At 37.6% G+C, this 288,358-nt stretch overlaps 3 protein-coding genes and 1 pseudogene across 8 annotated transcripts; 2 read left to right on the top strand and 2 right to left on the bottom strand.

Annotated features, from left to right (window-relative positions):
* The first annotated feature begins 115,241 nt into the window (after positions 1–115,241).
* Ubr2 (ubiquitin protein ligase E3 component n-recognin 2) lies at positions 115,242–248,521 on the top strand. 6 transcript variants are annotated; one of them, XM_076858732.1, is made up of 47 exons: positions 115,242–115,622; positions 124,288–124,547; positions 151,914–151,992; positions 154,194–154,307; positions 159,930–160,060; positions 161,984–162,122; positions 162,580–162,642; positions 166,987–167,107; positions 168,812–168,919; positions 169,349–169,437; positions 170,484–170,582; positions 183,113–183,276; positions 183,383–183,482; positions 184,267–184,395; positions 185,698–185,881; positions 188,254–188,315; positions 188,971–189,081; positions 189,782–189,847; positions 191,371–191,493; positions 191,626–191,689; positions 192,644–192,768; positions 194,876–194,928; positions 197,054–197,156; positions 198,544–198,592; positions 199,123–199,277; positions 201,009–201,111; positions 203,430–203,539; positions 203,651–203,731; positions 204,338–204,516; positions 208,873–209,072; positions 211,391–211,484; positions 212,302–212,463; positions 215,598–215,701; positions 216,373–216,451; positions 226,116–226,264; positions 226,658–226,713; positions 230,366–230,462; positions 230,701–230,768; positions 232,025–232,160; positions 232,879–232,969; positions 234,361–234,491; positions 235,801–235,909; positions 239,458–239,514; positions 241,121–241,198; positions 242,271–242,441; positions 244,837–244,938; positions 246,155–248,521. In XM_076858732.1, exons 1-47 carry the CDS (start codon positions 115,545–115,547, stop codon positions 246,294–246,296), a joined length of 5,268 nt encoding a protein of 1,755 aa, XP_076714847.1. In that variant the 5' UTR covers positions 115,242–115,544; the 3' UTR covers positions 246,297–248,521. The 6 variants fall into 6 exon arrangements, with proteins under 6 accessions (XP_076714847.1, XP_076714846.1, XP_076714844.1 ...); XM_076858731.1 differs by lacking the exon at positions 170,484–170,582 and adding an exon at positions 170,315–170,413; XM_076858729.1 differs by lacking the exons at positions 115,242–115,622; positions 124,288–124,547; positions 151,914–151,992; positions 154,194–154,307; positions 159,930–160,060 and adding an exon at positions 161,595–161,691 and having other exon boundaries at positions 215,601–215,701.
* LOC143402592 (putative monooxygenase p33MONOX pseudogene) lies at positions 206,656–207,270 on the top strand (annotated as a pseudogene).
* A 4,879-nt stretch (positions 248,522–253,400) lies between the features above and the next one.
* Prph2 (peripherin 2) lies at positions 253,401–267,548 on the bottom strand. Its single transcript, XM_076860153.1, has 3 exons — positions 266,968–267,548; positions 257,426–257,672; positions 253,401–253,613 (listed from the first exon to the last, which is right to left on the bottom strand). The coding sequence occupies exons 1-3, from the start codon at positions 267,546–267,548 to the stop codon at positions 253,401–253,403; spliced, it is 1,041 nt and encodes a 346-aa protein (XP_076716268.1).
* A 12,664-nt stretch (positions 267,549–280,212) lies between these two features.
* Tbcc (tubulin folding cofactor C) lies at positions 280,213–281,551 on the bottom strand. Its single transcript, XM_076860152.1, has one exon. The coding sequence runs from the start codon at positions 281,496–281,498 to the stop codon at positions 280,461–280,463; it is 1,038 nt and encodes a 345-aa protein (XP_076716267.1). The 5' UTR covers positions 281,499–281,551; the 3' UTR covers positions 280,213–280,460.
* Positions 281,552–288,358: the final 6,807 nt, after the last annotated feature.

The raw sequence follows: 288,358 nt of genomic DNA, 5'->3' as shown, positions 1-288,358 counted from the left end.
TGAATGATGCAGAAGATTGGGACTAATGGAGACAACTTAAAACTCCTTTTCTAAAGCTCGTCTCCATGGCCTGCCGAGAGGTGCACCCACACCGGCTCTCTCTCGGAAGGCATGTTTTAATGAACTCTAGGGCCATGCCTGGACCGGTCATTCCTAAGCATGACTTCCACGCACTTCACAAGACGGCCCCAGGCCACACGGTTAGCAACCTCTACAACACATTCACTTGCCAAGCAGCTCCCTCTCATCTGGGGAAGAGTTTCCACGAAGCTGGTTCTAACAGGCCGGTAGAAGGCACACAGAGGAACCAGAGGCGTTTTCTTCTAACCCAAGGATGGCAGGCGCACATGCTCCATCCAGCCCAGTGCTGGCCAGAGGCTGCCGGCCAGGTGCTCTCTGCCTTCACCGGTGAATGGGTGGTTTTGTTTTGTTTGTAATATCTGCTTCTTCAGACCACCAGCAGTAACTTCTCGGTCTCCCAAACTGAAGTTGGGGAGTGAAGGGGCAAGTTCCCCCCTTTACACATTTCTAGCATCTGGGTGGCCACACTAACTTCTGGGGAGTACCCAGCCCCCACAGAGCCCGTAGGATCACATACATACACATATGCATCATGTCAAAAACCCCAAAAGGCACATCCCCAGGGTCCTGCGGTTTCTTGGCTGGAAGAATGAAGGCTTTATAACATCACAACCTTCCGTTGCAAGCCCACCACCTTCACCCTTGAAGCCAGGATTGCCAATTATAGCGCCCACCTCACCCCTCCCCCTTTGCTGGGATGCTGTGCAGCCCAGAGAGGGAACAGGGAGGAAGGGAAGCAGGGAGAAGGCCCTGCTTACATACTGAAAGTAAAGGGGCGGCAGGAGACTTGTCCTCTGTTCCTCCACTCTTCCCTTCCCACCCCACCCCCGTCTTCTCACGGAGCATCCCCCAACTAATTTTTTAAAAATGAAACTTAATAAGCCTCTTGCTTACCTTGGCTGTTTCTGCAACAAGTGCATGGGCAATCCGACAGGAAGACCAGTCTCCGCTTGGGGGGTGAGATAGGGGGCTAGCAGAGCTGATGGAGTAATTTCAATATTAATTTATGTCAGCCGCCTTCTCGCAGCGCTACTCACTTACAGTACTGCCCTCAGCCTGTAAACAAATATCGCTCCGCCAGGAAACATACTCCCCAGATGCAAGCCCCTCTCCCCAGCAGGGAACCTGGCCCCTCGCCCCCACCCCCCAGCAAACAGCGTGCTCCCCCACTCCCAGGGGGAAGCTCGGGGTTTCCAAAGCACCAAGCCACCACCTTCGCCACCACCCCAGCAAGAAACTTACTCGGTCCGTCTACGCCTCCACCCTCCCTCCAGGAAATCTACTCTCCATATGCATTCAGCCTCCCCGCAGGAAATCTGCTCCCCCCTCCCCCTTCTATATACATGCACCCCTCCCTCTTCTCCTCCCCACGCGCCCTCCCTGGCCAGAAACTTACTAGCAAGCAAGCGTGCAGGCTCTTCTGATCCTGGAAACTTATTCCCAGATATAGCGCCCGCCAGCCCCCTTTCCCGGCCCTGCTCTCCTTCCTGCCCTCCGCCGCAAGCAACTCCAAACTCTCCGCATCCAGCCACTCTCCCTCCCCGGTGGAAATTTGCAGCGCCGGGCTGCGCGCGTGCATCCACCCTCCCCTTCAGGAAACTTACTCCCCATCTGCATGCACCGCCTCTCAGCCATCGCTTAGAGGGAAGGGGGTGTGCTGGGGAGACAGAAATACATATGTATCTCTCGCCCCTCCCCCGGCCGCAGCCCACTCGGGGCCGAACCGCGGTAACCTGGCCTTACCTTTTGCATTGCTCCCCACCCTCGCCCCCTCCCTTAGCCCTCCTTATCTTCTCCCCAGCACCCCCCTTTTTCACCCATTACCCACCCCTAGCAACCGTTCCCAAGCTCCTCTCGGCCTTTTTTTAAAATCCAGGATGCAAATTCCTCCCCTGTCAGCAAATCGACTGTCAAATTATTTTCTTGCAAAAGGAGAAAGGCGGGGTGGGGTGGGGGGGAGCAGAAGCAAAAAGGGGGGAGGCGGGGGGAGGGAGGGAGAGGGACAGAGGAGGGGAGAGATATCCCTCCGCAGAGCTGGGTCTGGCCGCGGGCGGGGAAGCAGGAAGTAAGGTGTCCAGCGCCGCGGCCGGCGGGTCCTCCGCCGCGGCCCCCGCCCGCGTCCCCTGTACCCCGGGGCGCTGTGCTCCGGCGGGCGCGGGCCGCCGGGCGCATTGTTCGCAACCTTCTCGGCGGTGCAGTGCTGACTTTATTTGTGCGCTCTGCGTGTGCGTGAGGTTGCACCTTTTGTAGGCGTGCGAGTCTCTGGATAAGGATGGGACATGGGCCCAGTTGCGGCCCCGCGCGGGACCTGTCAGTCCCGGGGTGCAGCGGACTCTCCGGCTTGGCCGGAAAATCGAGGCCCGGGAGAAGGCAGCGTGGCCGGGAAACTGCCGCCTTAGACCCGGACCTGTGCAGGATTGCTTCCTGCGTAGCCGTCCCGGTTATTGTACCGCGCGTTGCAATCTTAACGACTGGGTTAGGGGGTTTTGTTTATTTTTTGTAAGGGTTTGCATAGATGCCAAGGTCTGGGCGGGCTGGGTGTTGACGGTCTGCGCCTTCCCCCACCTCACCGGGGCCTCCGTGGGGCCGGGAAAGGGCCTGGGGCTCCGGGGAAGGGGGCTGGAGGTTCTCGAGGCGCGCGGCTCCATCCCTCCGCCCCGATGGGGGCGGGGAGGGGTGCTGCAGACGGCGCTGGAAATGCAGCTCTCTGGGGAGGGGGCTCCACTCCGCGGCGCAGCAGGCTGGGGGGGAGGTTGCCTAGGAGAGGGGCCGGGGCCGGCGGCGCAGGGGAGGGATCGCAGGGGAGGGGGCGCGGGTGCGGCCGCGGCGCTCGCCCCTCCTCGCGCGCCATGACTGTGGAACGTGGTGCCTGGGAGGAGGGACGGCCGCCGGGGGCCGCCCGGGGCTGCTCGGCATTGGTGCGGAAACCCGAGCCCCGAGTCGCTCCCTCGCGCTGTCTCCTCCTCCTCCTCTGCGGGGGAAACCGCTGCACCCAAACCGAGAGCAGCTGCGAGCAGGGGGCAGGGCGCGAGCTGAAAGGCGAGCCAAGGGTTCAAACCTCGGCGGCCCAGGGCAGGGGGCAAGAGCGAGACCCGGTCCTGTGAAGGACTGCAGCGGTTAAGTCCAGGTGCCGGGATCCTAGACGGTGACCCAGCATTTCTTTTCTGGTCCTAGGAAACGTAAGCCAAAGAGTTCTGCCAAACAGAGTACCTCGCGCCGGGTTCGAGGTATCGATCTCGCTTAGGGTCCTCAAGACAGCGAGTATTTTTGCACGAGGGAAAGTTACACCATTCTTTATTCAGTGTGGGGGAATCGTTGCGCCCTTCCCCCAAATCTCGCTCAGGATAAGTAAGCTTCTCCCGCTCTCCATGCCTTCGACACTGTGTCCCCCCGCCCCACCCCCACTCGGGCTCTGGGTGTGGACAGGGCGGGGGAAGGCTATATGGGAGCTTAAAGCATGAGGTCATGGGCGGAGGAGGCTGAGGCCAAAAGCAGCCGAGGTTTTTGTGTTTTTTGAGGGGTAACGGTTCTCCATCTTCAGCAGTGGGAAGTCTTCCTGCCTAATACTACCAATTCTAAGGCACCTGGACCAGAGAGTCCCCGAAAGAAGAGGGGGCTCTGCTCTATGTCGTTTAATCAGCATCTGGCCAGTACCCAGCCCTTTATGGAGACATTACACATAAGCAAAGAAAGCTGAGGGACAGCGCACAGTGTCGCCGGGACTGGGAAAGCTTCAGATGCCCGAACCTCTCTTTCCCCAGTCTTTGGTCATCTTCCAGCTGGACTGGTTGCTGCGACAGCTTCCCGGTCCCTCCGACAATTCTTTCCAAGCGACTAGAGTCTTTCTAACACTCGTGATTACACTCCTTTAAACCCAGCAAGCCCCTCCCCACTGCTCTTAGAATAAAGCACGTCCCGAAGCCCCTGCGTGTTTCGCCTCTGCAGACCTCTCCACAGCTCTTCCTCGTTCACAGTATGCCCCGTCATGCTTTCTTTGTTCGAAGGGTGGGGTATCCTTACCCCCGCCCCTGCCACCTCTTGCTAACTCCTGCTAGATCTTCAGGGTACGGCTCAACAATCATGACCTCCAAGAAGCCTTCCTGAGAGTATGCACGCTCACCTCTAACTCCCTTAGGGTGAAAAAGACCTACCCTAGACTTCCAGGCAGCCGGGCTGTCGCCAGAGCTGTCTCCAGTGGCGGCCCTTTTCCAAGCAGAGGAGCAACAGCCAAGCTTGAGCACCACCACCCAGAGGCCTGACCTCCTGAGAGGGAGTTGGCTGGGTCAGAAAGAGCCTCCAGACGCCCTATTTCCTCAAGACACCTGGGAAAAGCACGCACCGCCCAGAAACCTCAGCCCCTCCACCTCTTACCCCAGCACACACCCACACACGCTAATTCGAGGAGAGGTCTTTTAATCTAAAGCTCCTCCCTGGGGCAGATAAGGAACCTGAGACTCAAGAGAGTAACTAAATTGCCCAGGGTGAATGCAGAAATTTACATCCTGGTCTTTAGAGTCCCTAAACCTGAAGCTGCAGAGGATTTAAGATTTGGTTCTGGTTCTAAGGCCAAAGACACTTTGCCACCTTCAAAGCCACCCCCTCTGAGTTTAATGCCAAAAGAGAGGCAGTATGCCAGATGATTAACCATGCAGGCAGGCTCTGACCTTGAGCTAGTTACTTAACTTCACTTGGTTTAGTTTCTTTGCCTGTAAAATGGGAATGATGGTTCCTATAGTGTAGCATTATTGTAAGGTTTAAATGAATGATATTTTACATTTACCTAGGCATTTTTTGTTGTTGTTGTTGTTGTTAGTGGAGTTATGTGCCCTCTTCCCCTCCCCAAGCACTCTAGAAAATTAGGTCCTGAGTCTTAAATGATTTAAGCAAAAATTATCTAGGATCTAAAACACTGGGAAAGCATGGGCAGATACACAGAGTATAAACAAAGACCTAATTTAGTCAATAAAATCCATGGCCAACTCTTGAAGGCAATCCATAGAGCGAGTAATCCAAATCCATGAAGATTTTAGAATTAGTGTTAGAGGAGGGATGACTGATATTAAAATATTATCTCGGATCTTTGAAATCAAAGTCAGCCTGCAGTAGTCCCCATCCTGATGCAAAATCTGCCCTGTGTGAATGAGAACCTCCCCAGGCTGCACAAAAGGGGAGGGGATTACCATTATTGTCATTAGATCTTAATTTTCTCATTCTTGGCACTCACCCCCCATGATAAAAGACTTTTTAAATGTAATCCTTTAAAAAAAAAAAAAAAAAAAGGCTTAATGCCTATTTTTTTAAAATAAAACAGCAAGAAGTCTTCCTTCCACATTAACTACCACTCATCCTGTTCTCACTCTGTGGAGACAACCAAGGTTAGCAGTCAAAAGACATGTTTAACTGTTTTCCAGATGAGGCTTACTAAAAGATTATGTCCAAAGGTCTTTTCTCCATCATAGTCAGAACCATCATCCTACTCCTGTCCCACCCCTATCCTTCTCACCCTTTCAGCCTCAACCCTAAACAGGTTCTATTAACAATGATAAACCACCTGATTAATGACAAAAGCAAATGATTAAGTGCTTTATGGTTCTTTCTCCTCCTCTACACTAATAATCACTAACAATCACTAACATTTATTGATAACTTTGTGTGTTGCAGGCACTGTGCTAAATACTAGATGTGCATTATCTTGTTTAATTTGCCCCATATCATCACTGTTATTCTTACTTTACAAATACAGACAGAAATGGAGGCTCAGAACCAGACGTGGTAGTACACACTTATAATCCTAGCTATTCAGTAGGCTGAGGTAAGAGGATTTTGAGTTTGAGGTCAGTCTGGGCAACTTAGGGAAACCCTATCTCAAATTTTTAAAAGCTTAAAGAAGGACTGGGGGCTGGGATTGTAGTTCAGTGGTAGAGCACTCGCCTAGCATGTGTGGGGGCCCTGGGTTTGATCCTCAGCACCACATAAAAATAAATGAATGGAATAAAGGTATTGTGTCCAACTACAACTTAAAAAATAATTTTTTTTTTTTTTTTTTTTTTTTTTTTTAAAAGAAAGACTGGGAGTGTAACTCAGTAGCAGAGCATTTGCCCAGCATGTTCAAGGCCCTGGGTTCAAGCCCCAATACTACAAAAAAGGAAAGAAGAAAAAAAATAGATGATCAGAAAGATTACATAACTTGTACCAATTTGCAACTAGATCAACCTAAACCCAAGTCCTCTCTCTTAAATACTCCTCTCTGCAACACAGGAAAAAGTCTAGTAGACTGCAACAAAAGGAGTGCTACTTGCAAATCGAGTAGACTAAAAATCAGATGCACTGAATGAAATTCTCAACTCTGCACTTACCAGTTGTGCTCCAGCTGTCCAGAACTGTGATTCTGAGTTCCTTCATTTGTAGCTTGGATAGAAACACTCTCTGGCGCCTCTCACTTTTCAGACTGTCCAGAATCCTTGACTTTTCCAAGAGAGGAACCTTTCTGAGACCACACTGCTTATTTGCCTATCTCGGGAACAGATCAGAACTCAATGGAAATGGAAATGTATCCAATTCACAGTCAAAGGAAATGTTTTAGGCCCAGTGAGCATTTGGGTATTGTTTTAGGGGTAGTTTTTCCTGTCCTCTGGATTCAAACAGCTGGAGTTATTTTTATATATGACCCCAATTTGAAATGCAAGTTTATCTTTTTTGAAATAAAATTTGCTTAGGGGGCTGGGCAATACATATGTGGTATGTGTGTGAGAGAGAGAGATAAAGACACAGAGACAGAGAGATATGGTGCTGGGAATGGAACCCAGGGCCTCACACATACTAGACCAGCAAGCTACCACTGAGCTACACCTAGCCCTGGCCCCTATAATGCTTTTCTTTTTATTAAAGGTGGAGCTTCTTAAATGCAGGAGAAACTGGAGGCATGGCGATTCAGGGAGAGAAGAGCATGGAGTGAAAAGCACCACTTCTGCTTCAGCTCTATCTGCTGCCACAGAAGGAAGTCTGGGAGAGCAACAGGTCCAAAGCAAGGGGAAAGAAGCGGTCCAGTGTGTGCACTAGGAGCCCCTGATGAATATCATGAATGCAGTTGAAACAAGCTTGGTGATCAGAGTGCAAATGAGTCAGTGGCAAGTGAAAGAAGGCAATGAGACAATAAGGCTTTAGGTTGTTTCTCAAATTCTTATTTCTTTGCCATCCTTGAAAATAAAATACAGCTCAGAAAAGTTTATGGAACTGCCCTTTTTAAATAAATAAGGCAACATAATTTACTGATAATCCTGTCAACCCCCAAGTCTGTTACGGATAGTGTTGAGAGAGCTGGCCTTACTCAAGACAGGACTAACTGGTGAATGTTTAGTAAAACCAAGAGATTATTATCTCTATCTCAGGCAAGATTCTAGCCAGAGAGAAGATCAGTTCCAGGCTATGAGAAGGTTCTTGGTTTAAGTCATATTTTACACACACACACACACACACACACACATGAATATTTTAGTAGATTCTGTATTCCATACAAAAGCAAAAATGGACTAACTGGTCTAAGTCACTGCTAAAAACATTTTCATATGCTAAAGGAAAAAGCATTAAGTAGCATACCCATTCTCCCCTCTACCTCAGCTCCTGGTAAACACTAATTTGTTACTTTCTAGTGGATTTATCTAATGAAGATATTTCATACAAATGGAATATCACAATACGTGAATTTTTATATCTGATTGTTTCACCTAGCATAATATTTTTATTTTTTTTAATTTTTTTAGTTGTAGATGGACACAAGACCTTTATTTTATTTATATATTTTTATGTGGTGCTGAGGATCAAACCCAGTGCCTCACATGTGCTAGGCAAGCACTCTGCCACTGAGCTACAACCCCAGCCTTTTAGTATAATATTTTTAAAGTTCAGCCATCTTATAGCATGAATCTGTACTTATTCTTTTATGGCTGAATAATATTCCACTGTATGGATATGATATTTATGAGTATGGATATAAAATATTTGTCAGTTGATGGACAAAACAAAAAGTTGTTAACATCTTTTGGCAATTGTGAATAATGCTACTCTGAACAGTCATGTACTAGTTGTTTTTATATATAATATTATTTTAAATTTAAAAAAAAAATAGTTGTAGATGGACACAAAACCATTACTTTATTTATTTATTTTTATAAATAAAGGGTTCTGAGGATCAAACACTGTGCCCCACATATGCTAGGCAAGTGCTCTATGACTGAACTACAACCCCAGCCCTCATGTACAAGTTTTTGTTTGAAGACCTGGTTTCAATTTTGAAGGGTATATAGCTAGTGAAATTACTGTGCTATATGATAATGCTATGTCTAATTTTTTGAAAAAACTGTCAAACTACATGTAATCTTTTGAAGGGACCTCACTGTTTGAAACCCTTTTAGAAGCACTAACAATCAATTCATGTCATACCTAGGCTACTAAGCTCATTCTTAATTACAAAAAAGAATTTTAAAAATATTTTTTTTATATATGAGCCTGGTGGTGGCACATGCCTGTAATCCCAGCAACTCAGGAGCCTGAGACAAGAGGATCACAAGTTCAAGGCCAGTCTAGCAATTTAGCAAGGCCTAAGCAACTTAGAGAGACCCCATCTCAGAATAAAAAATAAGAAGAACTGGGGATGTAGCTCAGTGGTAAAGCACCCTTGGAGTCAATCCCCAGAACCAAAAAGAAAAAACAAAAATTATTTAAAACATAATTTTAGTTAGATATTGACTTAAGTTCTTTTTTTTTTTTTTTTTTAAGAGAGAGAATTTTTTAATATTTATTTTTTAGTTTTCGGCGGACACAACAGCTATCTTTGTGTGTGGTGCTGAGGATCGAACCCAGGCCGCACGCATACCAGGCGAGCGCACTACCACTTGAGTCACATCCCCAGCCCCTGACTTAAGTTCTTAAAATTTATTTACCTGGGGTGGGGTTGTGGCTCAGAGGTAGAGTGCCTACCTCGCAAGTGCGAGGCCCTGGGTTCAATCCTCAGCACCACATAAAAATAAATAAATAAAGTAAAGGTAATGTGTCCTACTACAACTACAAAAAAAATTTATTTACCTTATTAATTTGTAAAAGTAACATGCTTGTTAGGGACACTTTTTAAACACTGAGATGTAAAAAGAAGAATATACACATCACTTTGAATTCACTGTGAAGCTGATATGCATATTTTTAAACAAAAATGGAGTCAGAGTACTCAATAGAGCTAGCCTGAAATAGAAAATGAAATTAAGTCAATGAAAGAAAATAATACAGCAAATTTTGAAGAGTAGCAATTTCAAGTTAGAAAGCAGCTCCATCTAGTTTTTTTTTCAATTCTGCCACTCTAAAAATTCAAAGCATCATTTTGTAATTATATATGAATAATATCTACCTAGCAAGTTACCTCTGACATTGTGTTATCTGCATATAGAAAGGTGGTTTTAGTTTATTTTCTCCTTGCCGTTATTTGTTTATTTATCTGTTTGACTTTAAAATATGCATTTTCTTTGGAATTGAATAGGGAACACAAAATTTTGGCAAACTATTTTTCAGAAGGATTCAATGGCTCTGCCTAAGTATGTCCTGTCTTGTCTTTCTTATTTTAAAGTAACCAATGGAAAAACTGACTTTCGGATGTGTGGCCATGTGTAAAAGTGCTACATGTAAGCATCGTCACAGTCAGGATGCAGACAATGCCATCACCCTGCCCAGAATCCCTGACCTACCTCTGAAGAGTGACACTCCTTGCCCCCTCACCCCACTCCCTGCCCCCCAGCTCCTGGCAACACACCAACTCTTCTTCAGGGATCTCCCCATTTTCTCTGGATGTTACATAAATCATACAGCATGGAACCTTTGGAGATTGGCTTCTTTGGCTCCCTGAGACCCATTCATGTTGCTGCACGTGTTAACAATAGTTCTTTCCTTTTTAGTGCTAAATAGCATACATGTGAATGTTTCTCCATTCACTCACTGATGAACATTGGATTGTTTGCTGATAGTTACAAATAAAGCTGTTATAAACATATGGGAGAGGGTTTGGGGGTAAATATAATACTCATTTCTCTAAGACAATTTCTTGGATTGGGATTACTGGGTCATATGATAAGTGTGTGTGTGTGTATATATATATATGTTTTTTTTTTAGAGAGAGAATTTTTTTTAATATTTATTTTTTAGTTTTCAGCGGACACAACATCTTTGTTTGTATGTGGTGCTGAGGATCGAACACGGGCTGCACGCATGCCAGGCGAGCTGGCTACTGTGATGATAAGTATATTTTTAACTTTGCAAGAAACTACCAGATGATTTTTCTGAATGGTTGTATCATTTTATATTCCCACCAGCAATAAAGGATAGTAGTAGTTGCTCCAAAAGCTCACTGGGAAACAGTAGGTACTGTCAGACTTTGGTTTATGTTTATTTTCATTTTAATAAGTGGGTAGTAGTATCTCATCGTGATTCTAATTTTCGTTTTCTAAATGGCTAATGGTGTTGAGAATCTTTTCATGTGCTGTTTTCTATCTATATCTTCTTTGATGAAGGGTCTAAATCTTTTGTTACCTCTCCTCTTTTTGCTTTTTAAAAACTACATATTTGCCAGGTATGGTGGCACACACCAGAAATCCCAGCAACTAGAGAGGCTGAGGTAGAAGGATCAAAAATTTGAGGTCAGCCTGGGCAATTTAGTGAGACCCTATCTCAAAATATGAGGGCTAGAGATATGGCTCAGTGGTAAAGTGCCCAGGGGTTTGGTCCCCAGTACTAAATAAACAAAACTACACATTTACTTATTTATTTTGCTTTTTGTCTGTCTTCCCCCTATTAAAATGTAAATTCTAGCCAGGTGTGGTAGTAGGCTATAATCCCAGGGATTTGGGAGGCTAAGACAGGAGAATCATAAATTCAAGTCCAGCCTGGCAACTTAATGAGACTCTGTCTCCAAAAAAAAAAAACAAAAAAAAAAAAACAAAAAAACGCTGGGAATGTAGTAGAGCATCCTTGGATTTAACCTCCAATCCAAAAATAAAATAAAATATAAATTCTGTGAGGGGAAGCAGGAATTTTGGTTTGTATTGTTTATTGTTCTAACAAATACAACCTAAAACACCTATACCCTACAATGTCCTGTCATGTATAACATGGTTTCACACATAATATATGTCCAACTATATTGGTTGAATGAAAGAGGTAACATTTATTGAGTGCTTATTTTGTGCCAGGCACCCATCATAATGTCATCAAATGTATTTTGTTGTCATTTATTTCATCAGTCATTTTTTTTAATCTGTTCTTTACAAGGCTTTAATTGTTCAACAAACACATTGAGTCATTACTATGTGCCAGTTACCATGCCAGGGTTTGTGACTGAAGTGAAAGTTACCTATGAGATGGGCAGGTTAATGCAGAGAGATAAGGAAGGTGCTTGATAAAGACTGAGTGAACCCAGCAAAGCTCAATGGAGGTTCACTGAAATCAGACTGGAGGGTCAAGGCAAGCTTTCTGGGAGAGCTGAGCACTTGAATTAAGAAAATACCAATACCTAACTTATACTTTCCCCACACTATACGTATAAAATGTTTCTCCCCTGGGGATTGAACCCAGAGGTGCTTTGCCACTAAACTACATCCCCATCCCTTTTCTTTCTTTTTTTTTTTTTTTTTTAATATTTATTTATTTATTTATTTTAGTTTTCAGCGGACACAACATCTTTGTTTGTATGTGGTGCTGAGGATCGAACCCGGGCCGCACACATGCCAGGAGAGCACGCTACCGCTTGAGCCACATCCCCAGCGCCCCCATCCCTTTTCAATTTTTATTTGAGACAGGGTCTGGCTAAGTTGCCCAAGCTGATCTCAAATTCTTCTGCCTCAGCCTCCATAATCAATGGGATTACCAATGCACCATGGCATCTGGCTCAGAAATAATTTTTTTAAGGGGGGTGAGAGAGAGAGAGAGAGAGAGAGAGAGAGAGAGAATGAATCTTTTTTGTAGATGGACACAACACAATGCCTTTATTTTTATGTGGTGCTGAGAATTGAACCCAGGTCCCACCCGTGCTAGGCGAGTGCTCTACCACCGAGCCACAATCCCAGCCCAGAAATAAATTTTTAAAGTTGAATTACTTATATTACCATGGACAATGATATAAATTTCCCCAAAAATACTGTTTTTTAAAAGGCATGGAAAACAAAAGCCATTGGTATGACATCATGATAGACACCATTTTTTAAAGAATTGTAAGAATTAAACTATAACAACATATTGTCATGATTTTTAAATTGGTTTGTTTTCCTACTGTTGAATTTTGAATTTTTCTTCCTAGAAGTTCTTTTCTGGATTTGCGATTGCAAGTACAGTATTTTCCTCTAGTCTATAGCTTTCATTTTCTTAACAGTATCTTTCACCAAACCAAGGTTTTTAATTTTAGTGGTCCAACATATTGATTTTTTTCTTTTATGAGTTGTGCTTTTTATATCAGGTCTAAGACATTTTCTTTAATTCCAAACCATAAACATTTCCGCTCTCTTTTCTTCTAGAAGTTTTATATTTAATTTTGACATCTATAAACCTTTTTTGGTGGTGCTGGGGATACAGCCTGGGGCCTCACTCACACTGGGGCAAGCATTCTACCACTGAGCTGCACCCCCAGTCTGTCTGTATGTATGTATGTATGTATGTATTTATTTATTTATTTGAGACAGGCCAGGGTGGTCTCAAATTCTCTTGCCTTAGCCTCCTAAGGAACTGGGATTACTGTATCCAGATGATTTTACCCATTTTTTAATTATTTTTTTTTTTTTTTTGTGTGTGTGTGTGTGTAAGATGTTAGATTAAGGTCAAGATTTTTTGTTCTAATTCTTTTGTGGGTTTTTTAAAATATTTTTTTAGTTGTAGTTGGACACAATGCCTTTATTTTATTCATTTATTTTTATGTGGTGCTGAGGATCAAACCTAGTACCTTGCATGTGTTAGGCAAGCGCTCTACAGCTGAGCCACTTCCCCAGCCCTCTTTTGTGAATTGTTTTTGCATAGAAATGACCAACTGTTCCAACACCATATGTTCAAAAGTCATCCTTTTTCATTTGTCTTTTATACTTATTTGCTATTTATTTATTTATTTATTTTCTTGTAGTACTGGTCGTTGAACCCAGGGACCCAGGAAATACTAGTCAAGGGCTATTCCATTGATCTATCCCATTCCCCCTTTTGCCTTTTTCAACAACCCACATTTGCGTAAATAAATTTTTGGACATTCTATCCTGGTTAATTGATCACTGCATCTATCCCTCTACCAATAGCACATGGTCCTGATCACAGTGGCTTTATAGTAAGTCTTGAAGTCAGGTAGACTGAGTCTTCCTACTTTATTTTTCTTTTTCAAAATTGTTTTGGCTCCTCTGGTCCCTTTGCTTTTCCAAATAAATTTTAGAATTACCTTGCCTCTATCAACAAAATCCTGTTAGAATTTTTATTGGAATTGCATTAAATCTACAGATTAGTTTGGGCAGAATTGACATTTTTAGCTAAATTAAGTCTTCCAACCCACAAACAGAGTCTCCCTCTCCATTTACTCGTGACTTCTTTGATTTTTTTCATCAGTGTTTGTTATTGCTAGCATTATAGATTCTGCATAAGTTCTATTAAATTCATACCTAAGTATTTATCATTTGAACAATTTAAATGGTATTATTTAATTTTTTGTTTTCTAATTTGTTTGTTGTTAAGTATATATACATATGAAGAATTTTCTTAGTTGACTTTATATCCTGTGACTATACCTAACTCATTTATTAATGTAGGACTTTTCAAAAGATTCCTTGGCATTATCTACATAAAAATCATGTCACCTGCAAAAAGGAACAGTATTTTTTTTTTTTCTTTCTAATCTACAGGCCTTTTGTTTCCTTCCTCTGCCTCATTGTACTGGCTCAGACTTCCAGTACTATATTGAATAGGAATGGTAAAAGTGGACATTTTTGCCCTGTTCTCAATCGAGGGAAAAGCATTCAGTCTCTGATCATTAAGTATGATTTTAGCTGTAGGTACTTTGTAAATGTCCTTTAGCAAATTCAGGAAGTTTCTTCTATTTCTAGATTGCTCTGAGTTTTTATCATGAATGGATCTGGGTTTTTTCCAAATGCTTTTTCTGTATGATTTGATATGTTCTCGTTTTCACTCTCTAGTTGTTTAAATAGCAGTGTGTGTGTGTGTGTGTGTGTGTGTGTGTGTGTGTGTTAGTTACTTGGTATTATGCCCAGAGCCTTAAGTATTCAAGGCTAGTAATTTGAACCACTGAACTACAACCCCAGCCTTTCTCTAGTATTTTTTTAAATATGTTTTTATTGGTAGGTGGACATAATACCTTTATTTTATTTATTTATTTTTATGTGGTGATGAGAATAGAACCAAGTGCCTCATGTGCTAGGCAAGCGCTCTACGACTGAGCCACAACCCTAGCCCCTCTCTAGTTTTTTAATGTGGTCAATTATAATGACTAGTCTTCTGAAATAGGGAACCAGCCTTACTTACATAACTAGGATAAACCTCACTTGGTAGTAGTCTTCTCCCTTCTTCCCTCTTCCTCCCTTCTCCCCACCCTTACCCTCCTCCTCCTTCTCCTCCTTCTTCTTCTTTTTTCCTTCGACCCACCCCAATACTGGGAATTGAATCCAGGGCCTCATGTATGCTAGGCAAGCTTTCTAAGCCCTTTTTCATAAATTTTGAGAAAGGATCTCACTAAGTTGCCCAGACTAGCCTAGAAGTTGCAATCCTCCTGCCTCAGACTCCCAAGTGGCTGGAATTACAGGCATACACCATCACGTCCAGACTGTTATTCTCTTTATATATTGCTGGATTTGATTTCACAATACTTTAATGAAGATTTTTGTGTACCATTCAGTATGGATATTGGATTGCAGTTTTCTTGTATTGTCTTTGTCATGTTTGGGTATTAAGGTAAACCTAGCATCATAAAAGAAAATTGGGAAGAGTTCATTTTTCTTCTGTTTTCACAAAGAGATTGTGCAGAATTGGTGCTATTTCTTCTTTAATGGTTTGATAGAAATACCCCATGAGTAGGGCACGGTTGGCACATGCCTGTAATCCCACTGTGTTGGGAGACTGAGGCAGGAGGATTACAAATTCAAGGCCAGCCTCAGCAAGTTAGCAAGACCTAGTCTCAAAAAATAAAAAGGCTGAGGAGGTAGCTCAGCAGTAAAGCACCTCTGGGTCCAATCCCTAGGACAAAAAAAAAAAAAAAGAAAAGAAAGATTTTCACCACTGAAATTATCTGAGCCTTGAGATCTTTTTATTTCATTGATTTTCTTTTCTTTTTTTTTTTAAATAGAGAGTGAGAGGAAGAGAGAGAGAATTTTTTTAATACTTGTTTTTTAGTTTTCGGCGGACACAACATCTTTGTTTATATGAGGTGCTGAGGATCGAACCGGGGCCACACGCATGCCAGGCAAGCGCGCTACCACTTGAGCCAATCCCCAGCCCTATTTCATTGATTTTCTTTATCATTTTCTGCTTTCAATGTTATCCATTTCTGTTCTCTGTGATTTCCTTCCATATACTAGCACTGGGTTTGTGTTGCTCTTCTTTTTCTTACTTTCTTTTTTTTAATATTTAATTTTTAGTTGTAGTTGGACACAATATCTTTATTTTATTTATTTATTTTTATGTGGTGCTGAGGGTTGAACCCAGGGCCTCACACATGCTAGGTGAGCACTGTACCACTGAGTTACAACCCCAAGTCCCCTTTTTTTTTTCTTACTTTCTTAAGGTGGAAGCTGAATTTATTGATTTAGACCATTCTTTTTTCTATTATGAACATTTTAATACTATAAATTTCCCTTTAAGCACTTAGCTTAATCTGTTCCTGCTGCTATTAAAAAAAAAAAAAAAACTTAGACTGAATAATTCATAAAAAATAGAAACTTATGTCTCATGTTCTGGAGGCTGGGAAGTCCAAAATCAAGGTGCCAGCAGATTTGATATCTAGAAAGGGCTTGCTGTCTGCTTACAAGATGGCAAGAGGATGGCTGCTTGCCATGTCTCCACATGGAAGAGGGACAGAAAGGGAAAAGGAATGAACTTGCATCCTCAAGCTCTTTATAAGGACACTAATTCATCCATGAGGTCAGAACCCTCTTGCCTAATCACCTCCCAAATGTCCCACCTGCTGTCGATATCTTCATCTTGGGGTGTAATTTCAAAAAATGAATTTTGGAGGTACACATACATTTAAACCATAACATTTTCCCCTGGACCCTGAAAATTCATGTCCTTTTCACACATATGTATTCCATCCCAGTAGCCCAGAAGTCTGAGCTCACTCTAGCATCAATTGTAAAGCTGAAATCCAAAGTCTCATTTATTTTTTAAATTTTTATTGGTACATTATAATCATATATAATAGTGGACTTCCTTGTTACGTATTTATTTATACATGCGAACAATCAAACAATGTAATTTGATAATATCGTCAGTTGTGTTCCCCAATACCTCCTCTCTCCCTCCCTTCCTCCCTCACACAGGTCCCTTTCCTCTCTTTAACTGATCTCCCTTCGATTTTCATGAGATTCCCCCACCACACACGTACACGCATTTTCCCCACCCCTTTTTTTCTCCCTAGCTTCAACATATAGGAAAAAACATGACTTTTGACTATCTGAGTTTGGCTAACATAATGCTCTCAAGTTCCATCCCTTTTCCTGCAAATGACATAATTTCATTCTTTATTGTGTCTGAATAAAACTTCACTATGTATTTATACCACATTTTCTTTATCCATTCATCTGTTGATGGACACCTAGACTTGTTCCATAATTTGGCTATTGTGCATTGTGCTACTATAAACATGGATACGCTTGTATTGTATAGTATGCCGACTTTAATATTTTAGGATAAATACCAAGGAGTGATATAGCTGGGTCATATGGTAGTTTCCTTCTAGTCCCAAAGTCTTATTTAAATTTCATCTAAATTATATATGGGTGAGACTCAAGGTAGAATTCATTCTGAGGCAAATTTCCATTCTCATCATGAACCTGTGAAATCAATGCTTCCAAAATTCTCTGGGGAGACAGGCATAAGACAAACAATCCCATTCCAAAAGGGAAAAACAGAAGAGAAGAAAGAAGAAACAAGTCCCAAGTAAATCCAAATCCCAAAGGTCAAACACCGTTAAATCTTGATATTTGAGAATAATTTTCTTTGACCTCACTCTCTGACTTCACGACACACTGGAGTGGAAACTGGTCTCCCAAGGCTCCACCCCTCTTTGCTGCACTCAGCCCACTTAGCAGTTGTCACTGGCTGAAGTCACTTGCCTACAGCCCTCCCAGGATGAAGTTGCACACTGCTGGCTCTACAACTCTTGGGTGTCAAGGACAGCCTTGCTCCCACAGCTCCACCTGGCATTGCCCTAGTGATGGCTCTTTCTGGCAGACCTGACTCCATGGCTCCACTAGGCATTGTCCTCGTGGAGTTTTCCTTTGGTGGCCCTGGCCTTGCAACTGTTCTCTTCCAAGGCTCTTCAAGGCATCCTTTGGAATCCGGGTAAAGGCCATGATGCCCCTACAGTTCTTGTAATCTCTGTACCTGCAGAGTTTGTGCCCTATGGAGCTACCAAAGTTTATTACCTATGCCTTCCCAAGTGGCAGTGCGTGCAGCACCTGGGCCTGCTGAAGCCACAGTTAGGGTTGCTTCGGGTGCTGCACCAGAATAGTTAAATACTTGAGGTGGCCCCGGGCAGTGTCCGAGGTCTTGAGGTTGACCTGGTCAACTCCTTGGAAATTGTTTTGGACTAGGCCTTGGGGCCTCTGCAAGTGCAGAAATGGGGCTTTTTCAAGCCCTGTTATAAGGTCACAAATTCCATCCACAAGGGCAGAGTCCTTTGGTTTAATCACCTTCAAATGCTCACCTCTCAACCCTGTCATCTCCAGGCGTGAGTTCCAACATTTGGAGGAACACATACATTTAAACCAAAGCAGCACTGCCTTAAACTCTTCCCACACATTTTTTTTTTTTTAAAGAGAGAGGGAGAGAGAGAGAGAGAGGTGTTGTTTTTTTTTTTTTTTTTTTTTAATATTTATTTTTCAGTTCTCAGCGGACACAACAACTTCTTTGTTTGTATGTGGTGCTGAGGATCGAACCCGGGCTGCACGCATGCCAGGCGAGCGCGCTACCACTTGAGCCACATCCGCAGCCCCCCCCCCACATTTTTATATGTGTTTTCATATTCATTCAGTCAAAAATATTTTCCAATATCTTTTGGGACTTTCTCTTGAGTCATAGGTTATTTACATATGTGTTGTTTACTTTCCAGGGGTGTGGAGTTTACCAGTTATCTTTTTGTTACTTATTTCTGTTTCAATTCCTTTATGGTTAGAAACTTTATATGGTTCTACTCCTATTAAATTTGTTGAGATTTGTCTTATAACCTAGGATACAGTCTGTGTTAGTAAAGATCCCTGTATATTGGAAAAGAAAGCATTTTCTGCTGTTGGTGGGTGGAGTATTTTATAAATGTCCATTAGATTTAATTATTTGATAATGTTGTTCAGCTTTCCTATCTACTTGCTGATTTTTGTCCAGTCATTTTAATTATTAATGAGAGAGGAATATTGAAATCTCCAACTATAACTACAGATTTATCAGTTTATGTGTTTACTTATTTATCAGTTTATTTATGAAATAAATTTCTCTCTCTCCTTTCAGTTCTTTGGCTTTACATATTTTGAATCTCAGTTGTTTGCTGCATAAATATTTAAAGTTATTATATCTTCTTAATTAGTTGACCCATTTCTCATTATGCAATGTCCCTTTTTATTCCTATTAATTTTTCTTGTCTTAAAATTTACTTTGTCTAACATTAATAATAGTCATTCTAGATTTCTTTTGCTCAGTATTCTCATGTGCTATCTTTTTTTATTCTTTTACTTCTAAGTTAAATGTGATATTATATTTATGTTTATAATTATATTATATTTAACTTGGTTTCTTGTAGGTGGTGTATTTTTGAATTTTTTTATTTAAAACAAAATTCCTAGAACCATGAAACAAAATGGACAATTCCTAATACCAATACTCCTCAAATTATTCCATGAAATAGAAAAGGAAGGAACCCTTCCAAACTCATTCTATGAAGCTAGTATCATCCTGATACCAAAACCAGAAGGAGACACATCAAAGAAAAAAAAAACTTCAGACCAATATCCCTGATGAACATTGATGCAAAAAATTTCAATAAAATTCTGGAAAATCACATATAAAAACATATTTAAAAAATAGTGCACACTGATCAAGTAGGGTTCATTCCAAGGATGCAAGGTTGGTTTAACATATGGAGATCAATATATATAATTCAATACATCAATAGACTTAAAGATAAGAATCATATGATTATATCAATTGATGCAGAGAAAGCATTTGACAAAATACAGCACCCTTTCATGTTGAAAACACTAGAGAAACTAGGGAGTTGGAGCATATCTCAACATTGTAAAAGCTCCCTATGCTAAACCCAAGGTCAACATCATTCTAAATGGAGAAAAATTAAAAGCATTCCCTCTAAAAACTGGAACAAGACAGGGATGCCCTCTTTCACCACTTCTATTCAACATAGTCCTTAAAACATTAGCCAGAGCAATTAGAAAGATGAAAGAAATTAAAGGGATATAGATAGGAAAAGAAGAACTCAAAACTATTCATTGTTTGCTAACAACATGATTCTATACTTAGAGGATCCAAAAAAATCCACCAGAAAACTTCTAGAATTAATAAATGAATTCAGCAAAGTAGCAGCATATGAAATCAATATATAAATAAAATGATTTCTATACTTTGGTGATGAATCCTCTCAAAGAGAAATTAGGAAAACTACCCAATTCACAATAGCCTCATAAATAAATAAATAAATAAAATACTTTGGATTGAGTTAACAGAAGAGGTGAAAGATCTCTACAATGAAAACTATAGAACACTAAAAAAAGAAATTGAAGAAGACTTTAGAAGATGGAAAGATCTTCCATGCTCTTGGATAAGCAAAATTAATATTGTTAAAATGACCCTACTATCCAAAACACTATACAGATCCAATGCAATTCCAACAAAACCCCATCATCATTCCTTATAGAAATAGAAAAAGCAATCATTAAATTTACTTGGAAAAATAAGAGACCCAGAAGAGCCAAAGCAATTCTTAGCAAGAAGAGTGAAGCAGGAGGCATCACAATACCAGACCTTAAACTATAGTACAAAGCTATAGTAATAAAAATGGCATGGTATAGGCACCAAAATAGACATGTAGACCAATGGTACAAAATAGAAGACACAGAGACAAAACCACATAAATACAGTTACCTCATACTAGACAAAGACGCCAAAAACATACATTGGAGAAAAGACAGCCTCTTCAACAAATAGTGCTGGGAGAACTGGAAAGCCATATGCAGCAAAATGAAACTAAACCCCTATCTCTCACCATGCACAAAATTCAATGCAAAGTAGATCAAGGATCTAGGAATTAGACCAGAGACCCTGCTTCTAACAGAAGAAAAAGTAGGCCCAAATCTTCATCATATTGGATTAGGCCCTGACTTCCTTAACAAGACACCTAAAGAGCAAGAAATAAAATCTAGAATTAATAAATCAAATGGATTCAAACTAAAAAGCTTCTTCTCAGCAAAAGAAACAATCAGTGAGGTGAACGAGAGCCTATATTTCGGGAGCAAATTTTTGCCACATGCACGTCAGATACAGCACTAATCTCCAGGACATATAAAGAACACAAAAAACTTAATATTGAAAAAAAAACAATCCAATCAATAAATGGGCTAAGGAACTGAACAGACACTTCTCAGAAGAAGATATACAATTGATCAACAAATATATAAAAAAATGTTCAACATCTCTAGCAATTAGAGAAATGCAAATCAAAACTGCTCTAAGATTTCATCTCATGCCAGTCAGAATGGCAGTTATCAAGAATATAAACAACAATGAGTGTTGGTGACGATGTGGGGGAAAAGGCACACTTGTACATTGCTGGTGGAACAGAAAATTGTTGCAACCAACCTGGGAAGCAGTATGGAGATTCCTTAGAAAACTTGGAATGGAACCACCATTTGACCCAACTATTCCACTCCTTAGTCAATACCTAAAGGACTTAAAATCAGCATACTACAGTGATACAGCCATATCAATGTTTATAGCAGCTCAATTCACAATAGCTAAACTGTGGAAGCAACTTAAATGCCCTTAAATAATGAATGGATAAAGAAACTGTGATATATATAATGGAATATTACTCTGCATTAAAAGAGAATGAAATTATGGCATTTGCAGGTAAGTGGATGGAGTTACAGAATATCATGCTAAGTGAAGTAAGCCAATCCCCCTAAAATAAAGGCCAAATGTTCTCTCTAATAAGTGGATGCTGATCCATAATGGGGGTGGGGGTTGAAGGGGCAAGGGGAGGAAGGGGTAGAAATGGGGAAGGGGGCAGGAAAGATGGTGGAATGAGATGGACATCATTACCCTATGTATGACCAGAGAAATGAAGAGTTGTGCTGCAATTGTGAACAATGAATCAAAATGCATTCTGCTGTCATATATATCTAATTAAAATTAATTAATTAATTAATAAAAATGGATACTTTCTGTTTTTTAATTGGTTTGTATAGATCACTTGCACTTAATGTGAACTTTAACATATTTATACATATATACATCAATTACTATTGGTTTCTATTTTTCATTTACCCTTTCCTGATTTTTTTTGAATTATTTGAATGTCTGATGATATGTGTGGTTGCCATGGGTCCCTGAGGCACTATTGATTTTTTCCTCTTCTTCCATTTACTGCCAAGATTGGATAATTTCTATTGATCTGTCTTCAAGTTCATAGATTCTTCCTTCTATCATCTCCATTTTGCTTCTGAACTTAACCAATAAATTTCTTATTTTAGTTTGATATCATTGCCATTTTAAAATTTTCCACTTAATTCTTCTTTATATTTCCTATTTCTTTGCTGAGACTTTCTATCTTTTCATTTGTTTTAAAAGTGTTCATCTGTACATCTATGTTTTCCTGAAGTTAATGTCTGTTGATTGTCTTTTGACTCATTAGTCAAGGTTTTCCTGGGTTTTTTTGTATGTTGAATAATTTGGGGTTGTGTTCTGAACATTCCAAATAATAAAAATAAGAGACCTCAAAAATTAGGATTCATAGCTGGGTACTGTGGTGCACGTTGTAAGCCCAATGATTCTGGAGGTTGAGGAAGGAGGATTATAAATTCAAGACCACCTCAGCAATTTAGCAAAATTCTTTCTCAACATTTAAATCAATAAAATAAAAAGTACTGGGATGTAGCTTAGTGGTAAAATATTCCTTGGTTCAATTCCCAGTACCAAAAGAAAAAAAAAATTAGAATTTTTAGTTGATATTTCAGGTTTCACTGAATTGTTCAATATCATTACAAGCCAGTGGAATGTAAAAGAAGATTTGTCTATGATTGATATGTATGTAAAGGTTTATGAATAAAGGAGTATCTTCTTTTTTTTTTTTTTTCCTTTCTTTCTTTTTTGGTTCTGGGGATTGAATCCAGGGTTATTTTACCACTCAACTATATCCCTAGGTCTCTCTCTCTGTCTCTCGAAGTGCCTTCTCTCTCTCTGTCTCTGTCTCTCTCAGACAGATTCTCACTAAATTGCTGAAGCTGGCCTTGAATTTGTAATTCTTCTGTCTCAGCATTCAGAGTAGCTGGGATTATAGGCATATGCCACCACGTCAGGTTGTGTTCTGTCCTTTTTAATTTCTATCAATTTGAAAAATTTTTTTTAGTTGTAGATGAGCACCATACCTTGATTTATTTATTTTTATGTGGTGCTGAGGATTGAACCCAGTGCTTCACATTTAGTAGGCAACCACACTACCACTAAGTCACAACCCCAGCTCCTGTTCTGTAGTTTAAAATATATATATATATATATATTTATTTATTTATTTTTTAGTTGTAGTTGAACACAATACCTTTACTTTATTTATTTATTTTTATGTGGTGCTAAGGATCGAATCCAGGGCCTTGCACGTGCTAAGCAAGCACTCTACCCCTGAGCCACAACCCCAGCCCTTTTCTGTAATTTTTGAAGCAATAATGTATTGTCTTGGCATGCAAGTTAGAGCCACGCTACTTGTTATTAAAACATTTTTTTTTCGTAGCTGTGGCTCTAGACTCCTGAGCCTCTCTCTCAACTAGGCCCCCATTAGCTCATCTTTTTCTTCAGGGAATCCCAAACCTTTCTTCTTTAGTTCCTTCCAGCAACTAAAGAGTTAATTCCTGGCTCAGCAGGAAACTTTACTGGGCCCTGGTCCAGTGTCACGTTGAAGCCTATGTAGGGATTGGTCAAGACCAATGCCTACCTGTCATTAAATATTTGAAATATCACCTTTGCCATTACCTGGTATTTGTACAGTCTTTTATAGTTTACAAAAGATGTTTACATATATTGTTTTATTTCAACTTCATGTCAACTCGTGACATCAGTTAGGATGATCATTGCCATCAGGGAACACTTTATAAAATTAACCCAGGATTAGTGTGAAAAATTAACTGTTGTTGGGGAATTCTAGGCTTAGAGAGGTTGTCACTTATCCAAGGTCACATGGCCATAGGTGTTGGAGTCTATAAACTCCTGATAGCCGCCAGCGACACTCCCTGGCAGCACCATGGTTAGGAGTCCACCCTCTTAACAAATAACTCCAAATATGGCACCTACCTGAAGTACTCTGAGTCTTAGGGAGAAAAATGTCACTCTGAGCTGGATAAATCTGAGAAGGCAACCGAAGAACTGAGCAAGCAGAGAGGAACAAGGACATTTACTCCATGTTGTAAAACATCTCATTTCATGATCACTTCAAGACCCATTCTCTAGAGAGTACATATGTTTATTTTATTTATATACATTTATTTACATATATTTATCTATATATTTATATTTATACTAATTTATACACACACACACACACACACACACACACACACTTTTTTTGTCATGGTGCTGGGGTAGAGCCCAGACCCTTACATATTTAGGCAAGCACTCTCTCACTGAGCTACACCTCCATCCCCATTAACAGGAAATTTTAAAAATCTGGTAAAACAAAAATTAATTGTCCAACTAATAGCATGGGAGTATCTTTTAAATGGTACCTTACCTTCCAGACTTTTTTCCCCCTTTCCTAGTACTTTTTTTTTTTAATACTTTTTAGTTGTTGATGGACCTTTATTTAATTTATTTATCTATATGCAGTGCTAAGAATTGAACAGAGTACCTCACACATGTTAAGCAAGTGCTCTACCGCTGAGCTACAACTCCAGCCCTTTCCTAGTACTTTTTAAACAGCTTTATTAGGTTATAATTGGCATACAATGCAGTGTGTAATATGATGAGTTTTGAAATAAGTATAGTCCTGTGAGAGTCACCACAAGATAATGTACACATCTATGACCTCAAGCTTTCTTGTTTTAACAGTTGTATTTTATATACCTTATTATTATTTTATTTATTTATTTATATTAATGTGGTATTGAGGATCCAACCCAGTGCCTCACACATGCTAGGCAAGCACTCTACCACTGAGCTTTAACCACAGTCCCCCAAAAGTTTTCTTTATCTCACTTCTGCCCCTCTGTAATTTTGTTCAGAAGTAGAAGTTTCCTGGCTTTTCTTTTAACATAGAGAAAAATATTAACAATCCAAATATAAGAGAAGTGAAGAGCTACTCTTCGGGATAAGAATGCTTGGAACAGAGACCCCAGAAGACTGATAGTCCACAGAGAACTCCCTCTTCTTAAGGGCAACATTAAAACCATAACTAATAGGTGTGTCCAGTTCAGAGGGATCTTTCTTTGCAAACTCACAGACACACTTTTGGAATATAATCATCAATGCTGAAGTCATGTAAAAGCAAAGAATGATAGCTTTTCCTGCCATACTTAACTTGTTATAAGCCCATTGTGAAATTAATTTTGGTTTCTATTTGTTTGGGGGCCACTAAGAGAGGTGTGAGGTGCTATTATGCTGAGTGTGTGCTTGTGCCCAGGCAGTTTCTATATGATTACAATTATTGTTCAATTCTTCACTGCACTTAGTCAACAGTTTACTGAACACCTGTTGTGCATACTGGGTACATTCTGGGGATTTACAGAGGCCCTTGTTTCTTCCCCCTGCTCTGCCTAGGCTCTGGAAGATGCTAAGCTGATTCATTGTCCAAGGCTGGGCCCACATGTTTCTTCCAGGACCACTCAGTTCAACCAATTTTTCCTCCCAAAGTACTTTCCAACTATACATTTTGTCCTTAATGAACACTGTTTCCAAAATACCTTATTTTACAATAGAATATTTCTCAAATGGTTGTTCTTTCTTCTGAATGAAGTTGCAAACCTGTTGAAGGCAAAACCATTTGTATTAGTGTCCTAATTCTTAGCATCTCCTTCCTCATCACAGAGCCCAGCAAAACTTGATGTATACACACATATAGATAAATATCATATATTACATAAATTATATTTTATATAGTATATATTTTTATAAAGTATGCATGTATATATATTTACATATACTTTAAGGTATAATTTATCTTAATTAACATTTGTTTATTATGGAAATATGACCTAGTACAGACAAGCAAAAGGAAGAATTTTAATTACTCATAATTCTACCATCCAAAGAATATGACTATTAATACTTTCAATATGCATGCACCAAACAGAATGCATATTTGCCCTAAGGAGCTAAACGTTTAATGGAATAAATTGAAATATACACCATCACAAGTAAGAAGGAATAAGAGATAGGGGTTGCATTTCTTGACATGTTTCTTTTGGCCCAGGGTGGGCAGTTTAAACGTGCTTTTAGAGCCTTTGGTCAGACACACCAGCCGGGAAATACTTCCAACAGTTCTAGAATTCTCACAGCACAAATTAAAGCTGTCCTTCTTCAATATTGTTAACAGACTCAAAAAGAAGTGTGGTCCCCCAATTAGCATCAACATCACCTAGTATCTTGTTAGAAATGCAAACTCTCAGGGGTTGTAGCTCAAAGGTAGAGCACTTGCATCTCATGTATGAGGCAACAGGTTCAATCTTCAGTACCATATAAAAATAAATAAATAAAGATATTGGGTTCATCTACAACAAAACAAATATTAAAAAAAAAGAAAAAGAAAAAGAAAAAAAGAAATGCAAACTCTCAGACCCCATCCTATAGCTGGTAAATCAAAACCTATGGGAGTGGGCCCAGCATTTAGTTTTAAACCAAATTGTACAATTGTATGTTTGCCATGAAGTGTGAGAAAAATCATCTAAACGCCACAATTCTGTCCTGTTCATTTTTAAAAAATATTTAGTTTTAGGTGGACACAATATCTTTATTTTGTTTTTATGTGGTGCTGAGGATCAAACCTAGTGCCTCATGCATGCTAGGCGAGCACTGTACCACTGAGCCACAAGCCCAGCCCCTGTCCTATTCATTTTTGAGTCATCTGACTAAATACCTGTTGCAGAACAGGCCAAAACAAATTTGTTAAATAAAGAATAAAAACAGAGATGCATCAATTTTAAAAATTGTTTTACTATTCAATAATTGTCAAAGAAATCACATAAATGATATCATGAGTACCTAATATACCAGCACTATCCATAGCAAAGTAAAACTGAGCATTTTGCCACAATTCTGTTAGGTTTTGGTTTTTGTTTTTGATGTCAGGGAATTGAACCCAGAGCACTTAACCACTGAGCCACATCCCCAGCCCTTTTTTATATTTTATTTAGAGACAAGGTCTCACTGAGTTGCTCAGGGCCTTGCCATGTTGCTGAGACTGGCTTTGAACTCTGAACTCTGAACTTTGAACTCTGGCCTCAGCCTCCTGAGCCATTGAGATTACAGGCTTGAGCCACTGTGCCCAGCTATCAGACGTTTTTTTAGATAACAAAACATTGCAGAGGCAACCAGAATTTTTGTGAATCTTCTCAATCTCATTCTTCCTTGTCCTACTCCAGAAATAACCAAGACCTTGATGCTGTTATTAATCATTCTTGTACATGTTTTATGCTTTTACTTCCTATTCATGTATGTATAAACAATATATGCTATTGTTTTCCAGGTTTTTAAACTATTTAAATGGTATCACACTCTATAGACCCTGCAATTCGTTTTTCTGTATTGTTTTTAAAATTCATCATTGTGCAGACACCAAACTGTGATCCATCACTGTAATTACTATATAATATTCACACATATGAATATATGATGATATATGAATCTGTTCTACTAATGACATTTAAGTGTTTCCAGTTGATTTAGTTGTTCACAATAAGCAATGCTGCCTCAAATATACATAACTTTGGATGAATCCAAATAGTGTTTCTATAAGGTGTATACCAAGGAGTAGATTTCTGAGCATTTTCAATCTTAATCAATAAAATCAAATTGATACCCAAAATGGTTGCATCAATTTCTCCATTTTTTTTTTTTTTCAGTGCTGGGGATTAAACCAAGGACCTTGTGCATGCGAGGCAAGCACTCTACGGAGTGAGCTATATCCCCAACCCCTTTACTTTTTTTTTTTTTTGGGGGGGGGCAATGTTTGGTATTGTTGGATTTTAAATATTTGCAAATTTGATCAGTATGAAATGGCATCTCAAAGTTGTTATAAAATTTTCATTACCTTTAATTTTTAGTTTGAGCATCCTTTAAAAAAATATTTATTTTTCAGTTGTAGTTGGACACAATACCTTTGTTTTATTTATTTATTTTCATGTGATGCTGAGGATCAAACCTAGGGCCTCACATGTGCTAGGCAAGCACTCTACCAGCTATAATCCCAGCTCTAGGTTGAACATCTTTATATATTTTTTTTTAATATTTATTTTTTCAGTTTTCGGAGGATACAACATCTTTATTTTATTTTTTTATGTGGTGCTGAGGATCGAACCCAGCTCCCCTGCATGCCTAGGTGAGCGCGTTATGGCTTGAGCCACATTCCCAGCCCATCTTTATATATTCTTATAAGCCATTTGGATTTGAGAGATATAAAATTAACATGTATTTGCCCCAAGAGACCAATCCCTGATATTTCCATTTCTGAAAAAAAATTTTTGTAGTGAGAAAGCCTGAGAGGGAGGAGAAAGTGGGAAAAGTCCTGCAGAGAAGGGAAGAAATGGCGTGAGGGGAAACAAGGGGACCATTTGCCTTCTTCACTGTCCTCTGCAGGACTGGCTCTGCCACTTGTCCCATCAACTGTTTCCTTCTCCCATAGTAAAATCTTGACGGATGGAGACCTTTCCTGCTCCTGAATTTTGGGGTTTTTTTTGGTTCAAGGCTAGTACACTCAGTGGCTGTTTATGAGAAATGTGTGTCCCTAATAGGATATGTTTAGGAAATTGGCAGGGGACGGTGGGGGGGTGCTCTTTTTGATGATCACAGTGGTGGGGGGTTGGCATTCCCAGCATCATGGGCTGGACCAGGGCTGCTCTCCTTCCTGCAACAAGTAGGAACAAAGACTTTTCCTTGTCCACCTTCATACCTCTTCCCAAAGTCCTGCTCCACATTTAGACGCATATAAAGCCTGTTTATAAGGATTGAGCCTAACATCTAACATTCTCTATATAATCAGAAGTGTTTTGTCCTGGGTTTGCATTAATGTTTTTCTTCCCCCGGGAACATAAACTACTATTTAAACTAGGGGCTTTGCTAACTTTGTTTTGTTTATCAAGAATGGTTCACTGTCTGACAAACTTTATTTTTTAATTTTATTTTTGGTACTAGAGATTGAACCCAGGGGCTGTTCATCATTGAACTACCTCCTCAGACCTTTTTATATTTTATTTTGAGGCAGGGTCTTACTAAGTTGCTTAGGGCCTCTCTAAGTTGCTGAGGATGGCCTCAAGTTTGACATCCTCCTGCCTTAGTCACTGTGATGACTGGCACATTCCACCACACCCAGCTCAATTTTTATTTTTTATTTCTATTTCTTGGCACTGGGGATTGAGCCCAGGGGTGCTTTATCACTGACCTATATCTCCAGCCCTTTTAATTTTTAATTTTGAGATAAGGTCCAGCTAAGTTGCTAAGGGACATGATAAGTTGCTGAGACTGGCCCTAAACTTGCCTCCTCAGTTACTGGGATTATAGGAATGTGCCACCATGCCCAGCAGTTCTGACAAATTTTGTAAAAATCTGTCCCCTGAAAATATGTCACTAATACAAGTCACACAGTTGAAGTTATCTCTTATAATGATTCTATATATACAAGCAAGCATCTGAGTTCATTAGGATTTCTATTATAGTTAAGCTTGAGAACTTTATATACAGTAGTCCCCTTATCTGTAAGGGATATGTTCAAAGAACACCCAGGATGTCTGAAACCATGCATAGTAGTGAATTCTATATATACAATGGGTTTTTCCTATGCATGCATACTATGATAAAATTATAAAATTTAATTTACAAATTAGGCACAGGAAGAGGCTAACAGCAATAGCTAATAATAAAATAGAACAATTATAAAAATATATTGCAACAAATATTATGTGGATGTGGTCTTTGTCTCTCTAACTGCCATGGGGCAGGTAATGTGTACAGCGTGGATGTACTGGACAAAGGGAGGTCCATATCTCAGGCAGAATGGTATAGGATATTTCTGGAATTTCCCTTTAATATTCTTGGACTACAGGTATCTGATTCCATCTGAAGTGAGAATGCAGATAAAGGGAGATGACTGTAGTTTAATGATAAACTACCTTTATTTTTTTTTTCTTTTTCTTTCTTTCTTTCTTTTTTTTTTTTTTTTTCCCTTTTACTGGGGATTGAACCCGGAGGTGCATAACCACTGAGCCACACCCCCAGCCCTATTTTGTATTTTATTTAGAAACAGGGTCTCACTGAGTTGCTTAGTACCTTGCTAAATTGCTGAGCTGGCTTTGAACTTGCGATCCTTCTGCCTCTGCCTCCCAAACCACTGGGATTACAGGGGTGTGCCATGGTGCCCAGCTCTTTCTTTCTTTTTGAGACAGGTCTTTCTGTGTTGTCCAAGCTGGTCTCAGACTCCCAGATTCAAACAATTCCTTCACCTCAGCCACCCAGTATCTGGGATTACATTCACCTGCAACCAGCACTCTCCTTTATTTTTCTTTGAAATTCTTTCTAAATTTTGTATGTAGATCAATTATATTACCTATAAATTTCATTTTGGCATAGAAAAGGAGACATTAAAAATGCTAATTGAAGCTACTCAGATGCAGTGGCACACGCCTGTAATCCCAGAGGCTCAGGAGGCTGAGGCAGGAGGATGATGAGTTCAAAGCCAGCCTCAGCAACCGCGAGATGCTAAGCAACTCAGTGAGACCCTGTCTCTAAATAAAATACAAAATAAGGCTGGGGATGTGGCTCCATGGTCGAGTGCTCCTAAATCCAATCCCTGATGCCTGCCCCCCAAAAATGTGAATTGAGGGCCAGTAACCTTGAAAGGCAATTGAGACCAAGCAAGTGAGGGGAAAACCTGTCTCCTTAAGATCATACAGCTGGTGATTGAGAGAGGAAAGATTTGTGCACATTGCTGACTGACATCAAATCTACACTGTCCATTGAGACACTCTACTTTCCAAAGCAATGGCCTCCATCTGAGTAACAACAGCAATAATTTATATATGCATGGAGCTTGCTATGTGCCACACACCATTTACTAAAGTTTGAATGTGTCCTCTCCAAGATCCAGCGTTGCCATTGTAACAGTATTGAAAGGTGGAGACTTTAAGAGCTAAGTAGGCCATGATGAGTTCTTCCTTGTGAATAGGATTAAAGAACTTTAAGGCTTTGTCCAGTGTTCTACTTTTTTTATACCTTCTACCATGTGAGGACATGGTATTCTTCCCTCCACTGGACACAGTGTCCAAAGCACCATCATTGGAGTAGAGTAGATCCTCACCAGGTCATAAATCTGTGAGCACCTTGAGCATGGATTTCCCAGCTTCCAGAACTGTGAGAAAGTTAATTTCTATGCTTTAGAAATTACCCAGTCTGAGCAATTTTGTTACAGCACCACAAAACATACTAAGACATTCAAATGTTTTACATTTACTAACTCTTTGACCCTCATAACAAGGTAAGTACTATCCTTACCCTCACTGAACAGAGGATAAAATTAACGCATAGGGGAAATATAAGACTTGTACAAAGGCACACAGCTAGCATGTAGCACAGTTGGGAAAATACCTGAGTGTCTGGCTCTTCATCAGTTCATTCTATCATGTCAAAGACTGTGTCAGGGAGCTGGGCAAGCTCAATTGAAACATTTGGGCTGTAGAAAAGGACACACCCAGGCAATACCATTGTTCAAGAATAAAAATGTCAGGGCTGCAGCTGGAGCTCAGTGGTAGAGCACTTGCCCAGCATATGTGAGGCACTGGGTTTGATCCTCAGCACCATATAAAAATAAATAAATAAAAGGTATTGTGTCCATCTACAGCTAAAATTTTTTTTAATTAATAAAAAAGAATAAAAATGTCCCCAGATGATAAGCTGGGGTTGAAGCTCAATGGTAGAGCACTTGCCTAGCCTGTGAGAGGCACTGGGTTCGATTCTCAGCACTGCATACAAACAAATAAAATAACAACTAAAAAAAAAAACTAAAAACTAAAAATGTCCTCAGATGAGTTTCTGGGGTTCTGTAGACTCCCTGAAAATGGAAATGTACACAAATCACATATTTATGCAAGTGTATTTGCACATTATTATAGGGATCAAGTCCATAGTTATTTTTTGATTCTCAAAAGGGTCCCCAACCATAGAAAAGTTAGAACAACTGACACAAAGTGATATCAGCAGGTCTTGGTGACTGGGAGAATCCAGGCACAGAACTTCCATCCATCCCTGGGGTAGTAGGAACTGGCCACATACTGAGATAGGAATTCTCTTTGCCCTCAAATTTGTCAAAGCCTCTTTGCTCTTACCGACATCTCCATCTAAGAGCAGTCTCTTCATTTCAGTTCACTAAAAAGCAAACCCTGAGAAAATCAATATGCTGAAATAGAATCATTTTCTACATATTCAGTTACATGTAAAAGATTAGATGGCACTGAGATAGAGAGGAAAGGGGGAGAAGGAATTCTAAGAGCAGGAATGAGATCTGAAGGGTCACTCAGTGCCCAATTGTTTTTTTTTTTTTTTTTTTTTTAATTTTTTAATACCTTTATTTATTTATTTATTTATTTATTTTTTATGTGGTGCTGGAGATCAAACCCAGTGCCTCATACATGCTAGGCAAGCGCTCTGCCACTGAGCCATAACCCTGGCCCTTAAATATTTTTTTAGTTATAGTTGGGCACAATACCTTTATTTTATTTGTTTATTTGTATGTGGTGCTGAGGATCAAACTTGCACGTGTTAGGCAAGCACTCTACCACTGAGTCGCAACCCAGCCCTGTCCAAATGGTTCTTGATCTGTCTCTGCCCTAACACATCTAAGGATGCAAAGAGGGAACAGTCCACCTGGCCTCATATCAGAATCTAATGTGTGGTTCTATCTTCTGAGGGAGATGTGGGTATCCCATCCCTAGCCCCTGGGCCCACCTGGGAGTCTACCTTCAACTTTGCTGGAAGTTTCTATGTGCACAGGAGCTTCATATCCCAAGCAATTGCTTCTTCTATTTCTGAGCCTGCTCTGGCTGGGTACCACGTCACTCCACACTCCCAGGAAAAATCCTCAATCAAAAGATCAGGAGTTAGTGAATGAATACTGGGACTGGGCTCCAGTTGCCCACAATAGTAGCTTGCTCAGCAACGCACCTTTTATCCACATTTCCAACTTCCTCCTCTCAATTCCTAAATCCTTCATTGTACTTCCTACAGTCAGTTCTGAAATCAACTATTTATATCCATATCCTTGTCTGAAGATATACTTCTAAGGGAACCCAAGCTAAGACAGCCCCCTAGGAGATCATGTGCCAGTTGAGAATTCTGCAAGTACAGAAAAGTCCTCTGGCAGACCTTGTGCCTTGTCTTGTCAGATGCAATGTGACCATGGCATAGCTGGAGCAGTGGTGGGTTGGGGAGCCATAAGACCCTTCTAGGATGAGTCTAAAGGTCTTCGAAAACCAGGAGAGGAAAGCATTAATACAAACTTTTAGATGGGAAATTCTATCTGAATTGAAAAGTCTGCATAGGGTGAGACACAAGAAAAAAATATTTCAGAGAAACAATTTATAAATGAGTCTTACAATTTTGTGCAACTGAGGTCTCTATAAAGGTTGTCATTTGTGCCAGGTCTGAAGGGAAAGTAGGTTTAAATTCCAGCCTGTTTTTGACTGACCAAACTGTGCAGCCACTCGAAAGGTTTACATTTTAAAATTTTACATAAAAGAGGTCATTCACATACCCACCCTGTGGGCAACTATCCCATCTCTGCTAGTTCTCTCTAAAAAATCAGCTAGGTTTCATCTTTGGATCCAAAATATCATTGCTAGCAATATATTCTTTATAACTGATCTTGAACAAAAGCAATTTGAAAGCCCTGGGCTGTTTGTTGTAATGGAATTTTCCTCATGTGAAAAAGTAAGCATTGCTGTTGTATTATTAATGGAGTTTTATCCTTTTTTCCACCAAGTTGACAGTTTTAGTATCATGTTGGTACGATTTATTCTACTAAATGATTAGAATACTTCTATGTCACATTTCCATCTTCCTTTTCTAAATTGGAAATGTTTGTATTCTTGCTGCGTTTGTCCGACATTTAATGAGATTTGAACTTGTTTGCTTTGTGTTGAATGAGATTAACCCCTCTCCCAGTGTCCACCCTCCAGTCTTGATGGGGGGAGGTCCTAGTTATTTGGACAAATGGATGGTTATTCTCAGCAATAAAAATGAGCAAATAATGTGAAAGCACCCATACCTCAAAAAGCAGAGAGTGACCTCTATTTGACCTTGAGGTCTATGCACTGAAGAGGAAAGTTCCCTAACAGACAAAACAAGCTGCGAGCCAGAGAGAAAGAGAAGAAGATTGCTTACTTTCTGATTACTTTGTTTAAACCAACCTCCTTTCTGGTTTATAATCCTTTATGGGAGCATATTAAGAAGGGGCAGTTTAAGGTCTGTTTAGATCAGAGAAGAAACATGAAATAAACAATTAATATTTAGGAAAGGGACCCAGAACCCTCTATTTGGAACCCCCCAACCCCCACCACACATACCCTTTAATGAATAATAGCCTGGGACTGTGGTCTTAAGCTTCATATGCATTTATTTTTATTACCATTGTCATATATTTGCTGGTTACATTCTCTGTGCTATTTTGGATAATCTGAAATTAAGACAACTCGTTGGAATGGATATCATTTCTGCTGGTATGAATAGGATAGAGAAAAGGTGTGTCAATTCTAGTGACAGGGAAGCCAATTTAGTACTCCTGTTTTATCTTGGAAGAGAGATCTTGGAGCTTTTGTTTGGGGTGACTTTTTTTTTAATTATTCAATATTCCCTCTCCTCCAGCCTAAGACATCTGGGCCCAAATGTCTGGTCCACCTGGTTGTTCCCCTGCCCACAGCTGATCTAGATTATCCAGCTTCTGGACTCCACTCAAGGTGTACCCCTCTTGTTGGGATGTCCATCCCAGTATCTTGTGCTGATGAATTCTAGTCATCTTCAAAAGGGAGTTCAAATCCTGGTTTTACTGGCACTTTCTCTTTCTCCTTCAAACTCTCCTGCTTGATGTTTCCCAAAATACCATTGGGTCTTCTCAAGCCTACAGGTTGTGATTTCCACAGGTAGATTCTAACTTCCTATGCAGATATTAGAAGTTGCCCTCCCCAAATGCATTTTTTTCCTACTCTGCAGTAACAGAGCCCAAGTTATTCCGAGTGGCAATCAGCCACATAGAAATTATATTTTGCAGCCTCTCTTGCCAAATATGGCAATGTGACTAAACTCTAATCAGTGAGATATGAGGACAAATGTTCTCTGGAACTTAGGAGATGGCTTAAGAGAAGCAGATTCAGTTGGAAATCTGGACCTTTGTCCTCTCCTCCTGCTATCTTCTGGCTTCCTGAGATGAAGAAGGGATGGCTGGAGCTAAGAAAGCCATCCTGAGCCATGTGCTGACCTTCAAGACCTTCAAGAAGGATAATGGAATATAAAGATAATAGGAGGACAGGATTCAATGACCGTGTAGAGTCCATCTCTGCACTATCTCCTCTAGACATCTCTCCTATAAAAAAAAAAAAAGTAATCATTTTATATTTAAGCTCCTGTTGTTTCCTACAGTTGAATCCACTTGTTCTCTCTGGCCCGGCTTCTTAGGGCAGATCAGCTTTTTAATCATTGTATCTCCAGCAGCGCCTGACACGCTACATAATAAATTCTAAACAGCTAATTTGTTAAAGCTTGAAATATTTTCCTTCTGTCCCAAAGCAGTTTTCATCTTGATTAATAATAGAATTGTTCTCTTTAAAATCATGCCCATCGATCTTATACTCCAATTTCAAAAGTTGCTGTTATTTTAACTTTTGGAGGTCTAGAAAAAGTGCCACAAGCTCTCTTATCATTATTGATTGTCAAAGAATTCCAAAGTTTCCCCCGATGCTCAAACTGGGAACTAGGGAAAACTAGGGGGATCACTTTCAGAGACCACTGAGGAAATCTGTCTGCTACCAAATGCTATATATCTGCTCCCCACTACCCAAGGAAAAAGATGATGGTTTCTGACTCTCCTCTGCCTTCCAGAACTTCTGTTTTTGCCTTTCATTGGCAGAATCTTTCTTGGGTAATATTTGGCTGGTAAGAAATTTGGAGGAATGTATTCCTAGCTAATAGATCAGTGTAGATGCTTTCTTGACAAGTAACAAAACAACCCCAGTTCAATTTTGTTTAAATTATAAGGAAATGTGTGTTGGCGCTCATCACTAAAATTCCAGGGGCAGAGCTGGTCTAAGACTGACCCAGTCTCTCTAGCTCTGTTTCCCTGTGCTTAATTGTGGGCTGGCTTCATCCTAGATGGCATCAAGATAGTTAGCATTTGGGTCTTTCCACATTTTCAATTCCTGGGAAAGATGATTTCCAGGTTCTAGGATGGTTGCTTACCACATAGCACATCTGTATCTCTAACTATCCCTTATCAAGTGGAATACTCTACTACATCTCCACAATCATTCATCCACAGGTCCAAAAGTCCAAAAAGTTCTGAAACTTAAGTTTTCCCCCCCCCTAAGTTTGGTACAAACATAATTGGCATTATATACTGACCCACACTGATTGCTTTAAGACTATAGTATTATTCCATTTAGGATGAATACATACATGTTTCTCCACAGAATAATCATATTTGGCTACAAGGTATAGTCCTACCGAAGAAGGTGTTATGTAATAGAGGGTTTTAATGGAGATGACAAATTCCTATTACCTAGTCACATCGGAGTCACTGTGTGTCTTAGTACAATGCATAAATCACAGGTTATGGTAATGCTGATGTAAATAAAAATATACACTGTTAACTATATCAAACTTAGCAGTACATTTATATACAGTACTTAATACTTGAAAATACACTGCTGTGGTTATGGTTTATGTATTTACTATATTATGCTTTTTTCTGTTATTTTTTAGAATGTGCTCCTTCTACATATTAAAAATAAAGTTTGATGTCAGATAGGACCCCGTGTCCCATGTTTGTGTAAGTGCCTGCTATGATGTAAACACATGCTATGATGAAGTGCCCTGACCATGGGTTCCTCGCTGTACTTTGGTCTGCAGCTGCCAGTCCTCCAAACATCTGCTGCTTTCTTAAACTTGGTTTTCCAGCCTGCTGCTACTTGCAATGGCTTTCAAAGGACAATTTTTTTTTCTAGGTTAGACAGCCTTGGTCTCCATTTTAGAATCAAGTGCCTTAATTGGCATGGCTGTAAATTCTTTCCTCAGAAAAAGTCATACATCTACACAAATTTGTCCTGTTTTTCAGGAGTTTAGACACCTCTTGAAGTTCATAAATTGGCCACTGTGATACCATGGAGTCCAAATTAAAAACCCCTATACTGATATTTTTGAGAATGTGGAGTTATAGAGACTTTTTAATTTCTTCTTTCTGTCTTATAGTTTCCAAACTGTCCACAATGAACACAATATAAATAAATAAGTTGGGGCTGGGGTTGTGGCTCAGGCGGTAGCACGCTCGCCTGGCATGCGTGCAGCCCGGGTTCGATCCTCAGCACCACATACAAACAAAGATGTTGTGTCCGCTGAAAACTAAAAAATAAATATTAAAATTCTCTCTCTCTCTCTTTAAAAATAAATAAATAAATAAATAAATAAATAAGTTGTATTTTAAAGAAAAAGCTTATTCTGGTGACTTAAGATATTGTTCCCATTCTTCAGGAAGAAAAACATATTAAGCCATTGTCTATAATTGACCTATAAGAAGGGCTGGGGCTGGGACTCAGTGGTAGCTCACTTGCCTGGCCTGTGTAAGGCACTGGGTTCGATTCTCAGCATCGCATATGAATAAATAATCTCTCAACAACTACAAAAAAAAAAAAAAATTAAAAAAACAAATCATTGACCTATAAGAAAATGTTCATCAAACTGTTCCCAGGGACCTGTAAGTTGATCTTTGGCCAATCACTTTAATTTTCCTTCGTGGCCTTGTGGCTATCTGTAACATCGTCTCACATAAGTTCGAGCTCTCCCTCACAAATGTGGCTGGGTTTAATGAGGTCACCATTTCTAAATGTTCTTCTAGGTCCTTCCATGGAAAAACATTTTGAAAACAGAACAAATGAGTATTTTCCTACTATTATTTCCTAGAATATAGATGGCTACCTTATATAAAATTTGATTTAAAAAGAAATATTTTTCCTTGTTTTTCTCCTGATATTAATAATTCTATAGGATTAAATAGAGAAACAATTCTCTTCCGAATTGTGTAGAGTGCATGGCAAATCATAAATTTTGTCATTTTAAAGCAAACAAGTTTAAATTCAAGTTTATATTTTTTCTCTCAATTTATCATCTCCATGTTCTGTTTCCTGAATCCACCTTCTTGGCCTGCCTCCAGGAAGCTCACCCAGGAGCTTCAGGATAGAAATGGTCCAAATTTTTATTTCTATAATGAATAGTTGTTCCCACCATCAGTGAAGCTGAAAATAGGTTAAGTTTTGGTCAGGATCTAAAATGCAAGAAGATTCTTCTTTTATTTATTTTTTTTTTTTTCAGTTGTAGATATACACAGTATCTTTATTTTATTTTTATGTTGTGCTGAGGATAAAACCCAATGCCTCCCATATGCAAGGCAAGCACTCTTTCACTGAGCTACAACCCCAGCCTGCCAGAAGATTCTTTAAGTGGAAGAGGGAGGAGAAATTTTATTTTCCGTCATGGGACTGGAGACCAGGTTTTCCCAGGATTCGGAAATGTGGAAAAAACCTAGGTTTTAGCATCTTGATGTCAACCTGAGACTAAAGTTAACCCATAAATACATTCAGGGCCAAGAGAAGTTTAGTGAAAAAAAGCCAGAAACATCGGATTGGATCAGTCTTGAACCTGCCCTAATTCTGGAAATTTCATGATAACAGCTAGTACATGTCTTTATAATTCAATCCAAATGGAATTAATTTTATTTTGGTTATTAGGGGGACAAAGGCATCCTAATTAATACATGTCCATGTTCCTAAATATACTGTTACTACCATTTCTTGCTATGTCAGTATTAGATTATAATATTAGATAATAATATTAGATAATCTGTTATATTATAAATGAAAATTTAGGTCATTTTTAACACTTCCTCCACCGCCCCTTTTACTTCCTGTATTGGTTGCTTTTAGAACTGTTAATAATATCCTTATACCTTTATTTTCATTGTATCAACTAGCCTTGGATGGTTTTTGTAAAATGAAGATACTAGCTCCCCAACCAGTCCCCTTAGCTATTCTACACCTCATTTTGTACCTTCTGTCATTTGCACTTGGATTTTGCATTATCAAAGCTGATAACAGTGCAGCTAAGTCTTCTAAACTTTTTCTATAGGTTGATTGTGAACAACTAAACACAATGTAAAGATATTGTTGTGGCTATGTGTCTTAGTCATATCAGGCTACTATACCAAATTATAAATAGGTTGGATTAGATAATAAGAATTTTTTTTCTCTCTCTCTCACAGTTCCATAGGCTGAGAAATACAAGATCAAGGTGCCAGCAGATTTGGTTCTCTGTGAAGGCCCTCTTTCCTGATTGTAGAAAGCTGCCGTCTTGCTGTATACTCACATGGCAGAGGGAGTGAGAAAGTTCTGGTGTCGCTTTCTGTTCTTAAAAGACACTAACTCCATCACTGGGGCTCTGTGTTCATGACCTCATCTAAAGCTGAGTTACCTTCTGAGGATCTAACCCCTAATAACATCACACTGGGGCTTAGGATATCAACATATAAATTTTGAAGAAACACAAACATTTAGTTCATAACACTATGTAAATATTGTTCATTACAGAAGCAGTGATGATTATGATTACAGTTCCTTTCTTGCTGTTTTTGTTTTTCCTGGAGTTTCTATCTGCCTGCATGTTTATTCTGTATTATTTACAAACTTAGAGGAAATTTTCCTATATTATTGTTTATATCTTTCATGGTCATCTTTTAAAAAACTATACATTTGCATGTATATGTCTATATAGACAGAGTTTTATTTTACTGTTTTGTTAGAATGTTGGACATACTGTTCTTTCACTTTTTTTAATTAAAAAAAATTGTTTTAGTTGTAGATGAACACAATCTCTTTATTTATTTTTAATGTGGTGCTAAGGATCGAACCTAGTACCTCACACATGCGAGGCAAGTGCTCTACCACTGAGCCACAACCCCAGCCCTTTTCACTTGCTTTTTTCACTCTATAACAATTTATCTTGGAAACCTTTCCATATTAAAAAAAAAAATGTAGCTGAGCTTAATTATTTTCTTTTACCTAAGTAATTGGTATGCAGTTTCATGGTTTTGTTCACTTGTTTGCTTTTGATTTTTCTAGTTGTGTTAGACCCCATGGATTAATACTCCTCATGGTTTTTATTTCTTTACCCTTACTCTTCTCCCTTTACCAAAGGCATTTACTCTCACATGGTTCATATGTACCTTTGCAACTTGTCCTCTGTATTTTTCTTACCTAACATACAGCATTATTTTGTGAGCTTAAAATTTTTGCAGAAAATGGTGTCACGATGCATGTATCTGCTACTTGATTTTGTCATGTAGACTGTTTAGGATCCACTCAAGTTAATGATGATGCCCAATAGTAGTATATCAAGTGAGTAGATCTTTTACTATCTATTCCCCCATGGTGGTCATTTAGGTTGTTTTGATTATTTGCCATTACAAGCAGTATTTCCTTTGGGCACCTGTACAACCCTTAGACCTTTTAACTACTTCACCATTGATGGGCAGTTAGGTTTTTTTTAAAATCTAATTTGTTATACATGACATTGTTTATATCATTATGCATTTCAATTCATAGTGCACATATAGAGCACAATTTTTCATGTCTCTGGTTGTACACAAGTAGAGTCACACCATTCGTGTCTTCATACGTGTACTTAGGGTAATGATGTCCATCTCATTCCACTGTCTTTCTTACCCCTATGCCCACTCCCTTCCCCATCCTCCCCTTTGCTCTATCTAAAATTTCTCCCTTCCTCCCATGCTTCCCCCCATCCTCATTATCGATCAGCATCCTCATATCAGAGAAAACATTTGGCATTTGTTTTTTGGGGATTGGCTTACTTCACTTAGCATAATATTCTCCAACTTCATCCATTTACCTGCAAATGCCATGATTTTATTTTCTTTTAATGCTGAGTAGTATCTTATTGTGTATATATACCACATTTTCCTTATCCATTCATCTACTAAAGTACATCTAGGTTGGTTCCACAATAGTAAGTTTGATCTCTTTGTCATGTGTGCATATATATCCATCTAATATATGCTGTGTAAATGCATTCTTACATAAAAGGCTAAGCATTTTTTAAAAATTTGTTTTAGTTGTAGATGGGTACAATATCTCTATTTTTATTTATTTATTTTTTTTATGTGATGCTGAGGATCGAACCCAGGGCCTCACACGTGCAAGGTAAGCACTCTACCACTAAGCTACAATCCCAGCCCAAGAGGCTGAACATTTTTAAGATTTTGATGTCATTCAATTATCTTCCAAAAAGATATTAATTTAACTTTCCAAAAATTGAATATAGGAATTAATTTTTACATATTTGCCTGTACTCAATATAATCAATACGAAATTCTTGCCTACACCATAGTTAAGAGATAGTATGTAATTCTGGTTAAGATTTGCATGTCTCTGATGAACTGTAAAAGATGACTATCTGGGGCTGGGGCTGGGGCTCAGTGGTAGAGCACTTTCCTCACATGGGTGAGGCACTGAGTCCAATTCTCACACCACATGTAAAATAAAGGCCCATTGACAACTAAAAAATATACATATTAAAAAAAAAGATGAATATCTTTGTGAACCTTTTGTTTCACCTCTCTGTAGCCTTTAACTGTTTTTCTATTGAATTGTTTTTTTTCATTGGTTGTCTTACATTGTTTTCATCAGCTTTTTAGCTGATGTTGACTAAATGACCTGACCAGAACAACTGTAGAGGAGGAAGAGTTTGAGACCTCACAGTTTCAGAGGTCTCAGTCCACAGAAAGCAGGCCCTATTCCTGGAGGCTCCAGGTGAGGCAGAACATGGTGGCAGAAGTGTGTGGCAAAGGGAAGGAGGTCACATAATCAGGAAGCAGAGAGAGACTCCACTGGCCAGATACAAAATATATACGCCATAGCCATGACCCCAGTGAACCACTTCCTCCAGCCACACCCACCTGCCTCCAGCTACCACTCAGTTAATCCCATCAGGGATTAATTCACTGATTGGGTTAAAGTTATAACCCAATCATTTCTCCTCCAAACCTTCTTGCATTGTCTCACATGTGATCTTTGGGGGACACCTCTCATCCAAACCATAGCATACATATTTATAAGATTAATTGTTTGCTACCATATATGTGATGCAAGTCTTCTAGTCTCTTATCGTTTCTTTCATTTTGGTTTTGGTGTATTTTATAAGAGTAAGATTTTAATTTTTACACGATCAAATTTCTCAATCTTTCCCGTGAAACTTTTTTTATGTCGATGTGTGAGTTTGTTTTACTTCAGAAAATCTTCCCTTGTCCATGGGTTATAAAATTTTCGTGTATTTTCCAGGATGATTGTGTGTGTGTGTGTGTGTGTGTGTGTGTGTGTATTGCTTTAGAAGCTCTGCCCTTCTCAGTGCTTATAAATATTTATCTGTATTTTCATTGAATAATTTTATAGCTTTCAAGTTTTTAAAGTTTAATCTTTTTAATCCATCTGAATTCGTCCTGAGAATGGTGTACAACAGAAATATAACTTTATTTTCCCCAATAGTATAGTACTAACTAATAAATTTATAATATTAAATATTTAGAACATTAATTCTAACTATGTTAATGAATAGTATTTATTCCAACACCAACAAATGTGAGAGTATGCCAATGTTACATGCTAATATTAATTCTCATATGTATGTTTCTATGGTCTCTATTCTACCCCATTCATTTATTATCTGTCTCCCTGCCAAAACCCGTGGCTTTCATTGCTTTAACATTATAAATATTTTGGATATTTAGTACGGCAAGTTGTAATATGTGTTTCTGGCAGTAGAATAGACCTGTTACTCTGCTGGCCTTCTTGCTGCTAAACCAGTAAAAATGCTAGACAAAATAGATTTGCTTTCGTTGAAGAAAATGAAAATTTTTAAATGAGTTGGCAAGAAATTCATAAAGCATTGCATAAGCAAATGAGTGAAAGAGAAAGGCAATTGAAATGGCATCTTTCATGAGGCTAAGCTTCCATTTTCACGCTCTTACAAGGTCTAGAGCAGAGAACTCCCAAGGTCGGGGGATGGGTAGGAGATTCCCACATGGCCAACTCACCAAAAGATGAGCTAGAAAAGTTCAGTCCTCAAAAAGTACACTAAGAAAACTTGCTGCTTCACTCTTGGTGGTGGTTGGGAGGCAAAATAAAGATATCACCTAGAGGGCTGACTTTGTGGCTCAGTGGTAGTGCGCTCGCTTAGCAAGTAAGAGGCCCTGAGTTCAGTGCTCAGCACCACGTTAAAATAAAATGAAATAAAATAAAGGTATTGTGTCCAAATACAACTAAAAAATGAATAATTTTTTTAAAAAGATATCACCTGGAAATATGGAACCACAAGCTGACCTTCACTCTGGTGTGTGACCTAATTCACACTGCTAAGTTTTCTGAGAAACCTCAATCTGACAATTTATTTTTAAATGGTTCCTGTGTGAATATAACATTGATACCCAAACCCAGCAAAGATTGCGTAAAGAAAGAAAACCCACTTGTAAATATCAATGCAAAAACATCAAATAAAATATAACAAGCAGAATCAACAGGGCACGTTTAAAATAACAACCATGGTTCTATGGGTGAAAAGATTAGACATCTATCTGTATTAATATGTCTGAGGGACAAAAATGATAAGATCTCAACTGGATACTAGTAACAATTTGGAAAAAAGCAAAAGCCCTCTCTTGTTTTAAAAACCTGCCATAAAAATATGATAGAGTGGGGCTGGGGCTGTAGCTCAATGGTAAAGTGCTTGTCTAGCTTGTGTGAGGCACTGGGTTCGATCCTCAGCACCACATAAAAATAAATAAAGATACTGTATGTTCATCTACATATAAATATTTTTTTAAATATGATAGATGATAACTTCCCTAATATCTATTTACTGGGACAAAAGTCCATCTTCAAGGAGAACACTAGAGGCACTCATGCCAAAGTAAGAAGCAAGACAGAAGCAAGCCTACGTCAACACCAATATTTAACATTGTCCTGAGGATACCAGCAAATGTAATTAGATGAGAAAGTATGAGAATCGTAAAGGAAGTTTTAAAACTATAACTATTTTCAAATAATAATATTTTGTGTCTCATGGGATTAACTGAAAAGTTACTACAAATAATAAGAGAATCCAGAGTATAAAATTAATATATGGCAATGAATAACTTTCTTATTTGTTTTAGCTAGTATGAATAACACTAGCTAAAACAATTAAGTGGAAAAGAAAACCACGTCTGCAACAGTAACAACTACAAAGAAAGAACTTCAGAATCAATTTAACAAGAAATATACAATATCTTTATATGGAAAATTTCAAAACACTGCTATGGAACTGAACAAACAGACCCTATTTGAAAGAAAATAGAATTGAAAGATAGATCCTATTCTTTGGTTTAAAAAAAAAAAAAATCAGGGCTGGGACTGTAGCTCAGCAGTAGAGCGCTTGCCTGGCACATGATGGAGCCTCAAAGCCAAACAATAAATAAATCAATAAATAAAGGTATTTTGTCCATCTACAACTACAAATATTTTTTAAAAAATCAACATCACAAAAATCTGTTCTCTTGTAAGTCAATTTATAAATTTAAGCTCATCTTAATAAAGTTACCATTTTTTTCTCCCCTGAAAATAGATAAATTGTTTCAAAATTCATTAAGTAATAATAAGTAAGAAAGCTGGGGGTGGTAGCACGTGCTCTAATCTCAGGAGGATTGAAAGTTCAAGGCCTCGTCAGCAATTTAGCAAAACCGTCAACAACTTAACTAAACACTATCTCAAAATAAAAAAGACTGAGGGTGTGGCTCAGTAGTAAAGAGCCCCTGGGTTCTATCCCCAATACAAAAATAAATATAAAAATAAACAAGAGTAACCACAAAAGTAAAGGACAATGTGATAAAATTATCCCAATAAGATATTAAAATATTCCATGAAGTTCCATCAATTAAAACTGTATAATAGTGCATGTCTAGATAGGCTCAATGAGAAAGATATAAAGTACAAACATAGATTCAAATACATACAGAAATTCAGGGTATGAAAAAGTAGCAACTGAAATCACAATGGAAAGAATGGGATTTAAATAAATGATGTGAGAATATTGGATAGCCACCTGGAGAAACAAAAGTTGAAATTATACTTCTCATCATGTACAGAAATAAATGCAAATATATTTTTGACATAATTTAAAAAATCATAAAACTAACATAAGTGAATTTCTTTATGAGCTAACTATGATTCAAAATACAGAAAATACCTGTAAAATATGATTAGTAATTTTAACTACATAAAAGTTTTTAAGCACATGGAAAGATATGCCACAGCAATGTGGAAAGACAAATGACAAACTAGGAAAATATATTTGCAACTTACATCATAGACAAAGGGCAAATTATCCAAATGTATAAAGAATTATGAAAAAACCAATAAAGAGTCATAATTCTTAAGAAAAATAAGTAGAGTACATGAACAGAAAGATTACAGGAAAAGCTATAGAAAAGGTCTGTTTGCCTGTAAAAAGAAAGTAAACTTCACACATAGTAAGGAAATTGTAGTTTGAAACTAAAATGAGATGCTTATTAGAGTAGGAAAATTCCAAGAACTGAACAGCATATCCTGTTAGCCAGGCTTTGGGGAATCGGGTTATATCTTATATATAGCTAGTGGAAGCAAAAGTGATACAATCACAATAGAAGGCAATTGGCAATATTCCCCAAATTTATTATGCATTTACCCTTTGATCTGGCATTTCTATGCCTGGGGATTTTATATACTCCCCTGTATACTGGCAAAATGACATATGTACAGGGTAATTTATCATAGCATCTATGACTACAGTAGAAAAAGATTGAAAATAACCAAAGCACCCATCAATTAGGAAGTGATTAAATAAACTATGCTATATTTACAATTAAAAAAAAATTAGGGGCTGGTGTTGTGGCTCAGTGTCAGAGGGCTTGCCTAGCATGTGTGAGGCAGTGGGTTCGATTCTCAGCATAACATACAAATACATAAAGGTCCATTGACAACTAAAAAATCAGAAAGCTTTTTTTTTGTGTACTAATATGGAAAGATCTTCAAGGTCTTTCTGAAGGAACAGATGGAAGATGTAGGATAGTAACATAATATTCTAGCATTTATGTAAGCAATGAGGTAAAATAGTGTCTCTTCTTATATGCTTTTATTTGCATAAGGAAATACTGAAAGTATTCAAAAGAAATTAATAAAAGTCTTTACAGAGGGAAGAAGAGAGCACATAAATAAGAAGAGTAATGACTGGATTTATTGTTCAGGGAAAGGAGAAAGATGTTGATAAATGTTGGATTTTGTTAATTAAGTCAGGATAGGCTTGGTTATGTTACAGTAACAAGCACACTAAAGCTAGGTGGTCTAACCATGAGGATTATTTTTTCTTTCCTCCACTAAATGTCCATCATGAGCTGACTGGAAACTCTATGTCAGTATTCAGGGATGGGTAGGAGACCTAGTTCTGACCAATGATATGAGAAGAAACATACTGATGTGCCTCTGGGAAACATCTCCTCATTCTTGAAAAGCAATCCACAGGAAGTGACATGCTTCTGCCTGACATGTCTATATACTGGCACTAGGGGAGCCATCTTGTTTCCTTGGGAGGAGCGAACTGGCAAACCTGACATATTGGGGATAGAAGTAAACTTAGAAAAAAACCTGGATCCTTCATGTGGTCAGTAAACCACCAAGTTAACCAACTCTGGAGACTTCCTACCTCAGAATTTCTAATTATTCAAGATAGTAAAATGTATTTATTTTATAAGCTATTTCAAACTAGATTTTCACTATTAGATGAAACCACACTCATTTTTTTTTTTTATTAATTCTTTTGTTTTTTTGCATTGACTATATCTTCAAATTCAATGGTGTATAGTAGCACGAAAGGAAACATCCTTGTCTTGTTCTTGATTTAATAAGATTACGTCTAAATTCACCACCAAATATTGTGATAGCTATATGGTGTTGGTAGTTTCCTTTATTAAGATAAGAAATTTCCCCTCAGGGCTGGGGATGTAGTTCAGTGACAGGGCACTTGCCTAGTATACCATGAGGACCTGGGTTTGATCACCAGTCCAGTACTGGAGAAGAAAGAAAGAAAGAAGGAAGGAAGGAAAGAAAAAAGGAAGGGAGAAGAGAGAGAAAGAAAGAAAGGGAAGAAAAAGGGAAGAAAGAAGGAAAGAGGGAGAGAAAGGAGGAATGGAGAGATGGAGAGAGGGAAGGAAAAAAGAGGAAATGTTCCTTCTATAGCAAGCTATTTAGTCTTTTTTAAATCATTAATGAATGCTAACTTTATCAATTATGTCTTTAGCATTTGTTGATATAAACAAATGCTTTAATCTGTGCATGTAGTGAATTAAATAAACTTTCTGAGTTAAAATTGAAATTGTAAAAAATTGAAATTATAAATTAATAATTAGACTCTCCTTGTCATGGTGATTGACTCATGGTGTACTTATTCTATCTTGATATACTGTTGTACTTATTTGCTTATATTTAAATGGTGTTTTTGCATCTATGTTGGAAGCAGATCTTATTCAGTTTTGGCATCAATATTTTGCTAGTCTAACAAAATGAACTGGATAACTTTCCAACTCTGGAATAACGTATGTGACACAGAACTTATCTCTTTTGGGAAAGTTTAGTGCTACTTTCCCATAAAATTACCATAACTGTGTGGTATCCTTTTTTAAATTTTTAACTTTTAAAACATTACAAAAATGCAAAAAAAAAAGCATGATAAACTTACTAATTGGTAGATAAAAATTATCAACTCATAGCAATAATAATTTTTTAAAAGTTTTTTTGTAGTTGTAGATGCAGAATGCCTTTATTTTATTTGTTTATTTTGTGTGCTGATGAAGATCGAACCCACTGCCTCACCCATGCTTGGCAAGTGCTCTGCCACTGAGCTACAGCCCCAGCCCACAATAATAATTTTATCTACACCCTTGCTTGAAGGGAATTCCTGGCCTCCACATTATTTCATCTGCAAATATTTCAGCATGTCACTAAAATATAAAATATTTTTAAAAGTATTACTACAACAATATTATTAAATATCAAGTCAGCATTCAAATTTCCCTGTATGTCTATACATTTTTTAAATTTTATGTATTTATTCTAATTCGTTATACATGACAGCAGAATGCATTTCAATTCATAGTACACATACAGAGCACAATTTTTCATGTCTCTGGTTGTACACAGAGTAGAGTCACACCATTTGTGTCTTCATACATTTTTTAAGAGTAAATTTGTATCAAAATTCAATTAAGATGGGCATGGTGACGCACACCTATAATCCCAGCCACCCGGGAGGCTGAGGCAGTAGGAGTTTGATCCTCAGCACCACATAAAAATAAATAAAATAGATGTATTGTGTCCATCTATAACTAAACATTTTTTTTTAATTTGGGAATTAGGCTGAGGTTGTGGTTCAGTGGTAGAGCACTCGCTTAGCACGTGCAAGGCCCTGGGTTCCATCCTCAGCACCACATAAAAATAAATAAACAAACTAAAGGTGTTGTGTACAACTAAAAAATAAATATTAAAAAAATTGGGAATTATACTTGCTATTTCTTTCAGTGGTTATCCTAACTTATATGGGTTTTACAATAAGATTTACTGATTTCTTCAAGTAGATACTGCTTCATGTACTTCTCTGTTATATTTTTTCAGTTTTCTGAATAGATACATCCTCTATTAATTCTCGACGAGTGGTAAAGTTTCAGAGTCCTTGAATATCTACAAATGAACAATTGACACTTTGACAACATGGATTTGAACTGTGGGGGTCCACTTATAACCAGGAATTTTTTGGGGGGTGGGATTTCAGAAAATTTGGAAAAGCTCTCAGACAAATCTCAGAATCTAGAACTATTGAAAAAATTGAGAAAAAGTTAGGTTTGTCATGAATGCATAAAATACATGTAGGATACATGTAGGTAATAGTTTATGTTATCACTAGTAACATGAAATATTATAATACAAGATTATTATAAAAAGCTAAAATTTATCAAGACTCATGCATGTAAACACTTAAAGACATCCCATGGCACCATTCACAGAGAAAAGAAATGTCAACAATGTAAAGATGCAGAATTACCCACAAGATTCCCAATAGCACATAGAGTACTACTGTAACAGTCTCATGGCTACCTCCTGTTGGTACTGCCATGCACTCGGGTGTTGAAAGCATTGGTGTAAAGCACTGTGTGCCACTAATCTTCTCTCCGTGAGCAGCTTATCTCTCCAATAAATTGTGGATGGCAGGAAAAGGTGATCTTTTGAGGTTCCAGTGTATTTTTCACCAGGTATAATACATTCAAAAAATACATATTGATAGGCTGTTTATGCTATTGGTCAGGCTTGTGAGCATAAGCAGGCCATTAGTAGTAAAGTTTGGGAGAGTCAAAAATTACATGTGGATTTTTGACTATGTAGATGGTCAGCACCCCTGATCCCCACATTGTTCAAGGATCAAATGTAATTTATTTTGCATTCACTCTTGAATAACAGTTTAGCCGAATTTAGAATTTATATCTGTAACCATATTCTCTCAAAATATTGAAGATATTTTTCTATTGTCTTCTTGCAAGAAATGTGTTTTATTGGGAATTCTGATATGGGTCTTTGTAGAATTTTTTTAAAGTAGAATCAATTTAGTACATTTATCAGTCTCAGAGACTTCCAACTGTTTCTTTTGGGAAATCCACATTTCTTATTTATATTAAGCTCCTCTACCAGATTTTATCTTCTCTAACAGAATCTGGTATCAATAAACTTTGCTGTGTTTTAATTCATTTTATGATCTCTTTTTAAATTTTTGTTCTTTTTTACTTTCTACATGACAGTAGAATGTATTTTGAAAAACACATACATAGAGTATAACTTGCCATTCTTGTGGTTGTACATGATGTGGAGTTAACACCAGTCATGTATTCATATATGAACATAGGAAAGTTATGTCTGATTCATTCTACTGTCTTTCCCATTCCCACCCCTCCCTTTCCTTTCCCCGCATTCCCCTCTGTACAATCCCATGAACCTCCACTGCACGCCACCAATGTGAGTCAGCATCTGCATATCAGAGAGAACACTTGGCCTTAATTCTTCTTTATGGCTGAATAATATTCCACTTTGTATATGTAACACATTGCCTTTGTTAATTAAACTACTGAAGGCCACCTAGGTTGGTTCCATAGCTTAGCTATTGTGAATTGAGCTGCTATGTGAGAGGAAAGCAAGGAACCAGGAGATAGGCAAGTGAGAAATGAAAGACAGAGACCAGGCAGAGATATACACAAGAGTTTATTTGTCTGAGCTGACAAATAAAGGCCATCTCTCCATATATGGAGAAAAGAAATACAGACTTGGGTTCCCCGACTTTTATGTGGCAGAGCTGGGTGGGTCCTAATGCAGACAGTTAAAGATGGGGTTGGTTTGAAGGAGTGGTGATATGCCCTTGGGAGGGAAAGAATATGGGCAGGAAAGGGTAAGCAAGGACCTTACAGTATGAATATTGATGTGGTCACATCTCTGTAGTATGCTATTTTAAGTCCTTTGGGTATATGCCAAAGAGTGGAAGTAATTGGGTCAAATGGTGGTTCCATGTTTTCTGAGGAATCTCCAAACTGCTTTCCATAGGGGTTGCACCAATTTGCAGTCCCATCAGCAATGTATGAGTGTGCCTTTTCCCCACATCATCACCAATATTTATGTTACTTGTAGTCTTGATAATTGCCATTCTGACTGGAGTGAGATGAAATCTCAGTGTATTTTTTTTTTATTTTCCTGTTTTTTTTTTTTAATTTGTAGTTATAGATGGACAGCATGCCTTTATTTTTAGAATGGCAATTATCAAGAATACAAGCAATAATGAGTGTTGGCGAGGATGTGGGGGAAAAGGCACACTCATACATTGCTGATGGGACTGCAAACTGGTCCAACCACTATGGAAAGCAATATGGAGATTCCTTAGAAAACTTGAAATTGAACCACCCTTTGACCCAGCTATCCCACTCCTCGGTCTATACCCAAAGGATTTAAAATCAGAATACTATAATGACGTAGCCACATCAATGTTCATAGCAGCTCAATTCACAAGCTAAACTGTGGAGCCAACCTAGATGCTCTTCAATAGATTAATGGATAAATAAAATGTGGTATGTACACAATGGAATATTACTCAGCATTAAAAGAGAATAGAATTATGGCATTTGCAGGTAAATGGATGGAGATAAGAGATTATCATGCTAAGCGAAGTAAGCCAATCCCCAAAAAACCAAAGGCCAAATGTTCTCCCTGATGAGTGGATGCTTTTCATAAGGGATAGGGGCATGGGAAGAATGGAGGAACTTTGATTAGGCAAAGGGGAGGAAGGAGAGGGGTGGGGACATGGGGATAAGAAAGATGGTGGAATGAGACGCACATCATTACCCCAGGTACATGTATGACTGCACATATGGTAGACTCTACATCATCTACAACCAGAGAAATGAAAAGCTGTGCTCCATTTGTGTACAATGATTGAAATACATTCTGCTGTCATGTATAACTAATTAGAACAAATAAAAAAATTTTGAGGGACTGGGGTTGTGGCTCAGTGGTAGAGCGCTTGTCTTGCATGTGTGAGGCCCTGGGTTCGATCCTCAGCACCCTATAAAAATAAAGATATTGTGTCCAAAACCACTTAAAAAATATTTTTTAAAAAAATTGTAGTTATAGACATATGCCTTTATTTTGTTTATTTTTATGTGGTGCTAAGGATCAAACCCAGTATCTCACACATGCCAGGCAAGTGCTCTGCCACGGAGTCCTCAGTGTAGTTTTGATTTGCATTTCTTTAATCACTAGAGGTGTGAAACATATTTTCATATATTTGTTGACCATTGTAGAATTTTTTTAAAAATCCTTTAATCCTTTTAAAATTTCTCCTTGTAGGGTTGGGGTTGTGGCTCAGTGGTAGAGTGCTTGCCTAACATGCGTGAGGCACTGGGTTAAATTCTCAGCACCACATAAATGTAAAATAAAGATATTGTGTCCACCTAAAACTAAAAAATAATATTAAAAAAATTTCTTCTTGCTTTAAATTTTCACTCTGTATCTAGGTATACTTATTTCTTACTCATTCTACTCAGTTGTCAGCTTGAAGTTGTGGGTCTTTATTTAACTCTGGAAAAAAAAATTATTATATTTTGAATTTTTTATCTTTCATCTTGTTTTTTATTTTGCTCTAGATGAGGTTGTATAGATTTGGGAGTTTCTTGTTCTATTCTTCATGTTTCTAAACATTACTTTCATATTTTCTCTCTGTTTTCTTGTACTATGTTTTGGGAGAAATTCTCAGCTATTATTTTCAGCTCATTAAAGATGTCTTCAGGGTCTGGGGTTGTGGCTCAGCAGTAAAGTGCTCACCTAGCATGTGTGAGGTGCTGGTTTTGATCCTCAGCACCACATAAAAATAAATAAATAAATAAAAGGCATTTAAAAAAAAAATGTCTTCAGGGCTGGGGATATAACTCAGTTGGTAGAGAACTTGTCTCGCATGCACAAGGCCTAGGGTTCAATCTCCAGCACCACAAATAAATAATTAATTAAATAGAGCATCGGAATACTGAAAAATATATTAAAAAAAGAAAAAGATGTCTTTAGCCATGCAAGGTGGTGCATGCCTGTAAGCCCAGCAGCTAGGGAGGCTGAGACAGGAGTATCTCGAGTTCAAAGCCAGCCTCAGTAACCAGGAGGCACTAAGCACCTCAGTGAGACCCTGTCTCTAAATAAAATACAAAATTGGGCTGGGGATGTGGCTCAGTCCCCACCCCACCTCAAAAAAGATGTCTTTGTTCATTGTGCTACTCCCCCTCATTTTTCATTTCCAAGATCTCCTATTTGCTTCTTTTTTGTAACTTTCTTCTTTCTTATCTTATGGATTCAAATTGTCTCTCTTGTCCCTGTGGAAATTTTCACTATACTTCCCTTAAAATCACCTTCTGTGAGTTCTACTGACTGTTTCTTAGGTATTAGACATTTGTGTCACATCTCTTCTATGATGTGTTAGTAGTGCTTGTCTGCATGATCGTCCTCCTCCTGCAAGGTGTCTGATTACCCTGTGTATGGAAGCTGTTTATTGTAATCTGTTTCCAGCAACTATGAGGGAAGAAGACGGGGACAGGGTTATATCTGACCCTCTGAGTGTGTGAGGGGCTCTCTGCTCCTTCTAGGTGTCAGCAGCCTCCTAAGATGCTGCCTTGCCTTTTGGACACAAAGATTTCTTCCTTTCGCTCTGGGAGCAGTTATTTCTGCTAACTACTACATGGCACCAAGGAGGGCAGAACTACCAGCCTTCCCCTACCCAAGGGTACTGAGTTGAATAGTGTCCCCCTAAAATTCATGTTCATCACAGCCTTGTTTGGAAGCATTGTCTTTACTAAGTAACCAATTATAATGGATTCCTACCGAACTTGAATAGGCCCTAACTCCAAGATGCAATATCCTTACAAGAGGGGAAGAAGAGACATTTGGACAAACACATACCTATGGAGAATAAGGCCATGTGAAGATGGAAAGAGAATAAACAGAGATTAGAGTGATGTGCCTACAAGCCAAAAAAATGCTAAAGATCACCAGTAACTACTAGAAACTAGAAGAGGCCAAGAAAGATAACTTCCCTAAAATCTTCAGAGAGAATGTGGTCCTGACATGCCTTCTTTCTGGACTTCTAGGAAGTCCCAAACTGTTAGACAGTAAATTTCCGTTGTTTAAGCCACCTAGTTCAAGGCAATTTGTTATGGCATTTGTAGGAAATGAACACACCAAGTAACTCTGCAATCACCCTTGCTCTACACTTCAACTCATTTTCTGTCTTTCCAATCTTTAGCTATAACACTGCCAGGTCCATGATGTAAACCCTCTTTAACTTCCTTGTAGGTGACAAAAAGTTGTCTCCCTCTTTCTCCTCTTTCAGCCAAGACAAAGAAATTTACCACAAGCCTATCTTTCCTGTGTGGTGGCCCTACAGTAGAAACTTGATATTTCCTCCTAGAAATCAAGTCCTGATGAAACAACCCTTCAAGACTCAGTCTACTCATCTAGAAAACAGGGACACTCGTGCTCCCTATCCTGCAACATTATTATGAATATCATAAAAGATTATTGTGTTAAGGCCTCAGTAGCCTGACTCAGATTTGGGGCATTATGTAAAGTCTCATACAGATAAAATCAGCCAACTATGACACATATCAGAGTAATACATCTTCCCAACTTTTGGACCAATAATCTTAATTCTTTGGCTATATCTCAAGAAAACATTACAAACTACAGAAACTTGTTTATGTGTGTTGTTTATCACAATAATCCTTATGAAATCAAGACACTGGAAATAACCTCAATAGCCAATAATGGGGGAATGATTATGCAAATGTCTTTCCCAATGTATATATAAATTTCACTATTTGGGTTTCCAGATAATGTTTTAAAAAATTGTTTTGTAAATTTGTGTTCTTTTTATTAAACAAACACATGTCATGCTTACTATGTGCCAGAAATTGTTCTAGCACTTTAAAAATACTAAATTTATTACTTTTATAAATATTAGTTCATTGATACATATTTTAATATTTTTGTAAGGCATTTTACTTTTAACAAAATATTAAAATCGCATAAAAATATTAATACAGTTTTCAGTAATATCTACTATTAAGACAAATTTTTAAAAGATTTTTTAAAAGATGAACACGATATCTTTATTTATTTTTTTTTTTCAAATATTTATTTCTTAGTTTTCGGCAGACACAACATCTTTGTTTGTATGTGGTGCTGAGGATCGAACCCGGGCCGCACACATGCAAGGCGAGCGCGCTACCGCTTGAGCCACATTCCCAGCCCCGATATCTTTATTTTATTTATTTTATTTTTTATGTGGTGCTGAGGATCAAACCCAGTACCTCACAAGTGCAAGGCAAGCACTCTCCCGCTGAGCTATAACCCCAGTCCCTAAAGCAAATTAAAAAAAAAAAAAAAAAATTTAGTTGTAGTTGGACACAATACCTGTATTTTATTTATTTATTTTTATGTGGTGCTGAGGCTTGAACCTAGTACCTCAAACATGCCTTGCATGTGCTAGGTAAGCTCTGTACTGCTGAACCACACCCCCAGTCCCTAAGACAAATTTTAACTTCCTGTTTAACATGTGACATATATTTTAAATTATGTAAAAAAATATAACTTGTGATATGCATTTTTAAAAGTAATGGCTTATTGTATTTAGCTTAGGGCCAAATCTATATTCAAAACAGATTGAAAATCATTACAAACTATGTCATTAAAATGGACAAAAATTGTTTTCATAGCCTAATATTTAGAATTCCTCAATTTTAGTTTAAAATATCAAGAATTTTATTTTAATAATTTTCATATTTTGTTTCAACACAAAAAGATGAGAGTGATTTCAGGCTGTCATTTGCTTCTCCTAAAATTCCACTTAGAAGTGGAATTTGGGTTTGGATAACCATTATTCCCAGTAAATGAACTGTTCCTCCTCCTTCTTAAGACAGATTTGAAAGTATCAGACATGTTTTGACATCCCCTATTAGAATCATAAAATAAACACAACTTACATATGTGGAAAGAACTATCTCAAGGAAGTTTTTCAGAATTACAATTTTTATTGTATAAAATAAACAATATATAAAATTTATCATTAGTGACATTCAGTACATTCACAGTGTTGAACAGCCATCACTGTTCTCAACATTTTCATCATCCTGAAAGGAAACCCCTAAAATTATTAAGCAGTCATTCCCCATATTCCCTCTCCCAGTCCCTGGCAACCACTAATCTGCTTCCTGTCTCTACGGATTTGTCTATTCTGGAGATTTCACATAACGGGACATAATACAATATGTGTCTTCTTGTATCTGACTTCTTTCACTTAGGGTAATGTTTCCCAGCACCATCCACATTGTACAATGTGTCAGTACAGAATTATAATTTGAATGTTTTTATTTGTTTAATATACTTTACTAATGATATTGCTTATTCTTTCTGTTTTTAGCCTGTAACTTATTATAAGTATAGGCTGAACAATACAATAAACAATAAAAATCATTTAGAAGCTTCTGACAGATTTCTTCTTAACTGCTAGATCCCATGATGCCTTGTTGAGTGGGTGTAGACGGACAGACCGCCTCATCATCCCCACTAACCCCATGTGCTCACTTCACACACAATTAGAAGTTCTCCCACTCTTTGACTGTAAAGAGAAAATGTTTTAAATAAATAATTGAGCTGCTTTTTGACTTTTTTTGGCGGGGAGTCGGGGGTACCAGGGATTGAACTCAGGGGCACTCGGCCACTGAGCCACATCCCCAGTCCTATTTTATATTTTATTTAGAGACAGAGTCTCACTGAGTTGCTTAGTGCCTCACCATTGCCAAGGCTGGCTTTGGACTCTCCATCCTCCCACCTCAGCTGGGATTACAAACGTGTGCCACCAGACTCGGCTTACTTTTTACTTTTTGAAATTAAAACAAATGTCATTACTATCTCTGACAATGTGATCCCTCTAGAATGATGTTTGTGGCTCCTCCAAAGAATTACTTGTGACACTCTATGGGACCCCCTTGGAAGTAGAAGTGTTCCTGACCATTGAGTATGATGCTCGTGAAGACGTGGTCCTGCATGAAAAAGGCTTAGGATCTAAGACCCCAAGGGAAAGCAGGATACAAACTCATAAGTAAGCTACAGAAATTAGAGGAAGATCATTTAAAACTAAGTAAAAATACATCTAATAAAAAGTCAGGAGTCATTGGGGCCGGGGCTGGGGCTCAGCCGTAGAGTACTTGCCTCGCATGTGTAGGGCCCTGGGTTTCATCCTCAGCACCACATAAGAATAAATAAATGAAATAGAGGTATTGGGTCCAACTACAACTAAAAAAATAATAAAATATGTTTTTAAAAGTCAGATATGGAATGTGTAAAATAATAATAATATTATTATTATGTTCTGGATGGTAGAACAATGGGTACTTTTTTTCTTTTCTAAACTTCCCAAAGATCTGCAATGTGCTTAAATTACCTTAATAATTTTAACAATGATCACTGACATTTAGCAGGTTTCTCCTCAAGTCAATCTTGATTCAGGCCATCATAAAAGGACACACAGTCCCACGAATATGCTACAGATAGAAATCTTGAAGTTAAATGATTGGAAAATTACACAGGAATTTCTTTCTAATGTTCACGTTGGAAAGGTAACTGTCATTGACTTGCCTTTTAGAGGACAGCTCTCTTTAATGAGGTCCTTTGTGTACTTCATTAATTCTCCCTAAATGGCCTTTAATTAGACCAAACTCTGCTTACTATATGCTTCTTAAAAACAAAAGCACAGGGCTGGGGTTGTGACTCAGTGGTAGAGCACTTGCCTAACATGCACAAGACACTGGGTTTGATCCCCAGCACCACATAAAAATAAAAAATAAAGATATTGTGTCCATCTACAACTAAATATAAAAATAAACCAAAAGCACAGTGCATTCATGCAATGTACCAGGTCACCTATTGTAATGTGGTGGAAAGGACATCAGCCTGGTGTTTAGGAGGCCAAAGTTCCAATCTTAACTGCTTGTGCTTGGGCAAGTCAAACTCCCTTTCTGAATTTTTTCCTTCTTCATTCACACATGGGGATGAGAGTCCTAACTTCTATGGAGCTCTGAATAAGAAGAAAATTCTCAGCTCCTTAAGTGGCCTCTGTATTTTTCCTTAGTAGAGATACTGGGAAAGGTATCTGTTCCTGCTAAAGCAGAAAAGGCTGGAAAGTGGGAAAGGGAAATGTAGTCAAAGAAGATGTCCCGAAAATAAGGCAGGAGAGAGAGCAGTGGAGGGTAAGTCTCAGGAGACTCGAATCCTTTTCCAAGCTCTGCCACTGGCCGCTGGTGATACTGGGTTAGTCACTTCCCCTCTCTGGGGCTCAGGCTCTTCCTCTGTGAAATGCCATAATGGCTTTAAGGCTCTTTCTGGTTCTAAATTCTGTCACTATACGGGGTGTGTCATAGGATGAGGGTTGCCTATGTAACCTCACTTTGTTCTTATAGGACTTCTTTGCTATTCACAGGACTCAGCAAAATGTTGACTTTCTAATTTTTCAATTCATTCTCATGTCATCCATGAAGTAAATCAAAAGACAAAATCCAGATGAACATTCCCATTGAAGCCAGTTTCTTGAGGCTGATATTTTAACAAACAATAAACCGATGAATCATGACATGGCCTTGGAAAATATTTGACACTTAAATCTTCTGAACATTTTTCAGGAAATAGGCTTTAAATGGGGGAAGAAAAAAAATGTAAATGTGTTCAAGATGGGGAACTGTCTTAAATAAAAATAACTACATTTTACTTTTAAATTAAAAAAAAAAAAAAAACTCTTCTCCTAAAAAAGTACATACTGTTGGGGTTTTTTTTCCCCTTAGATCCAACAGCCAACTCTTTATTTGCTAAATAGAACATTAGAAAATGTGCATTGTGGCTGCAGACCTAGGCAAGGAGGGTGGTTGAGATGGGTAACTTTTGCAGTCACTTTCCTAGTTATTTGGTTTTCTTCATGGCTACACTCTGCCCTGAAAGCAAATATCCCATCATCAGGAGATGCTGGGGATAAAAGGGTAAGGACAGCAAAAGTTGTCTTCTAGTTCAACCTCTGATTTCCCTCTCAGTGGTAACTCTACCCCAGCATCTCTTAAGAATGTTCTTACCCTCCTCTATACGAAGTCTTTCACCATAACAAATCTTCTAAATGTTCTGTCATGGCCTAGAAGTGGCTGAGAATATCCTATGAACCCTAGGTTCTATATTCCCAGAGCTGGGAAACTTTTATAAGATTCAAAGGATCCACCAAGCAGAGTCTAATTTCCAGCTAGAATATAGTCTCTTGGCTTGGTTGAGGGGGATGGGGATTTGAGAGAAAGGGATGTTCAGGGTCTACAGTTGAGTTTTACTACAGATGGTAGAAACCACTCTGGCTAATTTAAACACACGTTCCCTTAATAAGGGAAATAAGTGTTTATGAAATTGTTTGAAGGGCTATAGGAAGAGCCCTAGTGATAAACATCCAAGAATGGTTCCCCCAGAACAAGATGGCAGAAGTGCCCATGAAGGAGGCTGCTACTTTGTCACCACTAGTAGGTTGGGAAATCAGGAAGCTCTAGGACCACCTTGCTTCTGACACACAAAGCTAAAAACCAAACACCCCAGCTCTTGCTCCGGCTGTTATAGAAGAGCTCAACCCATCTCCTCATGAGTGTACGCCAGCAGAAATGACAGAAAACAGCAGAGGGAGGCCTCCACCTTACCCCTGCCTTCCAGATCCCCAAGTGTGTTTCCCCGAGGGACTTGGAATGCCAGTTCTCAAGGAGTCTGGGAAATCCTTAGTCTCTCTTTTGATCTGAAGTGAATAATAATAAGGGATACTACAAGGGACCTGGGGTGGACTGAGTGAGAGCAGCTGTGATATCTGACAGCAGGAGGGGAGGGAACACAACCTCATTTCCCCCAAGAGTCCTGGAGGTTCACTCTCATACACCAAGGGCCACCCTTGACCATCATCACATGTACCAGAAGAAATCAGGGCTGGGTTTTGGCTCAGTGGTAGAGCACTTGCCTAGCATGCTGGAGGCCCCAGATTCAATCCTCAGTACTGGGAAGAGAAAAAAAAAAAAAAAAAAGAGTGCACAGCATAAGGCCCTTGGAGTGGGAGGGAGGATTCAGAATACAGAGTAGAAATAACTCTTGGCTTCACAGAGCTCACACTGTCTCATTTAAGAAATAGAAACATAGACTGGCAGGCCAATATTGTGTGTGCATAAATATAGCTATAGATTTATACCATACACCCTCTGAAAACAAATGCACCAAGGATAATTATAAATTGTGTTTTAAAAAAAAAAAAAAAAAACTGCTTGAGATGGCCTCAGTATGTAGAGCAACTCAAGATCGGTATGATATGCTCAATTCACAACATTTACGGAGGGCTGCCTGAGTGCCAAGTGTATGGTACTAAGGGATATTTCCATACATACTTTCTCATTTAATCTTCATAACATAAATTCAGAATTCCAATAATAGGCGATAGATAAACATGTAGATAGGTATCTTAGTATATATAAAACAGTTACTTGGCTTCTGGAGGGTAGGGATTTGGAGGTGGATACTGAGAATATGTGGAGAAGACTCATTTATCTTTACCAGAAAAAAAGAGTTGAAAGAAGGGTGCAATTATTTAGGGAAGATGTCAGATTTCCAAAATCAGAAATATGTGGGGAAATTTAAATATATGTCTAGCCCACATGACACTGGACTGATATAATTATCTTTAATATAATGGTATTGCACGAAGAAGGGATATGACCTTGACTTTCTACCTAGTTGGTGTGTATGCATATTTGTACATGTGACTGTGTGTGTGTGTATGTGTGTGTGTGCATGCATGTGTGGTGGGGCAGGGGAGGTTCTGCTTTAGAAGACAACAAAGAGAAATTTCTTTTTCCACTGAAGAGGGAGCAGAAAGGTGCCAACCCACAAGCACAAGTCATAAAACAGAATACAGAGTAACTAGTCAAAACTCATATTAAAGGCAGACCTGGGATTGGGGCTGTAGCTCAGTGGCAGAGTGCTTGCCTAGCACGAGTGAGGCACTGGGTTCAATCTTTAGCACCACATAAAAATAAATAAAATAAAGGCATCTGTCCATCTACAACTACAAAATTTTTTTTTTTTTTAAAAAGGCAGATCTGATCACTCTAGTAATCAAAGATGTAAGCCATGTCCTGAGTACAGTCATAAGAGAAAGGCATTTTTCAGACCCCTTTTGAGGAAGTCAAAGACTTTCTGGCAATAAAATGGGTGAGGATCCTGTGTTTATGAGCAGAATATTTCTAAGATGGATGGAGGCAAGATTCCTGGTTTCAGGAGGTAGGTCTCACTGCCAGATGGCACTTATTATTTTTTTGTTATTCTTTTTTATTTATTTTATATTCTATATTGATAGTAACAATAATGTTACCTACTGAGTTCTTGTACATGCATATTATGTAAGATCATCATTATTCCTATGTCCTACTATTTCCATTTTAAAGTAGGAGAAGGAAGCTTAGAGCGTTTACCAAAGTCATAGAAATAATGAAGATGGACTCCAGGATTTAAAAATAGAACTTGAGGGCTGGGGATATAGCTCAGTTGGCAGAGTGCTTCCCTCACATGGACAAGGCCCTGGGTTCAATACCCAGGACCACACACACACACAAAGTGCCCTTCTTTTAGGAAGTAAGAAATATTCAGCTGCTATTCTTAAAAAAAAAAAAAAAAATAGAACTTGAGCTGGGCATGGTAGTGCATGCCTATAATCCCAGTGACTTGGAGGCTGAGGCAGGAAGACAGCAAGTTCAAAGCCAGCCTCAGCAACTTAGCAAGACCCTAAGCAACTTAGTGAGACCCTGTCTCAAAATAAAAAATAAAAAAGGGCTGAGGATGTGGCTCTGTGGTTAAATACTCCTAGGTTCAATCCCCAGTACCAAATAAATAAATAAATATTTAAAAATAAATATGAAAGGAGCTTGAGCCTTCAAATGCTGTGGACATGCTAGCATCAGGACTAGGAGAACCAAGCTAATGTGAAGGGGGGCCCAGTTCTATCACAAACATAGAAAAAGTGCCAAATAAAATATAATCTAGTGCCAGGCATAGTGACACAGGTCTGTAACCACAGCAATTCAAGAGGCTGAGGTAGAAGGATCACAAGTTAAAGTCCAGCCTCAGCAACTTATGGAGGCCCTAAGCAATGTAGCAAGACCCTGTCTCAAAAATTAAAAATGAAATAAAAAGGACCAGGGATATAGATCAGTGGTAAAGCACCTCTGTGTTCAATCCCCAGTACAAATATAACAAATAAATACGTACACAATATACATCATATGTATATAAATACATTATATATCAAATATACCCATATATTTCAGATAAATCCATATTCTGTTGCTGGATAGTGTATTTTTTAATTTGTTTTTGTTTTTGTTTTTAGATGGGTACAATACTTTTTTTACTTTATTTATTTTTATGTGGTGCTGAGGATCGAACCCAGTGCTTCACACGTGCTAGGCAAGCGCTGTACCACGAGCTATGACCCTGGCCCCTGGATAGTGTATTTTAAAAAGATGCTTATGTAGTCCACAGTTTTGAAGTCTGAAAGTTCCAGGTTGGATATCCCCGTCTGTCTTCTGGTGAAAGCCCCCTTAGTTGTGTCACAACACAGCAGATGGCATCATGGTAGAAGCACATGCAAGTAGGAAAGATCACTTGGGACATGTAGCCAGGGAATTTCAGGAGCCAGATTCACTTCGTTTATAATAACTTGCTCTTAAATATTTATCTATTTTTTTTGTCGTTGTACACAATAGCTTTATTTTATTTATTTATTTTTATGTGGTGCTAAGGATCGAACCCAGGGCCTCACATGTGCTAGGTGAGTGCTCTACCGCTGAGCCACAATCCCAGCCCCCTTGCTCTTAGATAACTGATCAGAATCCTGAAAGAACTACATTCATCTCTTCCAAGGAAGATGCGGCTACCACCACCCCCCCGCCCCGCCCCAGACCTAATTACCATGCTGTAAGCCCCAAGCCCCAAGGTCCCAACACAATACTGGGGACCAAACTTTCAGCACGAGAACACATGCAAAACATATCCAAACCATAGCACCTAGGAATGAAGAGAACCATTAAAGGCAGAACAGCGAGCTGAGCTGATGTCATAGTGGCCCAGAAGAATCTGGATCTGGCGGTAGGGCTAGGGGCAAATGCTAATGAGGGAATAGAAGGAAGAGGGTGAGCTATGATTGCACTTCCTACATAAAATCCAAGACCTTGGAGAACTCTTCCCTTTTAATGGAGACAGAAAAATTGTACACAGACCCTGGGTCTTAGCCAAGTAACTCACTATTTGCCTGAAGGAAAAATGTCCCCCATGAAAAATCTAAACCCAGTGTCTGTGCCGTGTGCACAGACTGGAAGCCACTGAGGCACAGCATTCTGTCAGGAGCAAATCTGTGCATTCTCCAGGGAGAAAATGTACTACCCTGAGCACAGAAGAAACAACCCCTGCTTGAAAACAGAGTCACAGTAACAAAATCATCAATATCCTACCATACCAATGGTAGTCAAATCCTGTCTGAGATTTAAGTATGAAAATCAGTTTGGACTGAGAGGGGAAACCCAAAATGAAATAAACAATAAAATTCACCCCTGTTGACTCAGGCTAGAAGGGCAGATACTGATAAAGCCAGCTGCTAAGTTCACAGGAATACTGCTTCTCCCAAAGCCAGGCAGCCCCTAAAAAGTACATAAAAGACATCCCCCACCCTACATTTGAGGAGCTACTTCTTTCCTATCAAACCCTCCAGCCAAATTGCCATTCCCATCCATTGCTGGGATACCTGATTGCTGACAGTCAGCGTTGCCTCTTGACAGCACTTGTACCTAGTTAATCCATGATTCTCTTATCCCAGCAACAGCAAGGGTTGATGCCCACTTCCCTTTACTATCCTCAGAAACCCTCAGCAGAACCTGAATCTTACAAAAGAGAACCCTGTCTTCCCTCTTTGGAGTGACATTACCCAGTTTCCCTGGGTGCCCTTCTTTGCTGTAGTGAGTGGATGGCTCTGGTTTGGTTGGACTGCATACTTGCTTCTAGTGCCCTGTGCTGATCAGGCTTTCTCACTAGACAGTTATCCTATGCAAGAGACAGAAAAACTGGCACTTCCTCAGATGTCAAAATAATAGAGAATCTGGAAAATATTAGAAGAATTAGATTTTAAATGAAGAAAGAAATGATGTTCATAATTACAAACAGAGCTAATGCATGACACTGTACTAAAGACTTCACAAAACATTAACTTAATCTTCACAAAATCCCTGTGAAGTAGGACCTATTACTTTCTCCCTTTTAAAGATGAGCATTAGGAAATTTGTTCAATAGTCATGTAGCTATTAAAGCGGCAGAGCTGGGATTTGAACCCAAGTAGTCTAGTGCCAGAGCACATGCTACAAATCACTAGTAATTAAAAGCAGTAGGACACTATTAAATAAGAACAAGAAGGGGCTGGGGTTGTGGCTCAGTGGCAGAGCACTTGCCTAATGTGTGTGAACACTGGGTTCAATTCTCAGCACTGCAAATAAATAAATAAAATAAAGGTCCATCGACAACTAAAAAAAAAAATTTTAAAGAACAAAATCAAACTACTAGAAATGAAAATAATCACTCTTCATTCTTTCATCACATATTGATTGAACCCATTTTATGTGCCTGACACACATCGTGAACAAACTAGATAAAAATCCTTGTCCTAGTAGAATTTACATTTTTATGAAGATAGACAATAAATGCATAGCATATCAGGATGGGATAAGAGGTAAGGGGAAAAAATAAAGTATGGAAGGGGGTTATAAAACAACAAGATAGAATAGTTGAGTTATTTTTGCTTTATTTCATTACATTTTGGTTCATTTTGTTTTATTTTTGCAGTGCTAGGAATCAAACCCAAGGTCTTATGCGTGCTAGGCATGCACTCTACCATTGAGCTACATCCCAGCCCCTGAAATTTTAGTTAGGGTATCTGATAAAACCTCACTGAGAAATTGAATTTTATTCAAGTCCTGAAGAAGTGAGAGAGTGAGCCATACAGGTTTGTAGGAAAAACTTTCTGGGGGAAAGCAAAGCCCTGAGGGGGAAACATGCTTGGTGCTTTTAACAAGGATCCTTTCTTGCTATATAGATGGCAGTGGAGAGAGAAAGAGGGAGAAAGACAAGTGAGAGGTAAGTCCAGGAGGTGATGGGGGCCGGGTCATATAGAAGGCTTGCAGATTGTGGTAAAGACTTTGATTTTGCTTCAAGGGACAAGGGAGCCACCTGCGGGTTCTGCCCAAAGGAAGATAAGGATCTAAAATTTTAACATAATCACTCTGACTGCTATTGTTGAGAATAGTATGTAAGCAGACTAGTCAGGAGACCATTGCAATAATCCAGGAAAGAAATGGTGGTGACCTGGACCAGAACAGAAGAAGTAAGGATTTTTAAGAGAAATAGTCAAATTCTGGATCCATTTTTAGGTAGAACCTATATATTTATAGTCTGAATATTTATAGTCTGAGACTAAGAAGAATTAAGGATGACTTCAAGGGGGTTTTTACTGGTTGGTTGGTTGGTTGGTTGGTACTGGGGATTAAACCCAGGGGTATGTTAACACTGAGCTACATCCCCAGTCCTTTTCATTATTATTTTTTTAAGACAGAGTCTTGTTAAGTTGATGAAGCTGGCCTCAAACTTACAATCCTCCCACCTCAGTCTCCCAAATTGGATTACAAGTGTGTACCACCATCCCCAGCACCTCTAAGGTTTTTAGACTAAACACCTACAATGGTAGTTACCATTAAATAAGTTAGGATAAACTGCACCATTTGGGAATGAAGAACAGAATGAAGATCTACATCTTCTGAGTAGAGATGTCCATGGCCACCTGGGTCAGGAGTTTAGGAGAGAGGTCTGGGATTGAGACATAAACACGGAAGTTATCTGCATATTCATGGCATCTGAAGGCACAAGACTGATTATTTCATCTTGAGAGTGGTTTAAATTGTGAAAAAGAGAAGAGGTCACAGGATTGAGCCCTGGGGACTCCACCACCGAGAAGCAAGGATGAAGAGGAACCAGTGAATGAGACTGAAAGAGAGCAGCCAGAAATACGGGAATAAAACCAGATGGGAATGGTGTTTTCAAAGCCCAATGAAGGAAGTTATTAAGGTATAAAACTCAATAGATGGGAGGCAGGAGTGGTGGTGCACATCTGTAACCCCACCTACACGGGGGGCTGAGGCAGGAGGATTGTTTGAGGCCAGCCTTAGCATCTCAGCAAGACCCTGCTCAAAATAAACTTTTTTTTAAAAAGGCTGGGGGTGTGTTGTAACTCAGAGAGAGAGCGCTTGTCTAGAACACGTGAGGAACTGGGTTCAATCCTCAGCACCACATAAATAAACCATCAAACAAATAAATGTACTGTGTGCAAGGCCCTAGTTCAGTCTCCAGTACCAAAAAAAAAAAAAAAGAAAAAATGTTTTTTCTCTCATAAAAAAGATCTATAGATGGGTTAAACACAAAACTAGATCCAGATCAAGACAAGTTTACCAAGTTCAAAGGCATAAAGATATGGAAATTTTTTTAATATTTATTTTTTAATTGGACACAATATCTTTATTATTTATTTTTATGTGGTGCTGAGGATCAAACCCAGAGCCTCCCATGTGCTAGGCAAGCACTCTACCACTGAGCCACAACCCCAGCCCCAAGAAAATTTTAAAAAGAATGATTAAGACAGTATTTAAGAGAAAGTATGTGAGAATTTTCTGTAATCAAATTTAGAACGATTGCAGGTAGGTTTACCTGGGAAGTAGAATGAGGCAGAGTTTAGCGAGCAGGGGGCTTAATAGGGTGTGCTCTTGGAATCCACACCAGCAGAAGGGATGGAAGTAGGACTGAGCAGGAGGCAAGTTATGATGTCACATCCACAAAGGCTTCAGCCAATCTCACAGGAAGTATAGCCAATCATTGAAGTTTTCCCTGCATAGTAGTTTCCCAGCATAGTCCCTGGCACACAGGATGAGTTGATCATCCTACCAATGAAGCTCAGATGGAACTTTGGAATGGTCCCACATGGGAACAAGAGGACTCAAGTGGTAGCCCTGCACCTACCAACCACTGGATGCGGGCTGTCCTCTGGAAGGAGTGTGACCTTGTGAACCAACCAGCATTGTTTGGCTCAGGGTAACTCCTAGAAAGGGCTACATCTGAGCATTGTCTCCTGCAAGCAGCTCCAGTTCCAGCACCTGGGGAATAGGTCCTTCAGTAGAGCAGAACAGCATCTACCATCAATGAATCTTTCAATTGAAGTAGCAAATCAAGTCATGAAGAGAATACATAAATACAAATCCATACCCACACACGTCATCACACTCGTAGAATAATACAAACAAAAGATAAATCCAACCACATTGGAAAGACAGATTGTTTACCAAAGAACAATAATTACAGAGGACAGACTTTTCTTCAACCATAATAAATGCCAGAAAAATATAAAACAATATCCTCAATGTATGGGAGGTGAGCAATTGTCAGCCTGGAATTCTATATTCAGCTACATCATGTTTCTGGACTGAGCATAAAATAAAATAAAAACATTTTCAGAAAAAAGACCAGGAGAGAGCCCCTCTTGATGATGATCAGTGAAAGAACTAAGGATATTTGTCAGTAAGAGCAGTTGAAGGAGTTGGATGCAAGAAGCAATGGTGAGGGGCTGGGGTTGTGGCTCAGTAGTAGAGGGCTTGCCTTGCACGTGTGAGGCACTGGGTTCAATCCTCAGCACCACATTAAAAAAATAAATAAATAAACAAAATAAAGGTATTATATCCATTTACAACTTTAAAAAATTAAAAACGATCAATGGTGAGCAATAAGAGTCTGGCAATTAGGCTGGGGATGTGGCTCAAGCAGTAGCCTGCTCACCTGGCATGCGTGTGGCCCGGGTTTGATCCTCAGCACCACATACAAAGATGTTGTATCCGCCAAAAACTAAAAATAAACATTAAAAAAAAAAAATCTCTCTCTCTTTAAAAAAAAAAAGAGTCTGGCAATCTAAATCCTAATAAATATTGATTATTAAAATTACTAATCTACATGGGAATGCCTAAAAACCAGATGGGAATAAATACATATTAGGAAAGAGGAGTGGGAAGGGGAGAAAGGAATTAAATCCTTTTAAAGTTTTTTTGGGGGACAGTAATACCAAATGATTTCATAGTTTATTATGTCAACAATGCTTATTAAGCCAAGGTTGGTGGTGAACGCCTGTGATGTCAGCCACTCTGGAGGTTGAGCCAAGAGGATCACAAGTTCAAGGTCAGCCTGGGCAACTTAGAGAGACCCTGTTTCAAAATAAAATAAAAAGGGCTGGGATATAGTTCAGTGGTAGAGCACATACTTAACATGTGTTAGGCCCTGGGTTCAATCTTCAGTACCATGAGACAAAAAAAAAAAAAAAAAAAAAAGAATTCTTTTTTTTTTTTTAATTTTTAAAGAGAGAGAGAGAGAATTTTTTAATATTTATTTTTTAGTTTTCGGTGGACACAACATCTTTATTTTATTTTTTTGTGGTGCTGAGGATTGAACCCAGTGACCCCCACATGCCAGGCGTTACCGCTTGAGCCACATCCCCAGCCCGCCCCCCCACCCCGCAAAAAAAATTTAAAATACAACCAGTAGAAATAAAAAGGGAGGTATAAGTAAAACCTCATTAACAGAAAGCAATAAAAGAAGAAGAGTATGGTAAAGATAAAACACAAACAGAAATCAATACAAATTAATTACTAATCCTCAAAATTAAAAATATTAAACTCACCTGTTAGTAGACAAAGACTCTTCAGCTGAAAGATAAAACAAAATCCAATTATTATGCTCTTCTTAAAGAGACAAGTCTGAAACTATGAGACAGGAAGGAGCAAAGGAAAGAGATAGAAATCTACACACCAGGCAAAAATTAATTCAAAGAAAATTAGTATTATAATATTAATATCAGACTAAAGTAGATATCAGATAAAGTAGATATCAGACTAAAGTAGATATTAAGGCTTCCAGCCAGGATGGATTAACAGGGAGTGAATTTAATCCCTTCATTTGAAACAATTAAAAATCTGAACAAAATATTTGAAACAATGGTTTTCCACACCTTGAACATCAGGTAGCACAAGACAGTGATCCCTAAGAGAGAAAAACAAAAGAGTGAGCCATGCATTTGTTCCAGCTTAACGCCTGGAGAGTTGTTCAAGTCTGTAGCAGAGGGGTGGGACGAGGGGGGCAGGGTTAGGCAGATCCATAGTCTCCCTGTGCTGAAGAGTTAGATTTGGCAGGCACTGAAAGACAAAGCCAATAGATTTTGCAGCCACAGATTAGAGAAGAGAGAGTTGAACATGGAGAAAGGTAGCAATCTGCAGAGGACTCCCCTTGAATCCTCAGATGAATACTACTGGTCAGTACCTGAGTGCGAGGAAAGTACCCAAGGTAAGGGAAAGAATGGAACAATCCCTGGAGATGGTGCAAGGCTAGTGCAGTGGGCTCCCATTTGGCAGTGGAAACCTCGGGATTCACACGATATTGGGTAAAACAGAAGGGCACTGCCCTAGTAGAGGGAAAAAATCAGTCCTACAATAAAACCTATTCAGGTCCCACCTCAAGAAACTGAAAAATAAAAAAGGCTTGAAAAGATCAAACTGTTACCAAGTAACCTAACTGTGTCCCAGAACAAAGCTCAAGAATATTTATAAGAATACAAAACATGCAGTATCTAACAGGGTAGAATACACAATGTCTGGCATCCAATCAAAACTTACCAAGCATGTAAAGGAAGCAGGAAATTATGATCCATAATAAGGAGAAAAATTAACTACTAAGAACATATCCAGAAACAGCACGGATGATACAATTAATAGATAAGAACATTAAAAGGTTGTAACTATATTCCATATGTTCATGAAAGTAGAGGAAAGATGAAACATATTCAGTAGATATAGGGAAAACATTTTTTAAAAGACCTAAATTGTACTTTAGAGATGGAAACTATAACTTCTGAGATAAAATTTCTCTGGATAATACGTCCAGTTGATTAGACATAGTAGGAGATGAAAGAATTAATCAGAAAGTTGTAATAATTCTAAACCAATGTGTACCTAACAGCAGAGACTCAAAGCATATTAAGTAGAAATGACAGATCTACAGGAGAATTTGATTATTCTACAACCCAAGTGGGAAATTTTAACATTGCTTTATCAAAATTTGATAGCCAAAAAAGCAAAGCTCTATTTTTTAAAAATTTATATTCTTGGGGATCAAACACAAATACTCACTCATGCTAGGCAAGTGCTTTAAATCAATCAAAAATTAAAAGTTAGGGCTGGGGTTATGGCTCAGCGGTAGAGAACTTGCCTAGCAAGTGCAAGGGAGGCCCTGGGTTCCATCCTCAGCACCATGTAAAAATAAATAAAATAAAGGTATTGTGTCCAACTACAACTAAAAAATAAATATTTAAAAAATAAAAAGTCAAAGTAAGTGGGAAACATAATGAAAGTTCTTATCACCCCATGTAGGGAGATATTTGTCATCTACTGTGAGCTAATTGAGGGCAGGAATTAAGTCAAGCTTGAATCCTCAGCATGTGGCCTGACACATTTCACATTATCAATAAGTGAGTATTTATATTTTAATTCTAAGTTAAGTAGCTAAAAAAATTAGTAAGTTTATAGAAGACTTAAATGCACAATTAATGAGCTTGAATTAATAAATATATATAAAACTGTATTCAACAGCAAATAAAGCATACGTATTTATTTCATTGACATAAAAGCCCCCCAGTACTGGGAATTGAACCCAACATAGTTATTTTAAAAATATATAAGGGCTGGGGATATAGCTCAGTTGGTAGAGTGCTTGCCTCTCATGTATAAGGCACTGGGTTCAATCCCCAGCACCACCAAAAAGAAAAAAATATGTCAACCATGTGATAACTATTAGATAATAACAAAGTTTACTATCATGCTGTTGCAGGGTAGTCCAACTATCACTTATTGTTTTCTTGCTACATAAGTAGTGAATTCAGATACTTTGGATGGTTCTCTTTTTTAAAAATATTTTTTTAGTTGTAGATGGTCATAATACCTTTATTTTATTTATTTATTTTTATGTGGTACTGAGGATCGAACTAAGTGCCTTACACGTACAAGGCAAGCTCTCTACCACTGAGCCACAACCCCAATCCTCTTTGGATGGTTCTTGTGATTATAATTTTTTTTTTCTGGGAAATTGAGGAGGGGGCAATAATTCCCTCCTTCCATTCTTCAGTTGAGGATAGAGCAAAGTCTTGATAAAAGGATGTGACAAAATATCAAGAAGAAATGCAACACAGCAGGCCCTTCTTAGTGATTTAACAAAACCTTTCAATCAAAGACAATAAAAATTCAGACTACTCAGACTATTACTTCTTTTTTTGATAACGGTTTTATGGAGTTATAATTTAAATACCATAAAATTCACCCATTTAAAAAGTACAAGTCATGATTTTAGTATATTCACAGTTTGAAATCATCAGCGCAGTAAATTTTAGAATATTTTCATTAACCCCCAAATTAATTTTGTGCCCACTAACCAGCACTTTTCATTGCTCCAAGCCTAGGCAATCTACTTTCTGTCCTAACAGATTTGCCTGTTCTAGATATTTCATATAAATAGAATCTATATACTACCTTGTCTTTATAACTGGTTTCTTTCACTTAACATTTCAAGATTCATCAATATTGTAACAAGTTATCAGTACTTCTTTTTTATTGTCAACCAATATTTCATTGTATAGATAATATCATATTATTTATCCATTCATCAGTTGATGGCCATTTGAACTATTTCTACTTTGTGGCCAGTACTAATAATGTTGCTTATGAACATTCCTATACAAGTTTTTGTGGAAACAGATTTTCGTTTCTCTTGGATATATAAACTTAGTAGCGGAATTGCTGGGTCACATGAGAAATCTATTTAACACTGAGAGGAACTACCAGACTGTTTTGCAAAGCAGCCAAATACATCATTTCACATTCCTACTAGGAGTGTGTGAGTGTTCTAATTTCTCCACATCCTTGTCTATACTTGTTACTGTCTATCTTTTTGGTTATAGCTTTCCTAGTTGTTATAAACTACTAGGTTATTATGGTCTGAATATTGCTTTAGTAAGGCTTATTTCTGATTGGATGTTCTGGAGATAAATGCATGTTTTAATCACTTTACTATAATATGCATCTTATTAATTGTTTAGCCATAAAATAATTAAGTTGGTATATGAAATGTGTTTGGTTAACTATTACTATATAACAACCACCCCACAATTTAGTGGCTTAAAACAATTACCATTTTACTATCTCCCATGATTCTGTAGGTTGACTGGGCTCTGCTTGGTGGTCCTTTTGCTCTCTGTGATGTTGGCTAGAGCTGCAGGCACCTGAGAGTCCTACTGCACAAGAAATCCAAGACAGCTCTCTTTCATTGACTGATACCTTGATAGGCATAGAATATTTCATACAAACGGAATCTGTATACTACCTTCTCTATATACTATAAAGGGGATAGAGAGGAGATAGGGAAAAAGAAAGACAGAAAAATGAATCTGACATACAATCCTATGACTACACCATAGTGAATCTCACCATCATGTACAGCCACAAAACTGGGGTCCTCCATTATGTATATAGACCACATTCTCTTAACCCATTCATCTACTTGTCTGGAAGCCTGGACTCAGATGGGACATGTGGGGTGCCAGGATTCTTTCTGCAGTCTCAGGAACTCTCTCTCCCCACATAGTCTTACCAACAGAATAGTTGGACTTCATATCAGCAGCACAGAGCTCTCAAAAATGCAGAAGGGGGTGCTGGGGTTGAGATTCAGTGGTAGAGCACTTGCCTAGCATGTGTGAGGCACTGGGTTCAACCCCAACACCACATAAAAATAAACAAACAAATAAATAAATATATTGTGTTTGTGTACAACTGAAAAAAAAATTTTTTAAATGCAGAAGGGGAAGCTTTGAGGCCTTCCTAAGGCCTACACATCACTTCTGCCATGTTTAATCGGTTAAAGGGAATCTAGGTTCATGTGGGAGGGGGGGATATACAAGGATAAAAATCCTGGGAGGCATGGATCCTTACAGCCCTCTTTGGAGATGAATTACCACAGAAAAAATAATTTACTCAGCCAATAGTAATAAATTCTCTAGTTTACTAGTGTTACGGTAAATATTTTCACTCTTTCACCTTTTAATGCTTTTATTAGTGCATTATAGTTATAGATAATAATTAGAATCATTTTGACATAATCATTCATGCATGGAATTTAATTTGCTCCCTTGCAGTCTCCAGTGCTTCCGGTTCCTCTCCCCTCCCCCTTCCTTTACTCTACTGGTCTTCCTTATATTTATTTATCTAGTTATTTTTAATTGGTGCTTTATAGATATACATAGTGGTGAAATTCACTGTGGTATATTCAAACATGCACATAACATAATGTTGTCCAATTCATTCTGCATTTCCTCTCCTTTTCTATCACTCCCTCTCTGTCAGTCTCCTTCTTCTACACCACTGATCTTCTATCTCTTATCCGATCCTGGCTCTCTTTTCTCCCCCTTACTTTACTCTGGCTTCCACACATGAGAAAAAAACTTTTGACTCTTGAGTTTCTGAATTTGGCTTATTTCACTTTGCATGATGTTCTCCAGTTTCATCCATTAGTGACAAATGCCATGATTTCATTTTTCTTCGTGGCTGAATAAAACTCCATTATGTGTATAGACCACATTCTCTTAATCTATTCATCTACTGACCTGTACCTGGGCTGGTTCCATAATTTGACTATTATGCATTGTGCTGCTAAAAACATTTATGTGATTATATCACTATAGTGTGCTGACTTTAGTTCTTTTGGATAAATGCCAAGAAGTGGATAGCTGGGTCATGTTGTGGTTCCATTCATAGTTTTTTTGAGGAATCTCTATAAGGCTTTTTAAGAGTGGTTGTACTAATTTGCAATCCTACCAACAGTGTATTAGTGTATCTTTTCTCCCACATCCTTACCAGTAATGCTGTCAATGTCAATTCTTGGCAGCCATATCAATGTCTATAGCAGCTCAATTCATAAGAGCTAGGGAGCCAACCTAGGTGCCCTTCAACAGAATAATAGAAATTGTGATACACACACACGCACACACACACACACACACACACACACACACAATGGAGTATTACTCAGCCATAAAGAAGAATGACATTATGACATTTGCCAGTAAATGAATAGATCTGGAGACTATCATGCTAAGCGAAATAAGCCAGTCCCAAAAAACCGAAGGGTGAATGTTCTCTCTGATACCTGGATGTTAACACACAATAAAAATCAGGGAAGGGAGGTCAGGGAAGAATAGAAGTTCAGTGGATTAGACAAAGGGGAATAAAGAGGATAGAGGGGAGATAGGAAAAAAGAAAGACATAAATCTTATGACTACACCATAGTGAATCTCACCATCATGTACAGCCACAAAACTGGGGTCCTAATTAGAATAAGATATATTTCATGCTTGTATAATTATATCAAAATGAATTCTACTGTCATGTATAACTAAAAATAATCAATAAAAATTTAAAAATTTAAAAAATTATAAAAAGAAATGTTGTCGATTCTGTAGGGCATCTGTTATTGAGGATTTTTTGAAAAGCAGGAAAGAACCTGATCTCACAAGCCCTAAATCTCAAAACTCTAAGTATATTCCAGAATTTATGTTCTCTAAAGTATCAGGAAATACAGAAAAGATCTTTCTTACAAAAGGACTTAAGGGGGGAAATTGCCAACTAATAGAAATTTTGCCATACATGGAAATAACCAGTCATTTCCATTTTCAGTGTGTTCCTCTGATACTTTTGGAAGATTGTCTTAGCCACCATTCTACATGTTAGATTATTTGTTGATGTGCATGCTTGTATTTCCAACACAAGCCAGTTTTCCCCAGGTGTGCCCAAAATAGAAGTATGTGAAAGGGAGAGAAAAGGAGATATCTACCCTGCAGAATCTGACTCCATTCTGAGAGCATGCATGAAGATGTTCTACGTTTTATAGCATTTAAAAGCACCTTGCAGTAAACCAATCCTGAGGCAAATTGAAGTTTAGCATTTAAAAAGCACTCATTAAATCCAACAAAAGAGACGACCCCTGGTGAGGTAGAAAGCTTCCTACCCTGGAGGCTTCAGACAGAGCTGAGTCACCTGTCAGGGCTGCTACTTTTGGATTTGGAGAAGTTGGGAAAGCCCTAACAAATCCTAGGTCTTGTTTTTAAAAACTTGCTCAAGGTAGATAGCACAGCCTACTGATTGGATGCTCAGGTTCTAAAGTCAGACAGATCTGGGTTTATAACCTGGCTTCACCAATATTGTGGCTGAATATTTTGTTCCCCCTAAATTTATATGTTGAAATCTTAACTCCCCAATGTGGATAGTATTAGGAGGAAGTGGCCTTAGGAAGTAATGTAATCATTAGGGTAGAGTCCTCCTGAGTGGGATTAATGCCCTCATGTGAGACCTCAGAAAGTTCACTAGTCTTCTTTCTGCCATGTGAGGATATAATGAGAAGACAGGAGTCTGTAATCTGAAAGAGGACCTCGCCAGAACTCCACCCTGCTGGCACCTGGTCTCATACTATCCAGCCTTCAGAACTGTGGGAAATAAATGTGCATAACCATGCCCATCTTACGGATGAGGATAATAGTATTACCTATATTTAAGATATATGTTCTTCAACTGAATCCAGAAGGCTCCAGCTGAATTTTCAGCTTTTTACTTTTTTTGAGAAACTCAAGAAACAAAACATGTAATTTTGTTTTTTCCAGAATTTTCCCTGGATCTTTACTTTCTGTTCTCCAACATAAAGACTAGAGGGCAAGAAGAAATTGAGAAGGTGACCTTGGAGGCCAAGGCTGTTATTAAAAAGGAAGAAAGAAAGTTTACTTCTAGTTTTCATTATCTTACTTAAGCCCCACCCCAGAGTACACCCCAGGGGCTCACCAACCCTGCAAGAGTTTGATGGTTAGTGACTGGAAACACTGAGTCACCACTGAGAAGGAAGATCTGGTCCTGTTATAGATGAGAAATACCAGGCTAGCCCATCCCAGGACTAGAGTAACTCTGCTAAATCCGTACTCTCCTGTCAGTGGTTCAGTGTGCTGTCTTCATGAACAAAGAAATGTTAAGGATACCTTTTAAGCATATTGTTGTTGGTTATTGATTTTATCAAGAAACTAGTGGATAACATCTATTGTGCCTGAATAAGGAGTTTTTGTGTCTCTTGGATGGTTATACACATTTCCTCTAGGTTATTTTAAGCCAGAGCTTAATTTTTAATAATTCAGTAATGAATCTTGTTTGATCTCTTAATCCTCTTGCCTAATTCTCTTTTACATTAAGGGATTGAACACTGAAGAGAAGATGTGGCCAAATGATGATTCACTCTTCTTTCAATGCAGATCCCCGAAGGCAGATGCATGAGAGCTAATTGTTGTAGGCATGAATGAAGCACAGACTCGGAAATAACTGGAGTCTCGGTGTACTTACTCTAACTTTCCCTTTCTTTCGTGGTACAAATATTAGTCTTAAAGGTTTGCATGTACTATTCACTTGCTGTACCTGCCATGAAGTATTCAATCATGAGGCTGACATTACTAACTCACAGTCATAGACTATTTCTTTGAGCTGTTTTGCTAATAATGGGGATAGGCCACACTGAGTCATCTGGGCTCTCACCCAGTCCTCTGAGAACCCAGGAGATTCATTTGCCTGAGAATTGGCCAGGATTAGCAATGCAGAGACTGTAGCGGTGGAGTGGGGCTTGGCGTAGGTGCACTGGGTATGATTTGGGCCAGGACAGCATCAGGTTCAAGAGGCTGAAGGGAAAGGCTGCCTCAGACTGGTTGAATGGAGCCTGATTTGCTCAACTTACTCTATATCGCCCAAACCACCAAATGATGCCATGGTCACATTCGCCGAGGTCTGTGTTCTCACTCACGTACTTCCTGTTTCTGCCTGAGCAGTGAAGTGTGTCTTGCAGCGGGGTAGGACTTGAAGGGTCCCTGGTATGGCGCCACTTGGATTTAGTTCCTTCTAAATTAGACCTAGAAAGCTCCAAACTCTTTCACCACATTCCTTACAATCCTGCTTGCGTGCAGAACAATAAAATAGGAGCTTCCTGTGTGCCATGACTGAGGGGCGCAGGAGAAAGCCCCCTGCTGGAGGAGACCTGCCATAGGGCTTAACATCCCTACAGGACACCCTCCTTTGGGGCAAGACACTGAAAGTAGCTGCTAAGCAGCAAATGAGGTCTCTGTGGTCTGCAATATAAAGCCATTGCCAGCCTTTGACATTTGATCAAATTAGTTAATCAGACTTATTCAGTGGCACATTTGGAACACACACACACACACACACACACACACACACACACAGTAGCACTGTGCCCCTGCTTACTTTTCCTTCAACATGAGACTCCAAACTTCAACCTCAGAATTGTGTGTGTGTGCATCCTCTTGTGTATGCGCATGTGCACATACAAATGCATGCGCTGCGGTTTGAACCTAGCTTCATCCTCACTCTGCTATCTTCCCCCAGTCCTCCTTTTTTTTTTTTTTTTTTCTTTTTAATTTTAAGACTAAGTTGCTGAGGGTCTCACTAAATTGCTGAGACTGGCTTTGAACCTATAATCCTCTTGCCTACCTCTCAAATCGCTGGGATTACAGGCATGTGCCAACAAGTCCAGCAAGAATCCTGCCTCTCTCTGCCATGGATAACTCCAGCCATCATATTGGAACTTCACATTGAAAGTATCAAAATAGAATGATATCAAACATGAACCAGTTCAAGCTTTACAGCTGCATTCCTCCACTCGATCAGAGGCTGCGTTCTTTCCATAGTATTTGAAAGCAAAAGCCAAATCGAGATGGGGAGGACTTGTTTAAACATTGTGACCCCTTAGTGATCCAAACCAAGAGAGGAAAATGAGAAGAATATTAAAGAGTTCGGAGGATCAGAGCATCTGGTGCAGAAGTCCGTGTCTTTGTTCCTGTACTCACCTCCCCACTCCAACCAGCCCACCCCCAGCCTTCTACATCCTTCTACCCCCAAACCCTGTCTTCCGAACAGGACTGGCTTTCTGAATCCACTCCTACTTCAGCCAGCAGTTGACAGCCTGATAGGCAGGCTGCAGATGTTTCTGCACCTCTGTTCCCCTAGTCATGTATCAAACCAAGCTGGACAGGCTTTGTCCCAGCGGGGGGTGGAGGGTGGCATTTTGGAGGGCAAGTAAAAGAAAGAAAGTATTCCCAAGCCCTCTTGACTTCACAACCATTCCACATCCTCCAGTTTGGCTTTGTGACACAGCCAACATTTTATCTTCAAAAACGTAAAGAATAAGAAAATAAAATATTCTAAACAGAATCCTAATGCCTAAATAGGGGGAAGAGATGCACTTTTATGGGTTGCCCCACCCCGCCATCTAGAGTGATTTTCAGTTCTGTGGACTGGATTTCAGGAGTGCACTGCCAGGGGCTCAGAGTTGGGCTGCATTCCCTTGAGCATTCCTGCTTAGCCTTGACCACAGGGCCAGGACTCCCCAGGAGTGTGTGCACAGGCTGGGGCGGGGTTCACCACTTCTCCACCTTGAGGAGGAACCCCCTCCGTGCCTCCCAGAACAGTAAGCATATACATTCCTGACAGCAACTGAACCAGTGTTTCTGTGTCAGGTATCAAGAAGGATACTGTAGTTTCAAAAAGAAAGAAAATCCATGGCTTCTCTGGATGATCTCACAAACAAGTCATGTAGATGACTGCTACACTGCATGTTAAATTCTAGAATAGAAGTACAGATGATGGATTATGGGCTCATAGAGGAGGTTTTTTTTTTTAACTATCTAGGGAGGGGAAAGGCCTCAAAGAGCTTTGGCTGCAAGAAATAGGACACCCAAGTTCAGATGCTTAATTAGTAATGATATTTACTATCTCATATATAAGAAGCATGAAGGCAAGAAGTTGGATAACAGTAAGAACCATGCTTCCTAGTTGGGCACAGTGCACATGCCTGTGATCCTAGCTACTAGGGAGCCAAAGCAGGAAGATTGTAAATTCAAGGTCAGCTGGGGCAATTTAGCAAGACTCTGTCTCAAAAGAAAAAACAAAAAGGGCTGGGGAATAACTCGGTGATAAAGCACCCCTGGGTTTAATCCCCAGTGCATTCTCCTTCACACACATAAACAACAAACAAACAAACAAAAACAGTCAGAAAAAAACCAGGATCATTTGTCCTGGACATAGAACAAGAAGCCATTTTACTTTAAAATCATTTTACTCTAAATCTTCTCCATTGTGAATTTAATATGAGCATTTTATTCTTATATCCATCATTTCTGATCCAGCAGTTCTGGAATTCTCCAGTAGATAAAATATATTTCAGGGTTTTTTAAAAATTTAATAAGTCAGGCCAAATATGCTTTCTTTACTTATGCAACACACATCAAGTCAATACTTTTCAGTTCTACAGACATGTCTGTACACCCCTGATTGTCTATACCTTATAACAATTGTTCTGGAGTACAGGGGTCATTCCTTTCTTTTTTTTTTTTTGTTTCCTTTTTCTTTCTTTCTTTTTTTTAAATATATATATTTATTTTAGTTTTAGGTGAACACAATACCTTTACTGTGTTTCTATGTGTTGCTGAGACTCGAACCCAGTGCCTCTAGCATGCTAGGCCAGCACGCTACCACTTGAACCACATTCCCAGCCCCAGGGGTCATTTCTTTCCTGCTCTGATAAAAAAGACAAACTAAGTCAACTTCATTTATCTTTGAAATGTTTTAGGAAGATAAGTCAAGGCTACAGTTTTTTAAAAACTTTTTGTTTGCACAAAAGCAACACATGTGTTTTAAAAAATGTGGGCCATGGAGGAAGTTGTACAAATTTGGAGGTGTAAAGACGGAGAAATGGGGCCTCCCGGGGTTGTGTAACACACAACCTGTTAGACAGTGTATGGCAACGTGATTCTGAACACAGAGCATAGGGATAAACATAGGACAATTCACAGTGATGCTACCTCCCAGCAACAACATGAACATTTTGCTTAACTTCCTTTCAGTCTTTCTTCTAGATACATTGTACTTTCTTTTTTGGTGGTGGGGGAGTACCAGGGATTGAACTCAGGGGCACTCAACCACTGAGCCATGTCCCTAGCCCTGTTTTGTATTTTATTTAGAGACAGGGCCTCACTGGGTTACTTAGTGCCTCACTTTTACTGAGGTTGGCTTTGGACTTGCAATCCTCCTGCCTCTGCCTCCCCCGCTGCTATGAATACAGGAGTAAGCCACCACACTCAGCTACATTGTATTTTTAAATGGTAATTGATAATGTATGCCTATATACCTGCTTTGTAACCACTTAACAATTCATTATGAGTATTCATTAAGAATATTTAATTAATTAAATATTATTCTCAGTGGCACCATGTTTTACTGTTTTATTTAACAAACGTGGCATTTTGTATGTATCTGTCACTGTCTTATGATCATTAAGAACAGTAACTCATAGTGTTGTTGCACAGTTATCCTTGTCCCTCAAGACCCCATGCCCTCTCTGTGGCCCTGCTATGTATCCAAGAGGCCAACCTTTTGTAAACTGTATCAATAGTTTCTGTGTCCTCTAATATCCTTGGGGTTTGCCAATGGGAAGAGGTGTGGATTGGGTTGTCATTCCCACCTAGACTCCCTCTCTCCCTATGTAAGGATTTGCTGTATAGATAGATAAATAGAAAGATATATATATATGCGTGATAAAGCACTTTCCTAGCCTGCATGAGGCCATGGGTTTTATCCCCATCACTGCATTAGGAAGAAGAAGGAGGAGGAGGAGGAGGAGGAGAAGAAGAAGAAGAGGAGGAGGAGGATCCTAATTAGATTAAGTTATAGTCCTATAGTCCATGTATGTATACTATGTCAAAATACCACTCTACTGTCATGTATATCAAAAAGAAGAAAAAATTTTAAAAAATAAAAGAGCTTTTATTAAAAAAAATAAAAATAAAAATAAAAGCTCAGTCATGTGGTGTGCTTTGACAAATGGAATGTCTGTAGTCTTGACAGGCGCAGAGGCCTGGAATGGACTTGCTGGTTTGGCTTGGCCTCTTGGTGGCTATTCCCAAATGAAAGACCTATGAAACATACTAAAACCCAACCCAAGGCCTGAAGCCAAGCTGCCCTAGTCCATCTGAAAGTGAGAAAAACAAATGTTTGTAGTTGGCAGCCTTTGAGATTTTAGGGTTGTTTGCCTACACCAGTTTTGCAGCCACAGTAGTCTTAAGGACAGATGCCTCAGGAGACTGGAGGTCAAGGTATCTATGAAGGGTTGCTGGGCAGTTGTATCCTTTCTTCCACATCTCCTCCACCTCTCTCTCCAAGTCTCCAAAAACTGCTCAGTCGCTCCCTATGACTTCCTGTTACCAGCTTACTTACTTACTTCTGCACCATGCTTGTTACTTCCCTATGCCCCCCCTCACCTCTGTAAAGAAACCTTTTGTAAACTCTCCTCAGGTACCGGTTTGAGTGTCTCATCTGTTTCCTGCCTGGACTTTAAGTGATAAAAATCCTCATAACCATCTCATAAGGTAGGCACTCTTTTACCAACAAGGAAAGTGATATTCAGAACAAGTAAGTAACTTATATAATGTCACACAGCTCAAAAGTGGCAGAACTGAGATGAGGACCAAGGCAGAGGAGATTGACGCTCATCAGTATGCTACTGTAGCTCCATCTGCCACCACCTGGCACAATGTATTTACTCATCTCCTTATTGTTAGAGATTTAGATGGTGTCTACATATTTGTTATCACATTTTCTGTTTCCTTTTTTCTAATTTTTTTTTTTTTTTAATTTTTTAGGTGTAGATGGACACAAGAAAATGCCTTTATTTTTATGTGGTGCTAAGGATCGAGTCCCGGGCCCTGCCAGTGCTAGGGGAGTGCTCTACTGCTGAGCCACAATCCCAGCCCCATTTTTCCTTTTTTTCTATTATACATACTGCTATCATGAGAAATTTCTATAAATACTTGCTCATATTCAGGGAAAATTTCTAAAAATGAAATAGTTGTGGTAAGGGGATGCCCTTCTTTAGCTGCGGGTGTAGATTAGTAGTAGAGCACTTACCCAGCATGTACAAAGCCCTGGGTTCAATTCATAGCACCATAAATTTCATAAAAAAGGGCAGGGGACTGGGGTTGTGGCTCAGCAGTAGAGCACTTTTCAGCATGTGTGAGGCACTGGGTTCAATCCTCAGCACCACATTAAAAAAATAATAATAAATAAGTAAAATTAAGGTATTGTGTCAATCTACAACTAAAAAAAATGTTTTTAAAAGGAAGAGTCTGAACTTTTTTATTCCTCAATCTTTTAAAAATTGCTTCTTTTTGACTATGAAAGTGATAAAGTGATGAGATTCAGTAAACAAAATCCATGTACTACAGAAGTAAATATTAAGACATGAATATTTGGAGCTGGGGTTGTGGTTCAGTGGTATAGCACTCGTCTAGCATGTGTGAGACACTGGGTTCCATCCTCGGCACCACCTAAAAAAAATAACTAAATAAAATAAAGGTATTGTGTACATCTACAACTAAAAAAAATATATTCAAAGAAAAAAAAAAGACATAAATATTCTTGTAATTCCACACTCTCAAATGACTATGAGCCTGTATCTGGAAAGTTCTTTTTAATTATAACTTATAGTAATTTTTATTTTTTCTGATTAGAAAAATCAATAAATGTGCATAGTAATAATGCATAATAGTAAAAAGAAAAAATCATTTTTCAAAAAAATCTTTATTTTTTAATTTTTTTTTAGACGTTAAGGACCTTTATTTTATTCATTTATTTATATGTGGTGCTAAGAATTGAAACCAGTGCCTCACACATGCCAGGCAAGCCCTCTGCCACTGAGCCACAACCCCAACCCCGAAAAATCATTTTTAATGTATAATTCATACCGGGTGTGCATGTGGGTAAATAATCAAATAAACATAGGGGCCCATCATGCATATAGTTTAGTAATATGCTTTTTCACTTAGCAATATAAATTGTCAGGAGCATTTTTTATATCATTAAATATTTTCTATAACATCAGCTGCATAATAATCTCCTATAACTGCTTACTATTCAATTGAAGCAACAACCATTGTTTATTCAGCTAGTTCCCTAGAACTACACATTTGGATTATTTCTTCCTTTTAACCACAATAAAGAATATTCCCCAGGATGTAATTATTAAGAGACATTTGCACATATCTCTGATTATTCCCCTAAAACATATTTCTATATAATTACTAGATCAAAAACTATGCATGTTGAAAAGTCCTTTGATTCTGACTAAAATATACAGAAGGTTGCCATTGATATTCCACCAGCAAAGGATATTGTTGCTTATATTTTTGCTAATGTGACTAAAAGAAAAGAAAGGAGGCGGGAGGGAGAAAGAGGAGGAAGATTTTTTTTTTTTTTTTTTTTTTTAAGTTCTGGGAATTGAACCCAGGGCCTCACACATGCCAGACAGTGTTCTACCACTTAGCTACACCCCAGGCCTTTTTAGTTTTGACTTTAAGACAGGTTCTTCCTAAATTGCCCAGGCTGGCCTCAAATTTTCAATCCTCCTTCCTCAGCCTCCCCAAGAGCCAGGATTATAGATGTGTGTCACTACACTCAGCTTCCTTTTTTTTTTTTTTTTTTCACTTTCACTTACTTACTTAGGAGATGAAACTTTGCCGAATTTTGCTGTCATTTGTTCTTCTGTGGAAAATTGTTTATGTGCTTTCCTCAAGTAGTTTTTCTATTAGCATGTCTTTTTCTTTATAATTTGCAAGAAGTCTTTTAAATTGTCTGTCATATGGGCAGCAAAGGTTTTTCCCACATTGTCATTTCTATTGTACTTCTTACAAATGGACTTTTTGCATAGTCAAATTTAATCTGTTTTTATCCTATGGTGTCTGCCTTTTGTGTTATATTTAGAAATGTTTTCTTTATGGGAAGATTAGGTAGATATTTACTGGTTCTTCTGTAGCTTTATTTTTTACATTAAAAGATGAGGGCTGGCGCTGTAACTCAGTGGCCGAACACTTGCCTAGTAAGTGTTATGTGGTGCTGAGGGTTTGATCCTCAGCACCACATAAAATAAAATAAACAAATAAAATAATGGCACTCTGTCCATCTATAACTATGAAAAAAAATTTTTAAAAAGATGTAAGCTATCTGAATTTTATTTTGGTATTTTGAGAGAGGGAGAGACCTGATTTTTACTTGCATTTAATGATCTGTTAATTTTCCCAGCATCATTTACTGAATAAACCATCATTTCCATAATTAACCTGAACTACTCTTATACCAAATTTCTTAAATACTTCGGGTTCTCTTTCTGAACGTTTTTGATGTATTGATCAATCAATTGTGTTACCTTACTGTTTCCTCACTGTGGTTTAGTAACTTTTGGGGGGATATCAGGGATTGATCTCAGGGCCCCTCAACCACTGAGCCATATTCCTAGGCCTATTTTGTCTTTTTTTTTTTTTTTTTAGAGACAGGGTCTCACTGAATTCCTTAGCACCTAACTTTTGCTGAGGCTGGCTTTGAACTCACAATCCTCCTGCGTTAGTTTTCCAAGCCGCTGAGATTACAGGTGTGATCCACTGTACCCGGAGTTTAATAACTTTTAAAACTAGTAATTCAACTTCCCCTTTCATAATTATTCTTTTTGAAAATTTTCTTGAGTGAGTAGTCTAGCAGATGAACTTTAGAATCATTTTGTCACATTCCAAGAAAACTCCTGTTGGAATTTTGGTTAAAATTGCATTCAATTTTATTAACTAATTTTGGAGACATTAACATATTAGATTTTTCCAGTTAGAAAAATGACATTCTAGCAGGCGATTAGATTAGCAAGGATGGTGGAATGTGATGAACATCATCATACAAAGTACATGTATGAAGACTTAAATTGGGTGTCAACATACCTTATATACAGAGATATGAAAAATTGTGGTATATATGTGTATTAAGAATTATAATGCAAAAAAAACAAAGTATATGTATAAAGGCATAAATTGGCATGAACATACTTTATATACAGAGATACGAAAAATTGTGCTCTATATGTGTAATAATAAAATCAATTAAAAAAAATAAAATCAATTAAAAAAAAGAAAAATGACATTCTAGGTTCAATTTATGTAAGTCTTTTGCATCTCAAAGTATAATCTGTGATTTTCCTCACAGTCTTGTGTGATTATATGAAATGATGGAAGTTAGGTGGAGTTGGAACTCCATGATGGATATTTTCAAATTTGGGAAAGTTCCAGTTAGAAGTCAAAAGACCTAGCTCACAGTTTTGGCTAGTCATTTAATACCTGGAAAAAAATTACAAAACTCCTCAGCCTCAGTTACCTTCTCCTTGCCTTTTCCTGATTTCAGAGTTTGTCTGAGGATCATAAAAGTCCTACAATAGACAGAATCACACTAATGCAAGAAGTTATCATTTTGTCTGTATAGTATGGCTAATAATAAACATGAGCCCAGTAGGGATTTTAAAATCAAATCAACAAAATCCAACCAATCAGGAATAATTGGTGATTACCCATAAAGTATACCTGTTATGATTTGGATATGAGATATCCCCCCAAATTCCTGTGTCAATACAGGAATGTTTAGAGGTGAAATGATGGTATTATGAGAGCTGTAACCTAATCAGCTTACCCTAAATTGAAAGAATTAATGTGGAGGGTGGTAACCCTGGTTTGATGGCAGCATGGCTAGGGAAGTAGGTAATTAGGGGTGTGCCCTGAATGGTTCACTTTCTTTGTGACCCTATCCTCCCCTACTTCCTGGCCACCATGGGCAGAGTAGCCCTTCTCTGCTATGCCCTTACCCCATGATTTTCTCACTCACCTTGGATCCACAGCAATGGACTTGGCCAACCTCGGACAGAACCTCTGAAACCATGAGTCAAAATAAACATTGCTCTCTAAGTTGTTCTTATCAAGCAATGAAAAATTTAATTCAGTCCCACTATCTTTTTGTTTTTTGTTTTTTTTTGAAACCATGTATCACTGTGTTGGACTGGTCCCAGAGTCCCGGGCTCAAATGATCCTCCTGCCTCAGCCTCCCAAGTAGCTGGTACTACAGGTGAACCTTGCTGCCCCTACTTTCTTGCCAGATCTCAGTGGTTTTTCTGGATGTGGAAACTTCAGTGCTAAAACTGAGAAAGTCCAGGGAAACTATGATAATGTTGGTCATCATGGCTGTTGGCCCCCCTTCAAACTCTAAAATGCTAATTCCAGGGTTCTATATAGGAGAGAACACGTCCATGTTTATGGAACATTTCCAGTATGATATTGTAGCCACCACAGTGGGTACTTATGAAGTGACAAGGGAAGGTCCAGGGTTTATCTGAAATAGAGCCTACTGAAGGTGCTTGAATACACTTAAGATCTGGGAGAGTTTGTGCGGAATGGGATTCCAGATGGGGGATGAGCAAGAGGTGGGAATCATAGTGCTTTTGCAAGGAAGATCTGATTTAGCACTTGACTCACATTCCAGAGGTATTCAATGAACACAAGTTCAATCCGGTGAAATGTGCTTGGTGACACAGAATCAGGACGTGTGGGATATGTGTTTAGGGTCCCACACTCCAAAGTACACAAGACTGAACAATTAGGAATGGGGAAACCCACCTAATAAGAGGCTGTCTAGTAAAACACTAACTGAAATAATGTGAAAATCATACAGCTAACATGGTTCTCTTTTTCCCTTGGCTGCCAGAGTTTTAGAACTAAATTTAATGCCCAGGACAATCTCAAGAACCAGTAGTTCCCATTTATTCCTTCCACTTCCTTTAATCAGGCATTGTTCTTTTATATCCTGAAATATCTTGGTTTGCATTTCTTTAAAAAATACTCCCAAAACACACATTATGGAAAAGTTAGAAATCAAAAAATATGAAGATAAATGTTAATATTCCTGAAAGTTCCCTCAAATTTAGCCAACTTAATAGTTCAGTGTTCCTTCCTGTATACACAGACCTGCTTGTGTTTCCTGGATATTGAACTGGATGTGTTTTTAACTTGCTTTTTAAACTTAATACTTGATGAAGACTTTTCCAAGTCAACAAGTAATTCCACATCAGTACTCTTCACTGTTGCATATGATTTTATTTTCTGTCTATATAATAATTGATTTGGCCAGTCTCCTAACAGAATAGGGCCACTAAGATTTTTTCTGGGTCTAGTTTTGTTCTGATTTATGCATTTCTTATCATTTCCTTGAGTAAAATCCCATAAATGAAAGCACAGAGTCAAAGTCTATTTTTTATGTCATACTGTTTAGAAGTGAAGAGGCAGGACCTGGGGGCATTGCCTGAGTTCAAATCCTTTCTTTGCTACCTCTGACTATGGCAGTCTTCTTCAATCTCTCCAGTCCTTGGTTTGCATCTGAAAATGAGGATGATGACTGTATCCACCACATAGGGTGGCTGTGGGGACTTAAATGAGATACATTACATGAAGCCCTTAGCACAGCTTCTGACACACATTGAGCACTCAGGAAATATTTTCTCTAATTACTTTGCTTTCTCCAGAAAGATTGTATCAATTTCCATTCCTGGGGGCCAAGTCAAGGTCTCTGAGGGCTGCTTACAGGATTTAACTCTTACATAAAAGTTAAAAAGTAGCAATGCTTGCCGGTCCTTTGTCCATTAGGATGACAGCAGTAACTTACCTCTGCTGTGAGTGATTTCTCAGGGGACTCTGTCCTGTTCTTCCGCAAGCATTTTATTCAGTCCCCCTGGTGGCCAAGAGGCTGAGTTTGCAGCCTTTAACACTGTTAGAGACCTAATCGCTTTGAGCCCTTGGCAAAATTCTAACCTTATTAGAGAACTAAACTTGTCTTTGGGGTTAATTCACAAAAGGGAAATAATTGACCTCAGTTTCTTTTAAATGAAAATCTATAATGACCTGAATAATAATACCCCTCAAGACCTTGGTGGGTCTCTGCTTTCTAAAAGTTGTTAACTTACTTTCCTAGATAGCTAGTTTGTTACCAGGGAGAAAGAATTACAAATCTGGCTAAAGCATTTATCCTCAGTCTTGGCTGAAGTTTGGTGTTCTAAAAACTAGAGCTGCTTCAGAGATCCTGATTTAATTGGGCATGAGTGTGGCTGAGCATCAGGATTTTTAAAAGCTCAACTCATTTTAACTTCTTTTTCATTTAATCCTCAATCAGACAGGCTCAGGAAAAGTAATTTCCTCCTCACCTATTCCTTTGCCCTTAGGAAGTTTCCAAAGAAACTGAACAACCAACCTGAATAATCTGCGTTGGTCTGCTAACTTCTGCCTCTGATCATCTAAAAATTAAGTGAGAACCACAAATATGAACCATCTAAGTAAGTTAAATTTTCTACTAGCCACATTTAGAAAGGGTAAAAGGACATAGGTGAGATAAATATTAATAATATACTTTACTTACCTATCTGTGTATAAAGCATTTATCATTTTTATGGGTAATTAATGTAAACATTATGAGTATAAGGTCCTTGCCTAGCACCTGGATGGCCATCTTTTTTTTTTTTTTTTAATATTTTTTAGTTGTTGATATACCTTTATTTTTATTTATTTATATGCGGTGCCGAGGATTGAACTCAGTGCTTCACACATGCCAGGCAAGTGCTCTGCCACTGAGCCCCAGTTCCAGTCATGGATGGCCATCTTAAGTGACAGCTGCCATTTTAAGGAAAAAGTTTCACTTTACTGCCCAAGGGCATTTCTGAGAAAAGCTCACCACTCCTTCATACCAACCCAACCCTTAACCACCCGAAGCATTAAGCTCTGATTCTTGAGCCTCCTCCATAAAAGTCCCAGAACTCAAGCCTGTTTTGCCTTTCTCTCCTATAGAGAGATGGCCTTTATTTGTCAACTCTGACAAACAAACTCTCGTGAGTATCTCTGCCTGGTCTCTGTCTTTCATTTCTTGCTTACCTGTCTTATTCCTAGCTTTCCCATCAATGAGCCATTTTATTTTATTTTTTCATACTTAGTCTTTGATCTCTGGTGTATTTTACACTCACAGTAAATATGAAGCAGGAGTCACAGGGCTGGGGTTGTGGCTCAGTGGCAGAGCACTTGCCTAGCATGTGCAAGACGCTGGGTTCGATCCTCAGCACCACATAAAAATAAATAAATAAATAAAGTAAAAGTATTGTGTGTGTGTGTGTGTGTGTGTGTGTGTGTGTATATATATATATATATATATATATATATATATATATATATATATATATATATATATATATCTCGGTCACAATGCTGGGTCCAGTATACGTTCAATGATGCTTAGTTTCTTCTGTCTTAAGAGATGCACCAAGGGCAGGTGTTGTGGCTCAGTGGTAGAGCGCTTGCCTAGCATGTGTGAGGCACTGGGTTCGATCCCTGGCACCACATAAAAAGTAGAAAACAAATAAAATGGGTGTTGTGTCCATCTACAATGAGAGAGAGAGAGAAAGAGAGAGAGAGAGAGAGAGATATGCACCAAATCAGGTAATAGGTGGAATGACTTCTTTTTTTTCTCTAAAACAATATTTTCAGACCTTTTAACCCATGTTGTGTTTTGCCAGACATAGGCTGCTTTTGTAAGATGTATTTCTGTGGTATTTTATATTTCAAAATACAACAAATGACTAAAAAACAAAACAAAACAAAAAAAGATACAACACAAAGTATGGCTTTGTCATCCTTCTCCCTCTTTCAAAGTGGGTTGTTGCTGGAATATCATACAGTCTGTCCCTTCCCCTTTCTATCGTGATGCCTGCTTAAAAACATCTCCCACAATTCAAGGCTGTTGTCCAAAATTCAGATGAGCCTGGTGTGAGTTTAGAGCTTTTTTTTTTTTTTTTTTTAATATTTTTTTAGTTGTAGATGGACACGATTTCTCTCTCTCTCTCTCTGTCTCTCTCTCTCTCTCTCTCTCTCTCTCTCTCTTTCTATCTATCTTTCTTTCATGTGTTGCTGAGAATTGAACCCAGTGCCTCACACTGGCAGGGTAAGTGCTCTGCCACTGAGCTACAGCCCTATCCCGAGTTTAGAGCTTTTAAATTACTATTACAAAACTATACATTATTCTTAAACAGAAATCAGAAAATATAGTAAAACAAAAAGAACATAGGAACCACCAGATCCCCACCATCCACAGGGCAATCACTCTAAATCCTGGGTGTATTCTCACAGAAGCTGTTTCCAACCCTGGCCACTACTCAGGATTACCTGGGAATTTTAAGATACATTATTCTAGAGATGGAAGTTTAGTGGGTCTGTGTGCTACCTGGGCATCAGGTTAGGTTTTTTGTTTGTTTTTTAATGCTCCCCAGGTAAATTCTAATAAGCATCCAAGACAAGACCCAGTCCTAGAGCAGAGTCTCACACTTTACTGTGCACACCCCATCACGTGGAAGTCTTGTCACAGTGCAGATTCTGATTCACTGGGTCTGCAGTAGAGTCTCAGACTTTACATTTCTCCCTAACTCTGGAGTGACACTAATGTGGCAAGTCTGCCAATCATATTTAGGATACTTAGCTATGAATAGATGTCTACATGTACTTTTTCCTCTACAGATTAGATTCTAATATAGTCCTGAGTTTTACAGTCTGCTTTTTAAAAATTCAATAATCCATCATGACCTCTTTGACATGTTAAAAAATATACTCTGCAAAACAATTTGGATTGGCTAACTGAGGTTTCATCTTAGGAGCACACAGTGATTTTGCAGATGGGGTTGCTGCTGGAATATCACATAGTCTGGGAAGCTCAAGCCCCACCTAGATTAGGGGAAGGGCTCTCCAAGGAATTCTGACATGAAGTTCCTTTCTCTAACCACTGGTTTAACAAGTTCCCATCTAGGGGAACTTAGAATTTCAAATGTTTATCATTGCAAACATAGCAAAAAGAAAAAAATCAAAAAGAATCCATTTACCTCATGATACCAATCTCATGAGGTAGATATTGTTCTGTTCCCATTTCACAGAAACTGGCTTCTATAAATCTGTATTTTTAAATTTTCCCATAAGAATCTGCTAATCACCTGGTTTGGGAATCACTGAAATTCCAATTTAAGCCTTTTATGCTAACAGGAAGGATACAACATTTCTTGGACAAAGCCAAGCTCAAAGTGCTGGGCACACCCATAGCCCCTGACATATCTGGTTACTGAGGGGAAAGCCCTGGACATGGCCACATTGTCCATGGCCACAGGTAATTGGATCAAGGGGTAAAAAACAATGCAAGGTCCACCCAGGAGTGGCTCAGTCGGCAGCCTGGGAAGGACTTTGCTATAAAAACTGCTCTGCCCAGAGGAGGTGGTGCCATGGGACAGCAGAAGCTTTTGAGACCCAAAGCTCTAGGTGAGCAGAAGCTTGGGTAGAAGAGAGATCAGGAGGTAGAGAGGAGTTAGACAGGGTTAATAACAAGTATGAGAAGCAAAGGCAGAAAGAGGCTGTGTGACTGTCTGCTGAGCATAGGACAATCCCTTGCTGGGGGACAAAACAACTCTCCAGGGAACTCTGGGCCCAGACCTCCTCTGGGCCCAGACCCCCTCTTTTTCCAGCCGGGAAGCCCTCTGGGTGCCAGCAGCATCCTGATTCCCATAATAACCAGGTGGTTTCTTCATAAGGATCATGTGATCCACCCTCCCATCAGGAGAGGGAATTTTTTGAGATGAACAGAGGTAGGCTATTTATTATGAGCAAAAGAGTCCAACATACTAAGTAATTTGACTCATTGATTACATTTTATGAATGAAAGATTTAATACTTGATTTCAATGAGAAGGAGAGTGGAATTGAGTGTTCAAACAGGATAACTGAAGGAGGTGGAGACTGGGGATCCCTAGAGAAGTAAAAGAGGGGGGATGACATTGCAGAGGGCCGGGGTGGGGCGGAGAAAGAAACAAATTCTTCATCAGCACTCAGACCAGAACATTCCTTGGAATCTGAATGGACCAATCAGAAAGAAGACCTAGGTGCCTGGACTCATAGGGCAGAGAAGCTGAGCTCTACAGTGTGGGCCAGAAGACAGAGCTGAGGGGGTGGTATGATGGCCAGAGAAGATTCAGATGGTGCAGGAAGCAGGTCATTCCACCCAAGGGAGTCTTGGCTCCTTTGAAAACCAGTCAGAAGTGGCAACAAGATCTGCCTTCCTGGAATCTAGTTTCTCCATTTGGAACCATAATAAAGATCCTGGTCCATTCAAAAAGTTCCCACCATTTTCCTTAAAACAAAAGAATATTGAATCAAGAACATGAGAGTCAGGGGTCAGCGTCTTCCTTTTGGTCCTTGTGTGAATTAATTTATCCAAGTCCCCAGCTGCCCTCTAACTCCCAGATAGGCCTGGCTTTTTCCAGCATCTCTCTAAAAGCTCCTATTTAGTGGCATCAGTAACAATCTGAGAATGTTCATGGAATGATGATAATGATAATGATAGCTTATAAGCAATAAATCTCATGTAGGGACTAGACCCTCTGTCCAAAGTCTTACCCACTATCCTATTAGTTCATTTTCACACCAGCATCGTGAGGTAGGTGCCACAACTGACTGCATTTTGCAGAGAAGCTTAGGCCCAGGGAAGTTTGTTAATTTGACAAAGCATACAGCTAACGAAAAGGGACTCACGCTACATCTGCCTGAAGGTAGGCTCCATGTTCTTGATCCCTTGAGCTCTGCTGATTTTCTTTTCAATTAGGATAGTTAAAAGAGATGATCTAAGTTCAAAGCCCCATTTAAAATACGAAAAAATCTTCCAAACCTTTCCATTTCATAGAGCTGTGGACTTGGAGCATTGTAAGGGTCACCCAACCACCCAGCTCAGCCACTGCCTGATGGTAAAGTTAAGTTTCTGGAGGCAGCAATTTCTGGTGCTGATGTAACCAGAAGTTACTCATTTATAATATACTGACTCTTTCTAGAACCTTCTACCTCAGTATAGGCAGTAGATAAACAGAATTAGACAATCAATTCAAGCTAGTCCAATAAATTAAATACATCTTCATCATAGTAAAAGGCAACCAACTCAGTTTGTCAGCACATGGCAACCCCAGACCTTATTCCAGTGGTACACAGAGGGCCTCACACAGTTCCTGTGGGAAAGCTTCTACCAAAGCTACAGAGAGACCACAGAACTGGGGAACCAAGTCTGAGGGTTTCAGAGAAAGAAGTAGTAGAAATTCCTTTTACTTTGTCCTATTTTATCGTGCTTGTCTTGTGGTTGGCTGAGGAAAAACATGGTCTGTTGAACTAAATTCTTGTCCAAACAACACAATTAACTTCCTCCTCCTCCTTTTCCTTTTCCTTCTCCTCCTTTTCCGGCTCACTGAAGCTTCTAGAAAGTAAATTTTACATCTTCCATTTCAATATTACTTCTGTGCCTGCTGATACTTCAGCTTTACAAAGTGGGTGACAAATGGTTTTGCTCAGAGGTAGACATCAATCACCATACAAACTGTGGTTTGATTTGAAGAAGGGCGGAGAGCCAATCTGTCCAAGTAGGGAACACTATACTTTTAAAATTTTCTTATCAGATAGCTCTAATACCGTTAAACTTTTCAAAAGCATAAGAGAGAAAGCAAGCTCTCAGATGCTTTACTTTTTACAAAATGATATCAAAACCTGAAAATGCAGCATCAAAAAAGAAACTACAACTAATTAAAACAAATTAAAAAAAAAAAACTACAAATTTCACTCATGAATATAGATTAAAAAAAAAAAAAAAAAAAACCCACTGGGAACCAAAAAGGTTTTTGGAAAAAATTCTACATTCATTTGTGACACAAATCTCTTAAAAAAAGAGAGGGATATTTCCTTAAATGTATGCACATAAACCAAATCCAGCATCATGTTTAACAGTGAAATACTTCAAGAAACTCAGGAAATCAGGGAAAGGACAAAGATACCCACATCACCACTACTATTTCATGTTGTACTGAAGGTATAAGCCAGTGCAGTTAGAGAAGGAGAAGAAATAGGAAGTATAAAAATTGGAAGGGAAATTTTCAATATTTGCAAATGTCAGGATTGTGTACTTTGGAAACATTAAGAGTAAAAAAAATGCACTCCATTGTCCAATTACAAAATAGACACATAAAATAAATAGATATCCTATAAGTAGATGACTCAGATCTGAAAAAAATAGAATCCAAAAGTAGCAGCGGGGAAAGATAAGAATCAAGCCAATTTATATCCCAGAATCCCCCAAAGGCCCAGAGATTGGTAGAACCACTTACCTTTGGATGTGAAGGAGGGTAAAATAAAGAGAACTAATGGAAACACTATCTAAGACGCAGAAGTAGTTAGAGGGCTAGGGATGTAGCTCAGTGATAAGAGAACTTGCCTAGCATGCATAAAGTCCTGAGTTTCATCCCCAGCACCTAAATAAATAAATAAATAGGAGTGGGGGAGAGGAGAGAAGAGGAGGAGGAGGAGGAGATGTTGTTGAAATTGTTAGAAGCTTAGATGCCCTTCCACTCCACCCCCCAATCTCCCCCTTGGCCTCACCACAGCAAAACACTGGAGGTTTATTCCTAGAAAGGGGTGAGGGTGGGAGATGGATGTTGTCTAGTCTGGGGGACACTGGTCACACTGGAGGGCAGGGATGCTAGATGGAAGACAGGATTAGGTGTAAGTACTAGAGACTGAAACTCTTGCCCTCTTTCAGTGTGCTTCCATAACACCACGGTGGCCTGGCTGTCACACTTCCAGAAGGAGATTGGAAAAGACTTACTGGGGAACCTGAACAGTTCACAAGGAAAGACATAAAGATATAGACATTGAGTGTTCCCCTATGAAACAATCCAGCCAGGACATGAGAATCCTCCCCTACACTGTCAAAGCTTTCAGCCATCTTAAATAGGAACAAACTACCAAAGACCACCAGGCACCTGAGGAAAACTTCTAATGTAAAGCATGAAAACCAAAATGTACACACAGAAAGAAAAAAAAAAAAAAAACCTAAAACTAAAAATCTTAGAGGAAGAGGAAGTGAATTATGAAATTATGCAAGGAGAAGAAAATGAAAACAAACAAAACAAGATCTATCATTAACAAAGGAATTTTCCATAGAAACAGGACCAATAAGATCTCTCTGTAACACAGAGGGAGGATTTTTTTTTTTTTTTTTTTTTTTTTTTAATAGACAGGGACTCACTAAATTGCTTAAGGTCTTGCTAAATAGCTGAGGCTGGCTTTGAACTGGAAATCCTCTCACCTCAGCCTCCTGAGCAGCTGGGATTACAGGCATGTGTCACCACACCCAGTGAGGGGGAGATTATTACAAGGAATTGATCCACGTCTGAAGTCCTGAGAACAGGACTGGTGGTGCCTACTCCAGTCCAAGCTCAAAGGCAGGAGAAGACGAAGGACCATCAAGGGGAGGAAGTAAATTTTCTCTTGCTTAGCTTTTTTGCTCCATTCAGGCCTTCAATGGATTGAATGAATTCTGACCACATTGGTGAGAGCACTTTGCTTTTTATTAGTCCCCCCTTATCTGTGGGGGATATATTTTAAGACATGCAGTGAATGCCTGAAATCTCAGATAGTACCAGACTATATATATATATATATATATATATATATATATATATATATATATACACTATTTTTTCCTATACCTATATATCTGTGATAAAGTTTAATTTATAATTTAGGCACAGTAAGAGATTAACTTCTAATGAAATATTATACTTAGAATAATATAACAAAATTTATGTGAATATGATTGCCTCAAAATATTGTACTTTGATCTTTTCACTTAAAGGAAGCATTTTAAGGCTTCTCTTTGATGTATCTGAATTACTAGCATTACTACTCTTGCTCTTTGGGGCTGTCATTAAATAAAATAAGAGTTACTTGAACACAAGCACTGTTATATCACCCAAAAAAAAAAAAAAAAAATGAGATCAAGTGCTTGGAAAGTAAAGACAAGATAGCAGAGATTTTTTTTTTTTAAACCTATAGGATTAGAAGATGATGTTGAGGAAATCTCCCAGTGTGTAGAGCACAAGGACAGAGGTAAAAAATAAAAAAGAAAAGATAATCAGAAGACTCATCCAAGATGTCCAAATTCCAAATGACAGAAATTCTAGAAGGAATAAACAGTGAATAATAAATTGAGAAAATCATTAAAGAAATAACTCAAGAAAATTGCCCAAAACTGGAAAGTATGAGTTTAACATTAAATTTATATTAAATTAAAAGATAAAATTATGATCAATTAAATTTTAATTAATTTAACAGGGTCCACCATGAAAAGTTAAAATAAATGTGTACAAGGTATATCACTATGAAATTTTAGAATAATGGGGATGAAGAAAAAAATCCTGCAAATTTCTAGGGAGCAAAACAAAGACCCATGTAAAAGATCAGGGATTGAACTAAAACAGCTTCTGACTTCTCAACAGAAAACTAGAAAGCCATAGAGCACTCTGTCAAAATTTTGGAGTAGGTGCAATGGCACATGCCTGTCATCCCGGATACTCAGGAAGCTGAGGCAGAAGGATCGGCAAGTTCAAGTCCAGCCTCAGCAAGTTAGTGAGGCCCTAAGCAACTTAGCAAGACCGTATCTCAAAATAAAACACAAAAAGGGCTGGGGATGAGGCTCAGTGGGTAAGTGCCTCTGGGTTCAATCCCTGGTACAAAAAAAATATGGGGGGGTGATGGTGGTAAAAATAGTTCTATCTAGAGTAGAACTTCCAACTATTTTTTAAGTATGATAATAAAATAAATACATTTTTAAATGTGACAAAGTTTTCTTGTCATCTGTCTTTCCTTATGAAACTATTAAAGGGTATTACTAAAGCATAATAGTAAACAAAAATAAATAAATAAATAAAAAGGAAGATATAATGTTCAGGAAACTGGAGCTTTATCACAGGAAATGGGTGAAGAGAATCCCAGATCAAATCCCAGATCCGTGCCCCAGTCACGGAAAGCAACAAATACAACTTTTTATTTTTTCCAAGAAGACAAAATGAATAAAGTAATAAGTCTTGAGAAGATATTTGTAAACTAGTGAAGAGTTTGAGGCTAAATTAATAGTAATTACATTAAGAAAAACAACTAAGCAAATGGAGGGGAAGGTGATATTAACTACAGGAAAAACAAATAATAAACACTTAAATGGATTAAAAATCTACCTTATATGAGACAATTTGGTGCAGGTTCAAGAAAATACAGATAATTTTAACAGATAAAATAATTTAGGAAAAGTTCCATATACAGGTAAGAGTAAAATGTGTTATGGTGGCAATTCAAACCAGTTGGGGAAAAGGTAGACTTTCCATAATCATGTTGGTTAGTCATTTCAGTGGTTAGTCATTTAAGTAGGTCTTCCTTACTTCTAGTAACAAAATAAATCCTAGATGGATTTAAATAGAGTAAATAAATAAACCCATAAAGATACTAAAAGAAAACATAGGTAAATAGCATATGAACTGATGTGAAAAAGATCTTTCAATATAAAATCTAACATCTACTATCATAAAGGAAAACACTGATAACTTTGACTTTTATATAAAAATGTAAAGCTTTGGGCTGGGACTATAGCTCAGTGGCAGAGCTCTTGCCTAGAATGCATGAGGCACTGGATTCAATCCTCAGCATCACATAAAAATAAACAAATAAAATTAAAGCATTCTATCCATCTACAACTACAATTTAAAAAAAAAATGTAAGGCATTTCTTTAGGGGAAACTTGTTAAAAAGTCAAAAGACAATCCAGGGATAATATTTACAACACAAATAATAGCTGGAGTTCTTTTCCTTAATATAGAAAGAGCATTAGCAAACCAGTAGGAAAAAGAGCAACAATCTACTTTAAAAAAGAGACTAAGGAATTTGCGTATAAAATAAACAATGCTAATGCTTTATAAATACAGAATGATGAAAGTTGTTTAACCTTGCTTATTATTAAGAAATATAAATTAAAACAAAATGAACTACTATTTCACCTGTAAGATTAGCAAAATTTAAAAACATTATAATTTTCAATGCTGTCAAGAATATAAGAAATTAGGTTTTCTCATACACTTTTAGTGAGAATATAAATTGATATATTATCTTAGGAGAAGATATTGACATATAGTGCACATACCGTTTGGACCAGCAATTTCACTTCTAGAAATTTGTTCTATAAATATGCTTCTTATACACGATTTACTGTGTTAGATTCCTTCAAGATCCCTGTTGTATAACAAGATTCAGGATAAATTCCACAAGGCACAGGTGTGAATTAAAGAACAGACTTTAATGGAGAAATATTAGAGTCAACAGGAGAACGCCTTTGACCCCCATTGGCCTGGATAGGTATGCTGGGACAGGGCAATGTATACACTGCATACATTACTTACATATGTGCAATGTAACTCTGTGCTCCATGGGAGGGACCCTGTCCCCTGAGGGGCTCCTTTCTCTTAGGGAAAGAATTTATCAATTAAGCTAGAGCTTGGACATTGTGCCATCTGGATACAGCGCCAGCCAGAGCCTAGACTTACGGTGAGGCAAATGAGGCCCTCCCAACCTGGGGCAAAATTTAGAAAGTGGCTACCAAAAACCTCAGTAATCAAGATAACTAATATTTTAATGAATTGTTTAAAATAAAAATTCACACAAGACCCAATGTCACTTGTATAGCACTGCTACTAATCCTGTCATTATTCAAAAGTTTGATGCCTATTCAACATGGATATGTTGCATTAATATTGATTTTTAAAATACTGCATTAAGATAAAATTCTATTTATTTTGATTACTGAGAGTTTGGTGCACTCTGAATTTTGCATCCAACCATGCTAGTCTCAGCCTTTTGCATTGGTGACCATGTTGTCTGCTATGCCAGCTGCCAGTGTCTAGATGAGGGAGCCACTAGTTGTGCTGCCAGTCAGTTCAGTTGTGGTCCTGCCCACTGGAACAAGTAAGGGAGGGGCAAGCTATGAGTCCTGGCTGCCTCATTGTCTAGGTTTCCCAGAGGAAGCATTTTCAGACAATCATGTTACCATAAAGATGTTCACTAAAGTAGTATTCATGTAGACAAATATTGAGAATAACTTATGTGGCCATAAGTTGGCAACATTCCTTTTTAAAAATAATTCTATGCATCCTTGAATAAGCAAGATATGAAAGGTGAAAACAGCAATATACAACAATTCATATGGGATGTCTTCCTTTGAGTCTTTTAACCATGCTAGATAATATTAACAATAATTAATTATCTGTGTGTGGAGGGAATATTGGGGATTGAACCCAGAGGCACTTTACCACTGAGCTATATCCCCAGCCCTTTATATATATATATATATATATTTTTTTTTTTTTTTTTGAGATAGGTCTTAATAAGTTGCTGAGGCTGACCTCAAACTTTTTTTTTAAGTTATAGATGGACAGCATACCTTTATTTTACTTGTTTCTTTTTTTTTCTTTCTTTCTTTTTTCTTTTTTAATGTGGTATAGGGAGCTATAGCCACTATCTCATTGAGGAGGTTTTTCTTCCTGCCAAGGATGGTGTAAGCCACCTGAGAACTTAAAGTCTAAAATAATTAGTGAAGAACAAAATACAATGAGTCAGAAATGTATTTCTAAAAGTGCAGCCCTGATAGATCCAGTCCACACAAGAGCTGGAATTAGACAAAGGAAAGATGGCTCCAGTGGTTTATTTAAAGGGGTACATCAAAGGCAGAGATAAGGTTTCAAGGGCAGAGTCTTGCTTGGTGATGTCTTGCAGTCAGCAGGTTGATTGGCATTTTGGCAGGTTACACTCATCTCAGGTGCTGCGTGGGACATGGCAGAGCAGGATAGGAAATCACAATGTGTCAGGGCAGTTAACCAGAGGAAATGTCCACTGGTCATTTCTAGACACCAGATGTTCTTATCCACTAGGCTCAATGTGCTGTGGCCCACACACAGCCCACAAAAGGCTCCCAACAATGTGGTGCTAAGGATTGAACCCAGTGCCTCACACACGCTAGGCAAGCACTCTGCCACTGAGCTACAGTCGCACTCCTGGCCTCAAACTTTTGATCCTCCTGCCTCAGCTTCCTGATTTGCTGGGATTATAGGCGTGAACCACCAAACCCTGCTTATTCTTATTTATAGTAGATAATTATTGATAATAATTTGTTGATATAACAATCATTCAGTGCTTTCTTTGTGCCAGACTCATTTAACCCCCATTAATACTCTATGAAGCAGATAACATTATATTCTCATTTTACAGATAGGAAAACCAAGACCCAGTGAAGTTAGGTAACTCTTCCGAAGTCACCCAACTAACAAATGTAGAAGCCAGAGTTTGAAAACAAACACAAATATTTGTGTATATTTACAAATAGTTTATTGAAAGACATACCCAAAATTCTCATGGTGACTATGTCTGTACCATGGTAGTGAGAGTCTCAAGTCTTTCAGATTGTTTTGAGTTTTCTTTTTACCATTAGGGTTGTCAGATAAAATACAGGACATCCACTTTAATTTGAATTTCAGGCATAAAATAAGTTTTTAGTATGTCCCATGCAATATTTGATACATACTTACAAAAAAATTTTTTATTATGTCTAAAATTCAAATGTAACTAACTAGGTGTCACACATTGGTATTTGCTAAATCTGACAATCCTAGTTTTAATTAATGAATCTTCATTTGGCAAAGCCAGAAGTTCTCTTGGTTCTGCCACAGTGAAGTATCAATTCTCAAGCAATGTGCCATAATCTGATATAGAAGGATTTCCATAGGTGGTCAAATTCAGGTATTGAAGTTACTCCATATAATGGTGACATATAAATTCAGAATCAACTGTCCTGAAGTTCTGTCTTCCATTGATTTTTTTTTTTTTTTTTCCTTTTATACTGAAAAGAAAAGAGCCATCAGTTAGGAGAAAATTCAGGAGAACTCCAAGCTAAGTTTGGCTCTATCTCTGGTATAGAGAGGAATTCACCCTGGACTGGACTAGACACGTTTGTTCCTCAAGCCCCCTACTACAAAAAAGAAAAAAGAAGAAGATGGGGGAAAAAAAATGGTATAGATAATAATTAGTATGTTGGGCCCCTATCTGTGTATTAGATTATTAGAATTTGTGCGTCAGAACTTGAGTAGGGTCTGAATCATCTACTGCCTGGGAAGACTTACAGGCAGCTGGGCTGCACATCACAGATCAGAATACGCGGGTGACTCCTTTACCCGAGGTGGCCCGAGCCTTTTTCGGATTCCGTACTGAATCTGGCTTTCTTGTCCTGAGGCTGATCCTGCTTCATGTCAGTTTCCAGTTGCTTATGGAACCGAAAACCACAAATAGGCCATCCAGGACGTGTGAGCCCCAAGCTGTGCAACCGGGTCACGGCTAAACAAATGCAAGCTCATTGTTAAAGAAGAGGAGCTCCAGGGATGGGAAAGCCCAGCCCCGCGAGGTTGTCTGCCTTCCGGCACTGCGGAGGCCAGCGCTAAGCAAGCGCGCCCCCTGCAGACGCCCGGCGTCATTGCGGAGGAAGACGGCCTTCCCATGGCGCCGCTGCCAGGTTTGTGGATGGCTCCACCACGACCTTCTAAAACCGCCCTTCACCCTGCCTGCAAGGCTACTTGGAGTACAGCATGAGGGGCTTCATCCCAGCGAACAGAAGGAAAGGCAGTGCCCAAGACTTGAACCTGAGCTCTAGAAATAAAACAGGACATTCTCTCATGACTTAAGGTCCTGGGCTGTGGTTACTGTTGACACCTCTAGCTCAGGCTGCTGCATGGGACAAAATGCTGTAGATTAAATTGGCCAGCAGTTCTGACAGAATCAAACTCCTGCTTCATAATGAGGCAGGATAGAAAACTTTTTTTTTTTTTTTTTTTTTTTTTTTTTTTTTTTTAAGGAAAGGTAAACATAAAGGAAAGATAAGAAAATATAATTTTAATTTAAAGCACCATGTATTTTTCCATGCCCATCACCCCCTGAGCCAGGCCTGTCATTCCCAAATTTCTGGAAAATCTGTAAATGTAACGTTACCACAAATTCACCCTTTATGTTAGTAACCTTGCCTTGTGCACTGTTGATTATCCCAGCAATGAATAAAGAAAAGAGAGACGTATTTTAAGAAAACTATGATTTAGGGGACTTTTCAGTGCTATCCATTGTTCAGATAATGGAGACCATGTCAACCCAAGGATTGTTGAGAATGACCAAAAACTGATATCATTCTTGCAGACCTTCCTGTACCCACCATTCACCAAGTTTTCTTCAAAAGAAGAGTCAGGAACCCTTGAAAAAATGAATATCTGTTGAAATGGCCCTCATTCTCTCTTGTGTTCCTTACTTTCCTAAATAAATCTCTGCCTCTACTGACATGTGCTGAAATTCTTTTGTCAATATGTCAAGGATCTCCAACTTGTCCTGAGTTGAGTTCCCCCCTTCTCCGGGAATTCTCAAGACCCTCTTCCAGTGATGTCTTCTCTGGTGACAATATGGATGGCATCAAGTCCCTGGTTAGCAATCCCATGAAATATAGGGGTAGGTGTTCAGTCAAGACAAGGGGAGGCAGGCAAGTAGGCAAATGAACAGAATGATCATGGAGGAAAGGACACTGCCTTGGCCGGGGGTTTGGTCCAAGGTATTTAGTTAGCAGTCATTGTGCTACTGCAGCAGCCCTGTGAGGTTGGCCTTTGCCTACCCTCTACTATACCTGGAAGTAATGGTCCTGTCTATTGCTGAGAGGTAGATTATATTTACTGCTGTCCAGCCTATCAGGGCCAAAAGTATGTTCTCAGAACAATTCATGCTTAATTTGGTAAAAACAATCATTATGGAATCAATTCCTAGGAAATTGTGTAATATACAGCATTTCTGATTCCTTAGCATCTGCTTTGGAAACAACTTCACAGTTAGTGGATTCAAGAATGGGTTTATAAGGGCTGGGGATGTGGCTCAATGGTAGAGCACTCACCTAGCATGTGCGAGGTCCTGGGTTCAATCCTCAGGACCACATAAAAGTAAATAAATAAAATAAAGGCATTGTGTCCAACTACACCTAAAAAATAAATATTAAAAAAGAATGGGTTTATGATCTAAATATAAATGGCCTTTCCAATTTGTTTGTTTCTCCCAAGAAGCAAATAAAGGATGGAATAACTGACCCCTCATTTTTTAGCTGACCCTTCATTTTTCACTAGTTCAGAAATAAGAAGACCTGAAGTTTTATCAACAGGTCCTTTACTCTTGTGATAATTTTCCCCCATCACATAACTCCATGGTGGCAGGACTAAAAGATAAACAAAACTAACAGGATACAGGTAAAAATCTCACAAATAAATGGACAATTCTCCCATATATATATATATATCTGGGATGAAGAACATTCATCACATCTAGTCTACAATAAGTTTGTTTAACCACCTGAAAGGAAAGTTACCACAATACTTGGAGTGACCAAGAGATCTTTGTTGCAGCAGTGCAAAAGAGGAGAAAAAGAGAAAGAGAAGAAAGAGAGAGCAAGGGAGAGCGAAAGCAAGAGAGGGAAACATAGAGAGCAAGAGCAAGAGAGAAGGGCCAGGCAGGAGGGAGTTTTTATAGCCCAAATCTAATGGGGTCTCTGGGTCTGCAAGCTGTCTTGTTGGCACAAGGGGGCTTAAGTGTTCAGCCTTGAATGGGGCGTTGAGTGCTCAGCCTTGAGTGGGGTTGAGTGTTCAGACTTGACACAAACAGGTGATAAAGGACAAGACAGAGGGGGGGTTGAGTGCGTGGGTTATCCTACAGCTGACATTCCTCAGCCTGTCCTGCAGACAACTTAGTTTAGCCTGTCCTGCACCTAACACCACCTACAAAGGGTTCTAATGAATCCAAATAAGGATTTGAATTTTATTTTGATAAAGCACAAGTTAAGGATTGGGGCAAAGAATGGAAAATAATTTTAAATTGGTAAAAACAATAAGTGAACATATAAATCTAATATGAAATTTCCCTGTACATTTGAGGTTTTATACAATGTTAGCAACCAATCTGATGATTACTCACTGGGTAAACTAGAACAGGAATTTATGATTTTATACTTCAGTAGAAAGAGTAAAGTAAAAATGTAACCTCGGGGCTGGGGTTGTGACTCAGTGGTAGAGCGCTTGCCTAGCACATGCAAGGCCCTGGGTTCAATCCTCAGCACCACATAAAAGTAAATAAATAAAGATATTGTGTCTAACTAAAAAATAAATATTAAAAAAAAATGAAATCTCCTTTTAACAAAATAGTGGAAAAACAATGAGCTAATATCCAGGAATCAAATCATGAAGGGGAGAAAGGAGGCCAACAGAATGCTGAATATGACTATAAACATAAATTCAGATCCCCAACTAGCATTAAGAAGTTTTGGAGGGGCTGCGGATGTGGCTCAAGTGGTAGCGTGCTCGTCTGGCATGCATGTGGCCCGGGTTCGATCCTCAGCACCACATACAAACAAAGGTGTTGTGTCTTCCAAAAACTAAGAAATAAAATATTAAAATTCTCTCTCAAAAAAAAAAAAGTTTTGGAGGCTGGGGTTGTAGTTCAGCGGTAGAGTGCTTGCCTAGCACATGTGAGCACCAAGTTCTATCCTCAGCACCACATAAAAATAATAAAGGTATTCTGTCCATCTATAACTAAAAATTTGTTTAAATAAATGAATAAAATAAAGGCATTGTATCCATCTACAACTAAAAATGTTTTTTTTTTTTTTTTTAAAGAGGTCTTTGGTTGAATTTTATTTTTCCTGTTTAGCTTCTCTGATCTTGTTTTCTTTGTTTGTGTGTGTGATAGCTGCTGCTGGTCAAAGTCCAGCCTTCAATAGTGGGTTGTCATTTCCTCCAATGGGAAGCAGCATAATGTACAAGCAGGAGGTAGCACCTCATGCATTAGCTGTGGACACACTGAACACATAAGGACTAGAGGGGACTGTATATGGAGAAGAGCCACATGCAATTAATTCTAATTAAAACCGCTCAATTATATAGTATTTGCAGATCATATGGTCATGAGCTCAACTATATAAGGGTCCAACTAAGTTTGCTATTGGCAAAAGTAATTAATGGGCTAAAACAAATGCAAATAATAATTGATTATTATTTATAAATAATTATTTATAATAATTGTAAAGACCCCAAATAATTGGGCATAATAAAGAAAAAAAATCCACTAGTGTCTTTCAGCAGTTAAAAAAAAAAAAAAAAGGAAGAAGAACATTCATCACATCTAGTCTACAATAAGTTTGTTTAACTGACTTAGCTTGGGAACCTGGGAATTCTGTTCCTGCATGTTCTGACAATGGGTGCCATATGGGGTTACCTCTTTGACAATTAGGAAAGATTGCACAATTCTACCATCTAGGCAAAAGATTAAGTATCTTCCCTGAGAAATCTGACTAGACTAAGAGGGAAAACCTAAAGCATAGTTTTCCCAATGAAGCATGCCAGACAAAGCATCAGACAGCAGATTCCACAACTGATAAGACTTACCCATGATTTCAGAGCATCTCATCAGGCTTTTAGTCTTCCATGCTGAAAAATGAGCCAACAATCACAGAGTATAGCCTCTGATGTGAAAAGCAGAGACAAAAACCAACATGGGGAGAAAAACAGGATAAAACAGAAACTATACAGGAGGGATTAAAACTTCAACAATAGCAAAACAAAACTCCACCTATGTTTGAAATCCCCATAGATATATCACAATGAAACCATAAAATAAGAACAAGATGTTCACTAAAAGATAATAATTATAGGAAAAAGCCTGAATTCTTGGAAATAAAGATGGAAAGAAGAAATGAAAAGCTCCATAAAAAGGATTAAAGATAAAGAGCAGGAAATCTCCCAAATAGAACAAAAAAGGCCAACGTATGGAAATAGGAGAAACAAGGTAAGAAATATAGAAGGCTAATCCAGGTGTTCCAGGAAGAGGGAAAAGAGAAAAATAAGGGGAAAATATTATCTTTTTAAAAAAGAATTTCTTAAAATTTCCCAAACCTTATATACACAAGTTTTCAGATTAAAAATGTCCACTTAGTACCCAACACAAATGGGTGGAAATTAACTCAAATCAAATCACAACATTGTGAAATTTCAGAATCTTAGGGACAAAAAGAAGATTATTTAGGTTTCCAGAGATAGAAAAACAAGTCAAAAATAAAAGATCAGAAATGAGAATGGCTTTAGATTTCTTAATAGAAACACTGTGAGCTAGAACACTATTAGGAAATGCCTTCAAATTTCTAGAGAACAATTATTTCCAACTAGAATTCTATATTCAGACACATTATCAATCAAATGGGAGAGTAGAATGAAGATGTCTATTCCTTGATAATTGCAAGTTCTCAAAAATGCATTTCTCATGCAACTTTTCCTGAGAAGTTATTGGAATATATGCACCACCGAAATGAGATTGCATCCAAGAATTAAGAAGTTAAGAAGACAGGGTATCCAGGAACCATGAGCTACAATTCAGGAGGCTTGGAGAGAATCTATGGGATATGGAGGCAAGAGATTCTAACATGAAAATGAAAAGGGATTTAGAACGTCAGCTGTTAACAGGCAAGACTTTGTGGAGCGTGAAGCTTATGCAATTTGGGGCACTCTTTAAAATTTTTTTTAAAAATCACAAATACAAATTAGGTATGAAAATCAGTGTTATTTAAGCATAAGAAAAGAAATCAAAAACAAATTTTAAAAAATTAAAAGCTGACAGCTACTATGAACATCACAAAATCCAGAAAACTGGAATATTTTTATGAATTCATGGCTTGATTCATGTCTATCAACACATTTTTCCTCTTTGTATTTTTCAGATGCAAACGTTCCCCCCCACACACAGTTTATTATGAAAAATTTCAAACCTATAAAAAAGCTTCAAGAACTTTATAGTAGATACCATATACCTATTAGCTGAGTTCTATACTTAAAATCTTGCTATACTTATTTTATCACAAATTTTTCCACCTATAGTATATACATTAATTACTTTTGTAGGGGAACAAATAGAAGATTGGGCAAAGGCTGGATGTGGAATCATGCCAAGTCCAGGGAGAGGCCATAGTGGAGAACCTTAATCAGGGAGAAGGTCCTGGGTGCCTGGAAGTGTCAGGTGGTACCCAAATATGTCCTTTTCAAAGTCCTGTCCATTCTCCGCCTCTCTTTGCCCCCTTTCTCCACTTACATTATTCCTTTGGTGGAGCAAACTCCCTTGTAGAAATTTAATTTCTCCTTTGGCTATATATAAAATGATTTTGCCAATATATATGAGTAAGGAATTTCATCCAATAGTATTTTAATCACCTAAAATACTGGAAAGAAATAATAAATTCAACAATAAGGTTAAATACATTATGATACATTAATAATATAGAATACTATACAGTCATGAAAACAGTGAAGAATTATTGAGTTCAGAAATCAATGAGTTTCTGGTTTATTCATTCATATCTTCGTTTGTTCTCTGTTGCTATAACAATACCTGAGATTAGGAAATTCATAAAGAAAATATTTATTTCTTACAATTCTGGAACTTGGGAAGTACAAGATGATGGTGCCAGCATTTGGCAAAGGTCTTCTTTCTACATCATAACATGGCAATAGGAACATGTGGCAAAACAGAACAAGTAATGCTAAGTTGGACTGCTCTTCCTTTTCTTATAAAGTTCTCACCAGCTGCCCCTGCTGACAAGATGAGCTGGGTTCAAAAGAGCTGGCTACAACATTAAACTAAGAAAACAGCAAATAAATCATGCAACACATGGACATGAGTTTCTCAGATGGAGGGTAGGACAGCTCTGCAACCTTAAGGGTCAGTTGGGAAAGAGACTGTGCACCCAGAATCTCTTTATTTTTACAGGGGGGACCCACAAAGGAGATTTGGTGTAATATTCTTCACCAAATAAGGCAGGGGGTAAGATTTCAAAAATGGAGTCTTGCTTTGTGATGTCTTGTGGTCAGTAGATTGATTAACATCTTGGCAAGTCACACCCGTCTCAGGTGGTGTGTGGGATCACAGGCAAAGGGAGAGGAAAGGCGCACTTAAATCGCACAGCCCAATCAGCATAATGCCAGACCCATGCCTTCATATAGCTCCAATATGCATAGCTCACACACACAGCCCATGGATGGCCCAAGACATAAAGTCATTTAATGCCAGAGACATTTAATGCCATCAGGAGACCCTTTCACATGACCTCCTCTAATCCTAATTACCTCCTAAAGGCCTCCCTTCTGAATACCATTAGCATATGAATTTGGGGATTAAGTTTTCAACACATAAACGTTTGGGGACACATTCAAACCATGGCAATATATCTAACAAATATTATTGAGCAACTAATATGTTCTGGACACTGTCATAGTAACATGGATACATGTATAAAACAGGGTCCTTGCTTTCATAGAACTCACATTTTAACTATTCATGGAAATATGATAAACTTTATTATCTGAACCAATACCACTCGCAACACAACCATCTAGATATGCTGAATGAAAATATAATAAACATAATATTAAATGCATATTTAAGGTTGAGGATTTTGGTACCATTCTATCATTGTGTGTTCTCATTCTGGAAGCTTATAAGATTCTTTTCTTATTCCTGGTGTTCTAAAATTTCCATATGACATGCCATGATGTTGTTCTACTTAAAACCATTGTGTTGAATATGAATGAGCTCTCTTAGTCTAGAAACTCATGTCCTTCAGTTCTTAAATTTGTTTTTTTCTTTTGGTACTGGGGATGGAACACAGGGACACTCCACCACTGAGCTACATTCCTATTCCTTCTTTATGTTTTGGTTTTGTATTGTTTTTGTGGTGCCGAGGATTGAACCCAGGGCCTTGTGTACATGCGACAAGCACTGTACCAACAGAGCTATGAGACAGGATCTCACTAAGTTGTTGAGGGTCTCACTAAGTCATTGAGGTTGGCCTCAAACTTGAGATCCTTCTGCTTTCGCTTCCTAAACCACTGGGATTATAGAGTGAACCCCTGTACTCAGCTTTCTTGGAATTTTTGCTTGGTGATTTCTACCCATATTTGATTTTCTCTTTCGAACCCTCCTATTATTGGGAGTTTTCACAGTTTAAATTTCTAGAAGTATTTTTTGTTGTTGTTCTTAAATATTTTTTCCCTAGTCCCCCTTTTCTTCTTTCATGGATCTTCAATTTTCTCCTCAAAGAGAAAGTTCTTTCCAACTTTTCTTGTTTCTGTTCCTCCTTTTTCATTTGTTTTAGTTTCTCTTTTGTAGACTTTGCTCAAATATCTCTATTCATCTCTAAGAATGGGTCTCTAGGGGCTGGGGTTGTGGCTCAGTCAGTGGTGGAGCGCTCACCTTGCATGTGCGAGTCCCTGGGTTTGATCCTCAGCATCACATAAAAATAAATAAATAAATAAAATAAAGATTGTGTTCAACTACCCTTAAAAAATAAATATTAAAAAAAAGAATGGGTTTCTAGGAATATGACTGGAAGTTTTGTGCATGGATGGGATGACCTGGCTGTTCCAGTTTATTTAGGTCTCACCCTTCTGGCATATTTTTATTCTTTTGGGGTGGTCAATCTCTCCAGAAAAGACTTTCCCAAACTTCTGCCTGGGAGGTATACGCTTGGCCATGGAGCTAAGGAGATAAGGAGAAATACGGAGGGCTATTTCTATTCAGTAAGTAGACTTTGAACCAGTTCCCTTGTGTGTCCTTAGCTGCCTAGTGTCTTCCGGTCAAAAGACCCCCAAGTGCAGCCTCCCTAAAGGATACACCTCCTGCCATTTTCTAGGCTGGAAATGAGATCTTATTTCTTGCAATATAGACTTTCAAACAATAGTTTTTGCTTTTAGCTTCACCTTTATCCACTTTCAGAGTTACACGGTGCCTCAAGTTTCTAGATCTGTCAGGATGCCATGTATGAATTAGCTTGATTTCGGGTTTCTCTGCTTAGGTTTTGGCATTCTTCAATGGGTAGCAATTGGGGTTATTTTCTCATCCATTCATGTTCACCTTCCAAAATTTCAGTGTTGTCATCTTCTCTCCCGCTCTCCTTTCTTCTTTCTCCCCCGCACCCCCTTTTACTGTCATAAGGTATACTGTCACGCGCCGGCGGTGGAATGTGTGTGGATTGTGTTGCACACAGAAGCCTCTTAAGGGGACAGGCTTGGCTCTGCAGACTCCCTGTCAGGGACAGAACGCACGAAGCACGTGCGCCTCCGCCTCTAGCTCTGCCGAAGATCCCTCACAGCACCTGAGATGGGTGACTCGCCAAGATGCCAATCCATCTGTTGACTACTCCCAAGACATTACGAAGCAAGGCTCCACCCTTGAAACCTTATTCCCTGTCTGACGTCTCCGCTATAAAATAAAGGAACCCGTGGGCTCACGGTCTCTTTTCCAGAGCTCTTACAGCCGTCGCTCCCTCGATCTGAAAAACTTAATGTCTATGTTGTGTGATTTTTGCGCTGCTTTCTTAGCTTAGTGTTGCAGTCAGCTCTTTTAAACCCAGTTCATCTCGTCTGTGCGGGTCGTTGGTGAGAGTATACAATCCACAATGTTTAATTAGAAGTTGAGGCTTAGACTTTAGTGTTCACTTGGAACGGAAGACAAGACCCTGGGTCAAAGCAAACATTGGAATTGAAACTGAGATCTCCTACATAAAGCCAGGGCTTTTGAAAGAATGTAACACTAGTAAAGGGGTGGGGGGGGGAGACAAGGGAAAAAAATCCACAGACTAGCAGAGGAAAATTAGCAGGAAGTCTTTTACCTTGATTTCTGAGTTGGAACAAAGAATTCCCTTAAGAATTTATAGACAGAGATGATGCCACACAATTGAATAAATAAATACTATTAAGGAATTCCTAAGTCAAGAAACCAATATAAAAATTAGTCCTGGGTATTTGATATTCTTAGAGTGCTTAGTCTTCAGTGAATGAAATAATGGTTTGAAGAGTTACTTATCCATATGTCCCAGTCCACAAAGCAAATGTCATCAAACACTCAAGAATCTATATCATATAGATATCAATAAAGTACATAAATTTGGAAACCTAAAATCATACTACATATGTCAAAGAACAAATCACAATAAGATTAGAAAATATTTATAAATGATAATGAAATACCATACACCAAAATTTGTGAGTGCTGTTAAAACTGTATATAATGGGATATGTTATCTTAATAAATCTGTGGGTCTCAATGTTGGTTCTCAGACCAGCGGTATGACCAGGAACTTCAAGAGAAATGCAAATTTCAGACCCTATCCAAGACTCACTGAATCAGAAATCTCTGATTTCTAGGATCTAGAAATCTGTATTTAATAATTTATGCAGCGCTGAGAATCGAATCCAGGGTCTCCCACATGCTAGGCGAGTGCTCTACTGCTGAGCCACAACCCCAGCCCCTAGAAATCTGTATTTTTATCAAGATGAGATACACACTCAAGTTTGGGAAACACTCCCTGAAGTGCACTCATTGAAAAAAGAGAAAGATTAATAGCTTGAACATCCAACTCAAGAATTTTTAAAAAGAACACATTAAAATCAATCTAAAAGTAATACATGGAACAAAAAATAATATTAAGTATAGAAGTTTTCTTTACAATCTACTTTTAGTGGTTTAAATTTGATGTTAGAACCTTCAAGAGACACTGTCTTTGCTTCTAGACTCTGACAATCCCAGTTTTCCTCCAGGTTGACACTAACCGGTAAGTGGATCAGTACAAAGAAGTTGGGCAAAAAGAAACTAATACACAGAAAAATGTTCAAGATGTCTCATTACAGATATCTGGACAGATATGGATATACATTATTTTTCTAGACAGAATCATAGAAAGTGTTAAATGATTGGGGGTGGAGAGAGGTACTTGAGGGTAAGAGGATAAGATGTATTCCCTTTTCAATTTTATTTTATTTATTTATTTATTTATTTATTTGAAGAGAGGGAGAGAGAGAATTTTAATATTTATTTGTTTTTTTAGTTTTCAGCGGACACAACATCTTTGTTTGCATGTGGTGCTGAGGATCGAACCTGGGCCGCACGCATGCCAGACAAGCGCGCTACCGCTTGAGCCACATCCCCAGCCCCCCTTTTCAATTTTAAAAACACTCTTATTGACTTTGAATTTCTGCTTTTATACACATATTACTTTGATTTTTGGGGGGAGGGGCTACCGGGGATTGAACTCAGGGCCATCTGATCACTGAACCACATCCCCAGCCCTATTTTGTGTTTTATTTAGAGACAGGGTCTCACTGAGTTCTTACTAAGTTGCTTAGTGCCTTGCCAATGCTGAGGCTGGCTTTGAACTTGTGATCCTCCCACCTCGGCCTCCTGAGCCACTGGAATTACAGGCATGCGCCACCATGCCCAGCTGATCATATCTTTTCTTTCTTTTTCTTTTTTCTTTTTTTTTTTTTTTTTTGGTACTGGGGGGTTGAACCCAGGGTGCTTTACCACTAAGCCATATCCCAAGTCTTTTTGTTTCAATTTTTTCTTAATATTTTTAGTTGTCGATGGACCATTTATTTATTTATATGTGCTGCTACGAATTGAATCCAGTGCCTCACACATGCTAGGCAAACGCTCTACCACTGAGCCACATCCTCCCAGCCCTACTTAGATTTTTAAAAGTGCTAATTAGCTTAATTGTACTGTGGGGTTAGAAATCATTTTTCTTTTCTTTTTTTTTTTTTAACTTGGGTAATCGGAATAAACCCACACATTTATGACCATCTGATTCTGGAAAAAGGAGCCAAAAACACACACTGGAGAAAAGACAGCCTCTTCAGCAAATAGTACTGGGAAAATTGGACTTCTACCCGTAGGAGATTGAAACTAGATCTCTATCTCTCGCTCTGTACAAAAAATCAATACAAAGCTAGGTGCATGCCTGTAATCCCAGAGGCTGGGAGGCTGGGGCAGGAGGATCACGAGTTCAAAGCCAGCCTTCAGCAACAGCAAGGGGCTATGCAATTTAGTGAGACCCTGTCTCTAAATAAAATATTTAAAAGGGCTGGGAATATGGCTCAGTGGTTGAGTGCCTCTGAGTTCAATCCCCAGTGTACTCTCCCCCCAAAATCAACACAAAATGGATCTAAGGCCTTAATGTAAGACCTGAAACTTTGAAAATATCAGAGAAAAATATAGGGGAAACACTAGAAGATATGATATGCAGGCAATGATTTTCTGAATAGGACTACAATTACTCAGGAAATAATAGCAAGAATTAACAAGTGGAATTCCATCGAATGAAAAAGCTTCTGCACAATAGAGTGAAGAGACAGTCTATAGAATGGGAGAAAATCTTCATCAACTATTCATCTGACACAGGGTTAGTATTCAGAATATATAAAGAACTAAAAATATCCCACACCAAAAGAACAATCTAATTAATAAATGGGCAAGTGAGCTGAACAGATACTTCTCCAAAGAGAAGTGGCCAATAAATATACAAGAAAATGATCAACATCTTTGGTTATCAGGGAAATGCAAATCAAAACTATAATGAGGCCAGGTGGTGCACACCTGTAATCTCAGCTACTCTGGAGATGGAGGCAGGAGGATCACAAGTTGGAGGTCAGCTTCTGAAACTTAGTGAGATCCTGTCCCAAAATAAAAAATAAAAAGAGCTGGGGATATAGCTCAGAGATAGAGTGTTCAATCCCTGGTACTGCAAAAACAAATCAAATCAAATTACGTTAAAAAACAGAAAAGCACATTGAGATTCCATCTCATACCAATCAGGGAATAAAGATTCAAGGGGAAAGGAGAACTTATATTCTGTTGAAGGGAATGTCAGTTAGTATAATCACTATGAAAAACAATATGAAATTGCCTCAAAAAACTAAAAATAGAACAATTCAGCCATACTCCTGGGTATATATCTAAAGAAATCAAAGTCAGCATACTAAAAAAAAAAAAAAAAAAAAGTCAGCATATTACAGAGATACCTGTATACCTATGTTTATCACAGCACTATTACAATAACCAATTCATGGAATCAGTGGATGAATGGATAAAGAAAAATCAGTGGGTTCATGCCCATCAGTGGATGAATGGATAAAGAAAATGTGGTATATATAACCATGGTGTATTATTCAGCCATAAAGAACAAAACCATATTTATTTGCAGGAAAATGGATGGAACTGGAGATTATCATGTTGAGGAAAATAAGTGAGACTCAAAAAGACAAGTATTGTATTTTATTCCATTGGTGAAATCTAGAAAAAAAGTGACATAAGAATAGAAAGTGGACTCTTAAGGAAGGTGAAGGGGGGGTGAGGACAAGAGAGGGCATAGGAAAGGTGGATATGGTCTAAGTACATTATATACATATATGAAATTTGAGTAGTATTCTATATAGTACTAGTAAAATACAACAACATGAACATGTCCCAAACCCGACCTAGGACAGAATTTTTTTTTTTAAATATGTAATTCACAAACTCTGGGAATAAGCACACCTGAAAAAATATGCAAGCAATTTTCTGAAAAACTCTAAAGAGATTGAAGCCTTGTTCTATGAAACTCAGTCACCTAATTGTCAGTCAAGAGTCTAATTACCTTTAACCAAACATAATCTCCTTTTGCGTTTAGTCTAACAATGAGTTTGTATTTCTAGAGAAAGTCCCTATCAAAAGCAAATCTTTAAATTAGCAGGATAGAGTTTTTCCTTTGCAGGATGATTTGTAATGAATCTTTTTTTAGTTGTTGATGGGCCTTTATTTATTTATATGCGGTGCTGAGAATCAAACCCCAGTGCCTCACACACGCGAGGCAAGCACTCTGCCACTGAGCCACAACCCGATCCCCTTGTAATGAATCTTAATAAGTAGCGATAACTAAATTTCTCCCAAATTTTAAAAACCTATCTTAAAACTTTCAAAATCCAGGGAAATACTCACTTTGGCTACTAGTATAAGGGATGAGGGTATGATGAATGACTGGGCAGCAGAACTATGGGAATAGAACGTAACCCATTCATTAATTTGACAAGTATTGAGGGCCTGCCATATGCCAGACTCTGACAAGTGTCTACTGCCAGGCATTGCTCTCGGTGCTAGAGATTCAAAACTGAACAGATGGAACTGCAGGAATAAATGTGCAGTTCCCATATTATCTTGCTCTTCCGACTCTTTCCGTGGGACGGCGCTTCTTTCTTCGCGTGTCTTGTCACGATTCTAGCTAAACGGGAAAGCCCCACCCCGTTTCCCGCCCTTTCCCCGTGTCCTCCTGGGACTACAGCTCCCATAATGCTCTCGTGGTGCACTCTTATAAGGGCGCCACCTCTCTCCCGTGCCAGGGACGACTACAGTACCCAGAATGCTTTGCTTCCCCTCCCGGGTGTTTTTGCCCCTTTCCTGGTGTGGGACGCGGTAGTGGCTGGCGGCAGTGCCAGGCCTGGGGTTGCCTGTGTCCTTCCCCGGGTCACAGACGAGGCAGTGACTTGACTCCTGGGCGCTGAGCCCGAGAGCGAGCACAGGCGACCGCCTTCCGTCCCGTCGGTTCTCGTCCTCCTTTGCTCCTTGTCCTGCTCTATCTGTGGCTGCCTGGACGGCCTGGGACTGATTGCCTGGAGTAGGGGTGACTGTCGCTGCTGCCGGGGCTAAGGCGAGGTTGCGGCCCTCGGACGGCTGTAGCGGCGGTAGTGCTAGGGAGGAGGAGAGAAGATGGCGTCGGAGCTGGAGCCCGAGGTGCAGGCCATCGACCGCAGTTTGCTGGAATGTTCCGCTGAGGAAACCGCGGGGGTGAGTGCTGGAGCCGGGTGGGTACGTTCTGCCCTCCCAGGCCGCGCCCCGGGGGAGGAACCGACTGCTAGAGGTCCCGGGGCCGCCGGGCACTGACTTGGGATAACCAGCGGCCTGGTTCTGGAGAGGCCACGAATCCTGCTTCTGTCCCCGGCAGTCCCCCGAGCTCTCCTGTGCCCCAACCATCTTTACATTCCCCTTCTGTCCTGCGAACCCACAGGGCTTCCATTATTCTTCCTTCCCGGCGCACTCCATTAAGTCTCCAACGCATGGGCCTTTGCCCTTTATACTAGCTCTTCCTAGTGCTGGGTATAATCGCTCTATCTTGTGGCCTTGATTTCCTGGTCCTGGGATAAGGGGAGCAGTACCTCCTCCACCGACGCATGCTTCCCTAACCAAGCCCCAACTTTGTTTTTATGACAGCCCCAGGCACCAAGGATGCAAATGCTGCTCCTCATTTCCCCCTTCAGTGCTTTTTTTTTTTTTGCACGGATTCAATTATTGCAACGTTGGTGCACATGTTGAAAGTGTTGTCTCCACCCGTGTACTGAACATGAGAAAGTAGTAGTGGAGGCTGGGAGAATTAAAAAAACAAAAAACAAAAAAACCAACAAGTAGGAGTTGGGAAAAGTTGGATGGAGAACAAATGTTATATAATTTTGAAAGACCAGATTTGGCCTACCAATACAAGATAATAGTCTGAGTTGGTTACTATAGTAGGAGCGGTTAGGCCCCAATCTTAAACCATTTAAACTCAGTATGAGAAGTGTAATATGAATATGCTAGTATAGTAGCAGAGTTGTAAAATGATTAATAAACTCAATGGCATCCTTCCTCTATAAGGATAGGGAACCAGTTAGAACAGATTTTCCACAGTGATTATCAAATGGGCCAAAACAACTTGGGCTCCACTTCCGAGGCCTCCAATTTAAAAAGCTGGTAGGAATGTTAGGAAAATTTGGTGGGGAGGGTGCTCTGTGGAGTCCTTTGGTCAGTGAATAGTTATTTTGAGTGAATTAGTGAGAGCACCAAAGACTAGGTGGAAGTAAATGACAGGAGTAGAGGTAAAAAGTTTAAAGAAATACTTTGTTGAATTATGAGTCTGCATGTTTTAAACTTTTTAGTCTCATTTACTATCTACTTCATTATTACCCAACTCAAAGAGTTTCGGCCTCCATCTGTCTTTCATTAATCAAAGAGATTTGAAAAAGAAAATGAAAGTGGTGTTAAAAGTAAGCAGGAAAATAATAAAAAGCTCTTCACTATCTATGTCTCTTCTAATTAATACCTATTTTTTTTTCTCATATTGTTCCCCCTCCACCAGCACCAATTTTATGTCTGTTGGTGCAGACTGCATCTTCCATTATCCCTATTCTAAAAGTGTAGGCTACCAGGTGATTAGAGGTCTCCAGATTGTTTAGGGAGCCAGCTATAAAGCCAGTACTGGAAGCCAGTGCTCTGTTTTTATGCAGTGAAATTCTCAAGCAGTTATAGTGGGGAAAACTAAGGGAAATGCAACAAAACATTAATTTATACTTAATTTGAGTCTGTGAAGATCACAATATGAGCTATATTTTACTTTTTGCTCTCTTTACTCTCATGTGACTTTCAAAATGGTTTTACCTATTTAAAAAGTGTAGTCTGAAGGCCAACAAAATTCCTTTAAATAAAGAAGATGGAAACAAATATTAAAGATATAATATTCCTCCAGCTATATAACCTTAGCCTGGCATTATTTTGTGAGGACTTACTGTCTGTATTTAGTTAAAACACCCAATACTTAAAGCCATTCTTTAGCTTAGGTTCTAGCACAGCCCTGTGTCACAAGTGGAAATATACTGATAACATTCTTTGTTATTGAAAGTAAATTTTAGAGAATATAAAAAAAAAATAGTGAAAGTGCTTCCTATAGGCTTTCGACCTCTATTATTGATAATTTATTAGGATCACTTCCATTTAAAATTACCTAGTGCTTGTTGATCTTTACTGCAGTTTTTTAATCACTGTTTTCTTCTCTTAAGAGGGAAAAAGACTTTGTGATCCCATCTATTCCACCTATTGTGCTTCACAAAAGCATTTACTCTAGTTATTTTGAGTGAATTGGTGAGGACACCAAAGTGCAGATGGACAATAATAATATCCTAACATTACAGTGGCCCTCAGAAGAGACCTAGTTTCTTTTTCTTGGTGAATTCTATTACAGTCTGACTTTCCCAGCACTTCTTGACTCTGTCTACATTTCATGTCACATATTGATTATAGTGTATTTCATTGAATGATTATGATTTAAGAAGTATACATATTTTATTTCTCCCCAAGTATAAAAGAAATACAGAGGCTGGGGTTGTAGTTCAGTGGTAGAGCGCTTGCCTAGCAAATGTGAGGCACTGGGTTCAATACTCAGCACAACATAAAAATAAATAAAAAACTATTGTGTCCAACTACAACTAAGGAAAAAATATTAAAAAAAAAGAAATATAAATTCATTTTAGGAGTTTTATGTAGAATATTATGTCTTGCCAGGCAGGGTGGCAAATGCTACTAATCCTAGTGACTTGGGAAACTGAGGTAGGAAGATCACAAGTTTGAGGCCAGCCTGGGCAACTTAATGAGACTGTCTCAAAATAAAAAGTAGAAAAGGCTGGAGATGTACCTCACTGGTAGAGTACCCCCTGCATTTAATCTCCTGTACCACAAAAAACTATCAGTTATTTTTGGCTTTAAAAATTTAAGCAGTTTTACTGTATAATTCACATACTGTTCAAATCTATTCAGGGGTTTTTAGTGTATTCATAGAGTAGTATAACCATCACCACAATCAATTTTAGAATATTTTTATCATCCCCCCTCAAAAAAATAAATCATGTAGTCTACACTCCCAAACTCTAAGCAACTACTAATAGATTTATAGTAGATTTGTCCATTCTTGACATTTCATAATAATGAAATAATGCAGTGTATATGTGTGTGTGTGTGTGTGTATAGTGTGGGTGTGAGAGAGAGCATGAGAGTGGCTTTTCTTTTTTTTTTCAAATATTTATTTTTTAGTTGTAGTTGGACACAATACCTTTACTTTATTTATTTTTATGTGGTGCCGAGAATCGAACCCAGGGCCTTTGACATGGTAGGCGAGTGCTCTATTGCTGAGCCACAACCCCAGCGCCCCACCACTCTTTAATATTTATTTTTTAGTTGTAGTTGGACACAATACCTTTATTTATTTTTATGTGGCTGACTTTTCTTTTAGCAAAATGTTTTTAAATCTGTCCATGTTGTAGCATGTATTAATACTTCATTCCTTTATATTGCTAAATAATATTCTGTTTTATGAAATGTACCAAATTTATCCATTCATTAAATTATAGATATTTGGGTTGTTTCCATTGGTGCTATTTGAAACATGATGCTATGAAAATTTATGTTAAAATTAAAAAAAAAATTTTGTGGAATTATTTTAGTTTCTTTTGGCTGTATACCTACCAATGGAATTGCTGGGTCATATGATAATTACTCTTTTGAGGAACTGCCACTGTTTTCCAAAGCGGCTGCATCAATTTACATTCCTACCAGCAATGTGTGCAGGTTCCAATTTCTCCACATCCTTGCCAACATTTGTCTGTTTTTTATTATAACCATTCTATTGAATGTGAAGTGCTTTCTTGTTGTGCATTTTCCTCAAAACTCATGATGTTGAGCATATTTTTGTGAGGTTATTAGCCATTTTCCTGATTTTCTTTACTCATTTTTAAGTTAGGCTTTTTGTCTTTCATTATTGAGTTTCTGTATTAATTATTTTTAGCTGTAAATACTCTTCTTCATTTTTAGATTTCTTAATATAACTTATTCAAAATTTTTCTCTTTTTTTGATATTTATTTTTTAGCTGTAAATGGATACAACACAATGCCTTTATTTTTATGTGGTGCTGAGGATCGAACCCAAGTCCTGCTGAGTCCCACCCGTGCTAGGCGAGCATTCTACCGCTGAGCCACAATCCCAGCCCTCAAATTTTTTCTTAATATTGTCCCCAAAATTTCATAGGAGTACTATGATTGTTGTCATTAACTTCCATGTTGCTTATCCTTGTTTGAAAACAAAATCAAATACGGTTAAAGGATACAATTTTAATAGGTGATAGAATAATAATTAGATACCATAATAAAAAGGCTAACCCCTAGGGATTCTTTCATTTTTGTGTTTGTTGTACTTGCTCTCTCTAAGGCTTAACATTAACGTTCAGTAAAAGGAAGGCTTCTGGAAACAGTCATAACATGTTTACTTTAATGGAATGAGTTGACAGTTTCCTTACTTCCCTATAGGGGACTTAGAAGAAAGCAAATGTTTATTAGTCTTGTGCACTTGGATGTGACAGCTGCAGGTTATCTGAAAGACAAATTAAAATGTAGCCAAATTAGAAATCTTAATTTTTCCTGCCGAAGAAACAGTTAGCCTATGTTAGTGAGAACTAATATGAAAAGCTATAGATTTTATTCTTTGGAGCAATGTGTGAGCCATTATTCTGAAAGTCAGTTGTAAATTATTCCTTATATATGAAATATGTAAGTTTAATCAGGTGAGGGTGCTTGTAATATGGCTCAGATCTGTTATATGTTTTTTAATTTTTCACATAATAGTAGTAAACTTTCTAAGACAGGGAGCATATACCTTTGTTTCTTGAGCCAGGTTTTTAATAATTTATAATAATAAGGGATAGAACTGTGGCTCAGCGGTAGAGTGCTTGCCTAGCACATGTGAGGCTCTGGGTTCAATCCTCAGAACCACATTAAAAAAGATAAAATAAAGGTATTAAAAATAATATATATAATATTATATTTAAAGTGAAATTTTTTTTACTGTGTTTTATGTAAGGTAGCTATTCTTTTTTTTTTTTTTTAAACCAGGAGCTAATATTTGCTTCTAAATTTTTTATTGAAGAAATCTTTGAACAAATTTGACCGCTCTTATAGCCACAAGATACCATAATTTACTTTTGGGAGCATTTTAGTCTCCTTGGATTAAAATTCTATGAAGTTTTAGGGGAAATAGATACATAAAATTATAAGGAAAATAAAAATTATATTTTTAATAAAACCTGTCATTGTATTGTAAATCAAAATTGAATTCTTTCAGGGCTGGGGTTGTGGCTCTGTGGTAGAGCACTCGCCTTGCACGTGGGAGACCCTGGGTTCGATCCTCAGCACCTAAAAATAAATAAGTGAAATAAAAGTAAAAAAAAAAAAATTGCATTCTTTCAGACATTGCTTAATATTTCATTCATAAAGAATAAATTGTGTAGGATAATTTGATCACTTGTATTCATATTTTGGTTTGGTGACAATGGGTATAAAATTGGGTTTATTCTTGGATGTGACCAACAGAAGTATCTCTTAGCTCAGTAAGATTCTAAGTTTGCTTGTTGATAACTCTTTGCCTTATACTTTTTTTAAGAAAAAACTTATTTTTTAAAAATAATTCTTGGGTTTTAAATGTATGTGATTGCGGGTGGGAGAGAGAGTGAGAAATATGGATTTGGAGCCACTTTATAAAGGCAGCGGATCCTTAGAATTTTGGGATTCTATCTCCCAAGAAATGCTGTTGTTTTAAAAGTGATTTAATTTCTTTTCCTACTTGCGTAAACACAAAAGCTAGTAGAGTTTGGGACAGTGTTTGGAAAGTACAATTTCACTTTAGGGGTGAAAAGTGTTTTCAGATGAATGCTTCCATACAGTCCCTTAATGAACAAAATTTTTAGTAAAAGTTCTCTGAAAACATGAAATTGATTAGAAAATTAATATATATTACCTCATGAATATTTTATTTATTTATTTATTTATGTAGCATCAAACTACACGAGTTTAATATAGTGAAAACACACACACTCTTCCAAGTACACAAACAATTTCTTAGCAAATTATTTAGCAGTTGAAATGACAGTGCCACCACTTCTAGGTTCTTGTCTTAGTCCTGTAGGACTTTGTCTTAGACCTTTTGTGCTGCCTACAGAATATCTGAAACTGGATCATTTATAAAGAACAGAGATGTGTTTCTTTCATTTCTGGAGACTGGGAAGTGTTAAGATGGAGAGGCCCATATCTGGCAAGGCCTTAGTGCATGGCCAGACTCATTCTTTTTTCAGGAATCCACTCAAGATAACTAACCCATACTGTGATAATGACAAAATTAATTCATCTATGAATGCAGAGCCCTCATCACCGAATCACTTCTTTTTTAAAAAAAAAAAAATTGTTCTTTTTAGTTATATATGACAGTAGAATCTATTTTGATATATTAATACAAGCATGGAATATATCTTATTTTAATAAGATCCCAGTCCTCATGAATATTTTGAATCTTTCTTTGTATGTTTTTAGAAGGAAGGAGGCTGAAGATAATGCAAATAATAGTTAAAGCAAAAATGTCATGTTGATTTCATCTGGTGTTAGTTATCACTTGTACATAATTTTTTTAACCAAATGTAATTGGAATTTAGGTAATCCATAGGCAAACATTGGATCTATGAATTGTGTTAGCAGTTCAAATAACTACATTTTAGTAGAAGTGAGTCATTTTATTTCATGTTTTCTGATTTAAAATTTTTACTTGGCTTAGAGCCAAAATGACTTATAAATTACACAAAGCAGAATGGAGAGCAAATAAGCATCAACACAGTTGGCAGAGGAGATCGGGGATAAATGACAGAATAAAGGGAAAGGAAAGGAAGTGGTTTGAAGGATGCCTTATCTAGGGCTTATTTGGTTTAGTTTTTAGAGACATATCTGATCAATACTGCAGGCATGGATTTTTACTTTCTCTGTTTATATTAAAGCCACATGAAGCATCTTTCTGGAATGTTAGTGTTATGTGACAATAAATTGTATAAACATATTTACAGTCATTCACTTAACAGTTTTGCTAAATGCTCATGGAGGCCAGGCTCTATTTTAGACCTGGGGTCATGGGGAAAGGAGGTAGGGATGGGAAATGGGCTGAGAAGATGAGTTATAGGATGTGAAATAAATTGAGATCTGAAGAATGAGTAGAAAATAGCTTTGTAAAGCAGAGAGGGAGAGGAGTAAGACAGGGCAGGAGAAGACTGAGATAGAGCGAAAACAAAGGACTTTGTTAGGCATGTCGGGATTTTTGACTCAATCTTAAATGTAACTGGGAAGCTGAATGACAGAATCAAATTGGTATTTTGAAAAAATTACGGTGGTAGTAAGGTTAGAAAATTAACTGCAGGAGAACAAGGCTAGTGGGATATTGTTGTACTATTCCTGTGGATGAAGACAAGGGGTTTGGACTAGGATATAGTAGAGGTGGGAGCTGTGAAGAAACAGAATCAAGAGATATTTGGGAAGCCTAGTAGTTAACAAGACAGGATGATTGTTTGGATATAGAGGTGAGAACTTAGGAAGATTTTCAGGTTTTTCTGGTTTGGATATCTTGGTAGATGCTAAATTAGGGAAATGGGGAAGAATAACAGATTTTGGTGAGGGAAGGGGGTATTATGAGTTTAATTTTGGATATATTGAGTTGGTGCCTGTATAATATCTAAGTTTAATTGTAATAGGGTGGTTTGTGTGTGTGTGGGGGAGGGGTTTTTTTGTTTGGTTGGTTGGTTTTAGAAGTGAGAGCAGGTTGATCATGTTTTTATAGAGAGAGGTTGATAAGGAAAAGAAGGCATAATTGATAGAACAAAGATGTTTGGGGACGATTTTTATATGTACTTTTTTTTTTTTTTTTTTGTATTTTTTGGTACTGGGGATTGAAAACAGGGGCCCTTAACCACTGAGCCATGTCCTCAGCTCCCACCCCCTTTTAAAAAAATTTTTTGAGACAGGTTCTTGCTAAGTTGCTGGAGCTGGCCTCAAATGTAAGATCCTCCTGCCTCAGCCTCCTGAGTCATTGGAATTACAGGCATGCGCTGCCACACCCAGCTTATAAACTTGTTTATTAATCAGTGAGAAATATAACTTGTGTATTGGCTATTCATGTTCACTACATGCTCTTCCTGTAAGCAAATTGACATGAGAATCCATACCGCAGAATAACATTTGAGCAAAGTATTAGAGAAGAAAAGAAGTCAGATGTACTTTATGATTAGTGTCATGTAAGAATTTCTTGTGTTTATTTTTGTATTCTTCCTATAGAATTTTTTTTCAAGAGTCATTTTAAGGGCAGGGGTTGCATCTCAGTGGTGGAGTGCTTGCCTTGCACATGTGAGGCACTAGGTTTGATTCTCAGCACCACATATAAATAAAGGTATTGAATTTAAAGGGGCTGGGGATGTGGCTCAAGCCGTAGCGCACTCTCCTGGCATGCATGCGGCCCGGGTTCGATCCTCAGCACCACATACAAAGATGTTGTGTCCGCCAAAAACTGAAAAATAAATATTGAAATTCTCATATTCTCTCTCTCTCTCTTTAAAAAAAAAAAGGTATTGGATTTAAAAAGTCATTTTTAAACAAAGGGTTTGCTTTATTTTAATTTTACTTAGACTTTGAAGTAGAATTCGAAAACACTTGGCATTTTAATAGATTGTTTCTAATATACATTGATGAGTGTTATAAATAAGATTTATTATTTTTGTACCCGAAAGAGAGTTGGGTGTAATTGTTCGAATTAGCAGTTTATTGACATTGTTTATTTTGTTCTCTTTTTTTAAAGAAATGGCTTCAAGCAACTGACCTCACTAGTGAAGTATACCAGCATTTAGCCCACTATGTACCCAAAATATACTGCAGAGGACCCAACCCTTTTCCACAGAAAGAAGACATGCTGGCACAGCATGTTTTGTTGGGACCAATGGAATGGTATCTCTGTGGTGAAGATCCTGCATTTGGATTTCCAAAACTTGAACAAGCAAACAAACCTTCTCATCTTTGTGGTCGAGTTTTTAAAGTAGGAGAGCCTACCTACTCTTGCAGGTAAAATATGATAATTTTCTTCCAGAAGACTTGTTTTTACTTTGCTACTTCTTTTTTCCTGAAACCTTAAAATTTGTATTTTGAAATTTAAAATATAATATGTACATTTACAAGTCCATACCAGATACCTATTGTTTAATAAATAATTATAAACATATTCACATAATTATTTTTCAGATCAAGAACCAGATTGTTAACCAGCATTCCAAAAGTCCTCTGTATGCTTTCTTCCTCCTCCAGAATTAACTGCTATCTTCACTCTTGCAGTAATTACTTCCTTAATTTTCTTAATATTTTTAGTTACAATGGTTTCTTTTTTATGTTCAAATTGTTCTAAATTTGGCTAGTGGGAGCCCCACCGTACTCGCTTCTTTGTCCTTTTCATGTCTCCATTCATTTTTTGTGTGCTTTTTTCCTTTCTGGCACAATAATATGTCCATAGCTCACTTTGTACTTAATTCTGACCCATATGTAATGTCAGGCATCTCTCCAAGGAATTTCCTTTTGGTTAGGAATAAACTAAGACTTTGGTGTTATATGTACGTACTGCTACAAAAAAGATTTCACTTAAAAAAAAAAATGCCAAAAATTGAATATACAAGGGTAGAAAAAAACCAAAATGCCGTGTCCCCTTTTTAAGTATCTATTCCTGTTTTCCAGAACTAATCATTGTTAACTGTCTTATGTATCCTAGAAATTTTCTGTGTACATATCAACCCATGTATGTGGCTATCTTAACACATACACACAAAAGAGTGATACATGTGTTAGGCTAAATTTTTCTTTCTCTGTTTGATAAAAGCCTGACATCTTTCCATTTGGCTTATAATATTTAGCTAGATAATATCCCATTATGTGGATGATTGACCACAGAAATTATGTGTTTCAGCCCTATCATGTGGCATGTGATTTTGTTCTTTGACTGCTGATGCTGATTCTTGGGTTAAGGAGATGTCTACAAGACTTCACTATAAATTTAATTTTTCCCTATGTAATCAATAAGTATTTTGTGGAAATGGACTCTTTTTTAAATATTTCTTTTTATTGTAGTTGGACACGACACCTTTATTTTATGTATTTATTTTTATGTGGTGCTGAGGATCGAAACCAGTGCCTCACATGTGCTAGACAAGTGCTCCACTGCCGACCCCCAGCCCCAGGAATGTACTTTGTGACTAGTAAATACCTTCTTCCATTCCAAACTTTCAGGGTTTTTTTTTTTTTTGGCAATGCTTGGGATCAGATCTGCAATTTACTTATTTACAGTATCTATTCATGCAGTCCCATTATTCTTAAGCTTAAATTGTCCTAGATTTGGCCAGTAGGAGCACTTTTATGCTGTCTTTGTTGTTTTTCATAACCCCATTATACTTTGAGCTTTTCTTTCTTTCTGGCACAATATCGCAACCTAGACACATCTTGGGTTTTTTTGCTTTCCAAGTCCTCAAATCAACCATTTTGCAAAAAGCCTGGTTCCTTTTAGTGGACAGTGATTTTTAGAAGTAAGATGATAGTTGTGCTTGTTGCTATGGGGATGTCACTACTCATAGGCCCTCTCAATGGACCTACATTTATTTTTTATGTATCTATATATACATATTAAAATAAATATTTAAAACCATGTATTTATAGTGATCTCTCTAGTTCTAATCCAACATTGCAGGTTCTTCATACTATGTTTTCTCCCCTTGTATATTTGTAACTTCTCCTACCTCCTATTAGGGTAGATCCATAATAAGACTTTGCTCCAGTATGCATAGTTCTTACTCCAAGACATGATCTTTCTGTTGTCTTAGCTAGATATATATCTTGACTAGAACTCCAAAGCCCTCCAGTCCTGCTTGTTAGACTTCAGGTATCTTTTTGGTACTATCAATTCCACAATAGCCATTCTCTGGGAAACCTGAATCATCTAGCCCAACCCTCAACCAAATACTTACTTACCGTTGATTCCACATAGACTTCTGTCCTTACCTACCTTTCCCCATTTTGATCCCATTCCACCTGTCTGGTCCCCTGACTCAGAGTTGAGCTATTTTATCTGTGTCAAAGTCTGATTTAGTCTCAGCCCATGAGGTCTTTTTGCTGTGTGCAGACATTAATTAGCTCTCTATATCATAGGTACAGGTGGAAAATTACCTTCTCAGTAAAAGTCAGGGCCATCCTGGATATCACTTTATGAATTTCCCTCCTCTTAGTTATTATAGTCTTGTGCTGCCTCATGTATTTTGTCTTAGTTATGATTGTTTGTAGTGGGTGATGGCGTGGGGAGTAGCTTATTACCAATTGTTCTGTCATATCCAGAAGAGGAAGTTCTGACTTCATTTCAACAAATGGAAATTGCTTATGCTTCCTGAGCATCTTCTAAACATCAGATTTAACACTAATTATTTGGTATGCAGTCATGCTTAATCTTTCCATATCCTCCAAAATAATTAATGTTTTTGAGGAAACTGAGGCTCAGAGTGGTTAAGTGACTTACCTGCAGTCATAAAACCTGAAAAGAGGTCTCTTGATATGAAGGAAATTGCGAACTCAAACTCAGTTGTTATTTCTGCTGGTATATACTCTCAAAATATGGAGATTTCTCCCCACAAGCAAGCAGGCATGCTATAATTTCTGCAGCAGTGAACACCAGCTATGCATCCTCTAATGTAATTCACTTCTGACACTTCCCAGAAATAAAGTCAGATCCTCTCTTACGAACCTCTTGCCACTTCATGTTTTTCCTTGGGATTCTTTTAACCTTATGCTCAATATTCAGGAATTCTGTTAGTCCCAGGAATCCCATATATGTCTGTTGGTGAGTCAGTCCTTGAGGAGAGACCTACCAGACTGCTCCCTACTTCAGATGCCAGGCATGATTTTGGATCCTCCAAAACTTCTGACCAACTGGCTACCAGTGGGTGTTCACATGACTCTTTGCTTGGGTTCAATAAATTTTCTAGAGTATCTCACAGAACTCCAACACATTTACTGATTTATTATAAAAGATATTACAAAGGTTACAAATGAAGAGGTGTTTAGGGCAAGATGTGCAGAAGCTGTCCTCTGTGGATATGTACTTCCAAGTGTTCAGCTATCTGGAAAGCTTCTACACTGTCCTTTTGGGTTTTTTAGAAATTTCGTTGAATAAGCATGATTAAAGCATGGACAACCTTGCAGAAATGTGATTGGACAAAAAGGGGTTTTATTTAATGCTAATAATAGACTGGTGGGGGGGCACCAGCAAAGCTTGTCTCTTCAGATTCTTCTTGGCCCCTGTGTAGCATTCCTTCCTCCCAGATATAAGGCAGGACACCTCTAGAATGGGGGACTTAGGATCTATTATCAGAGAATTTCTTTATAGCCAGCTCCAAGACAGAAAGACAGAAGAAGATTAGAGTGTATTTTTAGTTTCTGTGACCCAGTTTGGGGAAGAAAAAAAGAGCAGTTGAAAGGAGGGCAGGAGACCTTACGTACCCTAACATTATTTAAGTCACTTAGGAAATAACAAGATCTGTGGTAGTGATGAACTAGGAACCATGGATAAAAACCAAAACTTGTATGTCATAATATCACAACAGGCTTCTCTGACTCTAAAATCCATGTTCTTTTCACTTTACCTCTTTTATTTTCAGATATTGGTCATTGTGAATTTTTTACTCATACACAGTAAGATGAGAAGAATGGACTGAATTTTTCTTGCAACTAAACTTAATTTTTAGAAATGTCCTCTGTTAAAAATGTGATGACAACCAGAAAAAAAAAAAATTAGCCTTTTCTTTGACTTTTCTACTGGTTGGGCACTGCTGTATAGTACCATTCTGATTCTTAAAATCAAGTTGTATTGCAATACTGACTTCTGTACCAAAAGTATATGCAAAGAATATTAAATAAAAATCATATTTGGGCTGTAGAAAGAGATGTTGGTGACTCATAATCATGGACTTGTCCTGAATCCTTCTCTTAAATTATCCCCAGTTAGACTAGTCTATAATTTGCTATTTCCCAGTTGCAGAAGTGTAGTATATGTAAAGTGCTTCAAACATGTTAGGTACTCAGCAAGTATTTGTTGAGCAATGTCTGTTTTGTTATTAGAAGTACAGGGCACAGTTTTAAAAGATGTTATTTTGCAGTTCCTAGTTTAAATTGATTTAGTATTTCTATTAGTTGTACATTTCCATGCTTGTTCAATGGCAATGTTATATTTACATGTAAACCAGCTATTTTTTAGGTTGTTATTTGTAATTACATACAGGGAAATCTTCACTATTGTGGCTTTTACAACTTAATACTTTAGCTCTTGATCCCAGCCAGTTAATAAGACAGCTATTGCTATAGTGAGCAGAATATTAATCTCTCTTAGGAACATATTGTCACTTCATTTTTTTGAGGGGGACTTTCTTAACCTTAGGTTCAGTATTCAGGAATTTTGCTAGTCCCATATGTTTCTGTGGGTTCATCCTAGAGAAGAGATTGGGTGTAGGGAGAACTTACTATTTGATTGCTTCACAGAGTAACCTTGATAAAATTAGCCGAGTCTTGGGATCTTCCAGAAGTAAGAAGAAACTCATTTTCAACAGCAGTAGTAAAATAGGTTTTTGGGAGTTTAGAGAAGAGTTGAGTGAATGGCAGAAAGAGGAATAGGTTTATTCCCTCAGTGAAAAAGATATATCACAGTGAACTTTTTGCTTATAATTAAAGCTTAACTATACCTCAAGAATTGGTGGGTGAAACTGAGTCAGAGATGGTCTCAATAGATTTTTCTTGTATTAGATGTTTGGGGATTTGAACCTAGATATGTCATTCTGGGGTTTCTCTGAGATACAAACTAATTTCACTGGAATCTGAAAATTGGGTAATCTATACCATTCTAGGCCTTTTTTTTTTTTTTTTTTTTTTTGTACTGGAATTGAAGCCAGGGGTGCTTATCCACTGAGCCAAAGTCCCAGCCCTTTTTTGTATTTTATTTTGAGACAGGATTTCACTGAGTTGCTTAGGGCCTCACTAAATTGGTGAGGCTGGCTTTGAACTCTGAATCCTCTTGACTTAGCCTCATGAGCTGCCGGGATTATAGGCACGTGCCACCTTGCCTGGCTAGACTATGTAGAGGAAGCATATAGTGTGTGTGTATGTGTGTGTGTGTGTGTGTGTGTGTGTGTGTATTTATATATATTTATTTTTATATTTATATTTACATATGATATATAAAAATCAATGAAAAGGAAGACACTAAGGGCAGGGAAATGCCTCATGAAGTGAGGAAAAAATTTCACATTCAAGACTTTACTAAGGATAGAGAAAGGAAAGAATAACCTTAGCCACTAGGCAAAAATGCATTGTTTATAAGTCAAAAGGTACAAAAGTATTTAACATAAGAAGTATTGTCCTCTTCCTCATTTCTTAATTTCCCTGTTCCCTTTTGTTTCTATTTTTATTTTTTTAGTTGTAGATGGACACAATACCTTTATTTTATTTGTTTATTTTTATTGGTGCTGGGGATTAAACCCAGTGCCTTGTGCAGTTGCTTTACCACTGAGCCACAACCCTGGCCCCTGTTCCCTTATCTTGAAGAGAGGGTTTTGCTAAATTTCCCAGATCAGCCTTGAACTTGTGATCCTCCTGCTCTGGTCTCAGTAGCAGCTAGGGTTACAGGTGTATGCTCCCATACCTGGCTAGAAAATCTTATATATATATATATATATATATATATATATATATATATATATATATATATATATATTTAAACACAAACAGAAGTATATCTGTCAAATGAGTTCCTAGAAATGTAATTTATTTGCTTAAGGATGCATGCATTTATTTCCTTTTAGTCAAAAGAAAAAAAAAAAAAAAGAAAGAAAGAAAAATTTTTTAAAATCCCAAACTCTTTTAAAATGGAAAAAGCATGTACAAGTTGAGGAAGGGGTGGTGATAGTTGTGGGAAAATGGAAAATTCTATGGGTTTGAGGTGAAAGATTGGAAAACCTGTTTTACTAATCTCATAGGGGAGAAGAAACCAAGAAGAAGGTAGGCTGTGGCAATCAGACAACTTGCCGAACTATGAAGGAAGTAGTATCTGATGATGTGGACTTGAACAGACAAGCAGTGGTGAGGGAAGACATTTCATATATAAGGTGCCCATAGGGCCTAGATTTGAATCAGATGCTTTTTAAAAAAGATATTTCTTAACTTTTATTTCTTCAACAATAAATTGGAGATAATGTCAATGCAGTTGTTACTTAAAGTTGACCAATTTTGAGCTTAAAGGAATAGTCATACACAAGATAGTCCTCTCTTTAGATACAGCTTCATGTTTGGTAATTTCCAGGGCCACCCTTTGCCGGGGGGTGGGGTGGGGGGGGTGGGGGGGTGGGGTGGGGGGGGTGGACGAATAACTTGTGTAGGTTGATGCAGCAGGAATAGGAGCCGTTTATTGTAGAATAAGAGCAGTATTTAAACATTTTACACAGCTTATCTAATTAGCATAAAATAGATACAGCAGTCAACCAATAAGGAATCTCCACACTTAATGGCTCGCTTTTGTTGCTTCACAAACCATTCCCTCTGGCATTTTGCCAGGCGCCATCCAGATTTGTTTACAGACTCTAACAACCCTTATTTCTGATCACCTGGCTACAAATTCAGGTTTCTCTACAGACTATATTAGTTTGGATAATCACTAGAACTACTCACTGAACTCAGGAAAGTGCTTTGTTTATGATTAAAGTTTTATTATAAAAGAACACCAATCAGAACCAACCAAAGGGAAAGACATGTAAGATAGGAGTTCCAAATGGAAAGTTTCCATTACCCTCAGGGACACTTTATTCTGGCACACTGATGTGTGACAGCGTACATAAAATATTGTCAACCAGGGAAGCACACCTAAGCTTTGGTGTCCAGAATTTTTATTACTATTTTAATTACCTAGGTATGATTGATGAAATTATTACTCATAATGATTCTGTCTTGTTCCCCTTTCCTGAACCCAGAGATTCTCATCACATGGTTGGTCCAACTTTACTCTGTCCTCTGGTTAACATAAACTGTCAGGTCTGGGGGGTATGGATGGGGAGCCTGCCATGAATAACACAGACCTATTACATGGAATTTCCAAGGACATAGAGATTACCTCCAGGAGCCAAATACAAAGAGTAGCCAAATTCTTTATTATATAGTTATTAAGAAGTAAATGAAATCCTTTGGCAGGGCTCTACACAATAGTTGGTATATAGTAAACTCAGAGCAGATGGTCATGCTGGGTGCTGGGAATTAATATATTAAAAGTAGATATTCCCATGAAACCTAGTGCCCTGATAAAAGAACATAGACTCTTTCATTCAGAAAGATGAAATAAGGTATCTGAAATTGAGGGGAAGTTTCTAAACTAGACCCCGAAGGATAACCAATGTCCATAGTATGGAGATTTTCTTTAGAAAAAAAAAGATACAAACCTTTTTTTTTTTATAGTATTTATAAAAAGGATTTGTGAAGAGATTGTTAGTTTTTCTGCAGAGAATTATTTGTTCATAACTCCTAACATTGTGTAGATAACAAATAATTTTACTGAAGACTCTGATGTCAGAAAAAGCTATTTGTGTTTTTGCTGGCAATTAGCTACTTTGTGTGGTATTTGTTCATACTTCATTTTCCTTTAGGGAAAGAGTACTTCAAACTTAGCTATGGTTCTTCATTACTAAGTATAGATGATTTTACAGTGCAAAAATTGATTTTGATCACAACTATGTATTTTGTCTTTTTGTAATCATTAAGAAAAATAAAACAGAATATGAAATTAGAGTGTGTCTTAAATTTTGAATGTTAACACTTCTGTTAGATACAGACAAGTGAAGTTTAGTTCCATTATTTGCCTTGTATAGTAAACTTGAGAATATTCTTTTTTAACACTTGAAAACTTATTACATGAATGTTGTAAATAACCTGAAGTAGGGCTGAGAAGACTTACGCTGCTATTAGCTAGAAATATTTTTATCCTTTGATTTCAGATAATACTTTGTGATACTTTATCAATAGTAAACAGTTTTGCTTAGGTTTAATTTTTAAAATTTTAATTCTGATTTTGTTTTTATAGATGAGGTTATACTAAAACCCTATAATATTAGAGACTATTAATACCCAAATATATATTTATTACTCATAGTATGTGACCATTTCAGATCAGTGGGATGATGAATGAAGGAAGTGTTCTGCTCTAGATAGTTACTTAAAATTTTAGCTCTACAAGATGAACCCATAATGCTTTTCAACACTTTTAGGACTCACCACAGCAAGGGTAGAAAAAAACCAGAGGATCTTACCCTGCTTATAAATACTTTGGGTCAGAAATCATGAATTGCCTATGTCCTGTTAGACAAAACTAGTCATAAGGCCTCTGTCCAGCTTTAAAACAGGGTGGGAAAGTATAATTCTCTTATGTGTCTGAAAGAGAGAAACCTGAATGTGGATAAGCATTAGAAGTGTCTTTAGCAATGATTTTTTATATTTTTTAGTGTTATTTTTCCTCTGAGTCAGTAAGATGAGGTAATACAAAAATATTTAAAAATATTACAAAAGTAAGTGAAGCAGGAGGTATCACAATACCAGACCTTAAACTATACTACAGAGCTATAGTAACAAAAACATCATGATATTGGCACCAAAATAGACAGGTAGACTGGTGGTACAGAATAGAGAACACAGAGACAATCCCACATAAATACAGTTATCTTATACTAGACAAAGGTGCTAAAAACATTCATTGGAGAAAAGATAGCTTCTTCAACAAATGGGAAAACTGGAAATCCATTTGCATCAAAATGAAATTAAACCTCTATCTCTCACCTGCACAAAACTCAAAGTGGATCAAGGACATAGGAATTAGGTCAGAGACTCTGCACCTCATAGAAAAAAAAGCAGGCCCAAATCTTCATCATGTCAGCTTAGGACCTGACTTCCTTAACAAAACTCATAAAGCACCAGAAGTAAAATCAAGAATTAATAAATGGGATAGATTCAAACAAAAAAGCTTCTCAACGAAAGAAACAATGAAGTGAAGAGAGAGCCTACAGAATGGGGAGAAAAATTTTACCACACACACATCAAATAGAGCACTAATCTTCAGGATATTAAAGAACAAAAAATAAATACAACAACAAAAAAATAAATTAATAATAAAATCAATAAATGGGCTAAGGAAATGAGCAGACACTTCACAGAAGAAGATATAAATCGGTCAACAAATACATGAAAAAATGTTCAACATTTCTAGCAATTAGAGAAATGCAAATCAGAACTACTCTAAGATTTCATCTCATTCCAGTCAGAATGGCAATTGTTAAGAATTCAAACAACAACAATAAGTGCTGGCAAGTGTATGGGGGAAAAGGTACACTCATATTGCTGGTGGAATTGCAAATGGTGCAACCACTTTAGAAAGCAGTATGGAGATTCCTTAGAAAACTTGGAATGGAACCACCATTTGACCTAGCCATCCCACTCCTAGGTCTATACCCAAAGGACTTAAAAGCAGCACCCTACAGCCATGCAGCCACTTCAGTGTTTATAGCAGCTCAGTTCACAATAGCTAAACTGTGGAAACAGCCTAGATGCCCTTCAGTAGACAAATGGATAAAGAAATTCTGTATATATACATAATGGAATACTACTCGGCATTAAAGTAGAGTGAAATTATGGCATTTACAGGTAGATGGACGGAATTGGATAATATCATGCAAAGCAATGTAAGCCAATCTCGAAAAACCAAAGGTCAGATTTTTTTCTCTGTAAGTGGATGCTGACCCATAATGCGGGGGAGCGTGGAATGGAGGAACTTTGGATGGAGCAGAAGGCAAGGAGGAGGAGGAGAGGGGATGGGAGAGGGAGTGGGGGGGAAGATGATAGAATGAGATGGACGTTATTACCCCTGTGCATGGGTATGACTGCACGAATGGTGTGGCTATATCATGTACAACCAGAGATATGAAAGGTTGTGCTTCATTTATGTACAAAAATAAAATTAACAAAAGTACTCACCAGAAAAAAAAAAAAAAATATATATATATGTATACACACACACAAACAAAGCAACTATAAAGTATAACATACAAGTAAGATTTTGGATTTTTTTAAAAGTTGTATTATTTTTATAGTTATTTATAATTATGGACATGGTACATGAATGAAATTATCTGCATATATTATAATTGTTGCTTGCTTTTTACAATTTATCTTGTAGATCTTTGCTTGTAAGTATACATGAATCTGCCTCATTCTTTTTTTCTTTTTTGACACCAGGGATTGAACTTGTACAACTTCAACCACTGAGCCACATCCCTGGCCCTATTTTGTATTATTTTAGAGATAGTCTCACCTGATTGTTTAGCATCTTGCTGTTGCTGAGGCTGGCTTTGAACTTGATCCTCCTGCCTCATTCTTTATAACTATTATTTTTTCTTTTTCTTTTATTTTTTTAATATATATTTTTTTAGTTTTAGGTGGATTATTTTATTTTTATGTGGTGCTGAGAATCGAACCCAGTGCCTCACACATGCTAGGCAAGCACGCTACCACTTGAGCCACATCCCCAGCCCCAACTGTTGTTGTAAGAACAAGCCATAATTTTTCCATGGACATATTAATGAAATTAGAGGGAATTTCTAGTTTTTTTTTTCCTATAGCAAATAATGCCACAAACAACACTCTGCACATTTGTATACATCTTTCTTTACATGTTTTATTATTTTTCAAGGTAAATACTTAGAAATAGAATTCAGTCCTGTGTATTATCACTGTGGCCTTTAATAGACTGACATTTCCCTCATTTACAGTATTTTTTCTGATCTAGGGAAATGATAGTGAGTAGGGAGTTGATACCCTAGAGAGTTTAAATTTCTGTAATTTCTAAAATGACCACAAATCTCTAAATCAAGAAAAAAAAGTTCTTGATTTAGAGATTTGTGGTCATTTTTATTCTGTACCACTGTGGTGAAATATTAAACATAGAAGTACATCGAATATGTCAACTTTATACATAGCTGCCTTTTTCTAGATGTTAAATAGTAGAGAGCTAGGGCTGTAGCTCAGTGGCAAACTACTTGCCTAGCATGCGGGTTTAATCCTTAGCACCACATAAAAATTAACAAATAAAATAAAGACCTGGGATTGTGGCTCAGCGGTAGAGTGCTCAGCGGTAGAGTGCTCGCTTAGCGTGAGTGGGACCCAGGTTCGATCCTTAGCACCACATAAAAAAAAATAAAGGCATTGTGTTAAAAAAAAAAAAAAAAAAGACCTTCTGACCATCTGCAACTACAAAAAAATTTTTTTAAAAATAGTAGAATCATAAAGGCTTTGGAGTAATCAGTTCAGGAAAGGAAACTCATTTTATTACCCAAACTTTTGGTAACCCATTTTAAAAATTAATTTATGTATTAATTTATTTTTCTGTAGTACTTGGAGATTGAACCCAGGGGCACTCTGCCACTGAGCTACCACCAGTACTGCTCCCATTCTCCTTTTTGAGACAGGATCTTGCTAAATTGCTCAGGCTGGCCTCAAACTTGCAATCCTCCTGTCTTAGTCTCCTAAGTGCCTGGGTTATAGGCATGTGCCACCATGCCTGGTCTTTTATTTTACTAGTTTTTTTTTTTTTTTTTTTTGAGCTAAAGTCTTCCTAAGTTGCCCAAGCTGTTCTCATACTTGAGATTCTCCTGCCTCAGTCTCCTGAATATTTGGAATTATGGGTATGTACTACCATGCCCATCTTTTTTGTTTTTAAGGGAAAGTTTACGTATGTCAAAAGCATATATCTTAATTGTACATTTTTGATAATAGCTATTTATGTAACATACAGTGTCAAAATAGAGAACATTTTCTTTTGACTAGAAATTTTCCTTTTATCAGTTCTAGCCCTCTAGGAAACCACTGTTTTGATATTTTAACCTTCAGTTACTTTGGCTGATCCTGGAACTTTTTAAGAATGAAATTATATATCATTGTATTTGGCATCTTTTACTCAGCATAATGTCTGTCAGATTTATCCATGTATTGCAATTATTAGATGATTGGCTCCATTTTTATTGCTGAGTAGTATTTCATTGAATTAATGTGCTACAATTGCCTACATTACTCTGACCTTTTGAATACTTATTTGGGCTATCTTGAATAAAACTTCTGTGACTTTTTCTTCTTAAAATATACAATACATTAAATTATGGACATTTTTATTATGTGCTTAATTACACTCTATGTGTTTTATACACTAAATAACATAAATCTTAACTATTTAGGAATATTAAGATGATAATAAGATAGGCCCTTTAGACTAATAGAGTGAATTTTTTTTTTAATTTTTTAATATTTATTTTTTAGTTTTCAGCAGACACAACATCTTTGTTTGTATGTGGTGCTGAGGATCGAACCCGGGCTGCACGCATGCCAGGCGAGCGCATTACCGCTTGAGCCACATCCCCAGCCCCAATAGAGTGAAATTTTCAGTTGACAATTTCATTGCAGGCTGTTACTATTTTTATACCAATCTTTTTATGTATGTTTACTTTAATTTTTCTTGGATAAATCCCTAAAGAGTGGAATTTCTGGGTCAAAGGCAGTTAAATATTGAACTTCATGAACTGCCAACTCTTCACCAAAATGAGTTTGTGTTCTTATGACTAATGTAAGACAGTTCCTGTTGTATTGTATGCACAATATCTAACGTTGTGTCAGTCTTTTCAATTTAGTTTTTTTTTTTTTTTTAATATAGCAGAGTTTATTAGGAGGAAAAGAATGGGTGGGCAAACTACCCTCAAGGAAGAGAGTGGGTTCTCTTAAAAGGACACTGACAACTCACTTCTTTGTGTCTCAGCTTTTATTGGGGCAGTACGGAAGTTGTTAGAAGGTCTCACCCAAGTATTACCTCTTGGCTCTGGATTGCCTGCTGACAGTTTAAAGGCAACTCTTGGCCTTCTTAGTCTGGCTGACATTATGGTCAGTCAGTGGGCTCCAGTCTTAATCATTATGCTTTCATCAGTGATTATCCTACATATGGATAATCTCTGGGTTATTTGTGTAGTGTCTTGCTTAATGACTTAGCATTTAGGCCCTTCTCAGCAAAAACATCTTTGTCCTTCCCCAAACTTATGTTTTTCTCTGGTTGTGAGAGGAATAGTTTGCAGGGCTGAGATCAGGCAAGGGACCTGAAATATCTTGTCAGACCTGTTTTCTTAAGCTCTTGACCCACTGCTTATGTCTAATTGCTGCCTAGCATTTTCCCCGCAAGAATTGGAGACCCTGAAATCTTCTAGAGAAGCAGATGTCATTGAAATCTTTGGCTGCTTCCTGCTGGTAAGGGTCATGGGCCTAGGGAACAGGAGCCTCACATTCTTGCTGTCTGTCAGAGGGACATAGATGTTCCAGAGGTCCACAGTAAGTCAGGAGTGGTAGACAAATGGTTGATCTCTGAGTGATAATTGAGTCTTGACAGCTTGGACCTTATCAGGCAGCTGTATTTAAAGAGAACTTGGTAGGGGCACATAGTCAGGTGGTACAGAATAGAAGAGAGACAAACCCACACATCTATAGTCATATCATCCTTGACAAAGAAGCCAAAAACATACATTGAAGAAAAGACACCCTTTTTAACAAATAGTGCTGGGAAAACTGATTATTTATATGTAGAAGAACGAAACTAGACCCTTATCTCTCACCCCTGCACAAAATCAACGTAAAATGGATCAAAGACCTAGGAATTAGACCAAATACTGTCCAACTCCTAGAAGAAAATGCAGGGTCAATACTTAGCATATAGGCAGAGGTGACAACTTTTTCAGTAGGACCCCTGAAGCTCAGGAAACAATACCAAGAGTTAATAAATGGGATAATAATAACTTAAAAAGCTTCTGCACAGCAAAGGAAACAATTAGGAATGTGAAGAGAGAATTTACAGAATTGGGGGAAAAAAATCTTTGCAAGCTACTTTTTGACAAGGATTAGTATGTCTCATATATGCAAGCCAGAGAGGCAAAAGGAAAAGAAAAGGCGGGGCCAGGAATCTCATGAAAATCAAAGGAAAATCAGTGGCAGAAAGGTATCAGGGATGGGGAGGGGAGGGGAAGAGGAAATGCTGGGAAATGATACTGGCCAAATTATATTTTATATTTTGTGTATGTACAAATATGTAAACAAATCTCACCATTATGTACAACTGTAATCCCCAGCCCTGTTTTGTTTTTTAATATTTATTTTTTAGCTTTAGGTGGACATGATATCTTTATTTTTATGTGGTGCTGAGGATCGAATCCAGTACCTCACGCATGCCAGATGAGCGTGCTACCACTTGAGCCACATCCCCAGCCCCCTGTTTTATATTTTATTTAGAGACAGGGTCTCACTGAGTTGCTTATTTCCTCACTTTTGCTGAGGCTAGCTTTGATCCTCCTGCCTTAGCCTACCAGGCTGCTTGGATTACAGGTGTGCATTGTATGGTTAGAATTTTGATGAGAGTTTAGCAATTGATAAGACAATTTAGTTTTATTGTATACAGCATTTTAAGATAATAATCGTAACTGACAATCATTATGCCAGTACTATCAGACTTTTTTGAGTTTTATAAAGTGCCAAAAGCCATGCAGTGAACCTAATCAGTAATAATCATAACTGAAAACCTGACAGTTATTGTGCCAGAACCATCATTTTACAAAGTCTAGAATATTTATGTCAGTAACATAACATTTATTATTGTAAATAGCAGTTGTGTAAGTAGAGTTGTAAACCAGATTTTATCAGAATTATAAAGTTATAATTTAAAGAATTTCAAAACAAATAGATATTTTTAAAAACTTTTTTTGAATTTTAAAATTCTTTTTAGTTACACATGACAGTAGAATGTATTTTGAAATTTATACATATGTGGAGTATAACTTCCCATTCTTGTGGTTGTACGTGATGTGGAGTTACACTAGTCGTGTATTCACATATGAACATAAGAAAGTTCTGTCCATTCATTCTATTGTCTTTCCTATTCCTATTCCTCCCCCCACTCCCCTACCCACTTCATTCCCCATTCATCTGTATTCTCTCTGTTCCTCCTCTTATTGTGTATTAGCATCCATATATCAGAGAGAACACTTGGCCTTTGTAAACCTTATTTTTTTTTAAATTTTTTAACTTTGTTTTGTTTGTTTATTTTTATGTGGTGCTGAGGATTGAACCCAGTGTTTCATACATGTGAGGCAAGCGCTCTACCGCTGAACCACAACCCCAGCCTCCTGTAAACCTTAATTTTTTAAAGACTTTAGTTTTTGTTAGAAATTAATACTTAATAAAAGGCAGCAGGAAATCCCAAGATATCTTTTTCTTTTTTTTTTTTGTACCGAGGATTGAACTCAGGGGCACCTGACCACTGAGTCACATCCCCAGCCCTATTTTGTATTTTATTTACAGACAAGGTCTCATGGAGTTGCTTAATGCCTCCCTTTTGCTGAGGCTGGCTTTGAACTCAATATCCTCCTGCCTCAGCCTCCCAAGCTGCGGGAATTACAGACGTGCGCCACCGCACCCGGCCAGTTTATCAATTTTTTAATGAAAATAGTTTTTAGTTGTAAATGGACCTTTATTTTATTTTATTTATTTATATGCAGTGCTGAGACTCAAACCCAGTGCCTCACACATGCTAGGCAAATGCTCTACCAAACTACAATCCCAGCCCTCAAGTTTTATTTTTAAGAAAGACTGCTAAGATTAGGATTGCAGGACTGGGGTTGTAGACTACAGGACACCGGTAGAGCGCTCACCTAGCGCATGCGAGGCCCTCAATTCGACCCTCAGCACCACATAATAAATAAATAAATAAATAAATAAAAGGTGTTGACAACTACAACTAAAAAATAAATATTAAAAAAAAAAGATTAGGATTGCATTTAATATGAACATCATTTTGGAGACAATTGACATTTTAACAAATTGAGTTTTCTGGTCCTTGAATATCTTCTGTCTCCATTTATTAATGTCATCTTATAGTAATATCTCATAGGATTGCAGGACTGTGTAGTGTAGAAATTGTACATATCTTTTGTTATTTATGCCTGTTTTATGATACTATTATAAATTGAGATTTCTTAAAATTTTACTTTACATGTATTTTCTACCAGCATTACAACTGTCAGTTTGGTTTTTTTTTTTTGCTTGTTTGTTTGTTCCATGAGATTTTTCTCATAACCAATCATGTCCTCCTTGAGTGGAGACAGTGTTTTGTGCATTATTGTTCTGGTGAAAGTGGATGTCCTCAGCTTATTCTCAATCTTAGTGGAAAAGCATGTAGTCTCTCACCGTTAAGTATGATGTTAGGTGTACTTTTCTTTTAAATACCCTTTATGTCACTGTGAGGAAGTTCCCTTCTATTCTTAGATTGCTAGGTTTTCTTTTTAAATATAAATAATTATTAAATGTTGTCAAGTGCTTTTACTGCATCTATTCAGATGGTTGTAGTTTTTCTTTTCTATGTCCATTAGTATAGTTATTGCATTGATTGATATTTCAAATGTTTTTGTTACTGGAATTAATTCCATTTTGCTTTTTCTTTTTTCTTTTAGTGTTTACTCTAGAAATTACAATATGCATCTTTATCTCCCCAAGGTCCATTTTTTATTATGTCATCAAAAAAATATAGAACTTTGTATTTTCTTGTCATATGTACTGCATCAAAAAACATGATAAACTTTACAAAACACTATTATAATTTTTGCTTTAACAGCTGAGTTTTTTAAAGAAATTGAAGAAAAAATCCATATTGCCTTGATATTAAACCACATATATCTCCCTCCTGATGATCTTCATTACTTCTGGTAGACCAAGGTTAGCACATTTTTTTTTTCTGTAAAGATCTAAGAAATTGAATATATTAGGCTGTGTAGGCCCCAAACAGTCTTTGTTGTGCCTTCTTTATGTCTTCTTCCCCCATCACCACTTTTAAAAAATGTAAAAACTATTCTTAATTTGCAGGTTGTAGAAAGACAGTCTGTGGGTCAGAGTTAGCTAGATCCTTTTGTAGATACCAGTGACCATCTGGTTCTAATTCCTTCCAATCTGGTTATGAATTATCTCCATTTGTATTTATCTGAAAAAAAATTTTTAACACTTTGTATTCTCTTTTTTAACTATTTTCTGGGAATAATACATTCTTACACAATGCTTCTGTCACTAGATGTATGGAATTAATTCTCCAATTTCTCAAACACTGGCTTCATATTCTACAATTTAATTGAGTTCTGACTCTATATACCTGGAGTTATTGTCAGATTCCACCTAAGAGCTCAGCCCTACAAGATTATCCTCTGCTGCATATATCAATCAAAAGTAATAAAGTGTCACCTGTGCTTTTGGGGTTCCCACAAATCTCTCCTTGGGTTCAATTAATTTGCAAGAATAGTTTACAAAACTAAAAGAAATATGTTTACCAGTTTATAAAGGATATAGAAGCATGCCTGTAATATCAGTGGCTTGGGAGGCTGAGACCAGAGGATCGCAAGTTCAAAGCCAGCCTCAGCAAAAGCGAGGTGCTAAGCAATTCAAGTGAAACCCTGTCTCTAAATAAACTACAAAATAGGGCTCAATGGCAGAGTGCTCTTGGGTTCAATCCCTGGTACAAAAATAAATAAATGAATAAAGAAAGAAAGAACAACCACATAGAAAAGATATATAGGGCAAGAAATGGGAGAAGGGGTATGGAATCTACATGCTACTCTCTTGGCACTTCCACGTAATTTAGCAGTCTGGAAACTCATCAGGTCTTCATGTTCAAGAGTTTTCATGAATCTTAATCTCTTAATCCTACCCCCTTCCCAAATTTCAGTGGAAGGGGCTAAAATTTCCAACCCTCTAATCACTTGGTTTTTCTGTAACTGTCTCATCCAGAGGCTGTCTAGGGGCCCCACCCTCAGAAACCTCATTAGCATAAATTCACATTTCTTACTCATAAGTATGCTGATAACTATAGGTTTTTCCGGAGATATTCTTTATCAAGTTGAGTAAATCTACCAAATTCCTCTTTTGTTGAGAGTTTTTATCATGAGTAAACACTGCTTTTATCAGATACTTTTTCTGCATCTATTGATATGATCATGTGATTTTTCTTCTTTAGCCTGTTGATGTGATGAATTCTATGATTTTAACATGTGAACCAGATTGGCATAGCTGGGATAAATCCTACTTGGTCATTGTGTGTAATAATTTTTATAACATTGTTGGGTTCGATTTGATATTTTGTTATGTTCATGAGTGAAATTGATCTGTAATAGTTTTCTTGTAAGGTCTTTGTCTGGTGTTGGCGTTAGGATGATGCCAGCCAAATAGAATGAGTTAGGAAGTGGTGCTTCTGCTTCTATGTTCTGGAAGAGATTGTGGAGATCCAGTATAAATTCTTTCTTAACCATTTGATGGAATTCACCAGTGAACCCATTTAAGTTTGGTGCTTTCTGTTTTGGAAGGTTTTTAATTATTGACTTCTTCTTTAATAGATATAAGCCTATTCAGATTGTCTTTTGCACTCTTTTTGAAGGATGTTTTTCCTGAATATTGAATTCTCCATTGAGAGTTAATTTGTTGCTTTTTTGTTTTCCCTGTCAACATTTAAAAAATCTTGATTCCAGTGTTCTGATCTCTGTTGTTTCTGTTAATGTTAGCTGTCATTAGCATATTTATGTTTCCTTGTATGAAATGTATTTTTGGATATTAGCAATTTGATTTCTATATGCCTAAACATATGTTCTTTATTTATCATCTTGGGATTTGATTTAGTGAGCTTCTTGAATCTATAAGTGTATATCTTTCACTACATTTGGGAAGTTTAGGTTATTATTTCTCAGATACTTTTTCTGGCCCCTCCCTTTTTTTTCATTCCTGGGACTCCAGTTACACAGTAGTAGAATTAAGACTTTAATTGGTACAGTATCACATGTATATAACTTATATTTTAAAATTATACATGTATAATATGAATATATTTATGTCTAGTACATGCTCAGAACATTTTAATAAATGGAATATATGATCAAAAGAAAATAAAATGACTTTTAAAAAAATTTTGTAAATTGACACAATACCTTTATTTTATTTATTTATTTTTATGTGATGCTGGGAATAGAACTTATTGCCTCACATATACTAGGCAAGTGCTCTATCACTGAACTGTAACCCCAGCCCCAAGATGACTGTTTTATACAAAGGTCTCATTTCAGAGATCCTTGACTGCTCTAGAGACTGACTTTCACCATTTATACCTTTAATATGGCAGTTAACAACTGGTATCATCACTGTTTATATTTGTCTTTTTTGTTAAATGATGGACTCCTCTAGGGGACAAGGTTCTCTGGCTTTCCTCATCTTTATAATTATGTGAAAATAGAAAGACAATGTGTTTCAGATTGATATTTTAAAATCTGCAAATGTTTTATATAAAAGGCAAACTAAAACAGAAACTGTTGAAAGCAGGAGAAAAAGCAGTGGATAAAAATATACCAGGGAAGTAATATGATACAAAAGAAAGCTAGAATACCAGTTTTCATATCTAACATATCTAATTTGGGTAGAAAGTATAAGGAATGCAAATAGCCCATAAAATAGTATAGAAAGAAATTTTATACTGGTAAATGAAGCAAAAAGTAAAGAAGAAATAATGAATATCCATAATGAATATTCTTTTTTGGGGGGATGAGTACCAGGGATTGAATTCGACCACTGAGCCACATCTCCAGCCCTATTTTGTATCTTATTTAGAGACAAGGTCTCACTGAGTTGCTTAGTGCCTTACTTTTGCTAAGGCTGGCTTTGAACTTGTGATCCTCCTGCCTCATCTTTCTGACACACTGAGATTATAAGCATGTGCCATTGCACCCAGCCATAATGAACATTTCTACACTTAATAATAGTCTCAGTATACATCAAGTGATAACCAACGAAACTGCAAGGAGAAATAGAAAAATCAACAATTAGAGAATCTATAGAACTATTCCAAGAGAATTTAGTTACATGTAGTGCTGAGAATCAAACACAGTGTATACTTTCAAGTATACACAGAACAGTTACAAAAGCAATTTGTATGGTATTGGCATAAGAAAAGACAGTAGAATTAAGAGAGTTAAATATTTGTATTTGTAACCAGTAATTCTCACAAGAATCCCAAAACAGTTCAGAAGCAGGAAGAGTATAGTTTTTTCAAGAAATGGTGCTGACTGGATACTCCCTGTAAAGAAGGAAGTTGGACCCATGCTTTATGAACTCAAAATGGATCAAAGGCCTAGATGTAAGAGCTAATATTTGTAGGAAAAAAAAAAAAACAGTGTAAAACTTTATGATCCTAGATTAAACAGTGGCCTTTTAGATCTGACATCAAAAGCACAAGCAGGGCTAGAATTATAGCTCAGTAGTAAAGCTCCTGCCTATCATATGGGAGACCCTGGGTTTGATCTCTTGCAACACACACACACACACACACACACACACACACACAGTGCAAGCAGTCACAAGGGGAAAACACAGATAAATTGGGTTTCTTAAAAATTTTGTGCATCAAATAACACTATTAAGAAAGTAAAAAGAGGGCTGGAGTTGTGGTTCAGCGGTAGAGCACTTGCCTAGTGTGAGTGAGACCCTGGATTCGATCCTCAGCACCACATAAAAATAAAAATAAAGGTATTGTGTCCAGCTACAACTAAATAAAATGAAATATTTTAAATAAATAAATAAAAGTGTCATGTCCAACTACAACTAAAAAATAAATATTAAGAGACAGTAAAGGGCTGGGGATGTGGCTCAAGTGGTAGTGCACTTGCCTGGCATGCCTGCGGCCCGGGTTCGATCCTCAGCACCACATACAAACAAAGATGTTGTGTCCGCCGAAAACTAAAAATAAATAAATAAATTAATTAAAAAAAAAAAAAAGAGGAAGTAAAAAGAGAGGCTAGAGTTGTGTCTCAGTGGTAGAGCACTTGCCTAGCAAGTATGAGGCACTGTGTTTGATTCTCAGCACCACATGTAACTAAATTAAATAAAAAGACAACCCTCAAATACAAATATTTGCAAAAACATATCTAATAAGGAACTGGAATTCCAAATATATAAGGAATTCTTAAAACAACAAAAAGACAACACAATTTAAAAATGGGCAAGGATTTGAATAGTCATTTCTACTAATGACCAGTAAACATCATTAATAATTAGGATTGCAAGTTAAAACCACCTTACTACTTCACACCAATTACGATGACTGTAATTTTAAAATGAAGACAATAATAAATATTGGCAAGGATTTCAAAAAATTGTAACCCTTCATACATTGTTAATGGGAATATAAAAATGGTGCGGCTGCTTTGGTAAACAGCCAGCAGTTCCTCAAAGTGTTAGCCATAGAATTACCTTATGTCCCAGGAATTCTACTCCAAGGTATATACCCAGAAGATTTGAAAACAGGCATTCAAACAAAAGCATGTATATGTGGCACAATTCACAGTTGCCAGGAGATATAAAAACAACCAAGATGTCCAGGAACAGATGAATCAATAAACATTACCCATACAAAGGAATTAAATACTAATAAAACATAGGTGAACCTTGAGAAAATTGTGCTAAGTGAAGGAACTCAGTTACAAAAAAAAAAAAAATCATTATGTTTGATTTCGTGTACATGAAATGTTCAGTAAATCCATGGATCTATAAAGTAGATTAGTGTTTGTCGGGGTTGGGAAAGGGGAGTTTGGGAGGGAAGAAAGGGGATTTACTGGTAATGAGTACAGGATTTCTTTTAGGGATGATAGAAAATGTTCTGGAATTAATGACAACGTTTTATAACATTATGCGTATTCTCCAAGAACCACTAAGTTGCACACTTTAAAAGGGTGAATTTTATAGTATGTAAATTAAATCAATTTTTTTTAAAAAGCTCAATTTAAAAAAACTTTATGCATTTGCATCAAAGGAACAACAATAACTACAGATAAGAAATTTGGTGGACACCATCTTCACTAGATGGAACAAAAAGCCAGTAATAAGAAATATGAAGTCAACATCCTATGCTCCCTGTTGTGGCACATTGAGAAAGATAGAGCATCACTTCTATGATATTCTTGCCAAAATGTGTAATTCAATCTAAGCATGAAAACCTCAAATCCAGATTGTAGGAAATCGACAGAATTATTGACCAGTACTCTTTCAAAGTGTCATGGTCACGAAAGTTGAGAGAAGAGTGAGGAACTGTCACAAACTAGAAGATACTAAGTAGTTAGGACAACTATAGTTACGACAACTAATGCAACGTGGGATCGTGTATTGGATCTTGGACAGTTAATGGATCTCAGTGGAAGAACTGATGAAATTTGTATAGGTTTGTAGTTAATAATATTGTGCTAGTGTTCATTTCTTAGTTTTGATAATAATACTAAGCTTAACATTAGCTGAAGCTGGGTAACAGTATAAAGGAACTCTCTACTGTTTTTTGTAACTTTTCTAAGTTTCAAAATTAAAAATAAGGTAAACATTCAAAATTTAAAAATAAGGTAAACATTCCATCAGGAAGTTGGGAAATGAATAGGGCAAACTCAAATAAGAAAGGAAATTAAGATAAGGTCAGAAAATGAAACACAAGAAGTTGAGGCATTGACTCTTTAGAATTATTAATATGTTAAATTTCTGGCAAAACTGATTAAGAAAAAGAGAAGATACACCTATATCAAAATGGAAAACTGATAAACTTGTTGCATTCCTTTTAATGGTGTGTCATATTGCAAAGCTGGGGCTTTTTTGTTGCTGTGACAGAAAAGCAAATACATTGTAAAAGCTTAACATGGAATAGGAAATAAAGTTGGCAGTATTTTCTAAAGTTAAGAAGTTGAGCAGTGCCTACCAGGTGCTGAGTTGTGAACTGATTTGATGAACAGAATTGGCATGTCTTTTGGTCTAGTGGTGCCATTGAAAGTTTGAGAACCTCTGAAATATAAGGATATGAAGAATTCACTAAATGCTAAATTCGTAAACAGATGAAACATAAATTCCTAGAAAAAATGAATATAAGTTGAATACAGTATAAAAATATCAGAATGATAATCAAAGATCTTCCCTCCCAAAATCCCTCACCTAGATGACTATACAGATGAGTTCCATCAAATTATTTTAATTTTTTTTAGTTGTAGATGGACACAATACCTTTAATTAATTAATTAATTAATTTTTTATGTGCTGCTGAGGATCAAACCCAGTGCCTAACGTGCTAGGCAAGTGCTCTATCAGTGAGCTACAACCCCAGTCCCATCAAATTTTGAAGGAACAATTCCTTTCTTACATACCTTAATTATAGAAACTGGGAAAGCAGTGAGAGGCTGCCTTATTCTTTATGAACTAGTACAATTTTGATTCTTAAACCCTGATAAAAACAATACAAAAGGATTAGAACCATTTTCTTTATTAATATATATGGAAGGATCCTAAGTAAAATATTAGCTATTTCAATCCAAAAATACACTGAGAATGATACATAGAATCAGGATTTATTTAGTTCAGGAGTCAAAGGTAGTTCATCTGTAAGGGTTATTAATGCAACTCACCATCTTTAATAGTTGAGAGAAGAAAAATATTTCTCTGGTTTAATTCAGAAAAGTATTTTCTACCTTCCAATAATTGTGTATTGTAGAAAATCTTAGCAAACAACACAAAAGAACTTTATTGGATTTTTAAAGCTTTTATTTTGAACACTTAAACATAATTATTATGATGAATGTAAGAGACTTGACGTCTACTCATTGTTCAGCTTCAAAATTTGCTGTAAAATGTCAACTCTGTTTAATGTATGCCTCATCCACACACAGCTTTTTCTGCCCCACCACTTTATTATTAAGCTAATTCCAGATGTGCCTTATTAGTAGATGATCAGAATGTAGTTTTTTCTCTATAACCATTAATATCCTGAAAAATTAACACTAATTGTCTAATATCTAGCCATGGTTAAAATTGTCCTGATTGATTCATAAGTGTGGTTTCAAAGTTCACATATTGTTGTCTTTGATTGCTGTGCCTTTTGGTGTTTTTAATTTTTTTTCAGAACAGTCTTACTCAGTTGCCATGTTGGCCTCATTTGTTTCCTACTTTAGCCTCCTGAGTAGCCGGCTTCTCCCTCCTTCCTCTACTCTCCATTCTTCTTCGTTTTTCCATTTATGTGACTAAGAAACAAGTTCATTCTTTCTGTGGAATTTTCCATGTTATGAATTTGGCTGGTTGTGTCCTTATGGTATTGCTTAGCAGACTTCTTAAATTCCTGTAGTAGGTTAGATTGAGTCCTGTTTTGTTTTTTGTATGGGAGAGGGGATTATTACTTCATAATAACATTTTAACTCTTCAAATCAAAGAGGACATAATGCTTGACTGCTTTTATTTTAAGATTGATCAGTCGGTGGGCTTTAGTACCTAGCAGTTAAAAATCATTATAAAGGTTACTTAGATCATTATTCCATTGTGAATAGCAAAAATGCTGATTTATCATTTCTTCTTCATTTATTAGCTAGATGTCTATAAAAGAAAAACAGTCCCTCATCAACCTTTTGTTTACTTTGAAATAAAATTCATTCCGAAAAGGGAAGAATTGTGAACCTAATAATTTACTCTTGTAAAGATATTAGTACTCTTGATGTATTGTCAATAAGTTCCAAATAATCTGTCAAGTTTTTAGTTGGATATTTTTGAGAAACTCTGTAAATATCCTAAATGGTGTGTAGAAGAATTAAGGTTGTGGCCTGGGGCTGTGGCTCAGTGGTAGAGCAATAAATAAATAAATAAAGGTATTGTGTCCATCTACAACTAAAATAATTTTTAAAAAAAGAATTAAGGTTATGAATAGCTTAGTTGACTTAAGAAAAGGAGGAAAAAAGGGGGATTTATGAGATTAAGACATATTACAAAGACATAATGATAACTATGTGGTTAGTATACGAACATGTAGATCTCTCAGAATATTAGAGAGTTTAGACATAGACCTATGGATGTGTGGGAACTTGATATAAAGTTAACAGTGCAATCAATAGACAGAAACTAAATTTATTTCACAAATAATGTTGAGGGGGCAAGTAGCTTGTTATATATGGGAAAATAAGACTCCTTTGCATCATATACAAAGGTAGACTCCCAGTAAATACCAAATGTGGAAAAAAAAAAAAAAATACCAAAAGGTTAGAGGAAATGAAAAATATTTTTTGAGATGTGAGTTTGAACTCTTAAAACCTCAAAAGTACAAACTAGATGTATGTATATATTAATTTAATTATACCAAAATGGGGAGTTTTGATTATCAGAGACTCTATGAGCATAATTAACACACAGAAGTGGGAAATGCAGACAGTATTGGCAATGTTTAATATTAACAAGCAATTAATACCCTCCAGAGTATACAAGGAATTCCTGCAAATAAGAAAATGATAGCAATCCCAGCAGGAAAATTTGTAAAGTATATAAAAAGGAATTTATAGAAAAGGAAACCCCCAAATCAGCAAGCATATGAAGAGTTCCTCAACATAATTAACAATTAGAAAATGCAGATTAAAACAATAAGATATCGTTTCATATATATCAGGCTGGTGCACATTAAAAAAATTGAGCAATAAGAAGAGTTGCTGAAGGTGCAAAGCTATGAAGACCCTTATGCATTGCCAATGGTCATGTAGCCTCTCTGAACAATAGCATATATATGACCCAGGTGTTCCACTCTTGATTTTATATGCAAATAACATCTCAAGTGGATCCAGGTAATAACATATGCAGGGATGTTTATTGCAACATTATTTGTGGTAGGAAGGCATTGGTGGATATGTAAATATTCAGTACTAGCTTAGTAGAGGGTAAATTATTCCAGCTACAACTTTCAGGAACAGAACAATTCTGACACCAGATGTGTTGGTCTCCAGCAGATATCAAATGAGTGTCCTATAATTTGATTCAGTTCTGACATCATATACCACAAGTTCCACAAGCCTACCAGTCACTCCAGATGCATGTTGCAAGGTCCCTCTCTTCAGTCCAACCAACTATGAAATTGGGGGTTTCAATGACCCCCTCCTTGAGTTTGATCAACTTACTAGAGCAGCTTGTAGAACTTAGGAAAACATTTTATTCAAGTTTACCCATTTATTGTAAGAGCTGTTTCAAAGGATACAGATGAATAGCCAGATGGAAGAGATGCATGGGACAAGGCAGGTAGAAAGAGCCTCCTTGCCTTCTCTAGAATCCACCAGGGACCTCTATGTATTTACCAATCTAGAATCTCTCTGAATCCAGTCCTTTTGGAGTTTTAAGGAGGTTCCTGATTGATTATATCATTTGGCTATTGCTATAACTCAAACTTCAGCCCATCTCTCCTCCCTAGATGTGGAGGATTGGGGCTGAAAGTTTAAATCTTTATTCTCATAGTTGGTTCCCCTGTCAAACAACCCCCATCCTAAGGCTGTCAAAGGATTCCCCGGCCATCTGCCAACTGTCATCTTATTAGAACAAAAAATCACCCAGGAAATTCCAAGAGATTAGATCTCTGTGTCTGGAATTGGGGTCTGAGACCAAATATTAGCAAAAGGATTCTCCTAGCACCTCTGTCTATAAGAATTTTAAAGCTCTATGTAAGAAACCACTGTTTCTTATTTTATACACACTCCATCTCATTTCATGAAATTAGAGATTCTCTTAAGATGTGATCCATAAATGTTATATAATTGGCAGTATGATTAAGGCAAATGAAACAACTTGGAGCACAACTAGCAACTTATCCACCCTATGGAACTGTTACTCTCCCATTAATATGTCTTGGACCATATAGTTACATGAATACCAGACATATGGACCAAGTGAGGAGACCCATTTCAGTCTGTATACTGAGCATATAGAATGTTTATTTTCCCCTTTTAGTTAAGTAGAGATATAAGTTCTAATATTGTCTTCTTGCATTTCAGTTGACACCTCCCCTTTTTGAGAGACATATATATCTCTTTGAAGACCCTTGGTCTCAAATACCTGTTTGGAGGAAGTTATTTTTAATTCCAAGATATGAATCTTTTATACACATTTTTAATGTGATCCATATGCATCTGTATTTTTTAATATATAGTGTGATTTTCCCAAATCTTGGGGGAAATTTAACATTCTAGTAACAAATGCCTTGAAAGATTCTCTAGTACACATCTAGTAGTATGAACATTACCTTAAAATGATTTCATTGTCAAAGATCTGACAGATCTTTGGGATTGATATTTCCTGTCTTAATAATACCTCTATTCTGGCTTTTCTAAGATGGATCCCAATGTGAAATATTTTGTTGTGAAATAACATAGTTATTTTATGACACTCTGATTTTTTTTTTCTTTAACTTTACAGAGACTGTGCAGTTGATCCAACTTGTGTTTTATGCATGGAGTGCTTTTTGGGAAGTATTCACAGAGACCATCGATATAGGGTTAGTAATATCCAAATAATAATTATATACAGTATTGAATTTTATATTGAATACTTTTCTTTTTAAAGCCCAAAGATTTAACATGTAAATGGGGAAAGTGGTTTTAAAATGTATTCTTTAGGGCTAGGGATGTAGCTCAGTGGTAGAGTGTTTGCCTAGCATATACAAGTCCTTGGGTTCCATCCCCAGCATTACCAAAAAAAAAGAATTTTTTAAATTTTTAATTAAATTTAATTAATTAATTTATTTTGGCATGGGGCATTGAACTCAGGGATGCTTTATCATGATTACATCCCTAGCTTTTTTTGACACAGGGCCTTGCTAAGTAGCTAAGGTTGGTTTCAAATTTCTGATCCTTCTGCCTCAGTCTTCTGAGTTGCTGGGATTACTGGTATGCTCCACTGCACCCAGCTTGTTTTGCTATTTTTAAATGTTTATTAAAGTGACATTTACTACACTATAGAAGAAGGCCCAACTCCAGTGCATAATAAGACTCACCAGTTTTATTATTTTAGGCAGTTTATTCCTAAGCCTGTTCTGGTTCCTTTGTTGGAAATTGAAGATAGACCACAAACATTCAAAGGTTAGGAACCAGATGGTAGATGGAACTTTTACCCTGATCATAAAATACAATGGTAGAGAAGGAATATATCAATCTTGTTCTTAATTCCAGAAACTCTAATGGGTCAGGACTTTTTCTTCTGTTTTTAATTTGCTTTACCCAAGTATTGATAATATATTAAAGCAGCTACAAAATTGGGCTCCCTACATTCTTACATGTTCTCTTTGTTCTCATAAATCCATAAAAGGATCCCACTTTCCTTTAAGAGAATCCCAGTTTCTTTTAAGGCTTTCTATCTGTGGTTTGATAATAAAACACACACATAAGCCATAAGGTGGAGTTATCATTTTCCAAATGGCTGCCTATCCATGTTTCTGGGCACACATCTTTGCGTCCCCTTGGAATAGCTGAAACACATGGTTTATATGAATTATATTGTGATATATAATACACAAATACTTATACTTTGGACAGGATATAATAGGATTTATTCTAAAATTTGCTGTAACTAATACCTGTTCCTAAACTTTCCTAAAGTATTTCAAGAAAGGCAGAATTTCTAGTCTCCCGATTATTAACTAACATATTCTATCCCACCAAATTTCTTGAATCATTGCCTTAACTTAAGGAATTGTGAATAATTCTTGAATTACACAAGTGTGAAAGTTTTTATGATCGTGTAGCACTTTTGTGTTTCCTGAGCTCTTATTACCTGTCCTTTCTAAAAGTGGCTTTTTAGGAAGTATGAGAGAAGAAAAATGAAATATTTCTATAGTCCTTGTTGGTCATTTTTTATACTATTATTAAACTCTTGTGGGGGCCAGGCGCAGTGGCATGCACCTATAATTCCAGTGGCTTGGGAGGCTGAGGCAGGAGGATTGCAAATTCAAAGCCAGCTTTAACAACGGCAGGGTGCTAAGCAAAAATAGGGCTGTGGGTGTGACTCAGTGGTTGAGTGCCCCTGAGTTCAATCCTTGGTTACCCACCCCCACCAAAAAAAAAAAAAAAAAAAAAAAAAACTCTTGTGGGGGACAGCAACTACAGATTTTTTTTTGTACTGGAGATTGAACCCTGGGTATTTTACAGAGTCCTTTTTATTTCTAGATAGGGTCTCACTAAGTTATTGAAGCTGGCTTCAAACTTTTGATTCTCTTGCCTTAGCCTCTTGGGCTGCTGGGATTATAGACATGCGCTACCATGCCTGGCTAGCTATAGAAATCTTTATAACCCTTGAATGTGTATTACATATCATATTATTTTGTTATGTTATATTATGTTATCACAACCTGATTGCATAGATCTCAGCATTATACTAATTTAACCAAAATCCTGCAGGAAAACCTTCATGAATCCTCATTATTTTCCTAATTAAGGAGGCTATGCAGGCAGACATATCCTCTTTAAAATATCTGTAGTTTATTGAACACTACAATGTATTTTATTTTGAAATCACATAGATTAACCTACACACTTATTTAAAATAAAACATCAGAAGGCTTGGTATTTTATTTAGTTTTATTCCTCCAAAGAATTAAACACCTAAGCAGTGTTATTTTCTTAGCACTTGATATTTTTATTTATTATCTGATAGCCCTCAGTAAATACTTATTGACAAGATACTTTACAATTTTCTTTGAAGATGACAACATCAGGAGGTGGAGGTTTCTGTGACTGTGGTGATACAGAAGCTTGGAAAGAGGGTCCTTACTGTCAAAAACATGAACTTAACACCTCTGAAATCGAGGAAGAAGAGGTAAAAACATTTTCACAAAGTTTCTTTTAAGGAAAAATTGTTTGAGTTTTAAAATTTTTATCATTACAGGGATTATTTTTCCTGTTATGTGTGGGCCAGTTAACTAGGTTGGTTTTTGTATATAACTTTCTTTTCTATTACCATGCATGTTAGCCAACCCTAATCATCATCTCTTAGTAAATCATATCACTGGTTTTGTGATGGGACCAGGTAGAAATAACAGGTCAGTACAGATGATCCCAACTCCAGCTGTACATATATGTTTCTTAAAATTGTTTTTTTTTAGATAATATTTGTAATAAAGTGGACTCTTGTTAAATAAATGCTTGAATGTCTGCTTTTTGTGACAATTTAATGTTTATTTCAGGATCTTTATTTCAGATTTTATTATTTTTGAATGTCAGAGAGGTATGTATAAAGTACTCTAAGGTCTAGTATAGGTTTGGGATAAATGGATTATAATAGTCCTTCCTGATGTGTGTACCACACAGGTCTCAAATATTTTAACAGAATGATCAAGATTATTGATGTCAGGGTTGTGTGTGTGTTTGTGTGTGTTTGTGTGTGTGTGTGTATTACTAGGTATTAAACACAGGAATGCTTTATCCCTGAGCTATATCCCTAGCCCTTTTTATTTTTCATTTTGAGATAAAGTCTCACTAAGTTGCCAGCACTGGCCTCAAACTTGTGATCCTTCTGCTTCAGCCTTCCGAGCTGCTGCAATTACAGGTATGTTCCACCATGCCCAGCTGCAGCTCCATATTTTAAAATATATTTGATCAAAGTTCTGCATGTAAATATAAACATACAAGACAAATTAAGATATTTGAAAGAAAAGTTTTGTACTTTAGAAAAAAGATTAACAAACACTACTACAAAACTTTAGGACTATTGGAAAAAATATTTGCGAATCATATATCTGGTTAAGGATCTAGTATCCAGAAGATGTATCTTACAATTAATAATAAAAAGACATCCCAATTTAAAAAATGGATAAAGGACTTGAATAGAGATTGCTCTGAAAAAAAGAAATCTACAAATGACCAGTAAACACATGAAAAGATGGTCAACATCATTAGTCATTAGGGAAATGCAAATTGGGGTGTTTTTTTTCTGGGGGGGGTGCTGGGTATTGAACCCAGGGCCTTGTGCATGTGAGCTGAGCTATATCCCTATTCCCGGAAAATGCAAATTGAAACCACAGTGAGATACCACTTCACAACCATTAAGAAAATATATACTGTGGGTACTTGATGGGTTATAAAATTCCCAAACTCTGCCATTTAATATCTGTTTAAGAGTTCAGTCAAGGAAAATGAAACCTCCAACTAAGATGGACTAAGATATTAAAAGACAGCAATGTGTTTGGTATACCTGGTCCCTACTAACTAAACTCATACATGTATCTAGGCTCTCCACATTACATGCTTGAAAAGGAAGAGAACTATAAATGTTAGAATGTGGTTTCGTCTGTCAAAAAAATTTTTATTAACATGAATTTTTGGTGATATATTCAATCTATATCTTAAGAAAAAACTGGGAAATTTTTGTTATACTTCTTTAGGAAGACTCTGTAGGGGTTGCCCCATGTTTTCTCAGATCTTGTCATTAGAGTGGGATATTTCTTCATTGTATAAGCTAAGGCTCAGCAGACTATGACCCCACAAACCCAATATTATCTGCAACCTCTTTTTGCCTGGAACTATGATAAGCTGAGTGATTTTTTTGTTGTTGTTGTTGTTTTAAAATAGTTGGAAGGAAAAAAAATCAAATAATATTTTGCAATATATGAAAATGATAAGAAATCCAGATTTCAGCGTCTATAAAATATTTACAGGAACATTGGTATGCTTGACTTAATGTGCTGTCTGTAGCTGCTTTTCCATTACAACAGCAGAATTGAGTTATTACCGCAGAGCCCCTGTAACCTGCAAAGACTAAAAATTTTTTAAATGTATTTTTTAGTTTTAGTTTTAGGTAGACAAGATGGCTTTATTTATTTTTTTATGTGGTACTGAGAGTTGAACCCAGTGCCTCACATGTGCTAGGCAAGCACTCTACCACTGAACCCGAACCCCAGCCCCCTAAAATATTATCTTACTCTTTGACGGAAAACATTTGTTGACCAGGAGTGTATGTTGTTGGAACCCTTTTGTTTAGTATGCCTAAACTAAATGACTAAATGACTGTAATATTTCCTAGTAATAATGAAGGAAAGCTCAACCAGGTTTACAAATGGCCCCATGTTCAAGGGGATTAATGGGGAGGGTAGTGGGGTAGTACTTCTCTTAGTTGAGAACCACCACATATTGTAGGGTGTCTCCTTTGTTAATATTTATAGGAGTCCATAAGAAATTTCTTTTAGGTTTATTCATTTAGATTTTTTTTTTCTGTATGTAAATCTAATAATAGTATTTCCTTTGGTTGAGGCTTCTGGAAAAAGGGCCATCTATTTGGAAACAGCCTGTCTAATAGCCTATAGTAGCTATACAGAAATTTACATGATCTTCCTTTATAAATGAGTGTTATCTTGATTGCAGTTTATTTAAATTCTTTTTGGAATAAAATTTAATTAAATAATGAATATTAACTGAATGAACTCCTTAGTGAAGATTCTGTGATCAGAAAATTTCATTTGCAAATACTGTTTCCATTTATTTCTCTTTATTTTTGTTTTTATTTTTTATAGATGTAGATGGACAGAATGCCTTTATTTAATTTATTTTTATGTGGTTCTGAGGATCAAACCCAGTGCCTCACACATGGTAGTCAAGCGCCCTGCCACTGAGCTATAGCCCAGTGCCAACTGTTCCCATTTCATTTGAATACAGATCAGTGATTATTAAAAGCTAGATTCTTTACTAAGTACTTTACTTGATCTATCTCATTTAAGTCTAAAATGGCCTCATAAATTGGATACAGCGGCACTTGCCTATAATCCCAACGACATGTGGGCCTGAGCAGGAGGATCACAAGTTGGAGCCAGCCCTAGCAACTTATCAAGATTCTGTCTCAAAAATAAAAAGGGCTGAGGATAAAGCCCCTGGCTTCAACCCCCAGTACAAAAAAAGAAAAAAAGCCGCATAAAATAGACACTGCTGTTGCTAATATTTTATAGATGCAGAAGCTTGAGTTTTACATTAAGAAACTTGCCCAAAGTATTCCATATAGTAAGTGCTAGAGCTAGATTTAATCCTAGGTAGTATAAACTTGAGTAATGAAATTCCTAACAGTCCATTATGCTAGTTTTTTTAAAAAATATGTTTTTAGTTATAGATGAACACACAGTATCCTTATTTGTTTTTATGTGGTGCTGAGGATTGAATCCAGTGCCTCACACATGTGAGACAAGTGCTTTACCACTGAACTACAGTCTCAGGCCCCATTATGGTAGTAAAAGAAATTTTAACAGAAAAATTTTAAATGAAATTCAAATATAAAAATCCTAGTAATAAATAAGTTAAAGTGGTATTAATGAATTTTTTAAAAATTATATGTGGTGCTGAGGATTGAACCCAGTGCTTCACACATTCCAGGCAAGTTTGCTACCTCTGAGCCACAGCCTCAGCCCATGAGTTTTTTTTAATAAGATGAAACATATTATTTACTCATCAGAAAGTCAGTTTGTGAGGTAAGAAAGATTATTTGGGGCTGGGTATGGTGGCACATGCCTGTAATCCCAGTGACTCAGGAGGCTGAGGCTGGGGAATCCCGAAGCCAGCCCCAGCAATTTAGCAAGGCCCTAAGCAACTCAACAAGACCCTATCTCCAATAAAAGATAAAAAGGGTTGGGGATGTGGCTCAGTGGTTAAGCACCCCTGGGTTTAATTCCTGGTACCCCCCCTCCCAAAAAAAAGATTATTTTGGTACCAGGAATTAATTCAGCTTCTTGTTTATATTTTCAGTTGGCAGTATTGAGAAAATCTTCATTTATACCTTATTTGTGTGATACAGCCATTAAAATCTTTAAGCATTGCAGGAGTATATAGTAGTGTACCTTGAATTCTTCTAGCTTGAAAGAAAAGTCAAAGTTTACTATCAACTTTGTTTTATAATATAAATCTAATTCAAGAACTAAAATCAATAGTAGTAATTGATAGTACAATTTACAGTTAATTTCTCAAGAATTGGTGGTTGTTTGCATCCAGAATCATTGAATTTTTATAAACACTGTTTTTTGTAATTCTTCAGTTCCTGACTGTTTTGCATTTTAGGAGTAATCATAAGAAATGGAATGACTGTGTGGTGAGGTGATATTACTAAGAAAGCTGAGTTTTGGTTCTGTTTTCTATTTTGGTGTAGTGTGAGGTTCATATTATATTATAGTACTTTTTTTGAGTTCCCAGATGGTACCATTTCTGCTTCTCTGTGCACAGGTCTCACCATGTTAATGACTTTTAAAGCCTCTGTAACAAATAATAATGAACCTTGCAAAGTAGAGAGGAATAAACAAAACTATGACAACAGAAAACTTGATAGGATATGTTACAGCTTACATGGGAAGAGTTATAGATAAAAAGTATTGTAAGAAATTGAAAAATCTGTTTCTTACTGAGGAAAGTAAATCGACCTTTGAGCCTTAGACCTATCTCCTTTAGAAATTTTTCTCCTTTTTTTATTCCACAGTCTTTATTTGTTTATCAGTTCCATGTGGTTTGTCTGGGTGAAAATTGTGTGGATGTGTGTGTGTACACGCATTCTTATGTGAGAATATGCTTATTACTATTGTCATGTTATGACATGTTATAACATGATACTTTCTAATTTGAGAAATAAGTAGACTGTTGTTTAGCCATTGATCTAAATAAAATGTTTAGATTTAAGATAAAGCATTAAGATGAAAGATTACATAAAACATTTTGCCAGCCTTGACTGAAAGATAGCATGATAAACATTATGCATGTTTAATGGGCCTGGCTCAGTTGGTAGAGTGCTTGCCTAGCATGCACAAGGCCCTGGTTGAATCCCCAGCACCACACCAAAAAAAAAGAAAAGAAAGAAAGAAAAAGAAATTAAACATTAGGCATGTTTAAAGTAGTACTTTTTTACATTAACCTAGAAATGTATTGACTTACCCACTGTTAAATCTCTTGTGCAGAGTTCTTTGATAGCATATACACATATCTCATTCTGCTGAGGGAAAAGGAGACAAATGAGTGGTTCCTAATATCCAGGGACAGTTTTCTGACTTTGATGAGTCCTCCCTTTTAAAATTATTAAAATCAAGCTCTCCTTTAGACCTATAGAACTATTCTTACTTGCGAATCCATACAAAATATTTCTTTGTTTTTTTCTTCAAATTAGATAATCAGGATATGAAGCTAGATGGTTTAATGTTAGATTTTAGTGATCCTGAAATATCATTCCAAAATTCCAAAATTCTTTGGAGTTGCCATTGGATGATTCAATTAATTCAAAATTGGGGTTGTTCTGATCAAAAACATTTTAGGAAGTTTGATGTATTGGTTGTAATGTATAGGACTAAATTCATTGAGAAGTTGAAGCTGGAATACTTTTCGGCTTTCTCTATACTATTTTATGAAAGGTAGAAGCAGATGGGAAAGAAGAAAATTAATGTTCATTTAACATGGTTGCATTATTATTTTTTTTCTATTTTTCCAGGATCCTCTTGTGCATTTATCAGTAGATGTGATAGCAAGAACTTACAACATTTTTGCTATTATGTTTCGTTATGCAGTAGAGATATTAACCTGGGAAAAAGAAAGTGAATTGCCAGCAGATTTGGAGATGGAGTAAGTATAGCCCCTTTATTCTTTGTGTGTCGTCAAAATTGTTAAATTTTTACATTATACAGGTAGGATAGGACATAATTTTTTTTAATGATTTGATTTTAAGATAACAAGAGCTTTGATATCATAGTTTTTAAATATGTATAATTCATTTAATTGGTGAAGTTCTCCTCTTGGTTGATGGTTGGTTGGTTAGTTGGTTTATAGTCATTTAAAACTATTTTGAGACTAACTAGTTTCAGACAAGGCAGTTTTCTTTCTTTCTTTCTTTCTTTTTGATGATATGTAAAACTGATAAGTTACTATACAATTCTACTTTTTATTTCCTGTATCATACATCTTAGGGAATGAGCTCTTCAGTGTAAGTGGTTTGAATAAATACTTGCTCAATTTCAATCATTTTGATTCTAATTATAAAATGTATTTCACCCTTATAATGATTTCTTTTTAGCATGCAGCTACCATTTTTACTTAGATTATTGAGGTAATGGACTTGTGACCAGAGAGCTGGATTCAGCCACCACTGTATTAAGGGGAAGAGCTTACTTTTCCTTGTTAATATGTTTGCCTAAACCTTCTCTTTAATTAAAAAGTGAAACCAAACTTGTTGGAATTGTGTCTGTAGCAAAGGATGATTCAAGCTGGACATTGGTAGTATTTCTTTTTTGATTTCTTAGTGAGTTTCAGAGAATCGAGCTTGTGGGTGAAGTGTTTTTTAACAAAATGAGTTGTTGCTATAGTGAATTTTTTTGGAAATATTGAAAATTACTTAGTGCCTTTTAACTGTTATGAAATTCAGGTTGGGATTAAATGATCTAAGATCTGAGTTTAGAGCCTAGAGAATAGAATAGTTTTTGTTTTATTGTTCAGACCTATCAGCATAGAAGGGAAATGTATATCTGACTTGATTTTCTTTTCTTTTTTTTAATATTTATTTTTTAGCTGTAGTTGGACATAATACCTTTATTTTATTTATTTATATATGGTGCTGAAGATTGAACCCAGGGCCCCGCATGTGCCAGGCAAGCGCTCCACCACTGAGCCACAAACCCAGCCTCGCCCCCCCACTTGATTTTCTTGTAATATTTGCCCTCTTGGTTTTCTTTCATCTACCCATTAACTTAAATCATCCATATCTCTTTAGGTATATCTCCTGTTACAAGTCTTTGATTGTCCATAGATGGCAAAAATAAAAATCCATTATTCAAGGTTTTACTTATCTCCAGACCACACTAATTTCACATCAATCTCTTCCTTTTTCCTGATTCTCAGCTCCCCAAATTTACCTTTGCCAACTCTATGCCTTTGCTTTCAACATTCCTGTAGTCTAGGGTTTCTCAACTTTGACACTATTGGCATTTGGAACCAGATAAATTATTTGTCAAGAGAACTGTCTGGTAAATTGTAGGATATTTAGCAGCATCTCTGGCATCTGTCCATAAATGCCTATAGCATCCCCAAGCCCAGTCATGACAACCAAAAATGTCCACAAACATTATTGAATGTTAATCTATGGGAGGTGGAGGGGAATTGATAGCAAGAACTTACAACATTTTTGCTATTATGTTTCGTTATGCAGTAGAGATATTAACCTGGGAAAAAGAAAGTGAATTGCCAGCAGATTTGGAGATGGAGTCTGACTTTGGGTTTTAGATTGCTTCTTTAGCAATTCTTTACTGAACTTCCAGACCTATTATATCCTGCTCTAGTATCCTTCTATTCAGGTCACATACAGTTATACATTCAGTATTTTCTCCACCAAAGTGTAACTGTAATGACACAGAGCAGAGACTACAAGATGACTTCTTTAACGATACATGCCCAATACTTCTCACATTCTGTAAGGCAGAGTATGCTATTAATATTAATCAGCCTGGAACAACATAATATTCAAATAAATAATCCATCATTTGTTTTATCCTGCAGAGAAAAGAGCGACACCTACTATTGTATGTTGTTTAATGATGAGGTTCACACCTATGAACAAGTAATTTATACTCTCCAGAAAGCTGTTAACTGTACTCAAAAAGAAGCCATTGGTTTTGCAACAACAGTGGATCGAGATGTAAGTGATTTCATCATATTGACATCATATAATAAATTGAACTGCTACTACAGATAACTTACTGCAGGATATTGGCTTTTTAAAAAATTTCATTTGAATATTGGCCCAAATGTATATTGGTGTAACTGTAAGCAGTTGTCAGAAAGTTTAAAAGGAAATATATAGTTATCTTCATTCTACCTAGTCATTTAAAATATTCATCTATGAAAAGGGAAATTATAAAAACCTAGTAGAATGAATGTTGTGTTGTTCAAAGAAACATATGCACTAATGGTTTGAAAAAGGATATTTTTGAAAGAAAACTTGAATTTACTTATCATTGATGAGTAGAATGAATATTGTAAATATTAAATATTGACTAGTGTTATATGTTCAAACACATTTGTTTATTTACCAGTTTATAAGGTACTAATGTTGAATTGAATGTTTTTACAAATTAGTTTATTTTTATTTATAGGGACGTAGGTCTGTTCGATATGGAGACTTCCAGTATTGTGAGCAAGCAAAATCAGTAATTGTGGTAAGTAACTTAAAAACATGCCTGTACTATTATTTTTTATTGCCTCCTTAATTTAGTGTTTATGAATAAATTTTTATTCTTTCATGAATATAAAGCCAATGTCAAATAAATCATATTTACAGGTAATATTTCTTTTGAGTATTACATTATTTTATGTAGTTTGTTTATTTGTTTTGTTTTATATTTTTTGTTTGGTACCAGGAGTTGAACCCAGGGGCAACTCAACCACTAACCATATCCCAGCACTTTTTCTTTTTTATTTTGAGACAGGGTCTCATTAAGTTACCTAGGGCCTTGCTAAATTGCTGAGGCTGGCTTGAACTTATGATCCTCCTGCCTCAGCCTCCCAAGATGCTGGGATTACAGATGTGTGCCAGCCACACCTGGCTTTATCTAGTTTTTTAAAACTATGTAAGATTGATAATAGAAAATGAATAGATAGATAAGAAATTTTAGAAGTCTTTTTGCTTTTTGTTTTGTTTTTAAGTAATAGAATTTCACATTCCCTTTTAGTAATTAAATTGGTCTTTAGCACCAAAATTAGAATTCAGAGAATGGTGCTTCTTGATACATGATAGCAAGATAGTAGCTTAATAGTCTTTACTGTATTATTTTTTAAAGTTTGTTACTTAACTATTCCATGTAACAGCATCTATAGACTTTTCGTTTTTGTTTGGTTTTGTTTCATTTGGTGGTACTGGGAATTAAACCCAGGGGCTCTTTACCACTAAGCTACATCTTTAGGTTTTACTTTTTGAGACAGAGTTTCATCAAATTGCCCAGGCTGGCCTCAAATATGCAGTTCTCCTGCCTAGCCTCCTGAATAGGTAGGATTATAGTCATGCACCATCACTCCCAACTTAAAAAATAATTTTAGATATTATAAAGTATTTTAAATACATAGAAAAATAGAAATAACACAGTGAACACCTGTGTTTATTGAAACTTATTTTCTTCTTACTTATTTGAAATAAATAAAAATGTATAAAAGCTCCCATATCATTTCTTCTTAATCCCGTTTTCCTTCCTCCTTACATAAAAAGAACTACTTGCATTAATTCACTTTGCTCATTTCTTGTGCTTCATACATTAAACACCTGTCAGTATGATGTGTATTGTTGTAGAGGTCTTTAAACATCATTTAAAAAGATTCATACTGAAACTGGACATGGTGGCTCATACTTGTAATCCTAGTAACTCAGGAGTCCAAGGCAAGAGGATTACAAATTCAAGACCAGCCTAGGAATCAGGGTAGAATGCCCCTGGGTTCAATCCCCAATACCACATACCTACATGCACGCACATACCTACAAGATTCATGTTAAATGCATTATATTCCAACTTGCCTTATCATATCAGTGTTATTTTTAGATTTTTCTGTTCTGATACATTACTCTAATTCATTCTTTCTTTAACCTTTGTATTCCACTGATGATTTTACCACAATTTTCCAGGAGGATGTTTCCAGGTTTGTTTTGCTGTGACAAATACTCCTGCTGTGGAGTATTCTTTTGTCAGATTTTAAAGTTTTTGCCAATCTGATGTGTATAAAATGGTATCTCATGAATTAAATTTAAATTTCTTTTTTTATATTTATTTTTTAGAAGTAGTTAAACACAATACCTTTATTTTATTTATTTATTTTTATGTGGTGCTGAGGATCAAACCCAGGGCCTCGCACATGCTAGTCTAGCTTTCTACCGCTGAGCCACAACCCCAGCCCCATTTCTTTAATTTCTAAGTGTCTTATTAAACATAATCAATTTAATAGTGCATCAGAAACTGTTCTATAGTCATTAAAAGAAGAATATTCCCATTCACAGGAAATGCATACTGAAGTATTTATGGATAAAAGGTCATTCTGTGAATGACACTCTCAGTGGTTTAAAAAAAAAAAGTACGTAGAGAAAGATGTGCAAATGATAAAATAGTTGGAGTAAAATTTATTGCAGATGAGGGCTGGGGTTGTGGTTCAGCGGTAGAGCACTCGCCTAGCATGTGCGAGGCCCTGGGTTTGATCCTCAGCATCACATAAAAATAAATAAATAAAATAAAGGTATTGTGTCCACCTACAACTAAAAAACAAATATTTAAAAAAAAATTTACAGCAGATGAATCTGGAAAACAAAAGGTTATATGGATATACTTTGCCATTTTATTCTTATTGTAAATTGAAATTATTACCAAATAAGAATTTTAGAAAGTGTTCATGCAGTATTGAATGTTATAATACTGTAGTTCTAATGTTCAAAGATACTCTTAAATGGGACTGGTGATGATTTTCAGGAATGAGAATGTTAAGATTTAGAGACAAAGTTCTTTCCTTAATTTTGTTATTTTTTTCTTTCACATTTGTCACTTCATATCTCCTTATATATTCGATAATATTTTTTAATTTTTCCTTTTTTAAAAAAAATCAGTATTTGTAATCCTTGGTGGTGTTTGCATGGGATTAGACAGATACATTAGTGATATAGAATACAGAGTCCAGAAATAGATACTCATCTGAGGAAAACCTAGACAACTGCAAGGGAGAGTGCTTCTTAACCAAAATTAGAACCCCAGGAATTAGAAAAGAAATTGCACATTTTTGGGCTACATTAAAAAAAAAAAATCATGACAAAATATTGCATAAACAAAGTCAACAGACAAATGGCAGATTTGAGGAAAGTACAGAATAATTGAATTAAAAAATGGACAAAAGATAACAAAACAGATCACAACAGAAAATCTAGGCAGCCAGTATACATGAAAAGAATCTTTAATTCATTAGTAATCAATAAAATAGGAACTTTTTAAAAATATTTTTTTAATTGTAGCTGGACACAATACCTTCACTTTATTTTGATGTGGTATAAAGAATTGAACCCAGTGTCTCCCATGTGCTAGGCAAGCACTCTACCACTGAGCCACAACTCCAGGCCTAAAATAGGAACATTTTATACACATCAAAATGAAATTAGAGTAATAAAATATTTTTGCAGAGAATAGGAATACACATATAAAAACAATCTTGTAACTTTTGACTAAAGTTTTACCTCTCCTAGGAATTTATCCCTTATACATACCTGTAAGTATGTTAATAAATATAGTGTACATATAGAATATATGTACATGGAAAAAATATGCAAAGACATATCATGTCAATATAGTTAATGAAGATAGGATGAAGCAGGATTTGAAATGAGGATTCAAAAAATGAATAGGGGTAAAAAGGTATTTTTTAAAAAATGTTTGCTAGACTTGAATAAACATTTCTACCAAGAAAATATAAGCACATGAACACATGTTTAACATCACTAATCATTAGGGAAATGCAAATCAAAATCCCAGTGAGATGCTGAGTTGCCACATTATGCCTGTTAAGATGACTTCTATCCAGAAAGAAAAATATTGACAAGGATATGGAAAAATTGAAACCCTTGTGGATTGCTCATGGGAATGTGAAATGGTGGTAGCCACTATGGAAACAATGTAGCAGGTCTTTACAAAGATAAAAATAGAATTACCACATGATTAGGCAGTTTTGCTTCTGGGCATATACACAAAAGAATTGAAAGCAGGGTCTCAGAAATTTGTACAGTCCCAGTGTCTGTTACTAGATGAATAAAGAAACAAAATATAGCATAACATACAGTAGAATATTGTTTGGCCTTAAAAATGAAGGCAATTCGAAATATGCTACAACATGGGCAACCCCTAGGGACATTAGGCAAAGTGAAATAAATAACAGATAAATACTGTATGATTCTACCCTATATGAGGTATCTAGTATAGTCAAATTCATAGAGTCAGAAAAGTAGAATGATAATTACTAGAGAAGGGAGCCATTGGGACGTGTTTAATAAATAAAATGTTTGAGTTTTGCAATATGAAGAGTTCTGAAGATTTATTTTATATACTGAACAATACTGAATTATACACTTAAAATGGTTGTTATATGTATTTTTCCATGATTTTAAAGTATTAATAGCATAATCACATCTATGTAATGAAGTAAATTATTTAAATTAAGTAATATAAATTATATTAAGAAATTAAAGACATAAAGCAAGTTTAAGCATTTAAATAATTTATAACTGGTACCACAGATCTTAAGATATATGACTTAAGATTCAGGTTACTCACAGGCTGGGTCTTCTTACCTTTTTGTGTGAATCCTAGAATTCCTTCTAGAAAATTAGGATCTGAATGAAGTAAAGCAATCAAAGCAGTGCTTTTCTACGTGAAAAACTCCTTTGATGATGATCATGGTTTGGTTATATTAAGTGAAATGTTAACTTTTTTCTTCTGATAAAATAGACTTTTTAAGTTAGTTTTTTCATCTTGCTATTTCTTTTTAAGAGAAATACCAGTAGACAGACAAAGCCACTCAAAGTTCAAGTTATGCATTCGTCTATTGTTGCACATCAGAATTTTGGTTTGAAAGTTTTGTCTTGGCTGGGAAGTATTATTGGATATTCAGGTAAGTTCATAAAAACTTGCACTAATTAATTATTAAAAAATGAGCTCATATGCCCTTACAAAACTTTTTGGAAAAAAGATCAAGTGGAATCATTGCTTTAATTTCACATTTTAAAATACCATTTCAGGATATCTTCTTACACAGAAAACCTGAGTTTACCTAATTTTGTCCCACAAGGGATTTTTCACTTCAAATAATACAGGGAACAATGGGCTAAACAATTATGAACAATTTTAAGATGCTAATGCAATATAAATCTCAATAACTTGCTATAAGAACCTTTTGAGAAATGGAGCATCCTGTAGAACTCTTCATAAGCTAGTAAGCTGGAAGATGCTGCTGTAAATAAAACCCAATGATAGGCAGTTTAAATGGTAAAACACTAGTATTAGTATCTTTGTTTTGACTCCGACAATTTTTGGTTAGCAATAATTTGCTACTACTCTGAAAATTTGCAAATTGAGAGTTACTGATTTGTATTTTTGCTTTGTCTTGTTTACTTTTCTGCAGTTCACAAATTAGATAATTTAATGATAACAATAATGAAGCCTCACGTTCAAAGCCAAAAATAAGTTTGGTGTAGAACACTGAAGAGTAAATAGGGATAGATCTAAGCTACCTGTCATATTACTATTTAGCCAAGGCTATTGATAAATGACATCTCAGTGTTACATTAGAGAAAATAACTAAAATATTAATAGCAAAGGCTTTTAGAGCATTGCCACACTGCAAACTGACAGTTGCAAATATGGAGGTGCAGAAGTTTAGGAGAACATTTTTACTTGCTTTGCCTAGAAAATGTCTTCCCAATTTTTCTTGGCCCCATTTCTTTAGTTTTGGTTTTCTTCATTTGTTACCTATATGCCAAGTACTGTGCTGTGTTATTAATGAATAGTATCATGAAAGTAATTTTGTGCTGAAAATTTTCTTTGAGACATTTATCATCAATAACTTAAATGCTTAAATATTTAAAACTTATATGAAATTTTTGTCTTTAGGCTTTTAAATGATTTCTGACAGCTTTTATAGTAAAAATTCCATTTTTAAAAATTTTGCATGCTTGAAGACTAAAAGTAGATATTTGAATTGTACAGTATGGAACAAAATATGATAAGTTTTAGTTATTTTAAGGCTTATATTCATATTTGAAGAACTTTTCTAAAGTTTAGCATTTAGAAGATATTGGAATTTGTCATCTAGGGCCTTTCATTATGGCAGATCCACAGTGAATTTTTGTTTAACAAATGAAGAACATTTTGTGTAGCAACTCTGAAAATTTGTGGTATATATTATAGTCCAGAAGTCATATCCCTTCTTTTTAAATGTTAGCGCAATTTTATATTATACCTATCTTCAGTTATTTTGGAGTATATAGCCATTTGATTATCTTCTGCTTTAATTAACATAAGTGCTTAAAGAACAGTATTTAATAGAAGTATGTATTATATATATGTAATAATATAAGTATGCACTATCAGTTGTTTTGTGGTATTTTTCTCTAATTCATTAAAAGAGTTGTATATAATGTGAGATTTCACTTTTTTTCCTTTTTGTAAAAAACAATAGTTATTGTTCACTTTTTCTAAGTAAATTTGACCTTTAATAAGACACATAACTATATATATCCATTTGAACATGTACTAAAATGTCACTTTATAATATTTGAAGTAGCCATCTCATGTTTACTGTTCCTCCTATCTAAAGATGGCCTTCGCCGGATTTTATGTCAAGTTGGATTACAGGAAGGACCATATGGTGAAAACTCTTGTCTGGTGGATAGACTGATGCTTAGTGATTCCAAATTATGGAAAGGTGAATCTCTTAACTACTTTTAAGGTATAAAGGGTTGGGATGTTAAAGGTCTTTTCATTTTCAAATTAGCATTGTCGGACCTGTATGTAGTATAGCCCAGTGGTGGAATAAGCATGTATGTAGCATGTGTGAGGCCCTGGGTTCATTCCCCAATACTAAAAAAAAAGAAAAAAAAGTAGGGGCTGGAGTACAGTCTTAACCTTTGGGAAAAACAGCAACATTTTTGGTCTATGATGCAAATTAAATAACCTTATATTTTGTTAGAAAATTATATTTAGAAAACCTAATTTTCTTAGCACAAAATCTGTACTAAGAAAAACATGTAGACTTTTGTTCTTGGGAGTTTTAGAAGACAATCACATAAAAACTTTAAAGTAATTTTTGGCTTCTTGGGTATAGCAATATCTTACACCTACTCTTTTTCTAAAGGTGCTAGGAGTGTATATCATCAATTATTCATGAGCAGCCTACTTATGGATTTGAAATACAAGAAACTATTTGCCATTCGATTTGCAAAAGTAAGTATTTTCTGAGTTTTGAAGATTAATGAAATAGGTTATATAAAGGATAACTATAGCCTAAAATTATTTCAAAACTCAAAAAAAATTCGCATCTACTAATAATACATCAACATATTGATTTATCTTTTATCAATAAAATAAAGTTACAGTAGTAAAACATTTAACATCTCCCTTGATAACATAAATATCCATCTATGTAGTATTTGTTAAATACAAAGTGATAAAGGAAGAATTAAATCTGTGCCATTGTGAATTATGCATTGGTCCTATTAAGGAAACAATAATCTTGGTTGAAACAATATGCATATAAGACTTAGGAATTATGAACTCTGTGGTTGATAAAGGTTAAGTTCTTCGTTTCAGCAACATTTGATTAAACTAACCACATATTTTTCTATTCCCCCGAATTAGGAGTTCTTAATTAAGGGAGCATGTAAGAATTATTTGGAGAGCTCTTTCAAAATACATGTGTTTATGTTCCATTCTCAAATCTATTGAAGCAGCTTCACCAAGAGTGGGGCCCAAGCATGTGTACTTTGCAGGAGTCATCAAATGATTCTAATACACATCCAGAAGTAATGAAAATCTGTTTTCATGAAAGACATTGTTATATTACTGTATTTGGCCCCACCAGTTAAAATATCATCCTAGGATTTGAATAAACAACTTTGGGCTCCAGAAAAATCACTGTTTATACAAGATTCCACAGGTTTTAGTGAATCAATATTTATACAGGATTTAATTGGTAGAAATTATTCCAGTTGTTGTTCTCATATCAGTGTTATCCTATTGAGTTATCCAGCACTGACTTCATTATAATCCTTAACCCTTTGGTCAATGTGGATTAGAGGTGAATCTCCCCCTTGTTGTTTAGAATTACCAGCAGTTGCAGAGAGATTTTATGGAGGATGATCACGAGCGAGCAGTGTCGGTGACTGCTCTGTCTGTCCAGTTCTTCACTGCACCTACTCTGGTGAGTAGTGCTTGCCTTTTCTTTGTAACTGATAGCTGGCACTCCTTGCCTTTTTTTGCCTTCTTAATAGAACTATGAGCGTTTGCAGAGTGATTATGTGACAGATGACCACGACAGAGAGTTTTCAATCGCAGACCTCTCGGTTCAGATATTCACAGTTCCTTCACTTGTAAGTACTGAAAGACTAGAAGAACTTTCTTGTTTTAACTAACAGATATAAAGCTTTAAAATAATAGAAAACTAAGATCTGTGTGTTCCTGAGTAGAGTAATATTTTACTAATAGGCAGTCAGAATCCAGACACCTTCAACTACACTAGAACATATCCTTGAATATTAAGTAATTCTGGGGGAAAGTCACTGAAACTCAATTCATACTTTCTCAAAGTACTTTCCGGAGATTTTGAACTAAAAGTTAACATTAAGCTAATTGGTTTATCAAATTTATACTTGACATTAGAATCAGAAAGCATGTTGTGTACCATCTCATTTTGCGAAATTTTCCTACTCACCTATTCCTCCCCATAAAGAAAGGGTAGGGAAGGGAAGAATAGAAGTTCATTGGATTAGACAAAGGGGAATGAAGGCAGGGGTGCGGGAGTAGGAAAGACAGTAGAATGAACCAGACATAACTTCACTATGCTCAAATATGAATACAGGACCAATGTGATTCCACATAATGTATAATCACAAGAATGGTATCCTAATTAGAATAAGTTATACTCCATGTATGTAAAATTAGTCAAAATATACTCTACTGTCATATATATCTAAAAAGAATAAATAAATAAAAAGAAAGAAAGGGGTGACTAAAGCAATTGAATCATCATTGGGTGGTCTTTTATTAAGACCATGTAGCTTCACTACATGCTCCTAAAAACATCATTATGTTTTAGTACACATAGTAATTTAAAATTATGTTTTTTATTCAATAAATTTGTTGAGCACCTATTATTTATTGGGCACATAAAACTAAAAATGCAATGGTGAACAAAGACAGATGTGATTCTTGCCCCTACTTAATGGGAAAGAATCACCCAAGTAGATAATTATTTTCTAATGAAAATTTTGAAGAATTTGGTATCTTTGAGAGAGTAGAGTTGCTCACTGGTAGAGTGTTCACCTAGCATGTGCAAAGCCCTGGATTCCATCCCCACCATTGGAAGGGAAAAAAAAAAACAGCAAGATCTGAGCTTCTTCCACAACTCAGAGAGGAAGATCTCTGTGGGGACTTGAGGGAAGGTTCATGTGGAGGTACTAGCACTTGAGAACCTGAGGCAGGGAGAGGAAACAGGAAAGCCACTGCACTTAAAGATTCTTGAACATGGAGTGAAATTGTATAGGTTTAAGAGTGTTTTACAGATCCTTTACTAACAAGGCTTGTTTTCCAGATTTAAAAATGACTTTTCCACCCCATATTGCTTTTTGTTAAAAAATATGTTCTAGTAAAGGATATATTGTAGTATTGCTATTATTATAGGCTAAATTAAGGGATTTGGTTTTCATCTTAAGATCACAGGAGGGCCATGAAGAATTGTTGTGATTCTTTTGTTTGTGGTGCTGGGGATCAAATCCAGGGCCAGGCACATGTTAGGAATGCACTCTACAACTGAGCTATATCTCCAGTCCCAATGAAGAGTTTTGAGTGATACATTATCACATTAGTGATTTTAAAAGATCATGCTGTTTGTAATTTAGGGAACAAATTTGAGAGATCAAAAGTGAGTGTGGTGGGCTGGAGCTAGGGCTCAGCGGTAGTGCACTTGCCTGGCATGTGTGAGGCACTGGGTTTAATTCTCAGCACCACATAAAATAAATAAAGGTCTATCAACAACTTAATTTTTTTTTTTAATTTTTTAATTTTTTTTTTTAAAAAAAGCGAGTGTGGGGAACCTAATTAGAAGCTAATGCAATGATCCAGACAAGAATTGATGTTAACTGGAACTGGGGTGCTAACAGTGGATATAAGATACTTTTAGGTAGTAAAATATACAGAACTAGTCAAGTGGTTTTAAAGAATGTTGGATTTGGTGACTGATCAGATATTGAGATTGAAGGAGAAGTATAAGGATGACTCGGAGGTTTTTGATGTTAAACTGAGTGGAATTTCTAGACATAAGGTATTACATAAAATTCAATTTATTTTTCTCCTCACTACACTTACTGCTTTAAAGGACTTAGTATCGAGACCCTGGGGCTAGTGGAAAGTATGGAAGACTGATAATAGTAGTATATTCAGAATGGCCTCACCCTCTGACACCATCTTGATGTCCCTGATTCAGATCTGTTTCTGGAATCTCCCTTCCATGGATTAGTACTATCTTATTACCTCCATTGGCTTGACAGACACATCTAAATTCTAGGGTTGCCATAATTCAGGTTCCAAAGTTTAGAATCCTGATACTTAAATGCTTCAGTAAGTAGAGTTAGCCAGGGCTGGGGTTGTAGCTCAGTGGTGGGACACATATAAGGCACTGGATTTGATCCTCAGCACCATATTAAAAAATAAATAAATAAAATAAAAACACTGTGTCCATCTACAACTAAAAAATAATAATAATTAGAGTTAGGTAGTTCAGGATAAATAGCCAGCCTATTTTAAAATTGTTTTAGTTGGATAAATAATTTTACTTTTGAACTCACCTATTTTCTGCCCCAGGATAAAATAAAAAATTAAAGAAAATTCAAAGCCAATGGCAAAAACGTAACAATTCCAAACACACACACACAAAAAATGTTAGCGAAAGTAGCATCCTCTCAGTGGAAATATTCAAACAGAGCTCAACACTCATATGTGGGATGTTAGGGAAATAATCCTGTATGAAGGCAAGGTAGAAGTGTGGACTGAGTATCCACTAAAGTTCTTCTTATCTATGTTGCTTTAATGCCTCCTGGGCGATTCTACTACTGTGTTAATATCTTTGACAAGATAAATAAAATTAATGAGACTAGCAGGGGTGAAAAGAGAGAACAGATGTACACAAGTGAAAATACAGACCAGGAAACATGTTATAATGCTCCATTGTCAAGAATTGGTTTGATTCTGTCTTCAGTTTTCTCTGAGGGATTACCTAACATTGCTAAAAGATATTTAGTAACCATTATTTTACCCAGTAAATAAATACTAAAGATACCTAATAAATATAAAGTAAATGAATCCAGAGAATTGCCACTTCCCATTTATTTACTACCTTATACTGTCAAACTTTTAAGTGTTCATTTGCTTTGCCTCTCTAAATGCAGGATAAGGCTTATGATTTGCTCTGTTTTATAGCCCTCAGGGATTCCAGCTCTTGACTCAACCATAAAAGATGCTCAGTGAATAAATGGTATTTTATCTGGGAATGGTGGTGCATGCCTATAAATCCCAGCAGCTCAGGAGGCTAAGACAGGAGAATAGGAAATTTAGAGCCAGCCTAAGCAACTTATAGTCTGTGTGTGTGTATGTGTGTGTACCCACACAGGTGCATGTACGGTTAATGCAACAAATACATTCATTGGTAAAAGAAGAAGAAAAAATTGATATCATTGATCTATTAATATAGCTAATTATATTTGTTGGTTTTTCTACTTTTGAAGCATGCTGATACTATATTATAAATGTTACATGGCCACAGTGCATTCTTTGAATACACTGCTAAGCCCAGTTTGAAAGTATTTATTTAGAGTTTTTGCATATATATTCACAAAGTAGGTCAGTTTCCCTCCTGTGTGTATGTTTTAATTAGATTTTAGCCTTGTAAAATAAATGGGATATATGTCTTATCTTTATATTCCAAGAAAAATTAACAGAATTACCTAGGTTGTGATTGTTGTTGAATATTTAATCTAAACTTAGAATGTTTGGGAGGTTAAATCTTAGAAATATTCTTCAAACTTAATTTGTGAGCCAATTTTCATAATTATATACTTCTTTAGTAACAGATCCTCTCCTTTACCCCTAACTTAGTGTCACTTATATACTTAGTATCCTTCTGTACTCTAGGACAGTGGGCATGCTTCCAAATCACTCTGGAACTATTGAAAGTAGTTTTATGCTGCCTTTTCCCTTCCCATTCTTCCCGGAGTCATAAACTGTAGAGATGGGGCCTAGGCATTTGCAGTTGTTTGGTTTGGGATTTTGACTTAATTGAGATAGAGTATATACAGAAAAGTAAACCCTTGGTAACTCTACAGCCCAGTAAGTTTTCACTTAGTGGACCCACCCATGTTATCAGCATTCGAGAGTTAGATTTTTTGTATACATAGTCTTATCAGCTATGAAGGAGGCAGTTTTAGTTCTTATTTCCCAATCTTTACATCATTTTTGTTTTCTTTATTATACTGACTGGAGCCTCCAGTACAATATTTTGTACAAATGGTGATAGAAAGTAGGAATCTTGGTCTCATTTCTCATCTTAGGGGAAAATACTTTTAATATTTCATCATAAGATATAATGCTTTGGGGTTTTGTTTGGTTGGTTGCTTATAGATACTCTTAATTAAAGAAATTCCCCTTTATTCATTGTCCTGTGAGATATTTTTGTTTGTTTTTAAATGGTGAATAGAGGACTTGGGATATAGCTCAGTTGTTAAAGTTCTTGCCTTCCATGCGCAAGGCTCTGGGTTCAGTCCTCAGCAACACACACACACACACACACACACACACACACACACACAAATGTGAATAGATATATAATTTTTGTGAATTCAGGAAAATGATTTGATGATGTGACCATGTAAATTATTTTTCTCCTTTTGTCTTTTAAGGTGATTTTATGTTAATTGATTTTTTTTCAAATGTCTTATTATTATTGCATTAGGAAATAAGACAAATGTGATTGTGATTTCTTATTCTTTTTTCTATATTGTTTGATTCCTTTTATATGCTACTGTGAGAGAGATTAGATGTAAATTTTCTTTTCTTGTAGTGACCTTTTTGGAGTTTGTTACCAGGATTATGGAGGAGTTGAGAAGTGCTGGGGAGTGACATTGGCCAAATTATGTGTATATATGAATATGTAACAACAAATCCCATCATTATATACAACTATAATGTACCAATAAAAAATTGTGGGGGCAAAAAGAATATAGAGAACTCGTTCATTAAATTGACATATATTTTATTTTTTGGAAAAGTTTATGTAAGATAAGTTATTGTGTTTTTAACTATAGAGAAGAATTCTCTGGTGTCCATTTGGGCCTGGAAATTTCTTTGTGAAAACATTTTCATACCATTTTAATTTAATAGGTATAGAACTATTTGAACATTGTATTCTTTTAATAAAAACAATGGTGTTTTTCCAACTTTGCTCATTTCACCTAAATTTCCAGTTATGTTGATTTAAATTGCTCCTGATATTATTTTATTTTCTGTTTAATATTTTTAAGATCTGTAATTTTTGTAGACCTATTTAAATTTAAATTTTTCTGTTTTTCAGATTAGTCTATCTAGAGATCTCTCCCATTTTTCTTTTCAAAGAGCTGATATTTTACTTGTGTTTTTTTTTCTTTTGTCTACTCTTATTATTTTCTTTTTTGAAGTTTGTTTAGATTTACTTTGCCATTCTTTCTGTAGTTTCTCACAATAGGTATTGAGATCATTGACTTTCATCTATTTGTTGGTATATTATAATTATGGGATTCATTGTTATGTATTTGTACATGCACGTAATATAATTTAATCAATTTGGGATGCAGCTCACTGGTAGAGTGTTTGCCTAGCATGTGCAAGGCCCTAGGTTCAATTCATGGTGCCAAAAGGAAAAAGAAAAAAAAAATCAAGAGTCTTTCTTTCTTAATAATAGCATTTAAAATTTAAATTTCCATCGGGCATAATTTTAACTGCATCCCACACTTTTCTACATCATTATTATCAATTCAGAAAACTCTGTTTCTTTGTGATATTTTCTTTGACCATATATTATTTAGAAGTATATTGCCAGTTTTTGAAATATTTGGGTATTTTCTTGTTATTATTTTGTTGGAGATTATTTTCACTGATGTTAGAAAACATACTCTATATGATTTGAATCCTTTGAAATTTGTTTTATGGCTCAAAGTATTTTCAGTTTTGTTTTGTTTTCCTTTTTTCTTTTTGTACTGGAGATTGAACCCAGGACCACTTAACCACTGAGCCACGTCCCAGCCCTTTTTTATATTTTATTTTGAGGGTCTCCCTGGGTTGCTTAATGGCCTATTTTCAGTTTTGATAAATGTTTAGGGTGCTTGGAAATAATGTGCACTCTATCATTATTAGGTGCAGTGTTAATATCAGTTTGATCAAGTTTATTCAGTGTGCAGGTCTTCTGTGGCCTTACTGATTTTTTTTCCTATCAGTATGGAGCTGTGTTATAGTCTCTCACAATGTTTATTAATCTGTTTCTTTCTCCTTTTAATTATCTGGTTTTGCTTTATATATCTTGAAGCCGTGTGATTTGGTACATACAAATTAGAATTTCTAGATTTCCTATATTAATTCTTTTATCATTTCACCTCAAATGGTGCTTCTGACCTTGATATCTAATCATAACAACTACTTTTGGCCAGTGCTTGCCTAATGTATCTTTTTCCATTATTATATTTTAAAAACCTTTCTGTATCCTTACATTCAAGGTGTGTCTCTTATTAAAAACATATATTTGGGTTGCATTATTTATCAAGTCTGACACTTCCTTAATAATTTAATTATATTATTTGTTTTATTATAATCCCTGATACATTTGACTTTCTTTTTTTTTTTAATATTTTTTGGTTTTGTTGATGGATCTTTATTTTATTCATTTATTTATATGTGGTGCTGGAAATAGAACCCAATGCCTCACACTTATGAGGCAAGCATTCTACCACTGAGTCACAACCTCAGCCCTGATACATTTGACTTTCTGTTTACTGTGTTACATTTTTTTCTGTTTGACACATCTATTTTTGTTTATCTCTCCTATATAATTTTTTTGATTAGTTGTTTTATATCCCTGTTTACTAACTTGTACATTATTTAGTATTCTCCTAAGGGTTACTCTAGAAGTACTTTGCTCAGAGTATTAGTTCATGATAAAATAACTGTACCAGAATGCAAATCAACATACTGCTTCTTTTAGGCAAAAATTGTTGGAGATTTCTAACTTATTTTCACTAGCTTATTTTCCACTGCTGTGGAAAAAATGTCACCTGAGTAAACTGTTGTAAATAGTTGATTTACCTTCTTTTGGAGACTTCTTGTCACAACAATCGACAGTTTGCAAACTGCTAACTCATGGATAGCACTGCCCTAGCAGTCACAGCATGCATCTTAACTATAGTTGGGCACCACATTACTGCCTTGCAAGGGTGGAAGTCCAGGCTCTCCACTCAACTAAGCCTTTGCTAGTATAAGTGGAAGTGGAGTCACAGATTGTTTTGTTCTGTGTGCTTTTCTGGAAAGAGGAGTTATTGTCTGAAAGTTTTCTTCTGTCCTGCTGTTACTCCTTTCCTATATTTACAAACAACAGGCCTTTTATTTGTTGGCTGGCTGACTAGCTAGTTAATTCTGGGCCCAACTGGTGTTTCAGTTTGCCAGCTTCTTCAGTTCAAATTCAAATATGTATGAGGAAACAAACAACTCAGGGAACCCACCACCATGTCATTCCTTGAGTCCTGGATATCCTAGCCATTTTGTCTTCTTCTCTTCACCTTTTATGAGTCTTATTCCTTTTGCATATAATGTTTGGGGTTTGCAGTTATACTTAACAAGAAGAATAAAGAAAAGTACATCTACTCCGTCTTTCCTGAACTCCTAATATTCTTTATAGATTCTTGTTGTTTTGTTTTGTACCAGAGATTGAACCCAGAGGCACTCAACCACTGAGCCACATACCAGCCCTTTTTATTTTATTTTTGAATACATTTTATTTAGAGACAGGGTCTTGCAGAGTTGCTTAGGGCTTCACTAAGTTGCTGAGGCTGGATTTGAAAATACACAATCCTCCTGCCTCAGCCTCCTAAGCTATGGGATTATAAGTGTGCGCTACCATACCTGGCTCTAGATTCCAGTTTTCTACTGAAATTTGTCATCTTGTCATTTTTCTGAACATGTAAATTGAATGTTTTAAAGTCATTGTCTAATAATGTCATCATCTGGATTGCATGTAGTTTTGTTTCAATTTATTCATTTTTGTTGTGTTTTGTCTTTCTTACCTCTTGTGAGGTTTTTTAAAAAATTTTTTTTTAGTTGTAGATAGATACAATACCTTTATTTATTTTATTTGTTTTTATTTTTATGTGGGGCCAGGGATTGAACCTCTACCACTGAGCCACACCACACACCATGACTTTTAACAAGTTGGAATGCTTGCCAACATTTTACTAATATTTATCTTTAGGTATGGCTGTCTTTGTATTATCCTGGGAATTTGGTAGTATTATTAAATCTCTAGACAGGTGTATTTCGTCAGTTTGGGAAAATTTGGAGCCATAATTTTTCAAATATGATTTCTACACCATTCTTTCTCTCTGTCTGTGCCTTACGGATAGGACAATATTTTAAAAATTAAATCTTTCTCCTAAGAGGATTCTATGTAACATTGTTAGGCAGTGTGGGGGAGGGAAAACTTTTCCTCTACCCTCCCAGTTTCAGCAACTCAGGGTGCTGCTGATTGCTGACAGAAGACAAATCAACAAAGAAAAAGCAAATTTAATTTCATGCATACATATGGAAATTCTGAAAGAAATGTGACTCAAGGAGGTGTTTAGAATTTGCATTTTACATAACATCTTAATAAAGGGGACAAAGGGGGCTGGGGATATAGATCAGTTGGTAGAGTGCTTCCCTTGCATGTACAAGGCCCTGGGTTCAGTCCCCAGCACCACAAAAACAAACAAATAATAAATAAAGGGGAAGAAGGGTTTGGGGGTAATTGGGAAAAACAGGTTATGGAAAGGTAACTTAAGAAATATGTGGTAAATAAGGGTTGTTTAGTGAGTTTTTTTTCAAGTCAACTTAGATGATAAGAGTTGCCTTTTCCTTCCTGGTAAAGGAAAAGTGTATTTTCAAAAGAGAAATATGTGCTGTGTCTTTATTGCTTTTATAGTGTCTCCTTAATTGCCTTCAGCTCAAAATGATCCTTTTATCAAAGTGACATATTTGGGGGTGGTATATTGTGGCCCCCTTCAGCAAATAGAACTAGGCTGATCACCTTAGACCAATCAGCGATTGATAGGATTCTAGTTTGTTTTGGCAGACCTCAGTCTTCCCTTCTGGTTTATCCTTACCCTGAGATATAACTGTCTAAGGGTTCCCAGTTGAGAGCCTGAAATTCCTGCCCTCTATGGGATTGTGAGATCTAATTTTATTCCTTATCTTGCTAAGTCTGCCACATCACTACTTTATTCTTGGAGGCTTTCTGCTCTTCTCAGACTTTTATCCCACAGGGTTTCAGAGTTTTACAAATATCTTGAGAGGGAAACTGAAAAAATGTTGGGCTCAGCTCTCCATACTTCTGTTCTTACTAGAACTCTGGCCTCTGAGATAGCTAAAATCTCAGCAGGTGTTCTCTGTAATAATAGCAGCTCTGTACATTCTTCATTGGGATCTTTAATCTTCTAATTTTTAATTTGGGATCTTTAATTCCCTCATCCCTCCCAAAATAGTTCAATGCCAAGGGAGAAGCTGTAGCAAAATGTTGGCTCACTTCCCTATGGACTTTCCTTTCTCCATGATTCTATTCCCTGGAGTCCTTGTTTCAGCAGCTCTCTAAGGATTTCTTTTCCTTTCCCTCCCTCTTTCTTCCTCTAGGTCTTTCTTTCTTTTTTTCTTTCCTTCCTTCTAACTTTTGCTATTCCTGGAAGAATTATTGGTTAGCCTCAGGATACTCCATCCTGACTAGGAGCAGAAAGTATTTGCGTTGCTTTTCTGGAATAGCTCCATTAGTAATTCTTATATATAGCCCTTGTTAAAATAATTTACCCTAGATAATAGTGAAATATTTTATAGCGGTGTTACCTTTGAATCAGAATTACCTTACAGTTAACCCAGTCTTCAATTTTAAATAGTCTGACCAATTATAATTCAAGTGGTTAGTATCATGGTTGTTCCAGTTTATTTTCTTAAATGTGCCCCCAGTCAGCATTATCCCTATAACATTCTATAGCATTTAATTTGCCAAAGTGTGTGCATAGGCCATTGTTATTGTTCAGTGAAGCTTTTCAGTCTTAAGGGAGAATTTGGCCCATTTTGAATATGCTGTTAAATGTGTGATATGCCTTATAATGTAAAATTATATATGAATTACAAAGAAAAAAAAAAGAAGAAGAAAAAGAAAAACTGTAAAGTAAGTAGTGCTAATGCCTTTTAAAGCAAAGTGGACTGTGCCTAAAAACTAGTGATTTTTGCCAGGCACATGCCTGTAATCCCAGTGGCTCCAGAGACTTGAGACAGCAGGATCAGGAGTTCCAAGCCAGCCTCAGCAAATGGTTGAGGCACTAAACAACTCAATGAGACTCTGTCTCTAAATAAAATACAAAATTGCGCTGCTGATGATGCTCAGTAGTTGAGTGCCCCTGAATTCGATCCTCGGTACCCAAATAAAAAACAAAACTAGTGATTTTTTTTTTAACGATATGTGATAAGAAGTACTAGGACTCTATAGTACTATAATGTTAGATATGTTAGATATTTAGTGCTAAAAATTACCTTGAAAGGCTAGCAACAATCTGAGCATAAAGTGATGAAGCCATGCACATAAGGTTTTTTTTTTTTTTTTTTAATCCTTACTTCTGTTTTTAACTTTGGAAGATATATTTCATTAGTTATCTTTTTAGAAGTAGAAATGCCAGGATAACTCCCATTTTAATGGGACATTACTAATGGGCCACCCTGTTAATGTTTTTATTTGTCACCTGGTAAAGACAATTAGAATCTAATCTAAAACTATGTAGTAGTTGAACCATCTCTTTTAACATTTGTTTGAAATAAAAAATGCTAGTAAGGACCCTGATTGTGAGATTTAGATTCTAACAATGTTGAGTTGCCCCTTCACCAAACTTGTTTTATGACCTGCTCTAAGTCTTCTAAGATAGTTCTACAGAATTTTTCCATAACTCAGTGGAATTGAATCACACTTATTTAACTTCCTCAAAAATCAATTAATACAACAAATAAAAAGGAAAATCCTTTTGCTTAACCTATTAACACTCTTTGCCCTTCATACTTGACTTTTATTCTTCACTGGAAAATACTCTGTTATTCTGATTATTTTAATTTTCCTTAGTTAAGTCTGTCTAATTTTACTTTGAATATCACCATTTTTACTGTAATAAAAAACATCATGATCAGAATGGTAAACATCAGTGTTTAAGTTACGTTGTCTCATAGTAAGGGTAAGGTCCATATTGTAGGTTGGGCATATAGATTATTAAGCCTCTTTCTGGAGACAGTTTGGTGATAATGTCAAAATGTATACTAATTTAGTAATTCTACTTTAGGAAATTATTCTATACATATTCTTTTAACTATACACAGTGGATATTAAGTGCAACATCTTTTGTATTAGCATAGATCTGGAAACAGTAAGAGCCTGGCTAAATAAAATACGATATAAAACATACCTGATGATAATTAAAAAGAATGAGGGAGCCAGGCACAATGGTACATGCCTATGATCCCAGCAACTTGGGAAACTGAAGCAGGAAGATTACAAGTTCAAGTTCAGGCTGAGCAACTTAAGGATACCCTGCCTTAAAATAAAAAAGGACTAGAAATGTTTTCAGTGGTAAAATATCCCTGGGTTCATTCCATAGTTCCCCAGGGAAAAAAAAAGAAAGAAAAGAATGAGGGAAATTTATATGAAATGATATGGGACAGTCTCTAAAATACATTATATAGGGCTGGGGATATAGCTCAGTTGGTAGAGTACTTGCTTAGCATGTGCAAGGACCTGGGTTCAATCCCTACCACCATAAAAAATAATTAATTAATTAATTAAGATATGATGAATAGAAGAGAATAGAATAGTATTTATGATATGCTATTCTTGGGCGGGGAGAGAGAGATAATTAGACATCCATATTTATATACCTAATGTATACTTTATGTTATGAATTATATATGTAACATTATATATATAAACACTATATAAACATACCATCTCTAGAAGAATTCAAGAAACTGCTAACAGTATCTGCATTTGGATGGGAGATCTCAGGACCTAGGAAAATTACTTTTTAACCTGTTATATTTGATGTCATTTACACATAATCCCTTATTCAAAAGTATGTTATGTGTGAGTGTGTGTATATATATGTATTTGTATATACATTTTTTATAGAGAAATGAAAACAAAAATATATTTCAACTAGGGAGATTGAGGCAATATAGTTTCATACTGAGTTCTAAAAAATCTGTGCCATAAACCTCTGGATCCTAGAATAATTATACCATACCATTATAGGTGTCTAAATGTCTCAGTTAAGGAAAGTTTGCAGCCTGGTTCAGATCCCCCACCCTGAATTATCTTTGAATAATGAGCCTTGGATCTGTCTTCTAACATTCTGGCATCTGATATAATTGTTGCTCCATACACGTGGCAATTGGAGTAAGTAATTGTTATTTAGAAATATCCAGTAATGCATTTATGATGTTTTATAGTTGTGTTGAAAAAAAGTTTAAATTGCACAATGTCACTGACATTTTTAGCTTCCTAGTAAATAGCTTTTGATTATCTGCACTCTGATATACTTTGTTTTAGGCTCGAATGCTCATCACAGAAGAAAATCTGATGACCATTATTATTAAAACTTTCATGGATCATTTGAGACATCGAGATGCCCAGGGCAGATTTCAGTTTGAACGATACACTGCTTTACAAGCCTTCAAATTTAGGAGAGTTCAGAGTCTTATTTTAGATCTCAAGTAAGTTTTTTTTTTTTTTTTTTTTTTTTTTTTTAATTGTCAAACCAGTTAACAACTTGTAAAATGTTAATGTTTATATGTTCAATGCTACTATTATCTTGTTCAGGTATGTGTTAATTAGCAAACCAACTGAATGGTCAGATGAGCTGAGGCAGAAGTTTCTAGAAGGGTTTGATGCCTTTTTGGAATTACTGAAATGCATGCAGGTATGTATAAATTGCCACTTTTTTTCTATTTTTAATCTTAATTTTTTTGTTTTTGTTATTGTTCATTGAACTGAACACCTTTCTCTCTGTGGTTTTTGTTTGTTTATTTGTGGCTTTTTAATGTTGTTTTCATTTTGAGCATATTTTCAAAAGATCAATTTGAATGGCCACAATTTGGATCAAGAAAGTCCTCTCTAATTGGAGACTCTTAGAAAGGTGTAGAGTGAATAAGAGTCCAGGAAAAGCTCTGGCATCTAGTGCTTTTTTTGTATTTGGTATTCTTTTGATTACCATTAGTATATGTTTATCAGTTCAGTAACATTTAAAAACCTGTCAGGGAACTATAGATGTAGCTCAGTGGTAGAACATGTGCTTATTAGCATGTTTGAGGCCCTGGATTCTATGACTGGCACCACAAAAAATATAAAATTAAAAAAAGCTTTTTTTTTTTTTTAAACATAGATGATAGAGTTAAAAAGGAATTTGAAAGATTATTACAGTGGAGTAATGAAGTATTTTGTTATCTGAAGCAGATTTAGAGATTACCCCTAAAATGGTTCATTCTATATTTTACTAGAATTTTTTCCTTGTATTTTAGAGAATGTTACATAAAATCTATAATTTAAAAAGCTATCACTTCTCATACTACTGGAAGCTTCCTGTTAAGACTTTGACTTTGTATGATTTTATAATCAATATGTTTCTTCTGCATTATTCCTTAGGTTTTCTTATAAGAGAAAAGGTATAGTTTTTATTCATATAAAATTCTTTTACTTTCTTTAAGGGAATGGATCCAATCACCCGTCAAGTAGGACAACATATTGAAATGGAACCAGAATGGGAAGCAGCCTTTACACTACAAATGAAACTAACACATGTCATTTCAATGATGCAGGACTGGTGTGCTTTAGATGTGAGTTTCTTCTAGGGGTGAGAGATAAGAGCAAAATGAAAGAGTGGAAATAGACAGAATCCTAAGTAAAATTTGAAGAGATTTGAAGAAAGTAGTTTTATAGCTTAGCTCAAAACAGCATGCATTCCCTTTCTACCTATAAATCCAATAAAGAATGTTAAACTTTAAAAGCCTTAAGAAAAATCTTGGTAAATAAAGAAGGAAATAATCTACTCTCTCTCTTCCCTAATATAACTATATCTTCCTTTTTTTCATAATCTTTTCTACACTTTGAGCATATAAAATAGTAATTTATAAATTTATCCAAAAATAAAAGTTTTACTGTTGGTTTATTCGTCCTATGTTTTAAAATTCTGTAGCCTTCTTTGGGAATAAAGTACAAATAAGAACTTCTGTAAATTAGGGAATCAGGAGCATATGAATATATGTAAGGAGATCTGAACTTTGTAAAATTTTGCTGAAGAAAGAATAAAGAGGGGCTGGGATTGTGGTTCAGCGGTAGAGTGCTCACCTGGCATGTGCAGGGCACTAGGTTCGATTCTTAGCACCACATAAAAATAAATAAATAAAATAAAGGTATTCTATCCAACCACAGCTAAAAAAATATTGAAAAGAATAAAGAATATTCCTCTGAGTTAGGAATATTCCTCCGAATTAGGAATATTCTTTGTTCTTTTTTATAATATTCTGTGGCGAGGAGAACTGGGGTTGTTCCTGGAGCTATGAGAAAGCACTGTGATTGAAGCAGGGAGATTGAGGGCAGAGAGGCAGGCAGGAATATCTAACTTTGCAGGACTTGGAAGCCATGGAAGGAAGTTCAGAACTACATTTTTATTGAAGTGAGAAGCCATTGGAGACCCCCAAGCAGAAAAGTGACAGGATCCAATTTACATGTTTTTCAAAATTACTCTGTAGAGAATGGGCGGATGGGGCAAGAGTTGAAGCATGGACCAGAAAGATGGTTGGTTGTGCCTTGGAGTTACTGAAGATAGAAGATTTTTGGCTAGTTTTGAGGAATATTTAGATGAAATTGCCAGCTTGGTAATATATCAGACAAATGTGGAATGAGTATTAGAGTATTAGAATAGCTTCTAGGTTACAAGCAGCTTCCCTGATAGGAGATATCATTCACTGGGACAGGGCCCACTGGAAGAGACCAAGTTTGGGAGGGAGGATTGAGTTTGGTTTTGTCCATACTGTTATTTGAGGTACTTAATCATCATCAAATTTGAGGTGCTTATTCAATGTTGTAGAAACCAAATCTTTTTAATAACTTACAGAAAACCCTCTTTTTTTTTTTAGGAAAAAGTGTTAATTGAAGCTTACAAGAAATGCCTTGCTGTATTGATGCAGTGTCATGGTGGTTTTACTGATGGTGAACAGCCTATCACACTAAGCATTTGTGGACATTCAGTGGAAACTATCAGATACTGTGTTTCCCAAGAAAAAGTTAGCATTCACCTCCCAGTTTCTCGCTTACTTGCAGGTAAAGCATTTCCCGTAAAAAAAGAACCCTAAAAATTTTCTGTGGTGGTTAATATTTTTGAGTACCTACTATTATATCTATTATTCTAAGAGTTTTATTTGTTTATTTGATGATCACATGAGGTAGGTATTAGTATTAGTTGCTTCACAGATGGGAAGACAGAGGCATAGAGTGTACTTAGTGTCACATGGCAAAGAAGAATCATAATTGGCATTTTGAAGCTGTTTGGCATCACAGGCCATGTTTATAACCATTGTACCATAGACTTAACTACAGATACTACATGTTTTATTGTTTATTCAATCCAGCTTCAAAGTTTGTGTTCTTAAAAATCAAACTTATCCACACTTACACATTTGCTATTAAACCAAGGCCACCCTAGGCTTTCTCTCCCTCTAAGCTGTTTCTTACACATTGTTGGTAACCTTTTAAACAGAAGTTTATGAATGAGTATCATATTGAGCTGATAAATTTTTTAAACTCAGTAGTTGATTTATAAGTAATTTATAATTGTTAAAATATCTGAAACTGCCATCTTGCAGCAGCCAAAGACTTTGCCTATGCACTTATTCATCTCTGCAAATTCATTTCAGTAAGGCTTCCATATTTCTTGATTCTGGATATTCTTATCCTGCTCACACACCATTGTTCCCTTGAGTTCCATTTTAACTCAGAAAATAGAAGTTATCAAAAAAGTAGATATTATTACCCATTGCAGAATATATAATTTACCCTATGTTTGTGGGTAATTTTTAATGTGATATAGAGGATCATACTTAATTTTTGTTTTGTTTTGCTCTTTGTTTTTCCTAGAAGAGATTGTGAAGAATCATATTATTTCTTCCTTATATGTTTGGTAGAGTTTACTAGTGTAACTATATTATGCTTTCAGGATTATTTATTATTGATTCAATTTCTTTAATAGTTATAGGCCTGTTCAGATTATCTATTTATCTGTGTGAGTTTTGGTACTTTGTGTCTTTCAAGGAATTTAGAAGCCTAGAGTTATTCATAGTTTTTCTTCATTATCTTTTTAACGAAATGGGGTCAGTAGTAGTGATCCCTCTTTCATTTTGAAGACTTTTTTTTCATTATTCTAAGTATTATCACATTGTCCTGCTGATAGACCTTTGTATGCCAGCCGTTTTGGGGGTGTGTTATTGAAGTTGTAGAAAGTTGAGATTACTTACTCTTAGGCTTATGAAATTGTTCTTAAACATGAATATTGAAATAGTACATTAGATAGTTACTTAGAGTGAATTTGTGATCATACAAAAAAAGTTTCTTCTATTGTTTGGGCCCAGTTATGTTTTTATAAGTGTATTGAGCAACTGAAAACTGTTGGTTCTCAACATAGGCAACTGATAGCATGTTCTGGAGAAGGACTGGACTAAAAGACAGGAAAGTGAGTCCCTTGACCAACTCATCCACTGATCTTTCCTTTAAAAATCTGTATGTGTTACAAGCTGAAACTGATAGTTATCCACAGTGAAGAAAGTCAGTATTCTAAAAAAAGGTACTAATCTCTGCCTAGGTCTTTACCTCCCGAAATTTGTGCAGTGAATATTTTGGAGTAGTCAACTCACAGTATTTGATGATCCCTGTCCTGAATGCTTATAATATAATTGGTGAGCTAAGGAAACATATATAAAACAGGTCCTATTAATAACTTGGACAGTGTGCTAACAGAACTTGAGCAATAACTGTTGAGAACAAGTTATTAGAATGGGTCAGTAATGCAGGTCTTCCTGGATGAGGAAGGTGGCCAGTGTACATTGACAGGATTGTAAAGAGCATTCTCTAATTAGGCAATGACAGAAACAGGACATAATCAGAATTAACTAAGGTCAAGCCACAAAAAGAGCCCCTTGAAATTAGGAACTAAAAAAGGCTTTGATTCTAGAAGTTCTGGAGAACCTAATTCTGATGTTCAAATCAGTGCAAACCTTGAATCCAGGCCATTTTCTCTTTATTTGCCAGAGGATCTTTCACCTGTCCTTTAAATGGAATAAACTCTGTGACCCAGTGAAATATGACTTTTAAAGTTGGCATAACATGTGTAAATTGTTTTGATGGTTATGTAGCTGCTTTTGCTGTGTTTGTACATCTAACATTTACTTCTAATGTCATCAAAGTATGTTGGGATATATAATTAAGGCTACTTCTAATTCTACTTTTAATATAGAGATTCATTAGAATAACCATTGAAAAGCTTCAATTCTGGATATAGTTTGTTTTATATCTTAAGTTGTAATCCAGGTTCCTAAATATACAAAAAATTTATATAATAAAGTTGAGTGAATATTTAGGGTTTTTTCCTAAATAAATTATTTTAACTTAATAGAAATACTTTTGTTTGTTCTTCCATGCAGGTTTGCATGTATTATTAAGCAAAAGTGAAGTGGCATATAAATTTCCAGAGCTCCTACCTCTAGTAAGTGGTTCTGACATTTAAACATAAGTACCTGTTTATTATGTTCCTTGTATTTGAAATCAAATTGAAACAAACTTTTATTAATCTTGGTTCTCACCAAGCATGGTGGGACACACCTGTAATACCAGCAACTCTGGTTTCTCCAGAGAAACAAAACCCATAAAATGTGTGCGTGCATGTATGCATGTGTGTTTTAAGGAAAGATTTATTTTAAGAAACTGCCTCATGCGATCATAGGGCCAGCAAATCTAGTCTACAGGCACCTGACAGACTGGAGGGACCCAGAGAAGAGTTAATGTTGCAGTCTCAAGAACAAAGACAATCATGGAGAGAGAATTCCTTCTCCTCAGGAACCTTAAAGGTCTTTTAAGGCTTTCAGCTGAATTGATCAGGCCTACCCAACATTATGGAGGGTAATTTACTTTACTCAAAGTCTACTGAAATTTTACTCATATATAAAAAACAACTTTTGACAACATCTAGACTATTGTTGACCATAAACTAGGTACCAGACCCCAGTTAATTTGACACAGAATCAACTGTCACCCAAACATACTGTAAAATAATTTCTGTGTTTTATAAAATTTTGATTCTTGTCAAACAAGTTTCTTTTTGGAATTGACTTTCTATGGATTTTTTTTTTTTTAATCTGCAGAGTGAACTTAGCCCACCAATGTTGATTGAACACCCTCTTAGATGTCTTGTTTTATGTGCCCAAGTACATGCTGGGATGTGGAGAAGAAATGGGTTCTCACTAGTAAACCAGGTAAGCTTTTTCTTTTCTTTCTTTCTTTTTTTTTTTTTATTCTGTGTAGTTTTTCATTCCATTCATTGGCCTCTAAGAAGGTTGTAGTTTTCAGCGGATTTAGTTATTGAAATTTTAAATCTATATGAAATTTTTTTTATAGGATAACTGTAATGATAAACCAATTTTAAGTTTCTTGAAAATTTATTTATAGGTTGTCAGTAAACAAAATTACAAATAGAAATGAATCACACTGATATTAGTTTTTCTCTTGAAATATTTTTTAGAACAGTTGAATAGTAAAAAACAATAAAATTATAAATTTCATCTATTTATATTAAATTGGATTAAAAAATAAAAGGCCTCTTAGTAGAGATCTAAAGTTGAAATTTCAATTTTTAAACTTTACTAAGGCTTAGTATGGATTTTTTTTTTCATATTTTTGGAAGCTCTAAACGTTCATGAAGTAACAACTTTTTATATTTTGTTGGGAAACTCAAGTTGACTGCAAAATGAGAATCAGAATGGATACCACATGGAAATTTCTGATTAATTAATCTGTACTAAGATAATGTTAATCATTCAGGAAATCACATCATATACATACCAGTGCTTATACTTACACAAACCCATGTGCTTCTAAGTAGGTGAGGGACAAGGAGATAGTTGTACTAGTAAAAGCCTATTTACCCAATATAATGAAATTTTTTTTTTTTTTTAGATTTATTACTACCATAATGTGAAATGCAGACGTGAGATGTTTGACAAGGATATAGTGATGCTTCAGGTAATGAATTAAAAGTATTGACATCTAAAGGTTTTGGTTACTACTTGTATTTCCACTGAATCCAGTCACTTGTAATAAGTCACTCCTGAATCTACAATTAGCCTAGCCCTATCCAGCAAAGCTCCACACTCAGACTACCAGTCTATAGAACATATCCACCTAGGTTTCCTGGGCACATCTCAGGTTCATCATAGTCAAAATAACTGTTCTTACTTCCTTCTTACTTTCTTCCTGTCTTAGATACCCTACCTTGTTGAGTTATTCCATAGATCACACAGTTGCTGAAGTCAGAAAATTGAAAACCATCCTTTGGTTATTGATTGTCTTTAACTAATTTTTTGGTTGGGAGGTGGTTTACTGGGGTTTGACTCAAGGGTGCTTAACCATTGAGCTACATCCCCAGCTCTCTTTAAATTTTGAGACAGGGTTTCGTTAAGTTGCTTAGGACCTCACTATCGTGCTGAGGCTGGCTTCAAACTTGTGAGGCCTCTCCTGCCTCAGCCCCCTGTGCCACCACCCCTTACTTGTTACTTAACTAATTTTAAACCCCTTAATTTTCAAGGCTTCAGATACTTAACTACCTTGAAGATCCCTGAATTTGCCATGCTATCTCTTTAAGTCTTGAAACTTTGCACATTTATATATTTTGGTCCCTATATTTCTCCCTGCTCCTTTTCCCTTCACCTAGCTTAGTTATTTTCCACTGTGTCTTAGTGTTTAGTTTATTACTTTCTTCAAGAGTCCTTATCTGACATTCTAGAACTTGACCAATTATCCCTTTTGTGAGAACCCATAGCATGATACTTATCCCCACCATCTTCCCTAAACTGTGGCAACTGTGTTCATTTTTTTTCTTTTCTTTTTTTTTTTTTTTGCCCCTTTTGCCTTGCACAGTGCTTGTTCACACAGTGGTTGCTCCATGTTACTGCTAAATGAATATAGTAATTATAAAAAAAAAAAAAAAGATAAATCAAAATATAGAAAAGATTATTGGTTCCAGGTAAATTACAATTTAGGTTGATTTAGAATTTTTACAAATGAAATTAAAACAGAATTGAAATTAATATGTAAAAGCTGTCTCTTCAGCCAGTATAATGCTTATCACACACACCAAAAAAACTTAAGGCATCTTGATAATAATTTAATATAATGCCTATTTTTAAATTGGCATTTAACTCAGAGTCCAGACAGTGAACCCTGATAATAAACCTTTTGAATCAAATTCATAGGAACACAATGATTTCAAAGCATTAAAAGAAAAAAAAGTTTGAAAAAGTCAAATGTGTGGGTTTGGGTGTTGGAGGGTTTTTATTCTGTGTGTTTTGCTTTACCAATTTAGATTCCTGTTCCCATTTGTCAGCTACCACATGTAGGGTTTGGGATAAGTGAGTTTTTATCTTTTATTGTAATTGGTAAACAAATAAGCTGTTTTTCTTGTGCACACCTATATATCTTTCACTAAATGTTTAGTGTCCCTTTTGACCTTCCTCTTTTCCTTTATTTTAAACAAACAAACAAAAAAGACAGGTGTCTCCATGATGGATCCAAATCATTTCTTGATGATAATGCTCAGCCGCTTTGAACTTTATCAGATTTTCAGTACACCAGACTATGGAAAAAGATTTAGTTCTGAAATTACTCATAAGGTAAGGGTGTGTTTTAAAAGATACAACCATCACTAAAGAAGCATCTTTCATTCTTCATGGATATGTTAGTCCTCTGAGAGAATACAGTATGCATATTCTTATATTTGAATGTTATCTTCCCCTGGCTTGTAGGATGTTGTTCAGCAGAACAATACTCTAATAGAAGAAATGCTGTATCTCATTATAATGCTTGTTGGTAAGTTTATATTGTTTGTTATAAATTACGTTGGACTTTGTGGTAGAAAATAGCTCAGAATTTCTGAACTGTGTTTTGTTATGAGAAGACATGTACTCAGTTTTAGGGGAAGGGAATTAGAACATCCCTTTGTTTCTCCCTCCCCTCTGGTTACTGTAATATTGAGAGTAGTGGTTCTGTGGTGCTTTAGAAAGAGAAGAAAAGACAATTTCAGAAGTAGAATAAACTGGAAGACTGTATGTTGGGGGAAACAGGAGAATTTAGCAAGCAAGGGATAGAACATTTAGAAGCCATTTACTGCTAATTTATATCTTAGATGTTTCCCTGGTTTTGTGATATCTACATATGTTTTGACTCCAAATATACTTCCAAATTAATGGAGACCTATGGCCTATAGATACAGTTGTCTTATTACCTGTCTTTTCAGTCCTCAGCCACCCCTGTCTTTCTGATTCTTTTGTCCCTTAACCTTCTGTCACTTCTGCTATTCAGCCAGATGGTTTATAGTCCATAGAGAATCCAGATTATTGATGAGAGGTGATGCATGAAGAAGGTCTCAAAAGGTGACATCTCACTTGCTACTAGACAGAAAGAAGACTCCCTCCTTACTGTCACAAGGAGGATGCAGTGAAAGCAGTTCCCTTGACTATATTGTATCCCTTCCTATTCTTTTTCTGATCCTTCCTTCAAAATAGCAACCAGAGCTCTCTCTACTGCCTAAAGTCTGCATTCATTTGCTGTGTTTGAGACTCAGAACTACGGTTAGGAGCTGCTCTTTCCCTAGTTGGTTCCATGACTAGTCATTTCTTTCCCACTATGCAATGTGTTTTGTTACATAAATTAAAAGTATATATAAGTATATATCACATAATTATTGTTAAGTGTGTGTGTGTGTGTGTGTGTGTGTATGTATATATATATATACATACACACACACCTTTTCCTTTTTGACAGGAGAAAGATTTAGTCCTGGGGTTGGACAGGTTAATACTACAGATGAAATTAAGCGGGAGATTATCCATCAGTTGAGCATCAAACCTATGGCTCATAGTGAATTGGTAAAATCTTTACCTGAAGATGTAAGTACCTATATTTTTAAAAAGGAAAATATTATAAGCTTTTCCTTCCTTACAATTTTATTATGTATAGATTTACTCCTGTATACCTTTCCCATAATTGTAAAAACTACACTTCTAGGATATGTGTAGTTCCAGTTACTCTTACTATAAGTAATTAGAAGACAAGAGTACTAGGGACTAGTTGTAGAAAGCCAAACAAGAATAGAATCTTTTACAATAAAACCTTGAAAGATGTAAGGATGCTGAAAAAAAAGCTGGTCCTGAAATGAATTTTAGTATCCATTAGAGAGAGGTTATATCTTTAATACAGAATTGCCATGACTATAAATAATACTTTGTAATGTAGTACATTGAAGTTGGGAATGAGAAATACCTACCCACGTGTGTTGATAGACTACATTTTTCCAGAGCGTTTTCCTTCTCAGACATCCAGAAATTCTCCTTTTTTTCTTTTCTTTCTTCTTTTTTTTCCCATCAGTGCTGGGATTGAACTCAGGATCTCATACATGCTAGGCAAGGGCTCTACCACTGAGCTATACTAGCCAACCCTTTTTATATTTTATTTTGAGACAGGGTCTTGCTAAGTTGCCCAGACTGACTTCAAACTTGTAATCCTCTTGCCTCAGCCTCCTCAGTAAGGATTACAGGCATCTGCCATCATACTTGGCTTCTCTTTCTTAATAAAGAGCCTTTTTTTTTTCATTTTAGTGAAAGTGAAGTAATAATCACAAAAATATTTATAGGTTGAATTGTAACTCTTTTCCTCCCAGGGCCATAAGTTCCTCAGCTAGCTATTTTTCAGCCATAGAGCTTTTCAGAAACTCAACTCTAATAGTTGGGAAGGAACTTGATTTTCATTGAAGTTTTTCAAGATATTTTCCCAAATTTGGAATTAATCAAAACTTTCAACCTTAACATTTATTCTTCTGAGCTTTCAATCTTTGTTACATAATAATACTTTTTTCAAACTTTTTAGTACGAAAAATTTCAAACTTGTACAGAAATAGAAAACATAATAAATCAATCATTGGCTTTTAACAGTTGGCCTATCTTCTGTCATCTATACCCCAATTATTAACCTCTGTGCCCCATTGGATTATTTTGTATAGAATGCTAAGTTTACCATCATCTGTAAGTAGGACTTTATATACCTAACACAGTGATTCTCAACCAGGGATGTTTTTGCCTCCTATGGAGGAGACATTTAGCAGTGTCTCCACTCAGTGCAGGTTATAGGGTGCTATTAGTGTATAATGGGTAGAGGCCAGGGATGCCACTACACATCCTACAGTGCACAGTACTATAGAAAAGAATCATCTGTTTTAAATGTCAGTGTGCCAAGATTGAGAAGCTTTGATGTAAGAGAGTTTAGAACTCTTAAAAAGTTTATGTATATCATCATCACATTTTAGAAACCAGCAGTACTTAGTAATTTCTTATCACTGGATATCTAGTCAGGATAAAAATTATTTGTACTTTTTAATGCAGAAAATCAATCTTGGGTTGTTACATAATTTAACCTACACGTTAAAGAAGAATAAATTTAAAGCAGCTTTTTTTTTTTTTTTCCTTGCAGTGCTAGGGATCTAACCCAGGGCCTTGTGCATGCTAGGCAAGCTCTCTACCACTGAACTATAATTCCCATCCCTAAAACTACATTTTTAGAGTGATACAAATTCTTTGTACAAGTGACAGCAACTATATTTCTCAGACATTTTGACGAGAGATTTCCTTACTTACAGAATTTCTGTTGAAATGGAAGTGCTGTTTTACTGAAAATAGATAAGAAATTAATATAACTATTTCACAAAATATTATATTTTACCCAAATTCTTTTTAAATGTTTTACACATTTTTAATTTTTATTTAATTCCTTTTGAAAGCTACTACCTTGGTCCCATATGGTAGTGATATTTTTTGAAATTATATAACTTTGAACATCAGCTTGCAAAAAGTCTAAATGTATATATCTTCATCTTTAAAAATAGAAATAATAATATATCCATTCATAGGGTTGACATAAGGGTTATGGAGATAAAGCATCATGCTCAAATTGATAACAGTTGTTATTAACATGAAGCATATTTACTTGTTTCTGTACCTTTAGGAAAACAAGGAGACTGGCATGGAGAGTGTAATTGAAGCAGTTGCCCATTTCAAGTGAGTATCTTTCCTGTTATTTCACATTTTATGGGTTATTTTAATAGTAATTTTTCTTAGAGTGTTTCCTTTGATGAAACTGAGGATGAATTTGTTGCTTTCAGAGTGACATTTTCATGTTATAATTCTGAGCTGAACATCTCACTTTTATGATCTAGCACTGCACTCAGCAATATAAAGTAACATTATGAGGATTTTTTATAGCATTCAGAAGGAACCATAGCTAATAGTTTCAAATAATAATTAACCTGACCAGTGGTCTTGAGCTGTGATCAAAGTAAATACATTGTAATTTCTTAAAATTGCTATCTTTGTTTGCATTTAAATGTGCCCCATAAGTTATGAGATAGCCCTGAATGCTTCCTTCTCCATTGTCTAGTATGTACCGCATTGAATAAACTAGTTTATCCTCTTGAAGCTATTGAGGCAGATTCTTAGTCTTGCTTTTTTTTTTTTCTACTTCCCACTCCAACTGCTGTGTCTTTGTTTGTTTTTAATATTTTTAGTTGTAGATGAATACAATACCTTTATTATTTTATTTTTTAATTTTTATGTGTATTGAGGATTGAACCCAGTGCCTCACACATACTAGGCAAGCACTTTATCGCTGAGCTACAACCTCAGCCCCTGCAGTGTCTTTATTTTTATTGATTATAAAAGCAATACATGCTTTTAGAGAAATACAGAAAGGTAAAGGTAGGAAGAAAAAAGTATCACCATAATCCAGCCACTTAGGTGATTTCTACTGCATTATATATTCCTCTAAATTTTTCTCTATATTCATAACATTTGATTCTGTATGTGTCAATGGCTAGGAATATACATACTTTAAAAAAACGGATTCACTTCTTTATAGTTACGTATTATAATGTATTTAACCTCTCCCTTGTTGATGGATGTATTTGATGTTCTTTATTATGAACAAAGTACTGAGCAGTAGTACATGTCATTGGTGTATAAAAGTATTTCTTTGAGGAACTGCAAAATCAAAAGAAAGCCTATGTATTTTAATACATAACCTCCAAATTGCCTTCCTCAAAATGTTATCAATTTCTACTCCCATTCTAACAGTGGAAGAGAGTTTCCTAGAACTTTGTCAAGGCTTTAATATTTTAATATATGTATTCTTTTTTACCTTTTTTTAAAAAGTGGTTCTGGGGGTTGAAACTATGACTTCAGTATATGCTCTCTACCACTGACCTATACCCCTAGCCTTGTTCACTTTAATTTATACACATTAGGTAGGTGTTACTTTATTTTAATAGGCATTGTTCTACCAATAAGGCTAAACATCTTTTCATGTGTTTATTGACCATTTATAATTAGTCATACTTGTGTACATTTTTCTTTGCAGTAGTTCATCCCTATCTTATTGTTCCATAATTATTTTTATATATTAGAGATATTGATTCTTACTCTATTAAATACATTGCAAGTACTTTGCCCTATCACTTCATTTTTTATTTTTTTAACATTGGTGGTGTTTCTCACAAGTGTTTTAAATATCTTTCTGTCTTATTCAGCTTCTGGATTTTCTATCCTGCTTAGGAAGGCTCTTTAAATTCCAGTATTGTGCCTGCTTTTTTTTTTTTTTTTAATAGAATTTATCACAAACATCTTTACATATCAGAATACAGAGGGACTGGGGATGTGGCTCAAGCGGTAGTGCGCTCCCCTGACATGCGTGCGGTCTGGGTTTGATCCTCAGCACTACATACAAAGAAAGATGTTGTGTCCGCCAAGAACTAAAATATAAATATTAAAAAATTCTCTCTCTCTCTCTCTCTAAAAAAAAAAAATACAGAAATTAACATTACTTTTAATGGTGTTCAGTTGCTTAGAAATGTTGTCATTTATGTAACCTGTCCCCTGTCGTCAGGCTTTTCAATTGTTGGTGCTACATATCCATCACATCCACTTGTCTATTCAGGATGAATTCAAAGTGGAGATAGTAAATAAAATAGATGCACTTTAGAATTTGGATTGAGAATTCCAAATTAAGTTTCAACTTAACACCCATTGGAAGGATATTAGAGATTTGGTTCTTATCCTAACATCTGAGACTCATGAATTGGTGTATGACTTCAGTATAAATATTATAAGGGTCTTTTTTTTTTCCCCCTAGAAAACCTGGATTAACAGGACGAGGCATGTACGAACTGAAACCAGAATGCACCAAAGAGTTCAACTTGTATTTCTATCACTTTTCAAGGGCAGAGCAGTCCAAGGTAACTGGGAAGTATGCGGGGTCCAGGCACAATTGTGCTTGTTCCTAGCTATTCAGGAGGCTGAGGCAAAAGGATCAAAAGTTTAAGGCCAACCTTGGCAACTTAGCAAGACCCTGTCTCAACATAAAAATAGGCTAGGGATGTAGCTGAGTGGTAAAGCATCTCTAAGTTCAATCCTCAGTACCCAAAAATAAATTAAAATAAAAGTATAATGAGAAGGGGTTGGATTTTTATCCTTTAAAAATCTTTTACTGCTTTTCACAGATTGAAAAAAATAATTTTCTTCATTTTTATTGTAGAAAGTTAGAAAATATGAAAAAGGTATAAATACAGGAAAAGAATTACAAATTACATAGACTATCACTGCTTAACATTTTGGATATCCCTGCCCTCAGGGTTTTATACATAGATTATAAGATCTATATGTATATATAATCTTATATACGCCCATACATATTGGATTTTTTTTTTTTTAAAGAGAGAGTGAGAGAGAGAGAGAGAATTTTAATATTTATTTATTTATTTTAGTTATCGGTGGACACAACATCTTTGTTTTGTATGTGGTGCTGAGGATCGAACCCAGTTCGCACGCATGCCAGGCGAGCGCGCTACCGCTTGAGCCACATCCCCAGCCCCACATATTGGATTTTGAAGACAAATTTTCAACCTGCATTATAATTACTTAACCCATTTTACACACATTTCAGAATCGGTTCTACTAAAAATGCTTTTCCATGGAGATTTATACAGTTTTCCTAATCACTTTTAAGTAAATTTTGCCTTTTAGTAGTCTCCTTATACTTTTCCTTTTATAATAAGTGGCATTATACAAAACTAGTGTTTTGGTTTTGATTTTGGTACTGGGGATTGAACCCAGAAGCACTTAACAACTGAGCCACATCCCCTACCCTTTTTTATATTTTATTTAGAGACAGGGTCTTGCTCAATTGCTGAGGCTGTATTTGAACTCACAATCCTCATGCTTCAGCCTCTCAAAACGCTGGGGTTACACAGGTGCACCACTGCACCCGGCAAAAACCTAGTGTTTAATATTATCATATAGCCCAAATCTGAATTTGGTTTGTACATATTTCCCTTGCATTTTAATGCAACAAAGAAGTCATTTGGGGCAGCTTTTAGTGGGGAAAAAGTTAACTCTGACATCAGTTTGGGAGGAACTGCAACACTAATGATAAAAAAATCTTCTGAGGGGCTGGGGATATTGCCTTGCATGCACAAGGCCCTGGGTTCAATCCCCAGCACCACAAAAGAAAAAAAAAAAACCTTCTAAACCAGAAGATAATAGAGACTGAATTACATTACTAGTTTAGGGTATTAAATTATTTTGTATTATAAATGCCATCTAAATAACTTTCATTTTTACTAGGCAGAAGAAGCTCAGCGGAAATTGAAAAGACAAAATAGAGAGGATACAGGTATTTTTAATCTTTCCAAAAACCTCATGTTGATCTCTTCTGCTTGCTGAAGTTTATTTTCTAACTATGATGATTGTCCTTGGCAGACATGAAAGATTTAAATGTAAGCTTTCCAAGTGAACTTCCTCCTAATTAATCAAAGAAATAATAAATAAATATTAACATAAAGGTAGTCTGTATTAAGTCACTTTGGGGTTAATGTTTTTTTCTCAAATTTTGAGGCATTCCTAGGGAAAAGAAATGTTTTTCTTTGTACTGCTATCTATGCAACCTTTTTTGTACATTGGACTAACTTTGAGAAGGTAAAATACAGTTTTAAGATGTGTGTTGTGCTGGGGATGTGACTCAGTAGTAGGGTGTTTGCCTAGCATGCACAAGGCTCTGAGCTCCATCACCAGCATCAGAAAAAAATTTTTTTTCTAAAGAGAGATATGTGTAATGAATACTCTTCAAATGAAGATTATCAAAAGTATCTTAACAGTTTTTAAAAACGTGTTCTAAAAAAGAAACCATAATAACTTTATTTTCAGCACTTCCACCTCCAGTTTTGCCTCCATTCTGCCCTTTATTTGCAAGTCTAGTTAACATTTTGCAGTCAGATGTCATGTTGTGCATCATGGGAACAATACTACAGTGGGCTGTGGAGCATAATGGATATGCCTGGTCAGAGTCAATGCTACAAAGGGTATGTTTGAAGACATTTCTTATATACACACACCCATACATATATAGTGTTTTGTAGTGAGAAACCAAAGTACTCTTGTCATCATCTATACTCAGAAAAATTAGGACAAAATGTACTGTATTAACTTAATTCTTAATATCATATTATTATTCCTTTTGTGTATGGCTGTGAAAATTTGTGCCTGGTAGGTATATTTGGTCAATATATCTCTCCATAATTGGACCTGGCCTCTGCATACACAATTTCTGATATTGGTATAATGTGTTAGCTTTTATGTATATTTAAAAAAAAAAAAAACCTTGGTTTCCTCAGTATCCGTATTTTTTTATATTTATTTTTTTTAGTTGTAGTTGGACACAATACCTTTATTTATTTATTTATTTTTATGTGATGCTGAGGGTCGAACCAAGGGCCTCGCATGTGCCAGGCGAGTGCTCTACTGGTGAGCCATTACCCAGCTCAGTATTCATATTTTATAATCGAAGAAATTGAAATTTGGAGACTTATATTTCTATAACTAAAAACTGGGAAATCTTGAACCTTGTTTAAATTAACTGTATAGTGGTAATGTAAGTCATTCTTACATTATCTCCTAGAATTCACATAATACCCTATTAACAGGTACTGATTTTTCCATTGTATGGATGAGGAAGCCAAGTTTTAGTGAGGTTCATTTAATTTCTCACTACTCATCTAGTGATGACAGCAAAACAGTTATTCAGTTTACAGAAATAAAGTGCTATGCTAGGCACTCTACATACAGAATTTATAATACTCAGGCCTCTAAAGAAGCAGTTTGTTCCTAGGTTAAAGATGATGAGACCATTCAGGGTCTCCTTGAGAGAGAAGAAGGCTTGAAAGCAGTAAAGCCAAGAATTCAACTACCATTCCTTTAATTGTCTGAACAAGCTTAAGTATCTCATTGGCTAAAGTGTATGAATATTTAAGCAATCCCATTTATAAACATGTATTTAAAACGGTAAAAGCTGGGAGCTGTGTTATAGTAGAGATTAGTACTGTGTGAGCAAGAGATTTGTGGGAAATGAAGGAGTGAGGAGCAATGAACAGTATTCACTTCATATATGCACTTATGTCATTCAGGCTAATCTAGTTCTTCCAAGTCTCTCATAACAAGTACACTCTGTGGAGAGAAAAACAGACCTCACATATATATCTCCTTTAAAAAAAACTAGTGAGCAGAACAGGAGCAGTAAATTATATACAAGTTCAATGTAGTTATATGTTTTCTTTAAGTCTCTTAAGGAATCTTTGTCAGATTATGCAAGAACCACAAATTTTAGTAAATTGTGTAACAGTAGAGATAAAAATATGACTCTTGGATGATTAATATAGACACCTTCAGCTCTGTAATTATTTGGCCAATGATTATCACAAGATATTTTTTTCAAGACTGAAGTGTAGGTATGGAACAAAACTGAACATTATGTATTACATGAATTGCTTGGCCATAGTTGATAGTAATTTTAGCTTGCCCTAATATTTTAACTCTAAAATAGAAAATTTCATTTCATTACTGAGAATTTTTTATTATAAAATGAACCTCAGTCTTTGAATTCAATAAAAAATAATATTTAGAATTGTTTCTTATTGTATTTAATCTTTAATAACTTGATTTAACTTTTCAATCATGAGTTAATTATTTTTGTTATATAAAATAAGAATATATACTTGATTATTTTACTAAAAAGTTAACAAAACATTTTATTTGAGGTGTTACATTTAATTGGAATGGCACTACAAGAAGAAAAACAACATTTAGAGAATGTCATGGAAGAGCATGTAGTAACATTTACCTTCACTCAGAAGATTTCAAGTATGTATACACTTTTTAACTGAACTAACGCAAAATAAGTGATTTCAAATAATCACTTATGACTTCTTTTATTTGATTATGTAAGTTCTATTTAGGTAATGCTGAATTCAAATATTTGAGGCCATATATATTCATCTTTGTGTTAAAGGTATCATATTAGATCTTAATATGAAAATACTTGGGGCCTACACATACTTGAGATTCATAAATTTTAATTTATAAACAGTAAAAAATATTGAGGAGTTCTCAGTTTGAAACTGGTATAGCACATACATTTATCTTTAGGAAATAGATGTGTGTGTGTGGGGGGGGTTAGTTGAATTTTTTTTTTCCCCCCAGCACTGGGGACAAAACCCTAGAGGCGCTCTACCACAGAGCCATACTCCTGGTTCTTCTTTTTTATTTTGAAACTGGGTGTAAGTTGCCCAGAGTGTCTTCAAACTTAAATCCTCCTGCCTCAGCCTCCATAGTAGATGGAATTGCAGGATTTCATTTTAAATTTTTTTAGTTATTTTATAAAAACATAAGATTGTATAATGTTGAAAATAAAATTAGCTGTAGAGGATTGGATTGTAATTTTATGCAAAGTAATTGTTTCTTTTTATTTTTTTCTAAGAAGGCCAGGAAAATATTTTTCATTTTTATTTTAAAACTTTCGGAAATGTGAGACAAGTTGAAAGAAAGTTGTACAATAAACACCCACATACCTACCACCTAGACTCAGTTGTTAATATTCAGGGATATTCATGTTTATATTTGTGTACCTTTGAACCATTTGTTGTAGACATCATATTTAACCTCTTAAAAATAAGCTTTTATTAATTTTTAGAATAAGCATTTGGTCTAATAATTACCTTTACAGTTTGTGTGGGTTTTTTAAAAAATATGACTTGTACATTTTTATTTATTCAGTGTGTTACAGTTATTATTGTTCCTTTTGATACTCAGATCATGCCACTTTTGGTCAATAGGAGTTCACGCAGTTTCTGTGTCCCTTTCACCTAGTCTGTTAGTGTTTTTACATCACCCTGCTTTCTGGTGCCAGAGTTGACAGGCTCAACTTGTGCTTGCCTTGCCCAGACCCGTAATCAGCCATGTGCTAAATGTTTATAAATGAATTTATGGTCTTGTGATAGGATTTATAAATTCCTGAATTGAAAAGGATTGTTTCTATAGCTTTATTCAGTGCCATTTCTTCCTAAATGATAAGGACTGTGAGAATACTATCCTCTACTACTGAGGACAGAGGAGAAAGTGGTCCTCTTTACTGCTAGGTCTCTAGTTTGCCTTTTTGCCTTCATCAAGTAAATGAAAGCAAGAGGAGAAACTGCCTGTCGCCACTGAAGACTGTCTTTGTGGGTGCTAGCCTTTCCCTCCTCCTTTTTTTCTCTTCATATTCTTCCCATGAATTAATGTTGAACCTCCTGTTTTCTTTGTCTCTAATGCTTTTACTTTAGAATAACCACAAAGACAGCTCTCTATTTTATTTACTCATCATTAAATATCAAGTTCACCCTTTCCCCTTCTTTCTTTTTTAAAACAATCATCATTTTCTCTGGGCATTACTCTTATTCTTTTTAAATATTTCTTTTAAATAAGACACACAATATATATTTATTTGTTTAAAAAAAAAACAAAAACGAATCCTCTCATCTAGAGTCAGATTCCTAAAGCACAACCACAGAATTTTAGATCTGGAAGAATATTCAAGATCACATGGTTCAATCCCTTCTCCTCTTAGGAAAGAAGAATGTTTTGCCAGAATGTCAGCACTTAAATCAAGAAAATCAATAATTTGACATTTCTGACTACAAACTAAATTAGCTAATATTGGATTAAAGGTACTCTTGAATATGATCTTGACTTTTATTTTCTTCAAATACAGAAGCAATTAATTTTTAAGGGAAAAATTTTATTTTATTTTGATTATACCTTTTATTAAAGAAAAGGTTCAAGTAAATAGATATATTTATACATATGTGCACCCCTATAACCCTAATTCATTTTCTTAGACTTATAAAATCTCAAACCAGATTTTTTTGGTGAGTTTTCATTTAATATTGCTAGAAGCTATGTTAATAATTTGGTGTAAGAAGTGAATTATGATTGCTTGATGAACTCTAATCTTAGACATATATGTCACATTCTCAAGAAGTATTAATAATCTCTATAAGTATTAATAATCTATTAAGTAAGGCTGTAATTAAATGATAAGCAACAGATAATGATAAGCACCTACATTCATCTTCTTGTAGACAGGACTATGCTCTATAAATTGTCAGCTAGTGTTATTTTGCCTTTTATTTTTTCTGCCTTAGAACCTGGTGAAGCACCAAACAATTCTCCAAGCATCCTAGCTATGCTGGAGACACTACAAAATGCCCCCTACCTGGAAGTCCACAAAGATATGATTAGGTGGATTTTAAAGGTAACATCTTTCAAACTGCTGTGTTTGTGAGAAACATTAAATATTTGTTATTTGTGTACTGTGATAATATTTCATAATTTCAGGGTAACTGATACTATTTTTTTGTCTTAGACTTTTAATGCTATTAAGAAGATAAGAGAGAGTTCATCTACCAGTCCTGTGGCAGAGACAGAAGGAACTATAATGGAAGAGGTAAAAAAAAAAGTACATGCCTGCAGGCATTGGTGGTACACGCCAGTAATCCCAGGAGGCTGAGGCAGGAGAATCATGAGTTCAGAGCCAGCCCCAGCAAAAGCAATGTGCCAAGTAACTCAGCGAGACCCTATCTCTAAATAAAATAGAAAATATGGCTGGGGATGTGGCTCCATGGCTGAGTACCCTTGGATTTGATCCCCAGAACCCCTCCGCCCAAAAAAGAAAAGTAAATGCCTTACATGAGTCCCTGTGTTCAATCTCCAGCACTACAAAAAGAAAAAGAAAGTAAAGTATGATAATACTGACAAATTGTAGGAAGTTTAGTATGAGCAAATTAAATTCATCTGCAATAAGTTGATGATATTCACAAACATTAAATTCCAAGAAATGTGCCACAAATACATTTATTTGGCAATTTTTTTTGGAGGGGTGGTTATATTGTGTTTTTTTTTTTAAATATTAGGCTGTTTGAAGATCTCTTCTTTGGGCTAAGCAAGATTGTAGAATAGTTTTGAATATTTATACTAAATATACATCTCTGCTTTGAGAAAGAAAATGTTCATTTTGCATCTGATGGTTTAATTGAATGAATTATAATTTCAGAGTTCAAGAGACAAAGACAAAGCTGAGAGAAAAAGAAAGGCTGAGATTGCCAGACTGCGTAGAGAAAAAATCATGGCCCAGATGTCTGAGATGCAGCGACACTTTATTGATGAGAACAAAGAGCTCTTTCAGCAGACATTAGAACTGGATTCCTCTACCTCTGCTGTTCTTGATAATAGGTAAAGAAAGTAATCACAGTTTCTTAAATGTCTTGACTAGAGTAGTTTTCAATTAGGGTCAAGTGTTTCTTTTCTTTTTCTTTAGGAGTATATTTTTAGTCCTAAGTAATTTAGTAGAATTGTTAGTTAAGTTTTGTGCCATCCACCTAAAGAAATTAATCTTAGCAATCTTTGACTATAGACACCTAAAGTATTTTCCACATGAGACCCTCAACATTTATGAAAGAATACACTAGTCTGAGCGTATGGCCTTTGTGCTGCATGTTGGATTGTTGTAAGGATTAAAGGAGATTTTTTAAAATTCTGATTTGTTATATATGACATCAGAATGCATTACAATTCATATTACACATACAGAGCACATTTTTTTTATATCGTTGGTTGTATAAATGTATATTCACACCATTCGTGTCTTCATATATGTCTTAGGTAAATTATGTCCATCTCATTCCACTATCTTTTTTACACCACTTACCCATTCCCTTCCCCTCCTTCCCTCTGCCCTATCTAGAGTTCATCTATTCCTCCCATGCTTCCCCTCCCAACCCCACTATGAATCAGCCTCCTTGTATCAGAGAAAACATTCCGCATTTGGTGTCTTGTGATTGGCTAACTTCACTTAGCATTATATTCTTCAACTCCATCCATTTACTTGCAAATGTCATGATTTTATTCTCTTTTATTGCGAAGTTATATTCCACTGTGTATAAATACCACATTTTCTTTATTCATTCATCTACTGACGGGCATCTAGGTTGGTTCCCACAGTTTAGCTATTGTGAATTGTGCTTCAGTTAACATTGATGTGACTGTGTCCCTGTAGTATGCTGTTTTTAAGTCCTTTGGGTAGAGACCAAGGAGTGGGATAGCTGGGTCAAATGGTGGTATTATTCCAAGTTTTCCAAGGAATCTCCAAACTGCTTTCCATATTGGCTGCACCATTTTGTAGTCCCACCAACAGTGTAAGAGTGTGCTCTTATTTCTTCATATATTTGTTGGTTGATTGTATGTCATCTTCTGAGAAGTGTCTGTTCAGTTCATTGGTCCATTTATTGATTGGGTTATTTGGTTTTTTGGTGCGTAGCTTTTTGAGTTCTTTATATACCCTAGAGATTAACATTCTATCTGATGTGTAAGTGGAAAAAATTTGCTCCCAAGCTTTAGACACTCTATTTACCTCAATTATTGTTTCTTTTGCTGAGAAGAAGCTTTTTAGTTTGAATTCATCCCATTTATTAATTCTTGATTTTAATTCTTATGCTATAGGAATCCTATTAAGGAAGTAGAGACCTAATCCAATATGATGGAGCTTGGGGCCTACTTTTTCTTCTATTAGATGTAAGGTCTCTTGTTTAGTTCCTAGGCCTTTGATCCACTTTAAATTGAGTTTTGTACATGGTGAGAGAGAGGGGTTTAATTTTCATTTTATTGCATATGGATTTCCAGTTCTCCCAGCACAAAGAGGCTATCTTTTCTCCAATGTATGTTTTTGGCGCCTTTGTCTAATATAACTGTAATTATGTGGGTTAGTCTCTGTGTCCTCTATTTTAAGGAGATGGTTTTAGTATATTTTATAAAAGATTCCTGACTGTTCAAGTCATTAAATATCTGTATTCCTGGGGCTTGTGCTCTCTAGTCTGTGGTGTTGCTGCCACTCTCACGATTGCTTGGATATGGACTATGCCACAACCTCTTTTGGACCCACTTTAGTGCCAGAGACTGGACCTCCAAAGCACCTTGGAGTTTTCTGGAGAACAGAACCTCTGAATGGAGTTTTCCTGGGAAGCTTTGCCAATTTGCAACATCTGGACAATGTTCCTCATTAACACCTGTCAGTGAGCATAGTCATGACATTATTTCACTGTAGTGGCAAGGACTCAGCTCCAAAATTATATGTAGAAAAAACACCTGGATTCCAGTTTTTTCAGAGCTTCAAGACAACCAGAAGTACCTGTTGTTGGGCCTTTAGGCAAGATTACCCTGCCCATTCAGCTATGATGATGCCCTTAAGGACCCTGCACCCATAACTCTTCCTCCATCAGACATAGGCAGCATCTCCTAGAAGTTGGTGATTCCAGAGCAGAAGTATCAGCACGTTGCCAAGGAGGAGAAAGGAGAGGTCAGTGTATCCTTCCTGCCATGACCCTATCAACAGTCACTGATAGTATGGACAAGGTCCCAGAGTTACCCATGTTATCATGAATTCTCTGATTACAAAACAGACCCAGGCAGGACTGAGAGACGCTAGCTATACACCCTACAAGGGCCTTACTACCAAGGAGGCCAAGTACCTCTGAGTATTGCAAGCATTTCACAGACTAAAGCTGCAGAGTGGAAAAATAACAAAAGCAGCCTGCATCAGCCTGGTCCATTCCAAGCAACACCCCTCACTCTTTCTCTAAGCAGAGGCCCAGAGGCTGGTCTTCTGATTTCTCTGTATCCTTACCTCGTCTAAATCCTAGCACCATAGATCCAGGAAAAGACAGAAACTCGTCAGATAAATGGTGACTTTTTGGACCATGACCTCTTCAGAAGTCTGATTCTGGAGGTTTTGCCATCCATGACTGAAAAGGAGCCCAAAAGCCCTCTCCCAGGTAGTTGATTTGTGCCCAGGTCACCTGAATGGCTGAAGATCCAGCAACCATCAAGCCACCCAAGGTGGATGTCCCAGCAATAGAAAGGAAGAAACAACTGCCGTGGACCCATAATCTCAAACTGCATGACTTGAATATGCTCACACCCACTGGATTTTAGAGTACTTTCTATCCCAGGAACTCAGGATAGAGGGTTTCTTGTTCTTTATCCTCCTTTTGCCTTGGCTATAACATAAGAATGGTATATTTAAAAAAAAAAAAAAAAAAAGCTGGGCATAGTGGCACATGCCTGGAATCCCAGTGGCTCCAGAGGCTTGAGACAGGAGGATTGCAAGTTCAAAGCCAGCCTCAGCAACAGCAAGGCACTGAGCAACTCATTGAGACCTTGTCTCCAAATAAAATAGGCTGGGATGTGGCTCAGTGGTTGAGTGCCCCTGAGTTTAATCCCTGGTTACCCGCCCCCCCCACCCACAAAAAAAAAAAAAAAAATCACTCTGAAAATGAGGCTAAAAGTAGACACAAAATTAATTCTGAGAAACATCAGTGCAAAGCTTGTCCTTGAGTGGAAGAAACTGTTTTGTAGTGTTTTAAAGTCAGATTTTAAAAATTTCAGCAGTGATATTTGGGGAACTTTTTTGTATCAGTACCCCAGACCATAACTTTGATTATTGCTTACTAGATAATAATGTTTATGCTATTCCATAACCTAGGCTTCTTTTTACCACCATCAACATGAGCATTGACAAATCATGGTATAGAGGTATCTGCTGACAAGTTTGGGTGAATTTGGCCTTCTCGACGTGTCTGATGCTGTGCTCCAGCTTAGGGAGACCTAAGACCTGTTTAAGATTTAGGTACAGTTAACAGCCAGACTTGGCAAGGGCCCCTCTTTTCTAAGCTAAAACTGGACTCTCCTTGCCTTTGGTCACCTAATGGATTACTTTGTCCTGTAGCTAGTTCTTCATGCTTCTTGGTACCTCATGCCACTGCTGTTGGAGGGCTGCTTCTCTTTTCCATGTCACAGAACAAACACTAGTTTTACATATCCTTTCTTGCACTTTAAAGTGATATTAGTTTAACTCCAATTTGGTTGGAAACTTCCTAAAGGGAGAAAATTAAGGCTATTGATTTGATATTAACAAATGGAGGTTAAGATTTTGTTTGTTTTTTTGTGATCCTGGGGATTGAACCCAGGGCCTTGCACATGACAGGCAAGTACTCTACCATTGAACTATACTTGCTGCCTTGGGAGTTCATGTAAAATTAGGTCAGTTATTTCAATTTTTTTGTTCAGGTCAGAGCTTAAAATTTTTTTGGAGAAGAGATGGAAAAATTGAAAATAACAAAAAACATTTTTCACCAAAATGAGCTTCATATCTTCTTGCAACACATATCTTAGAAACCGTGTTTTTATTTATTTTTAAATTTTTTTTTTTAGGTGTAGATGGCCTTTATTTTTATGTGATGCTGAGGATCAGACCGGGTCTCACCCACGTTAGGCAAGCGCTCTACTGCTGAGCCACAATCCCAGCTGATTTTTGTTTACATAAGGAACTGCCCCTCTCATAGAGAAGCACTAAAGTCCAAAATTGTCAGAACAACTAATTTATTTGTCTTCTATTATGATCTTTTATTTGCACGATAAAAATTCTTAGTATTTTCTCAAAATAAAAAAAAAGGTACATACCTGGAGTCTACTGTTTTATGATTCTATAGAAACCCCTTACACTAATTCATTATGTTCATAACCTTTTTGTTACAGCCCTGTGGTTTCAGATGTGAAACTTATAGCACTGGGCCCAGCACAAACTCAGGTCCCTGAACAAAGACAGTTTGTTACCTGTATATTGTGTCAAGAAGAACAAGAAGTTAAAGTGGAAAGCAGGGCAATGGTCTTAGCAGCATTTGTTCAAAGATCAACCGTATTGTCAAAAAACAGAAGAAAATTTATTCAGGATCCAGGTAAGTCATAGCCAGGTCCTTATCCTCTTAATAATGACTACCAATTAATGTGGTTGTTAGTGTTTAGAGATTTTATTGATCTAACATTAACTTCAGAGGTATGGTGCTATCTTTAGCAGGTGAGTTGTCACGAATTAACTTACTTGATAGATGTGGAACCACTCTACCAGTTAAATATCAAGCCAGAAGCACACAACTGATAAATACGAGAAATTCAAATAAAAGCTTTTCTTGTGATGTGATAAGAACATACTGTGGTATTTAATCGTCTTTCCTGTCATTCAGCATACTTGTAAAGTCCATACTTTGTTGATACATTGAAATAATAGTAATTATTTTGTCTCATAGATAGAGCCAGAGTGGATTATTGAGAACAGTGCTGTGAGTTACCTATGAGAGTAGCAAGCCTAGAGCCAGATTTGGACTTAGAATAGTGATAACTACCACAGATAGGTTCCCCAGAAAGGAGCATTTTGAAACAGAGACTACTGTGCAGGACTTTTATTAGGGAGAGCCTTGGGATCAACATCTTTAGAAAGAAAAGAAGCAGATTTGAGCAAAGTGAGTCATTGAGCTATAATGTAGTCCCCAGAGGGCCTCAGCTAGCCTAATGGGAGCTCTGGAGCCTGATAACCTATGAGAATTACCCTGAATTGGGGTGAGAAAACTGTATCTTTTACCCTAAATCTGATAAATGACTGGTTGCAAATCACCATGAAAAGAGGCCCAGCCAGTTTTCTCTCAAAGATGGATAATAAATATTCTTCCAAGACTTGAGGGAGTATCATTCATTCCCACAGGGAGATCTGATCAGCACACCTTTATGTTTGTCATCTTTAGCTTGTTTACTACGTGTATATTCCTACGTGTGATAACCAATCAACTTTGAGAGTAAGAAACTGTCTTAGGAATTTCCAAAGCATTTCTTTAACCAGGAATTTCCAAATTAGGAATTTCCAAAACACTTTCACAGTAAAGAAGGTTCAAGAGCTCACATTGAAGAATAGAAGGTTAAAGGGCCCACTGGTAGGGTTGCAATCTCTCTACAAGCAAAATCTTCATAATGTGACTCTGAAGCATCCCAGTTATTTAAAAAAAAAAAGTTTCATCTTTAAAAAATGGTTCTTTGAACTGTGTGCTTTATAAATTTATTCTGAGTCAAAGATAGAGTTCCTAATTTTGTTTAACATATTGCGAAAGAAAAGACTGGCTATAAGTGGATTTTCCAAATATTTTCACAGTTTATATCATAAAAGATTTTCTTTATGCTTTTATATTTTCATTGTCCTGATATATAAAGCATATTGAAACTCTAGTAATTCTTTCTAGAATATTATGGAATTTTAGGGTTATATTAATATATATAGAAAACTCAAAAAACTCAAGAAGATATTTATCTTGTCTTCTCCTTTTGAATATAAAACTTAATACCCAGAACAAAAAATTCTGAATTAATTTTCCTTCTCATCTGATGTAGTATAAGCTTAGATAATTCTTTTATCATTTTGGCTCTAGTACAGTGACTGTGATTATTATATGCATGAGTGTCTTTATAGGCAGAGTCTTCTAGGGAGCACCCTTTATTGTCAGAACATCTTTTTTATTAGAGTTCATTGTGACACACAGTCCCATGAAGACTAACCTTTTTACCTTGAGCTCAGGGCATGACGACATGATGGAGGGAATTGGGTGCCCAAAGATTGAACATGTAGTCTTGGGAATTGGTTTCAGGAGCCCCAGTGGACACCAAAATTTTCACGCACTCAATTCCCTTATACAAACAAAATAGCATAGTATTTGCATGTAACCAATGTACATCCTTCTGTATACTTTAAATCATCTCCGGATTACTTAATTACCTTATACAATGTTAATGGTGTGTAAATAGTTGTTACACTGTAAGTTTAGGGAATAATGATAAGGAATAGTTTGTTTATCAATACAGGTACAATTTTATTTCCCCTAATATTTTTGTTCTCCCTTTGATTGAATCTGTGAATGTGGAATTCAAGAATATGGAGGACTAACTACTTAAATACAGAGTTCCATTTTCAGTTTGCAGATGGGAATGTTTAATTAATTTTCTCAAAGTGATGAAAATTAGTTCAGCTTCCTAAATAATCCAGGGTCTTGAATAAATTATTGCTACCCTAAGAAAAATTATTGATAGCCTAAATGAAAGGAAAAAATTAGCATTTCATTTTAAGTTTACACGTCCTTATCAAGGATTTCACAAATTTAAAGTTGCACATTTATTATAGGAAAACTAAATGCTTGGATTTTGTTGTTGTTTTGTTTTTGTTTGTTTTATAATGCAGAAAAATATGATCCATTATTCATGCACCCTGATCTGTCTTGCGGAACACACACGGGTAGCTGTGGGCACATTATGCATGCCCATTGTTGGCAAAGGTAATTTATATTCTTAATACTAGCTTATTTGAAGGTGCAAAATTGAATTTTTAAATAAAGGAAATTCCACTGTAGATGAAAATGAAAAAGAACTAAAGGTGTTGAAAGAAAAACTCCATATTGTTGCCTAATAACAAAAGTGATTTGTTTTGTCATAGGTATAAAGGAGTTATTAGAAATTTCAAAGTATGTCAAATATATTTTTTAGTGTAGTTTTATATCTGTCTCTTCGTTATCCCTCCAAAGAAGGGCGTAGATCTGTGTTAGGTAATAAACTAGAGGGGGAAAAAAGGCTTTTTACAATGGGATAAGTTCTAGAAAAATAATTTTGTCTTTCCTCAGATCCAAGGTGAATAGCTCTTGATTCTAATGATGTTAGTCCTTACTTTGTTACTCCCCAAGGTCTGTAAGGACTCCTATGTTAGGATGAGATAACACTGAATTTGTTCTACCTTAATACTTTCTATGCTTCTGAAAATCAACAAGTCAGTATTATTATCCTAGCACTGTGCTTACTGAGTTATCATGAACTGCCCCAAACAAGTCAGCCCTGTGGAAGTGACCAGGCAGCCATCGTATCAGAAGTTTCTGTTGTTGCTTCTAAAGTACTTGTTTGCAAGTCATTTTTTTCCCTGTTTTAAAACTGTTAATTGATTTGTTTGTTAAAACAACTTAAAAATTATAGTACCAGTGTTAAAATAATTCAGTTTATTTTTTAAGGATTTGTAGAAACAAATCCTTAAAATGTTGATGCTTATGACTTTTGTTGAAATAAATTACCATTATTTTTGATGCCTCCTGTTCTCTAATTGTAAAGGTATTTTGATTCCGTTCAAGCTAAAGAGCAGCGAAGGCAACAGAGGTTACGCTTACATACAAGTTATGATGTAGAAAATGGAGAGTTCCTTTGCCCGCTTTGTGAATGCTTGAGTAATACTGTTATTCCTCTGTTGCTCCCTCCAAGAAATATTTTTAACAGGTAAGTTTTGGCTCATGATGCCTTAGAATAAAGCAATAGTTTGTTTTGAAGATAATGAAGTAATAATAAGAAACTCTCTGTAGGTAATTGCATAATGTTTTCCAGGTACTTTCCTGGGAAATAAAATAACTTCATCTAGTTATTACTTCTAACAACCTATGGGTTATGATTTTGGTTTTCAGGGAGGAACAGGCCAAAATTCAGGTTTCTTATTCACCCATAAATACTATAGAAGATATAAAATCTCTGTGTATTCATGAAAAATGAGTCTTTTTTATTTTTATTTTTTGTAGTTGTAGATAGACAGAATGCCCTTACTTTATTTTTCACATGGTGCTAAGGATTGAACCCAGTGCTTCACACATGCTAGGCAAAGTGCCCATAAGACTTTTTTTTTTTTTTTTTTTTTAATCTAGGCACTCTACTTTAAATATCTCCCTCACGTGTTATAAAAAATGCTCAGTAAAACTGGTAACATGAAAATCTGTTGTATGTCAGCTTTTCTCACTGTGTCCAAAATACCTAACAAGACAACTTAGAGAAGGAAACATTTATTTTGGCTCATGACTTCAGAGGTTCAGTTTATAGTCTGCAGGTTCTGTCTCTCTGGGCCCAAGGTGAGGTAGGGCATCATGGATTATGGATGAATTAGAGGAAAGATTTCTGTTCCTGGTGGTTAGGAAGCTGAAAGAGGAAGGGGCGCCTCAGGGAAGGTGAACTTTTCAAGGTCATGGCCCCAGTAACCCACCTCCTCCAGCCATGCCCCACCTGCCTATCCTTACCACCCACTTGTCTGTTCAAACTGGGAAGGACTGATTAGGTTACAGCCCTCATAATCTTGTCATTTCACCTCTCAACATTGCTACATTAACCCAGGAGATTTGGGAGAACACTGCATATTCAAACTGTAACAATGTGTTTTGTTTTTATTTGTTTTTGTTGTTTTGAGGGGTACTAGGGGTTAAACCCAGGGTCACTTAACCACTGAACTACATCCCCGACCCTTTTTATTTTTTATTTTGAGACAGGATACCACTAAGTTTCTGAGGCTGGCCTTGAACTTGCAATCCTTCTTTCTCAGCCTCGTGAATTGCTGGAATTACAGGTGTGCACCACCACACCCAGCCTTAACAAGGTGTTTAAAATGGAAAGTTCCTGAGGCACCCAAGGGTGCTTCCTTGTAGGAAGATCACAGGTTCAAAAACAGTCTAGGCAACTTAACTAGACATTTTTAGGGTACTTTAATAGCAGTATTGGACATACTCATTTCACGTTAATTTGATACTGTGTACTATTGAAATCTGAACTTCATTTCTCAATTTAGAATTCTCCTATCTGCTTTATATGCACAAATACAGGTTGTAAATATATAATCTGAAATAGAACTACATGACACTTCAAAAATTTCAGATTTTGGAGGATTTAGATTTTGAATTTTCAGATTAGGGGTGCTATACATAAATATTCCAAAATCAGAAAATATCCAAAATCTGAAATACTTCTTTCTAGTCACAGCATTTTGGATAAGTGATATTCAACCTGTACTAATTTAAGTTTTATGAATATAAATCATTTATTTCTGTATAATTATTTGCATTCAATTCAAAGCAGAGTCAGGTTTTTCTTTGAATTTTATGAGTTCACGCTTTGTTGTTTTAATCTGTGCTACCACAGTAGGTTTCAATGTAAGCTGATGTGTTTTAATATAAAGGAATGTAGTGGTGCATATTGACACCTTCATTTGAACTGATAAAAAATTAATCATTAAGGGGCTGGGGATGTAGCTCAAGCTGTAGCGTGCTTGCCTGGCATGCATGCGGCCCGGGTTCGATCCTCAGCACCACATACAAACAAAGATGTTGTGTCCGCCAAATACTAAAAAATAAATATTAAAAAAAAAGAGTTTAAAAAAAATTAATCATTAAAAATGCTGGGGAGTGATATTGGCCAAATTATATTGTTATATTGTGTGCATGTACAAATATATAAAACAAAACCCATCGGTGGTACAATTGTAGTGCATCAATAAAAGAATGAGGAAATAAAGAAATTAATCACTGGGCTAGGAACATAGCTCTAGTGGTAGAGCACTTATATAGCATGTGCAAAGCCCTGGATTTAATCCCCAGCACCACACATACAAATAAATAATAATCATTATGATTATAGATTTACTGCATATAGGGAGAAATCACACTTGTTGACTTTCACCTGTAGCTTTGGTGGTTCCGTTTTTGATTTCTTATCCCATGAGAGTCAAGTATGTTTTAGTTATAATTGAAGACAGTAATAATATAAAAAGAATACAGTCTTTGGAGTCTAACAGAACTGAATTTGAATGCCACGTTGTGTCTTGTGGCCTTATTCAAGTTACATAGCTCTAAACCTCAGTTTCCTCATCAGTAAAATAGAGACAGTAATATATAAATGTGAAAATTTGAGGATTAAATCTAATACTGTGAAATACTTACAGTAAAGGGCATTTGCTAATAGCTTGTCACATAGTGAGCACTTAATAAGTATTAGTGGTATTGATTATGATATTTAAGAAATTCCAGCAAATTGCAGCACTGAAAAAAATAAAGTTTCGTTTTGTTGGTACCAGGGATTGAACTCAGGGGCATTTAGCCACATTCCTAAGCCCTTATTATATTTTATTTTGAGATAAGGTCTTGATAAGTTGCTGAGGCTACCTTTGAACTCATGATCCTCCTATCTCAGCCTCTCAGATTGCTGGAATTACAGGCATGCACCACTGCATCTGGCTTGAAAGTAAAGTTTTAAACAATGTTATTACCACCTAATGACCTTAATGTTTTTATTTCCATTGACCAGTCAGGGATTTCTTTTTTTTTTTTAAGTTGTATATGGACACAATATCTTTATTTATTAATTTCTATGTGGTGCTGAGGATCAAACCCAGGCCTCACATGTGCGAGGCTGGCACTGTACCACTGAGCTATAGCCCCAGCCCTATTCAGATTTTTTTAAGGCAGCAAATTTCCTCTTGCCTTTAAAAAAAAAAAAAAAATTTGAAATGTGTCAAAAGTACTTACCTGTGATGATTTAAGAAGTCTTTTGTATATTTAGTAACTACAAATAAAGTACTAAATGTTCTCTATAATCTTTTCTAGCAGGTCAAATTTTTCAGACCAACCAAATCTGAGTCAATGGATTAGAACAATATCTCAGCAAATAAAAGCATTACAGGTTCTTAGGAAAGAAGAAAGCACTCCCAGTAAGTTCTGGTAACCCATTTTCTTTATTTTTTTCCTCTGAAGTCTGAAATGATTGGAAAATATATTTTCAGAAGAAATCATTTAAAAGAGAAAGAGAGCTTTATAATGTTTTGAACAACCAATAAAAAAAAATTTTAAAAATTAAAATTTGATTAATTTTCTTTGTCTTAATAAACTGAATTTTATCTTACTGCGTTACTTTTCATACCTTAAAAATATACAAGCTCATGGGAATTTATGGAAAATACTTCCCACTTAATCCATTTTGTCAATAATCTTCTGGGATGAAAGAGATTATTGAAAAGCTAACTGTAGTTCATGGTGGGCTTTATTGTTAGCTGCATCAAAGGCTCCCCAAGTTTCATAGAAGGTGCACTGCACTTATGACTTTGGAGAAACAATATGAGCAGAATTTATATCATTGGTTTTCACAAAAATAAAATAGCATATTCTTTTGACTCTATCACGAGGAAAAGTCTAAGTAACTGAAGAAAGTACCTCATTCAACCAGAGCAGTGGTATTTTTCATGCTTTATATGGATATTATGCCAGTGTTTATTAATGGAACATTTTTTTCCTGGTTTTTGTTTTTGTTTTTTGCCTACATGACCGAAACACAGAAAAGTGTTGCGATCTATTAAATAATGGTATAAAATGTCTGTTTCTATAGATACTGCCTCTTCAAAGAATTCAGAGAATATGAGTGAATTACAGCTCCCTGAAGGGTTTAGGCCTAATTTTCATCCTAAGTGAGTATATTATTTTACTTCTTTTGTATTTAGTCCATTTGAAATTAAGTCAGCAGGTAGTAGGAATATGATTTGACAAGCTAGAAAGCAGATGTTACAGAATACGGATCTTGAATACTGATCTTGAATTCCAGGATGGTATTTGTTTCAGTATATTGGAAAAAAAAAAATCTAAACCATGTGGCATGTTTGACTCTTATCAACCTCTTCTATTTTGCATTGCCAACTTCCTGCAGTTTCCATCTAAGGATCCTTGATATCTCATCAGGACATATGACTCCACAAACTACTCAGTTTCCCCACTAAACTTCTGACTTCCATGTTTCTACTGTGGACCCACAAAACTCTTAGTAACCCAGGATCAAAATCAATATTTTCAATCCTGTTTTTACTCCATAGCCAATTAATTACAAAATGTATAGATTTTTAACTAGACTGCTTGGTTCAGTTCCCAGCACCAATGCTTGTTAACTGCAACTTTAAGCAAATTGCTTAACTTCTTTAAACCCCAATTCCCTCATCTGTAAAGTAAGGATGACTCATAGTTATTATAAGGGTAAGGTGACATGCATGTATAACCACCTGGAATCTGTCCCTGGTGTTTACTAAGTAATTCAATGAATAGAGAATTGGATGGCTTTAATAGGAAACAAACATCAGTCCTCTATCTCCCATGCTCCTCTCTCCACCCCCAATTCTGTCATTTTACTTGTCTCTTCTAGTATTTACCTCCATATTTCTAATTCAACATTATCTTTCTGTTGACTGGTAAATTATATCATATTTTGGTTAATCCACCATGCGGCCAGCGCAATGGTTTCATTAATGAAGTTCTTGGCATAAAAGTTAGCTAGTGAGATCGAAATAAACACACAGACTCAGTTACCTTTTTCTATGACCAGGTCCAAGACGGCTCCCCTCTCTGGTTCAAGGATTACTCAGGACTAGCAGGAGAGAGAGAGAGGGAGCACGCCAGGGAGTAGCCTTTTATTGGGGAACAAGAAATTCAGGGGATAATTCCATCCAATGAAGTTTGAAGGGGGGCCACACTCCAAGGTCAGGGTCAGTGATTGGGCCCCCGGGTCTGTGGTCAGTCACACCCCCACACGGACGGGTTCTCTCAACAGGAGAGGGCCGGGAAAATTCCAACACAGCCAGAAGCCTCAGGCCCAAACCGGGAGTCACCCAGTCACGTGTGGAAATGGCTCCCGACATATTCCCCCTTTCTGTTCTTAAAAATGAGGCGGTGGTTTACTCTCTGGAGTTTCTGCATTCTTGTTCTGAAGACTCGCCATCCTATGATTACAATACAAAAGAGAATTAACAGCAAAGCGAATAATCCAATAATGTACCAGGCCTAGTGTTTAAGAATATTTCCAGGGTTGAATCCATTTAACTCCTTCAATATTTGGTTAGCCAAGGAAGAAGGATCTGAAAAATCAGCTCTATTATTTTGAATGTCTTGGATATGGTGATGAAGTTCCAGAATATCCAAGCTATTATTACTATTTTGCCAAATACCTAACAAATGGTTTTTAACATTCTCCCAATCCCAGAGAGAACCATTGTACTTGGCAGCTGTAACACACACATATTTATAATTAGCATGGCATTTAAGCCTTTCTTTAAATTTCAAGGCTGAAAGTTTATTACCTATGTCTATAACAGTCGCCTCTAAGGCGTTTAATTTAGTTTCAATCTTTTCATCAATATTTACTTGATTACGCAGAGCCTTGGAAGTATTTTGAGCTAAATTATTAAGAAATTTTGCATGCTGAATATTCTGAGACAATGTCAGAGACACAGAGACAGTCGAGGCAAATAAAGAGACTAGCGCCAAAACACCAACAATTATAACTCCAATAGCACGTTTAGGTCTTGCTAGTTGGGCATGAATTTGCTGCAAGACTTGCAAACCAGTATCAGCATACCATGGCTCTGAAATATTAGCAGGTAATAAAAACGAAAGAGGGCTGATGAAGTATCAGCACTCCTTTTCCTCCATTATACCTAGTAATACAATTGGTTAGGTTACATTTTTTACAAGTAACAATATATCTGTCATCTATCCATTTAACTTTTACATTTCCAATAATTAAAACATAAGGAGATTGGACACAGGCTTGTAACCCATAGCAAGATCCCTCTTTACAGTTCTTGCCAATAAATCTTGGTAAGGGTTTGTCTGTAAAATGTAAGAATTCTGAGGCAGCAATTAAACGCCAGATATCCCTTTGAACACCACTTTCACTATAAGTCAAAATATTACTAACAAATCCTGCAGGTGTCATAGCAGAATTTCTTCGTAATTGTCTCTTATCAATTTTTGGAGACCAGTCTAAAATATACCCACTATCTTTAGACACCTTATGTTGTACAGGAAAGGGATTTATACAATCCATCCATTTAGGAAAGGTGCCAATCTCAATTGTGGAACTATTTGGACAGTGGTGTATCCGTGGAGGTTTTGTAGAAATGACTGGCTTGTTATGGGAAAGTCCCATCTTAATTACTGATCTAGTATTAGGTTTTAAGTCCCCATAAATAGAATTATTTGTCAGTCTAGGTCTACCAATCGCTGTCTTTTCTTCGAATGATACTTTCAGACAGCCAGCATGTTTATCGTGTGACCAACACAAGGGTAATTGGGCACTATAGCCAGAATAATTAAATCTAGTCACGTGATTGGGAGTAATATGAGTATCTGTAAATCCTCCCATCATGAATGAGTCATTAGTAAATACTGGAATAGATTCTCCAGTCCACACAGCTGGTATACCAGGGGTGGATCTGGGAAATATGTCCAGTAAGTGTCTACTTGATCCCCCTTTACCTGACAGCCCAGTAGGGCAATTACTGTTGCTACCATCATCACTGGGGTCCTGTTTTCTCCTAGGTCTCGAAGTATTTGGGAAGCCTGGGTTGTTAGCTTCTTCACGTCTTTCCATGAAATCAGCTTTTCAGCTGGGTCAATCTGGTCTTTCTTCATCCTTTTCCGATATCTCCTCCTTCTTGGTAGGGGCTCCTCCGGGTCGATCCTCAGTCGCTTGAATCTGGGTTCTATCTCTTCCATGTCTGATAGCACGTTCAGGCACCCAAATAGGACGAGAAGAATTTTCTGGGAAAATACAAGCATGCCCTCTTCCCCATATAATCACCGGGTCTGGGCCCTTCCACTGACCAGTCTGTAAATTTTTCCACAAAACTTTGCCTAAAGGGCCTGTTACTGAGGGAGACATTTGTCTCTCAGCAGCAGTGTGACCTTCTGCATCACATTTTAAAAATTTAAAACAAACAAGGCATGATTAAGGCTATTTTGGGGAGTCATAACCCTATTCCCCCCTTTTAGTTTTTGTAATTGAAGTTTAATAGATAAATGAGCTCGTTCTACAATGGCTTGACCTTGGGGGTTATAAGGAATTCCTGTTTTATGATTAATTTTAAACTCTTGGAAAAATTGTTGAAAAGAAGAGCTTACATAAGCTGGAGCATTATCTGTTTCTGCATAGGGCATCCTAAAACAGAAAAAGCTGCTAGGCAATGAGAAATTACATTTTGAGTATTTTCTTTAGTACGTGCTGTGGCAAAAATAAATCTAGAATAAGTATCCACTACGACATGCACATAACATTGCTTACCAAATTGAGGAATATGAGTTACATCCATTTGCCATATTTGATTTGGTTTTAATCCACGGGGATTTACCCCTGATGGCAGAGATGGAGTGTGAATAACACACTTGGGGCATTGGCTTACAATCTGACGAGCTTGTTCTCTGGTAATATGAAATTTTTTACGTAAGCTAGAAGCATTTTGATGATGTAAGGAATGGGAAGCTAGTGCACAGTCATATGAAGACATCTGTTGACAAAAAGCTACTAATCTATCAATTTTGTCATTACCTGAAACTAAGGGTCCTGGAAGATTAGTATGATACCGTACGTGTCCTATGAAACATGGGTATTTTCGCATTAGCACTGTCTTTTGTAAATTATAAAATAATTCAAATAACTCTTGTGATGAAGTATACCCAATAACTGAAGTTTCAATATTTTTAGTAACTCCGACTGCATATAAGCTGTCAGAATAAATATTAATAGGCTCATTTGAAAAGTAATTTAAGGCACAAATCAGAGCTTGAAGCTCTGCTCTTTGGGCAGAAGTATAAGAAGTTTGCATTACCTCTGTGTGAACATGACTATAAAAACCTGCTTTACCTGAGCTCGATCCATCAGTGAACACTGATAAGGCTTCATCTATAGGATGTGCACGTACAATTTTTGGAAAAATAAGTGACGTTAATGATGCAAATTGTATAATTTTATCACGAGGATAATGACTATCTATCTGGCCAGGAAAATCAGCAAAAGTCATCTGCCATGAGCTAGAAGTTTGAAAAAGCCAATTAGTCTGTTGAACAAAAAATGGAATAATTATGATATCAGGCTCAGATCCAATTAATTGCAAAATCCTAGTTTTACCTTTAATTACTAATTGAGCTATAGAATCATGAAAAGGAATTAATGTTTTTTGAGGGGAGTGAGATAAATAAATCCACTCAATAACTCCTAATCTTTGTCATATGGCTCCTGTTGGGGTATGCTCAGTTGGAAATATTAATAAATACACCATTTTTTTTAGGATCAACTCTAGTAAGTTGTGCATTTTTAATTGCATGTTCAACTTTCTTTAAAGCTGTTTTAGCCTCTAAAGTTAGCTGACGTGGAGAGGTTGGAGAAGGATTTCCTTGTAATATCTGAATTAGAGGATTTAACTAAGAAGCAGTTAGTTTTAAGGATGGCCTCAGCCAATTAATATCTCCTAATAGCTTTTGAAAATCATTAAGGGTATGTAACTCCTTAATTTTTATCTGAAGATTTTGAGGACGGATTGTACGTCCTTGAATTATCTGACCTAGATATTGAAAAGGAGACACTTTTTGAATTTTTTGAGGAGCTATGCATAAACCCATTGCTGTAAGAGAAGTCTCTGAGTAAAGATTTCTGAAAGTACCTCTGGATTAGCATGAGCCAATAATATATCATCCATAAAATGAATAATATGCATCAGGAAAGCTATTTCTTATGGGATCTATCGCCTGGTCAACGTATTTTTGGCACAGGGTAGGACTATTACACATTCCCTGTGGGAGTACTTTCCAGCAATATCTTTTAACAGGTTCCTTAAAATTAATTGCTGGGACAGTGAAAACAAATCTCTCACAATCTCCAGGATGTAACCTTATAGAGAAAAAACAGTCTTTTAAATCTATTACCATCAAGCTATAATCTAAAGGGATGGCTGTGGGGGAGGGAAGTCCTGGCTGTAAGGATCCCATAGGCTGAATTGCATGATTTATTGCCCTTAAATCCTGTAGCAATCTCCAATTTCCTGACTTTTTCTTAATAACAAAAATAGGTGTGTTCCAAGTTCTAAGCATTCGTTCTATATGACCAGCCTGAAGTTGTTCCTCAACTAACCTATGAATTATTTTAAGCTTTTCCCCTGAGATGGGCCACTGAGAAATCCATATAGGCTCCTCTGTGAGCCAGGTGTCTTAGGGATCGGGGAAGTACTCAGGGCCCCTAGTAAAAATTTTGGCTTGGAGCATTTTTTAATCTTTGTCGTGGAGACTGGTTTGTAAACAGATACTCTTCCTGAAGGGTCTCCTTATCATCTTCAGGAAAATACCTCTGACTAACTTCCTCAACTAACCTTATAGAGTTTGGAGTAACTAATAGCAATCCCATTTTGGCTAAAATATCTCTTCCCCATAGATTAGCTGGTAAAGTTTCTAACACATAAGGCTTAATTACCCCACTGTTCCCATCGGAATCTTCCCAATGGAGATAGTTGGCACTTTGAGCGGGCTGTGAAACCTGTCCTATTCCCTCTGAGTGCGAGACATGGTCGGACTCTGCGCTATTGCCATTTTGAAATTGGGCTTCTAAGCCATGTGGCTGAGAATAACTCTGAGCCCCCAGGAATCTCTTCCGGATTTTCCTCTCCAGGAAGATCGTCTACCTCTCCTGGAGGACTTTCTAGGACCTCGGAGGTATCTCCTCTCTGATGTTGCTCTTTATACTCTCCCTGAGAACTAGCCTGATTTTGCAAGTTTAAGTTCACATTTTTAACCTTTGGCTTGGCCCCTAGTGCCTTTGTTTTTAAACGGCTTAAGGGAAAGGAAATTAACTTAGCCTCAGGCGGATTTTCCATTTGAATAAACTTAATGGCTCCTTGAATGCCTTTTAGCGGGTCCTCAGGGGGCCACGAACTTTGGCCCATATATTCAAAAAGACAAACTTCCAGAGCCGTTCAGGTTTTCTGAATATTGAACTCCAGGTAGTTCATTTGAAAGACAGACTTTTTGTAACTTTCTTCCTAATTTCTCCCAAGTAAGTAAATCTGGAGACTCTTATTCACAAAACCAAGGACAATATTCACCTACAATCTCTAAGAATTGTAATAACTGAGCTTTCTTTATCTGTTTTCCTTTCTGATTAATTATACTGTCTAAAATAGTCAGATACATTTTCTTATCCATAGAAGTTGAATTTCCCATTTTAATTAATTTAACGTCTCTTTCCTTCAATATCTTAAGGTACTTTTGTGACCCAAATCTTCACAACTTCCTTTATCTTTACTTTTATTTTTATCTTTATAGCGTGCTCCCACTCGATCTAACTAATCTAGAATGCCCCACATTGGGCGCCAATTCCACCATTTGGCCAGCGCAATGGTTTCATTAATGAGGTTCTTGGCATAAAAGTTAGCTAGTGAGATCGAAATAAACACACAGACTCAGTTACCTTTTTCTATGACCAGGTCCGAGACAGCTCCCCTCTCTGGTTTGCATCTTTAACCGCCCGGTAGGGCAGCAAGGATTACTCAGGACTAGCAGGAGAGAGAGAGAGGGAGCACGCCAGGGAGTAACCTTTTATTGGGGAACAAGAAATTCAGGGGATAATTCCATCCAATGAAGGTTGAAAGGGGGCCGCACTCCAAGGTCAGGGTCAGTGATTGGGCCCCTGGGGTCAGTGATCAGTCACACCCCTACAGGGCCGGGAAAATTCTGACACAGTCAGAAGCCTCAGGCCCAAACCGGGAGTCACCCAGTCACGTGTGGAAATGGCTCCCGACAGGTTAAATCAGTTGTCAGTATTTAGAACTGTCTCTTCTGATATAAGTTGCATATTGTATTTCCTTTTGTCTTTCCTATAGTTAATAATTACCTTTTCTTGTACTTGATTTTCTATATATATATGTATATATTTCTAGCTGTTTTTGTTTTGTTTTGTTTTTGAATGGTGCAATTGGTCTGTCAGAAGCCTGGCAATTGAGTTTATAACTGCTCAGACCTATCATACACTCTGTCCTGGAGCCCTCCCCCACACAGCTTCACAGCTCTATCTTCCTGTACCATTCCCCCCTGGAGCTTTTCCCTGATCATGCTCCTCTTGTTTTCTAGATCATATATCTTCATCTTTCCTTACTCCCTCTTTTAACTGATAGATTCTTCAGAGTCCCAAGAAAGGATACCTAGATGTTAAATTTTCATGTCTGAAGTAATGTTTATGTTGTTTATTATTATTATTATTATTATATTTTTTTTTATGTGTAGATGGACACAACACAATGCCTTTATTTCTATGTAGTGCTGAGGATTGAACCCGGGTCCCGCCCATGCTAGGCAAGCAGTCTACCACTGAGCCACAATCCCAGCCCCACTAATGTTTATTATATCCATAAGCTTGATTGATAATTTGTGTGTGGAAATCTAGGTTAGAAGTAATCTTTCATCTAGATTTTGAAGGCATTGTTTTCTAACTTCTAGGATCCATTGAGAAGGTAATGCCATTATGACTTCTGTTGCGCAACTTTATTACTTCTAGAAACAGTTGGGACCTTCTGTCCCCAGTGTTCTGAAATTTCTCTGACATTTCTTGTTATGTGAATCTTTTTTTCATTTATTTAGCTGTTTTCAGTAAGCCTTTTGAATCCAAAGATAGGTATCTTTCTTTCTGAGAGGTATTTTTAATTGTTGTTTGTACTTTCTTAGATAATTTTCTCCTTTCATTTTCTGTTCTTTGAGTAGTATTACTAACAGCTCACCACTATCCTTCTTAGATTGATCCTCTAAGTTCTTTTCGTATTTATTTATTTATTTATTATCAGGAATTGAACCCAGGGGCACTTAAACACTAAGCTACATCCCCAGCTCTTATATTTTATTTAGAGACAGGAAGTTGCAGAGTTGCTTAAGGACTAAGTTACTAAGGCTGGCTTTGAACTCGCAATCCTGCCTCAGCTTCCAAGCTGCTGGGATTACAGCTGCCTGGCTGATTTTCTTTTAACTTATCTCTGTTTTCCCAGATATCTTCTTCTTCTTTTTTTCCCCTCTGCTTGTTTTGATTTATCTCTTTGATGTTTTTAAATGTTAGTTGATCTTTGGCAGTAAGGAGGTCATTGGATACTTGATGGATAAGTTAGAGCTTGTTGACTTGTGAGCCTCACAGCCAAGTGATCAAGCCATCACTAGTCTCACTTGTGTAGAACAACTTGCTCCTTAGAATTCTTCACTGGAAAAAGCAGTCTGTGGCAGTGGGTATGCATCACTGAAAGAGGGCTAAGGGACCCATAGTTCATTCTGTAGACTTTTGTCTATTGCCTTGTTTGCAACTTTATTCCTCCCAGCTGCTGACCCAAAGAGCAAAACTCCTCTCAGGCAGGGACAGTGGGACAGTTTGCTGTCCCTGATTATTCTTTTACATATAATTATCTCTAAATACATGTTAAATGGTTCACTTCCAATATGGGAAAGAGCGTTTAAGAAACTGAACTGTTGGGGGATGGGAATGAGAAAGATAGTGGAATGAATCAGACAAAACTTTCCTTTTTTTTTTTTTTTTAAATATATTTGTTTTTTAGTTATAGTTGCACCCAATATCTTATTTATTTATTTTTATGTGGTGCTGAGGATCAAACCCAGGGCCTCTCATGTGCTAGGCGAGTGCTCTACCATTGAACCCCAGCCCCAGCCCAACTTTCCTATGTTCATATATGAATATATGACTAGTGTAACTCCACATCATGTACGACCACAAGAATGGGAAGTTTTATTCCATGTATGTGTAATATGTTAAAGTACATTCTACTTTCATGTATAACTAAAAAGAACAAACTTTTAAAAAATAAAGAAACTTAACTCTTTCACTGGGCACAGTGGCACACACCTGCCATTTCAGCAGCTTGGGAGATTGAGGCAGGAGGATTATAAGTTGAAGGTCAGCCTGGGCAATTCACAAAACCCTGTCTGAAAACAAAAATTTTTTTTAAAAAGAGATGGGACAGGGGCTGGGGATGTGGCTCAAGCAGTAATGTGTTTGCCTGGCATGTGCGGGGCGCTGGATTCAGCACCACATAAAAAAATAAAATAAAGATGTTGTGTCCACCAAAAACTAAAAAAATAAATATTAAAAAATTCTCTCTCTCTCTCTCTTAAAAAAAAAAAAAAAAGAGAGAGAGAGATGGGACGTAGCTCAATGGTAAAGCACCTCTAAGTTCAATCCTTGGCACAAAAAAAAGAGAGAGAGAGAAAACACTGAATCATTTTTATTGATGTGTACGACTTATTTTGAACTACTACTGTATATGTCCATTTCAGGAATCCTTATTCTGAGAGCATAAAGGAAATGCTAACAACATTTGGAACTGCTACTTATAAGGTGGGACTAAAGGTTCATCCCAATGAAGAAGATCCCCGGGTGCCCATAATGTGTTGGGGTAGTTGTGCATATACCATTCAGAGCATAGGTAAGAGACTGATGGTCATTTCTCTTTTAAGTCACAAGCATACACTGATAGGAATTCTGTGTAGAGTCCTGGTTTTCAATGAGGTGTTAAGAGTAGACAAAAATATGGAGAAATAATAAGTATAGTATACTGACAAAATGCTAATTTGACACTTTAAAAATTAACCACAGCAACAGAATTGGTTTTGGTGGCAGTTACATTACAGTGTCTTATAAACTGAGGGAATATGGCTTTATTTATACTTTTCATATGAAATTCTTACAAAAGTCTTAAAGATTTCAAAACCTGACAATATTATGCTTTCTAAAGAAGGGTTGGTTTTGCACTTTTTCAATGATCATAACAAAATGTATGCATAGCAAAATTATCATCTTAATCATTTTTAATCTGCAGAAAGAATTCTGAGTGATGAAGATAAACCATTGTTTGGTCCTTTGCCATGCAGACTGGTAAGTTCTGAGTTTATTCAATTCAAAGGATGAAATGGAAAGTAGGTGGTTTTACTTCTTTTAAACTTACAAACCTGAAAGTTTTTTTTAACCGTGCCTTGACACCTTTCAGAGTAAAATCCTTTTTTTTTGGGGGGGGGCGTGTAAAGCTATCAAAGAAGTAATGTTTGTGACTAACTTGTGTGTGTGTGTGTTGCTGGGGATCAAACTCAGGGCCCCAGGATGCAAGGCAAATGTTCTACAACTGAGCCACAACCCCAGCCCATTATTTAACTTTTCTTGATATTTCTAGAAGTAAAAATGAATTTCTAAAGTTACTATAACTCTTTTCATCTGAATCTCTTGCTTAATTAAGCACTTGAGAAGATAAAAAGAAACTAAAACCAAGAGTGCATGTTCTTGAGGTATTCAGTGCTGTAATTGGAAATAACAGAACACACCCTCTACCACATTTGGCCACTTTTATAAATAAATAAATAAATAACATATAAGTAAGTACAAATTCATGTTGAACTGGGTACGAATAAAATGAGGAAGGGAGTACAATCATGGCTTGCTAATATTAACTCTGTAGCTTAGTGTGATAGTGTTGTACACTGCTTGTTCAAGCTTATAATCATAAAAATGCCTTTGAGAAAAAATTATCCAATTTTATTCATTTAGAATCACCTGGGAAGTTTTGAGAAATACCAGGCCCTATTCTAGGTCACTTAAACAAGAGTCTCTGGAGATGGACCCCAAGCATTAACATTTTTTTAAAAGTTCCCAGGAGCCAGTACTGAGGACCAATAATATAAGGACCTCATCAAGAAACAAAAACCAATGTAGAAAATATAGTTGTCAGTCATCACCTGTTTAGTTTGCTGGCTTTGTTTTCATTGCAAACACCTAGAATCTCAGAACCTTTTTTAAGGTTTTAGGAATACAGATTTTACATTAGAGGTTCTCTGCTATTATTGGGCATTAAAACCCTCTCTTGAAATTTTAAAAAATATAGAAAGCTAGCCCCCTTCAGACTTATTAATCAGAATATTTAGGAATACTTGTTTTGTTTTTGTGGTGTTGGGGATTGAACTCAGGCCTTCTGCGTGCTAGGCAAGTGAACTACCAACTGAGCTATATCCCCAGCCCTTTTGGAGTAGAGTCTGAATTGTATCTTTATGTAAATCAGCAGAATGGGGAGTTCATATCAGTTTTTTTTTTAATAGGTATAGATGTATGATGTACCTTTATTTGATTTACTTATTTTTATGCAGTGCCGAGGATCGAACCCAATGCCTCACACATGCTAGACAAGTGCTCTACCACTGAGCTACACCCCCAGCCCCACATCAGTCTTTATTAATGTGATATGATTGATATGACTATCAGATCATTGTTGACTATAAGGTATTTTTTTACTGTAGTATAAGAATTGATAGGGCTGGGGTTGTGGCTCAGCAGTAGAGCGCTCACTTAGCATGGGCGAGGCCCTGGGTTCAATCCTCAGCACTGCACCAAAATAAATAAATTAGTATCTAACTACCACTAAAAAATAAATATTTTAAAAATTAAAAAGAAAAATTGATAAATATGTTGACTATTAAAAAGGCAATCATAAGTGTATAGTACAGAGTTTGTCTAGTTTTATTCTGTTCATATTGTTTTATAATAATATGTAGAGTGTCTTAAGCAGACTTCTGAGAACTCTTTTTTTTAATATTTATTTTTTAGTTGAAGTTGAACACAATACCTTTATTAATTTTTATGTCGTGGCCATGATTGAATCCAGGGGCTTGCACATGCTAGGCGAGTGTTCTACCGCTGAGCCACAACCCCAGCCCCTTCTGAGAACTCTTTAAGATGCTCTTCACGCTTTATCTTTCCTGGCATACCTCTCAGAGCCATATGCTATAAATTAAGTATCTCTTTTCCTTGACAACTACCACCTTCAGTTGTCTCCTTCCTCCTCTTCTTCCTTTTCCCACCTGCAAAGCTTTAAGCTTCTTGTGAGCAGAAAGAGAGTGAGTTTTCTTTTCAGTGTTTATTGAGCCAAACAATACAGAAAATTTGAAAAATAGAGAATAAGCAGGAAGAAAAAGAGCATCAACTTCACCCCGTCCACATTTTTTTTTAAAGAGAAAGTGACAGTGAGAGAGAGAGAGAATTTTTAATATTTATTTATTTATTTTGGTTTTCGGCGGACACAACATTTTTGTTTGTATGTGGTGCTGAGGATCAAACCCCGGGCCACATGCATGCCAGGCGAGCGCGCAACCGCTTGAGCCACATCCCCAGCCCAATGTCCACATTTTTTTATGAACATATTTATACTTGATTATTATTTTCCTGTAGTTTTGTACCGGTTGTATTTTTCACTTTCAATTAAGAGTTTTCTCATTCTTGCTACTTAGTCTTTTTTTTTTTCAGTTGAACATGGACATAATACCTTTATTTTATTTATTTTTATGTTGTGCTGAGGATTGAACTTAGTGCCTCGCACATGCAAGGCAAGTGCTCTACCACTGAACAACAACCCCAGGCCTACTACTTAGTCTTAAAAACAGTTTTGTTTTTTTTTGTTTTGTTTTGTTTTGTTTTTGGTGTGTGTGTGTGTGTGTGTGTGTGTGTGTGTGTGTCTGCCTACACCTTGGTTTGTGTATACATCTTCTTGTACAGTTTCCCCAATATTTGAAGTATTTCCTATACTTTGGAGTATCTTTTTAGAATAAATATGAGGAAATACAGCATCAGCTTCTTGGGAGTTTGTTGCTGGCTAGCTGTTGATACATGTATTGGTATTCTTTTCCAGAGAGAACTGGCAACATGATGGCAAGGAAATGACTCTTTTTTGGGGGATGGAGGAGGTGGTGGTGTTGGGGTTTGAATCCAGGGCTTTGTGCATGCTAGGCAAGCACTCTACCAACTGAGCTGTTTCCCCAATGAGGAGATGACTCTTTTTGCTACCATGGATTAAAACCCTGGGTTGCTTAACCCCTGAGCAACATCTTCAGCCCTTTTTGTACATTTTATTTTGAGACAGGGTCTCGCCAAGTTTACTTAGGGCCTCAGCTTCCCCAGCTGCTGGAATTACAGACGTGTACCACCATTTGTATATGGTATGTATATCTAATTATATCCTGAATAACATTTGTTCATTCAGGATACAATTAGATATTTTCCATATTTTCATGTCATGAACTAATTGTGGTGACATATGCCTGTAATCCCACTTACTTAGAGACTGAGGCAAGAGGATCAAAAGTTTGAGGCCAGCCTTAACAACTTAGCCAGACCCTGTCTCAAAATGAAATAGAAAGGTCTGGGTGTCACTTTCCTATAATCCCAGCTTTACAGGAAGCTGAGGCAGGAGGATCACAAATTGGAAGCCAGCTTGAACAACTTAGAAAAACCTTGTCTCATATATTTTTTAGAAAAGGGCTAGAGATGTAACTCAGTGGTAGAGCAATTGCTTAGCATGTGTGAGGCCCTGGGTTCAATCCCCAGTACTACAAAGAATAAAATAATAAATTAAGATGTCATAGATTCATTTTCCTACCATCTATAGCGATGTCATTGTATATACAGGTGGACTTTGAATTAGCATTTTCTGAAAGAAGAAGGCTATATCTTTTGTTGACTTTTGATAATTGTGTCAATTTCTTTATTTCAGGATGACTGTCTCAGGTCACTAACAAGATTTGCAGCAGCACATTGGACAGTGGCATCACTTTCAGTGGTACAAGGGCATCTTTGTAAACTTTTTGCATGTGAGTATTAATATGTTTATAATATATGATATGGAAATGTCTCATCTGAAATTTTGTTTTCAGCTGTATAACTTCTCAGAAATTAAATATTTGGTAGTACTGTTTTGTTAAATGTGAGCTCTGGCTCATTAATTCATATATAACTTGCAAAAAGATAAATTAAGACTATGTTTTATGCCTTTTAACATACGTTGGCATATGGAATGTGCTAATGAATTATTTTTCTTTAAATCTGTAGCATTGGTGCCTAATGATAGCTATGAAGACCTTCCATGCATATTAGATATCGACATGTTTCATTTATTGGTGGGTATTTTGCAGTTTGTTAAAGTTCTCTTTATTGTTAACTTTACCTTTGGTTTGGTGAGTAGTATGGAAGCATAGAGAAGGTGTTATCTATCACATGCTATTATTCTTACACTTCTCTATATAATTTTTTTATGAGGAGCCTTTGAAAGAAAATATTTGGGAATCTAGTTGACAGACTTGATCTGGGTATCTAGACATCCTCCTTCTCTTATTTTACTCTGTGGCTAAGGTCATTAATTTAGCCTGTCTGTGCTTTTTACATATAATAAAGGTAAAAATAATAGCAGCAGCCTAAGGGCTACTGCTGGTTCATAGAGTTTTTTTGTGCATTTTAGCAAATCTGTCAGATACAATCCTATGATTTCACTGCTTAATGACAGACAGTTCCTTTTTATGATTTAGGGAGAGGGACGGCTACCGAGCAAGTGCAGTGTGGTGCCAGGACACTAAGCTGGCCAAGCAGTGGGTGGCCAGATTTCAGCCCCCACCTAAAGTGGGTTGCCTTGCACAGGTTCCAGAGTGCACTGTCACATAGTGCAGCCCAAGTGTTGTCCCCGTAATCTCTAGATTCATCAGTATTTCAGAACTTCATGGGTTAATCTATATACAGATTATATTTTAAGGACTATGGATACATTTTAAGGAATATAAATCTAAAATGTCAGCTGTTGTTATTATTTCCACTGCTACTGCAAACACCATTGTTGGCAGCACCATACCGACAGCAGGGGACTAGCATTTATTGTGTACCTACCTGCTTTCACATACACTCAGATTTGTCCTCAATCCCTACTATTGCTTTATTCCAAATTTCTTATCTCAAGTTTACCAGTAGAAGAACTGATGCTCGGAGGTGTTAAGTTGTCCCAAAGCTCATACTTTTTCCACAGTTTCCTCCCTTGAAAAATTTCAAGTGTTTTATTTCCAGTAATAATAAGCTTTTTGTGTCGGGCAGTGGTGCAAGCCTGTAAGTCCAGTGGCTCAGGAGGCTGAGGCAGGAGGATTGTGAGTTCAAAGCCAGCCTCAGCAATTTAGTGATACCTTGTTTTAAAATTTTTTAAAAAGGGCTGGGTTGTAACTCAATGGTAAAGTGCTTCTAGGTTCAATTCCCAGTAACCTCCCCTGCCTCCACCCTCATCCCCCCAAAAAAGCTTTCTTGAAGGGCCTAAACTCAGAAGGGATTATGGTAAGAAAATGGGAGTGTGTTTAGCTGTGAGGAAAGGCACTGACTGATGTTCTGCATTGGTGTCTAGGTGGGCTTGGTGCTCGCTTTCCCTGCCTTGCAGTGTCAGGATTTTTCAGGGGTCAGCCTCAGCACTGGAGACCTCCACATTTTTCATCTGGTTACTATGGCACACATCATACAGATCTTACTTACCTCATGTACAGGTAACTCTTCCTTTTTGTCTTCTTGAATTTTCTCAGTTTAAAAAATGTTAGAGGAGGGCAGGCTCAGTGGTAGAGTGCTCGCCTAGCACATGTCAGACACTGGGTTTGATCCTCAGCACCACATAAAAATAAATAAATAAAATAAAGATATTGTGTCCATCTGTAACTTTAAAAAAAATTAATACTAGAGGAAAAAGTATTTTGGGTGAGAATATATAAATTAAAATTGGGTTTTCTGCTTTTTCTGTTTATTCTCATGTAGAAGTTTTGAAACAAATTTCTTTCTCCTTTTAAAATCCCCTAGCAATGTAAATGCTTGTACTTTTGTTTTATTTCATAAGTTCATCAACATATGAGTTCCAAAACAGTGGAGCCCCTTAGAATTTTATGTTTAAAATGCCCCCCCTTTTTTTTTCACTTGTATGTTTGTTAATCACTGTTATGTCATGTATTACATTCAAACCTCCTGGTTTTTCATACCTTTAGGATGATACTTTAGCTGATTTCATCCATAGTATATGTCAGCTGGCTTGCTGATCTGGTGGAGATCAATAGAGTGCTCACACTTTGAAGGATTAAAATTCTGTATAATTTGTAAGAATACTTTATGTTATTTGTGACTGTACAAATATATTTAAGTGCTTAACCTATGTGATCATCACTCCATTTGACAACACAGTAGGAAAATACAGAGAGCTAGTATTTCCTTATCTTTCAGAAGAGAATGGCATGGATCAAGAAAATCCCACTGGTGAAGAAGAATTAGCAGTTCTTGCTTTGTATAAAACCATTCACCAGTATACAGGAAGGTGAGATTATAATCTTTATATGATTGACTAAATATTAGTAGGGGTCAACATGAAAAAGGAATGTATTTGTTAATTAGGGGAAATTGCATCTATTAACATGTTTTAAAAGAGAATACAGACTACTGCAGTGGCATACACCTGCAAACCCAGTGGCTCAGGAGATTGAGGTAAAAGGACTACAAATTCAAGGCCAGCCTCACAATGTAGTGAGATCCTTTCTCAAAGTAAAGAGGGCTGGGGGTATATAGCTCAGTGGTAGAGCACTCCTGGGTTCGGTCCCCAGTACCACACACACACCAAAAAAAAAGAAAAAAAAGAAACAAGAAGAAGAAAAAAGAAAAAGACAGGAGTACAATCTCTAGCACTATGGGTACACTTGTATAATTAGAAATATCTTAGAAAAGGGTAATCGTATATAGTACTTCCCACATTTATTTGTCTGTGGAGCCCTTCATTTTCCCAGAGGATCTCGCGCACAGAGTGCTGGGTAGATGTATTTTGGAGAGGTACTTTTCTAAAACACACATGATCACATTGGGAATTTGAATGCATATTTAACTAGCTTGGTATTTTTTTTAAGGTAATATTCAGCAGTAGCGGGAATAATGTGAAATTATTAAAACATCACATGATGTTGGAGTTACTGTGATTTGGTGCAACAGTTTCACTTAGCTTTTAACTCTGTATGTCAAGAACCTAGGGCGGGATATAGCTCAGTTGGTAGAGTGCTTGCCTAGCCTGCCCAAGGCCTTGGGTTCAATCCCCAGCACCACAAAAACAAACAGTGAGAACCTATAAAATGTTTGTTCTTTGACTACAGTGTCTAATTTCTGAGTATCTACACTAACAAAATAATCCAACATATAGAAAAGTCTATAAGTATATAAAGACATATATTGTAATACTATTTACATTAGCCAAGAATTGAAAATAATCTAAATGTTTGCATATGGAGGAATAGTTTGGTGTAGGTTATGGTTAATGCGTTTCAAAATATTACCAATGTAAAAAAAATATTGCCAATGTATTAAAATTATGGCATGTAGTGTTCTGGAAAGCATGTTAATCTTAAATTTCGTATGTTACATTTATAATTGTATGAGACAAATTCGTATGAAAATAGTTTGCTGGCATGATGCCTACTGGTAGAAGATGCTGGAATAGTTGATGGTTTTTCAATTTCCAGACTTTCTTTATGTGGCTATGTTACTTTTGTAAATTTTCGTAGCATCATTGGAGGCTACATAACTAGTTGGCATCCTGTCATAGTCAAAGTTACTACTACTAGCCTGTTAAGCCACTCCTAAGCATATATGTTCTGTTTTCACGCTGTGCTTTAACTAGAATGATCTTTTCTTACTAGATTTCCTAATAATCATTTTCTGTTGCAGTGCCTTGAAAGAAATACCTTCTGGCTGGCATCTGTGGAAGAGCATCAGAGCTGGGATCATGCCTTTTCTGAAGTGCTCTGCGTTGTTTTTTCATTACCTAAATGGAGTTCCATCCCCACCTGACATTCAAGGTAATGTCTCATTCTTTTCAAATGTAGGAAATGTTTGTACTCTTTTCACAGTTTAGAATAAAGCTGACCGTGCCTGTAATCCCAGCGGCTTGGGAGGCTGAGATAGGAGGATTGCAAATTCAAAACCAGCCTTAGCAATGGTGAGGTGCTTAGCAACTCAGTGAGACCCTATCTATGTTCTTTTCTACTTTTTATTTGAATCTCATTAAATGTACTTTTAAACTTCTGTGTAAATATTTTTGCATTTTCAAGCACTCCCATAAAGACTGTAGTTCTCCTTTCAGGTATTAAATTGTATGATTGTGTGATTCAAAACTGTGTTCCTCAGATTTTAAAAAGTGAAACAATTTTATGTGGTTTTTAATTTGAAATGTATGGCATTAAAATTCAGAATACCATAACTGCACATAAATTTGATTTTAAGGTGGGAATTCATTTGCTCTTTCAGTTGTTTTCTATGTTCTCTTTTAATTTATTTAATAAAAGTAGTATAAGTGTTCATGTAACTGTGTTCTAATAGTACCTGGCACTGGTCATAGGATGCCTGTCAGACGTCTCTATTCTTTCAGTTGCCCAGGCACCATTTAGAATAATCCAAAAAATTTATTTATGATTATAGAGTTAGTATTTAAGGTCATCTCTCATGATATAATCACTTTAATATTAAGTTTTTTTCTATTTTTTAATTCTATTTAGATATACAACAGGAGAATGTGCTTTGACATATGATACATACACGGAGTATAACTTATTCTAGTTAGGATCCCATTTTTGTGGTTGAACATGATGTGGTGTTACACTGGTGGTTCATTCATATATGGGCATGGGAAAGTTATGTCCCTTTTATACTATTTCCACACCCTTCCCTTCATTCCTCTTTGTCTAATCCAGTGAACTTCTATTCTTCCCTGCCCTTTTTGTGTGTTAGCATCTGCCTAATAAAATCACTTTATATTTCTGTACTACTATAAACTTTTTCCAGAACACCATACGTTATTTTTGTCATTTAAGGTTTACAGTAACCCTCTGAAGTAGATTGTGCGAGTGCACTGTTTTCCAAATGTTTTATATAGCTGCTATGCCAGGAAATTGTGACCAGTCTTTGTAGGAGTCACCTGATTCTACTGTTCATTGCATCATATTCCATAAATCCCTTCCATGTGCCATTCTGTTAACCTACCAGTTCTATACCTAACAAATATGAACTCTCAGACTTTACTTTTTTAAATTTTTTTATTTAAAGCTCTGCTGTTGCTTATTCCCATGCGGGATGTTGTTTTATGATGATTCTTTTCTTCTACATTTGCAGCTTCTGGACTAAGCCATTTTGAACATTTATGTAACTACCTTTCCCTACCAACCAACCTCATATGCCTTTTTCAAGAAAATAATGAGATAATGAATTCACTGATTGAAAGGTAATGATTATACATGATGCTTTTCTTCATTATATTGAATAGTTATATGAAACAAATTTTTCACATATATGGCAAAATTCTCAAATAGTGAGCCAATAAAATTCAACACATAAAATTTGTACTATAAGATTTAGTACTTTTTTTATGCTGGGCATGGTGGTGCACACCTGTAATCCCAGCAGCTCAGGAGGATGAGTGGGAGGATAATAAGTTCAAAGCCAGCCTCAGCAAAAGCAAGGCACTAAGCAACTCAATGAGAGCCTGTCTCTAAATAAAATATAAAGAAGGGCTGGGGATGTGGCTCAATGGTTAAGTGCCTCTGAGTTCAATTAGTACATTTTAGCTAAGTATTTGACTTTTAAAAAGGATAAGGTTTTTGCCAGGATAATGAATAAACATAAACAGATTTGCATGGAAAGGGAGTCATGGTAGGAATGCTTTTTTTATTTTGAGACAGGGTCTCATTGAGCTGCTGAGACTGCCCTTAAAAATGTGATCCTCCAGGGATAGGATTGTGGCTCAGCAGTACAGTACTTGCCTAGCACGTGCAAGACCCTGGGTTAGATCCTTAGCACCACATAAAAATAAATAAATAAAATAAAGGTATTGTGTCCAACTACAACTAAAAAATAAATATTAAAAAAAAATGTGATCCTCATGCTGTAGCCTCCGAGGATCACAAACATGCACCATTAGGCCCAGCTTGAAATGCTTATTTCATTATGTGAATTTATTTGTTAAGGACTCTGTTCCATAGATTTTTAAAACTAAAAGAAACATTAAGGATTATCTTCTAATCCAGGATTCTCACTTTGTGTTTGAAAACATTGAAGTCTAGAGGAATTGACCTATCAATCCCGTGAAGTTAGTGACTGAGTTAAGATATATGGCTATTCTACCCACAAAATGTGTAAATCATAAATCTGATAAGAATGAATAGCCATGCTGGGTGTGGTGGCACATGCCTATAATCCCAACGGCCTGTTAGGAGGATAGCTATATTGTCCCAAACCCTTTCCTCTCTCCTCCCTGCCTAGGGAACAGCTGTGCGGGTGGCTGGCACCTCTTACCTTTAGCCTGGATTTCCACTCACACTGAGGGACAGTCCACAGCCCATCCGCCCTCCTCCTTCCTTTGGATTCCTCAGCCTCCCAGAGACCAATCCAAGTCACCTTAGACATGCTCCTGATTCTGGTAGGCTGAGTCAGGAGGACAGCAAGTTCAAAGCCAGCCTCAGCAAATAAGTAAGGCACTAAGCAATCAGCAAGACCCTGTCTTTAATAAAATGCTAAATAGGGCTGGGGATATAGCTTAGTGGTTGAGTGTCCCTGAGTTCAATCCCCAGTACCGCCCCCTCCACCCCCCAAAAAAAACAAAAAAAGGATTAATAGCCAGAACTCCTACAATTGAACATTATTTAAAAATAATAATTTGGGCTAGGGTTGTAGCTCAGCAGTAGAACACTTACCTAGCACATGCAAGGCACTGGGTTCAATCCTCAGTACCACATAAAAATAAATAACTAAAATAAAGGAATGAGCTGGGGTTGTGGCTCAGTGGCAGAGCACTTGCCTAGCATGTGTGAGGCACTGGGTTCGATTCTCAGCACTGTATATCAATAAATAAAATAAAGGTCCATTGACAACTTTAAAAATATTAAAAAAGAGATCATTTTTTAAAAATAAATAAAGGTATTGTGTCCAACTACAACTGAAAAAAATTATTTTAAAAAGAATATTTTATTTTTTTTAAATGGGCAAAACACTTACATAGGTATTTTTCCAAATCAGATACACAAGTGGCCAATAAGCATATGAAAAGATACACTTAGTCATTGTAGAAATACAAATCAGGAGCACAGTAAGATGCCACTTTATGTCCATTAGAATAGTGTTTTTGTTCTTTTTTATGAAGAGAAAATAAGTGTTGGCAAGGATATGGAAAAATTGGGATCCTTGTGCATTACTGGTAGGAACAGAAAATGATAGGGCCACTATGGAAAGTAATATGGCAATTTCTTAGAAAGTTAAAACAGAATTGCCTACGTCCAGCAAATCCACTCAAAGGTGTTTATTGAAGAAGAGTTGAACTCAAGCACTCAAATAGGTACCTTCACATCCGTGTTCATAACAGCATTATTTATCATAACCAAAAAGTAGAAACAACCCAATGTTCACCAACAGATGAATAGATAAACAAAATGTGATGGACACACATACACAGGGGAATGTTATGGTTGAACCTAGAGGACACACTATGCTAGGTGAAGTAAACCTGTCACAAAAGGACAAATTTGATGATTCCATTTTAATGAAGTACTTAGAATAGTCAAAAGTCATGAGATAGCAAAGTGGGGATTTCCAAGAGTTAGGGAAATGTTTAATGGGCAGAGTTTAATTTGGGAAGATGAAAATGTTCTGGAGGTACATGTTGGTAGTTGCACAATGGTATAAATATGCTTAATGCCACAGAACTGGTACATTTTAAAGCAGTTATTGCAGGTTCAAGCAGCCTTGGCAACTAAGCAAGATCCTATCTCAAAAAATTTTTTTAAAAGACTGGGGTTGTAGTTCAGGGCACTCCTGATAAAATACTTAAAAATATATATGTATGTGTGTGTGTGTGTATGTGTATGTAAATCTTATTTATAATCTTATGTATGTTTTATTACAATAAAAAATGTTTAATATAGGTCTTGTAGATTCAGATAATATTATTTTGTCATTATTTAAACTGGTTTTTCTAGAATGTCCATATTAGTAGGGTAATTAAAAGGGCTGCAAATGTAGCTCAGTTGTAAAGCACTTGCCTAGCATGTGCAAGCCCTAGGTTTGATCACCAGTACCACTAAACATACAACAACAAAGAAGGTATATAGTGCAAATTTCAATATATTAACCATTCTTGCTTTTAAAAAATATTCTTCTGATTTTAAAAAGTTGGAGGCAAAATGTGATATTTCTCTAGGCTTCTTTTTTTATTGCAGTTTTTCTTTTTTTTTTTTTTTTCTTTTTTTTGAATTTTTTAAGTTGTGGATGAATACAATCTTTATTTATATTTATTTATTTATTTATTTACTTATTTATTTTTAGAGAGAGAGAATTTTAATATTTATTTTTTAGTATTTGGCGGACACAACATCTTTGTTTGTATGTGGTGCTGAGGATCGAACCCGGGCTGCACGCATGCCAGGCGAGTGTGCTACCGCTTGAGCCACATCCCCAGCCCCTATTTATATTTATTTTTATGTGGTGCTGAGGATTGAACCCAGTGCCTCATGTGTGTGAGGCAGGCATTCTACCACTGAGCTACAACCCCAGTCCTTATTGCAGTTTTTCTATTGATTCTTTTTATTATACATGACAGTAGAATCCATTATAATATAATTATGTAAGTGTGGAATATTTCTTATTCTAGGCTTATTTTGATGAACTAAATATATTATGTAAAGATAATTTTCCTTTTATTGGCTATGAAAGAGGGAAAATTCTAGTTGTAACCCTTTAAATTTTTTTGTTTTGTTTTGTTTTTCCCTATTTACATTAAAGTTGGTGTCATAACAGTGAAGTTAAAAGATATCTAGCAAGTGAAAGAGATGCAATAAGGTAAGTTAAAGATGACCAAAGACTTGACTGGGGTGGATGGTAGGGAAGACATGCAGGGTGTATTATATTTTTCAAAACTGATTTCCCATAACCTTAGTGATTCTAAGAAGTAGAGTATCCTGCATTCATACTTCCTTCTAAATCTAATGATGAGAGTTTATTAAATGCAGAAATAAGAACATAAATATACTTATTATTCTAGATGAAAAAGAAGATAGCAGAATTATTATTTTGGAATATTCACTTTAAAATGTAGGTCCTCTTTTAGGTTCTTCTTAGCTGTTTTTTTGTGTGTGTGTATCTTTTATTGTGGAAAATTTTAAACTATCTCAAAGTATAAAGAATAGTATAATGAGGAAAAAAAAGATTTGGGACATTTTAACTTTAAATAAATATTTATCTATCAAATGAAATAAAAAGAATAGTATAATGAGGCTCCATCCACATGCTTGGCATCTACCTTCAATAAGTCAAATCATGGCCATTTTTATTTTTGTCTTTAATTCATTCCTTTTTGCATTAATTCTGTTTGATTTTGTAGTAAAGTTTGCTTCTGCACTTATGCCAGCTGTGCTTCATCTATTAATATTTCCTTTGTTCTGCTTAATACATCATCCATAAAAATAGAGGAGTAGATTATTACTTCTATTCATTTGTGTCTACACATCCAAAAATGATAATACCATATGAAAATTTCTAGTCAAGCCATATGAAATTCAACATTTTATAAGTCAGAAATGGTTTAATATTATCAATTTCTTATGGTTCAAACTGATAGTCAAGAAACTCTGAATATATAGGCTTGAGGTATAGATATCAGAATATCCTTGGAACTTTTTAAAAAATACTGAAATAACTATATATCAAATTTAATTTCTCTCAAATTGGAGCTCTAACATATTTATTTCCCTAGAACTCCACCAGATGATTCTGGTCTGATTAAGAACTACTGTCTATAAAGTAATTTCTCTTCAGTTGAAGTTCACTCCTTGTCTTTGAAGTAGATAAAGTAGTGAACAGTTACACCATGCTGGGCGGACATGTATGTGTGCACATGGAAGCTTCTCATACTGGGAGTGGACCCTCAAATACCGGTTGGATTTGGATCTGAATTTTTTTAGAATAAACTTGAACACAGAATCAACATAGCTTGGTATCTCTAAAGAAAACGTGTTTGTTCTTCTGTTGTTTCCTGTGTTCCACTCATTTCAGCTTAACATCACCATTAATAAGGATTCCCTTCCTGCATTCAGTATCCTAAGTTTGGTGATTGGGCTGTCCATTACTGTATTGTTTAGGTAGAAGCTGAGAATGAATATCTTCATCTGCCCCATCCTCCTTTCTACAGCTACCTTTTTGCTTAAGTGGTACAGATACTAAGTACCATTGCTGCTATTCTAAGCACTACAAGTAAAAAAATGTGAACCCTAAGACACTGTGTCATGAATACATCTTTGGTTTCTTACTCTGGCCTATACCACTATGATGACATGTGATTACTCAGATTCAGTCTTCCTTTATTTGTTTTAATTAAGTTAAGAGTTATATTGTCATTATAATGTGACCTTTTATTAATTGATTTTTAAAATTTGTGTGTTTACTTTAGCTATCCAAGAGAATCTAACAAATTAATAGACCTTCCAGAGGATTACAGCAGCCTCATTAATCAAGCATCCAATTTCTCGTAAGTTTTGGTACTAGAACATAAAGCATTCCCTATTACTGGAAAAATTTACCGTTCTAAAAAGAATTTGAGGGATTGGTTGGTCTTTGTTTTGTTTGGGTAAGAAAATCATAACGTCAGAAATACTTTATATTACCTAATTTATAAAAGCACCATTCTCTACCATATTTCAGAATAAGATATAGGATATGGGATGGTAGGGGGCAAGTTTGATTCACAAAAGATTATCAAATAATTGCACTCCAAAGTAATAATTGCACTCCAAAGTAATAAGAGCCCTCATAATTCTTAATATATTATGAAATATTGGACATATAAGCAACTTGAAGAATACAATAATATAAAAAAATTAAACATGTTTCAAGCTTTATTAAAATGGCATTGTACTGGGGCTGGGGTTGTGGCTTAGTGGTAGAATGCTTGCCTAACATTTATAAGGCACTTGGTTTGAATCTCAGCACCATAAATAAATGAATGACTAAATAAATAAATAACCATCAACAACTAAAAAATTTTTTTTAAACTTTAAAGTGGCTGAGATTGTGGCTCAGCGGTCGAGTACTTTCCTAGTACGTGCAGGGCACTGGGTTTGATCCTCAGCACCACATAAAAATAAAATAAAGGTATAGTGTCCAACTACAACTAAAAAAAATATTTTTTAAAAAAAATTTAAAATGGCATTGTACTGTACATACTCCACATAATTTATCACTAGGCATTGTTTCTAAGATTTATCCACGTGGCATAGAACTTAAAGTCATTGCTTTTCTCTGTAGTATTTCATTACTTGACAATAGCACAATTAATTTACAATTTTCTCCTGTTGATGATTTTATTTATCCTTTCTCCGATTTTTGATTCCTTGAGTGTTTCTCATACATGACTTTTGTGTATATATACATATGATGTCCCCATTCCCTAGTCTAGGGATAATTTGACCTGGGTTACAGGATGCATCTTTGGCGCTCCACTTGATATTATTAAAACATTTTTCCAGGGTGGTTTTTTTTACTATCAACTCTTTTATCACTCTTTTTCAGACCAATGACTTTTTTTTTTTCCCCCTGTGGAGGTGCCCCAAATCAGGTGGTGATAAAAGCAGAGCCCCAACTCTGTGCCTTGTATGTGGAACTCTGCTGTGCTCCCAGAGCTACTGCTGCCAGACTGAGCTAGAAGGGGAGGATGTAGGAGCCTGCACAGCTCATACCTACTCCTGTGGCTCTGGTGCAGGCATCTTCCTGAGGTAAGGACATGCAGGGGGCGTTATAGCTTTGGGTCTGCCTCTTATGTGCTTTTTGAGGTATTGGCACAAGAAATTACGACATTGCAGGACTGGGGATGTGACCTTGTGGTAGAGTAATTGATAATCTATCATTTGTGAAGTCGTGGGTTCATTCCCCAGCACTAAACAAAACAAAACAAAAAAAACAAATTAGAACATTGCAGAGAATTTCAAGACCGCTGTTGTCTTATTGTTTGAGGAACATAAAGATCTCTCATGTCTCATATTTGGTTCCTGCCAACTCTGTTAATATTTCTCTTACTATTCCCCTCTTCCACCCTCACTCCAGATAACAGTTTTGTTCTGCCTTCTTCATGCTTCTCTCTTCATGCTTCAAACTTCCAACTGTTTCTGTTTTTCTGCCCAAATCCAGTCAGAACTATTTCTTCTGTTATGTCCTCATAACTTTTTGATTTTACCTCTGCTCATGCATCATAAACTGGTATATGAAGTTCTGTTCATTCAACAGCATACAACAAATACTTAGTAACTACTATATAGTGGACTTGAAAAATACAGCAGTCAGGGGCTAGAGCAGTGGCTCAGAGGTAGAGCACTCGCCTAGCTGCGTAAGGCAATGGGTTTGATTCTCAGTACCACATAAAATTAAAATAAAGATATTGTGTCCACCTATAACTAAAAAACAAAAATTGTAGCAGTCAGCAAAGCAGACAGATGTATCTACCTTGGGGGCAGGGGTGTAGTTCAGTGGTAGAGCATGTGCTTAGCATACACACAATCCTAGGTTTGACCCTCAGCACCCCACCAAAAAGATTTTTTTTTCCCTTATGGATCTCATTTTCTAATGAGAGAAGATAAAGAATTTATAGATAGTTGATATGTTATGAAGAAAAAATATAACAGAGAGGAGCATATGAAATGCCTGCTGGGAAGTTGAAGTTTAGCTACTAGAACAAGGACAGCTCTCTAAGACTGTGACTTTTGAGTAAAGACATAAAAGGGAGGAATACCTAGTCAGGGAATAGCTAGTTGACAGTGCTGAGTGGGAACACTCCTGCCATGTTCAAGACAGGGAAACTGGTATCACTGGAGATTTGTGCACAGAAATATAATCACAGCTTGATATGTCCTAGTGACATCTCTGAAAGAGATGGAAGCCATTGCATGGTTTGAATCAGAAAAGAGTCGTGAGTCTTAGCTCCTCTGGGCATTAGGTTTTATCCATATCTAAATCATCTTAGTAGGGCTGGGGATGTGGCTCAAGTGGTAGCGCGCTCGTCTGGCATGCGTGCGGCCCGGGTTCGATCCTCAGCACCACATACCAACAAAGATGTTGTGTCTGCCGATAACTAAAAAATAAATAAATAAATATTAAAATAAATAAATAAATAAATCATCTTAGTATCTTCTTAGGGCCCTCACAATTTCTTATACGCAGCAGATTTCAATAAATGTTTGTTGAATTGAGCTGAATTATTAACAACAACAAAGAAAAAGAAAAAAAGAAAGCAAAATAAGCCGTAAGACAAATCTTTCCAAGGGATAAGGAGACCAATTTTTAAACAGCCAGTGGGAGAAATGTGTAAGTAATATTTTCCCTTGTGAAAGTAGTACAAAGTGTGTTGCCTTGCATCAATGTTTGCACCCAGTTCTTTAAATGAATAATTTCCTCATAATAATGGTTAAAGGCCAGGTGCAGTGGCACACACCTTTAATCCCAGCCGCTCAGGAGGCTGAGACATCAAGAGTTCAAAGCCAACCTCAGCAAGGCGCTAAGCAACTTACTGAGACCCTGTCTCTAAATAAAATACAAAATAGAGTGATCTGAGGATGTGGCTCAGTGGTTGAGTGCCCCTGAGTTCAATCCCCAGTACCAAAAAACAAACAAAAAACAATACCCATTTTATGTTTAAAAGTTTACTATCTTCTCACATTTAACAAGTTTTAAAATTGTGTTATTTGATCCCTCGTTTCCTATGCCTCAGTGTCTTTATGTGGATTTGCAATACAATCATTGTTGATTATAGTACAGTCTTTGTAGCCTTATTAAAAACTCAGGCATATAACTTTCCTATGTACATATATAAATACACAACCAGTGTAACTCCACATCATTTACAACCACAAGAATGGGATCCTAATTGTAATGTTATACTACATGTTGTATAATATGTCAGAATATACTCTACTATTATATATCTAAAAAGAAAAATAAATAAAAAATAATTTTTAAAAAAACTCAGGTAGATGGGGGTGTGATATATCTTTGCTGTAGATGCTATTTCTTCTAAAACTGGATTTATTTATTTTTTTAAAAGACCTCGTTTCATTTGGAACTGAATCCACACCTTGGTTAGTAACATAAATGTGTAACATATGAATGATTTCTCTACAGAGTACGGGAATGTCAGGTGCTATTTTTAGCTGGCAAAACCAAAGGCTGTTTTTATTCTCCTCCTTACCTGGATGACTATGGGGAGACAGACCAGGGACTCAGGTAAGGGCCTGTCCTGGGGGGCTGGGTAGCAACTCTGGGCCTCAGGGCCTTCAGTACACGGCAAGCACCATGAAGTCAGCTTGCAGACCCCAGGGTTGGATTCTGGAAGAGATGTTTATGTCATCTGTAAACTCTTTTCTAAGTAGAGGGCATCCTGGCTGCCTGGTTTATTGTTCTTCCAGCCTTGAAAATGCCATGAGAAACATCAGGATAGATAAAGGAACAGAAGAAAACATAGTGTAATTGGATTCCATCTATCATTCCAAAGCACCATTTGAATTACCACTAGCATCTACAGCAGCAGAGCACTACAGGGATGGCCTGTTCTGATTTGTTGAGCTGTGTGTAGGGGAGACCAAGGGATCTCCGGGTGATATAAGAACAGAGTTTAATTGCTAAGACATGTGCTTGTCTTATTACATAAGAATCTGAGGAACAAATATTAGAACATACAGAAAAAGATATAACATCATGTTAGGCTTATCACTCTATTCTGGTGGCTTCTAGTATATCATATAGCATTTTAGCAAAACGCTAGTTGTTCACCAAACACTATTAAAGAACTTCTTTTAGATTATCTTTTTGGACCAAAGAAGGTAAAAATTTTAGCCCAGGTATTACCATTCAGGCTTGAGTAGGCAAAGTTAAAGGCCTGGAAACACAAGCAAGGTAATTAGAAGAGCTTGCCCAGGTGCTTGGTGCAGGGTTTGACTATATGCTACTAATGACACTTCCTCCCACTTCTTTGAAGAGGATGGGCACCTAGGACCTGCCTTGAGGCCCTGGGCCGAGGTTGAAGCCACCAAAGCCTGTAATTTAATGGCAGGCATTAAATTAGACCTGGCAGGTATTCACATTCGGCTACTATAATGAGATTGTGAATGAAAGAGAGCACTCTGGGGAACATTTTTACCACTATAATTCTCCTTTCCCACCCTTCTCTGCCCTATTTCCCTTTTTACATTTACCCACAAAATGGACAGTGAGTATTTTAGCCTCTCAACCCAGACCTGTGTCCCAGCCTCACCCCTCATCAGCTGCTATTAGCAAACCTTCAGAGTAAATGTGTTTGTTAACAGTCAAAGTTACCTTCCAGACAGAAATTTGACCAAGGATCGAAAACCAATAACTTGTACCTTTCCCAAACCAGGAAGGATTAGGTTGTATTGGGTGAATAAACAGAATGCATCCTGAGTGACACGTGTCTTCCTTCTAGACGGGGAAATCCTTTACATTTGTGCAAAGAGCGATTTCAGAAGATTCAGAAGCTCTGGCACCAACACAGTATCACAGAGGAGATCGGACATGCACAGGAAGCAAATCAGACACTGGTTGGCATTGACTGGCAACATTTATAATCACTTCATTGCCAAAAACATGAACTTGGAGTTTTGTAACCCACTTGGCTTTTCAAGAAAGAGAATAGGAAATAAGTTCAGCTGAATTTTGAAATAAATTCTTTATTTAAGCCTTCCTGCCCAGTTTTATCTTTGTAGTTTTCCAACTCCAGGGACTGATGAAAATCATCTTCCATCAGCAGATTTTCTTGCACTGTGTCTGCCCCTCAAATGCCCTGCCTTGGGTTTTAACAGCCAATGAAGAGCTTCCCTTCCCGGACTGGAGCTCAGCCTCTGTGGGAGTCTGACCGCATCAGCTATTGCCAGTGGCCTGAACCATTTCGCATGTGGAATCTGGTGAACTCTGGGGCTGGTGCTTATTCGGCAGAGGCAGTCGGTGCCCATCCAGGTCATACTTCCTGGCTCCTCTAAGTGACTCAGGACTGGGACTGGGTTGGTGTTGCCCTCTGCTGACTGGACCCTACCTCTAAGAGCAACATAGTTGATTTCAAAGGCAGGATTCCCTCCTCACTGTGGACTGAGAGAAGGTTGAGGAACATGCATGCTGAAGGAGCACACAGAGAGGAGTGGTTTCCTAGTGTGCTGGCTGATTTTTCACGGATATCAGAGGTTGAGGGTTTTTGTTTGTTTTTCCTATTTTTAGCTTTGAGAGTAAAACTCACTAAAAGGGCTTTTTGAAAACTGAAAGAATCTAATTTGTCAGACAGTAATTTTATCTATTCTTTTTAAGGCTAAATGGAGAGAATATATGCATCTAGAATCATACACTAGCAAAAAAAAGAAAGAAAAAAATACTCAGTGTTTTGAGTTCCCCACCCTGTCCAGCATTCTCTGGAATAGCTGATTTGCTGCTTACCTAGTGGCTTACTTAGTACATTCCTGGGATGCACCCAGGCTTTTTATTCCTTTTAAGTACCATTCTTACTAAGAGGTGCCTTCCTAGAATGACAGCTGCTCAGTAAAATGGCTTAGAACTCTTTTTTTTTTGGGGGGGGGGTACTGGGGATTGAGCCCAGAGGAACTTTACCACTGAGCCACATCCCCAGCCTTTTTTATTTTAAGACAGAGTCTTGCTAAGTTTCTTAGGGCCTCACTCAATTGCTGAGGCTGGTCTTAAACTTGTTATCCTGCTGCCTCAGTCTCCTGAATTGTTGGTATTACAGGCAGGCAACACTGCATCCAGCTAGAACTCTTACATACCACACAGTTACTCACATTTGATACAAGTGTGCTGAGAGCTTGGATACATACTAAAAGTGACATGGATTTAGTGGAGGAATAGATCTTGCCTCTCTAGGGTGGGGCTAAGGAGCAAATGAATGACAAGAGGCTCTTCAATTTTATAACCAATGCAAGTAACCCTGTTACTCATCAGCAAGTTCCATTCCACTCATCTGTGCACGCTCCACAGAATTCCCAGGAGGAAGGTCAGAAATCCAGACCTGAGACTAAAGTAAGAGAAAATGCAGAAGCCACATCTCTCTCCAAAGTTGTTTGTGAAGGAACCACTTCCTTTTGAAAGGATGGCCTTAAAATTCTTTTGCTTGCAGTTGGCCCACACAGTAAGCAAAGATTCAGCGGGAAGAAAATCCAAATTAGAATCCATCTCTCTCCTCCATTTCCTGGCCTTTCTTTGATTTATACAATCTGATTGTTTGTGCTGTAAATGGCATAATTTAGGTTTTTTTTGGTCTTTGACACATATAGTTTCTTTCGCTTTTAAGTTTAGCTTCCTTTTTTTTTTCCCCCATGTGTTTACCGTACTTGGACTTTAAATTATAAGACCAGGTTTCTCCCTTTAAGTGGATTATAAACATTTTCACCAAATCATAACAGTGCTCCAGCTTTTCAGGCCTGACTTCATAGAAGCCTGGAGTTAGCAGAATTTGTGTCCCTGGATTTTATTCTCTGAGAAAATCAAAGAGTCTGGAAGAAGATGAATTTACATGAATTTGCAGCGTGCACAACCTTTTATTTTCTGATGTTAAGTTAGTTGTCTTCCCTATCTTCCCTACTTAACAAGCAACTTAGTTTTATGATTTGTTTCGCATGTTTTATGTTTATTGTAGAAATGTTAATATAACATGCTTTCCATATCAGGGAATCATATCTGTTTAATAAATTGGGTATAACTTTAATATCTGTGAACAACTTGTAAAATTTGAGATGTATCATATGTAAAAAGTTTAAAGATAACCAAATAAATGCTTTAGGTGTTGACGTTACTTTGGATTGACCTACATCTTCTTTTTGATTTTATTTCACACATTTAAATGTCACAGCAGTGCTTCCTATATCAACTTGCTGCGGAAGTGGGACTTCTGTATTAGCTTGAAATTTAAGAGGCTTATATTATTAGTGTCAACTATGGCTTCTAGCCAAGTCATTCTGACCTTCCCAGAGAAAGCTTAAATCATTATTTCAGCCAATTAAATTTTATTTTCATTGTCAATGATAGTTTGTGACTTTTCTGGACCCATTTCAGTCCCCAAATTACTAGGACAACAAGGCACTTTGAGACCTGTCCCAGGTTTCAACTCTTGCTCATCCATATCTGGTGGTCTCCAGCTTCTTATCCTTACACACTTGCCAGACACTTTATGCTTCTGAAACATATATAGAAAGGAAGTGTCTTTCTAAATATTTTTTAGCTGTAGATGGTCACAATACTTTTATTTATTTATCTTTATGTGGTGGTGAGAATCAAACCCAGGGCTTCACGCATGCTAGGTGAGTGCTCTGCCACTGAGTCACAACCCCAGCCCCAGGAAGTGATATTTTTTAATCATAGGAGAGCCCTTAGATATGAGGGGTTCTGCTGTGATTTTCAGAATCCTCTTAACAGAAAAGTGTGAAACTAAAACCTTCCCTGCCTCCTGGTTGGTAAAGCTGCCTCAGCTACTCCCTGCCCAGTGTAGTTTTTAGTTCCAGGACTCCTCAAGCCCCCTCGGGTACACATCTTGCTCTGTCCCTACTCTTGTTGTTCCAAGCAAAGCTTATTGAAGGTATCTTACAAACAATTAAGAAATAGAACTGTTCCATCACCCAAAAAAATTCCCTGGTGCCCTTTTGTAGCCAGCTTTTCTTTATGTTCCGATTCTGGCTCCCACTAATAATCTGTCCCTCTGTGCCTTTTGTCAGATGAGATACAAATGGAATTATTGTATGTAGCTTATTGAGTCTGTTTCTCTCACAAAGAGACACCCATGTTCCTTTTATTTTGATTGCTGAGTACTATTTGGTTGTACAAATGTTTGTACCGTTGCCAGGTAGTGAATATTTGGTGCTTCTGGTGATTATTCACTGATTACTACTACATTTATATGTGGGTTTTTGTGTTGACTGAATTCTCATTCCCCTTGAGAAAATATCTAGGAGTTGTCCCTTCTATCATAATCCCCCACTTGACAGTGTCCTTGAGCATGCTATTCTCGGATCTCTTTAACTTGGCCATCCATACCTCATCTTCTGTTTTGGAGGACAGGATAAAATGCCACCAAGAATTAAGGATTGATGTTTCCTCCCTTTTAGCCAAAACTCTGTCCACTGAGAACCAAGATGGGCATCCTCTGTCTTCTTGGACTAAGACAGTATTCCACAAATGAGGCATGTTGTCCTCCAGGGCTGATTTTCTACCCAGTAGTGGGTGAGGGACCCTAGTTGTCTTGGTCCCTCACTGCCTCAGCTAAGATGCAAACTTGCTGGCCTAGCTTGATGGATACCCAGATAAAGAGGGGAGGGGAGCGTGTCAAACAAGAATCTAATCTTATTAACTATATTGAGGTCACACAGGATTTTATTTGCTGTTGACTCATCCCTGGGCTTGAAGCATTGTTGGCAGAAGCTATGGGTTCTTGAGCTGGGGCTACAAATTCCAGGATACCTGGCTTTCTAAATATTCGGTATTAGAACCCATTGCCTACTAATTCCCTAAACAGTGATTTAAAAGTAAAAGTCTAGACTGGGGTTGTGGCTCAGTGGTAGAGCGCTTGCCTAGCACACATGAAGCACTGGGTTTGGCCCTCAGCACCACATAAAAATAAATAAATAAAATAAAGGTATTGTGTCCATCTTCAACTAAAAAAAATTTTTTTAAAAAAAGTAAAAATCCGGGGCTGGGGATGTGGCTCAAGCAGTAGCGCGTTCGCCTGGCATGCATGTGGCCTGGGTTCGATCCTCAGCACCACATACAAAGATGTTGTGTTCGCCGAAAACTAAACAATAAATATTTAAAAATAAATAAATAAATAACTGCCTTTAGGGCAAGATTAAAAAAAAAAAAAAAAAGGTAAAAATCCTGGGCTGGGGATAATAGTTCAATGTTAGAGCATTTGCCTTGCATGCATGAATCCCCGAATTCCATACCCAGTACTGCAAAAGAAAAAAAAAAAGTAAAAATCCAAAAGCCCTGTCTTCACCTCCAACTCCACCCCAGAGCCAGGCTGACAACTTTAAAAATTGGCTGAGTCCTTTGGGAGAAGTGAATTTACACTAGCCCTAGGAAAGACTGAAGTTATACACAAGAAAGAACCTGGGCTGGGCACAGTGGCACACACCTGAATTCCAGTAGCTGGGGAGGCTGAGGCAGGAGGATTGCAAGTTCAAAGCCAACCTCTGCAGTGTTGAGGCACTAAGCAACTCAGTGAGACCCTGTCTCTAAATAAAATACAAAATAAAGCTGGGGATGTAAAACAGTGGCAGAGTGCCCATGAGTTCAATCTCTGGTACCCCCCCCCCCAAAAAAAAAAAAGAACCTGGTACCTGAGTCTTAATAGACACTGATAGGTGACCAAAAGGAATGGACCAGGTTTCTCTAGCAAATACCTGACTAATTGAAACCTGTTCAATTTTTAAATATGCTCTGAACCAACTGTTGAGACTTTTCAGGGGGTCATGACCCTTGATGCTCCCAACACTGTTTCAGATTCTTGGGTTGCTCACATCCTCCCCATTACTTGTCCCCTTGGAGGCTCAGAATTTCCCTGTTTGGGGAACTATATTATAGGCAAAGAGATGGGGGTAAAAAAAATTTTTTTTTTTTTAACTGTACTAAGGATCGAGCCCAGGCCTACCATATGCTAGGATGGCACTATATCACTGAGCTACACCCTAGCACAAGGTTTAGAACTTTTGCTTAAATCACTAAGTCAAAACGGTACCTAAGATATGTTGGTAACAGTGATTGATAACCTCTTGTATTCTTTAATGAATGCTAACTAGTGTTGGGTATTCTGGCATACCTGCTATTGATGAGTTAAGATAGTCATTTAACAAAGCAAATTTTGTACCATAGTTTTTAATATGTTACACAGCTGTTGACAGCATAGATACTTATATGGGCCTAGAACAGCAGTTTCATGATGGTTCTCGGCACTCCTGAGAGACAGCTGGGAGCTCCAGAGCTCAAGGGCCCTCACCAGAGATGGCTGACTCAGTGTTTTCAGAGTGGATCCTTCCTTGGTCTCAAACTTATATCTATGTAAGCCTGGAACCAAAATTTGACAGGGTGTCCAAACATCTTCTGATCTGAGAGAATTGAATCCCAGACATAGCTCAGACAGCACCAGTAATCTTAGTCTCTATACTAAAGTTCCTAGAACAGTAAACCCAGACTGGGTCCAAAGTAACCTATTACCAACACCATTTCTTGGTCAGAGCAGAGGTAAGTTAAAGGCTGTTCCCCTTCTGTCTTCTACCTCCTGGCTTTGATCTCTAGCCAGGTAGGAATAAACTCTGTTGAATGTTTATCCAACTAGCAGAATTATGCTGGGCCCTTCTGTGATCAGGTTCCCCAGGGGCCTGGAATGCCAGTAAAATTGTGCTCTTCTTTCCCTGAAGCTTACCTGTTTCCTAAAGCAAGTGAACCCTTCTTATACAAGTGCTAGCTCAGGAACATTGGCTTCCAAAGAATCTTTGATGCAGAAACATTCCAAAATATTGCTTTGCAGGATAGATATTGGGGGAGAAACTCCCAGAGGACTCCTTGCCCTCCACTATATTGGTCCATGGGGGATGTCACAGCCGCCTGCACGGGTGTCCCCGGGCCCACCAAAAAGTGAGGCCTGACCTCCAAAGGGGTGAATTCTTGTCTGATAATTGCTCCTCTTTCACAGCAGGGCAGTAACCTAATCCAGGACTTCCTAGAGATGAGCTGCAGGTGTTCATTTAGCACTTTAGGGAATTGCTGGAACATGCTGACAGCCCATGATTTACTTGGACTAAGTGACAGAGCATGGGAATATAAACAGAAAAGCAGGCCTTTCAGTGTGTTTTTGGTGGGAAATAAGCCCCTACTTCAAAATTCTTTTGCCCCACGATTGAATTCCTGTATAGAGGAATCAATGCTTTGGAAAGTCCAATACCCTTAGAAAAGGGTAACTCTCCCCCACCTTCTGGCATTAAACAAACAAAATGACCTGTCAATCTTGGCATTAAAAAAAAAAAAAGCTGGTCGTAGTGGCATACACCTGTAATCCCAGCGGCTCAGGAAGCTTCGGCAGGAGGATTGAGTTCAAAGCCAGCCTCAGAAACTTAATGAGTCCCTAAGCAACTCAGTGAGACCCTGTCTATAAATAAAATACAAAAAGGGCTAGGAATGTGGCTCAGTGGGTAAGTGCCCTGGGTTCAATCCCCATTATCAACACCCCCACCCCCACCCCACAAAATGGCCATTATATTCTTAAGATTCCTGTATGCATCAAGTGATGCTTTGGATTTAAAATAAAGCAACTTGGAGCTCATAACAGCCAAACTAAAGGAGGAGCAGCACTCAGGTGTGGTCAATATTTAAAGATGAGACTGGATTAATGTGCTAGGAGAAGCATAAATCCTGGCTAGTCATCACCAGAGAGGCCGTGAGTCCATCATAAGGGCACATCCCAGGGCAGGGAGCCTGCTGGGCCTCATTTATTCACATTTGGAGTCATTCAAAAAGTGTTTGCCACACACTTTGGGGACCCTAAACTTCTTGTCTCCCAGAGACAAGAAGAGTCTCTGAGAGGTGGCCAGCCTTCTTGGGAAATCAGACTTTCAGTTGGACAAGGGAGGAATCCGCATTTCCTGGAGTCCACTACTCAGTGTTCAGGAGGGACAGGGCAGGGGCCATCAGCCAGCCTCAGGGGCCTGGCCTGCATCTGCACCCTCAGCTTCCACCTGGTTGCCCTTGCCCAGCTTTTTCAAGCTCTCCAGAAAGGCCTTCCAGGTCTCAGGTATGCTCTTCTCCAGCAGCCAGCCCTCACTCTCACACTCAGGGTCCTCTGGATTGGATACACCTTCCAGTGCTGTATGCAGATAGCGCAGCCCAACTGTGACAGTTACCTGGTGAAGAGAGAAGACAGGAATGAGGGGCAGGAGCTAGGAGTTGGGTTAGGAGGAAACCATGGGTTTTCCACCAATTTGTGCCTCCCGGAGTAGTGCTCAAACTGAGGGGGGCACCCTGGCTCAATGTGTCTGCCTCTAATCCACACCAAATCCTTTCTCCCCTCTGGGTCTGTACCATTCATTGTTCTCTTCCCAAAACATTCACCTTACCATTAATTCAGCTTCAACCCTTGGAGAGCTCCCTCAGTCCTGGGTTACTTTACCATGATGCCCTCTACCCCATTCCTAGCACATTCCTTGGCATGTATTGAGTGTTTGGTAATCATTGAATGTCAAAAGACACCTTTTCAGCAAACAATAGAATGTGTGGTTTCTCTTTATTACTGTTATTTTGATTAGTGTGGCAATGAATGGATGCTAGTAATGGATCATTTGGATGTGGCAGACATTGATGCCAAACGCCTGGGTTAGAACCCCAGCCGTGGCACTTCAAAAGTCATGTGACTAGGAAACCAGGACTTATTCCTCTGATTTGCAGGTTTCCAGATGCAATGGCACCTGCCTCACATGGATGCTGTGGTGCCTTGGTATCTATAGAGGGCACAATGCTGGACCATGGCAGGACAAATAGGAGTGTCATCTGTGATTAGTTTGGTAAGTAGTTTTTGCTTTTCCAGTGACATATTCCATTGGTCACATATTTCTACACAAATGCCTGATTTGTACTCTTCTGCTTCCTGTGTGTTAGGGCACACTGTGAGAAGACTAGGCTGCTCCTTGAGGGCAGGGCTGGCCCTGATGGCTCTGTTCACCCAGTGCCTCAACTCCTAGAATACCCTGGGTAATGGTGGGGTCTCAGTAAATATCTGCTGATGAATGCTCTGGGGATAATTTATAACGACTAGTAAGTAAATGATGGAGTTTTAACTTTTTTTATTATTGTCAATTGAAGGTTTAATGGAATATTTTCACAATGGAAAAAGTCACCTCCTCCAGGAAATCCTCATGCTGAGTGCGTCCACACTGATTCCTTCCTGCTTTCCTATAGAACACCCACTGCATTATGAATTTTGCCCTTGGTTATGGTCCTCCCTTTGTTCATAAGTTTAATGTCATCTCCTGACTGGATTGTGAAGCATAGGGGTGAAGGTGAAGGTCAGAAATCCCATCATTATCTTTGCCACTTTCGTGTTCATCGTATCTCTAATCACAAAAGGCCTGGAGGAAATTGGGGCCATTCACTCCTTGCACACGATGTGCTGGCCCTCATTTTGTGTGGTTAGTAGGATCTTACAAGGGAGGTAAGCTGAGAGGCAGCCAGTGGGACTCCACTTCCCAACTGACTGCTTCGTCCTTTTAGTCTTTTCATGAGCTCTACGGGATCCTAACCATCTAAACTTCTAGCAATAAGCTACTCTCCTCAGTCTACCTACTCGTTCCCAAGACACTATCTCAGGAGGCAGGACCAACAAAAAGACCCCAAAGCTAAATGGTCATGAATATGCTGTTGACCTTGATATCAAAAGAAGCCTTGCTGTAGAGCTGGGGCTGTAGCTCAGTGGTAGAGTGCTTGCCTCACACGCTTGAGGCCCTCGTTACGATCCTCTGCACCACATAGAAATAAATAAATGAAAATATTGTGTCTATCTACAACTAAGAAAAATATTTTAAAAAAAGAAAAGAAAAGAAAAAGCTGGATGTGATGGTGCAAGCCTGTAATCCCAGCGGCTGGGGAGGCTGAAGCAGGAGGTTCCTGAGTTCAGAGCTGGCCTCAGCAAACATGAGATGCTAAGCAACTCAGTGAGACCCAGTTTGTCTCTAAATAAAAATAGAAAGCAGGGCTGGGGATATGGCTTAGTGGTTGAGTGCCCCTGAGTTCGATCCCCAGTACCCCACCAAAAAAAATAAAAATAAAAAACACAAAGAAGCCGTGCTGCTGAGCACAGTGGTGGTACATGCCTCTAGTCCTAGTGACTCAGGCAGAAGGATCGAAAGTTCAAGGCCAGACCCAGCAATTGAGGACAGCCCTAAGCAACTTAGTGAGATACCCTGTCTCAAAACTAAAAATAAAAAAAGGGTGGGGCTGGGGATGTGGCTCAAGCAGTAGTGTGCTCGCCTGGCATGCGTGCAGCCTGGGTTCGATCCTCAGCACCACATACAAAGATGTTTTATCTGCCGAAAACACTAAAAAATAAATATTTCTCTCTCAAAACAAAAAATAATAATAATAAAAATAAAAAGGGGTGTAGCTCAGTACTAAAGCATCCCTGTGGGGCTGGGGTTGTGGCTCAGTGGAAGAGCGCTTGCCTAGCATGTTCGAGGCACTGGGTTCGATTCTCAGCACCACATATAAATAAATAAATAAAATAAAAATCCATGAACAACTAATAAAAATATTTTAAATAAATAAATAAAGCATCCCTGTGTTCAATCTCTAGTACCAAAAATAAATAAATTAATAAAGCCTTCCTGAGCAGTATAGTCACCCTCTAGTTTCATATAGTGAATTTAAAAAGGTGTGTAGCAGCCACAGACACAGTAGATATACCCTATAATTTCCACAGTACTGGAAGAATGACTTAAAAAGAACCCTTCAAAGAAATTATGATGTAAAAAGCCTTCCTACCTAATGTTTCTGGCTTTTTATGTTTGGATTTTTGGAGTCTGGGTTTTCTGCTATCAGAGCACTATCAGAGAAACTGAATGTAGGCATCCTGAGTCCCTACTGCACCCCCACTGCCACCACCTTGTCTCCCAGTCATGCCCTTGGTCAGCATCTAGAACAGTGCCCAACATGTTTATTGTCTGAGCATTCTCTTCAATGAAGACTTCAAAACATTAACTGGGGGCTTGCTGACATTTTTAAGATCTAAGAACTACATTAACATGTGAATGGTGATCAGAATCTGAAGAAACACAATCCCAAACAGTTCCCATTTACCAAACACCCCTAACATACATACTGCTGTACATGTTGCCTCCCAACAGTCTCCAAAGCTGGGTGTTGTATCCCTATATCAGAGGGAGGTTGATCTCAAAAAGTGAAAGGACAATATTAATTTCCAAAACATGCTAAATAAAAGAAACCAAACACAAAAGCTTACATATTATATGGGTCCGTTTATGTGAAATGTCCAAAACAGGTAAATCCACAGGCACAGAACAGACTGATAGTTAGCAGGGGCAGGAGATGTGGGAGAATGAAGAGTGACTGCTGAATGGACATGAGGTTTTCTTTGGGGTGATAGAAAGGTTTGGGAACTAGATGGTAGTATATTGTGATATACTAAATGCCAATTAAATGTACACTTTAAAATGTAATTTTATGTTCTGTGAATATCACCTCTATTTTTTTTTAAAGTGCTGGGAAAGGGCTGGGGTTGTGGCTCAATGGTGAGGCACTGTGTTCGATCCTCAGCACCACATAAAAAAAAATAAATAAATAAAAATAAAGATTTTAAGTTTTCAAAAAGTGATGGGATGGGCTGGGGTTGTGGCTCAGCGGTAGAGCACTCGCCTAACACGTGTGAGGCCCTGGGTTCGATCCTCAGCACCACATAAAAATAAATAAATAAAATAAAATAAAGGTATTGTGTCTAACTACAACTAAAAAATAAATATTAAAAAAAAGTGATGGTAAAGAAATTAAATGAAGCAGAGACATGGGATGCAAGCTCAGTGCTGTGACCCACAGCCAGGCCAAAGCTGGAGCTGTGGAGGAAAATGCACTCTCCAGGCCTGACTCCATCCCCATTAAACCCAAATGAGGCTGGGAGCTCCTTCTTGCCCACAGCTGGCCTGAGGCCTACCTCAAAGAACCAGACAAGGAGTGTGGCAGCACCCATGGAGTTCAAGAGGCCGTCATAGTAGCTCAGCAGGGCAGCCCTGCAGCCATGTAGCCAAAGGTTGAGCTCCTCAGTCTGGTGATCATAGCTGTAGTGGGCTGAGTTGTTGGTAAGCTGGTACTGGATGCAGGGCCGTGGTGAGCTGGGGTTGCAGCAGCTGAAAGGGACACCATCCACCAGGTACCGCCCATCCACATTGCTCTTGATGCGACTGGAGGAGAAACAGAGAACTTGACTCAGGCTTCCCAGACTTTTCACCAGGTGCCAGTTCCTCTCATCCCCTGACTCTAAAAACCTGGCTCGCTCCTTCCTTCCTTCCTTCCTTCCTTCCTTCCTTCCTTCCTTCCTTCCTTCCTTCCTTCCTCCCTCCCTCCCTCCCTCCGTCCCTCCCTTCCTTCCTTGCTTCCTTGCTTCCTCCCTTCATTCCTTCCTTCCCTTGCTCACCTGATAAATATTTGCTCTATAGCCACTATGTATTGTCTGCAGTCCTGGACACTTTAGAAAGAACAGTAAGCACATAGCCCATGCCCATGCCTTCCTGGAGCTTATGCTCTAGAAGGTGGAAATAGATAGTAAACCAAGACATAAGTGTTGAGGAAATGTAGAAATTCACCTATTAACTCTGCTGTCAGGCCCCCACCTGCAATAATTTTTGGGACCCCTGCCAGGTTGCTAGAAAAGATAGGTAGTGATCGTGGACAAGGTTCTTGCTGGCAACCATCAGAGTTTAATCCCTAAATCTCTCACCAACTTTATCTTTCTCTGATAGGTCACTCCTAACCAAAGACCCTTCCAACAAGAAGGTTCTAGAAGGTCTGCTCTGGGCCTGTGCAGAGGCAAACAGTTGAGACCTGAGGCAGGCACCCTTCTCTGTCTGTGAATTCCATCTCTAGCCAGGTGAGGGCTCCTTACTCATCTGAAAGATGTGGCTACAACCTTGGCTCTCCAGATCGACAGGCAGGGCTCCATACGCTTTTACATTTCTCTATTCTATGTGCAGCTGTTTAAAGCATAACATATTCACACAGGTTCCCAATTCAAAAGGAATCTTTATGGTGAAAGCACTCACCTGCACTCAAGCAGGCTGGGTTTGTTCTGCCCGACCTGAATGTGTAAAATGCATCCAGCTATATACAATACTTGCACACTCAACTGTGTACATTTTGTCTCAAGTGAAAAAGCTGCCTGTGAGCTATTCATTACTTAATAGCAATAGACGTTTGAAACACAAGAAAGCATGCTATTTTTTAAAACAGACATTATTTTTAACAATGTTCATTGAAAATAGTGATTGCACTCTTCAAAAAGATGTCCATGTTTAGCTTCTTTTTTTAAAATTTTTATTAGTTATTGATGGACCTCCATTTATTTATTTGTTTATATGTGGTGCTGAGAATTTAACCCAGTGCCTCACATTTGCTAGGCAAGCGCTCCACCACTGAGCTACAACCTCAGCCCCCCCTGTTTAGCTTCTAAGTAAAATATCTTTAATACAAAACACTTCTCCCTCCCTGTCTCTCAGCCTCCAGGTCCCACCACTGTGGCCAGTTTTGCCTATCCACCCAGAGAGGCTTCATGCATGGACAACCAAGCAGAGACTCTGTAAATGGTATTTTTCCTGTTTGTTTGTTAACCTGAATGGTAACATTGTATACATAATGCCTTGAACATGTCCTTTTTCCCTTAGTAGTTTCTTAGAAGTCTTTTCACACCTGCCATTGGAAATTGTCCTGAATTTTTGTCCTGAAAATGACCCACAGGGTTTCTGTTCAATTCCCTACTGACAGCAGTTTGGGTTTCTCCCATTCTCCTGTTAATGCAAACACGGACATGGGTAACAGTACTTGTTGTGAATATATCTAATAGTAAATTTCTAGATGAGACATTTCTGCATCAAAGAGTGATTCTGCCAGCTCTCTCCCATATTTCTCCCTTTAGGAGACTAACAACCTTGCTTGTGAGAGCTGGCCTTCCATGGCTATACCCACACAGGTCTGGCTTTTGAACTTTGCCAACATAATAGAAGAAAAATATTACCTTCTCATTATGAGAGAAGTTGAACATCTTTTCATATGTTTATGACCCACTTGTTGTCCCTTTTCTGTGAACTGCCTTTGACTTCTATCTGTGACAATTAAGACTTTAGGAAGGCTGCATTGTGGCCTGGGCGGTGGTGATCATATTTCCACATGGCCTGCAGCCCTGACCTCTTCTTCATGTGTGGGCAAGACCCTCTTTCTGGAGAATGGGTGGCTCTAGGTGGCACGGTGATGTAAACAGGGATGAGAGCATCTGGGTTTGACTCTGGCTCTCAGTCCAGCTCTATTCTTCTGGATAAGTTCATTAACCTCTCCCTGCCTCAGTTTCTTAATCTAAAATGGAGTTGATACAAGGTTGTTTGAAGTGCTTCAAGGGTGCCTGGTGTGGAGGAGGTGCACAATAAACATGAGCTCCTTTGCAAAGGCTGGCTCCTCGGGTGGTGGCAGAGCAGGAGCTATCCCAGGCAGCGCATGTGCCTGAGCAGCTTGCATCAGGTGTGATCAGAACAGACCACACATCCCAGCGGTGCAGTCACTTATGAGCTGGTGGCATAAGTTCTACAGCTGTGGTTTCTGGTCTTTAAGGTCAGCTGCTGTGTGGGATTCTCACTAAGGTTGGCCTAGTGCAGAGCTCCAGCCCAGAAGGATGCAGGTGCTGTGAGATACTTGCTGGCTGATGGAGGCCACCCTCTGCTTAATTTCTCACTTGTGCCTGTCTCCCTGACAGCTCCATGTTTGTAGAGAGAGCAGACACCAGGACTTGCTTCACTTCCCGCAGGAGTCCAAGAGCTGGGCACCTGGCCCAGGCAGGGGGTACCTTTGAGAATGTGACTGGAAGGGTGTTGGCAAGGCCTTCAGCTTGGGGGCTCCCACCATGTTTTAAGGAGCCAGAAGTTCTGGGAACACTGAACATCTGAAATGCTCCCTCCACCCCACCCCGAAGTCCAGCTTACCTTCCTCAGGGCTGGGAGTTTCCAACGCCAATCTGTTCACCCCTCTTCCTGACCTGCATGTCCCTGGAGCCCTCTCCCTAGCACAGAAAACCCTGTAGATATCCTCAGTTGTCTCCATGGACAGGCATGTGCCAGAGAGCAGACCTTTGAGTCCCAAAGGTAAGCTGTGGGGCTTGACTTCTGTGGACCATGTGAAGCCAGATGATCATCACCTCTCAGTGATGCAAGGAACACATTTGACCAGGCTTGGCATTCCCTAGGCCCTCAGGAAGTTCAGGCTTCTCTCCACTTAGAACCATCTGGACAGCTTGTTCTACAAAGGAGGAAGTGGGATTCAGAGAAGGGGAGAACCTCCCCCAGAGCCACTCAGTAAGTCATTTAGAGACCAGTCAATAGCAGGTGGCCGCTGGTTTCCACATTGCCTCAGTTTTCATGCCTCTCAGGGCCTTCCTGCCTGTTGGCTTTTCTGGTTAAATCTTAGGAAAGCGCCAGGTGCAGTGGTGCACACCTGTAATACAGCAGCTCAGGAGGCTGAGGCAGGAGGATCAAGAGTTCAAAGCCAGCCTCAGCAATTTAGCAGCAATTTAGCAAGGCACTGAGCAACTCAGTGAGACCCTGACTTTAAATAAAATACAAAATAGGTCTGGGATGTAGCTAAGTGCCACGTGCCCCTGAGTTCAATCCCTGGCACCAAAAAAAAAAAAAAAAAAAAAATTCCTAGGAAAGCACAAGTTCCCTCCGCCTGCTTCCTGTCCTGGCAACCATTTCCTAACCACCTTCACCTATCCTTATTTTCAGACATCATCTATCCTTATTTTGATCCTTATGTGCCCTCCTGGTGTCTCTAAACTGGGGTAAACCCTGCACACCTGCCTTATACATTTCACACATTTTACACATGTATGTGAAATGAGGGCCAGGCCTGCAGACCTGGGGTGAGGCCAGCAGAGGCTCTGAGCTGCCTTTAGTCTGCATATTGGCCTTCTGGATAGCCTGGTCTCCCACCTTACCTCCCCAACCCCAGTGGACAGGTCGCCCTGCTGGTCTCAACAGGGCAGGGCTGTGTCTCCCCCGACTGGGGTTCTCTGAGGATGAGGCTGTGCCGCCTCCTCCTGTTGTCTTCCCTTGATACTTGCAATTCTTTATGTCTAGTGACTACTCAAAAAAACCATCTTAAAGGAAATACTAAGACCTTACTGTATTCCAAGTGCTCCATGTGTACACCTATATCTGCACCACATCTCCACACTTATATTCTCAGTTCTCAGATGGCACAAGAGGCTCAGAAAGGTCAAGCATTGCCAGGGTTCCCCAGCTGCCACTCAGCTAGTCTAGGTTGGGGTTGACTCACTGTCAGTTATACCCCTATGACCTCTTTCCTTCCCATTCATTTCCATATGTCTTCCCTTATTGATTTGTTGGTGCATCTACTAAATTGTTTATTTCTCTGGAAAAAACTCTGATGTGATGATTTATCCAGGCTCTTTGTGGCTTGTCTGTGGGGAGTAAGCTAATACACAGGCCTTATCTTAGTCAAGACTCTATAAACTCTGGTGACCCCCAAGCAGAGAAAAAAAAATGTAGCCTGGGAAATACTTGCTGTTTATAAATAGCCAGCTCATCACCTAAGTAGCTCTTCTCTGCCTGGCTTTGTCTTAATCTGTGGTTGGAAGGAGGGCAGGCCTTAATCTGTGGTAGGAAGGAGGGCAGGCCCTGCATAAACAAGGCAATGCTTCTGAGCAGTGGGGGTATTCCAGAGATGTGAGCAGCTGGAGGCCCAGGGAAAACCTGCCTCCATCAAGTTTGGCCCACCTTCCCTGTGCTCAACTGGGCTTCTCTCTGAAGGAGTCCCAGTCTGAAGGAGAAGACACAGCCATAAAATGAAAGAAGTACTGATTGAAGTCAGGTGTGTGGCACACGCCTGAGATCCCAGCTACTCTGGAGGCTGAAGCAAGAGGATCAGAAGTTCAAGGCCAGTCTCAGAAACTTAGCAAGACTGTCTCAAAATAAAAAATGCTAGATGTGTAGAGCAGTGGGAGAGTGCTTACCTAATATGTGTGAGGCCTGGGTAATCCCAAGTACTGGAAAAACAAAAAAACGAAGGTTGAAGCAGGTGTGGTGATGCACACCTATAATCCCAGCAGCTTGGCAGTAGGATCTCAAGTTCAAAGCCAGTTTCAGCAACTCAGCAAGGCCCTAAGCCTTAGTGAGACCCCATCTCTAAATAAAATACAGAAAAGGAGTGGGGATGTGGCTCAGGGTTGAGTGCCCCGGGGGGGGGGTTCCATCCCTGATACCAAAAAAAAAAAAAAAAACACAGTTTGAGAACTACAGATCCGTCTGGCTCTGAGAACTCAGGCCCCAGCAGAGGCATTGTCTCTGGACTCCTCTGAGGGCCTCCACCAATTACATCTGAGACAATGCCTCCTTTTCCTGGCCCAGTCAGGCCCACCAGCCTGGGGAGGGAGGGAAACACAGAATGTTAAAGCATGATGACTACCCCATTTGCCATTCCCCAGAAGCCATGAGACCACTTTGTGATCATCTGAGACCTGGTACAGAGCACTAGAATCCATAGATTCTTTTTTTTTTTTTTTTTTTTTTTTGGTTTGGTTGGGTTTGGTTTGGTACTAGGGATTGAACATACGGACACTTAATCACTGAGCAACATCCCCAACCCTTTTTTGTATTTTATTTAGAGACAGGGTCTCAGTGAGTTGCTGAGGCTGGCTTTGAACTCACGATCCTCTTGATGTCTCAGCTTCCTGAGCCTCACTAAGTTGCTGAGGCTGGCTTTGAACTCACGATCCTCTTGATGTCTCAGCTTCCTGAGCCTCACTAAGTTGCTGAGGCAGGCTTTGAACTTGCAATCCTCCTCCCGAGCTGCTGGAATTACAGGTGTGTGCCACATAGATGTTTTTTAATCCTGTATTTTCTCTGCCCACCCACTCACTGTTTCTCTGGGGAAGGAAATAGAGAACAAGCCATAGAAAATCAGGAAGAAGGGCTGGGGTTGTGGCTCAGTGGTAGAGCACTCACATAGCATACACGAGGCACTGGGTTTGATCCTCAGCACCACATAAATGTAAAATAAAGATATTGTGTCCATCTTAAAAAAAAAAAAAAACTAAAATATATATATTAAAAAAAAAAAAAAGAAAATCAGGAAGAAGATAGAAAGATGAAAACCCCCCACCAAAGCAGCTTGAATAATTTGAGGTTTCTGCCAGTCAGTGAACAAACATTCATCCTCCAATCCCTTGGGAAAATCTTCAAAAACTACCCACCTCTCTGTGCTTTCTGAGGCCTCATGCTCCATCCTTGGTTCCTGGAGAGCCCAGGTACAGGAACCCAGCTTCCCTGTCAGGAGCTGGACCAGGAATGCTGGCATGTGCCCAACTCAGCCTTCCCTATCCTAGTCCGGCTAGGTGCGCCTTGCACAGAGCTGCTCCAGTGACAGAGCTTGAAATGACCAGAAATCACACAGCCCACAGGCAGCACCAGCTCCTGCGAGGCTGCATGTGCATATTATCCAGGCTAGCAGCCCTCTGACTAGCCTGCCACTCCTGGTCAGAACGCTCCTGGACGTCCCTGAAGTCCTCAGGCTCGAGTCCTCAGGGACATGAGGCTCACTCCAGCCTTTTTGCTGGCATGTCCAGATTTGGTGAGGAAAGGAAAAAGGAGAAATCCTCCTAAAAAAATCTTAGTGGATGATAACTGCTTCCTCTCCCTGCCTCCCACGGGGCCCCATCTCTTTTTCATCAGAATCCTAGGATGAGCATACTACTGAGAAATTCCAGAGACAGATAAATGCTTACGACTTTTCAGTGTTGAGATGTCAAAAGGTAAATAGACTTTTTATTTTTCTAGGGAGTATTTTTGGGAGCCAGCTTTGTTCCATAAACTTATTAATCTTCCTAAATGAAGGAATCAAAATATGAAGGTAAAAAAATTTTAGTATCACTTGCAGTGAAAGTAAGTGTCACTCTGCTTTCTCATTCCTTCCTTCCCTAGTTTTTCCCACCACAGGTAAGAGCTGTGCTCAGTACTGGATCCAGGATGCTGGCCCCAGGCAGTTACAACTCCATTAGGTCTCACTCCCCTCCTGGGCACTGCCTACGCCATTAATTTAAGAGTCTGTGCACCGGTGAGCATATCAGGGTATACTCTTAGAAGCACAATTAGTTCCTCTGTAGTGTAACATCATTGGAAACTTTTTAAAGGAGAAAGAGATTTAAGTTATACAATTGTGTCTTAAGACCAGCTTTGTAGAAAGAGAAAGCCAACAGGTACACTTCCTTCTGGAAATTTAGCCAAAGGGAAATAAGAGAACAGAGACAGAAGCACAGGACTCAAAAGATACTTAAAATAGACACAAATAAGAATAATCTAAATGCCTAAGTGTGCACATTCATGCCGTGAAACAGTATGCAACCACTAAACAGGATCATTGTAAACATTATGCAAATGTTATGTAATCAGATAACAGAATGGGATACTCAGTTGCATTTATACTATGATTACACTATGTTATTATGTCACTGCTAACAAGACTAGATTGAAATGTGAAAAAAATCAAAGCCATCCATTAGTTGCTGGTGAGAATCTTGTATGAATTTCTTTTCCTGTTTTTGTTCCTCTCAATATTATCATCATCATATTTTTGTGTGTGGGTAATAGAGAGATTTTTGACCAAGTCAATGGAGTCAGGATAATTTCACTCTAACAAGTTGGTATAGGGCGTTGAGGTAGTTTTGAGTAAGCTTAATATTTGCCTGAGGGCTGGGGATGTGGCTCAAGCGGCAGCGCGCTCGCCTGGCATGCGTGCAGCCCGGGTTCGATCCTCAGCACCACATACAAACAAAGATGTTGTGTCAGCCGAAAACTAAAAAATAAATATTAAAATTCTCTGTCTCTCTCTCTTTTGCTAAAAAAAATAAATAAATAAATAAGATGTTGTGTCCACCAAAAACTAAAAAAATAAATAAATAAATAAATATTTGCCTGAAATTTCGGATCCATTGGTCACTGAGAGCAACCTGGGTGACTTCTCCACTTGAATAAAAAGGGACTTGGGGCTACAGAGCCATTTTTATATGTCTCAGGAGACTGACCCTATTCGGAAAACAAATATCTGCTCACAAAAGCTGGTTCTGCCATTGGCCTCTCACACTCCCCAGGAATTCTGCTTCTCCCTCTGGCTTCACAACCTCCTAGGTGACTTATGCAAATCATGCCACCTTATGCTGTCCCTGTGGACCTGTCATCTAGGAAGGACAGAGCCGGTTACAATCCTCTCCTCTAGGGATTTGTAGCAGTAATCTCTACCCACAGAGAAAACAAAATCCCAAGCAGTGACCTTCACTCTGACTTTCCTTCCACCTGTGGGGAGCTAACTCAGCCCTCTGAAGCCAGTCGTGTTACTTGGACTTCAGTCATGTCCCACTGCTGGTGTGCCCCAGGCCTCATGTTCAAGTCCCCCAGAGACTTGCCAGACTTACTCAGATGGAAAACCACTTGTATAACCATTTATATAAACAGCATAATACAGAGTTGGACAAAAGATATGAAGGGGAGCCAGGGGCTCAGGGAAGGCTGCCTTCCCTGGACAGTCACTCCAGACCCACTGTAGTGGGTCTTCTGGGAAGAGCCATCCACTGGAGTCAGTACACAGGTTGTCATTGCGAACACACATGCTGAGATTCTTTCTCACCATCACCTCCCCTCGGCCCCTACAGGATTTCCTTTTTATATATGCCAAGAATACCTTAGAAATACTTGAGTGTATTGGGCTATCATGATTTCAGAAGTAAACACCAGCAGGCATTTCATGAGCATTTGCTGGATGCCAGGCTCTGCATAGAGCTGAGAGGTGAGCTCCAAGAGCACCTGCATTATTTGAAAGATGAGCAATCAAGGACCCACAGAAGCAAGTGATTTGCCCAAGGCCTCAAGCCAGAACTACAGCCTAGCTCTGACTGCTCCCATCCTCTGCTCCGTACCCATAAAGAAAATGGTATTGATTATATTCCACCATGTCTAAGAACAATGCCTTGGGAGTGGATGCTCAAGGTTCAAAATTGAAAAGCTAGGGAATTTATCAGAAATTTTAAACTTCTGGGACTGAATCCACCTCCTTTGATTAAAGAAACAAGTACCAAATGTCTCAATGTATGTGAACCATGAATGACCCCATTCCTGCAGTAGGAAGCGTACACACATACCTGACTGTATCTCCCTCCTGGGGATTCTTATTCAAGCAGCTTATATAACTTGACACCTTCCTTCCACCTCAGCCAAACATTAGGTTGAACTGTATGGAGTTGCCGTTTTCACAGACCAAAGGGGCTAGGATAATGGCAATTTCATGTGATCCAACCTAATGCCCCTTCATAACATACTAATAAGTTGTATACCCAATGTAGAGGAAAAGGGACTGGATGGGGTGGGGAGTCAGAGGCCTGGGCCTCAGTGTCCCCACATAGACCTGGCCCCAGGACTAGAGACTACTCACTCCTTGACTTCTTTAGAGGAAAGGTCCAGGTAGCGGTTGCTGATCCACTGAATCTCAAACCAGTCCCGAAATCCACTGTTGCCACAACATTTGAACTCGATCTGCAGCAAGTCCATGGTCTTCTTCATGAAACACCTGCCAGGGGTGTCTGTGTCCCGATAGTACTTCATGCCATTCTTGAGCCCTTGGTCCAGGGTGCTCTCCAATGATCCCCGCAACAGAAAACAGCAGAGAGCCACAAGGAAGAGGGCAATGTTGAAGAGGACACAGATGGCCAGGTATGGCTTCAGCCAGGGTTTCCACTTGGCATACTTGGCAGGGTCCAGAGCATCATAGCAGATCTTGCCAGCCAGAGAGTTGAAGACACAGGACAACATCCCCACCGCTATCAAGGAGTTGGGCACAAAATGGCTCTCTGAATTATCCATCACATCACTTCTCTTCCGGAGTTCAATCTTCAGAAATATCCCTAAGCTGAAGACAATGATGCCAGCCAACACGGAGAGCCAGTTCATGAGCCAGAGCCCTTGGGCCAACTTGACCCGCTTCTTCTGGTCAAATTTGACTTTCAGCAGTGCCATCTTTGCCAAATGTGGTCCAGATAGCCTCCTGCAGCACAGCTCCCACTCTTAACCTGAGTGAGCCCAGGGACTGACCACTCAGGGCCTTGAGAAGGGTGCAGACTGCCCAGGCTGAAGGGAGCTGCTCTGAAGGTTGCCCATGTTGGGCTCCCTATCCTGGGACCCCCGTTAACTCAGTAACGGTAGCGGGGGCAAGTCTGGGGCGTCGTTTCTGTAGCACCCTTCCCAGTCAAACAGTAGCCTGAACACTGCAGATTAAAAGTGGGAGTCACAAGACATCTTGCTAATCTCTTTAACCAGGTTCATCCCATTAGATAAAACCATGCCGGACTCAGAACATGGCCAAAAGAAGCGTTCGTGTACATGCTGGACCAGAGAGCTCTGGGTTCAGTGTGGAGAGTCAGGAACAAAAAGGCTAAAGCCAGCCAGAAAAATGGTGTACCTAGAGGGCTGGCTGAGATTATGTATCCCCAGAAATAAATTTTCAGCCAGTCCCCTTCCAACTTAAAATTTCCTGTGAGGCAAGACAAAGTCAAGTTCAGACAGAGATGACAGACTGTGACAAAACATTTGTAACATACAAAATGGAGTTATTAATACGCTAAAATTGTTTAAATTCTACAAATTCACAATCAAAAGGTGAACAGTAGGGCTGGGGTGTGGCTCAGTGTTATAGTGCTTCCCCAGCATGCAGGAGGTCCCAACGCAGGGGAGAAAAAAATCAATCATCTGGGAAAATAGGCAAGAACAGATCAGACAGACCAAATCATAACCAGAAAACTTGGAAAGTCCAACAATCTGGAAAAGATCCTCAACCTAAGTAATATGCAAGGAAATGCAAAGTAAAACAACAACAAAAGACCATACTTGATCTAACAGATTAAACTTCTGTTACGAGTATAAACAAAGATAGTGCAGCCAGGTGCTGTGGATCATGCCTGTAATCCCTGCAGCTCAGGAGGCTGAGGCAGGAGGATTTCGAATTCAAAGTCAGCCTCAGCAACTTAGCGAGGCTCTAAGCAATTCAGTGAGATCCTGTCTCTAAACAAAATATAAAAAGGGCTGGGGAAGCCAAGCACGGTGGCACACGTCTGTAATCCCAGCGGCTAGGAAGGCTAAGGCAGGAGGATCGCAAGTTCAAAGCCAGCCTCAGCAACAACGAGGTCCTTAGAAACTTACTGAGACTCTGTCTCTAAATAAAAAACAAAATAGGGGCTAGGGATGAGGCTCAGTGATTAAGTGCCCCTGGGTTCAATCCCTGGTACCAAAAAAAAAAAAAAACAGTAAATAGAAATATATACCCAGTGATTCTGTAATTTTGTTATTTTAATTATTATTATTATTTTTAAAATTTTTAATATTTATTTTTTTGGTTTTTGGCGGACACAACATCTTTGTTTGTATGTGGTGCTGAGGATCCAACCCGGGCGGCACGCATGCCAGGCAAGCGTGCTACTGCTTGAGCCACATCCCCAGCCCTGTTATTTTAATTATTAATAAAGTATTTATTAGAGTGATTTTTAGATTTACAAAAAAATGAACATAAAATAACAGGGTTCCTATATACTCATTCTCCCCCAACCAGTTGCCCCTATAAGCAGCTGTGAGGTTTTTGTTTACAGTTCTATGGGTTTTGCCAAATGTATAATGTCACATATCCCCTACTATCATATCAAACAGAATCGTCTTGCTGCTCTAATAATCTCCTACGCTCCACCTATCCATTCTTCCCTCCAACCCTTCCCAACCTCAGGCAACCATTGTCTCTAGAGTTGCCATTTCTAGAATGTTATATAGTTGGAATCCCATAGTATGTAGCCTTTTCAGATTGATTTCTTTCCCCTAGCAATATGTTTTTCTAGCTTAGTGTAGTTTATTTCTATTTAGCATAGAATACATTCCATTTATATGGGTATACCATTGTTTATCCATTCAACTATTAAAGACTACCTTGATCACTTCCAATTGGGGGCAATTATAACTAAAACTGCTTATAAGCATTGATGAAGGTTTTTGTATAGATGTAAGTTCTCAACTCTTTTAGGTAAATAGGAGAGTAATGACTGAATCATATAGTAAAACTTTAATTTTATGAAAAAACTAGAGAGACTGTACAATTTTGTATTCCCACCAGCAATGAATGAGAGTTCCTGTGGCTATACATCCTTGTCAGGATTTGGTATTGTCTATGTTTGGGATTTTAACCATAGTAATGAGTGTATATACTGGTGTCTCATCACTATTTTATTTTGCATTTCCTTAATGATGTTTTATGTTGAGTGTTTTTGTATATTCTTATTTGCCATCTATTTATCTTCTTTGGCTATTTTTTTCTTCTTTATTAGGCATGCTGACACACACCTGTAATCCTAGTCACTCAGGAAGCTGAGGCAGGAGGTTTAACTGCAAATTCAAGACCAGCCTGGGCAATTTAGTGAAACCCTGTGTCGCGAGCAGACGGTCCGGATGTCTGGAACTCAGCTCCGGATCACCTCCCGGGGGTCCCGCAATCGGCAAGGAGTCCGCTCACCCTCACGGGTATCCCTTCCGGTCCAGCAACCCCACGACGTACTGCAAGACGCGAACACCAGATGTCTTTCTCGAATGCTCGGTTTATTCAGGTCACGCCTCACACAGCGGCTCCCGAGCAGAGACTGGTTGGACCAGCAGACCGTCCGATGTTGTCCTCTCTCGAGGCAGGTCTGAAGGTGAATGCCAGCCCTCCGTGCCGATATATTTATACCAATCCATAAGCACATTACATCATTCCATTGGGGTATCAGCTGTTTGCAAGTACATTACATCATTCCATTGGGGTGAATATATCAGCTCTTTGCAAGTACATTTTCTTATCTCTACCTAACAGCACATGTCTTTCCTAGCTAGCTACTGCACAATAACTATGACCTCACCTCTTACTTTAATCAATATATTTTTACCAATACTCCTATCACCCTGTCTCAACATAAAGGCTTTTAGGGGTTTTGTTTGTTTGTTTTTGATACCAGGGATTGAATCCAGGGGTGCTTAACCACTGAGCTGCTTAATCACTGAGCCACATCCCCAGCCCTGTTTATTTTTTGAGACAGGGTCTTGCTAAATTGCAGAGGCTGGTCTTGAACTTGTGATCCTTCTGCCTCAGCCTCCCAAGCCACTAGGATTATAGGCATGCATCACTGCATCAGGCTCAAAATAAAGTTTTAAAAATGGGCCAGGGATGTACTCAGTGGTAAAGCCCTGCTGGGATCAATCTAATTTGACTTCTCAGAACAGCCTGCGCATAAGCACAAGGAATTTTAAGAACAAACCAATTCATGTGTGTTGTGGTGCTGGGAGTAAAACCCAGGGCCCTATGACTACTAGGCAAGCTCTCTTCCACTGAGTTATATCCTCAACCCTACAAACAAATTTTGTTATCAAATTCCTTTCCACTTAAAACCAAAGAAAGCTTTATGATTAAAATAAGAGCCCATGAGCTCAAAGCAATGGGTGGATCAAATTCCCATCCGAAGTCTCCTTTCTTCTCTTCTGAGGGAGACTCCACAGATTCCCAACTGCACACTCTTCCAGACTCCAAATCACTAGGTAAAACAACAATATATTTCTCCACAGTTAGAGGAGGTATGAGAACAAAGCAATGAGGCAAAGTTTTTTCCCTCCAACATAGTCCTCAGGAAAACAAAGCACTTATTTCATCATTCAACACAAGTTTGGACTTCATTTGGCATCTTCAAAGCCTGGTTCTGAGCCATATAGAAAAAACAGCATGGTAATATTATTGTCACACCTCATTGTGGGTCAGAAACTCACAGGCCTGGGCTGGGGTTGTAGCTCAGTGGTAGAGCGCTTGCCTTGCATGTATGAGGCACTGGGTTTGATCCTTAGCACCACATTAAAAATAAATAAATAAATAGAGTTATTGTGTCCATCTACAACTAAAACAAAAAACAAACAGACAAATAAACAAAAACTCATAGTCCTGCACCTAGCAACTCAGGAAGCTAAGGCAAAAAGATTATAAGTTTGAGGACAACCTGAGCCACTTAAAGACTCTGCCTCAAAATAAAAAGGGCTAGGGATGTGGCTCAGTGGCAGAGCACTCCTGAGATTAATCCCCTCTACCAACAAAAAAGAAAAAAAAGATTTCCAGGGTAATTGCTCTTCTAACAGCCAAGCCTTGTTTCTAATAACTTTGGAGAAAATGGGACATTCTCAAGGGAGACAGGGGTCCTCTCAGAGAGAAATAGCACACCCTTCCTGTCCTCCAATTCTATTGGGGGTTCCTGGGAAGTGTCCAGGGTCCCACTCAGGGTCATCTTTTGACTTTTGACTGACAGTAAAGGAACAGCAATAGATTGACTCCAAGAAAAAAATGGCTTCTCTTGAAGATGGCTGCGCTACACCCCCAGCCCTTTTTATTTTATTTATTTTGAGACAGGCTCTCACTAAGTTGCTTAGGGCTTTGCTGAGTAGCTGAGACTGGCCTTGAACTTGGCAATCCTCTTGTCTTAACCCCCCAGAGTCACTGGAATTACAGGTGTGCTCCACCATGTTCCACTCTTCATTTTTTTTTTTTTTTTTAATTTTTAAACAGAGTCTTACTAAGTTACTTAGGACCTTACTAAGTTGCTGAGACTAGACTTGAACTTGATCTTCCCATTTTAATTCTTGACCATCTGATTAATTCACTAAAAAGAGTGAGCTGAGGTTTCTGGAGTCACTGTGTTGTGCCATGATTCTTCCAGTGGTGGATGTTCAAACAACAAGAGGCATGAGTAAACTCCTAGCTCCTATGCAAAAAAAAAAAAAAAAAAAATTGAAGACAGTTTTCCTGAGAGAAACAGTGTGTGGAAGATTGCTTTGCTAAGCTTAGAGAACCTCTTAGGAGCATGCATGTGGGCGAGAGAAAATCAGAGGGAAGGATAAGAAGAAAGATTTGATGTAGAGACCAGAATCAAAACAACAACAAAAAAATTAAATAGCTTTTTAGAAAGTTTACCCAATAAATCAAGCAACTCTCTTCTTTTATCTGGAAGTTGTAAACCATGAAGGACAACACCAAGCAAAAATAATCAACTCGGTGGATGCCCCCTGGTGGCCAGAATAAGAATGGCCTCGGTGAATGGAAAAGCGGGTTTGGTTGGGGAGATAATATAGCTTACATTTCACTCAAAAGGTAACCATTCTAAATAACTTTGCTTTTGCTTTTTCATAGAAAAATCATTAGTGTTTCCCCACATACATATTTTTCGCTTGTTTTTGGGATTTATATAAATTGTTTGATACTGTGTGTAATCTTCAGGAATCTACTTTTTTCCACTCAATGTGTTTTAAGAAACATAGATATTGTTTCATAAAGTTATAGTTCATTCTCATAGTTTATGCTACATATGATACATTCTTTCATCTGTAGCTGGATGATTTCTAGTGTTTTGCTTTATGAGCAAAGCTCATTCAATATTTGTGTGTGTGTCTTCCAATGCACAAAAGTTTCTTGAGGTTGTTACCTTAAGAGGTGAACTGCTGAGGGGAGTTGTAAAAATTTGATGGTATTATTTCTTCTTTAGGTGTTTGATAGAATTTACTATCAAAACCATTTGGAGCTTGGTGTGGAGACTCACACTTGTAATCCCAGCAACTCAGGAGGCTGAGGCAGGAGGATCACAAATTTAAGGCCAGTATCAAGAACTTAGTGAGACCCTGTCTCAAAATAAATAGTAAAAAGAATTGAGGATGTAGCTTGGTGGTAAAGTGCCCCTGGATTCAATCCCCAATGCCAGAAAGAAAAAAAAAATCCATCTAATATGTGATTAATTTATTTTTTCCTTACTGTTCTACTAAATTAGGTTTTGGGGGGTTTTGTTTGTTTGTTTGTTTGTTTTATTCATTTATTATATTGCAGTCCTAAAAATTGAATCCAGGGCCTCACACATGCTAGACAAGCACTCTACCACTAGCTTTACATATTTTGAAGCTCTATTATTAGGTGCATACAAGTTTAGAACTAATATATTTTCCTGTAAATTTAGCACATTTTTTTTTACTTTTGTGACTCCTTTTAGCCCTAGTAATGTTTTCTTTAAAGTCTATTTTGTCTGATATTAATAGATCTGTATTAGCTTTATTTTAAAGTATTTCCCTGATATTTCAATCCTATTACTTTCAACATTTCTGCACCCATATGTTTTAAACAGCATATAGCTGATTTTAACAATCCAGATTGCCAATCCATGTCTTAAGTGAAAATTTTAGTCCATTTGTATTTCATATGGTTACTGATATATTTGGATTTATGTCTACCAATTTATTTTTTGTTTTCTCTTTGTCCAATTTTTACTCTTTCTTTTTTCTTTTTCTATATTTTTTGGGGGGGAGTGGGGTACCAGGAATTGAACTCAGGGGCACTCAATTACTGAGCCACATCCCCAGCCCTGTTTTATATTTTGTTTAGAGATGGTGTCACTGAGTTGTTTAGCACCTCGCCACCGCTAAGGCTGGCTTTGAACCTGTGATCCTCCTGTCTCAGCCTCCTGAGCCACTGGGATTACAGGCATGTGCCACTGTGTCCAGTTTTTTCTTTTTATTTTGTCTTTATTTTTATCAGGACTGGGATTGAACCCAGGGCCTTCAGCATGCTAGGCAAATATTCTACCACTGAGCTACATCCCTAGCCACCTTTATTGGACTTGTTTAGGTGATTCAAAGTTACCATCAATTGAGGAACACTGTTTCTGGGGATGTGGCTCAGTGGTCAAGTGCCCTTGAGTTCAATCCCTGGTACCAAAAAAAAAAAAAAAAAAAATGGGCACAAGCTGTGTGAAAACCAGCTTAACAAGGGCCAAGAGAATAGCAAAAGTGTTCATACTAAATATATTCTATTTGTTTCTCCAAATTCATTTTTCACTTATCTCTACCCTCCTCTCTGTCTTGCAAGCTGATTCATATGGAATTCTCCAACATTCAGCGGACTTCTTTGCCCTGAAATTTTCAACTGGGTTCAGTCAATGGAAAGAAGAGAGTGGTATTTTTCAATTCCCATGACTCTCTCCCTAATTGCCTCTCCACCAGTCAGATGGACTGGCTGTATTCTTTCTTCCTCTGAAGGCTATAATACTATCCTGTATCATTCTCATTCATTTTCCCCCTCTCTCTTTTTTTTCTCTCCCTCTCCTTTTCACTCTTCTCCCTCCTTTAGCTAACAGTTTTGTCCCTTCCACCCTAGGCCTTAGGAATGAAATGGGTATCACACCATCATTTCTTGCTTTTCCTCTGTCCACTGCTTTGTAAATAATTCCTATATTAAGCTCTTTACAATTATCTATTTTGAGTGTGGCATCTGTTTCCTGCCAGGACCCTGACTGATTCTGTGTGTTTGATTAATGGAAATTAGTTCAGACTAGCTGGAGCATGAATGTGTGCGATGAAATAGTAGAACATCATGTAAGAACAGTAGACTGAGAACAGATGGTAGAGGGGCTCGTCTCCCAGGCCAGGGATTCCATGGGAATCTCAGAAGATTTTAAACCAAGACTGAAATGCTTTAAGAAAATGAATTTGGGGGCTGGGACTGTAGCTCAGTGGCAGAGAACTTTCCTAACATGTATAAGGCACTGGGTTCAATCCTTAGCATCACATAAAAATAAAATAAAATAAAGGCATGCTGCCCATCTACAACTACAAAAAAAAATTGTTTTAAAGTAAGAAAATGAGTTTGGTAGCTGAATGCAGAATGGTTTAGAGGTTGAAGTGGAGAGACAAGTTGGGAGATGATTAAAATTTCGGTTACCAGAAGAAAACATTTGAGGTTAGGGTTGTAACTCAATGGTAGCGCACTTGCCTAGCATGCCTGATGCACAGGGTTTTTGATTCTCAGCACCATATACAAATAAATAAAACAAAGGTCCATCAACAACTAAAAAATATTTTAAAAAAAGAAAACATTTTGTAACTATCAGATTGGCAAAAATCAAAAAATCTGATAACACATTATGATGATAAGGATGTGAAGAAATAGCTCTCCCAGACATTGCTAGTGTAGGTGTAAACTGATAAACCTCCTGGGAAGGCAATTGATGATGTCTATCAATATGATAAATGTTTATAACTTGGTTTAACAGCTGGGTGCAGTGGCAAACCCCTGTAATCTCAGTGATTTGGGAGACTGAGGCAGGATTGCAAGTTCAAAGCCAGCCTCAGAAATTTAGCAAGGTCCTAGGTAAGGAAGCAAGACCCTGTCTCAAAAAATGAAAAGGGTTGGGGGTGTGGCTCAGTGATTAAGCACCCCTGGGTTCAATCCCCATTTCAATAAATAAATAAATAACTTGATCCAGCAATTTAAATCCTAGGAACTTGTCTACAAATATAAGGGCACACATGCTAAATGGTTTATGTTTAAAGTTATCCATTATAGCATTTTTCTAACAGCTAAAGATAGGAAAGTACCTCAAGGTTTATCAGAGACTGGTTAAATAGTATGGTACACTTCATATAACAACATATAAAAGAAAAAGATAAAAAAGAAGGATGATTCTATAGGTACTTATATAAAAATATCTTCAAGTATAATGTTAATGACAAAGGTGAGTCACAGATTATTATATATACCATGTTTCTATTTGGATCTGGTAATGAAAGAATATACAGTATTTCATAGACCAAAAAGATTAAAAAAAAAAAAAAACTAATGAAGAATGATTGCCTTCCAAAGAGAATTGAAGGATCTATAACAAAGGAAAAGGGGACATTTACTTTATACTCTAACCCTTTTGTACATCTATAGGAATTACCTATGTTTAAAAAACTCCATTGCACTGTAATCTTAGAATCAAACCTCTATGTTGATGTCAGTTTTAAACTCAAATTGCGACATAATTGTGACATAAACACATTGAAGAGACATTCAATTAAAAGAAAAAAAGTCTTTATAATGAAGTTTTTGAATATGTGAACATAATGTTCAAATTTGTTGAGTAATAGCTTTGAATTCTCTTTATTGCTGCTCTAGACCTATTGTTTCTCTCCTGCAATAGATTGTTGTTTTCCTCCTAAAATTCACATTGAAATCCTAACCCCCAATGTGATGGTATCAGGAGGTGGACCTTGGGTAGGTAATTAGGTCCTGCCCTCATGAATGGGATTAGTGCCCTTATAAAAAGGACTATAGAAATTACCCTGCCTCTTTGGCCATGTAAGGGCGTGTAGGGAAAACAGTCTACAAAACAGTTGGCCCTCGTGAAACACAGAATCTGCCCTTGCCTTGATCTTGAATTTCCTAGCCTTCAGAACAGAAAAACAAATTTTTATTGTTTATAAGCTACTTAGTCTATGATATTTTGATATAGCAGCACAAACAGACTAAAACAATTGATCTTATCCCTTGCTAAAGTTTAGGGAATGTAGCATCTGAAATGGTGGAAGGCAGGCCTTTCAGCACTACTTCCCTCTGTCACTGCTGCTGCTCTGAGGGGACATGGAATAGGGATTTCTTTCAGGGAAAATTATTCTTAAGACACTATTGGGCTTATGATTTATATTTGTGGACTGATCATTTTTACTGGAAAGCTAACTAATTATGCTTAAAAAATAAAATCCTTGGATGGTAGCTCAGTGATAGAGCACTTGCCTAGGTTGCCTGAAGCCCTGAGACCTTATTAAATCAAATTAAATCAAATAAAATCTAATCCTGGTGGCTTGGGAGGCTGAAACAGGAGGACTGAAGTTCAAAGCCAGCCTCAGCAATTTAGAGAGGCCCTAAGCAACTTAGAGCCTGTCTCAAAATAAAACATAAAAAGGCCTGGGGATGTGGCTCAGTGATTAAGTGTCCCTGGGTTCAAACCATGGTACCAAAACAATAAATAAAATAAAATTCTTTGTACCTTCTGCAAACCTTCAATTAATCAATTAATTCAAACCTTCAGTTTCTAAGATAACAAAATCACAGCAGTTTGAACGATAATTGGTAACAAATCTCAGCTGAGCAAGCCCATTGTCTTTGAAGGCTCTTTCCAAATCCTTATGTCAAGTATTCCAGACCTTTTTCTACTTTCCTAAAGCTTACAACTTTTTTTTTTTTTTTTTTTTTTTTTTTTTGCCCATAACTCTGCCAACCTCCCCTGATTAACACATTATAGACTGTGGGGAGCCATTCTCACACGTGACTGGGCGACTCCCAGTTTGGGTCTGAGGCGTTCTGGCTGTGTCAGAACTTTCCCGGCCCTCTCCTGATGACAGAACCCGTCCGTGTGGGGGTGTGACTGACCACTGACCCCGGGGGCCCAATCACTGACCCTGACCTTGGAGTGCGGCCCCCCCTCAACCTTCAATGGATGGAATTCTCCCCTGAATTTCTTGTTCCCCAATAAAAGGCTACTCCCTGGCGTGCTCTCTCTCCTGCTAGCCCTGAGTAATCCTTGCTGCCCTACCGGGCGGTTAGAAGTAGGAACCAGAGAGGGGAGCTGTCTCGGACCTGGTCATAGAAAAAGGTAACTGAGTCTGTGTGTTTTATTTTGATCTCTGCTAGCTAACTTTTATGCCAAGAATCTCATTAATGAAACATTGCACTGACTGCATGGTGGAATAGACCACGTGACTAGTACCCCCCAATATCCCTCAATATTTGAACATAGCCAGAACGCCTCAGACCCAAACCATTGGTATTAAACCATTAGTCTTGAGGGGCATGGCCTTAGAATACTAGTCACAGCTCCCAATCTGTGAAACTGATGAAGATCCTTTATCAAGACTAACAGTTGAGGGGGAAAAATCTGGATTTACTTTCCACTTTCCTCTAAGGAGTAGTAGGATTTCTGCCTCTTTTTTGTTATCTTGTTAGATTTTACGTATCTTAGAAGCCAATTTAAATAGCCTTTGTAACGAGATAGAACATATAAATTATTGAACATAAAAAACATTTAGGTATTTCAAAAGCCCCTAAATATCTATCTATCTATATTTATTTATTTATTTTTATATTTTAGGTATTAGGGGGCTGGAGTTGTGGCTCAGTGGTAGAGTGCTTGCCTAGCACTTTGTTTTCATTTTGAGGCAGGGGCTTACTAAATTTTCCTGGCTGGCCTTGAACTTGGAATCCAACCTTCCTGCCTCAGTCTTCAGAGTCATTGGGATTATAGGCCATGTGCCACAGTACCCAGCTTTTTCTGAGATACTGTTTTGTTTTTTTTCAGGAGGTACTTTGTGCTGAACCCAGTGGGTTCTGCCACCAATCTACATCCTCAGTCCTTTTTTATTTTGAGAGCATCACACTAAATTACCCAGATTGGCTTGGAACCTGAAATCTTCCTTCTCGGCTTCCTGAGTAGCTGGGATTACAGAATACAACTGAACCCAGTAAGAATAGGCATGTCTGCAATTATGAAGCAAATCCCCAAACAGCTTATTTTATCTTATTTTTATGGTGCTGGGGATCAAACCCAGGGATTTCAGCATGTTGGGAAAGTACTCTACCACTGAGCAAAATCCCCAGCCCTCCAACCCTTTTTCTTTTACAAGTTTCCACTTACAAATTCTGAAGAGGGCTGGGGTTGTATCTTAGTGGTAGAATAAGTAAATGAATAAAATAAAGTCCAATAACAACTTAAAAAAAAAACAAACTCTCAATTAAATAAATAAATAAATAAAGGTATTGAGTCCATCTACAACTAAAATGATTTTTTTTAAAACAAGACTGAAGGCTGAGGTTGTGGCTCAGTGGGGAAGCACTTGCCTGGCACATGTGAGACACTGGGTTTGATTCTCAGCACCACAAAAATAACAAAATAAAGATATTGTATCCATCTCTAAGTAAAAAATAAAAAGATATTTTAAAAAAGAAAGATTGATTTGATATGGTAAGAAATTTTTAAAAATTGCTGAAGAGATGGACCTCTGTAATCCTAGCTAATTGGGAGGCTCAGGAAAGAGGATGGCAAATTTGAGGCCAGCCTGAGCAATTTAAGACTATCAAAATGAAAAGTAAAAAAGGGATAGGAATTAAGTCAGTGGTAAAGCACATCTGAGTTCAATCCACAGTAGTAGGAGGGAAAAAAAAAATAAAGATTTTGAGGACTTAATAACCTAATATGAATAAGGGGCTTAAATCAGTGTCTCGATGTTATAAACACACAAAAGATTTGTAGCCAAGCCAAGCAAGATCTCACATGCCTGTAATCCTGTGACCCAGGAAGCTGAGGCAGGATTCCAAGTTGAAGGCCAGTCTCAGCAACTTAGTGAGACCTGTCTCAAAATAAAATTAAAAAGAATTGGGTACAGAGCTCAGTGGGTTCAATCTCTAGTAAACCTCCCACCCCACAAAAATAAACAAATAAATAAATAGTAATTATTTTGGTTTTACAATTGGTAAGATTCATTAGCCTTTGGCGGTCCACCAAAACTTTGGACCCAACAGTGGATTCCAGAAATCCAAGCTGATATGTAGCTGACAGTCAAGGAGTCCTTTGATTGCCCTGCTGAAATACTTAGGTAAAGCCAAACCTTCAATGCAAAAAACCTATGTTAGGTTTGCACAGGTTCGACATCATATTTCCATATGAATTGGCTGCGACTAGGGCGCTACCTACCAACTTCCCTTATTAAATATTTATTGAAGGCCTACTTTATTATGCAATGGTCAGTTTTAAGTACCACAAATCATTCAAAATCAACACAATCACACTCTTCTCCGTTTATTGCTTCAAATTATCAAATAAAAGCTTAAAGACATTACCGAAATAGCAAAAATGTTGTTAGATCTATCATGAATTTAATGGAAATCACAAACAGGAGCTTATCACAATCTCAAGCCTTAAAATACTGAAAACATATGCAATGTAACAACAATAATAAACGGACTTTGGGGTCCCTTTGCTGGAGTTATTCCCACATGGAAAGTATTTGGTAGGAGTGAAGGACAACTGCTCAGTCCCATTGGATCTTTCTCTCCTCTTCAGGAAGAATACTCCAGTTTGGGGAGGCCACATCCCGGGCCAGCCAATTGAAATCGTCAACGTTGGTCCAGTTGTTTTTGCTCCTATCTAAACCAGAGCCCTGGAAGTCCTTTTCGATCCCCGGGTAACTCCAGGTATAAGGAGCGAACTGGATACCGCTGCAATCCTCCACTATGGCCCTGCTGGTCACCTGTAAGAAGACGCGGGTGTTTGTGGTACTGTGTAAACGGAGCTGTTGGCAGGCTACGGCCAGTATGCAATCACTGCAGTCTTCCAAGAACACAGAGGTGGACACCGGGCCACAGAGCACCTTGCAGCTGCGGGCTTTGGTCAGCCGCAAGGTGTTAGGATTACCATACAGTTTGATAGTGCAGTTGCTCAGTTCCGTCAAAAGGATGTCGCGCTGGTGCACCTCGTCGGCTCGCTTCTCCAGGACTTGGAACTCCAGGTTGGAGAAGCCACAGGCCCAGCTGAAACCAAGTGCTTCCTCGTCCTTCAAGGGTAGCGACGGGGACATGATGCCTTCAGCTGCCGGAGCGACGGGAGCCGTGTCTACTTTGGTGGCCAAAGCAGCATCCTTCCTTCGGGTCTTGAAAGCGAACCGCTTCTTGGGCTGCAGCTCCTGGCGGCGTTCGGCCAGGGCAGCCTGGAGATGCGTCAGCGCCTCTTGTCCCTGCCTCAAGTCGTAGGGGGCTAGGAACAAAACTGAGTCGTTGAGAAGTTTCTGCAGCCCTTGGAGCCGAGACGTCGCCTCCTCTAGCCGCTCGACTGATTCCTCGCCCTCCAGAAGCTCTTCCAAGGCCGCTCGTTCCCGAGAGAAGGCGGCGGCGAAAAAGTCGCTCTTCTCTTCTTCCACCTCCTGGTTCTGCCGTTTTTGCTTCCGCTTTTCCACCTCCAGTTGCCTCTCTTGCTCGCGTCTCTGAAGCCGTTCAGGAACCAGGCTCAGATCCCGCTGGGACCCCATGTCCCGGTTTCCCACAGCGGTGGCGGAACAACCAGCACTCTCCATTTTGATTTTAAGCTCCCTCTCTCCTGCTTTCCATCCTCGGGGCGCGCCCTCCGTGAGGCCTCCCACCAACGCGTCCTGTGATTGGTCGGGGACACTTACGTCAGCCCCCCAGCCTTATTTTCTTTGCCTATTGGCTCCTCGGCTTTGGAGGGGCAGGGAGGAGAGGCGGGGCCGGCTGACAGTGGGGGTGGGGAGACAAAGGTCCTTGTGGATGGGTGGGGTGGGAGACAGGCGGGGGAAGCTTTTTTTTTCCTCTTAAAGGGGCAGGACTTATATCCGGGATTGTGGGGTGAGTTGCAGCAGCGGTAGCTGCACATGTGGGTTTGTTTATAAGAACAAGGTTAGAAACTCGCAGGCCTCCCCCTCCCCCCAGCTTCTTCCTACTACCCCCTTACAGGCCGGAGATCCGTTACTGGGTGGTGGGAGGAATGTGTGCTTGTGGTGGGTGGGGGGACAGGTAGTGGTGAGAAAGATGGAGGGGGGGGGATATTGCACCTCCCGGCCCGCGCCGGAGGAAGCAGCAGCTGGAACAGCTGGCTAGGGAGCCGCTTGCATGCCTCTGGTTTTTTTCTCTTCCCTTCCGCTACCCCTTCCCCCAACCTATTCCTGCCGCCCCATAACCTTATCCTTCCCGCCCTCCCCCCTCCACTGCAGTTCGGCGCGGCCTGGGGGCTCCTGGGTCCCCACAGGCTGTTACTGGGGCGGGAGAAGGCTAGGGGCACGGCGATGGGAGAGACTGGGTTCCTCGCTACAACCGTTTTTGGGGGACCTGGGGGAATCTAAAAACATTGCTATTTTTTTTGGCCAATTGCTGCAGTCGGGGGAGTGGGGGCAGGGGAGGGTGAAATTCTACATCCCCATCCCCTTCCTCTCCCCGTCCCCCCCGCCGCTCGATCCCGGCCACTCCCTTCGCAGCTGAGCGCCACTGGCCGCGCTGGGCTGAGACCCCAGCCCCGGACTCCGCGCCTCTCTGTGGGGCCGTTCGTCTTTAGGAAAGCGATGGGGAAAACGGTACATTATTTCTAGAGATGGTGGGAGGGATTTGTCACCGGAAGTGAGCGAGCCTAACCTAAAGTCGGGACCAACCCGAGGTGTGAGTGGGCAGCCAAGACCGCGCATTCACTGGCAAAAACCCGGCAGCTGGCCGGCAAGAACCCCCGACGCAGCCGGCTGCCGGGCGCCGCAGCCTCGCGTGCAGAGTTCAGCCCCGGCGAGCTCCTGGGCCTTCTTGACCCTCCCTTGACCCCAATCCTCGGCTTTACCCTGTCTTCTCCCGTTCCCAGCCTCCACCGTTTTTAATTGGGTATTAAACGGCCCCAGAAACTATCACTTGAAATTTCCCCGATATGCCTGCATTTCGATGCAGAGAAAGATGGGAGGAAAGAGAGCTATTGAATTAAATTGGAATTAAGACCGATTTCCAATTTTCACGTCCCACTCGCCTCCTTTCCTAACCTCTTAAAAAAAAGAAAAACCAAAATTCAAGAACAAAACACATAAATCCCCGGGTTGAAGAGAGTATTCCTCCGCTGCGTCAGCGCAGGTCACACCATGTGGCAAAGTCCGCGCGGGGGCGCTGGGGACATGGAGGGGTGTAGTTGTGTGTTGTGCATGCACCCGATGGAATCCGTGGTGCCGAAAAACAACGGTGCGTAGGTTTGCAATATATGTTGTTTTCATTAGTTTTGTTTTACAGGCAGTATATATTAAGCTTTTGCTTTTGCTTTTTTCGAAAAAAAACATTTTTACTTCACAGAAGTATGAGTCCGAGGTTGGTGAATGAAATATAACAGATACTGTTGTCCAGATCATACGGAGGAATGCAATAGCTGCTTTCTTTTATGAAAAGAAGATTTAACTAAACAAGGTTTAGAAAAGACTTGTTTTGCTAGGAAAAACAAAAATAACAAAAGTCCGACTCGCTTCCTTTAAGTTTTTCAGTAATTGAACTTGTCCCACTCACATTAAGAAAGTTTGTAGCCAAAGGAGGTTCACTGGATTTGGAGTTTGCAAATGGAGTGAAGTTTCTGTGTTAGTAAATCTCTTGGTAGTTGTGTCTGCTATATCTAGAATGAATCGAATGTCATAAACCCTTTCAGGAACTTCATTTCTGCCCAACAGGTTTTTGCATGGAGTTCAGTAGGCTTTAGAAGTTTCTGAATATTTTAAGTTGGCTAGTTTTAACTTTTAAGAGAAAGAAGCAAAAAAGGACAAACATTGACGCACCCCTTGGTTGACTCCCTGTGTTGGGAACAGTTTGAAAGACTATTGTGAAGCCTTAGTGTCGCTGGATAGGTTGTCCTGAGTATTGGCTTGACAGTTTTTCACATCCCCCAGCACAGCTGCAGGCTGGAGTAGGAGGTCAAGACATGGATATACAGCTACATTTCTGTGTTCAAAAGCAGTAGGAAGGCTGCAAAACTGCTGGTGTTGCCAGATTGTATTTGTGTTCTCATTCTGACTTGAGGGCAGTGGATCCAGCATGCATCCTGAAATGGATGCTCATCAAAGGTAAGGTAAGTGCCTACTCTGATGGAAGTAAAGAGAGAAATGCATTACAGCAGAAGCGTGGCAAAAGACAAGCAGCTGTATGCGTTCAGTATCCTACTTTTCAATGAAAGGGCTTGTGAGTCAAAGTGCTGCTCTCTTGTAGATATCTTGAAAATGAAAGAATACTAAGATTCTGTGGATTTTTAACATTTATTTGGTAATAATTGAGATATTTATGGTTCTATTTGTTAGATTCACTTTTTAACTTTTGAAAAATTCCAACATACATAAAATAGAGAGGGTACTGCAAGAAATCCTATACCATCACCCACCTCAACAATGATCAGCTGACAGTCTTTCTCTAAAACTTTGGTCACTTCTCCAACCCACCCTACCTTGATTATTATTTTTTTTGGGGGGGGGTGCCAGGGATTGAATTCGGGGGTACTCAACCACTGAGCCACATCCCCAGCCCTATTTTGTGTTTTATTTAGAGACAGGGTCTCACTGAATTACTTAGCACCTCACTTTTGCTGAGACTGGCTTTGAACTTGTGATCCTCCTGTCTCAGCCTCCTTAGCTGCTGGAGATTACAGGCATGCGCCACCACGCCGGGCCATACCTTGATTATTTTACAGCAGATCCTAGAGAGTATTTAATATTTTGTAATCTATAAATATTTCAGTCTGTATCTCTAGAAGATTAGGACTTCCTTTTTGAAACAATCACATTGTCATCACCGCATCTCAAAATAGCATTTAAAAAGTCCTTAATATCAGATTTCCAGTCTATTTTCACATCTGTTATCATGTAATTTCCTTTATTCGAAGTTATTTTGTTTGATTAAGGATCCAAACAGTTGCCATAGAGTTTGTCTAGTTATTATGTTCCTTAAATCTCTTCTATTGTGTGGGTTCCTTCCCTCTCTCAATTGGTTTGTTCAACAAATGTGATCATTTGTTCAGTAGTTTCTCAGAGTCTAGAAGCTGATGGTTACATTCTCATGTGGTATTTGTTAGATTTGAAATACCTGTTGTATGCATTTGATTTTTTAAAATCTTATGTTTGTAGTTCTATGCCTAAAGAAATAAATTAGCAAGAAATGAGAAAGCGTTTAGGCAAAGTAAAACAGTTGTTAGTTATGACTGGACAGCATAGGAATAAGGCACCTCCGTGTCCTGTGGAGGCCATTTGCAGGTAGAAGATGCTAGTCACATCTAGGCAAAAAAGATAGACATGGGTCCTGTTTTTTGGTATTTTGATGCTGGAAAGTGTTCTCAACTATTCATCTTTCAGCAAGCACTGAATATTTATGGGATGTAAAGCATTCATTAAAGAGCTCAATTCAAGGGGTGGGGTTGTAGCTCAGGGGTAGAATGCTTGCCTAGCATGTGAGAGGCACTGGGTTCAATTCTCAGCACCACATATAAATAAATATTTTTTTAAAAAGCTCAATTAAAATATCAAATATTAGAAAAATCTTCCTACTTTAATTGCTGAATTTTCTGGCACATAGAGGACAGATGTGAAGGTATGTCCAAATTCATCTTGGAAGCAGGACAGGTATTTTCTCCTGCCTTTGCCCCTGGTTCTCTTCCACCCTCTCAACATACTTTACCTTCTGGAACCTTTTTAAAAATTAATTAATTTATTTATTTTAATTAGTTATATATGACAGCAGAAGGCATTTTGATTTATTGTACACATTTGCAGCACAACTTTTCTCTGGTTGTACATGATGTAGCATCGCACCATATATGCAGTCATACATGTACCTAGGTAATGATGCCCATCTCATGCCATTCTCTCCTGCTCCTATATCCCTTTCCCTTCCTGCCCTCCCATTTGCCTAATCAAAGTTCCTCCATTCCCCCCCAACCCAACACTTATAGATCAGCATCCACTTATCAGAGAGAACATTCTGCCTTTGGTTTTTTGGGATTGGCTTACTTCGTATAGCATGATGTTCTCCAATTCCATCCATTTACCTGCAAATGCCATAATTTTATTCTCTTAATGCTGAGTAGTATTCCATTGTGTATATATACCTCAGTTTCGTTTCGAGACAGGGTCTCACTGTATTGCTTAGGGCCTTGCTGAGTTGCTGAAGCTGGCTCGAACTCCAGATCCTCCTGTCTCAGCCTCCCTAGCTGCTGGGATTATAGGCATGTGCCACCATGCCATGATAGTTCACAGTTTCTTTATCCATTCATTTATTGAAGGACACCTAGGTTCAGTCCACAGTTCAGCTATTGTGAATTGAACTGCTATAAACATTGATGTGGCTGTGTCTCTATAATGTGCTGATTTTAAGTCCTTTGGGTATAGACTGAAGAGTGGGATAGCTGGGTCAAATGGTGGTTCTATTCCAAGTTTTCTAAGGAATTTCCATACTGTTTTCCAGATTGTTGCACCAATTTTCCATCCCACCAGCATTATATGTACCTTTTCACCCTTGCCAACACTTATTGTTGTTTGTATTCTTTTAATATTAATTTTTTAGTTAAAGGTGGACACAATATCTTTATTTTATGTGGTGCTGAGAGTCAAACCCAGTGCTTCACGCATGCTAGGTGAGGCTCTCTCTCTGAGCCACAACCCCAGCTCTGTTTGTATTCTTGATAACCGCCATTCTGACTGGCGTGAGATGAAATCTTAGAGTAGTTTTGATTTGCATTTCTCTAATTGCTAGAGATGTTGAACATTTTTTCATATATCTGTTGATGGATTCTGAGAAGTGTCTGTTCAACTCCTTATCCCATTTACTGATTGGATTGTTTTTTTGGTTTTAAATTTTTTGAGTTCTTTATATGTCCTGAAAATTAGTGCTGTGATGTGCGTGTGGCAAAAATATGCTCCTAAAATGTAGGATCTCTCTTTACCTCGTTGATTGTTTCCTTTGCTGAGAAGAAGCTTTTTAGTTTGAATCCATCCCATTTATTAATTCTTGATTTTATTTCTTGTGCTTTAGAAGTCTTGTTAAGGAAATTGGGACCTAATCCAATGTTATGAAGATTCAGTCCTACTTTTTCCTCTCTTAGGTGAAGGGTCTCTGGTCTAATTCCTAGGTCCTTGATCCACTTTGAGTTGAGTTTTGTGCATGGTGAGAGATACTTAGTTTCATTTGCTGCATATGGATTTCCAGTTTTCCCAGCACCATTTGTTGAAGAGGCTATCTTTTCTCCAATGTGTGTTTTTGGTGCTTTTGTCTAATATGACATAACTGTATTTATGTAGATTTGTCTCTATCTTCTATTCTGTACCATGGGTCTACATGTCTATTTTGGTGCCAATACCATGCCATTTTTGTTACCATAGCTTTGTAGAATAGTTTAAGGTCTGGTATTTTGATGTCTCCTGCTTCACTTATCTTGCTAAGGATTGCTTTGGCTATTCTGGGTCTCTTATTTTTCCAAATGAATTTCATGATTGCTTTTTCTGTGAGGTTGGGACTTTAATTGTAATCGCATTGAATCTGTATAGCACTTTGAGTAGTATGGCCATTTTGACAATATTAATTTTGCCTATCCAGGAGCCTGGGAGATCTTTCCATCTTCTAAGGTCTTCAATTTCTTCCTTTAGTGTTCTATAGTTTTCATTGTAGAGGTCTTTCACTTCTTTTGTTAAGTTGATTCCCAAGTATTTTATTTTATTTTTTGAGGTTATTATGAATGAGGTAGTCTTCCTAATTTCTCTTTCAGAGGATTCATCACTGATGTATAGAAATGCATTTGATTTATGAGTATTGATTTTATATCTTGCTACTTTGCTGAATTCATTTATTAATTCTAAAAGTTTTTTAGTGGAGTTTTTTGGATCCTCTAAGATAGAATCATGTCTTCTGGAATTTTGTTGATTCATTATACACTTAATGTCTAGCACAGAGGCCGGCACCTGTTGATTCATCTAACAGATGCTTATTAAGCACTAACTGTGCCCAACACTGAGCCATGGAGGCCCTAAGGCTGTTGAAGTGATAAGACACACACTGTCCCTCCCTCTTTTCCATAAGGAGGTTGAGTCTGGGCACATAATCACACAACCATGTAAAACTATTAACAGTGACAACAAATTTTATAAAGGAAAGAGGTGCAGATGTCTTCCATAAGCTGTTGGTGAGTGAAGGGTTTTGGAGGTGACTGAACCAAGGCTGGAAGGATGAGTAACTGTTAGCAGGGAGAAGTCAAGTGAGCATTGGAAAGTGGCCTCCAGATCTATGGGCTTGTGGGGTCAAACTGGTGACTATTGTGGGGAGTCTCAAAGGTATGTGGAAAGAGAGAGTATGTTGCCCAGAGAAATGGGGCTGGGGAGGGGGTGGATGTTCAGTGAATACTTGAAGAATGAATAAGAAAGTGAATGATCACCTCCTG

Source organism: Callospermophilus lateralis, chromosome 6 (assembly GCF_048772815.1).
Source record: "Callospermophilus lateralis isolate mCalLat2 chromosome 6, mCalLat2.hap1, whole genome shotgun sequence".
NCBI classification, from domain to species: Eukaryota; Metazoa; Chordata; class Mammalia; order Rodentia; family Sciuridae; genus Callospermophilus; species Callospermophilus lateralis.
This window is presented reverse-complemented; position numbering and strand designations above follow the sequence as displayed.

Bases quoted from the DNA above. Each gene is read 5' to 3' on its own strand.
- Ubr2 (XM_076858732.1), top strand. From the start codon at position 115,545: ATGGCGTCGGAGCTGGAGCCCGAGGTGCAGGCCATCGACCGCAGTTTG. The intron at 232,161-232,878 runs GTAACTCTTCCT...CTTATCTTTCAG, and splicing joins CTTACTTACCTCATGTACAG to AAGAGAATGGCATGGATCAA. The intron at 232,970-234,360 runs GTGAGATTATAA...TTTCTGTTGCAG, and splicing joins ATTCACCAGTATACAGGAAG to TGCCTTGAAAGAAATACCTT.
- Prph2 (XM_076860153.1), bottom strand. From the start codon at position 267,548: ATGGCACTGCTGAAAGTCAAATTTGACCAGAAGAAGCGGGTCAAGTTG. The intron at 257,673-266,967 runs GTGAGTAGTCTC...TTTCTCCTCCAG, and splicing joins TCCTCTAAAGAAGTCAAGGA to TCGCATCAAGAGCAATGTGG. The intron at 253,614-257,425 runs GTAGGCCTCAGG...TCTCTTCACCAG, and splicing joins TCCTTGTCTGGTTCTTTGAG to GTAACTGTCACAGTTGGGCT.
- Tbcc (XM_076860152.1), bottom strand. From the start codon at position 281,498: ATGGAGAGTGCTGGTTGTTCCGCCACCGCTGTGGGAAACCGGGACATG.